General features: G+C 61.6%; 26 protein-coding genes and 3 long non-coding RNA genes across 68 annotated transcripts; 15 read left to right on the top strand and 14 right to left on the bottom strand.

Annotated features, from left to right (window-relative positions):
- Positions 1 to 555: 555 nt before the first annotated feature.
- AKAP8 (A-kinase anchoring protein 8) lies at positions 556 to 18,337 on the top strand. 3 transcript variants are annotated; one of them, XM_058861753.1, is made up of 14 exons: positions 556 to 690; positions 2,775 to 2,813; positions 3,877 to 3,909; positions 4,491 to 5,478; positions 6,048 to 6,534; positions 7,108 to 7,372; positions 7,894 to 7,941; positions 8,855 to 8,939; positions 9,357 to 9,498; positions 10,129 to 10,222; positions 11,491 to 11,621; positions 12,943 to 13,038; positions 13,999 to 15,551; positions 15,591 to 15,890. In XM_058861753.1, the coding sequence occupies exons 1-14, from the start codon at positions 672 to 674 to the stop codon at positions 15,610 to 15,612; spliced, it is 4,002 nt and encodes a 1,333-aa protein (XP_058717736.1). In that variant the 5' UTR covers positions 556 to 671; the 3' UTR covers positions 15,613 to 15,890. The 3 variants fall into 3 exon arrangements, with proteins under 3 accessions (XP_058717736.1, XP_058717737.1, XP_058717738.1); XM_058861755.1 differs by lacking the exons at positions 13,999 to 15,551; positions 15,591 to 15,890 and adding exons at positions 17,462 to 18,043; positions 18,178 to 18,337 and having other exon boundaries at positions 570 to 690; XM_058861754.1 differs by having other exon boundaries at positions 557 to 690; positions 13,999 to 15,891.
- Positions 18,338 to 19,777: 1,440 nt separating this feature from the next.
- On the top strand, positions 19,778 to 55,057 carry BRD4 (bromodomain containing 4). 3 transcript variants are annotated; one of them, XM_058861749.1, is made up of 23 exons: positions 19,778 to 19,912; positions 23,783 to 23,861; positions 24,135 to 24,251; positions 25,965 to 26,283; positions 27,678 to 27,815; positions 28,263 to 28,398; positions 29,897 to 30,162; positions 31,262 to 31,624; positions 32,557 to 32,685; positions 34,619 to 34,828; positions 37,782 to 37,981; positions 38,720 to 39,021; positions 40,239 to 40,346; positions 42,133 to 42,185; positions 43,037 to 43,367; positions 44,243 to 44,887; positions 47,077 to 47,189; positions 48,632 to 48,797; positions 49,988 to 50,115; positions 51,556 to 51,767; positions 53,305 to 53,356; positions 53,506 to 53,730; positions 54,907 to 55,057. In XM_058861749.1, exons 3-23 carry the CDS (start codon positions 24,232 to 24,234, stop codon positions 54,973 to 54,975), a joined length of 4,185 nt encoding a protein of 1,394 aa, XP_058717732.1. In that variant the 5' UTR covers positions 19,778 to 19,912; positions 23,783 to 23,861; positions 24,135 to 24,231; the 3' UTR covers positions 54,976 to 55,057. The 3 variants fall into 3 exon arrangements, with proteins under 3 accessions (XP_058717732.1, XP_058717731.1, XP_058717733.1); XM_058861748.1 differs by lacking the exon at positions 53,305 to 53,356 and having other exon boundaries at positions 53,454 to 53,730; XM_058861750.1 differs by lacking the exons at positions 48,632 to 48,797; positions 49,988 to 50,115; positions 51,556 to 51,767; ... (1 more) ...; positions 53,506 to 53,730; positions 54,907 to 55,057 and adding an exon at positions 48,256 to 48,345.
- LOC131591337 (uncharacterized) lies at positions 45,274 to 47,070 on the top strand. The gene is made up of 3 exons (XR_009280325.1): positions 45,274 to 45,531; positions 45,585 to 45,823; positions 45,875 to 47,070. It is a non-coding gene; the product is annotated as an uncharacterized LOC131591337 (long non-coding RNA).
- LOC131591330 (uncharacterized) lies at positions 53,903 to 54,900 on the bottom strand. Its single transcript, XR_009280319.1, has 3 exons — positions 54,533 to 54,900; positions 54,427 to 54,461; positions 53,903 to 54,134 (listed from the first exon to the last, which is right to left on the bottom strand). It is a non-coding gene; the product is annotated as an uncharacterized LOC131591330 (long non-coding RNA).
- A 3,073-nt stretch (positions 55,058 to 58,130) lies between the features above and the next one.
- Positions 58,131 to 64,736, top strand: EPHX3 (epoxide hydrolase 3). Its single transcript, XM_058861839.1, has 9 exons — positions 58,131 to 58,149; positions 58,521 to 58,613; positions 59,265 to 59,328; positions 59,423 to 59,683; positions 60,798 to 60,883; positions 61,224 to 61,522; positions 62,344 to 62,447; positions 63,706 to 63,854; positions 64,481 to 64,736. The coding sequence occupies exons 3-9, from the start codon at positions 59,278 to 59,280 to the stop codon at positions 64,710 to 64,712; spliced, it is 1,182 nt and encodes a 393-aa protein (XP_058717822.1). The 5' UTR covers positions 58,131 to 58,149; positions 58,521 to 58,613; positions 59,265 to 59,277; the 3' UTR covers positions 64,713 to 64,736.
- A 903-nt stretch (positions 64,737 to 65,639) lies between these two features.
- Positions 65,640 to 71,533, top strand: LOC131591283 (macrophage mannose receptor 1-like). 3 transcript variants are annotated; one of them, XM_058861823.1, is made up of 8 exons: positions 65,640 to 65,679; positions 65,783 to 66,028; positions 66,229 to 66,420; positions 66,626 to 66,685; positions 67,010 to 67,618; positions 68,749 to 68,894; positions 69,374 to 69,483; positions 71,319 to 71,533. In XM_058861823.1, exons 2-8 carry the CDS (start codon positions 65,977 to 65,979, stop codon positions 71,443 to 71,445), a joined length of 1,296 nt encoding a protein of 431 aa, XP_058717806.1. In that variant the 5' UTR covers positions 65,640 to 65,679; positions 65,783 to 65,976; the 3' UTR covers positions 71,446 to 71,533. The 3 variants fall into 3 exon arrangements, with proteins under 3 accessions (XP_058717806.1, XP_058717807.1, XP_058717805.1); XM_058861824.1 differs by lacking the exon at positions 65,640 to 65,679 and having other exon boundaries at positions 65,755 to 66,028; positions 67,079 to 67,618; XM_058861822.1 differs by lacking the exon at positions 65,640 to 65,679 and having other exon boundaries at positions 65,755 to 66,028.
- A 1,211-nt stretch (positions 71,534 to 72,744) lies between these two features.
- Positions 72,745 to 92,326, bottom strand: VAV1 (vav guanine nucleotide exchange factor 1). 6 transcript variants are annotated; one of them, XM_058861770.1, is made up of 29 exons: positions 91,608 to 92,326; positions 90,999 to 91,565; positions 90,096 to 90,948; positions 89,220 to 89,336; positions 89,077 to 89,135; positions 88,508 to 88,573; positions 88,091 to 88,199; positions 87,184 to 87,273; positions 86,858 to 86,926; positions 86,257 to 86,357; positions 85,808 to 85,904; positions 85,142 to 85,237; positions 84,229 to 84,297; positions 83,721 to 83,807; positions 82,978 to 83,063; positions 82,550 to 82,682; positions 81,707 to 81,816; positions 81,499 to 81,600; positions 80,701 to 80,798; positions 79,769 to 79,785; positions 79,564 to 79,609; positions 79,311 to 79,447; positions 78,303 to 78,368; positions 78,132 to 78,163; positions 76,969 to 77,085; positions 75,682 to 75,769; positions 74,311 to 74,425; positions 73,603 to 73,751; positions 72,745 to 72,817 (listed from the first exon to the last, which is right to left on the bottom strand). In XM_058861770.1, the coding sequence occupies exons 3-29, from the start codon at positions 90,297 to 90,299 to the stop codon at positions 72,764 to 72,766; spliced, it is 2,514 nt and encodes an 837-aa protein (XP_058717753.1). In that variant the 5' UTR covers positions 90,300 to 90,948; positions 90,999 to 91,565; positions 91,608 to 92,326; the 3' UTR covers positions 72,745 to 72,763. The 6 variants fall into 6 exon arrangements, with proteins under 6 accessions (XP_058717753.1, XP_058717751.1, XP_058717752.1 ...); XM_058861768.1 differs by having other exon boundaries at positions 90,096 to 91,416; XM_058861769.1 differs by having other exon boundaries at positions 90,096 to 91,413.
- On the top strand, positions 91,747 to 92,900 carry LOC131591214 (collagen alpha-1(I) chain-like). Its single transcript, XM_058861693.1, has 3 exons — positions 91,747 to 92,243; positions 92,296 to 92,349; positions 92,723 to 92,900. The coding sequence occupies exons 1-3, from the start codon at positions 91,747 to 91,749 to the stop codon at positions 92,898 to 92,900; spliced, it is 729 nt and encodes a 242-aa protein (XP_058717676.1).
- A 20-nt stretch (positions 92,901 to 92,920) lies between these two features.
- Positions 92,921 to 117,496, top strand: C3 (complement C3). The gene is made up of 40 exons (XM_058861909.1): positions 92,921 to 93,072; positions 93,911 to 94,103; positions 95,191 to 95,350; positions 95,820 to 95,890; positions 95,994 to 96,088; positions 96,183 to 96,265; positions 96,388 to 96,478; positions 96,727 to 96,829; positions 97,628 to 97,748; positions 98,001 to 98,116; positions 98,603 to 98,749; positions 100,071 to 100,283; positions 100,740 to 100,934; positions 101,497 to 101,658; positions 102,466 to 102,595; positions 102,700 to 102,771; positions 104,023 to 104,223; positions 104,826 to 104,991; positions 105,141 to 105,226; positions 106,416 to 106,555; positions 106,637 to 106,849; positions 107,752 to 107,818; positions 108,209 to 108,295; positions 108,394 to 108,597; positions 109,046 to 109,121; positions 109,204 to 109,363; positions 109,864 to 109,959; positions 110,046 to 110,196; positions 110,568 to 110,731; positions 110,914 to 111,072; positions 111,832 to 111,982; positions 112,074 to 112,125; positions 112,657 to 112,744; positions 113,766 to 113,852; positions 114,112 to 114,217; positions 114,876 to 114,965; positions 115,367 to 115,453; positions 115,721 to 115,804; positions 116,479 to 116,614; positions 117,289 to 117,496. The coding sequence occupies exons 1-40, from the start codon at positions 92,978 to 92,980 to the stop codon at positions 117,428 to 117,430; spliced, it is 5,040 nt and encodes a 1,679-aa protein (XP_058717892.1). The 5' UTR covers positions 92,921 to 92,977; the 3' UTR covers positions 117,431 to 117,496.
- On the top strand, positions 102,781 to 103,663 carry LOC131591333 (uncharacterized). Its single transcript, XR_009280321.1, has 3 exons — positions 102,781 to 102,952; positions 103,035 to 103,318; positions 103,495 to 103,663. It is a non-coding gene; the product is annotated as an uncharacterized LOC131591333 (long non-coding RNA).
- Positions 117,497 to 123,375: 5,879 nt separating the features above from the next.
- On the top strand, positions 123,376 to 136,019 carry ILVBL (ilvB acetolactate synthase like). Of its 4 annotated transcripts, none has more exons than XM_058861789.1 (16): positions 123,376 to 123,551; positions 126,352 to 126,505; positions 127,554 to 127,755; positions 128,048 to 128,175; positions 128,858 to 128,996; positions 129,822 to 129,933; positions 130,408 to 130,507; positions 131,914 to 132,011; positions 132,515 to 132,651; positions 132,723 to 132,857; positions 133,606 to 133,720; positions 134,023 to 134,192; positions 134,478 to 134,548; positions 134,818 to 134,889; positions 135,022 to 135,127; positions 135,642 to 136,019. In XM_058861789.1, the coding sequence occupies exons 1-16, from the start codon at positions 123,430 to 123,432 to the stop codon at positions 135,845 to 135,847; spliced, it is 2,067 nt and encodes a 688-aa protein (XP_058717772.1). In that variant the 5' UTR covers positions 123,376 to 123,429; the 3' UTR covers positions 135,848 to 136,019. The 4 variants fall into 4 exon arrangements, with proteins under 4 accessions (XP_058717772.1, XP_058717775.1, XP_058717776.1 ...); XM_058861792.1 differs by having other exon boundaries at positions 123,485 to 123,551; positions 126,311 to 126,505; positions 135,642 to 136,016; XM_058861793.1 differs by lacking the exon at positions 123,376 to 123,551 and adding an exon at positions 123,690 to 123,708 and having other exon boundaries at positions 135,642 to 136,016.
- A 1,444-nt stretch (positions 136,020 to 137,463) lies between these two features.
- SYDE1 (synapse defective Rho GTPase homolog 1) lies at positions 137,464 to 142,355 on the bottom strand (the record flags this gene model as incomplete). The annotated part of the gene is made up of 8 exons (XM_058861692.1): positions 142,146 to 142,355; positions 141,184 to 141,807; positions 139,930 to 140,616; positions 139,605 to 139,834; positions 139,227 to 139,353; positions 138,850 to 139,001; positions 137,995 to 138,307; positions 137,464 to 137,909 (listed from the first exon to the last, which is right to left on the bottom strand). Coding segments are annotated over exons 1-8 (2,667 nt in total), but the record flags the coding sequence as incomplete, so codon positions are not given.
- Positions 142,356 to 143,488: 1,133 nt separating this feature from the next.
- Positions 143,489 to 149,185, top strand: LOC131591300 (CD209 antigen-like protein E). 3 transcript variants are annotated; one of them, XM_058861857.1, is made up of 9 exons: positions 143,489 to 143,685; positions 144,061 to 144,111; positions 144,868 to 144,942; positions 145,283 to 145,495; positions 146,021 to 146,083; positions 146,522 to 146,585; positions 147,280 to 147,446; positions 148,307 to 148,416; positions 148,821 to 149,185. In XM_058861857.1, the coding sequence occupies exons 1-9, from the start codon at positions 143,625 to 143,627 to the stop codon at positions 148,935 to 148,937; spliced, it is 921 nt and encodes a 306-aa protein (XP_058717840.1). In that variant the 5' UTR covers positions 143,489 to 143,624; the 3' UTR covers positions 148,938 to 149,185. The 3 variants fall into 3 exon arrangements, with proteins under 3 accessions (XP_058717840.1, XP_058717839.1, XP_058717841.1); XM_058861856.1 differs by having other exon boundaries at positions 146,517 to 146,585; XM_058861858.1 differs by lacking the exon at positions 144,061 to 144,111 and having other exon boundaries at positions 146,517 to 146,585.
- A 777-nt stretch (positions 149,186 to 149,962) lies between these two features.
- LOC131591305 (CD209 antigen-like protein E) lies at positions 149,963 to 156,438 on the top strand. The gene is made up of 8 exons (XM_058861876.1): positions 149,963 to 150,108; positions 152,010 to 152,077; positions 152,730 to 152,927; positions 153,337 to 153,396; positions 153,821 to 153,877; positions 154,087 to 154,256; positions 155,245 to 155,354; positions 155,608 to 156,438. Exons 2-8 carry the CDS (start codon positions 152,026 to 152,028, stop codon positions 155,789 to 155,791), a joined length of 831 nt encoding a protein of 276 aa, XP_058717859.1. The 5' UTR covers positions 149,963 to 150,108; positions 152,010 to 152,025; the 3' UTR covers positions 155,792 to 156,438.
- Positions 156,439 to 157,528: 1,090 nt separating this feature from the next.
- On the top strand, positions 157,529 to 169,111 carry EVI5L (ecotropic viral integration site 5 like). 8 transcript variants are annotated; one of them, XM_058861777.1, is made up of 20 exons: positions 157,537 to 157,691; positions 159,412 to 159,565; positions 159,993 to 160,182; positions 160,548 to 160,772; positions 161,233 to 161,307; positions 161,570 to 161,695; positions 161,857 to 162,000; positions 162,313 to 162,402; positions 162,975 to 163,072; positions 163,194 to 163,254; positions 163,517 to 163,570; positions 164,317 to 164,349; positions 164,774 to 164,905; positions 165,210 to 165,338; positions 165,510 to 165,602; positions 166,160 to 166,361; positions 167,065 to 167,211; positions 167,424 to 167,519; positions 167,779 to 167,874; positions 168,192 to 169,111. In XM_058861777.1, the coding sequence occupies exons 2-20, from the start codon at positions 159,429 to 159,431 to the stop codon at positions 168,278 to 168,280; spliced, it is 2,217 nt and encodes a 738-aa protein (XP_058717760.1). In that variant the 5' UTR covers positions 157,537 to 157,691; positions 159,412 to 159,428; the 3' UTR covers positions 168,281 to 169,111. The 8 variants fall into 8 exon arrangements, 6 of the variants coding, with proteins under 6 accessions (XP_058717764.1, XP_058717763.1, XP_058717760.1 ...); XM_058861776.1 differs by having other exon boundaries at positions 157,539 to 157,691; positions 166,160 to 166,300; XR_009280302.1 differs by lacking the exon at positions 167,779 to 167,874 and having other exon boundaries at positions 157,535 to 157,691; positions 166,160 to 166,300; positions 167,065 to 167,301; positions 167,353 to 167,519; positions 168,192 to 168,318.
- An 815-nt stretch (positions 169,112 to 169,926) lies between these two features.
- On the bottom strand, positions 169,927 to 173,539 carry GIPC1 (GIPC PDZ domain containing family member 1). Its single transcript, XM_058861855.1, has 6 exons — positions 173,273 to 173,539; positions 172,822 to 173,007; positions 171,931 to 172,111; positions 171,113 to 171,216; positions 170,762 to 170,843; positions 169,927 to 170,342 (listed from the first exon to the last, which is right to left on the bottom strand). Exons 1-6 carry the CDS (start codon positions 173,537 to 173,539, stop codon positions 170,191 to 170,193), a joined length of 972 nt encoding a protein of 323 aa, XP_058717838.1. The 3' UTR covers positions 169,927 to 170,190.
- A 2,338-nt stretch (positions 173,540 to 175,877) lies between these two features.
- Positions 175,878 to 178,338, bottom strand: DNAJB1 (DnaJ heat shock protein family (Hsp40) member B1). Its single transcript, XM_058861887.1, has 3 exons — positions 177,902 to 178,338; positions 176,803 to 177,362; positions 175,878 to 176,251 (listed from the first exon to the last, which is right to left on the bottom strand). The coding sequence occupies exons 1-3, from the start codon at positions 178,110 to 178,112 to the stop codon at positions 176,021 to 176,023; spliced, it is 1,002 nt and encodes a 333-aa protein (XP_058717870.1). The 5' UTR covers positions 178,113 to 178,338; the 3' UTR covers positions 175,878 to 176,020.
- A 1,265-nt stretch (positions 178,339 to 179,603) lies between these two features.
- Positions 179,604 to 185,059, top strand: TECR (trans-2,3-enoyl-CoA reductase). Of its 2 annotated transcripts, XM_058861848.1 has the most exons (13): positions 179,604 to 179,719; positions 180,839 to 180,889; positions 180,998 to 181,049; positions 181,135 to 181,179; positions 181,334 to 181,437; positions 181,562 to 181,677; positions 181,963 to 182,068; positions 182,311 to 182,383; positions 182,735 to 182,778; positions 183,073 to 183,130; positions 183,578 to 183,666; positions 184,001 to 184,046; positions 184,339 to 185,059. In XM_058861848.1, the coding sequence occupies exons 1-13, from the start codon at positions 179,705 to 179,707 to the stop codon at positions 184,464 to 184,466; spliced, it is 927 nt and encodes a 308-aa protein (XP_058717831.1). In that variant the 5' UTR covers positions 179,604 to 179,704; the 3' UTR covers positions 184,467 to 185,059. The 2 variants fall into 2 exon arrangements, with proteins under 2 accessions (XP_058717831.1, XP_058717830.1); XM_058861847.1 differs by lacking the exon at positions 179,604 to 179,719 and having other exon boundaries at positions 180,674 to 180,889.
- A 55-nt stretch (positions 185,060 to 185,114) lies between these two features.
- On the bottom strand, positions 185,115 to 186,811 carry NDUFB7 (NADH:ubiquinone oxidoreductase subunit B7). The gene is made up of 3 exons (XM_058861743.1): positions 186,620 to 186,811; positions 185,972 to 186,140; positions 185,115 to 185,307 (listed from the first exon to the last, which is right to left on the bottom strand). The coding sequence occupies exons 1-3, from the start codon at positions 186,729 to 186,731 to the stop codon at positions 185,217 to 185,219; spliced, it is 372 nt and encodes a 123-aa protein (XP_058717726.1). The 5' UTR covers positions 186,732 to 186,811; the 3' UTR covers positions 185,115 to 185,216.
- Positions 185,324 to 193,449, bottom strand: LOC131591252 (protein PET100 homolog, mitochondrial). Of its 3 annotated transcripts, none has more exons than XM_058861745.1 (5): positions 193,328 to 193,449; positions 193,138 to 193,224; positions 192,885 to 192,917; positions 192,523 to 192,609; positions 185,324 to 185,346 (listed from the first exon to the last, which is right to left on the bottom strand). In XM_058861745.1, exons 1-4 carry the CDS (start codon positions 193,352 to 193,354, stop codon positions 192,550 to 192,552), a joined length of 207 nt encoding a protein of 68 aa, XP_058717728.1. In that variant the 5' UTR covers positions 193,355 to 193,449; the 3' UTR covers positions 185,324 to 185,346; positions 192,523 to 192,549. The 3 variants fall into 3 exon arrangements, with proteins under 3 accessions (XP_058717728.1, XP_058717730.1, XP_058717727.1); XM_058861747.1 differs by lacking the exon at positions 185,324 to 185,346 and adding an exon at positions 191,838 to 192,497 and having other exon boundaries at positions 192,534 to 192,609; XM_058861744.1 differs by lacking the exon at positions 185,324 to 185,346 and having other exon boundaries at positions 191,838 to 192,609.
- On the bottom strand, positions 187,261 to 188,998 carry TRAPPC5 (trafficking protein particle complex subunit 5). 3 transcript variants are annotated; one of them, XR_009280297.1, is made up of 3 exons: positions 188,909 to 188,998; positions 187,567 to 188,230; positions 187,261 to 187,533 (listed from the first exon to the last, which is right to left on the bottom strand). XR_009280297.1 is itself a non-coding variant. In XM_058861739.1 (2 exons), exon 2 carries the CDS (start codon positions 188,222 to 188,224, stop codon positions 187,658 to 187,660), a length of 567 nt encoding a protein of 188 aa, XP_058717722.1. In that variant the 5' UTR covers positions 188,225 to 188,230; positions 188,909 to 188,998; the 3' UTR covers positions 187,553 to 187,657. The 3 variants fall into 3 exon arrangements, 1 of the variants encoding a protein (XP_058717722.1); XR_009280298.1 differs by having other exon boundaries at positions 187,261 to 187,513; XM_058861739.1 differs by lacking the exon at positions 187,261 to 187,533 and having other exon boundaries at positions 187,553 to 188,230.
- Positions 189,101 to 191,709, top strand: PCP2 (Purkinje cell protein 2). Of its 3 annotated transcripts, none has more exons than XM_058861742.1 (4): positions 189,101 to 189,916; positions 190,652 to 190,766; positions 191,222 to 191,358; positions 191,593 to 191,709. In XM_058861742.1, exons 1-4 carry the CDS (start codon positions 189,878 to 189,880, stop codon positions 191,596 to 191,598), a joined length of 297 nt encoding a protein of 98 aa, XP_058717725.1. In that variant the 5' UTR covers positions 189,101 to 189,877; the 3' UTR covers positions 191,599 to 191,709. The 3 variants fall into 3 exon arrangements, with proteins under 3 accessions (XP_058717725.1, XP_058717724.1, XP_058717723.1); XM_058861741.1 differs by lacking the exon at positions 189,101 to 189,916 and adding an exon at positions 190,103 to 190,288 and having other exon boundaries at positions 190,635 to 190,766; XM_058861740.1 differs by lacking the exon at positions 189,101 to 189,916 and having other exon boundaries at positions 190,296 to 190,766.
- Positions 193,353 to 202,711, top strand: XAB2 (XPA binding protein 2). The gene is made up of 19 exons (XM_058861736.1): positions 193,353 to 193,793; positions 194,267 to 194,415; positions 195,214 to 195,337; positions 195,828 to 196,025; positions 196,910 to 197,044; positions 197,319 to 197,483; positions 198,086 to 198,230; positions 198,456 to 198,607; positions 198,781 to 198,900; positions 198,992 to 199,123; positions 199,317 to 199,448; positions 199,663 to 199,776; positions 200,025 to 200,187; positions 200,458 to 200,648; positions 200,818 to 200,940; positions 201,221 to 201,392; positions 201,698 to 201,824; positions 201,927 to 202,021; positions 202,576 to 202,711. The coding sequence occupies exons 1-19, from the start codon at positions 193,353 to 193,355 to the stop codon at positions 202,635 to 202,637; spliced, it is 2,940 nt and encodes a 979-aa protein (XP_058717719.1). The 3' UTR covers positions 202,638 to 202,711.
- LOC131591247 (interferon regulatory factor 9-like) lies at positions 202,624 to 205,547 on the bottom strand. Of its 2 annotated transcripts, XM_058861738.1 has the most exons (7): positions 205,174 to 205,547; positions 204,855 to 205,029; positions 204,321 to 204,440; positions 204,125 to 204,199; positions 203,562 to 203,876; positions 203,058 to 203,164; positions 202,775 to 202,877 (listed from the first exon to the last, which is right to left on the bottom strand). In XM_058861738.1, the coding sequence occupies exons 1-7, from the start codon at positions 205,342 to 205,344 to the stop codon at positions 202,797 to 202,799; spliced, it is 1,044 nt and encodes a 347-aa protein (XP_058717721.1). In that variant the 5' UTR covers positions 205,345 to 205,547; the 3' UTR covers positions 202,775 to 202,796. The 2 variants fall into 2 exon arrangements, with proteins under 2 accessions (XP_058717720.1, XP_058717721.1); XM_058861737.1 differs by lacking the exon at positions 203,058 to 203,164 and having other exon boundaries at positions 202,624 to 202,877.
- Positions 205,548 to 205,931: 384 nt separating this feature from the next.
- EMC10 (ER membrane protein complex subunit 10) lies at positions 205,932 to 208,596 on the bottom strand. Its single transcript, XM_058861690.1, has 7 exons — positions 208,393 to 208,596; positions 208,011 to 208,068; positions 207,527 to 207,639; positions 207,339 to 207,443; positions 206,900 to 207,081; positions 206,414 to 206,507; positions 205,932 to 206,057 (listed from the first exon to the last, which is right to left on the bottom strand). The coding sequence occupies exons 1-7, from the start codon at positions 208,594 to 208,596 to the stop codon at positions 205,947 to 205,949; spliced, it is 867 nt and encodes a 288-aa protein (XP_058717673.1). The 3' UTR covers positions 205,932 to 205,946.
- A 716-nt stretch (positions 208,597 to 209,312) lies between these two features.
- LOC131591245 (acrosin-like) lies at positions 209,313 to 211,243 on the bottom strand. Its single transcript, XM_058861735.1, has 4 exons — positions 210,843 to 211,243; positions 210,453 to 210,697; positions 210,168 to 210,304; positions 209,313 to 209,699 (listed from the first exon to the last, which is right to left on the bottom strand). The coding sequence occupies exons 1-4, from the start codon at positions 211,004 to 211,006 to the stop codon at positions 209,415 to 209,417; spliced, it is 831 nt and encodes a 276-aa protein (XP_058717718.1). The 5' UTR covers positions 211,007 to 211,243; the 3' UTR covers positions 209,313 to 209,414.
- A 529-nt stretch (positions 211,244 to 211,772) lies between these two features.
- LOC131591242 (fas-binding factor 1 homolog) lies at positions 211,773 to 218,000 on the bottom strand. 9 transcript variants are annotated; one of them, XM_058861726.1, is made up of 25 exons: positions 217,960 to 217,988; positions 217,777 to 217,874; positions 217,582 to 217,630; positions 217,423 to 217,464; positions 217,237 to 217,297; positions 217,027 to 217,147; positions 216,836 to 216,947; positions 216,637 to 216,741; positions 216,380 to 216,491; positions 216,181 to 216,305; positions 215,991 to 216,081; positions 215,526 to 215,915; positions 215,137 to 215,183; positions 214,952 to 214,989; positions 214,553 to 214,831; positions 214,373 to 214,431; positions 214,161 to 214,285; positions 213,616 to 213,854; positions 213,421 to 213,543; positions 213,058 to 213,231; positions 212,742 to 212,918; positions 212,513 to 212,650; positions 212,315 to 212,420; positions 212,055 to 212,173; positions 211,773 to 211,937 (listed from the first exon to the last, which is right to left on the bottom strand). In XM_058861726.1, the coding sequence occupies exons 2-25, from the start codon at positions 217,801 to 217,803 to the stop codon at positions 211,878 to 211,880; spliced, it is 2,919 nt and encodes a 972-aa protein (XP_058717709.1). In that variant the 5' UTR covers positions 217,804 to 217,874; positions 217,960 to 217,988; the 3' UTR covers positions 211,773 to 211,877. The 9 variants fall into 9 exon arrangements, with proteins under 9 accessions (XP_058717709.1, XP_058717711.1, XP_058717707.1 ...); XM_058861728.1 differs by having other exon boundaries at positions 213,616 to 213,734; XM_058861724.1 differs by having other exon boundaries at positions 213,421 to 213,854; positions 217,582 to 217,609; positions 217,960 to 218,000.
- Positions 218,001 to 218,301: 301 nt separating this feature from the next.
- UBL5 (ubiquitin like 5) lies at positions 218,302 to 220,010 on the bottom strand. Its single transcript, XM_058861721.1, has 5 exons — positions 219,922 to 220,010; positions 219,535 to 219,592; positions 219,345 to 219,428; positions 218,706 to 218,743; positions 218,302 to 218,487 (listed from the first exon to the last, which is right to left on the bottom strand). The coding sequence occupies exons 2-5, from the start codon at positions 219,588 to 219,590 to the stop codon at positions 218,444 to 218,446; spliced, it is 222 nt and encodes a 73-aa protein (XP_058717704.1). The 5' UTR covers positions 219,591 to 219,592; positions 219,922 to 220,010; the 3' UTR covers positions 218,302 to 218,443.
- Positions 220,011 to 223,009: 2,999 nt separating this feature from the next.
- Positions 223,010 to 244,159, bottom strand: ADGRL1 (adhesion G protein-coupled receptor L1). The gene is made up of 25 exons (XM_058861689.1): positions 244,078 to 244,159; positions 243,199 to 243,412; positions 241,891 to 242,000; positions 239,097 to 239,111; positions 233,643 to 234,440; positions 233,237 to 233,309; positions 232,889 to 233,151; positions 232,275 to 232,378; positions 231,469 to 231,654; positions 230,919 to 230,957; positions 230,581 to 230,764; positions 230,027 to 230,149; positions 229,548 to 229,753; positions 228,912 to 229,082; positions 228,516 to 228,725; positions 228,007 to 228,227; positions 227,000 to 227,066; positions 226,556 to 226,647; positions 225,944 to 226,112; positions 225,409 to 225,537; positions 224,848 to 224,944; positions 224,575 to 224,694; positions 223,936 to 223,953; positions 223,240 to 223,576; positions 223,010 to 223,169 (listed from the first exon to the last, which is right to left on the bottom strand). The coding sequence occupies exons 1-25, from the start codon at positions 244,157 to 244,159 to the stop codon at positions 223,010 to 223,012; spliced, it is 4,188 nt and encodes a 1,395-aa protein (XP_058717672.1).
- Between the last annotated feature and the right edge of the window lie 4,585 nt (positions 244,160 to 248,744).

The following is a 248,744-nucleotide window of genomic DNA, read 5'->3' as shown; positions in this document are numbered from 1 at the left end:
CCCTGAGGGGATTCGGGGACCCTGAGGGGATTCGGAGACATTGTTAAGAGACTTAATCGTGAGGGGATTCGGGAGCCCTGAGGGGAATTCAGGAAATTTTGAGGGGATTTGTGGACATTTTGAGGAGATTTGGGAACCCTGAGGGGATCTGGGGACCCTGAGGGGACTTGGGGACCCTGAGGGGATTTGGGGACGCTGTCCCTGAGGGGGCAGGGGACACTCACTGTGAGGCACAGGGGACATTGGCACCGTGAGGGGCCGGTCCGGGGCCATTCCGGGGCCGTTTCGAGGCCGCTCCGGGGCCGCTCCGGGACCGTTCCGAGGTGGGCTCGGAGCCGCTCCGCTCCCGGCCGCGGGGACTCCCTGGCGGCTCCTCCTCTCCCTCACGGCCGGTGAAAGGCGCGCCCCGCGGAGCCGCCCAATCAGGAGCCAGAACGCCCGTGATTGACAGACCTTGCCCTCAGGGAGGAAGCGCCTTTACCAATCAGATCGTGGGCGGGAACCAGCCTGACCAATGGGAGCTGAGGGCGGGACGCGCGGCTGGGGAGATCGGCCAATCAGGAGCGCGGAGGGCGGGCCCTAGTGGGAGGCGCGCGGCTGCGCGCGTGCGCGGGCGGCTGAGGCGGGCGGCGAAGCGGCGGCGGCGGCGGCGCCGGGCGGAGGCGGCGGCCATGGAGCCGGGATACGGCGGTAGGTGCGGCGCGGGGCAGCCCCGCGGTGCTGACGCTGCCCCAGCGCGGCGGGGGCTCCTTCCCGTCGCTGCCTCAGCACCGGCTCCGTTACCGGCGGTTGAGGGGTGGGGGGGGCTCCGCCGCAGCGGGAAGCGCAGCGCCCACCCCCCCCGTGAGGCAGCGGCGCCGCTGATTGGCTGAGTGGCGCGTCACTCACCGCTAGGGCGGCGCTGATTGGCTCCGGGGGGGTCGTGCCCTGAGGGGGGCGGAGGGGGCGGAAATGGCGCCGGGCCCGGTGCTGAAGACGACACAAAATGGCGGCCGCGGCCCCGCCCCCGCCGCCTGTGCCTCAGTTTCCCTCGTCCTGGCGACATCCGGGGGGGTCCCGTGTCCCCTCCTCAGGGGGATTCCCCCTTGGATCGCCCTCTGGACCTCCCCTCCAATTCCCGCCTGGATTCCCCCCTGGATCTCCCTCAGGATTCCCCCTGGAAATTCCCTCGGTTCCCTTCAGGAACCCCCCTGGGATTTCCCCTGGATCCCCTCAGGATCCCCCTGGATCTCCTCAGGATCCCCTGGAAATTCCCCTGGATTCCTCAGCCTGGAAAAAGGGATCGGGAAAGGGAAAATCCCGAGCCCGATGCCCTCGGAATCTCCTTTTCCACCGGGATTTCCTCTCCTTCAAATCCAAAGGATCCCAAATCCAAGGATCCCAAGCTGGGAATGGAAGGAATTCCCTCAATCCGAGGTTTTCCAGCTGGATCAAAGCCCCTGCCTGGAGTTTTTTTGGGATGAGAGAGGAGAAATATTCCCAAAATTTTGGAATCTCTTCCCATTTGGAGCCCTCCATGCTTTCCTTCCCTTTAAATCCACGATCGGGAGCTGCAAAAACCCCTGGAAATTGAATTTTCCTTCACTTTTAGGGACACAAAAATCCCGCCAGGACAATTTTTCCTTCCTTCCCTGGATTTATCACTTCATTCCCAGCTGGAATCGATGGAAATCCCGGCTGGAATTCCTCCAGGATCCACGGCAAAGGAGCTGTTCCCGTTGTAGTGGGAATTTGGGATCTGGAATTTCCTCTGTGCTGGTTCCAAACCTTTATTTCCGTGGTTTTGTTGGGTTTTTTTTTGGTTTTGGGAATAAAAGCCGAGGTGGAAAAAGAAACCTGGAAAAGCAAAACGGGGATGGAATCGGCCTCTGCGAATCCTGGGGTTTTTCTGGATGAAAAACCCGGAAAAGTTCTGGCAACCGAGATTTCCTTGGATTTATGGAATTGGCAGCGGGACTGGGACTGGAATAAACGGCTCTGGAGGGATTTGTGTCCCGGATTTTCCCTGGATTTTGCCATAAAACTGCGGAATTGGGACAATCCTTGGCTGGATTCAAAAGCGTGGAAAACCAACCCCGAATGTTCCCAAATCCGTGGCTTTGGAGCCTCCAGCTTTGGGATCCATGGATGGAATTCCCAGAATTGATCATCCCAGAGGACAAAACTCTTCTCCTTGGGAGAGAATTCCATCGAAATCAGGAATTTCCACACTCAGCTCCATCAAATTGGTTTTTCCTCCTTTCCCAGTGTTGGTTTTTTTCCCAGTTTTTTGGTCGATTCCGTGGATTTTATCCCAAGAAATGGAGACCAGGATTTATTCCCAAGAGTTTTCCCTCCTGGAAATATTCATGGAATGTTTCATTCCGGAATTAATCCTTAATTCCCACTGGAAACCTGAGGTTTTATCCCGATTTCCTGGGGAAAAAAACCCAGGAAAACGTGAGTTGGAACATCCAGGGACAAAACCCAGGGAATTTCCTCCCAAAAAGGACAAAAATCCTTTGGAAAAGGGGGAAATTTGGGAGCAGCAGCTGCGATTTCCCGAAGATTCCAGCCTGGTTTGGCTCAACATTCCCAACTTTTCCCTGGGAGCAGCCGCAGGTGGGGGCGGGAGGAGCCGCTTTTGCCGGAAATCCGGGAATTTCCTGCTGCTTTTCGGGGGTGCCTCGTCCCGGGCTGGGCTTGGATCTGGGGCTGGGCTTTGGGATTTGGGATCGGCCTCTGGAAAAGTGGGAATTTGCCCTTCCCGGCTGACGGCTCCGCCTTTTCCCCAGGATACGGCGCCTGGAGCAGCGGGGCCGGCAGCACCCAGGGTGAGCTTTCCTGAGCTTTCCTGAGCTTTTCCTGAGCTTTTCCTGAGCTTTCCAGAGCTTTCCTGAGCTTTTCCCGAGCTTTTCCCGAGCTTTTCCTGAGCTTTCCAGAGCTTCCCTGAGCTTTTCCTGAGCTTTTCCAGAGCTTTTCCTGAGCTTTTCCAGAGCTTTTCCTGAGCTTTTCCTGAGCTTTTCCAGAGCTTTTCCAGAGCTTTTCCAGAGCTTTTCCTGAGCTTTTCCTGAGCTTTTCCAGAGCTTTTCCTGAGCTTTTCCTGAGCTTTTCCTGAGCTTTTCCTTTTTTCCCCTTTTCCCCCCTTTTCCCTCATTTTTTCCCCTTTTTCCCCATTTTTTCCCCTTCCCCCCCTTTTCCCCACTTTTTTCCCCCTTTTTCTCCCTTCTTTCCCCCTCTTTTCACCCTTTTTCCCCCTTTTTCTCCCTTTTTTCCCTCTTTTTTTCTCTTTTCCCCCTCTATCTCTCTCCCTTCCCATTTTTTACACTTTTCCCCCTTTTTCCCCCTTTTTCTCCCTTTTTTCCCTCTTTTTTTCTCTTTTCCCCCTCTATCTCTCTCCCTCCCCATTTTTTACACTTTTTCCCCGTTTTCTCCCCTTTTTCTCCCTTTTTTCCCTCTTTTTTTCTCTTTTCCCCCTCTATCTCTCTCCCTCCCCATTTTTTACACTTTTTCACCCTTTTCCCCCATTTTTTTCCCTTTTTTCCCCTCCCAGAATCTCTGCATCCACCCCCAAATCCCCTTTTCCCTCTTTTCCTGCTTTTTCCTGCAAATCCCACTGCAATTCCCAACAAATCCCAGCCCCTGCCCTTCCCTCCCTGCTTTTCCCAAAATTTCCCCCTTTCCCCACAAATCCCTCTGATTCCCGAGCCTTTTCCCCGCAATTCCAGCAGTTTTCCCTGGAAAAATTCCCGTTTTCCCTGGAAAAATTCCCGTTTTCCCTGGAAAAATTCCCGTTTTCCCTGGAAAAGTTCCCGTTTTCCCTGGAAAAATTCCCGTTTTCCCTGGAAAAGTTCCCGTTTTCCCTGGAAAAATTCCCGTTTTCCCTGTTTTCCCCAGGTTCCTACGGCACGAGCGCGCCGAGCTGGCAAGGTGGGAGCGGGGTCAGCGCGGGATCCTCCGGAATCCGGGAACGCTCAGCGGCCTCTTCCCAAATTCCCTCATTTCCTGCTGCTCCTGCCTTTTCCCTTTTCCCTTTTCCCTCCCTTTTCCCCTCCTTTTTCCCATTTTTTCCCCTGGAATTCTTTCATTCCCCCCTAATTAAGCAGCTCATTAATTAATTACTGACCGCGAGGGCTGCGAGTTTGATCCACCCCCCCCCCAATTCCATGGGAATTTTTTTCCCTGGGAATTTTTTTCCCTGGGAACCGTCCCGGGATTTTTCCCGCCGGGATCCCCCCCTGGAATTCCTTCGTTCCCCTACTAATTCCCCCTTAATTAATTAACCCATGGCTGATTCCCCTTGGTTAATTAATTAATTAATCAATGCCTAATTAACCCTTTCATTCCCAGCCTACAAAGGCTATGAATTCCACACCCCCCAAATTCCCTGGGAATTTTTTCCCTGGGAACCATCCTGGGATTTTTCCCGCCGGGATCCCCCCCCCCCAGGGTTCTTCCCCCCCTAATTAAGCAGCTCATTAATTAACCAATTAACGAATTACCCCCCCCAGGCTATGAGAGCTACGAGTTCTACGCGGGCTCGGCCTCGGCGCCGCCCGGAGCCGCCTACGGATCCTGGGAGACTCCCAAGGCTCCGGAGCTGGGGCTGGGATCCTCCGAGGGATCCTCGGGATTGGGATCCTCGGGATTGGGATCCTCGGGAGCCGCCTACGGATCGGGAGCTGCGGGATCCGCCTACGGATCGGGATCCGGGAGCGCCTACGGATCCTCGGGAGCCGCCTACGGATCCGCCGGATCGGCCTTGGGACTGGGATCCTCGGGACTGGGATCCTCGGGACTGGGATCCTCGGGACTGGGATCCTCGGGACTGGGATCCTCAGGATTTGGATCCTCAGGACTGGGATCGTCAGGATTGGGAGCCTCAGGATTGGGAGCCTCAGGATTGGGAGCCTCAGGAGCCGCCTACGGATCGGGAGCTGCAGGATCTGCCTATGGATCGGGATCCGGGAGCGCCTTTGGATCCTCGGGATCAGCCTTGGGCCTGGGATCCTCGGGATTGGGATCTTCAGGATTGGGATCTGCAGGATTAGGATCTGCAGGATTAGGATCCTCAGGACTGGGATCTTCGGGACTGGGATCGTCAGGACTGGGATCCTCGGGATTGGGATCTGCAGGACTGGGATCTTCGGGACTGGGATCCTCAGGATTGGGATCCTCAGGACTGGGATCCTCGGGATTGGGATCCTCAGGACTGGGATCCTCAGGATTGGGCTCCTCAGGATTAGGATCCTCGGGATTGGGATCTTCAGGATTGGGCTCCTCGGGATTGGGATCTTCAGGATTGGGATCCTCAGGACTGCGATCCTCAGGATTAGGATCCTCGGGATTGGGATCCTCGGGATTGGGCTCCTCGGGCTCGGCCTTTGGTGCGGAAGTTTCCGGCTCCAATCCCGACTCCATCATCGCCAAGATCAACCAGCGCCTGGATCTGCTGGCCAAGGAGGGCGCGCCGGGAGAGGGGCGCCAGCCGCAGGAGAGGTGGGAATTCCATCCTGGATTCTCCCAGATCCCTCCCTCCCGCTCCTGGCATCCGGAAAAACCCCTGCCCTAATCCGGGATTTTATTCCCACTTTTCCAGGATAAACGGAGGGATCCCTGCCTCCCATTCCCAGCCCTAATCCTGGGTTTTATTCCCTTTTTTCCAGGATAAAAGGAGGGATCCCTGCCCTTCATTCCCAGCCCTAATCCTGGGTTTTATTCCCTTTTTTCCAGGATAAAAGGAGGGATCCCTGCCCTTCATTCCCAGCCCTAATCCTGGTTTTTATTCCCAATTTCCCAGGATAAACTGGAGGGATCCCTGCCCTTCATTCCCAGCCCTAATCCGGGATTTTATTCCCGTTTTTCCAGGATAAAAGGAGGGATCCCTGCCCTTCATTCCCAGCCCTAATCCGGGATTTTATTCCCACTTTTCCAGGATAAAGAGGGGATCCCTGCCCTTCATTCCCAGCCCTAATCCGGGATTTTATTCCCGTTTTTCCAGGATAAAAGGAGGGATCCCCACCTCCCATTCCCAGCCCTAATCCCAGTTTTTATTCCCACTTTTCCAGCTCCTTCCGCTTCGACTCTCTGGCCCCTCTGGACGGGCGCGTTTCCCGGGATCCTTTCCGCCCGGCCTTTCCCTTCGGAGCGGGGCCCTCGGAGCGTTCCCGGGACGCCCCCGGCGGCTCCGGTTCCTTCCCGGCGCTTCCCGGCTCAGCCGGGCCCCGCGGCCGCGGCCGCCGGCGCCTCCCGGAGCCGTTCCCGGCGCGCTGGAGTGAGGCCCCGGCGTTCCCGGGAAACCGCGCGGGGCCGGAATCCCGAGCGCTGCCCTCGCTCTTCCCGCCGGCGCCGGAGTATCCCGGCGATTATCCCGACTATCCCGACTATCCCGGCGACTATCCCGACTATCCCGGCGATTATCCCGACTATCCCGGCGATCTGGGGGTGCTGGGAATGCCGGCAATGCCGGGAATGCCGGGGCTGGGGCGCTCCCTGATGGGCGGCCGGAGGAGGGAGCGGCCGGGAGCGCTGCCCTGGAACGGGGCCCTGTTCCCGGTGAGTTCCACAATTCCCATTCCCGCTTTTTCCTGCCTTTTCCTGCCTTTTCCTGCCTTTTCCCGCCTTGTTCCCAACTTTTCCTGCCTTTTCCCTCTCCTTCCTACACCAGTCCCAGGTTTCCCCGCTTTTTCCCGCTCTTTTGCCACTTAGTTCCAGCGTTTTCCCAGATTTTCCCACTTTTCCCCCGAATTTTCCTGCTTTTCCCCACTTTTTCCCCATCTTTTTCCTGCAGATTTTCCCTGCTCTTCCCCACGTTCTTCCCAGGGTTTCTCACTTTTCCCCACGTTATCCCCAGCTTTCCCCATTCCCGGATTCCTGGGATTCCCAGCTTTCCCCATTCCCGGATTTCCCCATTCCCAGATTTCTCCATTCCCGGATTCCCAGGTTTCCCCATTCCCAGATTCCCGGGATTCCCAGGTTTCCCCATTCCTGGATTCCCCTGATTCCCGGATTTCCCCATTCCTGGATTCCCCTGATTCCCGGGATTCCCGGATTTCCCCATTCCCGGATTCCCGGGATTCCCGGATTTCCCCATTCCCGGATTCCCCTGATTCCCGGGATTCTCCGCAGGGCCGGCGCCGCCCTTTCCGCGCTCGCTCCGGGGGGCGCTGGGAGCCCGAGGGGGCCCGGAAACGGAAACGCTCCCGGAGCGGCGACGACGGAGCCGGGAACAGCGGGAACGGCTCCGGGAACGGCTCCGGGAACGGCTCCGGGAACGCCGGGAATGCCGATGGGAACGCCGGGAATACCGACGGGAACGCCGGGAATGCCGAGGGGAATGACCCCAAAAACACCCGGAGCGACAGCGACGGCAACGAGCGCGACTCCGAGCACGGTAACGCCGGCCCTGCCGGGAAATTCCAGCTTTCCCTGGGAAATTCCAGCTTTTCCTGGGAAATTCCAGCTTTTCCTGGCAATTCCCACCTTTCCCTGGGAAATTCCACCTTTCCCTGGGAATTCCCACCTTTTCCTGGGAAATTCCAGCTTTTCCTGGGAAATTCCAGCTTTTCCTGGCAATTCCCACCTTTCCCTGGAAAATTCCAGCTTTTCCTGGGAAATTCCAGCTTTTCCTGGGAAATTCCAGCTTTTCCTGGGAAATTCCAGCTTTTCCTGGCAATTCCCAGCCTTTCCCTGGCAATTCCCAGCCTTTTCTTGGCAATCCCGATCTTTTCTCCTGAGATTTTCTCCCTTTTCCTGGGAATTCCCGCCCTCTCTCTTGGATTGTCACCAATTTTCCTCCCTTTTCCCGGCATTTTCTCCCCTTTTCCTGGGATTTCCCCTTTTTCCCGGGGTTTCCCGGCCTTTTTTCCCAATTCCCGGCGTTTTTCCCCCTGAATTTTCCCGTTTTTCCCGCAGGAGATGAAGGGGAAGGAGAGGAAAAATCCTTGGATGAGGCGGACAAAGGTGTAAGTATTCCAGGGATTCCCCAAAATCCGGGAATTTCGGAGCTCTGCAGCAATATCCCAAAAAAAACCTCAGGGAACGGGAAAAATCGGGAATTTCTACCCGGATTTGGCTCCTGGAAGGGCTGAATCCCAAATTTTGGGGTTTTTTTTCCAGCTGGGATCAGAAATTTGGGAATTTTGGGGGGGATTTTTTGGGAAGAATTCCTGGCTGGAAAAAGTCGGGAGGGGCTGAGCGGGGCAGGAATTCCCAAATCCCTCAGGGCTTTTCCAGCCTGGAAAATTCCATGGAAAACCAGCGGGGTTTTGGGAATATCCACAAAAAACGGGGTGAAAATTCCCAAAATTCTGCTGATCCCCCCCGGGAATTCCAAGAAAAATCAACTCCAGTGTTTCCTTTTCCTTCTTTTTTCTTTTCCAGGAGATCCCGGATTCCGCTCCCCAGGAGAATTCCCGGGATTCTGGGGCCCTTTGGAAGGAAATTTCCCAGAATTCCAGGATTTTCCAGCTTTTTTGGGGCTTTTCCCGCTGATTTTGGAGGAATTTTGGGGCTTTTTTGGGGAGGAATTCCCGAGGAGTTCGTTGGGGGAGGATCCCAAAGGATTCCAAAGGATCCCAGGGAAGCTGAACCCGCTGGCAATGGGGAAAAACCTGGGAAAAATGGGGGAAAAAATGGGAAAAAAGGGAAAACTGTGGGGGGAAATGGGAAAAAATGGGAAAAAAGGGAAAACTGTGGGGGGAAATGGGAAAAAATGGGAGAATCTCAGGGAAAATGGGAGAGAAAATGGGAAAATTCGGAAAACCTGGGAAAAGCAGGGAAAGCCGGGGAATCCTGGGGGTTTGGGGGTCTGGGAATGCTGGGAAAGGATTCCCTGGAGTTCTTTGGGATAAGAATTCCCGAGTTTTCCCCTCAGCATCCGAGGAGGAGGACGAGGAGGTGAGGAAGAAGCGGGAGAAGCAGCGCAGGAGGGACCGGATGCGGGACCGGGCCATGGACAGGTGGGGCCAGCCGGGAATTCCCAGGAATTCCCAGGAATTCCAGGAGTTTTCCCGTTCCTCGGGGCAAATCCCGCACCCGGAGCCCCTCGGGGCCGAGAATTCCCAGGAATTTTGGGGTTTTCCCACTTCCCCAGACAGGAATTCCCGGGGATTTGGGGATTTTGCCCCTCGAATTCCCAGGGATTCCCGGATTTTCCCGAGTTTTACGATGAGAAATTCCGGGATTTTTGCACCTCCCGGTGCCTCCTTGCATGGGAATTCCAGGGATTTGGGGCAACCTTGGAATTCTGGGTTGACAATTCCCATTTTTGCGACAGCATTCCCAAGAAATCCCGGGATATTCCCGTTCCGGGGCCGATTTTGGTGGGAATTTTGTGGGATTTTCCCGTTTTTTCCCCGGGATTTGGCTTTTCCCAGGATCCAGTTCGCCTGCTCCGTCTGCAAATTCCGGAGCCTGGAGGAGGAGGAGATCCAGCGGCACCTGGAGAGCAAATTCCACCGGGAGACGCTGCGCTACATCGGCACCAAACTGCCCGACCGCAGCGTGCAGTTCCTGCAGGTGGGAGCAGCGGCAGCTCCGGAATCCCGGGAATTCCTTCGGGATCTTTTGGGGAATTCTGGGGGATTTTTAAAAAATTTTTCAGGATTTTTTTGGGGAATTTTTTGGGGATTTTTAAAGAATTTTTGGGGGAATTTTTTGGGGATTTTTAAAGAATTTTTCAGGATTTTTTGGGGGAATTTTTTTGGGATTTTTAAAGAAATTTTTGGGGATTTTTTTGGGATTTTTAAAGAATTTTTGGGATTTTTTCCGTTATATTTTTTCAGGATTTTTTTGGCCGTTTTTCCGAGAGGTTTTAGGTGGAAAATCGGGATTTTTGTTGGAATTTTTTTGGGTTTTTTTTCCTCAGATTTTCCTCAGGATTTCTTTGGGATTTTCCAGGCTGGAAATGTGGGATTTTTCCCGGTGTTTTTTGGGTCAGAATTCCTGGATTTTCCATGGGTTTGGGTCAGAATTCCCAGGATCTCCCAGTGGTTTCTTTCCTTGGGGGTTGTTCAGGATTCCTTCGGGATTTTCCCGGTGTTTTTGGGCCGCCATTCCCGGATTTTCCCGGTGTTTTTGGGCTGCCATTCCCGGATTTTCCCGGTGTTTTTGGGCCGCCATTCCCGGATTTTCCCGGTCTTTTCCCAGGAATACATCGTGAACAGGAACCGGAAGATCGAGAGGCGGCGCCAGGAGCTGAATGAGAAGGAGGGGAGCAAACAGAGACCGGACCCCTTCAAGGGTAGGGAATTCCGGGAATTCCAGGGAAATCCGGGAATTCCAGGGAAATCCTGGGAATTCCAGGGAAATCCTGGGAATTCCAGGGAAATCCTGGGAATGTGCCGGGGTTTCAAATCCGGGAGCTTTTCCAGGCTCGATTTGGGAATTTTCCCTGGGTTTATTTGGGAGTTTTCCCTGGTTTTATTTGGGAATTTTTCAGGGTTTTATTTGGGGATTATTCCTGTGTTTATTTGGGATTTTTTTTTGGGTTTATGTGGGAATTATTGCTGGTTTTATTTGGGAATTTTCCCTGGTTTTATTTGGGATTTTTTTCTGGTTTTATTTGGGAATTTTCCCTGGTTTTATTTGGGGATTTTTTTGGGGTTTATTTGGGAATTTTCCCTGGTTTTATTTGGGGATTATTCCTGAGTTTATTTGGGTTTTTTTCTGGTTTTATTTGGGAATTTTCCCTGGGTTTATTTGGGAGTTTTCCCTGGTTTTATTTGGGAATTTTTCAGGGTTTTATTTGGGGATTATTCCTGTGTTTATTTGGGATTTTTTTTTGGGTTTATGTGGGAATTATTGCTGGTTTTATTTGGGAATTTTCCCTGGTTTTATTTGGGATTTTTTTCTGGTTTTATTTGGGAATTTTCCCTGGTTTTATTTGGGGATTTTTTTGGGGTTTATTTGGGAATTTTCCCTGGTTTTATTTGGGGATTATTCCTGAGTTTATTTGGGTTTTTTTCTGGTTTTATTTGGGAATTTTCCCTGGTTTTATTTGGGAATTTTCCCTGATTTTATTTGGGAATTTTCCCTGGTTTTATTTGGTATTTTTTTGGGGTTTATTTGGGAATTTCCCCCGGTTTTATTTGGGAATCTCCCCCGTTTTCACTGGTGAATTTTGGGGATTTTTGTGCCCGGCCCTGTCCCGGTTCCCGGGGTGATCCCGAGCCTCTCCGTGGGGTCGGGGATCCGGGGCAGTGACGGGATTGTTGGGATTGCCGGGGCAGTGACGGGAATCCGGGGATCCGGGGCAGTGATGGGATTGCCAGGGATCCGGGGCAGTGACGGGATTGTTGGGAATGGCGGGGCAGTGACGGGATTGCCGGGGCAGTGACGGGATTCCCGGGAATGCCGGGGCAGTGATGGGATTGCCGGGGCAGTGACGGGATTCCCGGGGATCCGGGGCAGTGATGGGATTGTTGGGAATGCGGGGCAGTGACGGGAATGGCAGGGCAGTGCCGGGATTCCCGGGAATGCGGGGCAGTGACGGGATTGCCGGGAACGCAGGGATCGGGCAGGAGCACTTCTTCCAGAGGATCGAGGCCGCTCATTGCCTGGCGTGCGACGTCCTGATCCCGGCCCAGAGCCAGCGCCTGCAGCGGCACCTGAGATCGGCTCAGCACGGCCGCAGCCGCAGGGTGAGAGATCCCATGGGATTATCCCTCATCCCATGGGAATTATCCTGGAGTTATCCCATGGGAATTATCCTGGAGTTATCCCATGGGAATTATCCCAGGGAATTCATGGGGATATCCCTGGGGTTATCCTGGAGTTATCCCTGGGGTTATACACCTGAGATCAGCGCAGCACGGCCGCAGCCGCAGGGTGAGAGATTCCATGGAATTATCCTGGAGTTATCCCACGGGAATTATCCTGGAGTTATCCCACGGGAATTATCCCAGGGAATTCATGGGGATATCCCTGGGGTTATCCCTGGGGTTATACACCTGAGATCGGCGCAGCACGGCCGCAGCCGCAGGGTGAGAGATCCCATGGAAATATCCCACGGGAATTATCCTGGAGTTATCCCATGGGAATTATCCCTCATCCCACGGGAATTATCCTGGAGTTATCCCATGGGAACTATCCTGGGGTTATCCCTGGGGTTATACACCTGAGATCGGCTCAGCACGGCCGCAACCGCAGGGTGAGAGATCCCATGGAATTATCCCTCATCCCACAGGAATTATCCTGGAGTTATCCCATGGAATTATCCCAGGGAATTCATGGAGATATCCCTGGGATTATCCCGGGGAATTCATGGAGATATCCCTGGGGTTATTCCGGGGGATTCACGGGTTATCCCACAGGAATTATCCTGGGGGATTCAGGGGGTTATCCTGGAATTATCCCATGGCAATTCATGGAGATATTCCTGGAGTTATCCCAGGGGAATCTGGGGCGTTATCCCATGGGAATTCATGGAGATATCCCTGGGAATCCCTGGAGTGATCCCTTGGCAATTCCTGCATTTCTCCCCATTCCCCCCAAACCCCTCTGCAATTCCCAATTTTCCCTTGGAACCCCCGGGGATCCCTGACCCCGCCCCCATCCCACGGGAACCGTGGGGAATTCCCGGGATCCGGCATTCCCTGGATCCAGGGCTGTGCCATTCCCGGGATCCGGCATTCCCTGGATCTGGGGCTGTGCCATTCCCTGGATCCGGCATTCCCGGGATCTGGCATTCCCAGGATCCGGCATTCCCTGGATCCGCCATTCCCAGGATCCGGCATTCCCTGGATCCGGGGCTGTGCCGTTCCCGGGATCCAGCATTCCCGGGATCCAGCATTCCCTGGACCCGGGGCTGTGCCATTCCCTGGATCTGGGGCTGTGCCATTCCCGGGATCCGGCGGCATTCCCTGGATCCGGCATTCCCTGGATCCGGCATTCCCAGGATCCGGTGGCATTCCCAGGATCCGGTGGCATTCCCCGGATCCGGCATTCCCGGGTTTTTTGCAGCTGGCAGCGGAGCAGTTCCGCAAGGCGAGCCTGCACGTGGCCAAGAGCGTCCTGAACAACAAACACATCGTGCGCATGCTGGAGCGTTACCTGCAGGTATTCCCGGGAATCCCCTTCCCAAAAACCCCCAAAAATTCCCAAAATTCCATCAAATCCCCAAAAATCCCCCAAAATCCCCAAAAATCCCCAAAAATCCCCAAAAATCCCCCAAAATCCCCAAAAATCCCCAAAAATCCCCCAAAATCCCCGCCTTTCCCTGCGTTTTTTGGGGTTTTTTATCCGATTTTTGGGTTTTTCCCCCCTCCTTTGCCATTCCAGCGTGGGCAGAGCCAAATTCCCAGAAAATTCCACAGCTTTTCCCAGGTTTTGGTGGATTTTTGTCCAATTTTGGGGTTTTTTCCCCCTTTCTTTGCCATTCCCGCATCCTCAGAGCCAAATTCCCCAAAAATTCCTGCCAAATCCAGAGTTTTCCCTGGATTTTTGGGGGTTTTTGTCCAATTTTGGATTCTTTCCCCCCTTTCTTTGCCATTCCGAAATCCTCAGAGCCAAATTCCCAGAAAATTCTGGAAAATTCCAGAGCTTCCCTTATTTTTTGTTGCTTTTTTGTCCAATCCTGGGGTTTTTTTCCTCGTTTTTTCCGGCAGTTTGGGCATTTCTGGGAATTCTTTCCCAGTTTTTCCTACTCTTCCGTGTCCCAGCATCCAAATCCCAGAGAAATCCTGGATTTTTTTGGGGTTTTTTTCCGGTTCTTTTGGCGTTCCTGGCTTTGTTTCCGTTGTTTTTCGGGAATTCCTTCCCAGTTTTCCGTCGTCTCCTCGGCATTAAAGCGAAAACCCCTCAAATCCCGGACTTTTCCCAAAAACTTCCTCTGGAGCCGTGGATCCCGGTGGGGAATTGTCGGGAATTTGGGGAATTCTGAGATTTCCTGGAATTCCGGGGCGGTTCCAGCCCCAAATCCCGATCCCAGGAATCCCAAACCCCCCCAAAATCCCGGGATTCGGGGCTGGGCCGGGATTTCCCGGGGTTTTCCGGAGTTTTCCGGAGTTTTCCGGGCAGGATCCGCAGCCGGGGCGGAGGAAAAGCGACGGAGCCGCCTCTGGAGGATTCCCGGGAGAAGCTCCAAGATCCCAAAAAATCCCTTCCCGGAGCTCTGGGGCCGGGAAACCTCGGAAAAACGGGAAAAGCCGGGAAAAAAGTGGGAAGAGAGTGGGGGAAAAAAGTGGGAAAAGCGGTGACTGTGCCTGCTGGCTCCTGGGGGAAAAAAAACGGGATTTGGATCCCGGAAAATGGGATTTGGATCCCAAAAAAAAAATGGACTTTGGATCCTGGGAAAAGGGAGCTTGGATCCCGGGAAAAATCGGGATTTGGATCCCGGGAAAAAAACGGGATTTGGATCCCAAAAAAAAGGATTTGGATCCTGGGAAGACGGGCCTGGAGTCCCGGGAAAAATGGGATTTGGATCCCAAAAAACAGGACTTTGGATCCTGGGGGAAAATCGGGATTTGGATCCCAAAAAAACGGGATTTTCATCCCGGGAAGATGGACCTGGAGTCCCGGGAAAAATGGGATTTGGATCCCAAAGGAACAGGATTTTGGATCCTGGGAAGACGGACCTGGAGTCCTGGGAAAATCGGGATTTGCATCCCAAGGAAAAGGGACGTTGGATCCCGGGAAAAAAACGGGATTTGGATCCCAAGGAATCGGGATTTGCATCCCGGGAAGACGAAGCTCGGGTCCCGGGAAAATCGGGATTTGGATCCTGGGAAGACGGACCTGGAGTCCTGGGAAAAATGGGATTTGGATCCCAGAGAAATGGGATTTGGATCCTGGGGGAAAATCGGGATTTGGATCCCAAAAAAAAAAGGACTTTGGATCCTGGGAAGACGGACCTCGGGTCCTGGGAAATTCGGGATTTGCATCCCAAGAAGAGGGACCTTGGATCCCGGGAAAAAAAACGGGATTTGGAGTCCACGGAAAAAGGATTTGGATCCCGGGAAAAAACGGGATTTGGATCCCAAGGAAAAGGGACGCTGGATCCCGGGAAAAGGAGGGAATTCGGATCCCAAAACCGGGGAGCTGGAGCCCCGGGAAGACGGAGCTGGAATCCCGGGAAAAGGAGCCCCAGAATCCCGGGAAAAGGAGCCCCGGAATCCCGGGAAAAGGAGCCCCAGAATCCCGGGAAAAGGAGCCCCGGAATCCCGGGAAAAGGAGCCCCGGAATCCTGGGAAAAGGAGCCCCAGAATCCCGGGAAAAGGAGCCCCGGAATCCCGGGAAAAGGAGTCCCGGAATCCCGGGAAAAGGAGCCCCGGAATCCTGGGAAAAGGAGCCCCAGAATCCCGGGAAAAGGAGCCCCGGAATCCCGGGAAAAGGAGCCCCGGAATCCCGGGAAAAGGAGCCCCGGAATCCCGGGAAAAGGAGCCCCGGAATCCTGGGAAAAGGAGCCCCGGAATCCCGGGAAAAGGAGCCCCAGAATCCCGGGAAAAGGAACCCCGGAATCCCGGGAAAAGGAGCCCCAGAATCCCGGGAAAAGGAGGGAATTTGGATCCCGGAATCAGCTGCGTGGGACGGGAGCGTTCCCGCGCTCCCAGTTTGGGATGGAGGCATTCCCAGTGATCCCAGTAATCCCAATAATTCCCAGTGATTCCCAGTGATCCCAGTGATTCCCAGTAATCCCAGTATCCCACAGCAGCATTCCCAGTGCAGAGCAGCCACATTCCCGACATTCCCGCTGTTTTCCCATCCCGGATTCCGGGAAAAAAAATCCCAACAAAACCCAAAACACCAAAGCCAACCCCCCCCCGAAATTCCCAGAATTTCCCGGGAATTCCCCTCGGAGGCGGCTCCGGAGCGTTCCCATTCCCAGCTCTGCAATTCCCGGCTGGAAAAGGAGGCGGGGGGGGGCTGAGAAATCCCCAAAAAATCCCAAAAAAAACCCCAAAGAATTCCCAAAAAAAATCCCAAAAAAACCCAAATAATTCCCAAAAAAACTCCCCAAAAAACCCCCTGAGAATTCCCAAAAAAATCCCAAAAAACCCCCCTGAGAATTCCCCAAAAAACCTCCCAAGAATTCCCCAAAAATCTCCCCTGAGAATTCCCAAAAATCCCTGGGAATTCCCAAGCAATCCCCCCTGGGAGCAGCAGCTCCTCGCTCGGAATTTCGGCTGCTCCGGAGGAAATTGGGAAGAGATTCCCGAGGGAATCCAGGATGGGGAGCCCGGACATTCCGGGAGGATTCCCGAACATTCCGGGAGGATTCCCGAAGATTCCGGGAGGATTCCCGAAGATTCCGGGACCATCCCGAGATCCCAGGACAATTCCAGGGCCGCAATCCCGGAATTTCCCCCTTTGGAGCTCTGAGGTTTCTCCTCCCCCCCCCCCCCCAAATCCACGGAATTCCTGGAATTCTCCGAACCCCCAGGCCCAAAAATCCCGGGAATTTGGGGCTCCGTGCCCCGGGAATTCCGGCGGAATTCAGAGCTGGGCTGAGGAATTGAAGGAATTTCCCCCTTTGGATTCAAATTTCCCAAAATTCCCCCCGGGATCCGGCTCTTCCCAGGGCTTGGAGCCTTTCCCAGTGGAAATTCCCGAATTTCCCCAAAATTCCTCGGCTTTCCCCCCAAATTTTCCCAATTTTCCACCGTTTCCCCCCGATTTTCCAGGGGTTTTCCCAATTTTCCAGGGTTTTTCCCCCCAAATTCCCATTTCTCCCCAAACTTTCCACGTTTTTTCCCAGATTTCCCCTGGTTTTCCCCAATTTTCTGTCTCTCCCCACTTTCCCATCGCTTTTCCCAGATTCCCATGGATTTCCCCTGGATTTCCTGGCTTTTGGCCATTTTTTCCCCATTTTCTCCCATTTTTCCCCTTTTTTCTCCATTTCTCCCATTTTTTCCCATTTATTCCCATTTTATTCCCATTTTTTCTCTATTTTTTCCCCATTTTTTTCCATTTTTCTCCCAATTTTTCCCCATTCTTCCCCAATTTATCCCCATTTTTTTCCCAATATCTCCCGTTTTCCCCCGTTTTTCCCATTTTCTCCCATTTTTTCCCCTATTTTCCCCTATTTTATTCCCATTTTTCCCCATTTAATTCCCATTTTCCCCCATTTTCTCCCATTTTATTCCCATTTTTCCCCATTTTATTCCCATTTTTTCCCATTTTCCCCCATTTTATTCCCATTCTTTCCGATTTTATTCCCATTTTCTCCCGTTTTTCCCCATTTTTCCCCATTTCCCCCAATTTTATTCCCATTTTTCCCCATTTTATTCCCATTTTTCCCCATTTTATTCCCATTTTTCCCCATTTTATTCCCATTTTTTCCCCATTTCCCCCCATTTTCTCCCATTTTATTCCCATTTTCTCCCATTTTTTCCCGTTTTCCCCGTTTTTCCCCCCATTTTCTCCCATTTTTCCCGTTTTTTCCCATTTTCCCGGTTTTTCCCCCCATTTTATTCCCATTTTTCCCGTTTTTTCCCGTTTTCCCGGTTTTTCCCCCCATTCCCGCCTCCTTTTCCCGTTGCAGGGCGAGGATCCGTTCTCGGAGGAGCCCCCGGAGCCGCCCAAGTCCCCGGGAAGCTCCGGAATTCCGGGGGATTTCCCGGGATCCCGGCAATTCCTGACGGCTCCGGAGCCGCTGCGGATGCCGCCCTTCCTGCAGGACGAGGACGAGGAGCCCCAAAATCCCCGGAATTCGCCCCAAAACCAACCCCAGGGAGGGGAGGGCAAAGAGGAGGGGGAAAATCCGGGAAAAGAGGGGGAAAATCCGGGGAAAAATCCGGAAAAAAATCCGGAAAAAGAGGGGGAAAATCCAGAAAAAACTCCGGGAAAAGGGGGGGAAATTCCAGAAAAAACTCCGGAAAAAGAGGGGGAAAATCCGGAAAAAACTCTGGGAGAAGGGGGGGAAATTCCAGAAAAAACTGCGGGAAAAGAGGAAGAAAATCCAGAAAAAAATCCGGGAAAATCTGAGGAAAATCCAGAAAAAAATCCTGGAAAATCAGAGGAAAATCCAGAAAAAACTCCAGGAAAAGAGGAGAAGAATCCAGAAAAAACTCCGGGAAAGGAGGGAGAGAAAAGCTTGGAAGAGCCCTGAGAATTCCAGGGGAAGGTGAGGGCTGGGATCCCTGGAATCCGGATTTTTCCAGGTTTTTTTTCCCGGATATTTTGGGGACGATTCCTGGGAAATCCTTCCCGAGGAATTCGCTTTTCCCGTCGTTTTTTATTTCCGTTTCCCTTTTCCAGGGTGAAGAAAGCGCCGAGGCGAAATTCCCGGTTTTTCCCCAGCCCCGAGGAATTCGGGAATTCCAGGATGGAAAAAAAGCTCCCGGAAAAAAAACCGGGAAAAATCCGAAACCAAATAAAGTTGGAAGTTTGGAAAATCCCAATAAAGGCGGCGCTCGCATCCCTGGGAATTTTCTCCTTCTTTTCCCCCCCAAGATTCCTCAATTTTAGAGATTTTTCCCAAAAAAAAAAAAAGGAATTTTTCCCTCATTTTCCCGGGGGGGATTTGGGGGTTTTTAAGGAACGATCCCGTTCCAAAAGGGGATTTTTTTTTGGGGGAGGAAATCCCGGATTTTTCCCCAAAAATTCCCTTTTCCAGCAGGACCCGGAGGCTCCACCCCCCCCCCGATTTCCATCCCTCCTTTTCCCACAAGAATTCCCAAAAAACGCCGGGAATTTTTTGGGATGGGGAGGGAGAGCCCGGAGCCAATCCCGGATTTCCTGGAGGGTTTTTTTTTTAAGGACCAAAATCCCATTTTTCCACCCCAAACCCGATGGGAATTCCCAAAAAAAAAATTGGGAATTTCGGGGATTCCCCCCCCCCCCCCCGATTTCTCTGGGATGGGAATTCCCGGTGGGAATTTTGGGGGGGGGGGGGATGACGGGGGATCCTCTCGGTGACGTCACAGCCCCAAAATATCCCCGGGACCCCCCCGGGGATTCCCCTCCCCCCCCCCACGATGTCCCCCCCTGTGACGTCACGCGGCGGGGCCGGGTGCGCGGGTGGGCGTGTCCCGGGTGCGCCGTGACGTCACGCGCAGCGCGGTGAGGTCAGTGCGGCGCCGCTGCCGGAGCCGCTGCCCCTCGGTGCCCGCGGCCCCCCCGCCCCCTCCCCTCCCTCCTCCTCCTCCTCCTCCTCCTCCTCCTCCTCCGCCCCCGCCGCCGCCCCCGGCCCGCGGGGAGGGAGGAAGGGAGGGCGGCTCAGCCCGGCCCGGCCCGGCCCGGCCCGGCCCCCTCAGGTAAGAGCGGGCCCCGGGGCGCGCCGGGCGGGCCGGGCCGGGCCGGGCCGGGCGGTGCCGCCGCTGAGGGGAGAAGCGGGAGGATGGAACGGGGGGCGGCGGGGGGGGGGGATACCGGGTGGGCTTCACGGGGGTGCCGCGATTCACCAACGCCGCTTACGTCGCCCCGCCGGCGTAACCCGCATTGCGTAATGCGGCCGCTGCGTCAGGGCGGCTACGCCGCCGGCGTAAACTGCGGCGCGGGGCCCGCCGCTGCGCCAACGCCGTAAAGGCGGGGGCGCCAACGCCGCTTCCCGCCGCCCGCCGGCCTCTCCGCCGCCTCCCGCCGCGGCCGCCGGGGGCTCCGCGGCCCGGCCGCCGGTCCCGGGGGGCTCGGGGGGCTCCGGGGGAGCGCGGGGGTCGCGGCGGAGCGCCCTCCGCCCTGCGCCGCCGGGGTTACGCCGTTTGCGTAGGGCGCGGGGCGGGGCGGGCGGGGCCGCGCTGCGCCGTTGGCGTAAGCGCCGTCGGGCGCCGCCTTGCGCCGTTGGCGTAGCGGAAGCGCGGCGCGGCGTTGCGCCGTTTGCGTAGCGCGGGGCGTGCGCGGCGCGGGCGGGGCCGCCTTGCGCCGTTGGCGTAGCGCGGGGCGGGGCCGGCGCGCGGGGGGCACTTCCTGCCGCCGCCATTTTGTCGCGGACCGGGAGGAAGCGGCGGCGGCTCCTGCGCGGCGGCAGCGCCGGCCCGGCCCGGCCCGGCCCGCGGTGAGTGAGCCCCGGCGACGGCGGAGGGAGCGGCCGCGCTCTGCCGCGCGGGGCCGGGCGGGGCCGCGCCGCCGCGGCCGAGGGAGCCGCCCCCGTTAGGCCCAGCCCGCCCCCGGCAGGCCCGCGCCGCTCCCGCCCCCGGGCCGTGAGGGGAGGACGCGCTGAGGGCGGCCGGGGCTGCGGGGCCTCCCCGGCCTCGGCGCTGCCGCCGCGCTCGGGACCCCTCAGGGCGGCTCCGGCCTTTCCCGCCGCGCTTTTCCCACATTCCCGGCGGATTTTGGGGAATTGCGGCTCGGCGCTGGGAACGGGGGGGGCTCCGGGGGTCCCTCAGGGGGGAGCGCCGGGAGTTGGGGGCTCAGGGCGGCTCCGTGAGGGGATCCCCGGGATTTGTGGGGATGGGAAGGGGACCCTGAGGAGATTCCCGGGATTTGTGGGGATGGGAAAGGGACCCTGAGGAGATTCCCGGGATTTGTGGGGATGGGAAAGGGATCCTGAGGAGATTCCCGGGATTTGTGGGGATGGGAAGGGGACCCTGAGGAGATTCCCGGGATTTGTGGGGATGGGAAAGGGACCCTGAGGAGATTCCCGGGATTTGTGGGGACGGGAAAGGGACCCTGAGGAGATTCCCGGGATTTGTGGGGATGGGAAAGGGACCCTGAGGAGATTCCCGGGATTTGTGGGGATGGGAAAGGGACCCTGAGGGAACTCGCGGCTTTTTTGGGGCGGGAATTCAAATCCTGAGGGAATTCCCGAGTTTTGGGGATGGGAATTGGGAGCCTGAAGGAATTCCCGGTTGTTTTGGGATGAGAAGGGATCGTTGAGGGAATTCCTGTGTTTTTTGGGATGAAGAGGGAACACTGAGGGGATTCCTGGTTTTTTTGGGCATCAGGAGGAAACACTGAGGGAATTGCTGGGTTTTTTGGGATGAAGAGGGAACACTGAGGGGATTTCTGGTTTTTTTGGGATGAAGAGGGAATTCCCGGGTTTTTTTGAGTAGGAATTGGGAGCTTGGGGGTGTCCCCAGGGTTTTGCGGTTGGAATTGGGAGCCTGAGGGAATTCCTGGATATTTTGGGATGGGAATTGGGAGCCTGAGGGAATTCCTGGATATTTTGGGGTGACAGGGCATCCCTGAGGGTGTTACCAGGTTTTTTGGGAATACACCAAGGGAATTCCCAGGAATTTCGAGGTGGGAAGGGAATAATGAGGGAATTCCCGTTTTTTTGGGGTGGGAAAGGGACGCTGAGGGAATTCTGGGATGTTTTGGGAGGAGAATTGGGAGCCTGAGGGAATTCCTGAGGTTTTGGGGTTGGAATTCAGAATCCGAGGGGATTCCCAAAGTTTGGGGATGGGAATTGGGAGCCTGAGGGAATTCCTGAGGTTTTGGGGTGGGAATCGGGAGCCTGGGGGAGGTTTTGGGGTTGGAATTTCCAACCTGAGGGAATTCCTGAGGTTTTGGGATCCCTCCCCGCTGAATTCCCTTGGATTTCCCTCCCCAAATTCCCCAAATTTCCCCAAATCCCGACGTTGTCTGGGCTGAGCTTCCGGGCCGGCTTTTCCCGGGATCCAGCAGATCCCAGCTCCAGACGCTCTGGGGGCATTTGGGAATCACTTCCCAAAGTTTGGGGTTTTTTGGGATCATTTCCCGAGCTTTGGGGCGGTTTCAGCGTCACCTGTGGAATTCCCGAGCGTCTCTCGGAGTTTTGGGGCCGTTTGGGGATTTTTTTGTGGAATTCTGGGGCGGTTTGAGGATTTTTTGTGGAATTCTGGGATGTTTTGAGGGGTTTTTTGTGGAATTCTGGGGTGGTTTGAGGGTTTTTTGTGGAATTCTGGGGTGGTTTGAGGATGTTTTCTGGAGTTTTGGGGTTTTGAGCGTGGTCTGTCAAATATTGGAGCGTCACTCAGTGAATTTTGGGGCTTTCTGAGGATTTTCTGAGAAAGTTCTGGGAATTTTGAGCCTCATTTCCCAAAATTTGGGGTCATTTGAGGATCATTCCCAAAATTTGGGGTCATTTGAGGATCATTCCCAAAATTTGGGGTCATTTGAGGATCATTCCCAAGATTTTGGGGTTATTTAAGGATCACTTTCCAAAGTTTGGGATATTTAGGGGTCATTCCCAAATTTTGGGGTCGTTTAAAGAACTTTCCCAGATTTCTGGGTTTTCTTAAGGGTCAATCCCAAAGTTTGAGGATCATTCCCGAAGTTTTGGGGTCGTTTGAGGATAATTTCCCAAAGTTTTGGGGTTGTTTGAGGATCATTCCCAAGGTTTTTGGGAATTTGGGATCCCTCAGGCCTGGGAATGAATCCCTGCATTCCCAGTGGAGCTTGGGATGAGATTCCCTGGCCAGAATTGAGGAAAAATGGGATTTTCCCGGGATTTTTATCCCTAGGGTTCCTCCAGTCTGCCTGCCATGATCCCAAATCCCGGAATTCCAGGGAAAACAGGGATTGATCATGGAATTCCGGGCTTTCCATCCCGATTTTTGGGTTATTCTGGGAGCAGGGAGGGAAATTCCAAGCCCTGCCCCTTCCTCATTCCCATTCCAAGGGATTTCTGGGAATTTTGGGATCGGGATTCCCTGGGTTTGGGGAGGATCCGGGGGATTTTCCATGGAATTCTGTCCCTGCGGAGCCGCTTTTCCCGGGATTTCCGTCCCCAGGGTCGGGCAGGGAACGGGGAATTCCATCCCGGAGGATCCCCCAGATCCCAAATTCCTCCGGAATGTGGCGGATCTGGGGTGGGAAAGGGGGGAAAAGTGAGAAAAGTTTGGGAAAATCCATCCTCATCCCAAAAAAAGGGCGGGAATCCGGGATTGGGGTGGGATTTTGGGATGAGCTCCACAAAAAGTGGGGGAAAAAACGGGAATTTTTGGGGATGGAATCGATGGAATCCTGCCTGGAGCTCCCCATTCCCTGCGGGATTCATCCCAAATCCCGGCTTTTCCAAGGAGAAATCCCCAAAATCCCCCTGGATTGGGAAAATTCCCTGGAAAACCCCCGGGATTCCGTGGGAAAAGGGATTTCCGTGGAAAATTCCCAAAAAATCCGTTTGGAGGGAAAATTCCAGCCTGGGAATTCCCTGCTGCGGCTCCTCCTGGGCTTTGGGAAGAACCTCGGGAAACCGGGAATTTGGAGGCTGGAATTTTGGGATGAGGATCCCAAATTTTCCCTTTTTGGCCTCTTTTCCCTCCCCTTTCCCTGGGAATTCCGGGATTTTTCCTTTGGGAATTCTGGGAGTCGTCTTCGCCTGGGACGGGGGGGGAAATCTGGGAATTCCCATCCCGGATTTCCCGGGATCGAAGCGTTCGGGGTTTTCCTCCCGGGAATTCTCCTCCCAAACTCCGGGATCGGAGCTTTGGGGAATCCCAGGGGGAAATTTGGGATCGCTCAGGGAACCGCGGGAATTTGGGCCCTTCCGGAGGGGGGCGGATCTGGGGAAGTTTTCCAGGATTTTTCCAGCCCCGGAATTCCGGGCTGGGATTTGGAGCCGCAGCCCCGCCCCAGGGGGCAATTAAGGGTTAATTAGGGCCGGCTTTAATTGCCCAGGGTCATTCCCGGGGTTAAATCCCAACTCTGGGGCAGCTCCGGGAGATTTTCCGGCATTTTGGGGGCTGGAATTGGGAATTTGGAAGCTGGAATTGAGGATTTGGGGCCAGGGTTGGGAATTTTGGGGCCAGGGTTGGGAATTTTGGGGCCAGGATTGGGAATTTTGGGGCCAGGGTTGGGAATTTTGGGGCCAGGGTTGGGAATTTTGGGGCCAGGATTGGGAATTTTGGGGCCTGGATTGGGAATTTTGGGGCCAGGATTGGGAATTCTGGGGCTGGAATGAGGAACTGATGGGAATTCCCTTTTCCTGTTGTTGTTTTTCCAGAGGTTTTTCCAACGGGAGCTTGGAAAATGAAGGTCAGAGGCTGAGGGAGCCACAGCTGGAAGGGGCACCTGGAATTCAGGTAAATTCCGGCTTTTCCTGCGGCCCTGGGGGAGCAATTCCAGGATTTTCCCTCCAAAGCGAAGCTGAAGCCGGAGCAGACGGAAATCCCTCCTTGGAATGTGGATTTGGGGCTGGAAAAACGGGTTAAAAACCGGGAAAAACCCAAATTGTGTTGCCAAATCCTCGTTTTTCCTTGGGAATCTCTGGATTTTTGGGGATGCCGATAAATCCAGGGCAGTTCTCGGGGTTTTTTGGGGAATTCCCGCTCTTCCCGAGGTTTTTGTTCCCTCAGAGTCGGGGTCGGGAGGCGGCCGAGCCCGGAGCCGGGCCGGGATAGATGGACAAGCCAAGCAACTTCTGACTCCGCGGCTTTTCCGGGCTGAAATTCCATGGCAATGTATCCCACAAGGTACCAGGAATCCCTGCTGCCAAAATTCCTGCTCTGTATTCCCAAATTCCTGCTCTTTATCCCTGAATTCCTGCTCCTTATTCCCAAATTCCTGCTCCTTATCCCCAATTCTTGCTCCTTATTCCCAAATTCCTGCTCCTTATTCCCAAATTCCTGCTCTTTATTCCCAAATTCCTGCTCTTTATTCCCAATTCCTGCTCCTTATTCCCAAATTCCTGCTCCTTATTCCTGAATTTCTGCTCTTTATTCTCAAATTCCTGCTCTTTATTCCCAAATTCCTGCTCTGTATTCCCAAATTCCTGCTCCTTATTCCCAAATTCCTGCTCCTTATCCCCAATTCCTGCTCCTTTTCCCTGAATTCCTGCTCTTTATTCCCAAATTCCTGCTCCTTATTCCCAATTCCTGCTCCTTATCCCCAATTCCTGCTCCTTCTGTCAAAATTCCTGCTCCTTTTTCCCAATTCCTGCTCCTTTTTCCCAATTTTTGCTCCTTTTTCCCTTAAATTTCTTCCGCTTCCTCAAAGCCCTTCCCATTACCCCAAATTTCTTCCTTTTTCCCCAAATTTCTGCTGTTTTTCCTGTGAAAATTCCTCTTGAATTTTTTGTCCCTTCTCCCGGAATTTCTTCCCGAATTTTCCCCCTCCCATCCCAGATCTCCCTGAACACCCTGGGTCGAGCTCGGGGAGGGGAAACTCCAAAATTCACAGGGAAAAAATGGGATTTGGGGGAAAAAATGGGATTTGGGGGAATAAAATGGGATTTGGGGGGAGAAAATGGGATTTGGGGGGAAAAAATGGGATTTGGGGGAATAAAATGGGATTTGGGGGAATAAAATGGGATTTGGGGGAATAAAATAAAGATTTTGAGGGAGTCAAAGGGAATTTTGAGGGAATGCAATGGGATTTGAGGGGAATAAAATGGGATTTTGGGGTAATCCAATGGGATTTTGGGAGGAATAAATGGGATTTTGAGGTAATCCAATAGAATTTTGGGGTAATCCAATGGGATTTTGGGGTAATCCAATGGGATTTTGGGAGGAATAAATGGGATTTTGGGGGAATGCAATGGGATTTTGGAGGCTCCAAGGGCTGGATGCTCTTCCGCAGGGTCTCTGGCGAGGAATGCCATGGGAGTTTGGGGTAATCTAATGGGATTTTGGGGGTAATCCAATGGGATTTTGGGGTAATCCAATGGGATTTTGGGTAATAAATGGAATTTTGGGGTAATCCAATGGAATTTTGGGGTAATCCAATGGGATTTTGGGGTAATCCAATGGGATTTTGGGGATAATCCAATGGGATTTTGGAGGAATCCAGTGGGATTTGGGGGTAATCCAATGGGATTTGGGGGTAATCCAATGGGATTTGGGGGTAATCCAATGGGATTTTGGGGTAATCCAATGGAATTTTGGAGAAATCCAATGGGATTTTGAATTAATCCAATGGAATTTTGGAGGAATCCAATGGGATTTTGGAGAAATCCAATGGGATTTTGGGGTAATCCAATGGGATTTTGGGGGTAATCCAATGGGATTTTGGGGAATAAATAGAATTTTGGGGGTAATCCAATGGGATTTTGGGGTAATCCAATGGGATTTTGAGGGAATGCAATGGGATTTTGGGGTAATCCAATGGGATTTTGGGGTAATCCAATGGGATTTTGAAGGAATCCAGTGGGATTTTGGAGGCTCCAAGGGCTGGATTCTCTCCCGCAGGGTCTCTGGCGAGGAATGCAACGGGCTGAACGCGCTGGCGGCCGACAGCGGCCCCGGCACGCGCCTGCGGAACCTTCCGGTGCTGCCGGACGCGCTGGACTCGGCGCAGGCGTCGGCGGCGCCCGCGCCCGGCCAGGCCCCGGCCGGCGTCGGCATCGGCGCCAATCCGCCGCCGCCGGAGACGTCCAACCCCAACAAGCCCAAGCGGCAAACGAACCAGCTGCAGTACCTGCTCAAGGTGGTGCTGAAAACCCTCTGGAAGCACCAGTTCGCTTGGCCCTTCCAGCAGCCCGTGGACGCCGTCAAGCTCAACCTCCCGGTGAGCCCCGGGAAACAGCCGGGAAACAGCCGGGAAATGCCGGGAAATGCCAGGAAATGCTGGGAAACAGCCGGGAAATGCCAGGAAATGCTGGGAAACAGCCGGGAAATGATGGGAAATGCCGGGAATGGGGACGGGGGAACCGCCGGGAATTGTCGGGAAATGCCGGGAAATGCCGGGAATTGGGGACGGGGGCAACCACTGGGAATTGTCGGGAATCATCAGGAATTGGGGACAGGGGCAACCGCCGGGAACTGCTGGGAATCACTGGGAATCACCAGGAATTGGGGACAGGGGGAACAGCCAGGAATCACCAGGAACAGCCAGGAATCATTGGGAATTGTCGGGAATCACCAGGAATTGGGACAGGGGGAACAGCCAGAATCACCAGGAACAGCCAGGAATCACCAGGAACAGCCAGGAATCTCCAGGAACAGCCAGGAATCACCAGGAACTGTCAGGAATCATTGGGAATTGTTGGGAATTGTCGGGAATTGGGGACAGGGGGAATCACTGGGAGTCAGGGAACGGTGGGAATCGGGGAGCGTTGATCCAATGGTTGGACTTGATCCAGGGGTTGGATTTGATGATCCAGTGATCAGATGTGATGATCCAGGGCTTGGATTGGATCCAGGGGTTGGATTTGATGATCCAGAGGTTGGATTTGATGATGCAATGGTTGGATTTGATGATCCAGGGGCTGGATTTGATGGGGTTGGATCCAGAGGTTGGATTGGATCCAGAGGTTGGATTTGATGATCCAGGGGTTGGATTTGATGATCCAGGGGTTGGATTTGGTGATCCAAAGCTGGATTGGATCCAGAGGTTGGATTGGATGTAGTGATCAGATGTGATGATCCAGGGCTTGGATTGGATCCAGAGGTTGGATTTGATGATCCAGGGGCTGGATTTGATGATCCAAAGCTGGATTTGATCCAGTGGCTGGATTGGATCCAGTGGTTGGATTGGATCTAATGATCAGATGTGATGATCCAGGGCTGGGATTGGATCCAGAGGTTGGATTTTGATGATCCAATGGTTGGATTTAATGATCCAGGGATCGGATTTGATGATCCAGGGCTTGGATTTGATCTGGTGATTGGATTGGATCCAGTGATCACATTTGATGATCCAGGGCTTGGATTTGATGATCCAAAGCTGGACTTGATCCGCTGGTTGAACACGATGATCCCGTGCTTGGGCTGGAATTTTTAGGAATTATCCAGAATTGGGAGATTTTGGTACCTTTGGGATGAAATTCCACAAAATTTCCTCATTTTAATAAAAAATTCCCACTTTAGGGAGCAATCCCGGTGCTGATGAATCCAGGAACGAACCAAAAGACCCCAAATCCTTAAAATCCTCAAATTCCCGATTTTTTTTTTAATCCCCAGGATTATTATAAAATAATTAAAACTCCGATGGATATGGGAACAATAAAGAAACGCTTGGAAAACAATTATTACTGGAATGCTCAAGAATGTATCCAGGATTTCAACACCATGTTTACAAACTGCTACATCTACAACAAGGTACGGGAAAAATTCCTGGGAATTCTGGGGGGAATTTCCCCTCCCATTTTCCTCCTTTTTTCCCTGTTTTCCCTGAGTTTTTCCCTGATTTTTTTCCCCCCTTTCCCTCCCTTTTTTCACCCCTTTTTTCCTCTATTTTCTCTTAGTTTTCCCCAGATATTTTTCCCCTTTTTTCCTCCCTATTTCTCCCTTTTTCCCCAATTTTCCCCTTTTCTCCCCATTTTCCCGCCTTTTCTTCCCCTTCCTTCCCATTCCCTTTATTTTTCCCTACATTCCTTCCGTTTTTCCCTATTTCCCTTCAACTTCCCCCTTTCCCCCCCTTCATCCTCCTCCTCCTCTTCCCATCCTCAGCCTGTAAAAAACCCCAAATTCATCCCCAGAATTCCCCCACTCCTCCAGGCTGTTGGGAAAGCCCCAAATTCCCGTTTTTTCCCCCCGTTTTTGCAGCCAGGGGACGACATCGTGTTGATGGCGGAAGCTCTGGAGAAGCTTTTCCTGCAGAAAATCTCGGAGATGACGCAGGAGGAGACGGAAATCGTCATCGCCCAGACCAAGGGCCGGGGCCGCGCCCGCAAGGAGGCAGGTGGGGATCCCAAATTCCCAAATTCCTAAATTCCCAAATTCCCCAAAATCCCAAATTCCCAAATCCTCAAAATCCCAAATTCCCAAATCCTCAAAATCCCAAATCCCCAAATCCCCAAAATCCCAAAATTCCCAAATCCTCAAAATCCCAAATTCCCCAAAATCCCAAGTTCCCAAATCCCCAAAATCCCAAAATCCCAAATCCCCAAAATCCCAAAATTCCCAAATCCCCAAAATCCCAAATTCCCCAATTCCCAAAATCCCCAAATCCCCTAAACCCCAAAATCCCAAAAAATTCCCAAGGGGGAAAAGAAAAATTCCAAGAAAATTCCTGGAAAAAACATGAATTCTTTAAAAAAGTTGGATGAAAAATCTGGAAATAAAACCCCTCAAATTCCTGGGAAAAATTCTGAGGGGGGGAAAAAAAACAATCCCAAAAAATCCCCAAAAGTTTTGCGAAATACCAAAAAATCTTAAAGAGATCCCCCCAAAAATTCCCCAAATTACGTTTTTCCTTATTTTTCCCCTGATTTTCTCTTATGTTTTCCCTGCTCTTCTTTTTATTTTTCCTGTATTTTGCTTTATTTTTTTTATTTTTCCTTCTTCTTTCCCCTTTTATTTTCTCTCAGTTTTCTCTTCTTTTTCCTCTTTTTCCCTCCCATTTTCCTCCCAATTTTCATTTATTTTTTCCCTTATTTTCCCCCTTTTTCTCCCTATTTCTCCCCTTTATTTCCCACACTTTCCTGTCCATCTTCCCCTCATTTCCTTTTTTATTTCCATATTTTGCCTCTTTATTTCCATATTTTCCTTTTTTATTTCCATATTTTCTCTCTTTATTTCCGTATTTTCCCTCTTTATTTCCATATTTTCTCTCTTTATTTCCATATTTTCCTTTTTTATTTCCATATTTTTCCTTCTATCCCCTCTCGTATTTTCTACATTTTCCCCTCTACTTTCACCATTTTTTCCCTCATTTTCCCCATATTCTCCCCCTATTTTTTCCCATTATTTTCCCTCATTTCCCTCCTATTTTCCTGGTCCTTTTCCATCTTTTCCCCCCTCATTCCCGCTCCTTTTCCCCCCTCATTCCCGGTCCTTTTCCCGTCCCTTTTCCCTCTTTTCCCCCCTCATTCCCGCTCCTTTTCCCCCCTCATTCCCGCTCCTTTTCCCTCTTTTCCCCCCTCATTCCCGCTCCTTTTCCCCCCTCATTCCTGGTCCTTTTCCTGGTCCTTTTCCCGTCCCTTTTCCATCTTTTCCCCCCCTCATTCCTGGTCCTTTTCCCGTCCCTTTTCCCCCCTCATTCCCGTCCCTTTTCCCGTCCCTTTTCCCCCCTCATTCCTGGTCCTTTTCCTGGTCCTTTTCCCGTCCCTTTTCCCTCTTTTCCCCCCTCATTCCCGCTCCTTTTCCCGTCCCTTTTCCCCCCTCATTCCCGCTCCTTTTCCCGCTCCTTTTCCCGTCCCTTTCCCCGTTCCCGCTGACTCTCTCTCCGTTCCCGGCAGTTCCCTCCAAGCCGGGCTCCTCGGCGCTGCCGGCGGCCGCCCCGGCCTCGTCCCCGGTGCCGCTGCTGCCGGGAGCTCCGGGCCTGGCTCCGCCCTTGGCCTTTCCCGGCGCCGCCGTGGGCTCGGAGCTGCCGCCGGTGCCGCCGGCCGTGCCCGCGGTGCCGCCGGCGCCGCCCGCGCCCGCCCCGGCACCGCCCGCGCCCGCCCCGCCCGCCGCGCTGCCGCCGCACCCGCCCGTCATCCCCACGCCCGCACAGCCCGTCAAGGTGAGAGCCGGGGCGGCCGCCTTAATTAGCCGTTAATTATTAATTAATTATTAATTATTAATTATTAATTATTTATTATCATTATTACCGTGGTTATCGTTATCACGGTTATTTTTCCGCTCGTTACGGTTCCGTGAGCCGCCATTCCCTCCCCTAACGGGATCGGGGTTGATTGGATTTGTTATTAATCATTGATTGTTGTTATTGTTGTTAATTGGTGTTAAGGCTTCGTTAGCCGTGATTAGCTGGCCTAACGAGATTAGGGTTTATTGCTGTTGTTATTAATTGCTGCTTATTATTACAGTTATTTTTAATGTCGTTGTTATCATTGTTACGGCTTTATTGGCCGTGATTAATTGGCCTAATTGGGGGTTAGGATTTCATGCCTATTGCAATCAGTGTTGTCGTTATTAATAATTTTTGATGGTGACGATGATGACCAGCGTTTGATTAGCTGTGATTAATTAGCCTGGCTGGGGATTGGGGTTTAGAGTAGGAAATCCAAAAGCGGAAACCCCAATGAGAGACCCCAGAATAAAAATCCCAATGAGTGACCCCAGAGCAGAAATGACCCCAAAATAGAAACAATAACGAACAGTCCCAAAATAGAAACAATAATGAACGATCTGAAAATGGAAACCCCGATGAGTGACCCCAAAATAGAAACGCAGGACACACCCCAGAATGGAAACCCCAGTGAGTGACCCCAGAATGGAAATCCCAACAAATTATCCCAAAATAGAAACCCAATGAGTGACCCCAGAGCAGAAACCCCAGTGAGTGACCTCAAAATGGAAACCCCAATGAGTGACCCCAAAATAGAACCCCCAAGACCGACCCCAGAGCAGAAACCGCAGTGAATGACCCTAAAATAGAACCCCAAGAGCAACCCCAGAGCAGAACCCCACGAGTGACCCCAAAATAGAAACCCCAAGACCAACCCCAGAGTAAAAACCCCACAAGTGACCCCAGAATAAAAACCCCAAGAGTGACCCCAAAATAGAAACCCCAAAACCAACCCCAGAGCAGAACCCCAAGAGTGACCCCAAAATAGAACCCCAAGAGCAACCCCAACCCCGAGCCCGCTGTCGGTTCCCAGACAAAGAAGGGGGTGAAGAGGAAAGCAGACACCACCACGCCCACGGCCATGGACCCCATCCACGACTCCTCCTCGCTGCCCGCCGAGCCCAAGGCCACCAAGCTGGGCCCGCGGCGCGAGAGCGGCCGGCCCGTCAAGCCCCCCAAGAAGGAGATCCCGGACTCGCAGCAGCACCCGGCCGAGAGCCGCGGCTCCAAGGCCTCGGAGCAGCTCAAGTACTGCGGGGGCATCATCAAGGAGATGTTCGCCAAGAAACACGCGGCCTACGCATGGCCCTTCTACAAACCCGTGGACGTGGAGGCGCTGGGGCTGCACGACTACTGCGACATCATCAAACACCCCATGGACCTCAGCACCATCAAGGTGGGTGGGGAGCGGGGTTTGGGGGGAGATCTGGGGGGTTTGGGGGGTTTGGAGGGATCTCAGCACCATCAAGGTGGGTGGGGAGGGGGAACTGGGGGGGTTTGGGGGTTCTGGGGGGTTTGGAGGGACCTCAGCACCATCAAGGTGGGTGGGGAGGGGGAACTGGGGGGGTTTGGGGGGAAATCTGGGGGAGATCTGGGGGGTTTGGAGGGATCTCAGCACCATCAAGGTGGGCAGGGAGGGGGAGATCTGGGGGGTTTGGGGGGAATTTGGGGGGTTTGGGGTTTTGGAGGGACCTCAGCACCATCAAGGTGGGTGGGGAGGGGGAACTGGGGGGGTTTGGGGGGAAATCTGGGGGGTTTGGGGGCTTTGGAGGGACCTCAGCACCATCAAGGTGCGCAGGGAGCAGGATTTGGGGGGGTTTGGGGGGAATTTGGGGGTTCTGGGGGGTTTGAAGGGATCTCAGCACCATCAAGGAGGGAGGGAAAATGGGATTTGGGGGAATCAGGAGGTTTGGGGGGGATTTGGGAGGAAATTGGGGGGGTTTGAAGGGACCTCGGCACCATCAGGGTGAACGGGGTAAGGGGGAAAATGGGATTTGGGGGGAAATCCAGGGATTTGGGGGGTTTGAAGGGACCTCAGCAGCATCAAGGTAAACGAGATGAGGAGAAAAAATGGGATTCTGGGGAAATCTGGGATTTGGGGGAAATCCAGGGATTTGGGGTAAATCAGGGGGTTTGGGGTAAATCCGGGGGTTTGGGGTAAATCAGGGGGTTTGAAGGGAAGCTGCAGAGGTGAGATGGGGTTTGGTGGAGATAAAACGGGGCTGAACCCCAATCCTTGCACCCCAAGACCCCCAAAACCCCGTCCCCGGTGGCGAATCCCGGCGGAATCCCGGCGGAATTCCCGATTTTCCTGTTCCCCTGTTCCAGTCCAAGCTGGAGGGCCGGGAGTACCGGGACGCTCAGGAATTCGCGGCCGACGTGCGGTTGATGTTCTCCAACTGCTACAAATACAACCCCGCCGACCACGAGGTGGTGGCCATGGCCCGCAAGCTGCAGGTGAGGATTCCCAGAAATTCCCACGCTTTTCCAGCAGGATTCTCCCAGAAAAAAAAATGTAAAAAGTCTCGGGATAACCCTGGGAAAATGTTGATTCAGGAAAAAAAAAAACAAAATATAAAAAGGGGCGTTTGTGTTGTGGCAGCGAAGGAAACGAGCTCGGCTTCCTCCCAGTTTCCTCCTTTTTAGTTTTATTTCCCATTTTTCCGTTTTTATGCAATTTCTTCTTGATTTTCCTTCCATTTTCTCTCAAGTTTTCATGAATTTCTTCTTCTAAGCTGGGTTTTATTTAATATTTCTCTGGCGCTCCCCACATCCGGAATTCCAGGTGTTTATTCTCTGAAATCCTGATATTTTTTTTTTCCTGGATTTTTTTGGCCTTGGCCTCGTTTTCCAGAGAAATTAATTGGATTTTTTTTAGAACAATTTGATCTCAAATCCGCGTGAAAGAGCAAAAATCCAGGTGGGGAAAATCCTTCAAGTGTGGGAACAAATCCTTGGAATTTTGGAGACGGAAAAATCAGCGCTGGCTGTGCCGGAGCTGGGAAAAAAAACTCTTGGGAAAGAAAATCCTGGGAAAAGCAGCAGCAAATCCAGGAAATTTGAAGGAAAATCAGGCAGGGGATGCTGAGGGAATTTGGGTTTTGGGGTGAATTTAGGAGAATCCAGGAAACTTTTTGGTGGATTTTTGATGGAGTTTCTGGGGAGTGGAAATCCTTCCAAAAGGCATTGAAATCCTTCAGAAAGGAGGGAAAATCCTGGAAAATGAGTGAAAACCCCTGGAGTGGATGGAGAGGAGGGAGGGCTGTGAATCCATGGTGGAATTAAGGCTGGAGAAGACCCAGAGAACCACGGGGTCAAGGGAAGGTGATCCAGGAAGATCCAGAAGAGCTCAAAAACCTGGAAAATGCATTTTTTAAAGGAGCAAATCCTCCGAATCTCCCCCCAAAACCCCTTGGAGATGGTTGGGATCTCCAGTGGGAACCCATGGTGGCACCTCAAACATCATCAAACCACCTGAAGGCGATCCAGGAAGATCCAGAAGATCTCAAGAACCTGAAAGCTGCATCTTTCAACCAAAAACCCCAGGAATTTTCTCCCAAATCCACCTTGGTGAGGATCAGAATTCCAAGAGGATCCAGAAGATCTCAAGAACCTGAAAGCTGCATCTTTCAAACAAAAACCCCAGGAATTTTCTCCCAAATGCACTTTGGGGAGCATCAGAATTCCAAGAAGATCCAGAAGATCTCAAGAACCTGAAAGCCGTGTCTTTCAAAGAAGAATCCCAGAAATTTTCTCCCAAATCCACTTTGGGGAGGATCAGAATTCCAAGAAGATCCAGAAGATCCCATGAACCTGAAAGCTGCATCTTTTAAAGAAAAATCCCAGGAATTTTCTCCCAAATCCACTTTGGGAAGCATCAGAATTCCAGGAAGATCCAGAAGATTCAAAAACCTGAAAGCTGCATCTTTCAAAAACCCCAGGAATTTTTTCCCAAATCCACCTTGGTGAGGATCAGAATTCCAAGATCTCAAGAACCTGAAAGCTGCATCTTTCAACCAAAAACCCCAGGAATTTTTTCCCAAATCCACCCTGGGGAGGATCAGAATTCCAAGATCTCAAGAACCTGAAAGCCGCATCTTTCAACCAAAAACCCCAGGAATTTTCTCCCAAGTCCACCTTGGGGAGGATCAGAATTCCAAGAGGACCCAGAAGATCCCAAAAACCTGAAAGCTGCATCTTTCAACCAAAAATCCCAGGAATTTTTTCCCAAATCCACCTTGGTGAGGATCAGAATTCCAAGAAGCTCCAGGGTTCCAGGACCCCCCCGTGTCCACGCGCTGACCCCTGGTGTGAACCCCCCCAGCCCCGCATGGTCCCCGGCGCGGCGCCGGCGCCGCCGTCACTCCCGGTTGGTGCCGTGTCGTTGCAGGACGTGTTCGAGATGCGCTTTGCCAAGATGCCGGACGAGCCGGAGGAGCCGGTGGTTCCCGCCTCGTCCCCCGTGGTGGTGCCGCCCCCAACCAAGGTGGCCCCGGCCTCGTCCAGCGACAGCAGCAGCGACAGCTCCTCCGACAGCGACAGCTCCTCCGACGACTCCGAGGAGGAGCGGGCGCAGCGCCTGGCCGAGCTCCAGGAGCAGGTACGGCCCCGGGCACCGCGCGGGGAGTGTCACCTCCAGAGGGGACAAAATCCATGGGGGTTAACTGGGAATGGTTGGGTTTGTCAGGCTGAAATCCATGGGGGTTAACTGGGAATGGTTGGGGTTGTCAGGCTGAAATTCATGGGGGTTAACTGGGAATGGTTGGGATTGAACTGGGAATGGTTGGGTTGGCACCATGGAATCCATGGGGGTTAACTGGGAATGGTTGGGTTGGCACCATGGAATCCATGGGGGTTAACTGGGAATGGTTGGGGTTGTCAGGCTGAAATCGGTGGGATTGAACTGGGAATGGTTGGGATTGAACTGGGAATGGTTGGGGTTGGCACCATTAAATCCATGGGGTTTAACTGGGAATGGTTGGGGTTGGCACCATGGAATCCATGGGGTTTAACTGGGAATGGTTGGGGTTGTCAGGCTGAAATTCATGGGGTTTAACTGGGAATGGTTGGGGTTGTCACCATGAGATTGTTGGGATTTAACTGGAAATGGTTGGGGTTGGCACCATGGAATCCATGGGGTTGAACTGGGAATGGTTGGGGTTGTCAGGCTGAAATCCATGGGGGTTAACTGGAAATGGTTGGGGTTGGCACTGTGAGATGATTGGGATTGAACTGGAAATGGGTTTGTCACCATGGAATCCATGGGGTTTAACTGGGAGTGGTTGGGGTTGAACTGGGAATGGTTGGATTTGTCACCCTGAAATCCCTGATTTATTGATCCAGAACAGTTGGGTTTGTCCACCCCAAATCATTGGGGTTTAATTGGGAGCAGCTGGGTTTGTCAGCCTGAAATTGAGTGAAATTGAGATTTAATTGAAAACAGCTGGGTTTGTCACCCCAAACCGTTGGATTTAACTGAAAATGGTTGGGTTCGTCACCCAAAATCATTGGGATTTAATTGAAAACACCTGTGTTTGTCCGCCTAAAACCGTTGGATTTAACTGAAAATTGTTGGATTTGTCACCCAAAATCGTTGGATTTAATTGAAAACACCTGGGCTTCTCCACCCCAAATCATTGGGATTTAATTGAAAACACCTGAGTTTGACCACCCCAAACCGTTGGATTTAACTGAAAATGGCTGAGTTTGTTGACCTAAAATCGTTGGATTTAATTGAAAACACCTGAGTTTGTCACCCTGAAATTGGGATTTAATTGAAAACACCTGAGTTTGACCACCCCAAACTGTTGGATTTAACTGAAAATGGCTGAGTTTGTCAGCCTGAAATCGTTGGATTTAAGTGGAAACAGCTGGGTTTGTCAGCCTAAAATTGGGATTTAATTGAAAACACCTGGGTTTGTCACCCAAAATCGTTGGATTTAATTGAGAACACCTGAGCTTCTCCACCCCAAATCATTGGGATTTAATTGAAAACAGCTGGGTTTGACCACCCCAAACCGTTGGATTTAACTGAAAATGGCTGAGTTTGTCAGCCTGAAATCGTTGGGATTTAATTGAAAACACCTGGGTTTGTCAGCCTGAAATTGGGATTTAATTGAAAACAGCTGGGTTTGTCAGCCTGAGATTGAGATTTAACTGGAAACAGCTGAGTTTGTCACCCAAAATCGTTGGATTTAATTGGAAGCAGCTGGGTTTGTCAGCCCAAAATTGGGATTTAACTGGAAATGCCTGGATTTGTCAGCCTGAAATCGTTGGGATTTAATTGGAAACACCTGGGCTTGTCAGCCTGAAATTGGGATTTAACTGGAAACAGCTGAGTTTGTCCACCCCAGATCGTTGGGATTTAATTGAAAGCAGCTGGGTTCGTCCACCCCAATTCTTTGGGTTTGTTGAGCTGGAGTTGTTGGGTTTGTGGAAATGGAATTGTTTGGTTTGGTTTGTTGGCCCAAGGTGCTCAGGTTGACTGGAAACCGTTTGCTTTGTTGACCTAAAATTGTTGAGTTTTAACCGAGAATCATTGACTTGGTTGACCCAAAGTTGTTGGGTTGGGTGACCCAAAACTCAGTGAGCAGGTGGGGTCAGCCATGGTTGGGTTTGGTGTCCCCAGAGGTGACAATGACCAGGTGAGGTCAGTTGTGGGTTGGGTTTGGTGTCCCCAGAGGTGACAATGACCAGGTGAGGTCAGTTGTGGGTTGGGTATGGTGACCCCTGAGGTGCCCATGGAACCATTGGAGGTGACAGTGACCAGGTGGTCTCAGCCCAGGGTGGGCTCAGCCCAGGGTGGTCTCAGCCCAGGGTGGTCTCAGCCCAAGGTTGAGCTCAGCCCAAGGTGGTCTCAGCCCAGGGTGGGTTCAGAAGGTTGGTCTCAGCCCAAGGTTGGTCTCAGCCCAAGGTAGTCTCAGCCCAAGGTGGTCTCAGCAGGTTGGGCTCAGCCCAAGGTGGTCTCAGCCCAAGGTGGTCTCAGCCCAAGGTTGGTCTCAGCCCAGGGTGGTCTCAGCCCAGGGTGGTCTCAGCCCAAGGTGGTCTCAGCCCAGGGTGGGTTCAGAAGGTTGGGCTCAGCCCAGGGTGGTCTCAGCAGGTTGGGCTCAGCCCAAGGTTGGTCTCAGCCCAAGGTTGGTCTCAGCCCAGGTTGGGCTCAGCCCAGGTTGGGTTCAGCCCAAGGTTGGTCTCAGCCCAAGGTTGGGCTCAGCCCAGGGTGGGTTCAGTCCAAGGTGGGTTCAGAAGGTTGAGCTCAGCCCAGGGTGGTCTCAGCCCAGGGTGGTCTCAGCCCAAGGTTGGTCTCAGCCCAAGGTTGGGCTCAGCCCAAGGTTGGTCTCAGCCCAAGGTGGTCTCAGCCCAAGGTGGTCTCAGCCCAAGGTTGGTCTCAGCCCAAGGTTGGGCTCAGCCCAAGGTGGGCTCAGCCCAGGGTGGTCTCAGCCCAAGGTGGGTTCAGAAGGTTGGGCTCAGCCCAAGGTGGTCTCAGCCCAGGTTGGGCTCAGCCCAGGCTGGAGAAGCTCCCGGCGGTGCCGGTGCCAACGTTGCCGCTCCCGCAGCTCAAGGCCGTGCACGAGCAGCTGGCGGCGCTGTCCCAGCCCCAGCAGAACAAACCAAAGAAGAAGGAGAAGGACAAGAAGGAGAAGAAGAAGGAGAAGCACAAAAAGAAGGAGGAGCTGGAGGACGCCAAGAAGAGCAAAGCCAAGGAGCCGCCGCCCAAGAAGGCCAAGAAGAGCAACAGCAACAGCAGCACCTCCAGGTGAGCCCTTCCAGCACTCCCTGGGGCAGCCTGGGCGTGTCCCCTTCGCTCGTTAACGCTTGCTGTTAATTAATCGGGCTGGTAATGAGCTTTGGCTGTCCAGGAGCAGATTAAGCTCAGGTTTGGGGTGTCCAGGAGCACTTTGAGCTCAGTTTGGGGTGTCCAGGAGCAGTTTGAGCTCAGTTTGGGGTGTCCAGGAGCACTTTGAGCTGAGTTTGGGGTGTCCAGGAGCAGTTTGAGCTGAGTTTGGGGTGTCCAGGAGCAGTTTGAGCTCAGTTTGGGGTGTCCAGGAGCAGTTTGAGCTCAGTTTGGGGTGTCCAGGAGCAGTTTGGGGTGTCCAGGAGCAGTTTGGGGTGTCTAGGAGCAGTTTGGGGTGTCCAGGAGCAGTTTGAGCTCAGTTTGGACTGGCCAGGAGCAGTTTGGGGTGTCCAGGAGTAGATTAAGCTCAGGTTTGGGTTGTCAGGAGCAGTTTGAGCTCAGTTTGGGGTGTCCAGGAGCAGTTTGGGGTGTCCAGGAGCAGTTTGAGCCGGTGAAGCCCAGCAGCTCCCGTGGGTTTAGGGGCAGGTTTAGGCCAGGTTTAGGGTCAGGATTAGGTCTAACATTGCATTTCCTGGTGCCATGAGCAGCAAGAAGGAGCCGGCGGCGCCGGTGAAGCTCTGGGTTTGGGTTTGGGCTGGGTTTAGGGTCAGTTTTAGGCCAGGTTTAAATTAAAACACCATTTCCTGGTGCCACGAGCAGCAAGAAGGAGCCGGCGGCGCCGGTGAAGCCCAGCAAAGCCGCGCCCGCCTACGAGTCGGAGGAGGAGGAGAAGTGCAAGCCGATGTCGTACGAGGAGAAGCGGCAGCTGAGCCTGGACATCAACAAACTGCCCGGGGAGAAGCTGGGCAGGGTCGTGCACATCATCCAGTCCCGGGAGCCGTCGCTCAAGAACTCCAACCCCGACGAGATCGAGATCGACTTCGAGACGCTGAAGCCGTCGACGCTGCGCGAGCTGGAGCGTTACGTCACTTCCTGCCTGCGCAAGAAGAGGAAACCCCCAGGTACTTCCCAGGGCCGGGAATTTGGGGATTCCCGGCTGGATTTTCCCGGGTTGTTCCCCAGGTTGGGTTTTTGGGGAGGTTTTGGAGGTTTTGGGGTTTTTTTTCTCGCCTGGCCAAGATGGCGGCAGATTCAAGATGGCGGCCGCTGCCGTTCCGCTTTCATTTGTAATAATTAACGATTTTAATTTAAATTTTTAATGGTTTGAATTATTAAACAGGGGTTTGTGACAAAACAGTTGGGATGACCCAGTTGGGTTTAGGATGACCCAGTTGGGTTTAGGATGACCCAGTTGGGTTTGGGATGATCCAGTTTGGTTTGGGACGATCCAGTTGAGTTTAGGATGACCCAGTTGAGATTGGAATGACCCAGTTGGGTTTGGGGTGACCCAGTTGGGTTTAGGATGACCCAGTTTGACCCAGTTGAGATTGGAATGACCCAGTTGAGTTTAGGATGATCCAGTTGACTCTGAGATGACCCAGTTTGGTTTAGGATGATCCAGTTGGGTTTGGGATGACCCAGTTTGAGCCAGTTGGGTTTGAGATGACCCAGTTGGGTTTGGGATGACCCAGTTGAGTTTGAGATGACCCAGTTTGACCCAGTTGAGTTTAGGATGACCCAGTTGGGTTTAGGATGACCCAGTTGATTTTGAGATGACCCAGTTGGGTTTAAGATGACCCAGCTGAGTTTAGGATGACCCAGTTGGGTTTGGGATGACCCAGTTGAGATTGGAATGACCCAGTTGGGTTTAGGATGACCCAGTTTGGTTTGGGATGACTCCGTTGGGTTTGGGATGACCCAGTTGGGTTTAGGATGATCCAGTTTGACCCAGTTGGGTTTAGGATGACCCAGTTGAGTTTAGGATGACCCAGTTGAGTTTAGGATGACCCAGTTGAGTTTAGGATGATCCAGTTGGGTTTAGGATGACCCAGTTGGGTTTAGGATGACCCAGTTGGGTTTAGGATGACCCAGTTGGGTTTGGGATGACCCAGTTTGACCCAGTTGAGTTTGAGATGACCCAGTTGAGATTGGAATGACCCAGTTGAGTTTAGGATGATCCAGTTTGGTTTGGGATGACCCAGTTGAGTTTGGGATGACCCAGTTTGACCCAGTTGAGTTTGGAATGACCCAGTTGGGGCCGTTGGGGTTGAGTTGAGGCCGTCCCCGTTGCGCCCGTGGCCGTTGGCCCCCGCGGTGACGCTCCCGCTTTTCCCGGCAGAGAAGCTCGACGTCCTGGCCGGCTCCTCCAAGCTCAAGGGCTTCTCCTCGTCGGAGTCGGAATCCAGCAGCGAGTCGAGCTCCTCCGACAGCGACGAGTCGGACTCAGGTTAGCGCTTCCCGCCTTTCCCGACCTTCTCCGGACAAATAAACTCGATTTCATTCCTGCCTCCGCCGTCCATTCTTCTTTGGGGGAGCCTCTGCAATTCCCTGACCCCATCCCGTGGTTTTTATCGGAATTTATTTTTTTCCCTGTTTTTCTGTTCCTTGGAGCGACGCCGGGGGAGGTTTGGGTTGGACGGGGTTGATTGGTTGGGATTTTTCCTTTGGGAAAACGGGATTTGTGCCTCGATGGAAGCGTCGGGAATGCTGTGAGGGGATGGGACGTGGTGGAGAAAATGTGATTTTTGTGGAGGGAAAGGATGGAGGAAAGAGGAATTTATGGAGAAAAAAGAGATAGGAAGGGATTTTATGGAGGAAAAAAAAAGGATTTTCTGGATTTAAAAACTGGAGGAAATGGGATGTTGTTGTAAAAATGGGATTTCATGGAGAAAAAAGATGGAGCAGCTGGGATTTTATGGATGAGGATGGAGAGAATGGGATTTTACGGAGGAAAGATGGAGGAAATGTGATTTTATGGGGAAAATGGGATTTTTTTGGATATAAAGATGGAGGGAATAGGATTTTATGGATTAAAAACATGGGGAAAATGGGATTTTAGGGATAAATCCCTTTTTATTTTACGGCACCGGGTGGATTTGGGATCTTTGGATGCTTTGAAATAATAAAAGCCATAAAAGGACTCCAAAATTCCACTTTTTTCCATGGAATTTTACCCCGGGACGTGGGAATTCGGATCCGTTTCGCTCTTTGGGTGGGAATAAAATCAGGATTTCGGGGAAATTTTGGGAAAAATCCCAGAAAGCCACGCGGCCACGCTGGATTTGAGCTTTTTTCCCTAAAAAACCACCTGGAAGTGACTTTTCCGTGAATCCCGGATTTTATCCCCGTGGATCCGGAGCTTCATCCAGGGCTTGGGATGTCCGGAATTTGGGATGATCCTGCTGGGAACGCGATTCCGACTGGGATCCAGGAGCCGGAGATGGAATTTCGGGATCGTCCTTGGGTGGGAAATGCCTGGAATTTCCTTCTGGACCTCGCGATTCCGACCGGGAGCCAAGAGCTGGGAAGGAAAGTCGGGATCATCTTTGGGAATCCGGGATGATCCTTCTGGGAACGCGATTCCGACCGGCATCGAGCACCGGAGGAGGAATTTGGGATCATCCTGGGCTTGAAATCCTTGGAATCTCCACGTGGACGTCCGGATTCCGAGCGGGAGCCGACAGCGGAATTCGGGATCATCCTGGGGCCGGAATCCTTGGGATCTCCTGGGAACGCAATTCCGACGCCGGCGATGAGGGTTGGGATCTCCGGAATCCGGGAGGATCCTCCTGGATCTCCCAGCTGGGACACCAAAAACCGGGGATGGACTTGTGGGATCTCCCAAAATCCGGGATAACCCTTGCGGGACCGACAGCCGGCGCTGGAATTTGGGTTGGAATCCTTGGAATCTCCTCCCGGGAATTCAGTTCCCGCTGGGATCCGGCACCGGCGATGGATTGCGCCGAGGTTCTGCCTCCGGAGCGGCGACATTCCCGGGAAACCCCGTCCTGTCCTGCTGAATCCCGGGATTTCCTTGGCTCTTGGATCCTTTCCCAACAATCCTCCCTCGGTTTTTTTTTGGCGACAAAAATCCCCGATTCCCAATCCCGGAAATCCCTGGGGAATTCCAGCCCCGCCCCTGGGGAATCCCAGCCCCGTTCCCGGTCGGGTTTTTCCGGAGCCTTTCCCAAAATAATTCTTTTTTTCTTTTTCCCTCTTTGTTTTTTTGGCAGAAATGGCGCCAAAATTGAAGAAAAAAGGGCACTCGGGGCGGGAGCAGAAAAAGGTAAAAATGGGATTGGGATTGGGATGGGATCCGTGGGTTTGGGTGGGAACCACGGGGTGGGATTGGGTCCATGGATTGGGGTGGGATCCGTGGATTTGGGGTGGGATTGGATCCATGGATTGGGGTTGGATCCATTCATTGGGGTGGGATTGGATCCATTAATTGGGGTGGGATTGGATCCATGGATTGGGATTGGATCCATTAATTGGGGTGGGATTGGATCCATGGATTGGGGTTGGATCCATGGATTTGGGGTAGGATTGGATCCATGGATTGGGGTTGGATCCATGGATTGGGGTGGGATTGGATCCATTAATGGGGTTGGATCGGTCACTCAGGTGACCAAAGCCATTTTTTGGTGACCCAGAAGAGCCTTTTGGTGGCTCAGCAGAACATTTTGATGATCTCAGAGATTTTTTGATGACCCAGAGCCATTCTGATGGCCCTGGAGGTCGCTTTGGTGGCCAAAACCACACCTGGGTGACCCAAGAGGTCATTGGGGTGACCAAAACCCTGTTTTAATGCCCAAAATCCCATTTTTGATGCTCAAAACCCCATTTTGGTGACCAAAACCCCATTTTTAATGCCCAAAACCCCATTTTTAATGCCCAAAACCCCGTTTTGGTGCCCCAAGAGATCATTTTAATGCCCAGAATCCCATTTTTAATGCCCAAAACCCCGTTTTGGTGCCCCAATAGATCATTTTAATGCCCAAAACCCCATTTTTAATGCCCAAAACCCCATTTTTGATGCCCAAAACCCCGTTTTGGTGCCCCACCAGCACACCCTGCTGCCCCCCAAGACCCCATTCCCGCCCCCCAAACCCCAATTCCTGCCTCCTCTCCCCCCAGCACCACCACCACCACCACCAAGCGGCGCCGGCGCCGCCGCAGCCCCCTCCGGCGCCGCCCCAGCCCGTCCCGCCGGCGCTGCAGCCGCCGCCGCCGCCCGTCCCGCCGCCCGCCGCGCCCCTCAAGGCGTCGCCGCCGCCGCCGCCCTTCGTCCCCGCGCCGGTGCCGGTGCTGGAGCATCCCCTGCCGGGCACCATGTTCGACACCATGGCCCATTTCGGGCAGCCCATCCTGCACCTGCCCCAGGCCGAGCTGGCCCCGGCGCACCTGGCGCCCGCCGCCGAGCACGGAACCCCTCCCCACCTCAACCAGCACGTGGTGTCTCCTCCAGGTGAGCGGGGAATGGGGCAGAAAAGTGGGATTTGGGTTTGGGGATGGGGGAAAAAAAACTGGGATTTGGGTTTGGGAATGGCAGAAAAAAACTGGGATTTGGGTTTGGGGATGGGTCAAAAAAACTGGGATTTGGGTTTGGGAATGGGGGAAAAAAATGGGATTTGGGTTTGGGGATGGGGGGAAAAAACTGGGATTTGGGTTTGGGAATGGGTAAAAAACTGGGATTTGGGTTTGGGAATAGGTCAGAAAAACTGGGATTTGGGTTTGGGGATGGGGGAAAAAAACTGGGATTTGGGTTTGGGGATGGGGGGAAAAAACTGGGATTTGGGTTTGGGAATGGGTAAAAAAACCTGGGATTTGGGTTTGGGAGTGGGTAAAAAAAACTGGGATTTGGGTTTGGGAATGGGTAAAAAATGGGATTTGGGTTTGGGAATGGGTCAAAGAAACTGGGATTTGGGTTTGGGAATGGGTAAAAAAATGGGATTCAGGTTTGGGAATGGGTGGGGAACGGGGTGTGGGAACGGGAGTGGGGGAAAAAATGGGATTTGAGTTTGGGAGCGGGTGGAGAACGGGGTTTGGGTTTGGGAATGGGTGAAAAAACTGGGATTTGGGTTTGGGAGCAGGTGGGAAATGGGGTTTGGGTTTGGGAATGGGTCAGAAAATGGGGTTTGGGAACGGGTAAAGAACTGGGATTCCACCACGGTCTGGTTGGGACGTCCCAGGAGCCGGGAGGGCGATGCCGGTGCCGGGCGGGGTCGGAGGGGACGGAGCAGCCCCCGGGAGCTGCGGCGGCGTCACCGGCGGCTCCTCCCGGGATCTGCCCCCGGTGCCGCCGGTGACGCCGGTGACGCCGTCCGTGTCCGTGTCCCGCAGCTTTGCACAACGCTCTGCCTCAGCAGCCCTCGAGGCCCAGCAACCGCGCGGCGGCGCTGCCCCCGAAGCCGCCGCGGCCGCCGGCCGTGTCCCCGGCGCTGCCGCCGCCGCCGCAGCCGCCGCCGCAGCCGCTGCTCCCGCAGCCGCCGCTGCCGCAGCCGCCGCAGGTGCTGCTGGAGGACGAGGAGCCGCCGGTGCCGCCGCCGGTGCCGCCGCCGGTGCCGCCGCCGGTGCCGCCGCCGCCGCACCACAACCTCCCCCTGAGCACCAGCCAGATGCAGCTGTACCTGCAGCAGCTGCAGAAAGTGCAGCCGCAGACTCCGCTTCTCCCTTCAGTGAAGGTCCAGTCGCAGCCGGCGCCGCAGCCGCAGCCGCCGCCGCCTCCCCCGGCGCTGCCGCCGCCGCCGGCGCATCCCGCGGTGCAGCCGCTGCAGCCGCCGCCGCGCCCGCTGCACCTGCAGCCCCTGCCCTTCCCGACGCACCTGGCGCAGCCCCCGGCGCCGCCGCAGCCGCAGCCGCCGCCCCCGCAGCCGCCGCAGCCGCAGCCGGCGCAGCCGCAGCCGCAGCCGGCGCCGGCCAAGGCGCAGCAGGTCATCCAGCACCACCCGTCACCGCGGCACCACAAACCAGACCCCTACGGCACCGGTGAGACACCGGAGCCAGCACCGACAACGCACGGGGGGGTGGAACCCGGGGGGGGAACCTGTGGATGGAATTCATGGGTGGAATTCATGGATGGAATTCATGGATGGATGGAATTCATGGATGAGTGGAATTCATGAATGGATGGATGGAACCCATGGATGGATGGATGGAATTCATGGATGACTGGAATTCATGGATGGAATTCATGGATGGAACCCATGGATGGAACCCATGGATGGATGGAATTCATGGATGGATGGATGGAATCCAGGGATGGAATTCATGGATGAGTGGATGGAATTCATGGATGGAACCCATGGATGAGTGGAACCCATGGATGAGTGGAATCCATGGGTGGATGGATGGAATTCATGGATGGATGGATGGAATCCAGGGAATTCATGGATGGAACCCATGGATGGAACCCATTGATGGAATCTATGGATGGATGGAATCCATGGGTGGATGGATGGAATTCATGGATGGAATTCATGGATGAGTGGAATTCATGGATGGAATCTATGGATGGATGGATGGAGAAATTGGGAAGGGTGGGATCAAATCACTCGGGAAGGGCTCAGCCCGTCAGGGATCTCTGGGAATTTGAGGGTGTTGAGGGTCTCCAGGTTCTTGAGGGTCTCCAGGTGTGTTGAGGGTCTCCAGATGTTGAGGGTCTCCAGGTGTTGAGGGTCTCCAGATGTTGAGGGTCTCCAGCTGTTGAGGGTCTCCAGATGTTGAGGGTCTCCAGATGTTGAGGGTCTCCAGGTGTTGAGGATCTCCAGATGTTGAGGGTCTCCAGATGTTGAGGGTCTCCAGGTTTTGGGGCTCTTGAGTAATGGAGGATCTCGAGGATCTCCAGTTTTCCAGGATATTCGGGTTTTGGGCATCTCAGGACCTCTGAGATCTCGAGGATCTCCAGGTGTTGAGGATCTCCAGGTGTTGAGGCTCTTGCGTTCTTGAGGACCTCCACCTTTTGGGGATCCTCAGCTTTTGGGCATCTCCAGCTTTTGGGGATCTCCACCTTTTGGGGATCTCCACCTTTTGGGGACCTCCACCTTTTGGGGATCTCCACCTTTTGGGGATCCTCAGCTCTGAAAGCTCTGGAGGATCTCGAGGATCTCCAGTTCCCTACGACCTCGAGGGTCTCGGGTTTTATTGAGGACATCGAGGATCTCCAGGCCTCGAGGATTTTGAGGTGTTCAGGATCTCAGGAGTGTCCCAGGGCAGGGCAGGGTGCTCAGGATCCCTCGAGGACATCCCAGGGCTCTTTGAGGTCCTTTTGGGATCTCCTGGGGACATCCCAGTGCCACAGGAGCCGCTTGAAGTCCCTTGGGGACATCCCGGGGTCCCTTGGGACCACCCTTGGCTTCTTTGGGGCCATCTCAGGATCCCTTGGGGACATCTTGGGCTTCTTCTGGAGTCCATCCCAGGGTTCTTCTGGAGATCATCCCAGGGTTCTTCTGGAGATCATCCCAGGGATCTTCTGGAGGCCATCCCAGGGTTCTTCTGGAGGCCATCCCAGGGTTCTTCTGGAGGCCATCCCAGGGTTCTTCTGGAGATCATCCCGGTGTTCTTCTGGAGTCATCTTGGGCTTCTTCTGGAGGCCATCCCGGGGTTCTTCTGGAGGCCATCCCAGGCTTCTTCTGGAGGCCATCCCGGGGTTCTTCTGGAGGCCATCCCAGGGTTCTTCTGGAGGCCATCCCAGGGTTCCTTTGGAGACCATCCCAGGGTTCTTCTGGAGGCCATCCCAGGGTTTTTCTGGAGACCATCCTGGGCTTCTTTTGGAGACCATCTTGGGCTTCTTTGGGGCCATCCTGAGGTTCTTTTGGAGACCATCTTGGGGTTCTTCTGGAGTCCATCCCAGGGTTCTTCTTGAGACCATCTCAGGGTTCCTTTGGAGACCCTCTCAGGGTTGTTTTGGAGACCACCCCAGGCTTCTTCTGGAGATCATCTTTGGGGCCATCTCAGGGTTCCTTTGGAGACCATCTCAGGGTTCTTCTGGACACCATCTCAGGGCTCTTTTGGAGACCATCATGAGGTTCCTCTGGATGGTTCTTTTGGAGTCCATCTTGGGGTTCTTTTGGAGTCCATCCCGGGGTTTTTCTGGAGTTCCCCCCGGGGTTTTTGGGGCCGTGGCGGGCAGGAGGCCGCGGTGACGACGCTGACTGACCGGTGCCCACCTGTTGCAGGTCACCTGCGGGAAGCCCCTTCCCCTCTCATGATGCCTTCCCCACAGATGCCGCCGTTCCAGGGCCTCGTGCCTCAGTCGCCCCCTCAGCAAAACATCCAGCCAAAAAAACAGGTGAAAGCTCGGGAATTCGGGATCAGGTGAAAAAACTCGGGAATTCGGGATCAGGTGAAGGAAAACTCGGGAATTCGGGATCAGGTGAAAACTCGGGAATTCGGGATCAGGTGAAAGAAAACTCGGGAATTCGGGATCAGGTGAAGGAAAACTCAGGATTTGGGATGTTTGTGATGAGGTGAAAAAATCAGGGAATTCAGGGAGTTTGGGATCAGGTGAAAAACGCCGGATTTCAGGGTTTTGGGATCAGGTGAGAAATGGGATTTTGGGGAGTTTAGGATCAGGTGAAAACCAGGATTTCAGGGATTTCAGGGATTTTAGGATCAGACAAAAAGATGGGATTTGGGGTTTTGGGAATCAGGGAGGAGGAAGAGGAGGAAGAGGAAGGTCAGGGTCTCCAGGTGGATCCGGAGCTGGGATCTGTCCCAGGGGATGAACGCCAGGATCGGGGTCGGGATTTGGGGACGGATCCTGATCCCAAATTTCCAGAGGAATTGTGAGCAGGATCAGGATTGGGATCAGGATCAGGATTGGGGTCGGGATTTGGGGATGGATCCTGATCCCAAATTCCCGCAGGAATTGTGAGCAGGGTCAGGGTCAGGGTCAGGATCAGGATCAGGGCTGGGATTTGGGGATGGATCCTGATCCCAAATTCCCGCAGGAATTGTGGACGGTGTCAGGGACAGGATTGGGGTCAGGATCAGGATCAGGATTTTGTGACGGATCCCAGTCCCAGATTTCCACGGCAGGAATTGTGAGCAGGGTCAGGATTGGGGTCAGGATTTTGGGGCCGAACCTGATCCCGAATTTCCACAGGAACTGGAAGCAGCCTCGGGATCAGGGTCAGGATCGGGGCTGGGATTTGGGGATGGATCCTGATCCCAAATTTCCACAGCAGGAATTGCGAGCGGTGTCAGGATCGGGATCGGGGCTGGGATTTGGGGCCGAAGCTGATCCCGGATTTCCACGGCAGGAATTGCGAGCGGTGTCAGGATCAGGATCAGGATCAGGATCAGGAGTGGGGTCGGGATTTGGGGCCGAAGCTGATCCCGGATTTCCACAGCAGGAATTGCGAGCGGCCTTGGGATCGGGATCAGGATCAGGATCAGGAGTGGGGCTGGGATTTGGGGACGGATCCTGATCCCGAGTTTCCGCAGGAATTGCGAGCGGTGTCAGGATCAGGATCAGGATCAGGGTCAGGATCAGGAGTGGGGCTGGGATTTGGGGACGGATCCTGATCCCGGATTTCCATGGCAGGAATTGCGAGCGGTGTCAGGATCAGGATCAGGATCAGGAGTGGGGTCGGGATTTGGGGATGGATCCTGATCCCAAATTTCCACAGCAGGAATTGCGAGCGGTGTCAGGATCAGGATCAGGATCAGGATCAGGATCAGGAGTGGGGCTGGGATTTGGGGACGGATCCTGATCCCGAGTTTCTGCAGGAATTGCGAGCGGCCTCGGTGGTGCAGTCGCAGCCGCTGGGGGGGGGGAAGGAGGAGAAGCTGCACTCGCCCGTGATCCGAACCGAGACCTTCAGCCCCCCCCTGCGCCAGGAGCCCCCCAAGGGCCACCCCGAGGGCATCAAAGCGGCCCCGCACCTCCCCCAGCGTGAGTGCCGCCACCAGAACACCCAAAAACACCCAAAATACCCCAAAAACACCCTAAAAACCCCCAAAACACCCCAAAAACACCCTAAACACCACCAAAACACCCCAAAAATACCCTAAAATCCCCAAAAATACCCTAAAAACACCCCAAAAACACCCTAAAAACCCCAAAAAACACCCCAAAAACACCCTAAAAACACCCTAAACACCACAAAAACACCCCAAAAACACCCTAAAAACCCCAAAAACACCCCAAAAATACCCCAAAACCACCCTAAAAACCATGAAACACAAAAACACCCCAAAAAACCTTAAAACACACCAAAACACCCTAAAACACCCCAAAAACCCCAGAAACACCCTAAAACACACCAAAAACACCCCAAAAATCCCCAAAACACCCCAAAACCACTCTAAAAACAGCAGAAAACGCCCTGAAAATCCCCAAAACACCCAAAACCACCCTAAAAACCCACGTGGGGATGAGATCCCAACACAGCCCAAATTTTGGGGTCGGAATTCCCGATTTGGGGCTGGAAACGCCCAGAATTCCCGATTTTGGGATCTAAAACCCCCAGAATTCCCAATTCCAGGGTCGGAACTGTCCCTAATTCCTGGATTTTGGGGTGGAATTTTCTGTAATTCCCGGATTTTGGGGTGGAACTCTCCCTAATTCCCGGATTTTGGGATGGAACTGTCCCTAATTCCCGGATTTTGGGGTGGAACTGTCCCTAATTCCTGGATTTTGGGATGGAATTTTCCCTAATTCCCGGATTTTGGGGTGGAACTGTCCCTAATTCCCGGATTTCGGGATGGAACTCTCCGTAATTCCTGGATTTTGGGGTGGAACTGTCCCTAATTCCTGGATTTTGGGATGGAACTCTCTGTAATTCCCGGATTTTGGGATGGAATTTTCCGTAATTCCCGGATTTTGGGATGGAGCTGTCCATAATTCCTGGATTTTGGGATGGAATTTTCCCTAATTCCCGGATTTTGGGGTGGAACTGTCCCTAATTCCCGGATTTTGGGGTGGAATTTTCCCTAATTCCCGGATTTTGGGATGGAACTGTTCCTAATTCCCGGATTTTGGGGTGGAACTGTCCCTAATTCCCGGATTTTGGGGTGGAACTGTCCCTAATTCCCGGATTTTGGGATGTAATTTTCCCTAATTCCCGGATTTTGGGGCGGCAGGGCCGGAGCTGAAGCCCCTGGAGGGGGGAGGACCCCGGCCCGTGATCCGACCCCCGGAGCCGACCCCGCCCGCCCCGGACAAGGAGCGGCAGAAACCGGAGCCCAAAACCCCGGTGGCCCCAAAAAAGGTACAAAAACCTCAGGTTTTGGGAAAAGAAAAATTCCCAAAATTCCCAAGGGATCCGGGGAAAAGGCGGGATTTGGGATTCGGGATTCGGGATTTGGGATTTGGGATTTGGGATTTGGGATTTGGGATTCGGGATTTGGGATTTGGGATTTTTGGGGATTTTTGGGGGTTCCTGCTCCCAAAAACGCTGGGGGAAGGGTCTGGAGAAGCTTCAGGGTCGGATTTTGGGGAAGCTCCTGAGGTCCCACCAGGCTCAGGGAGGGTTGGGATCCAGGGGATCTCCGGGATTTGGATCTGGAAGATTCCAGAAGCTCTTCCAGGGGGTCCCAGCAGGTTCAGGGAGGGTTGGGATCCAGGGGATCTCCGGGATTTGGATCTGGAAGATTCCAGAAGCTCTTCCAGGGGGTCCCAGCAGGTTCAGGGAGGGTTGGGATCCAGGGGATCTCCGGGATTTGGATCTGGAAGGTTCCAGAAGCTCTTCCAGGGGATCTCACCAGGCTGGGGGAGCTGGAGAAGCTCCAGGGATGGATCTGGAAGGTTCCAGAAGCTGATCCATGGGGTCCCACCAGGCTGAGTGACCTGGGGATCTCCAGGATTTGGATCTGGAAGGTTCCAGAAGCTGATCCATGGGGTCCCACCAGGCTGGGTGACCTGGGGATCTCCAGGATTTGGATCTGGAAGGTTCCAGAAGCTGATCCATGGGGTCCCACCAGGCTGGGTGACCTGGGGATCTCCAGGGATGGATCTGGAAGGTTCCAGAGGTTCTTCCATGGGGTCCCACCAGGCTGGGTGACCTGGGGATCTCCAGGATTTGGATCTGGAAGGTTCCAGAAGCTGATCCATGGGGTCCCACCAGGCTGAGTGACCTGGGGATCTCCAGGGATGGGTCTGGAAGGTTCCAGAAGCTGATCCATGGGGTCCCACCAGGCTGGGTGACCTGGGGATCTCCAGGGATGGATCTGGAAGGTTCCAGAGGTTCTTCCATGGGATCCCACCAGGCTGAGTGACCTGGGGATCTCCAGGATTTGGATCTGGAAGGTTCCAGAAGCTGATCCATAGGGTCCCACCAGGCTGAGTGACCTGGGGATCTCCAGGATTTGGATCTGGAAGGTTCCAGAAGCTGATCCATGGGGTCCCACCAGGCTGAGTGACCTGGGGATCTCCAGGGATGGATCCAGGAGAACCCCCTGAGGTCCCACCAGGCTGGGGGAGCTGGGGATCTCCAGGGATGGATCTGGAAGGTTCCAGAAGCTCTTCCATGGGGTCCCACCAGGCTGGGTGACCTGGGGATCTCCAGGATTTGGATCTGGAAGGTTCCAGAAGCTGATCCATGGGGTCCCACCAGGCTGAGGGACCTGGGGATCTCCAGGCTCCCTCCCCAGCACGGGTGGATCCCGCTGGATCCCGCTGGATCCCGGGGTGACCGCGCTGTGTCCCGCAGGACCTGAAGATCAAGAACATGGGCTCCTGGGCCTCGCTGGTGCAGAAGCACCCGGCGGCGCCGGCGGCCGCGGCCAAGTCCTCCAGCGACTCCTTCGAGCAGTTCAAGCGGGCGGCGCGCGAGAAGGAGGAGCGCGAGAAGGCCCTCAAGGCCCAGGCAGAGCAGGTGGAGCGCGAGAAGGAGCGGCTCAGGAGGGAGCAGGAGAGGATGAGGTGAGGACACGGCCGGGGGCACCTGGGACACCTCCAGAGACACCTCAAACACCTCCAGGAACACCTCAAACACCAACAGGAACATCAGAGACACCTCCAGAGACACCTCAGACACCTCAAACACCACCAGAGACACCTCAGAGATCTCAAACACCACCAGAGACACCTCAGACACCACCAGAGACACCTCAAACATCACCTGGAACATCTCAAACACCATCAGAGACACCTCAGACACCAACAGGAACATCAGAGACACCTCAGACACCTCCAGAGACACCTCGAACACCTCCAGAGACACCTCGAACACCTCAAACATCACCTGGAACACCTCAAACACCAGCAGAGACACCTCAAACACCAACAGGAACATCAGAGACACCTCAGACACCACCTGGAACATCCCTAGAGACACCAGGAACACCTCAAACACCAACAGGAACACCTCAAACACCTCCAGAGACACCTCAAACACCAACAGGAACATCAGAGACACCTCAAACACCAGCAGAGACACCTCAGACACCTCAAACACCAACAGGAACATCAGAGACACCTCAGACACCTCCAGAGACACCTCAGACACCACCTGGAACATCCCTAGAGACACCAGGAACACCTCAGACACCTCAAACACCACCTGGAACATCACTAAATCCACCAGGAACACTTTAAACACCAACAGGAACACCTCAAACACCTCCAGAGACACCAGGAACACCTCAAACACCTCAAACATCACCTGGAACACCTCAAACAGCACCAGAGACATCAGAGCCACCAACCCCAGCAGGACCACCGGCAGTGACCCCCATTCCTGTGGTCACTGATGGTCACTCTGGTCACTCTGTGGTCACTCAGTGGTCACTCTGGTCACTCCCCAGGTCCAGGGAGGATGATGAAGCCCTGGAGCAGGCTCGCCGGGTGCACGAGGAGGTTCAGGCAGGGGGGGGGTTCCTGGTCACTGATGATGGTCAGTGGTCAGTGATGGTCAGTGGTCACTCAGTGGTCACTCTGTGGTCACTCCCCAGGTCCAGGGAGGATGATGAAGCCCTGGAGCAGGCCCGCAGGGTGCACGAGGAGGTTCAGGCAGGGGGGGGTTCCTGGTCAGTGGTGATGGTCAGTGGTCAGTGGTGGTCAGTGATGGTTAGTGGTCACTCAGTGGTCACTCTATGGTCACTCTGGTCACTCTGCAGGTCCTGGGAGGATGATGAAGCTCTGGAGCAGGCCCGCAGGGTGCACGAGGAGGTTCAGGCAGGGGGGGGTTCCTGGCCAGTGGTGGTCAGTGATGATGGTCAGTGGTCACTGTGGTCACTCAGTGGTCACTGTGGTCACTCAGTGGTCACTCCCCAGGTCCTGGGAGGATGATGAAGCTCTCGAGCAGGCCCGCAGGGTGCACGAGGAGGTTCAGGCAGGGGGGGGTTCCTGGCCAGTGATGATGGTCAGTGGTCAGTGGTGGTCAGTGATGGTCAGTGGTGGTCAGTGATGGTCAGTGATGGTCAGTGGTCACTCAGTGGTCACTCTCTGGTCACTCCAGGTCCCGGGAGGATGATGAAGCCCTGGAGCAGGCCCGCAGGGTGCACGAGGAGGTTCAGGCAGGGGGGGGTTCCTGGTCACTGATGATGGTCAGTGGTCACTGTGGTCACTCAGTGGTCACTCAATGGTCACTCTCTGGTCACTCCCCAGGTCCCGGGAGGATGATGAAGCTCTCGAGCAGGCTCGCCGGGTGCACGAGGAGGTTCGGCGGCGCCAGGAGCAGCAGCCGCCGGCGCCGGGGCCGGGCTCGGTGTCGGTGTCGGTGTCGGTGCCGGTGCCGGGCTCGGTGGCCGTGCCGGGCTCGGGGCCGGTCCCGGCGGCTCCGGCGGCTCCGGCGGCGCCGGCGGCTCCGAGCTCTCAGTCCATGCTGGACCAGCAGCGAGAGATGGCCCGGAAGAGGGAGCAGGAGAGGAGGCGCCGGGAAGCGGTGAGGAAAGGGTTAAATCCCTGCGGTTCCGGGGGGAAAAACGGGAAAAACGGGAAAAATCAACTGGAAAAAAAATGGGAAAAATCAACTGGGAAAAAAATGGGATAAAATCACCTGGAAAAGTGGGGAAAAATCAACTGGAAAAGTGGGATAAAATCAACTGGAAAAAAAATGGGAAAAATCAACTGGGAAAAGGGGATAAAATCAACTGCAAATTCCATTGGAAAAATGGGATAAAATAACCTGGAAAAATGGGATAAAATCACCTGGAAATTCCATTGGAAAAACAGGATAAAATCACCTGGATATTCCTGAAAAAGATGGGATAAAATCACCTGAAAAAACGGGATAAAATTGCCTGGAAAAATGGGATAAAATCACCTGGAAAAATGGGATAAAATCAACTGGGAAAAAATGGGATAAAACCATCTGGAAATTCCTTTAAAAAATGGGATAAAATCAACTGGAAATTCCTGAAAAAAACAGGATAAAATCACCTGGAAAAAAAATGGGATAAAATCAACTGGAAAAAGGGGATAAAATTACCTGAAAAAAATGGGATACAATCACCTGGATAGTCCTAAAAAAAATGGGATAAAATCATCTGAATAGTCCTGGAAAAAAATGGGAAAAGTGGCCCCAAAAAATGGGATAAAATCACCTGGAAATTCCATTGGAAAAATGGGATAAATTCACCTGGAAATTCCATTTAAAAAATGGGATAAAATCACCTGGAAATTCCATTTTAAAAAAAGGGATAAAATCACCTGGAAATTCCATTTAAAAAATGAGATAAAATCACCTGGATATTCCTTAAAAAAATGGGGCAAAGGAGTCCTGGAAAAATGGGATAAAATAATTGGAATATTCCAGAAAAAGTGCTGGGAAAAGGGTCCCCAAACCCCCCCCCAAAAATGGGGGAAAAGCCTTAAAAAAAAAACTCCAAAAAATCCTGGGAATTTCTGAAATTCCTGGGAATTCTGGGCATCTCCTCCCTTAAAAAAAAACCCAAAAAAATCCCCAAAAAAATCCCAAAAAAAATCTGAAAAAAAACCCCGGGAAGGCCCAAAATTCCTGGGAATTCTGGGAATCTCCTCCCTAAGGAAAGGAGAGGGTGGGGGGTGATGAATTCCCGGAGTTTTTTCCCGATTTTTCCCGTTTTTTCCCCCCTGGCAGATGGCGGCGACGATCGACATGAACTTCCAGAGCGACCTCCTGGCCATTTTCGAGGAGAATCTTTTCTAGGAGAGGCGATTCCGGCCGGGAATTTGACTCTTTCCCAAAAAAAAAAAACCCACAAAAAAACAAAAAAAAATATTACAAAAAAAAAAAATACAAACAGAAAAAAAAAAAAAAGATGGAAAAAAAACCAAAAAAAAAAAAGTGGAAAAATATCCAAAAAAAAAAAAAACAAACAAAAAAAAAAAGAAACAAAAAAAAAAAATTCCTTTTTTTTTTTTCTCTCTTTCTCTTTTCCCGGCCAAAAACGAGGAAAAAAAACGACAAAAAAAAAAAAGAAAAAAGAAAAGAAATGAAAATTTGGGAGTCTCGGTGAAATCTGGGAATGTTGGGGGATGGGAGCGGGGGCGGGGCTGCCTCACCCCGGAATTCCCAATTTTCGCCTCTTTTTTCCCGGGTTTTTACACCAAAAAAAAGGAAAAATTCCCCCCCCTCCCCCCCTCCCCCCTCAGGATTCCCGGGAATTCTCCGGGAATTTTTTTTCTTTTTTTCCCTTTCCCGTTTTTTTTTTATTTTTCCGGAATTTTTTGGGTTTTTATTTCGATTTTTTTTCCCGGCGGCGGCGAAAAAAAAAATGGGGAAAAATTCCCGGTTTTTGGGGGCGGATTTGGGGATTTTTGGGGGGGGAGGAATTGGGGGGGGGAGGGGTGATGGGGGGAGGGGCGCGGCCCCTCCCCCACCCGCAGCCTCAGGGACTCCCCCTCCCCCCCCCCTCGGCCTTTTCCCGATTTTCCTCCTGGAATTTTCCCTCTTTTCCCTCATTTTTGAATTCTCAAAAAATTCCTTTTTTTCCCCTTTTTTTTTTCTTTTATTCCTGATTTTTTTTCTATTTTTTTTTCTATTTTTTTTCTATTTTTTTCCCATTTTTTTCCCTTTTTTTTTTCCCATTTTTTCCCTTTTTTCTTTAATTTTTCCCCCATTTTTTCTCTTCCTCCTTTCCCCATTTTCCCCCATTTTTTCCCATTATTTTTAATTTTCCTTTTCCCCTTTAATTCCGTTTTTATTCCTCCCTTAAATTCCCTTTTTCACCTCTCTTTATTCTCCTTTATTTTTTCATTTCAATCCTTCCCAAAATCCCTTTTTTTCCCCCCATTTTTTACAAATCCCCCGGATTTTTTCAATTCCCCCTTTCCCCTCCCTCCCCTCCCCCTTTTTCCCCTTTTTCCCCTTTTTCCCCCCAAAAAAACAAAAAAATCGCCGCCAAATTATTTTTTATTTTTTAATTTTTCCCCCCCACCCGGCTTTTAATTCATTTTTATTTTTTATTTTATATAAATCCCCCAAAATAAAAATAAAAATCCCGGGAATTCTCCCCGTTCTTCCCCTCCCCCCCAGCGGGGTTTTATTAATTATTAATAATTAATTAATTAACTTTATTCGGGTCCCCGTCGGTGCCAATCCCGAGGTTTTATTTTTGTTTTTTTCCCGGAATTCCCGCGCCGGGGTTTTCGCCGATCGTGGAATAAAAAACGCCGCGAGTTTGGTTTTGTATAAAAAAAAAACGACAAAAATACGGAAATTTCGGGTTTTTCCGCCCCGTTTTTATCCCAAAATCCCCGAAAATTCACGGGGGGGGAGGGGAGGGGGAAGGGAAGGAAAAGGGGGGAGGGGAGGGGGGAAAAAAATCCGAATTGAAATTGAAAATGTTGGGATTGAATTGGAATTAATTGGGATTTAATTGGAATTGTTGGGAATTTTGAGATGAAATTGGAGTTTCGGGATTCCCCTTTTTGGGGGTTTTTGGGTGGAAATCGGAATTTTAAACTTTCGGTGGAATTTGGGTTTGGTTTTTCCATCCAAATTGGGATTTTTAAACGTTTTTGGATCGATTTCAATCGGATTTTTTTAAAGATTTCAAGGATTAAAATTGGGGGAAAGTGGAAAAAAGAGGAAAGTTGGGGGAAAAGAGGAGAATAAGTCAGGAAAAGCCGAAAAAACAGGTAAAAATGGGCAAAAATACAAAAAGGAGGAAAAATGGGAATAGAAAAAGGGGAAAAAGGGAAAGAAAATGGGGGGAAAAGGTTAAAAAATAGAAAAAAAGGTGAATATTCAAAGAAAAATTAAAATTGGGAGGATAAAACGCCGCCGAAAGACGCAAAAGCGACAAAAAAATTAAAACTAAAAAGGAATAAACGGGAAAAGGCAAAAAAACAAAAAAAAAAAGTTAAAAAAACGGAGAAAAAAACCCCAAAAGGCCCCAAATTTACCCCAAAAGGCCCCGCGAGGCTCCGCCCCCTGAGCGCTCCTGGCCCCGCCCCCTGCGCGCGCTGATTGGCTGCTCCCGCACGGCTCCGCCCCCCGAGCGCGTTGATTGGCTGCTCCCGCACGGCTCCGCCCCCCAGCGCGTTGATTGGCTGATCCCGCACGGCTCCGCCCCCCGAGCGCGCTGATTGGCTGATCCCGCCTGGCCCCGCCCCCGCGCGCGCTGATTGGCTGAACCAGCCTGGCCCCGCCCCTGTGCGCACTGATTGGCTGATGCCGCCTGGCCCCGCCCCTGTGCGCGCTGATTGGCTGATCCTGCACGGCTCCGCCCCCGGCGCGCTGATTGGCTGATCCCGCTGGCCCCGCCCCCGAGCGCGCTGATTGGCTGGTTCCGCTGGCCACGCCCCCGAGCGCGCTGATTGGCTGCTCCCGCCTGGCCCCGCCCCTGTGCGCGCTGATTGGCTGCTCCCGCCTGGCCCCGCCCCCGCGCGCGCTGATTGGCTGCTCCCGCACGGCTCCGCCCCCGAGCGCGCTGATTGGCTGATCCCGCACGGCTCCGCCCCCGAGCGCGCTGATTGGCTGCTCCCGCACGGCTCCGCCCCCGAGCGCGCTGATTGGCTGATCCCGCCTGGCCCCGCCCCTGTGCGCGCTGATTGGCTGATCCCGCCTGGCCCCGCCCCTGTGCGCGCTGATTGGCTGATGCCGCCTGGCCCCGCCCCTGTGCGCGCTGATTGGCTGATCCCGCCTGGCCCCGCCCCTGTGCGCGCTGATTGGCTGATCCCTCACGGCTCCAACCCCGAGCGCGCTGATTGGCTGGTTCCGCTCCTGGCTCCGCCCCCTTCCCGCGGTGTCCAATCCGCGCTCGGGGGCGGGGTCGGCGCGGGGCGACAGCGCCGCGATCGCGACAGAGGCGACAGAGCCCCTCCCCCCCTGTCGCGACAGGTCAGTGACAGAGCCCCTCCCCCCCTGTCGCGACAGGTCAGTGACAGAGCCCCTCCCCCCCTGTCGCGACAGAGGCGCGGAGGGGGCGGGGACCGGCACAGGGGTGACAGGGACAGCCCGAGCGATGTCGCGACAGCCCTGGGGACAGGGGCGGGGACGGCGCAATGTCGCGACAGCCCTGGGGGCGGGGACACTCAGGGGAGGTGACAGGAGGCGGTGACACCCAAAACGTGGGGGCGGTGACACCCAAAGAATGGTGACACCCGGGGGCGGTGGCACCGAAAGAATGGTGACACCTGGGGATGGTGACACTCGGGTCCACATTCAGGGGTGGTGACACTCAGGATGGTGGCATTCAGGGGTGGTGGCACCCGGGGATGGTGACATTCAGGGGTGGTGACATTCAGGGGTGGTGACACATCCTGGGGGCGCCACCCGGGCGGTGCCACCCGGGAATTGGGACAGGCGGTGACATCCGGGAACGGCAGCGCGGGGACAAGGTGGGGACACCGGGGGGACACCGGGGGGACACCGGGGACCTTGGGGACACTCTGGGGACATTGGGGGGGCCGTGGGGACACTCTGGGGACACTGGGGGGACACCGGGGACCTTGGGGACACTCTGGGGACACTGCGGGGACAGCGCCACCGTGGGGTTGGGACAGCGCGGGGACAGCGCGGGGACAGCGAGGCCACCCCGGGAGAGGGGACACCTTGGGGACGGGACACCCGCGGGTCCCCCCAGTGTCCCCAGGTGTCCCCTCACTGTCCCCAGGTGTCCCCAGGTGTCCCCAGGTGATGTCCCCGATGTCCCCCCAGTGTCCCCAGGTGTCCCCTCACTGTCCCCTCACTGTCCCTCACTGTCCCCAGGTGTCCCCAGGTGATGTCCCCGATGTCCCCCCAGTGTCCCCCGGTGTCCCCTCAGTGTCCCCCGGTGTCCCCGCTGTCCCCAGGTGTCCCCTCACTGTCCCTCACTGTCCCCAGGTGTCCCCAGGTGTCCCCAGGTGATGTCCCCGATGTCCCCCCAGTGTCCCCAGGTGTCCCCCCAGTGTCCCCCGGTGTCCCCTCAGTGTCCCCCGGTGTCCCCTCAGTGTCCCCAGGTGTCCCCTCACTGTCCCTCACTGTCCCTCACTGTCCCCAGGTGTCCCCAGGTGTCCCCAGGTGATGTCCCCGATGTCCCCTCAGTGTCCCCCGGTGTCCCCTCAGTGTCCCCAGGTGTCCCCTCACTGTCCCTCACTGTCCCTCACTGTCCCCAGGTGTCCCCAGGTGTCCCCAGGTGATGTCCCCGATGTCCCCCCACTGTCCCCAGGTGTCCCCCCAGTGTCCCCCGGTGTCCCCGCTGTCCCCCCGCCTGTCGCGGTTCCTGCTGCTCCCCTCGCGGTTGCTGCTGGCGCTGCGGGCGCTGCTGGCCCGGGGGGGGCTCTTGGTGGCCGCGGTGGCCTCGGGGGTCGCCTTCGGGCTCTGGGGGGCGGCGCTGCTGCTGCGGGGACCCCGCGCGGGGCGGGGGCGGCGGCGGCGACCCCCGGGACAGGACGGGGACTGCGGGGAGCACCGGTACCTGCGGCTGAGGGTGAGGAACGGGGATTGGGGGGGATTGGGGGGATTTGGGGGGTCCTGGGAGGGTTTGGGGGGTCCTGGGGGGATCTGAGGGGTCCTGGGGGGGTTTTGGGGGGATTTGGGGGGTTTAGGGGGGGTTTAGGGGGTCCTGGGGGGGCTGCGGGGAGCACCGGTACCTGCGGCTGAGGGTGAGGAATGGGGATTGGGGGGCTTTGGGGATCCGGGGAGGGATTGGGGGGTCCTGGGGGGATTTGAGGGGTCCGGGAGGGGTTTGGGGGGTCCTGGGGAGGATCTGGAGAGGATCTGGGGGGGTTTTGGGGGGGTTTAGGGGGTTCTGGGGGGGCTGCGGGGAGCGCCGGTACCTGCGGCTGAGGGTGAGGAACGGGGATTGGGGGGGATTGGGGGGATTGGGGGGGATTGGGGGGGATTTGGGGGGGTTTTGAGGGGTCTTGAGGGGACTGGGGGGTCCTGGGGGGGGATCTGAGGGGTCCTGGGGAAGAGCTGGGGGGATTTGGGGGGGTTTTGGGGGGGTTTTGGGGGGGATTTTGGGGGTCCTGGGGGGGCTGCGGGGAGCGCCGGTACCTGCGGCTGCGGGTGAGGAACGGGGGGATTTGGGGGGTCCGGAATAGATCTGGGGGGTCCTGGGAGGATTTGAGGGGTCCTGGGGGGGATCTGAGGGGTCCTGGGGAAGAGCTGGGGGGATTTGGGGGGGTTTTGGGGGGGTTTTGGGGGGTTTTAGGGGGGATTTTGGGGGTTCGGGGGGGGCTGCCGGGAGCACCGGTACCTGCGGCTGCGGGTGAGGAACGGGGGGTTGCGGTTGGGGGAGGTTTGGGGGGATTTGGGGGAGTTTGGGGGGTCCTGGGGGGTTTTGGGGGGGTTTGGAGGAATTCTGGGACTTTTTGGGAGTCCTGGGGGGATTTTGGGGAGATTTTGGGGGGGTTTGGGGGTGATTTTGGGGAGGTTTTGGGGGGGCCCTGGGGGGATTTTGGGGAGGATTTCGGGCGGATTTTGCGGGACTTTGGGGGGACTTTGCGGTGGCTTTGGGGACATCGTGGGCGGTGACACCTCCGCTGGCCCTGTCCCCTTTGTCACCCCCCCTGTCCCGGTGTCCCCCCGGTGTCCCCCAGGGCTCGGGGCTGCGTCTCCATTACGTCACTCGGGGCCCCCCCGGCGCCCCCCTGGTGCTGCTGCTCCACGGCTTCCCCCAGAACTGGTGCGTGTCCCCAAATGTCCCCGAGCGTCCCCAGATGTCCCCAGGGGTGTCCCCGAGTGTCCCCGAGAGTCCCCAGGTGTCCCCCAGGTGTCCCCAAATGTCCCCGAGTGTCCCCAAATGTCCCCGAGCGTCCCCAAGTGTCCCCAAGTGTCCCCAGATGTCCCCAGGTGTCCCCAGGTGCCCCCCAAGTGTCCCCAGGTGTCCCCCAGCGTCCCCCCCGCCCCCCCCGTCCCCCCGCCCCCCACGGTCCCTCTGTCCCCGCGCTGTCACCGCTGTCCCCCCGGTGTCCCCAGGTCCCTCTGTCCCCGCGCTGTCACCGCTGTCCCCCCGGTGTCCCCAGGTCCTGCTGGCGTCACCTGATGCAGGAGTTCAGCCCCCGGTTCCGGTTGGTGGCCCTGGACCTGCGGGGCTACGGGGACTCGGAGAAGCCCCCGGGCAGGGCCAGCTACCGCCTGGAGCTGCTGCTCGGGGACATCCGTGACGTCATCGAGGCGCTGGGGACACCGCGGGGGACACCGCGCTGCGCCCTGGTGGGACACGACTGGGGAGGGGTCCTGGCCTGGGAGGTGGCCTCGAGTCACCCGAACCTGGTGGAGAAACTGGTGGTGATGGACGCGCCGCAGAGGGGAGTGATGGCAGGTGACACTCAGGGACATTGGGGACACTGGGGGTGGCAGGTGACACTCAGGGGACACCGGGGACACTGGGGGTGGCAGGTGACACTGAGGGACATTGAGGGACACCGGGGGTGGCAGGTGACACTGACGGGACACCGGGGACATTGAGGGACACCGGGGACACTGAGGGACATCGGGGATGGCAGGTGACACTGAGGGACATCGGGGATGGCAGGTGACACTGAGGGGCATTGGGGACACTGAGGGGACACCGGGGACATTGAGGGACACCGGGGACACTGAGGGACACCGGGGACACTGCGGGACATCGGGGACACTGAGGGGACACCAGGGACACTGAGGGACATCGGGGACACTGAGGGACATCGGGGATGGCAGGTGACACTCAGGGGACACTGAGGGGACACTGGGGGTGGCAGGTGACACTCAGGGGACACCGGGGACATTGAGGGACACCGGGGACACTGAGGGGACACCGGGGACACTGCGGGACATCGGGGATGGCAGGTGACACTCAGGGGACACTGAGGGGACACCGGGGGTGGCAGGTGTGGCACAGAGGTCGCGGGCGGAGGTGGCACCGCGGGGACATCGGGTGTCCCCTGCCGTGGCCATCGGGTGCCGCCTGGAGCCCGCCCGGTGCCGCCGCTCTTGGTGGCCCCGCCACGTTTGTGACCCCGCGGTGTCGCTGTCGCTGTGGCTGTGGCCGACCCCGCGGTGTCCCCTCGCTGTCGCTGTGGCTGTGGTGACCCCGCGGTGTCCCCTCGCTGTCGCTGTGGCTGTGGTGACCCCGCGGTGTCCCCTCGCTGTCGCTGTCCCCAGATTTCGTGCTCCGTCACCCATCGCAGCTGCTCCGCTCCTGTTACATTTTCCTGTTCCAGCTGCCCTGGCTGCCCGAGCTGCTCCTGTCCCTGGACGACTTCCAGGTCAGCCCTGTCCCCTCTGTCCCCTCTGTCCCCTCCGTGTCCCCTCCGTGTCCCCTCTGTCCCCTCTGTCCCCTCCCTGTCCCCTCCGTGTCCCCTCCGTGTCCCCTCTGTCCCCTCTGTCCCCTCTGTCCCCTCCATGTCCCCTCTGTCCCCTCCGTGTCCCCTCTGTCCCCTCTGTCCCCTCTGTCCCCTCCGTGTCCCCTCTGTCCCCTCCGTGTCCCCTCTGTCCCCTCTGTCCCCTCCGAGTCCCCTCGGTGCCATCTCCCACCCCAAGGAGCTCCTCAAGAAGCACCAAAGGGACAGAGCCCAACCCCAGCCCCGGTGTCCCCTCTTTGTCCCCAATTCCGGGCTCCCGGTGTCACCCCCGGTGTCCCCAATGTCGGGTCCCGGTGTCCCGGTGTCACCCGCTGTCCCCCCGCTGTCCCCAGTGTCGGGTCCCGCTGTCCCCAGTGTCGGGTCCCGGTGTCCCGGTGTCCCGGTGTCCCGGTGTCACCCGCTGTCCCCAATGTCGGGTCCCGGTGTCACCCGCTGTCCCCCCGCTGTCCCCAGTGTCGGGTCGCGGTGTCCCGGTGTCCCGGTGTCACCCGCTGTCCCCCCGCTGTCCCCAGTCCCGGTGTCACCTGCTGTCCCCCCGCTGTCCCCAGTCCCGGTGTCACCCGCTGTCCCCAGTCCGGGTGTCCCGGTGTCACCCGCTGTCCCCAGTGTCGTGTCCCGGTGTCCCGGTGTCCCGGTGTCACCCGCTGTCCCCCGCTGTCCCCAGTCCCGGTGTCCCGGTGTCCCGGTGTCCCGGTGTCACCCGCTGTCCCCCGCTGTCCCCAGTGTCGGGTCCCGGTGTCCCGGTGTCACCCGGTGTCACCCGCTGTCCCCAGTCCCGGTGTCCCCAGTGTCGGGTCCCGGTGTCACCCGGTGTCACCCGCTGTCCCCAGTCCCGGTGTCCCCAGTGTCGGGTCCCGGTGTCACCCGCTGTCCCCCGCTGTCCCCAGTGTCGGGTCCCGGTGTCACCCGCTGTCCCCAGTGTCGGGTCCCGGTGTCACCCGCTGTCCCCAGTCCCGGTGTCCCGGTGTCACCCGCTGTCCCCCGCTGTCCCCAGTCCCGGTGTCCCGGTGTCCCGGTGTCACCCGGTGTCACCCGCTGTCCCCAGTCCCGGTGTCCCGGTGTCCCGGTGTCACCCGCTGTCCCCCGCTGTCCCCAGTGTCGGGTCCCGGTGTCCCGGTGTCCCGGTGTCCCGGTGTCACCCGCTGTCCCCCGCTGTCCCCAGATGCTGAGGACGTTCCTGTGCAGTTCCTGGAGCGGGATCCAGGACCCGGCCCGGCGGCTCTCGGAGCGGGACCTGGACTCGTACCTGGGGGGGCTCGCCCAGCCCGGGGGGCTCAGCCCCCCCCTGCACTATTACCGGAACCTGTTCCGGTGCGCGGGGCTGGGCGGGGCGGGGCGGGGCTGGGCGGGGCCCTGGGTGGGGCTGGGCGGGGCGGGGCGGGGCCGGGCGGGGCCCTGGGTGGGGCTGGGCGGGGCCGGGCGGGGCTGGGCGGGGCTGGGCGGGGCCGGGCGGGGCCCTGGGCGGTCCCGGTTCGGTTCGGGGTGGTCCCGGTTGGGTCTGGGGTGGTCCCGGTTGGGTTCGGGGTGGTCCCGGTTGGGTTTTGGGTGGTCCCGGTTCGGTTCGGGGTGGTCCCGGTTGGGTTTTGGGTGGTCCCGGTTCGGTTCGGGGTGGTCCCGGTTGGACCCCACTGGGGATGTCCCCTACCCTGTCCCCCCCAGGGACACCCCGGTCCCCTGGGAGCCGCCTGTCCCTCTGTCCCCGGGTGTCCCCAGGTGTCCCCCGTGTCCCCATCTGTCCCCCGTGTCCCTAACGCTGTCCCCAGGTGTCCCCAGGTGTCCCCAGGTGTCCCTAACGCTGTCCCCAGGTGTGTCCCCCGTGTCCCCACGTGTCCCCCGTGTCCCTAACGCTGTCCCCAGCTGTCCCCAGGTGTCCCTAACGCTGTCCCCAGGTGTCCCCAGGAGTCCCCAGGTGTCCCTAACGCTGTCCCCTCCCCCAGGGCCACGCCCATCCCCCGGGAGCCGCCCCCTCCCCCCACGCTGCTGCTCTGGGGCTCCCGCGACGCCTTCCTGGACCCGCGCCTTGGCCCCGCCCACCTGCGCTGGCTCCGCCCCCCGGCGCGGCTGCGCGTCCTGCCCGGCGCCTCCCATTGGCTGCCCGAGGAGAGGCCCCGCCTCCTGGCAGAGCTGATTGGACAGTTCCTCGAGGAAGGGGGCGGGGCGGGGGAGTAGCCGGGGGGGGGGGTTGGGGGGGCTCGAACATCTGGAACGGATCCCAAACATCTGGAACGGAGCCCGGAGTTCCCGCGTTCTGATTGGCCCGTGTCCGTGTGTCAATCATTGCGATCAGCCAATGGCAGCGCGGCTGGGTGTGCGGGCGGGAACTGCGGGGATGGAGGTGGCGGCTGTTCCCCCCCCAATGTCCCCAAGTGTCCCCAAGTGTCCCCACAGTGTCCCCAAGTGTCCCCTCAGTGTCCCCAAGTGTCCCCTCAGTGTCCCCCAAGTGTCCCCAAGTGTCCCCACAGTGTCCCCAAGTGTCCCCTCAGTGTCCCCCAATGTCCCCTCAGTGTCCCCACAGTGTCCCCAAGTGTCCCCAAGTGTCCCCTCAGTGTCCCCAAGTGTCCCCAGGTGTCCCCTCAGTGTCCCCTCAGTGTCCCCTCGGTGTCCCCAAGTGTCCCCTCAGTGTCCCCTCGGTGTCCCCTCAGTGTCCCCAAGTGTCCCCAAGTGTCCCCACAGTGTCCCCTCAGTGTCCCCTCAGTGTCCCCTCAGTGTCCCCAAGTGTCCCCAGGTGTCCCCTCAGTGTCCCCTCAGTGTCTCCAGGTGTCCCCAAGTGTCCCCTCAGTGTCCCCAGGTGTCCCCAAGTGTCCCCTCAGTGTCCCCTCGGTGTCCCCAGGTGTCTCCTCAGTGTCCCCTCGGTGTCCCCAGGTGTCTCCTCAGTGTCCCCTCAGTGTCCCCAGGTGTCCCAAATTGTCCCCCAAGTGTCCTTTAGTGTCCCCTCATTGAGGGACACCGGGGGAGGGGGGGGGACACTGAGGGGACAGAGCAGGGGCAGGAGAGGACACTGAGGTGGCAGAGAGGTGACAGGAGGTGGCCGGGAGGGGACAGGAGGGGACAGGAGGTGACAGGAGGGGACAGGAGGGGACAGGAGGGGACAGAGAGGGGACAGGAGGGGACAGGAGGGGACAGGAGGGGACAGGAGGTGGCCGGGGGGGACAGGAGGGGACAGAGAGGGGACAGGAGGGGACAGGAGGGGACAGGAGGTGACAGAGAGGGGACAGGAGGTGGCCAGGAGGGGACAGGAGGTGGCCAGGGCTGGCAGGAGCCGATAGCGCGCGGCCCTTCCTGTGTGGCCCTGTCCCCCCCCTTGGGGACATCCTGGGGTGGGGACATCCTGTCCCCCCCTTGTCCCCTGCGGGCGTTATCAGCCCTGGGGACACTGGGGACACTGGGGACACCACTGGGGACATTGGGGACACCACTGGGGACATTGGGGACAATGTACGGGAACGTGGAGACCGCGCTGGACAAACCCTGGGGAGCCGGGGAAGGTACGGCCACCAATGTCCCCAATGTCCCCAATGTCCCCAATGTCCCCAATGTCACCTCCCCGTCCCCGGTGTCACCTCCCTGTCCTGTCCCCGGTGACCGAGAGGTGTCCCCAGGGTGGGCGGTGGCACCTGGGAGCTGTCCCCAACCCCCCGGGCTGTCCCCAGGTGCCACCCGCTGAGTGTCCCCCGTGTCCCCGCAGGCTGTCCCCACCCCCCCCCGGACGAGGACCCCTACGAGCCCCTGGACCCCTCCCCCCCCCGGCCGGGGGCGCCCCCCGCGCTCCCCTCCCCCCCCCGGCTGTCGCCCCGGGTGGCGCTGGTGGCGCTGGTGGCGCTGGTGGCGCTGGCGGTGACGCTGCTGCTGCTGCTGGGGACACTCGGGGCGCGCCGCAGTGAGTGGGGGAGGGGATCGGGGGGATTTTGGGGGATTTTGGGGGATTTTGGGGGATTTTGGGGGATTTTGGGGGATTTTGGGGCGGTTTTGGGGCGGTTTTGGGGCGGGGTTTTTGTGGAATTTTGGGGGATTTGGGGGGTTTGGGCAGTGTCCCCTCAGTGTCCCCTCAGTGTCCCCTCAGTGTCCCCTCGCTGTCCCCTCAGTCTCGGCCCTGGAGGCCGCCCTGGAGGCCGAGAAGGCGAAGGAGCCTCCGCCACCCTCAGGTTGGTGTCACCTGTCCCCGGAGTGTCCCCAGGTGTCCCCTCAGTGTCCCCTCAATGTCCCCTCAGTGTCCCCAGGTGTCCCCTCAGTGTCCCCTCAGTGTCCCCTCAATATTCCCTCATTGTCCCTTCAATGTCCCCTCAATGTCCCCTCAGTGTCCCCTCAGTGTCCCCTCAATGTCCCCTCAATGTCCCCTCGATTCCCCCTCAATGTCCCCAGGTGTCCCCTCAGTGTCCCCTCAATGTCCCCTCAGTGTCCCCTCAGTGTCCCCTCAGTGTCCCCTCAGTGTCCCCTCAATGTCCCCTCTTTGTCCCCTGTCCCCGCAGGCTCCGGCTCCTCCCCGGATCCCCGTGGCCAGCCGCCGGTGTCCCCAGCTGTGCCCCCGGTGTCCCCAGCTGTGTCCCCGGTGTCCCCAGCTGTGCCCCCGGTGTCCCCCGCGGTGTCCCCCGCGGTGTCCCCAAGCTGTCCCTGTGTCCCCGCGGTGTCCCCAAGCTGTCCCTGTGTCCCCGCGGTGTCCCCAAGCTGTCCCTGTGTCCCCGCGGTGTCGGGCTCTTTCCTCCTCTACAACGAGCGCCACTCTGGCTGCGTGGTGTCCTCCGGCCGGGCTCTGTCACTGTCGCCCTGCTCGCCCTCCTCGGTGTCGCAGCGCTTCCAGTGGCTGTCGGGGGGGCGGCTGCGGCACCTGGGCTCGGGGCTGTGTGCGGGGGTGGCCCGGCCGGTCCGGCTGGCGCTGGTTCTGCTGGGCCCGTGCCGGGAGCGCTCGGGGCTGCAGCGCTGGGAGTGCGGCCCCGGGGCGCTGCTGGCGCTGGCCGGGACCGCGCTGCGCTTCAACTTCGGCCACGAGGCGCAGCGCAGGGTGATGCTCCACGAGGGCGACGGCGACTGGAGCCGCTGGGTGGCCCACGGCACCTCGGAGGATGTTTGCTCGCGGGCCTGTGAGTCCCCGGCCGGCCCACGCCCGACTTTACCCCGAGTTTGCCCTTTTACCCCGAGTTTTCCCGACTTTCCCCCGATTTTTCCCGACTTTACCCCGAGTTTTCCCGACTTTCCCCCGATTTTTCCCTTTTTTTCCCGATTTTTCCCTTTTCCCCCCGATTTTTCCCGACTTTCCCCGATTTTTCCCGACTTTCCCCGATTTTCCCGACTTTCCCCCGATTTTTCCCTTTTTACCCCGATTTTTCCCTTTTTCCCCGAGTTTTCCCGACTTTCCCCCGATTTTCCTCATTTTTTCCCCGATTTTTCTCCATTTCCCCCACGATTTTTCCCGACTTTTCTCCCGACTTTTCCACCGAGTTTTCCCCCGACTTTTCCCGGACTTTTTCCCCGATTTCCCCCCAGATTTCCCCCCAAACTTTCCCCCGACTTTCCCCCGACTTTTTCCCCGACTTTTTCCCCGTCTTTTCCTGGATTTTCCTCCGACTTTCCCCCGACTTTTCCCATTTTTTCCCCAAGTTTTCCCGGACATTTCCCCCGACTTTTCCACCGACTTTTCCACCGAGTTTCCCCCCGACTTTTTCCCCTATTTCCCCCGACTTTTCCCATTTTTTCCCCAAGTTTCTCCCAACTTTTCCCCCCGACATTTCCCCCGACTTTTTCCCCGACTTTCTCCCCGACTTCTCCTGGATTTTTCCCCGATTTTCCCCCTACTTTTTCCCCCGGATTTTCCCCGACTTTTCCCCCCGACTTTTCCTGGATTTTCCCCCGACTTTCTCCCCGACTTTCCCCCGACTTTTTCCCCGACTTTTTCTCCGACTTTTCCCGACTTTTCCCCCCCACTTTTTCCCAATTTTTTCGCCGATTTCCCCCGGTTTTCCCCCGATTTTCCCGGCTTGCGTTGGGGTTTCCCCACATTTTTGGGGCTCGCTTTGCTGTTTTACCGAATTTCCCCGATTTTCCGGACTTGGTTCGGAGCTTTCTGAAAATCCCCGAGATTTAACCCAATCCCGACCCCAAACCTTTGGGATTTTCCCATTCCCGACCCCAAACCTTTGGGATTTTCCCATTCCCGACCCCAAACCTTTGGGATTTTCCCATTCCCGACCCCAAACCTTTGGGATTTTCCCAGGTCTCCTGCCCTGCTCCAAGGGCTGGGTCTTTTTCCGGAATTCCTGTTATTTCTTCTCAAATTCCGCCGCTTCCTGGGAGAATTCCCAGTTTTTCTGCTCGGCTTTGGGGGCGCAGCTGCTCGAGGTCGACGATGCCGAGGAAAAGGTGAGGTCCCAAATCCCCAAAAATCCCAAAAATCCCAAAATTCCCCTCCCAAATCCCAAAAATTACCCCCAAATTCCTCCTAAAACCCATAAATCCCGTAAATCCTCTAAATCCCCAAATTCCCCCCAAATTCCCCCCAAATCCCAGACGGGTCCAGGGGACCATCCTGGTTTGTACTGGTTTGTACTGGTTTGTACTGGTTTGTATCGGTCTGTGCTGATCTGTACTGGTTTATACTGGTCCACACTGGTTTATACATATTTATACTGGTTTATATTGGTCTGTACGGGTTTATACTGGTCTGTACTGGTCTGTACTGGTTTATATCGGTCCGTACTGGTTTATACTGGTTTATACTGGTTTATACTGGTTTATACTGGTTTGTACTGGTTTATACTGGTTTATACTGGTTTATACTGGTTTATACTGGTTTATACTGGTTTATACTGGTTTATACTGGTCCGTACTGGTCTCCCCAGCGCCACATCCAGGCCCAGCTGCGGGGCCCGTCCTGGCTCGGGATCCGTGACCGGGATCAGGAGGGGACCTGGACCCGCGGGGACGGAACCGCCCTGGAGCCCAACAGCAGGTGGGGGGGGGAAGGGGGGGTTTGGGGGGATTTGGGGGGATTTTGGAGATTTTTGGGGATTTGGGGGATTATTTGGGGATTTTTGGGATAATTTTGGGGATAATTTGGGGGATTTTGGGTATTATTTTGGGGATAATTTTTGGGATTATTTTGGGGATAATTTTGGGGATAATTTTGGGGATTTTTGGGATAATTTTGGGGATTATTCTGGGATAATTTTTGGGATAATTTTGGGGATATTTGGGATAATTTTGGGATAATTTTTGGGATAATTTTGGGGATAATTTTGGGGATTTTGGGGATAATTTTGGGGATAATTTTGGGGTTATTTTGGGGATTATTTTGGGGATTTTTGGTATAATTTTGGGGATTATTTTGGGATAATTTTTGGGATAATTTTGGGGATTATTTTGGGATAATTTTGGGGATTTTTGGGAAAATTTTGGGATAATTTTGGGGATTATTTTTGGGATTTTTGGGGATAATTTTGGGGATTTTTGGGATAATTTTGGGGATTTTTGGGATAATTTTTGGGATAATTTTGGGGATTTTTTGGGATAATTTTGGGTATAATTTTGGGGATTATTTTGGGGATATTTTGGGGATAATTTTGGGATAATTTTGGGGATAATTTTGGGGATTTTTGGGATAATTTTGGGGATAATTTTGGGATAATTTTGGGGATTTTTTGGGATAATTTTGGGATAATTTTGGGGATAATTTGGGGATTTTGGGGATAATTTTTGGGATAATTTTGGGGATTTTAGGGGATTATTTGGAGGATTTTTGGGATAATTTTGGGGGTTTTGGGGATTTTGTGGATAATTTTTGGGGATAATTTTTGGGATTTTTGGGATAATTTTGGGGATAATTTTGGGGATAATTTTGGGGATTTTGAGGGATTATTTTGGGGATAATTTTGGGGATAATTTTGGAGATTATTTTGGGGATTTTTGGGATAATTTTGGGGATTATTCTGGGATAATTTTGGGGATAATTTTGGGGATTTTGTGGATAATTTTGGGGATTTTTGGGATAATTTTGGGATAATTTTTGGGGATTATTTTGGGGATTTTTGGGATAATTTTTGGGGATTTTTTGGGCTTATTTTGGGGATTTTTGGGATAATTTTTGGGATAATTTTGGGATAATTTTTGGGATTTTTGGGATAATTTTGGGGTTATTTTGGGGATTTTGGGGGCTATTTTGGGGATTATTTTGGGATAATTTTTGGGATAATTTTGGGGATAATTTAGGGGATAATTTGGGGGATTTTTGGGGATTATTTTGGGGATTTTTTGGGATAATTTTTGGGATAATTTTGGGGATAATTTTGGGGATTATTTTGGGGAATTCTGGGATAATTTTGGGGATTTTTTGGGGTTATTCTGGGGATTTCTGGGATAATTTTTGGGATAATTTTGGGATAATTTTGGGATAATTTTGGGATTATTTTGGGGAATTCTGGGATAATTTTGGGGATTTTTTGGGGATTATTTTGGGGATTTTTTGGGGTTATTTTTGGGATTTTTTGGGTTAATTTTTGGGATAATTTTGGGGATAATTTTGGGGATAATTTTGGGATAATTTTGGGATTATTTTGGGGAATTCTGGGATTATTTTGGGGAATTCTGGGATAATTTTGGGATTATTTTGGGATAATTTGGGTGATTTTTGGGGTTGTTTAGTCGGGATTTAGGGAATTCGGACAATCTGGGGGCAGGGGTGCATTTTCTGGGATTTGCTGTGGATCCGGGTGGGATTTTGGGAATTTTGGGATATTTTTGGGGTTCCTGTGACCCCGATCCCGGTGTTTTTTTTTGGGATGGGGGCAGCTGGTGGCACCGGGACGAGCCCAACGGGGGCTCCCTGGAGAATTGCGCTGCCGTGGGGCCGGACGGGCTCTGGGCCGATTATCCCTGCGGGACCCCCCTGGGCTGGGTCTGCGAGGGACCCCCCTGAGCCCAAAAATCCTGGAATTCACCCCGGAATCCCGGGAACCTTCTGGAAACCCGGGAAAAGCGGCGATAAACGGAGTGTGTTCACTGGAGCTTGACTGGGATCGTACTGGGATCAAACTGGGAGCGGCGGGACCCCCTGGACTGGGGCTGTGTGACCCCAGTCCCTTCCCAAAAAATCCTGGAATTAACTCCCAAAAATCCTGGAATTTCCCTCCCAAAAATCCTGGAATTCCCATCAAAAAAACCCTGGAATTTCCCTCAAAAAAATCCTGGAATTCCCATCCCAAAAATCCTGGAATTCCCCTCCCAAAAATCCTGGAATTTCCCTCCCAAAAATGCTGGAATTTCCCTCAAAAAAAACCTGGAATTCCCATCCCCAAAAACCTGTAATTCTCATCCCAAAAATCCTGGAATTCCCCTCCCAAAAATCCTGGAATTCCCATCCCAAAAATCCTGGAGTTTCCATCCCAAAAAACCTGGAATTCCCCTCCCAAAAATCCTGGAATTCCCCTCAAAAAAACCCTGGAATTTCCCTCAAAAAAATCCTGGAATTCCCATCCCAAAATCCTGGAATTTCCCTCCCAAAAATCCTGAAATTCCCATCCCAAAAATCCGGGAATTCCCATCCCAAAAATCCTGGAATTTCCCTCAAAAAAATCCTGGAATTCCCATCCCCAAAAACCTGTAATTCTCATCCAAAAAATCCTGGAATTTCCCTCCCAAAAATCCCGGAATTCCCCAGATCCCGGAATTCCCGAGGCGCCGCCGCTCCCGGCTCCATCCCCGGGCTCCATCCCCAGGCTCCGGCCCTGACCTTTGCCCCCGGCCGGACTCTCCGCGTGCCCGGAATTTCCTGGAATTCCCCTTTTTTGGGGCCTTTTCCCGTAAAATTCCTCCCCCCCTCACCCCTCCCCGGAGCTCTTCCTCACCCTCCTCACCCTCCTCATCCTCCTCATCCTCATCCTCCTCATCCTCATCCTCCTCATCCTCGTTTATTGTCCCTCCCGCGCGGGAAGAGCCGTAAATTACCGGGATCGGGGACACGGGGGTGGCACCGGTGGGGGGGTGACAATGACAGGGAGGTGACAGTGACAGTGACTCGGGGGTGACAGGGAGGTGACAATGACAGTGACAGGGAGGTGACAGTGACAGGGGGGTGACAGTGACAGTGACAGGGGGGTGACAGTGACAGTGACAGGGAGGTGACAGTGACAGTGACAGTGACACGGGGGTGACAGGGAGGTGACAGTGACAGTGACAGGGGGGTGACAGGGAGGTGACAGTGACAGGGAGGTGACAGTGACAGGGACGCGTCGCTCTCAGCAATAATCCGAATATTCCTCGTCCACGTAATTGGCGGGAAACCACCCGACCTGGGGAGGGGGGACAGGGGCTCAGGGACCCGAGTGTCCCCAGGGTGTCCCCAGGGGGTGGGGACAGGGACAGGGGTGTCCCCAGGCCATTCCCAGTGTTCCCAGGCTGACCCCAGGTGTCCCCCGGCTGTCCCCGCTGTCCCCCGGTGTCCCCAGGATGTCCCCAGGATGTTCCCAGGTGTCCCCCGCTGTCCCCAGGTGTCCCCCGCTGTCCCCCGCCTGTCCCCCGGCTGTCCCCGCTGTCCCCGCTGTCCCCAGGCTGTCCCCAGGCTGTCCCCCGCTGTCCCCCGGCTGTCCCCCGCTGTCCCCAGGTGTCCCCCGGTGTCCCCAGGTGTCCCCAGGCTGTCCCCCGCTGTCCCCAGGTGTCCCCCGGCTGTCCCCAGCTGTCCCCACTGTCCCCCGGTGTCCCCCGCTGTCCCCGCTGTCCCCCGGTGTCCCCCGGTGTCCCCCGCTGTCCCCCAGGCTGTCCCCAGGTGTCCCCCGGCTGTCCCCGCTGTCCCCGCTGTCCCCCGGTGTCCCCCGGTGTCCCCGCTGTCCCCCGCTGTCCCCCGGTGTCCCCGCTGTCCCCAGGATGTCCCCAGGTGTCCCCCGCTGTCCCCCGGTGTCCCCCGGTGTCCCCAGGATGTCCCCAGCTGTCCCCAGGCTGTCCCCAGGTGTCCCCAGGATGTCCCCAGGTGTCCCCCGCTGTCCCCAGGCTGTCCCCAGGTGTCCCCAGGATGTCCCCAGGATGTCCCCAGGTGTCCCCCGCTGTCCCCCAGGCTGTCCCCAGCTGTCCCCAGCCGTACCCTGCCGTAGATCTCCCCTTTCCACCAGCCGGGCTGTCCCCTCTTGCTGAGGACACGCACGATGTCCCCTTCCCGCAGCGACAGCTCCGTCCGGTCCCGCGCGCTGAAGTCGTAGCGAGCCTTGGCCGAGCCGAAACTGCGGGTGGCACCTGGGGACACGGGGGGGACACGGCCATGTCCCCAAAATCCCCAAATCCCACCCCAAATCCCACCCCAAACCCATCCGAAACTGCGGGTGGCACCTGGGGACACGGGGGGACACGGCCATGTCCCCAAACCCCACCCCAAAATCCCCAAACCCCGCCCCAAAATCCCCAAAATCCCCAAATCCCACCCCAAACCCAGCCGAAACTGCGGGTGGCACCTGGGGACAGGGGGGGGACACGGCCATGTCCCCAAATCCAACCCCAAAATCCCCAAAATCCCCAAATCCCACCCCAAACCCAGCCGAAACTGCGGGTGGCACCTGGGGACACGGGGGGACATGGCCATGTCCCCAAACCCCGCCCCAAAATCCCCAAATCCCCAAATCCCACCCCAAACCCCACCCCAAAATCCCCAAAAATCCCCAAATCCCACCCCAAATCCCACCCCAAACCGATCCAGAGCTGCGGGTGGCCCCCGGGGACACGGGGGGACACGGCGATGTCCCCAAACCCCACCCCAGTCCCCCCCCGGGGGTCCCCCCGTGTCCCCCCAGCCCCGTACCCGGCTCCCGGGGCCCCGCGGGGCTCTGGGGGTCCCGGTAGGGCACGGCCAGGGTCGTGTCCAGCGCCTTGAAACAATCCCGCAGCGAATTCCGCCGGTAGAACTCCACCAGCTCCTGCCGGCACCCCAAAAACACCCCGGGGGTCAGGGACCCCAAAAACCATCCCAGGAATCCATCCCGGGGGTCAGGGACCCCAAAGCATCCCGGGGAGGGGTCAGGGACCCCAAAAACATCCCCAAAAACACCCCCGGGGGTCAGGGACCCCAAAAACATCCCCGGAAACCATCCCGGGGGGTCAGGGACCCCAAAAACATCCCCGGGAGGTTCAGGGACCCCAAAAACATCCCCGGGGGGGTCAGGGACCCCAAAAACACAGGGGTGGGGGTCAGGGACCCCAAAAACATCCCCAAAAACACCCCGGGGGGTCAGGGACCCCAAAAACATCCCCAAAAACACCCCCGGGGGGTTCAGGGACCCCAAAAACATCCCCAAAAACACCCCGGGGGGTCAGGGACCCCAAAAACATCCCCGGGGAGGGGTCAGGGACCCCAAAAACACCCCGGGGTTCAGGGACCCCAAAAACATCCCAGGAAACCATCCCAGGGGGTCAGGGACCCCAAAAACATCCCCAAAAACATCCCCGGGGGGGTCAGGGACCCCAAAAACACCGGGGTGGGGGTCACTGACCCCAAAAACATCCCCAAAAACATCCCGGGGGTCAGGGACCCCAAAAACATCCCCGGGGGGGATTGGGAGGGGGGGTCCTGGAAGTTCTGGGGTGACCCTAAGAAGATTTTGGGGTTCCAGGGAGTTCCTGGGGAAGTTTGGGGGAGGGTTTTGGGGTTCTGGGGGTCCCGGGGGATTTCTGGGGAGGGTTTTGGGGTTTCTGGTGTTTCTGGGGAGGGTTTTGGGGTTTCTGGGGTTTCTGGGGAGAGTTTTGGGGTTTCTGGGGAGGGTTTTGGGGTTTCTAGGGAGGGTTTTGGGTTTCTGGGGTTTCTGGGGAGGGTTTTGGGGTTTCTGGGGGATTTCTGGGGAGGGTTTTGGGGTTTCTGGGGGATTTTTGGGGAGGGTTTTGGGGTTTCTGGGGAGGGTTTTGGGGTTTTGGGGTTTCTGGGGAGGGTTTTGGGGTTTCTGGGGAGGGTTTTGGGGTTTTGGGGTTTCTGGGGAGGGTTTTGGGGTTTCTGGGGAGGGTTTTGGGGTTTTGGGGTTTCTGGGGAGGGTTTTGGGGTTCAGGGGAGGGTTTGGGGTTTCTAGGGAGGGTTTTGGGGTTTCTGGGGAGGGTTTTGGGGTTCAGGGGTTTCTGGGGAGGGTTTTGGGGTTCTGGGGAGGGTTTTGGGGTGTCCCCGCGGGATTTGGGGTGCGGCTCTCACCACCAGCCCCTTGAAGGCTTTTTTCTCGGTGACCCAGTAGAGGCCCTGGCCGGCCGTGACCTTGATGTGCTTCACCTGCCCGCGGTACCTGAGCGGCGCCGTCACCTCCTGCCTGTCCCCTCCCTCCCCGAAATGTCCCCAAAAGGGTCCCCAAGTGTCCCCAAAAGGGTCCCCAAAAGGGTCCCCAAATGTCCCCGAAAGGGTCCCCAAATGTGTCCCCAAAAGGGTCCCCAAATGTCCCCAAATGTGTCCCCAAAAGGGTCCCCAAGTGTCCCCAAAAGGGTCCCCAAATGTGTCCCCAAAAGGGTCCCCAAAAGGGTCCCCAAGTGTCCCCAAATGTGTCCCCAAATGTGTCCCCAAGTGTCCCCAAAAGTGTCCCCGGGACTCCTCTCCCTCCTTCCCTCCCTCTCCCCCTCCCCACAGTGTCCCCCCAATGTCCCCCCAGTGTCCCCAAGTGTCCCCACAATGTCCTCACAATGTTTCCACTGCCCCCAAAAGTGTCCCAAATGCCCCCGGCTGTCCCCTCGGTGTCCCCAATGTCCCCAATGTCCCCTCAGTGTCTCCCCACTGTCCCCCCGCTCTCCCCGCTGTCCCCTCTGTCCCCTCTGTCCCCAATGTCCCCCGGTGTCCCCAATGTCCCCCAGTGTCCCCCCAATGTCCCCCAATGTCCCCCAGTGTCCCCCCAATGTCCCCCAATGTCCCCAGTGTCCCCAATGTCCCCGCTGTCCCCTCTGTCCCCAATGTCCCCAGTGTCCCCCCAATGTCCCCCAATGTCCCCAGTGTCCCCCAGTGTCCCCGCTGTCCCCTCTGTCCCTCACTTGAGGCTGATGGCGAAGTCCCCGGGCTCTCGGAGCCGCTGTCCCCAGTGTCCCCCCAGTGTCCCCCCAATGTCCCCAATGTCCCCAGTGTCCCCAATGTCCCCAATGTCCCCAATGTCCCCAATGTCCCCCAGTGTCCCCAATGTCCCCAATGTCCCCCAATGTCCCCCCAGTGTCCCCAATGTCCCCGGTGTCCCCTCTGTCCCTCACTTGAGGCTGATGGCGAAGTCCCCGGGCTCTCGGAGCCGCTGTCCCCAATGTCCCCAATGTCCCCAGTGTCCCCCCAATGTCCCCAGTGTCCCCAATGTCCCCCCGCTGTCCCCGGTGTCCCCTCTGTCCCTCACTTGAGGCTGATGGCGAAGTCCCCGGGCTCTCGGAGCCGCTGTCCCCAGTGTCCCCCCAGTGTCCCCCCAGTGTCCCCAGTGTCCCCAGTGTCCCCAGTGTCCCTGCTGTCCCCTCTGTCCCTCACTTGAGGCTGATGGCGAAGTCCCCGGGCTCTCGGAGCCGCTGTCGCACCAGGAAGGCGCCGTCGGAGCGGGGGGACAGAACCTGCTCGGCCCCCGCGCGCTCCAGGGGCCCCCCGAACCTGGGGGGGGTCGGAGGAGTCACCCCAAAAACCCCAAAAACCCCAAAAATACCCCAAAAACCCACAAAATACCCAAAAACCCGCAAATACCCCAAATACTCAACCCTAAAACCCCAAAAAACCCCAAAAAAAAACCCACCCGGGACCTCCCCCCGAGCTCCAGGGGCCCCCCGAACCTGGGGGGGCAGGGGGAGTCACCCCAAAAACCCCAAAATACCCAAAAACCCCCAAATATCCCAAAACCCCACAAAATACCCAAAATACCCCCAAAAGCCAAAAAAACCCCACCCAGGACCTCCCCCCGAGCTCCAGGGGCCCCCCGAACCTGGGGGGGCAGGGGGAGTCACCCCAAAATACCCCAAAATACCCCAAAAAACCGCAAATACCCAAAAACCCCAAAATACCCCAAAATACCCCAAAAATACCCCAAATACTCAACCCCAAAACCCCAAAAAACCCAAAAAACCCCACCCGGGACCCCCCCCACAGCCCCAAGGCCCCCGAACCTGGGGGATCTGACCCCAAAAATGGGAGAGGGAGGGAGGGGAGGGGGTCAGGGGAGGATTTGGGGGTTCAGGGGAGGATTTTGGGGGTCCCAGGTGCGAATTTGGGGGTTCAGGGGAGGATTTTGGGGGTCCCAGGTGTGAATTTGGGGGTTCAGGAGAGGATTTTGGGGGTTCAGGGGAGGATTTTGGGGGTCCCAGGTGTGAATTTGGGGTTTGTGGGGAGGATTTTGGGGGTCCCAGGTGTGAATTTGGGGGTCCCAGGTGTGAATTTTGGGGTTCAGGGAGGGATTTTGGGGGTCCCAGGTGTGAATTTGGGGGTTCAGGGGGGGATTTGGGGGGTTCAGGGGGGGATTTTGGGGGTCCCAGGTGTGAATTTGGGGGTTCAGGGGAGGATTTTGGGGGTCCCAGGTGTGAATTTGGGGGTTCAGGGGAGGATTTTGGGGGTCCCAGGTGTGAATTTGGGGGTCCCAGGTGTGAATTTTGGGGTTCAGGGGAGGATTTTGGGGTTCAGGGGAGGATTTTGGGGGTCCCACCACTGACCAGGGGTAGGCAGAGAGATCCGGCAGCGGCACCTGAGGGAAGGGGTGAACACCAAAATTGGGGTGGGGGCTCCAAACGCGACCCCCCCCAACATCCCAGAGCCCCCTCCCCAAACTCGGGGACCCCCCCAATGATGCCGGGGGGGTTTTTTGGGGGGTCCCCCAAACTCACGGCCACGAAGGGTCTGACGGCGCTGCTGGGGAACCAGCCCTGCTCCCCGCTGGCCACGTTCCGGCCCTGAGCGGAAATTTGGGGGGTCCGGGCGGGGGTCCCGAGACCCCCCGGGCTTGGGGGAGACCCTGAGACCCCCCCCAAATCTCTGGGGGTGGGAAGGGCCATGGGGAGGGGTCTCCAATGGTTATTGGGGTGCCCTGGGACCCCCAGGAGTGGGGGAGGACCATGGGGGTGCCCCCAGACCCGATTTCACATCTTGGGGGTCCCAAACCCACCCTGGGGGTCCCGTCCCCATTTCGGGGGTCCCATCCTCATTTCAGGGGTCCCATCCCCATTTTAGGGGTCTCATCCCCATTTTAGGGGTCCCATCCCCATTTTAGGGGTCTCATCCCCAGCCTGGGGGTCCCGTCCCCACCCTGAGGGTCCCATCCCCATTTCAGGGGTCCCATCCTCATTTCAGGGGTCCCATCCTCATTTCAGGGGTCCCATCCTTATTTCGGGGGTCCCATCCCCATTTCTGGGGTCCCATCCTCATTTCGGGGGTCCCATCCCCATTTTAGGGGTCCCATCCTCATTTCAGGGGTCCCATCCCCATTTTAGGGGTCCCAGTCCCCATTTCGGGGGTCCCAGTCCCCATTTTAGGGGTCCCATCCTCATTTCAGGGGTCCCATGTCCCCCCCAGGTGTCCCCCCCAGGTGTCCCCCCCGTGTCCCCCCCGTGTCCCCCCAGGTGTCCCCCCCGTGTCCCCCCCGTGTCCCCCCCGTGTCCCCCCAGGTGTCCCCCCCGTGTCCCCCCCGTGTCCCCCCCGTGTCCCCCCCGTGTCCCCCCAGGTGTCCCCCCTGTGTCCCCCTCGTGTCCCCCTCGTGTCCCCCCCGTGTCCCCTCAGGTGTCCCCCCCGTGTCCCCCCCAGGTGTCCCCCCCCAGGTGTCCCCCCAGGTGTCCCCCCTGTGTCCCCCCAGGTGTCCCCCCCGTGTCCCCCCCAGGTGTCCCCCCCGTGTCCCCCACCTGCCACCAGAGCTCCTGGGCCTCGGCCGCCGTCACCTCGATGACGTCACCGGGGCTGAGGCGCAGGGGGGGCGCCAGGACCCCCGGGGGGGGGGGCACGCCGCCGTAGGATTGGGTGCTCTCCATTCTGGGGAGTCCTGGGGGGGGGTGAACCCCGAGTCAGGACCCCCAAAAATGGACTGGGGGGGGTCGGGAACCCCAAACCCCCCCAAAATCTGTCCTGGGAGGGGTCGGGACCCCCCGGATTCCTCACCCAGCTCCTCCCGTTTCCGGTCGGGTCCCGGACGCTGAGATTTGTTCTGGGGGGGGAAGGGGACCCCCGTGAGGGGGGGAGGATTTGGGGGGGCTGGGGGGGGCCAGGACCCCCCCCAGAGACCCCCGGGACTCCCCCAAGGGATCCCCCCAAAAAAATCCCGGGATTTCAGCCCTTCCGGAGCCGTTTTCCCGGAGTTTGGTACCTTCCGTGCGCCGGAATCTGGGGAGGGGAAAACCTCGTTAGCGGGGGGGGGGGGTAATTAGCGCCTTTCTTAATTAATGATGGAGTAATTAGTAATTAACTGACCCCACCCCTAATTAATAATTAACTCTTAGTGTTTGCGCTCAATGGGCGGCCATCATGAAGGCATCGCACATAGCGGCCATTTTGTATCCCACAATGCCCTTTGGTGTCGGCCATTTTGTATCCCACAATGCCCTTCTGTGTCGGCCATCTTGTATCCCACAATGCCCTTTGGTGTCGGCCATTTTGAATCCTGTAACGCTCAGTGTCGGCCATTTTGAATCCCATAACGCTCAGTGTCGGCCATTTTGAATCCTGTAACGCTCAGTGTCGGCCATTTTGAATCCTGTAACGCTCAGTGTCGGCCATTTTGAATCCTGTAACGCTCAGTGTCGGCCATTTTGAATCCTGTAACGCTCAGTGTCGGCCATTTTGTACACCCTAACGCTCAGTGTCGGCCATTTTGAATCCTGTAACGCTCAGTGTCGGCCATTTTGAATCCTGTAATGCTCAGTGTCGGCCATTTTGAATCCCATAACGCTCAGTGTCGGCCATTTTGAATCCCGTAACGCTCAGTGTCGGCCATTTTGAATCCCGTAACGTTCAGTGTCGGCCATTTTGAATCCTGTAACGCTCAGTGTCGGCCATTTTGAATCCCGTAACGCTCAGTGTCGGCCATTTTGAATCCCGTAATGCTCAGTGTCGGCCATTTTGTACCCCCTAACGCTCAGTGTCGGCCATTTTGAATCCCATAACGCTCAGTGTCGGCCATTTTGAATGCCGTAATCTCGTGTCCCACAAGGCCCCACCCTCCCCCATCCCCCTCCTGCCCCACCCCCCGTTTCCCCCCTCCCCAATCCCACAATTCCCCGTTCCCACGGTTCCCCTCACCAGCTCCGGCCTTCCCGCAGGTCCCCACGCGCCCCAGGCACTCCTTGTGGGCGGGGGCCCGGCAGCGGCTGCAGCGATAGCCCTGGTAGAAGGTGCCCCTGGGGACACGGGGGGGACACGGAGGGGACACGGAGGGGACACGGGGTCACGGTCACTGGGGACACCACCAGCCACGCCCCACACCCACCTGAGCCCGCCCAGGACTGACCACTCCATGATGGACCCACCCAGGACTGACCAGTCCATGATGGACCTCACCCTGTCCAGGACTGACCAGTCCATGATGGACCTGGGCCCGCCCAGGACTGACCAGTCCATGATGGACCTGGGCCCGCCCAGGACTGACCAGTCCATGATGGACCTGGGCCCGCCCAGGACTGACCAGTCCATGATGGACCTGGGCCCGCCCAGGACTGACCAGTCCATGATGGACCTGGGCCTGGACTGACCACTCCATGATGGACCTCACCCTGTCCAGGACTGACCAGTCCATGATGGACCTGGGCCCACCCAGGACTGACCAGTCCATGATGGACCTGGGCCCACCCAGGACTGACCAGTCCATGATGGACCTGAGCCCGCCCAGGACTGACCAGTCCATGATGGACCTCACCCTGTCCAGGACTGACCACTCCATGATGGACCTCACCCTGTCCAGGACTGACCACTCCATGATGGACCTGGGCCTGGACCGACCAGGCTTGACCCACCTTGACCTCCCCATGACCCCCCCACCCCCTCCTCCAGCCCCCCTGGGGTCTCCCCAGGACCGTGGGGGACGTGGTTTTGGGGTCCCACCTCAGCAACATCTGGCAGGCCCTGCAGGACGTGGTGTCCTCGAAGGAGAACATCTGGAAGTCGTGTCCATCGGCCAGGGCGTGCTCGGGGAAGATGTTGGACCTGCCGGACACCAGGAGGACCCAGGTCCGGTGGGGACGAGCTGGGCCTCCCCGGGACCACCCAGCGGGGCGGGTGTGACCTCCCCCAGGGGGACAGGGCCACCTACAGGGCCATCTCGAACTGCTCCAGCCACTTCTTCTTCAGCTCGCGCGTCTTGAAGAAGAGCTCGTAGTCCTGCAGCCCGGCCGGGTCCAGCAGCACGAAGGTGTGGGACCACTGTGGGGTGGGGAGGGGTCAGCCACGCCCCCCAAATGGGGCGGGGTCACCCAGAACTGGGGATATTGGGGTCACACCCCCCTCAGTGGTGGGGACACGGACACCAGGGTTGAGAAGGTTATGGGGATCCACCAGGGTTGAGAAGGTTTTGGGGTCCACCAGGGTTGAGAAGGTTTTGGGGTCCACCAGGGACGGGGGTTTTGGGGTCCACCAGGGTTGAGAAGGTTTTGGGGATCCACCAGGGTTGAGAAGGTTTTGGGGTCCACCAGGGTTGAGCAGGTTTTGGGGATCCACCAGGGTTGAGCAGGTTTTGGGGTCCACCAGGGACGGGGGCTTTGGGGATCCACCAGGGTTGAGAAGGTTTTGGGGATCCACCAGGGTTGAGCAGGTTATGGGGATCCACCAGGGTTGAGAAGGTTTTGGGGTCCACCAGGGACCAGGATCCTGAGATACACCTGGGTCCTTTGGGAGGAGGACGCTGGGACTGGAGGGACACTGGGGTCCTGACGTCCCCATGGTGTCCCCGGACTGGAGGGACACTGAGGTCCCCCAGGCCCTGATGTCCCCACGGTGTCCCTGGACTGGAGGGACACTGAGGTCCCCCAGGTCCTGACGTCCCCACGGTGTCCCTGGACTGGAGGGACACTGGGGTCCTGATGTCCCCACGGTGTCCCTGGACAGGAGGGACACTGAGGTCCCCCAGGTCCTGATGTCCCCACGGTGTCCCCGGTACCTTCTTGCCGTCGCGGGGCCCGAGGCCACCGTCCCGCAGTTGGTGGCTCTGCAGCTCCACCACGCCCTTGGTCTCGTAGGAGTCCCCGCGGCGCTTGCAGATGATCAGGGCCTTGTCCAGCAGGAAGCCGTACCTGGGGACAGGGACAGGGTGGCACCGCGTCCCTGAGGCCACCACGGGGCGTCCCCATGGGCTGGCCCCGGCTCTGTGACAGCGCTGTCCCCAAGTGTCCCAGTGTTCCCATCCCTGTGGTGTCCCCATGTCCCTGAGGTGTCCCCAGGTGTCCCCAGGTGTCCCCAGGTGTCCCCAAGTGTCCCCAGGTGTCCCCAGGGGTGTCCCCAGGTGTCCCCAGGTGTCCCCAGGGGTGTCCCCGGGTGTCCCCAGGTGTCCCCAGCCCCCCCAGCTGTCCCCAGGTGTCCCTGGCCCACCTGTCCACCTTGGAGCGTCTCTCGGTGCTGGAGACCTTCAGCTCCCCGTCGATCTTGGGGCGCCCGAACTGCGCCAGGGACTGCGGCTGGGAACGGGAATGGGAACGGGACACGGGAACGGGACACGGGAATGGGACACGGGAATGGGATATAGGGAATGGGATATTGGGAATGGGATATCGGGGATGGGATATCAGGAATGGGACACGGGAACGGGACACGGGAATGGGAACGGGAATGGGAACGGGAATGGGAACGGGACACAGGAATGGGATATTGGGGATGGGATATTGGGGATGGGATATCAGGAATGGGACACAGGAATGGGATATCGGGGATGGGATATCGGGAATATCAGGAATGGGATATCGTGGATGGGATATTGGGGATGGAATATCGGGAGTGGGATATCAGGAATGGGATATCAGGAATATCAGGGATGGGATATCGGGAGTGCGATATTGGGGATGGGATATCGGGAATGGGACACGGGAACGGGACACGGGAATGGGATATCAGGAATGGGATATCGGGAATATCAGGGATGGGATATCGGGAGTGGGATATTGGGAATGTGGGGACATGTGGGGGACATGGCTGGAGGACGCGGGGGGACCATGAGGGGTCCCCAGGGGGGGGTCGGGGGTCCCCAGGGGGGGATCGGGGGTCCCCAGGGGGAATCGGGGATCCCAGGGGGGGATCGGGGGTCCCCAGGGGGGGTCGGGGGTCCCGGGGGTCCCCACCATGTTGTGCAGGCACAGTTGGATGCTCGTGAGCTGCTTCAGGGTCTCGTTGTCCCGTTTGACCTCGTTCACGCACTGGGCCAGGTCCTGGGGGGCTCCAGTCAGAGACCCCCGAACCCCCAAACCCCCCCTGGAACCCCCAAACCCCCTCCAGAACCCCCAAATCCCCCCTGGAACCCCCAAACCCCCCCAGAACCCCCAAACCCCCCCTGGAACCCCCAAACCCCCCCCAGAACCCCTAAATCCTCCCTGGAACCCCCAAAACCCCCCCAGAACCCCTAAATCCTCCCTGGAACCCCCCCAGAACCCTCAAATCCCCACCAGGAACCCCCAAAACCCCCCAGGAACCCAAAAACTCCCCCCAGGATCCCCCCAAACACCCCCAGACCCTCTAAAGCCCCCCCCCAAATCACCCAAATCCCCTCAGGACACCTCAGGACCACCCCAGGACCCCCCAGATCCCACCCAGGACCCCCAAATCTCCCCCAGAGCCCCCCCAAATCCCCACCCTCATGGCGTCCAGCGCCCCCCGCAGCCGCTCCCGCTCGGCCACCTCCGGGGTCAGCTTCACCAGCTCCTGGGGACAAAGGTCAAGGTGAGGTTTTTTTACTGATTTTTGATTTGGGGTCTAGATCGGGTTCTAGATTGTTCCAGACTGGGTTCTAGATTGTTCTAGACTGGGTTCTAGATTGTTCTAGACTGGGTTCTAGATTGTTCTAGATCGGGTTCTAGATTGTTCTAGACTGGGTTCTAGATTGTTCTAGACTGGGTTCTAGATTGTTCTAGACTGGGTTCTAGATCGTTCTAGATCGGGTTCTAGATCGGGTTCTAGATCGAGTTCTAGACTGTTCTGGACTGGGTTCTAGACTGTGTCCCCAGGTGTGTCCCCAGCTGTCCCCAGGTGTCCCCAGGTACCCCCAGGTGTCCCCAAATGTCTCCCAGATGTTCTCCAGGTGTCCCCAGGTGTGTCTCAGGTCCCCCCAGATGTCCCCAGGTGTCCCCAGCTGTCCCCAGGTGTCCCCAGGTACCCCCAGGTGTCCCCAAATTTCTCCCAGATGTTCTCCAGGTGTCCCCAGGTGTGTCTCAGGTCCCCCCAGGTGTCCCCAGGTGTCCCCAGCTGTGTCCTCAGATGTCCCCAGGTGTCCCCAGCTGTCCCCCAAGTGTGTCTCTAGATGCCCCCAGGTGTCCCCAGGTGTCCCCAGGTGTCCCCAGGTGTCCCCAGATGTCCCCAGGTGTCCCCAGGTGTCGCAGGTCTGTCCCCAGCTGTCCCCAGGTGTCCCCAGGTGTCCCCAGGTGTGTCCAGGTGTCCCCAGATGTCCCCAGATGCCCCCAGGTGTCCCAGGTGTGTCCCCAGCTGTCCCAGGTGTCCCAGGTGTGTCCCCAGCTGTCCCCACATGTCCCCAGGTGTCCCCAGGTGTCACCTGGAGCAGCAGGTGATATTTCAGCACCCTCTGCATGGGCACCATCAGCAGGTCCCGCAGCGAGAAGCGCCCGTTGTTGGCGCGCTGGGAGCACTCCTGGGGGGACAGGGTCATTGGGGTCACTTTGGGGTCATTGGGGTCACTTTGGGGTCACTTTGGGGTCACTTTGGGGTCAGTTTGGGGTCAGTTTGGGGTCAGTTTGGGGTCATTTGGGTCAGTTTGGGGTCAGTTTGGGGTAATTTGGGTCAGTTTGGGGTCAGTTTGGGGTCAGTTTGGGGTCACTTTGGGGTCACTTTGGGGTCACTTTGGGGTCAGTTTGGGGTCATTTGGGTCACTTTGGGGTCACTTTGGGGTCATTTGGGTCACTTTGGGGTCACTTTGGGGTCATTTGGGTCACTTTGGGGTCACTTTGGGGTCACTTTGGGGTCACTTGGGTCACTTTGGGGTCACTTTGGGTCACGGGGGGACATTGTGGGGGTCATTGGGGTCATCAGGACGGGGAGAGGGGATTTGGGATTTTTTGGGGCCCACCCGGAGCTCCCTGGGGAGGTTTGGGGGGGATTTTGAGCCATTTTGGGTGACTTTGGGTGATTTTTGGAGGTTCTGGTGGGGGGTTGGGATTTGGGGAGGGATTTTGGGGTGTTTTTGGGGTGTTTTGGGGCTCACCTGCAGCTTCATGCGCAGGTCAGTGCAGGTGGACAGTTGGTCCAGGCGCCGCGCGGCCGCTTCCACCTGGCTGCAGTAGCGGCCGTAGAGCAGGAACCTGGGGTGGACACCCCAAATCAACCCAAACCCACCCAAAATGCACCTGGAATCCAGCCAAATCCTCAGAAATCCACCCAAAATCAACCCAAAATCCCACCCAGGACCCTCCTAAACCCCTCTAAGTTCCCCCAAATCCCCCCCCAAGACCCCCAAATCCTCCTCAGGACCCCCAAAACCCCCCCAGGACCCCCCAAAATCCCCCGAGAACTCCCCAAATCCCCCCAAAATTCCCCCAAATTCCCCCCAAATGCCCCCAAAATCCCCCCAAATCCCCCCCAAGCCCCCCCAAGCCTCCCCAGCCCCCCCAAGCCCCCCAAATCCCCCCCAAGCCCCCCCAAGCCCCCCCGTACCTCTCCTTGTACTGCAGGAACAGGGGGGGCAGCCCCCCCCCGCCCCCCCCCAGCGCCCCCCGCAGCTCCCCCAGGAAACGCCGGTGCAGCTCCAGCAGCTCCTGCAAACTGGGGTTACTGGGAGCACTGGGAAGGGCTACTGGGAGCACTGGGAGCACTGGGAAGGGGTACTGGGGGTACTGGGGTTACTGGGAGCACCGGGAAGGGCTACTGGGGGTACTGGGAAGGGCTACTGGGGGTACTGGGAAGGGGTACTGGGGGTACTGGGAGCACTGGGAAGGGCTACTGGGGGTACTGGGGTTACTGGGAGCACTGGGAAGGGCTACTGGGGGTACTGGGAAGGGGTACTGGGGGTACTGGGAGCACTGGGAAGGGGTACTGGGGGTACTGGGAAGGGGTACTGGGGGTACTGGGAGCACTGGGAAGGGGTACTGGGGGTACTGGGAAGGGTTAATTTGGGTTAACTGGGGGGGGTCCTGGGAGAAGTGTGCCGGTTACTGGTGTCACTGGTGTTACTGGTGTCACTGGTCAGTGTCCCCCTGTCCCCTGTCCCCGTGTTCCCTGTCCCCTGTCCCCTGTCCCCTGTCACTGTCACTGTCACCTCCACGTTGATGAAGACGCTCTCCATGTCCTGGGGGCTCAGGAAGTGCTGCAGTGGCCGCAGGAAGTGCTGGGGACACCGGGGGGACACCGGGGGGACACCGGGGGGGACACCGCGCCTTACTGGGAGCACTGGGAGGCCCCGTGAGGCCACCTCTGTCCCCGGTGTCCCCAGTGTCCCCAGTGTCCCCCGTGTCCCCAATGTCCCCAATGCCCCAGTGTCCCTGCTGTCCCCAGTGTCCCCAGTGTCCCCAGTGTCCCCAGTGTCCCCAATGTCCCCTGTGTCCCCAGTGTCCCCAGTGTCCCCCGTGTCCCCGCTGTCCCCACCTGGCAGATGGACTCCAGGGTCTCCGTGTACCTCTCCTCCGTCTGCCGCAGCTCCTGGAGGCAGCAGAGCCGCCGGTCCACCCCCCCCTTCTGTGGGGACATTGGGGACATTGGGGACATTGGGGACATCGGGGACATTGGGGACATTGGGGACATTGGGGACATCGGGGACATCGGGGACAGCGGGGACATCGGGGACATCGGGGACATTGGGGACATCGGGGACATCGGGGACATCGGGGACAGCGGGGACAGCGGGGACAGTGGGGACATTGGGGACATCGGGGATATCGGGGATATCGGGGACATCGGGGACATCAGGGACATCAGGGGGACATTGGGGACATCGGGGACATTGGACGTCGGGGACGTTGGGGACATCGGGGACATCGGGGACATCGGGGACATTGGGGACATCAAGGACATCAGGGGGACATTGGGGACATCGGGGACATCAGGGACATCAGGGGGACATTGGGGACATCGGGGACATTGGACGTCGGGGACGTTGGGGACATCGGGGACATCGGGGACATCGGGGACATTGGGGACATTGGGGACATCAGGGGGACATCGGGGACATTTGGGACATTGGGGTGGTCCCCAGGTGGTTTTGGGGGTGGTTCCAGGTGTTTTTGGGGTGTCCCAGGTGTTTTTTGGGGTGTCCTGGGTGTTTTTGGGGTGTCCCAGGTGTTTTTTGGGGTGTTCTGGGTGTTTTTGGGGTGTCCCAGGTGGTTTTTGGGGTGTCCCGGGTGTTTTTGGGGTGTCCCAGGTGGTTTTTGGGGCGTCCTGGGTGTTTTTGGGGTGTCCCAGGTGTTTTTGGGGTGTCCCAGGTGGTTTTTGGGGTGTCCCAGGTGGTTTTTGAGGGTCCCAGGGGTGTCCCTGTCCCCTCTGGGGTCACACCCACCGTGGCCGGAGGGGTCTCGACCCTCATCAGGTCCTCGTAGATGTCGTCGCCATCGTCCCCTTCGGCCTCCACGCAGTCGTAGAGGTCATCGTCCTCCTCGGCCGTGTCACTGCCAGGGGTGGGGACAGCTGGGGACACCCCCGGAGCCCCCCGAAATCCCTCGGGCCCCTCTGATTGTCCCCAGATCCTCTGGGGGTCCTTTAATGTCCCCAAACACCCCCAGAACCCCCCTCTAACCCCATTAATGCCCCCCCAAAATCCCCCAATGTCCCCAAATGTCCCAAATGTCCCCAAATGTCCCTGACTGTCCCCAATGACCCCAAATGTCCCTGACTGTCCCCAATGACCCCCCGTGACCCCAGACCCCCCCCAGTATCCCCAGTACCCCCCCAGTATCCCCAGTACCCCCCCACTCACTCGATGAGGTCGGAGAGGCCGCTGTAAACGTCATCGTCCCCAACGCTGTCCTCGGACGGGAACGGCCTGGGGGGACACGGCCGGACACCAGTGACCCCCGGGGACTGGACACTGGGAACTGGACACCAGTGACCCCCGGGGACTGGACACTGGGAACTGGACACCAGTGACCCCCGGGGACTGGACACCAGTGACCACCAGGGACTGGACACCAGTGACCACCGGGGACTGGACACTGGGAACTGGACACCAGTGACCCCCGGGGACTGGACACCAGTGACCACCGGGGACTGGACACTGGGAACTGGACACCAGTGACCCCCGGGGGCTGGACACTGGGAACTGGACACCAGTGACCACCGGGGACTGGACACTGGGAACTGGACACCAGTGACCCCCAGGAACTGGACACCAGTGACCCCTGGGGACTGGACACTGGGAACTGGACATTTGGGACCCTCAGAACTGGACACCAGTGACCCCCAGGAACTGGACACCAGGGACTGGACACCAGTGACCCTCAGAACCGGACACCTGGACCCTCGGACACCTGAGTCCCGTCCACTCACGTGAGTCCTTTGCTCTGCGCGATCGGGGTCCAGGAGAGCGCTGAGAGCGTCTCGATCACCTGGGGACAGAGAGGTGACCCTGGGGGAGCCGGGGGTGACCCTGGGTGCCACCCCCAGGCCAGGACCGCTGACCCCGAGCCCACCTTGCCGAAGTCCTGGACATCGAAGAGGTCGAAGGCGCCGAAGAGCCGGTGCTTGGGGAGCCCGAATTTGTCGGCGCAGGCGGTCAGGAAGGTGCGGATGTTCCTCAGGCACAGGAACTGCGGTGGCACCGTCACCGCTGTCACCGCTGTCACCGCTGCCACCGCTGCCACCCGCCAGCCCCCTCAGTGTCACCCCGGCACCATCGGTGTCACCACCAAAATCAGCGCCTTCCCCTCCCCGCGGTCGTGGCCGCCGTTGTCACCAGTGGTGACGCCGTCATCTCTGTCATCGGCACTGTCATTGTCATCATCACCAGCACTGTCATTGTCATTGTCACCCCGTCAACGCCGCGATTGTCCCTGTCCTTGTCACCCACCTGGCGCCATCGCCACCATCACCACCACCATGATTGTCACCGTCACCAGCATTGCCATTGTCACCGTCACCAGCATTGCCATTGTCACCGTCACCAGCATTGTCATTGTCACCGTCACCAGCATTGCCATTGTCACCGACACCAGAACTGCCATTGTCACCGTCACCAGCATTGTCACTGTCACCATCACCATCATTGCCATTGTCACCATCACCAGCATTGTCATTGTCACCGTCACCAGAACTGCCATTGTCACCGTCACCAGCATTGCCATTGTCACCGTCACCAGAACTGCCATTGTCACCGTCACCAGCATTGTCACTGTCACCGTCACCAGCATTGCCATTGTCACCGTCACCCCCCAGCGCCACCATCATTAAGACGATGTCACCATCAATGTCCCCATGGCTGTCCCCATCATGGCCACCCCCCTCGTCCACAGCCACCGTGGTCCCTGCCACTGTCACAGCCTGTCCCCTGTCCCCCGCTCGGCTCTCACCTGTGACATCTGGGGCCGGGGACAGATGTCCCGGGGGGGCACGGCGCGGGGCAGGAGGGCGTTGAGGAGGTGGCACAGCAGGACCCCGTCCCGCAGCGCCTGCGCCAGGTCCCACACCTGTCCCCCGGGGCTGCTGGCCCGGTGTCCCGCGGGCAGGACGCGCGCGGCCACCAGCCAGTGGGCACATTGGCGCCACGCCTCCATGGGGACACCGGGACGAGCGGCTGCAGGTCCTGCTGGGGAGAACTTCAGTGGAGCTGGGTCCTGGTGGGGAGAACTTCACCTGTGGTGGGTCCTGCTGGGGAGAACTTCACCTGTGGTGGGTCCTGCTGGGGAGAACTTCACCTGTGGTGGGTCCTGCTGGGGAGAACTTCAGTGGAGGTGGGTCCTGGTGGGGAGAACTTCACCTGTGGTGGGTCCTGCTGGGGAGAACTTCACCTGTGGTGGGTCCTGCTGGGGAGAACTTCACCTGTGGTGGGTCCTGCTGGGGAGAACTTCAGTGGAGGTGGGTCCTGGTGGGGAGAACTTCACCTGTGGTGGGTCCTGGTGGGGAGAACTTCACCTGTGGTGGGTCCTGCTGGGGAGAACTTCACCTGTGGTGGGTCCTGGTGGGGAGAACTTCACCTGTGGTGGGTCCTGCTGGGGAGAACTTCACCTGTGGTGGGTCCTGCTGGGGAGAACTTCACCTGTGGTGGGTCCTGCTGGGGAGAACTTCACCTGTGGTGGGTCCTGGTGGGGAGAACTTCACCTGTGGTGGGTCCTGCTGGGGAGAACTTCACCTGTGGTGGGTCCTGCTGGGGAGAACTTCACCTGTGGTGGGTCCTGGTGGGGAGAACTTCAGTGGAGGTGGGTCCTGCTGGGGAGAACTTCACCTGTGGTGGGTCCTGCTGGGGAGAACTTCACCTGTGGTGGGTCCTGCTGGGGAGAACTTCACCTGTGGTGGGTCCTGGTGGGGAGAACTTCAGTGGAGGAGCTGGGGGAAGAGGATCCAACCATCAACTCCTGGACAGGAGCTGATGGAGAGGAGATCCTGGTGGAGGTGAGATCCTGATACAGGTGAGATCCTGATACAGGTGAGGTCCCGATGCAGGTGAGGTCCTGGTGAAGATGAGGTCCCAGTGGAGGTGAGGTCCTGGTGAAGGTGAGGTCCTGGTGAAGGTGAGGTCCTGGTGAAGGTGAGGTCCCAGTGGAGGTGAGATCCTGATACAGGTGAGGTCCCGATGCAGGTGAGGTCCTGGTGAAGGTGAGATCCCAGTGAAGGTGAGGTCCCAGTGAAGATGAGGTCCTGATACAGGTGAGGTCCCAGTGAAGGTGGGTCCTGCTGGAGGTGAGGTCCCAGTGTCACCACATCCAGAGCAGCACCAGGTGAGGCCCTGCCTTGTGTGGCCTTGGCAGGACCACGTCCAGTGATGACCCCCTGGGTGACCCCTGGATGACCCCTGGGTGACCCCTGGTGACCCCTGGTGACCCCTGGGTGACCCCTGCTGACCCCTGGGTGACCCCTGGACCAACCTCAGCTCTTCACGCAGCCCCCAGGGCTCGGGGGTCCCTTCCCCGCAGGAAGGGGAGGAACCGGAGGCGCTGGGGCCCCGTGGGGCCACCACCGGTGACAAGCGGCAGACGTCGGTCCCCGTCCCCCCGCCAGCTCCCGATGGCCCCGGTGGCTCCTTCTGCTGCTCCCCCAGGGCCGGGGAGGCTCCGGTGGCCCGGGGGACCCCGGCGTGGCCGGCGGAAGGCAGAGGTGGCCCCGGGGACGGCGGAGGTGTCGCGCCTGCGCCCCAGGGGTGCCGCGGGGGACAACGGGAACGGGGCCGTGGCTCCCGGGCGCCTTCCGGGGACCTTCCTGTCCCAGCAGCGGCACCGGGGAGCAGCTGCCACCACGGGCTGCTGGGGACAACGGGGACACGAGGGGGGACCTGGGCTTCTGGGGCCTGGAGCCATGGCAAGGTGCCAGGAGGGTCAAGGTGACCTGGACGTGGTGGCCCAGGAGGTCCAGGAGGGGCCCAGGAGGTCCACAAGGGGTCCAGGTGGCCTGGATGTGGTGGCCCAAGAGGTCCAGGAGGGCTCCAGATGGCCTGGACATGGTGGCCTGGACGTGATGGCCCAGGGGTTCAAGGTGGCCTGGACATGGTGGCCCAGGAGGTCCAGGTGACCCAGGAGGTCTCCAGGTGGCCTGGATGTGGTGGCCCAGGTGGTCCAGAAGGGCTCCAGGTGGTCCAGGAGGGCTCCAGGTGGCCTGGATGTGGTGGCCCAGGTGGTCCAGGAGGGCTCCAGGTGGCCTGGGTGTGGTGGGGGTCTCAGGATGGACCCAGCTGTTGGGTTCAAGGCTTTGGGGTCCACCCAGGCCCAGGTGTCCAAGCCCTACCCGGTGTCCCAGAGGTCACCCCGGCCCTGCCAGGGGTCACCGGGGGGTCCCAGGTGGAGGTGAGGACCCTCCCCGCCCCCCACCCCAGCAGCGTCCCCCGGTGTCCCCCCAGCCCCTGTCGCGGCCCCCCCTCGGGTGTCCCCTCGGGTGTCCCCGCGGGTGTCGCAAGCCCCGCGGTGGCCCCGCGCCAGCGCCTTCCCCGAAATGAGGAAGGACCGGGCGGCCCCTCCCCCACCCCCCCAACCCCCCCCACCCCCCCCAGGGGCACCCAAGGGTGCGGGACCCCCCCCCCCGACAGTGCCACCCCCCCCTGGCACGGGGGGTCCGGGGGTGTCACCCCAGCAGCACCGGTGGCCGGGGGTGGCCGGAGGTGGCCGGGGGTGGCCGGGGGTGGCCGGAGGTGGCCGGAGCCCCCCCCCCATGGCTGGGTTACCCATTAACCACCGGGGCCGCCATAAAGGGACCCCCCCGCCGCTGTCGCTGTCGCTGTCGCTGTCCCCGTCCCCTCCCTGCGGCCATGGGGGCTCCGGCGCTGCCCCCCCCCACCCTCCTCCTCCTCCTCCTCCTCTTCGGCCTCGCGGCGCTGCTCGGGACCCCCGCCCGCGCCCAGCTGTGAGCGATTGGGACCCCCACCCACCCCATGGGACCCCTCCCCACCCACCCATGGGACCCCTCCCCACCCACCCATGGGACCCCTCCCCATCCATGGGACCCCTCCCCACCCCATGGGACCCCTCCCCACCCCATGGGACCCCCACCCACCCCACTCATGGGACCCTCACCCATCCATGGGACCCCCACCCACCCCACCCATGGGACCCCTCCCCATCCTGGGTCACTGTGGGGACAGATTTTGGGGTTTTTGGGTGCTCTGGGCACAGATTTCGGGGTTCCCGGGTGCCGTGGGGACAGATTTTGGGGTTTTTGGGTCACTGTGGGGACAGGATTTGGGGTTTTTGGGTCACTGTGGGGACAGGTTTCGGGGTCTCTGGGTCACTGTGGGGACAGGTTTGGGGTTTTTGGGTCACTGTGGGGACAGGTTTCGGGGTCTCTGGGTCACTGTGGGGACAGATTTGGGGGTTCCCGGGTGCCGTGGGGACAGATTTTGGGGGTTTTGGGTACTGAGGGGGCAGATTTTGGGGTTTTTGGGTCACTGTGGGGACAGATTTTGGGGGTTTTGGGTCACTGTGGGGACAGGATTTGGGGTTTTTGGGTACTGTGGGGACAGGATTTGGGGTTTTTGGGTCACTGTGGGGACAGGTTTCGGGGTCTCTGGGTCACTGTGGGGACAGATTTTGGGGGTTTTGGGTACTGTGGGGACAGATTTTGGGGTTTTTGGGTACTGTGGGGACAGATTTTGGGGTCTCTGGGTCACTGTGGGGACAGATTTGGGGGTTCCCGGGTGCCATGGCACCCCCGGCGCCCCGTGGCAGCCCCGCGGTGTCCCCAGGGTGACGATGGTGACCCCGGCCGTGCTGCGGCTGGACACGGACGAGCGGCTGGTGCTGGAGGCGCCCGGGCTGAGCGCGGCCACCGAGGCCTCGCTGCTGGTCCAGGACTTCCCCCAGAAGCGCCAGGTCCTGTTCCAGACCCGCCTGGCCCTGAGCCCGGCCGAGGGCATGATGGCCACGGCCACCATCAAGGTACGGTGTCATTGTCACCACCCCCCGGTCACTGTCACCACCCCCCGGTCAGTGTCACCACCCCGCCCTGGTCACTGTCACCTCCCCCCCAGTCAGTGTCACCTCCCCCTGGTCACTGTCACCACCCCCGGTCACTGTCACCGCCCCTGGTCACTGTCACCGCCCCCGGTCACTGTCACCTCCCTGGTCACTGTCACCGCCCCTGGTCACTGTCACCTCCCCCTGGTCACTGTCACCACCCCGCCCTGGTCAGTGTCACCGCCCCCCGGTCACTGTCACCACCCCCCGGTCACTGTCACCACCCCCCGGTCACTGTCACCGCCCCTGGTCACTGTCACCGCCCCCTGGTCAGTGTCACCGCCCCCTGGTCACTGTCACCGCCCCCCCGGTCAGTGTCACCACCCCCCGGTCACTGTCACCGCCCCCCCGGTCAGTGTCACCACCCCCCGGTCACTGTCACCGCCCCCTGGTCAGTGTCACCGCCCCCTGGTCACTGTCACCGCCCCCCGGTCAGTGTCACCGCCCCCCCGGTCAGTGTCACCACCCCCCGGTCACTGTCACCTCCCCTCGGTCACTGTCCCGGGCCATTGTCACAGCGGTCACTGCCCGGGAGGGGAAACTGAGGCTGAACCCTGAACCGGGGGTGGGGGACAGGGGGGGACGGTCACTCCTGGTGACCACGGGGACTGTCCCCAGTGTCCTCAGCTCCATTTCCTGGGCATGGCTGCCACCCGATGTCCCCTGTCCCTGTGGCGCTGCTGCCACCCGCTGTCCCCTGTCCCCAGTGTCCCCAGTGTCTCTGTCCCCACACGTGTCCCCAGTGTCCCCGCAGGTGTCTGCAGTGTCCCCAATGTCCCCACACGTGTCCCCAATGTCCCCGCAGGTGTCTGCAGTGTCCCCAATGTCCCCACACGTGTCCCCAGTGTCCCCGCAGGTGTCTGCAGTGTCCCCAATGTCCCCACACGTGTACCCAGTGTCCCCGCAGGTGTCTGCAGTGTCCCCAATGTCCCCACACGTGTCCCCAATGTCCCCGCAGGTGTCTGCAGTGTCCCCAATGTCCCCACACATGTCCCCAATGTCCCCGCAGGTGTCGGCCAAGCTCCTGCCGCCGGCTCAGAAGAAGCAGTTTGTGACGGTGACAGCGCGGGTGGCCGCGGTGACACTGGAGAAGGTTCTGCTGGTGTCGCTGCAGAGCGGCCACATCTTCCTGCAGACCGACAAACCCATCTACACCCCCGGGGCCACCGGTGAGCGCCGGGGACACCTGGGGACACCTGGGGACACCTGGGGACACAGCGGGGACACCGCGGGGACAGTGCAGGGACACCTGGGGACACCCGGGGACACCACGGGGACACCGCGGGGATACCTGGGGACACCGCGGGGATACCTGGGGGCACCTGGGGACACCCGGGGACACCGCGGGGACACCCGGGGACACCGCAGGGGACACCTGTGCCCCCTCTCACCTTGTCCCCCGTGTCCCCGCCCTGTTCCCCGTGTTCCCGCCCTGTCCTTTGTGTCCCCTCTCTCCTTGTCCTCCCTGTCCCGTCTCACCCTGTCCTTGTCCCCTCTCTCCTTGTCCCCGTGTCCCCTCTGTCCCTGTCCCCGTGTCCCCTCTCTCCTTGTCCCCGTGTCCCCTCTCTCCTTGTCCCCGTGTCCCCTCTGTCCCTGTCCCCGTGTCCCCTCTGTCCCTGTCCCCGTGTCCCCTCGCAGTGCTCTGCCGTCTCTTCACCGTGGGCCACCTCATGCAGCCGGTGGCCAAGACGGTCATCGTGGAGGTCAAGGTGGGTGACACACGGGGGTGACACACGGGGGTGACACCGGGGGTGAGGGGGGTGACCCGGTGCCACCCGCGCCACCGTCCCCGCCCCGCGCGTGTCCCCCCAGACCCCCGACAACGTCATCATCAAACAAGTGCCGGTGTCGTCGCCGATGAAAACCGGGATCCTGTCCCTCAACCACAACCTGCCCGAGGTGGTCAGGTGGGTGTCACCTCCTCGGCGCCGCCCCCGCGGTGGCCCTGGGGACACCCCCGGCGCTGTCCCCTCACTGTCCCCTCGCTGTCCCCTCCCCCAGCCTCGGCATGTGGACGATTTCGGCCAAATTCGAGGATTCTCCGGATCAGGTTTTCAGCACCCAGTTCGAGGTCAAGGAGTACGGTGGGTGCGGGGGGGACCCCGGGGACTGTCCCCAAGGGCTGGCGGTGTCACCGTGTCACCGGCGCCACCCAAGGGCTGGCGGTGTCACCGTGTCACCGGCGCCACCCGTGTCACCCCCGCAGTGCTGCCGAGCTTTGAGGTGGCCCTGGAGACCGAGGAGAAGTTCCTGTACATCGACCGCCAGGAGGATTTCCGGGTGTCCATCCTGGCCAGGTGACCCCAAAAGTGTCCCCAAAAGTGTCCCCAAAAGTGTCCCCGGTGGGGCCACCCCTGCATGGGGGACAGGGGACAGCTCTGCCATCCCTGGGGGTGGCGTGGGGACAGGTTGGGGGGGTGAGGGGGACACAGGGTGACACGGTGACGCGGTGGTGGCGGTGGCAGGGATGGGATGACACGGGTGGCAGGATGGGGACACGGGTGGCAGGGTGGGGACACAGGGACACGGTGGTGGCTGTCCCCAGGTACCTGTACGGGAAGCGCCTGGAGGGGACAGCGTTTGTCCTCTTCGGGGTCATGGTGGACGACGAGAAGAAGAGCATCCCCCAGTCCCTGCAGCGCGTCCCGGTGAGCCTGGCACTGTCCCCAGACCTGTCCCCAGGTCCCCAACCCTGTCCCCAGGTCCCTAACCCTGTCCCTAACCCTGTCCCCATGTCCCTAACCCTGTCCCCATGTCCCCAGACCTGTCCCCAGGTCCCCATGTCCCTAACCCTGTCCCCATGTCCCCAAACCTGTCCCCAGGTCCCCATGTCCCTAACCCTGTCCCTAACCCTGTCCCCATGTCCCTAACCCTGTCCCCAGGTCCCCATGTCCCCAAACCTGTCCCCATGTCCCTAACCCTGTCCCCATGTCCCCAAACCTGTCCCCATGTCCCTAACCCTGTCCCCATGTCCCTAACCCTGTCCCCAGGTCCCTAACCCTGTCCCTAACCCTGTCCCCATGTCCCCAACCCTGTCCCCATGTCCCTAACCCTGTCCCTAACCCTGTCCCCATGTCCCTAACCCTGTCCCCAGGTCCCTAACCCTGTCCCCATGTCCCCAAACCTGTCCCCAGGTCCCCATGTCCCTAACCCTGTCCCTAACCCTGTCCCCATGTCCCTAACCCTGTCCCTAACCCTGTCCCCATGTCCCCAAACCTGTCCCTAACCCTGTCCCCATGTCCCTAACCCTGTCCCCATGTCCCCAAACCTGTCCCCAGGTCCCCATGTCCCTAACCCTGTCCCCATGTCCCTAACCCTGTCCCCATGTCCCTAACCCTGTCCCTAACCCTGTCCCCGTGTCCCCAAACCTGTCCCTATGTCCCTAACCCTGTCCCCATGTCCCTAACCCTGTCCCTAACCCTGTCCCCATGTCCCCACGTCCCCAGGTGCAGGACGGTGACGCCGAGGCCGTGCTGTCCATGGCTCACCTGCGCGAGCGCTTCCCCAACCCCCAGGAGCTGGTGGGACACTCCCTCTATGTCACTGTCACCGTCATCACCGAGTCAGGTCTGTGTGGGGACACGGGGGACACGGGGGGACACGGGGGGACACGGGGGACAGCGTTAGGGACACGGGGGGCAGCGTTAGGGACACGGGGGACACGGGGGACACGGGGGGACACGGGGGACGAAGGGGACACGGGGGACACGGGGGACACGGCGGGGACAGCAGTGATGTGATTCTGTGGATGTGTGGGGTTGGGGACAGCGAGGACGGGGCTGGCCCCGGGTGACACGGCCACCGCCGTTGTCCCCACAGGCAGTGACATGGTGGAGGCGCAGCACGGTGGCATCCAGATCGTGACGTCCCCGTACAGCATCCACTTCACCCGCACCCCCAAGTACTTCAAGCCGGGGATGCCCTTTGACCTCACGGTTGGTGACATCTTGGGGACAGCGGTGGCCCAGGGGGGTGGCCCAGGGCCCGCTGGGTGTCCTGGCCTGGGGTGGGGACACGGCTGGGCCTGGGGGTGAAGCTCAGTCCCTGGGTGATGTCCCTGTGTCACCTGAGAGGGGCTGGGGACCGTGGGCAGTCCCTGTGTCACAGGGATGGCCCTTCCTGGTGGCAGTGTCCCTTCCCAGTGTCCCTTCCCAGTGCCACCACCCCTTCCCAGTGTCCCTCCCCAGTGCCACCACCTCTTCCCAGTGCCACCACCCCTTCCCAGTGTCCCTTCCCAGTGCCATCACCCCTTCTCAGTGCCACCACCCCTTCCCAGTGTCCCTTCCCAGTGCCACCACCCCTTCCCAGTGTCCCTTCCCAGTGCCACCACCCCTCCCCAGTGCCACCACCCCTTCCCAGTGTCCCTTCCCTCACTCCACATCCCCACATAACGTCCCCACGTCCCCCGGTGTCCCCCCCAGGTTTATGTCACCAACCCCGACCAGTCGCCGGCCCCGCGTGTCACCGTCCAGGCCGATGGCTTCCAGGGCCAGGTGTCCACCCAGCGCGATGGCACGGCCAGGCTGGTGCTCAACATGCCGGCCAACAAGGACAGCGTCCCCATCACCGTGAGTGGGGACACCGGCGGTGCCACCGCGCCTGGGGTGGCCGGGGGGGTGTGGGGAAGCGTCCCCCGTGACCGAGTGCCACCATGTCCCCGTGACCCAGTGCCACCATGTCCCCATGACCGAGTGCCACCATGTCCCCGTGACCCAAGTGCCACCGTGTCCCCGTGACCGAGTGCCACCGTGTCCCCTGTGACCGAGTGCCACCGTGTCCCCCGTGACCCAGTGCCACCGTGTCCCCCGTGACCCAGTGCCACCGTGTCCCCTGTGACCGAGTGCCACCGTGTCCCCTGTGACCGAGTGCCACCGTGTCCCCATGACCGAGTGCCACCGTGTCCCTGTGACCCAGTGCCACCGTGTCCCTGTGACCGAGTGCCACCGTGTCCCCCGTGACCGAGTGCCACCGTGTCCCCTGTGACCGAGTGCCACCATGTCCCCTGTGACCCAGTGCCACCGTGTCCCCGTGACCCAGTGCCACCGTGTCCCCGTGACCGAGTGCCACCATGTCCCCTGTGACCGAGTGCCACCGTGTCCCCGTGACCGAGTGCCACCGTGTCCCCGTGACCCAGTGCCACCGTGTCCCCGTGACCCAGTGCCACCGTGTCCCCGTGACCGAGTGCCATCGTGTCCCCCGTGACCGAGTGCCACCGTGTCCCCGTGACCCAGTGCCACCGTGTCCCCGTGACCCAGTGCCACCGTGTCCCCGTGACCGAGTGCCACCATGTCCCCTGTGACCGAGTGCCACCGTGTCCCTGTGACCGAGTGCCACCGTGTCCCCGTGACCCAGTGCCACCGTGTCCCCGTGACCCAGTGCCACCGTGTCCCCGTGACCGAGTGCCACCGTGTCCCCCGTGACCCAGTGTCACCGTGTCCCCTGTGACCGAGTGCCACCGTGTCCCCATGACCGAGTGCCACCATGTCCCCCGTGACCGAGTGCCACCGTGTCCCCCGTGACCGAGTGCCACCGTGTCCCCTGTGACCGAGTGCCACCGTGTCCCCTGTGACCCAGTGTCACCGTGTCCCCTGTGACCCAGTGCCACCGTGTCCCCGTGACCGAGTGCCACCGTGTCCCCTGTGACCCAGTGCCACCGTGTCCCCATGACCGAGTGCCACCGTGTCCCCATGACCGAGTGCCACCGTGTCCCCGTGACCGAGTGTCACCGTGTCCCCCGTGACCCAGTGACACCGTGTCCCCATGACCGAGTGCCACTGTGTCCCTGAGATCGAGTGCCACCGTGTCCCCCGTGACCGAGTGCCACCGTGTCCCTCGTGACCGAGTGCCACCGTGTCCCCATGACCGAGTGCCACCGTGTCCCCGTGCCAGGTGCGCACGGCCCAGGCGGGGCTGCCCCCGCAGCGCCAGGCCTCGCGGCAGATGACGGCCCTGGCCTACCGCAGCCAGGCCGGTTCCGGAAACTTCCTGCACCTGGCGGTGGCCGGCACCGAGCTGCAGCCCGGGGACAACCTGGCCGTCAACTTCCACCTCAAGACCAACGACAACAACGTCCGCAACTCCGTCCCCTTCTTCACCTTCCTGGTGGGTCCCCAACTCTGTCCCTTTTGTCACCTTCCTGGTGGGTCCCCAGTTCTGTTCTTCACCTTCCTGCTGGGTCCCAATGTCCCTTGTCCCCAATTCTGTCCCCTTCTTCCCCTTCCTGGTGGGTCCCAATGTCCCTTGTCCCCAACTCTGTCCTTCACCTTCCTGGTGGGTCCCCAGTTCTGTTCTTCCCCTTCCTGCTGGGTCCCCAACTCTGTCCCCTTCTTCCCCTTCATGGTGGGTCCCAATGTCCCTTGTCCCCAACTCCATTCTTCCCCCTCCTGGTGGGTCCCAATGTCCCTTGTCCCCAGTTCTGTTCTTCACCTTCCTGCTGGGTCCCAATGTCCCTTGTCCCCAACTCTGCTCTTCCCCTTCCTGCTGGGTCCCCGTGGCCGCCACCCCCCTGGCTCGGCCACCCGGCCGTTCCGGTGGCCACCGAGCCCGCGCTCCTCGCAGGTCATGAGCAAGGGCCGCATCCTCCGAGCCGGCCGGCAGCGGCACGAGGCCGGCCAGAGCCTGGTGACGATGACGCTGCCGGTGACGCCCGAGCTCATCCCCTCCTTCCGCGTGGTGGCCTACTACCACGTGCTGCCCGGAGAGATCGTGGCCGACTCCGTCTGGGTGGACGTCAAGGACACCTGCATGGGCACCGTGAGTGTCCCCCGCTGGCCCCGGGGCTCCTGGGGACACTGGACGGGCCCTGCTGGTGGCTGGAGACTCCTTGAGATGGCCCCGGAGGGGTCTGGGTGGTTTTGGAAGTGCTTGGGGGGCCCCTGAGGGACCTGGGAGGTCCTTGAGGGGTTTTGGGAAGTCCTTGAGGGGTCTTGGGTGGTCTTGAGGGATCTGGGGGGGCTCCTGAGGGACTTGAGGGACCTTTGAAAGGGTTTGGGGGACTCTTGAGGGACCTTTGAGGGATCTGGGGCACCTTTGGAAGGTTTTAGGGGGACCTTGAGGTCGTTGGGGACCTTTGGAAGGGCTTGAGGGGACATTGAGGGACCTGGGTGGCCCCTGGTGGGGATTTGGTGTCACTTGGGTGGTTTTGGACACTCCACGAGGAGCTTGGACATCTCCTGGGTGGCCCAGGTGGCCCAGACATGAAGCCCATGGCCACCAACTGCCCCTGGAGGTCCCGACTTGGTGTCCCCCGTGGTGGGGGGGACAGGGGTGGCTTTTGGGGACATCCTGGGGACATCACCCCCCGTGTCTGTGGCAGCTGGTGGTGAAGGGGGCGACAGAAGGTGACAACCGTGTCCACGAGCCGGGGACACCGATGAGGCTGCGCATCGAGGGCGACCACAAGGCCCACGTGGGGCTGGTGGCCGTGGACAAGGGCGTCTTCGTCCTCAGCAAGAAGAACAAGCTCACCCAGACCAGGGTGGGTGGCCCTGTCCCCGCTGTCCCCAAGGGGTGGCAGTGGCTGTCACATCTGTCCTGTCATCCCCAAGTGGTGGCAGTGGCCATCACAGCTGTCCCCACTGTCCTTGGATGGTGGCAGTGGCCATCACAGCTGTCCCCAGTGTCCTTGGATGGTGGCAGTGGCTGTCACAGCTGTCCCCTGTGTCCTTGGATGGTGGCAGTGGCCATCACAGCTGTCCCCACTGTCCTTGGACGGTGGCAGTGGCCATCACAGCTGTCCCCACTGTCCTTGGATGGTGGCAGTGGCCGTCACAGCTGTCCCCAGTGTCCTTGGATGGTGGCAGTGGCTGTCACAGCTGTCCCCTGTGTCCTTGGATGGTGGCAGTGGCCATCACAGCTGTCCCCACTGTCCTTGGATGGTGGCAGTGGCCATCACAGCTGTCCTCACTGTCCTTGGATGGTGGCAGTGGCCATCACAGCTGTCCCCTGTGTCCTTGGATGGTGGCAGTGGCTGTCACAGCTGTCCCCTGTGTCCTTGGATGGTGGCAGTGGCCATCACTGCTGTCCCCTGTGTCCTTGGATGGTGGCAGTGGCCATCACAGCTGTCCCCTGTGTCCTTGGACGGTGGCAGTGGCCATCACAGCTGTCCCCACTGTCCTTGGATGGTGGCAGTGGCTGTCACTGCTGTCCCCTGTGTCCTTGGATGGTGGCAGTGGCCATCACAGCTGTCCCCTGTGTCCTTGGATGGTGGCAGTGGCTGTCACTGCTGTCCCCTGTGTCCTTGGATGGTGGCAGTGGCCATCACAGCTGTCCCCTGTGGGCGCAGGTGTGGGACACGGTGGAGCAAAGTGACATCGGCTGCACCCCGGGCAGTGGCAGGGACAACGTCGGGGTCTTCACGGACGCTGGCCTGAGCCTGACCACCAATGTCCAGCTGAGCACCCCGCAGCGGTCAGGTGGGGACAGGGGGGTGGCACCGCGGGGACAGGGGGGTGACACCTCGGGGATGGGACGGTGACCCTGAACGTGGGGTCCTGACCGGTGTCCCCTCTGTCCCCAGATGTCCGGTGTCCCCAGCCGGCCAAACGCAAGCGCCGCTCGCTGGCACTCGCCGAGTACAAGGGCACCAAGGGTAGGTGGCACTGGGGTGTCCCTTGTCCCCAGGAGCACCAGGGGTGTTCCTTGTCCCAAAAAGGCCACCAGAGTGTCCCAAGTCCTTGAGGGAGACCAGAGTGTCCCGTGTCCCAGTCTATACCAATGTCCCATGTCCCTGAGGGACACCAGAGTGTCCCGTGTCCCTGAGGGACACCAGAGTGTCCCGTGTCCCTGAGGCCACCAGAGTGTCCCATGTCACTGAGGCCACCAGAGTGTCCCGTGTCCCTGAGGCCACCAGAGTGTCCCATGTCCCAGTTAATACTGGTGCCTGTTGTCCCTGAGGGCCACCGGTGTGTCCGAAGTCTCAAAGGCCACCAGAGTGTCCCACACTCCCAAAGGCCACCAGAGTGTCCTACACCCCAAGGTCCCCACCAGAGTGTCCCACACCCCCAAGAGCCACCAGTGTCCCACACCCCGAGGTCCCCACTCCCAAAGGCCACCAGTGTCCCCTGTCTCAAAGGCCACCAGAGTGTCCCGTGTCCCAGTTAATACTGGTGCCTGTTGTCCCTGAGGGCCACCGGTGTGTCCGAAGTCCCAAAGGCCACCAGAGTGTCCCACACCCCCGAGAGCCACCAGTGTCCCCTGTCTCAAAGGCCACCAGAGTGTCCCACTCCCAAGAGCCACCAGTGTCCCACAGCTCGATGTCCCCACCAGAGTGTCCCACACCCCCGAGAGCCACCAGAGTGTCCCACACCCCGAGGTCCCCACTCCCAAAGGCCACTGGTGTCCCCTGTCCCAAAGGCCACCAGAGTGTCCCACTCCCAAGAGCCACCAGTGTCCCACACCCCGAGGTCCCACACTCCCAAAGGCCACCAGTGTCCCACACCCCGATGTCCCCACCCCGGGAGCCCCTGGGGCCGGTGCCAGCCGTGTGCCGGTGCCAGCCGTGTGCCGGTGCCATCCGTGTGCCGGTGCCAGCCATGTGCCGGTGCCAGCCGTGGGCCAGTGCCAGCCGTGTGCCGGTGCCAGCCCTGTGCCGGTGCCAGCCGCGTGCCGGTGCCAGCCGCGTGCCGGTGCCAGCCGTGTGCCGGTGCCAGCCGTGTGCCGGTGCCAGCCGTGTGCCGGTGTCAGCCGTGTGCCGGTGCCAGCCCTGTGCCGGTGTCAGCCGTGTGCCGGTGCCAGCTGCGTGCCGGTGCCAGCCCTGTGCCGGTGCCAGCCGTGTGCCGGTGCCAGCCGTGTGCCGGTGCCAGCCGTGTGCCGGTGCCAGCCGCGTGCCGGTGTCCGGCAGCGGCCGAGTACTCGGGGCAGCTGGAGCGGAGGTGCTGCGAGGACGGGATGAAGGAGAACCCGATGGGGCACGGCTGCCAGCGCAGGAGCGAGTACATCCAGGAGGGCGAGTCCTGCGTCCGCGCCTTCCTCGACTGCTGCGCCTTCATCAAGGCCAAGCGTGACCAGCAGAACGTGGCCCTGGGCACCGGCCTGGCCAGAAGCAAGTGCCGGGCCCTGGGGGGCGGGAGGAGGTCGGGGGGACCTCGGGCGGGGTCGGGGTGAAGGTTGGGAGGGTCTCGGGTGGGTTTTGGGTGGTTCTTGGTGAACCTCAAGTGGAGTTGAGGGGTTTTTTCTTGAGCAAAGCTTGGGTGGAGCTCAGGTGAACCTTGGGTGAAGTTCAGGTGAACCTTGGGTGGAGCTCAGGTGGACCTTGGGTGTTCCTTGGGTGTTCCTCAGGTGGACCTTGGGTGAAGGTTGGGAGGGTCTTGGGTGGGTTTGGGTGGCGCTGGGGTGGCACTGGGTGGCACTGGGTGGCACTGGGGTGACACTGGGGTGGCACTGGGGTGGCACTGGGTGACACTGGGTGACACTGGGGTGACACTGGGGTGACACTGGGGTGGCACTGGGTGACACTGGGGTGGCACTGGGTGGCACTGGGTGACACTGGGGTGGCACTGGGTGACACTGGGTGGCGCTGGGGTGGCACTGGGTGGCACTGGGTGGTGCTGGGGTGACACTGGGTGGCACTGGGTGGCACTGGGTGGCACTGGGGTGGCACTGGGTGGCACTGGGTGGCGCTGGGGTGATACCAGCTCTGCTCAGGGCTTGGAGCCCTGAAGCCACGTTCGAGAGGGCCGATGCCACCACCCCCAGGCCAGGAGGAGGACGATCTCTTCTCGCCGGACTCGGACATCGTCTCGCGGACGCTGTTCCCCGAGAGCTGGCTGTGGCAGGTGGAGCAGCTGACGGAGCCACCCAACGACCTGGGGTGAGCCTGGACCTCCTGTCCCACCCCACGGCCCGGCCAGGCCGCGGTCACCCCGTCCCCATCCAGCTCGGACATCTCTGGGGACCAGGGAGGTCCCGTGGTGACCCCCCCTGAGCCGTCACCCCCTTGGTCACTCCTGTCCCCTGCAGGGTCTCGGCCAAGACGCTGCCCGTGTACCTGAAGGACTCCATCACCACCTGGGAGGTGCTGGCCGTCAGCCTCTCCCCCTCCAAAGGTACGGGGTCATGGAGGACCAGGGGGGGTCCTGGGGAGCGCCCCCAAACCTTGGGGGGGTCCTTGAGGCCTGAGGGGGTCCCCTGAAATCCGGAGATGCCCCAAAGCTTGGTGGCCATCCTTGGGATCTGAGGGATCTGCTTGGGACTTGAGGGATCTCCAAAGGCTTGGGAGAATTCTTTGGGGTTCAAGGGATCCCCTAAACCTTGGGAGGACTCTGGGGTCTCGATGGATCCCCCAAACCTTGTGAGGATCCCAGTCCTTGATGGGTCCCCCAAACCTTGTGAGGATCCCACAGTCCTTGATGGATCCCCCAAACCTTGTGAGGATCCCAGTCCTTGATGGATCCCCCAAACCTTGTGAGGATCCCACAGTTCTTGATGGATCCCCCAAACCTTGTGAGGATCCCACAGTCCTTGATGGATCCCCCAAACCTTGTGAGGATCCCACAGTCCTTGATGGATCCCCCAAACCTTGTGAGGATCCCAGTTCTTGATGGATCCCCCAAACCTTGTGAGGATCCCAGTTCTTGATGGATCCCCCAAACCTTGTGAGGATCCCAGTTCTTGATGGATCCCCCAAACCTTGTGAGGATCCCACAGTCCTTGATGGATCCCCCAAACCTTGTGAGGATCCCAGTCCTTGATGGATCCCCCAAACCTTGTGAGGATCCCACAGTTCCTGATGGATCCCCCAAACCTTGTGAGGATCCCACAGTTCTTGATGGATCCCCCAAACCTTGTGAGGATCCCACAGTCCTTGATGGATCCCCCAAACCTTGTGAGGATCCCACAGTTCTTGATGGATCCCCCAAACCTTGTGAGGATCACAGTCCTTGATGGATCCCCCAAACCTTGTGAGGATCCCAGTTCTTGATGGATCCCCAAAACCTTGTGAGGATCCAGTTCTTGATGGATCCCCAAAACCTTGTGAGGATCCCACAGTCCTTGATGGATCCCCCAAACCTTGTGAAGATCCCGGTCCTTGATGGATCCCCCAAACCTTGTGAGGATCCCACAGTTCTTGATGGATCCCCTGAACCTTGTGAGGATCCCACAGTTCTTGATGGATCCCCCAAACCTTGTGAGGACTCCCTGGACTTCCAGGGACCTCTGAAGCCCCCAGGGCTGCCGTGGGGTGTCCCACGAGGTGTCCCCCCACCCCAAATCCCCGGCTGTCCCCCCCGCCAGGGCTGTGCGTGGCCGACCCCTACGAGATCACGGTGATGAAGGACTTCTTCATCGACCTCCGCCTGCCCTACTCGGTGGTGAGGAACGAGCAGGTGGAGATCCGCGCCATCCTCTACAACTACTGGCTGCAGGACATCACGGTGGGTTGGGGGCGTTTTCTGGGGACGCCGCCCCCCGCCCCGGACCCTGGCCGTGACGTCCCCGTCCCCGTCCCCGTCCAGGTGCGCGTGGAGCTGCTCCACAACCCCGACCTGTGCAGCCCCTCCACGGCCAAGCAGCGCTACCAGCAGGTGCTGCGCATGAAGGCCGAGTCCTCGCGCTCCGTGTCCTTCGTCATCGTCCCCCTCAAGCTCGGCCTGCTGGACGTCGAGGTCAAGGCCGCCGTCCGTAACCAGTACGTGGGCGATGGGGTCAAGAAGAAGCTCAGGGTCGTGGTGAGTGGCCGCGGCGGTGGCATCGCCTCCGTTCCCGGGGTGTCCCCAGCGCGGTGACGTCCCGGTGTCCCCCGTCGGTGGTTGGGTGGCCGGGTGAGGGGCAGCGGGCGGGACACGGGCCAGCAGCGAGCTCAGGTGGCCAAGAAGGACAACGGCAGCTGAATGGTGTGGCCAGCAGGAGCAGGGCAGGGATTGTCCCCCTGTCCCCCTGTCCCCCTGTGCTCCTGTCCTGTCCTCCTGTCCTCCTGTCCTCCTGTCCTGTCCTCCTGTCCTCCTGTCCCCCTGTCCTCCTGTCCTCCTGTGCTCCTGTCCCCCTGTCCTCCTGTCCTGTCCTCCTGTCCCCCTGTCCCCCTGTCCTCCTGTCCTCCTGTCCTCCTGTCCTCCTGTCCTCCTGTCCCCCTGTCCTCCTGTGCTCCTGTCCTCCTGTCCTCCTGTCCTCCTGTCCTCCTGTGCTGTCCTCCTGTCCTGTCCTCCTGTCCTCCTGTCCTGTCCTGTCCTCCTGTCCTGTCCTCCTGTCCTGTGCTCCTGTCCTCCTGTGCTCTTGTGCTCCTGTCCTCCTGTCCTCCTGTCCTCCTGTCCTCCTGTCCTCCTGTCCTCCTGTCCTCCTGTCCTCCTGTGCTCCTGTGCTCCTGTGCTCCTGTCCTCCTGTCCTGTCCTCCTGTCCTCCTGTCCTCCTGTCCTCCTGTCCTCCTGTCCTCCTGTGCTCCTGTCCTCCTGTCCTGTCCTCCTGTCCTCCTGTCCTCCTGTCCTCCTGTCCTCCTGTCCTCCTGGGATTGTCCCAGTACGTCACTGGGGGGGACTGGTTTATACTGGGGGACCTTTCCCGGCCGCTCCAGAGGGGTTGGGAAGGGGAGGACCCCAGCCCCAGCCCCACCTTCAGCGCCGGACTCTGCCCTGGGCAGCCCGAGGGGATGCGGCTGGAGAAGACGGTGAAGATCGTCGAGCTGGACCCGCAGAACAAGGGAGTCAGTGAGTGACACCTCTGGGAGGTCCTGCTGTGGCTTTGGGACATCTCTGGGGACCTCTGGGAGGTCCTGCTGTGGGTTTGGGACATCTCTGGGGACCTCTGGGAGGTCCTGCTGTGGGTTTGGGACATCTCTGGGGACCTCAGGGAGGTCCTGCTGTGGCTTTGGGACATCTCTGGGGACCTCTGGGAGGTCCCACTGTGGCTTTGGGACATCTCTGGGGACCTCTGGGAGGTCCCGCTGTGGCTTTGGGACATCTCTGGGGACCTCTGGGAGGTCCCACTGTGGCTTTGGGACATCTCTGGGGACCTCTGGGAGGTCCCACTGTGGGTTTAAGCGTTGTGGGGGGACATGGGGAGGATTTGGGGTCACCCAAGTCCACCCCACCCCACAGACGGGGTGCAGGAGGAGCGGGTGAAGGCCGTGGATCTCTCGGACATCGTCCCCGACACGGAGGCAGAGACCAAAGTCAGCATCCAGGGTGAGCACCAAAGAGGGGACACGTGGGGACAGCCTGGTGGTGGTGGGGTGGGGACAGGTGGGACATCCTCGGGGGTGACACGTCCCCCTCTGGGCCAGGCAACCCCGTGTCCATCATCGTGGAGAAGGCCATCGACGGGGACAAGCTGAAGCACCTGATCGTGACCCCCTCGGGCTGCGGGGAGCAGAACATGATCGCCCTGACCCCCACGGTCATCGCCGTCCACTACCTGGACAACACCCAGCAGTGGGAGAACTTCGGCGTCGACCGCCGGGCAGGGGCCATCGAGCTGATCAAGAAAGGTGGGAACAGCCCCAAAAGGGTGGGAACAGCCCCAAAAGGGTGGGAATGTCCCCAGAAGGGTGGGAACAGCCCCAAAAGCGGTGGGAGTGTCCCCAGAAGGGCTGGGAGTGTCCCCAAATGGGGTGGGAGTGTCCCCAGAAGGGTGGGAGTGTCCCCAAATGGGCTGGGAATGTCCCCAAAAGGGCTGGGAGTGTCCCCAGAAGGGTCGGAATGTCCCTCGGTGTCCTCTCTCGTGTCCCTGCCACCCGAGGTGGCACAGAAGGTTGCCCCTCTGGGTTGGGTGAGGCCAGTTTGGGGTTTCCAGTTACTGGTTTGAACTGGGACGGGCTCCAGAGTGGGTTGGTGGCCTGAGGGTTGGCTGAGCACCCCTTGTGGCGCTGGAGGACACGGGTGGCCGCAGCCACCGCTGGCCACCGCTGGCGTTGAGCGGCCAGCGTCTCCTCACAGGTTACACCCAGCAGTTGGCTTTCCGCAAGCCCGACAGCTCCTACGCCGCCTTCGTCAACCGCCCCTCCAGCACCTGGTGAGGGTCCTGCTGCCACCACCGCCACCACCCGGCCCGGGTGACACGGCCAGGTGTGACCCCCGGCTGTCCCCACCCCCAGGCTGACCGCCTACGTGGTCAAGGTGTTCGCCATGGCCAGGAGGCTGACGGACATCGAGCACGGCGAGATCTGCGGCCCCGTCAAGTGGCTGATCCTCAACAAGCAGAAACCCGACGGCGTCTTCCAGGAGGACGCGCCCGTCATCCACAAGGAGATGGTGGTAGGGGGACACCTGGGCCCCTGGGGACAGGGGGACACCTGGGCCCCGTCACTGCTGGGGACAGGGGGACACCTGGGCCCCGTCACTGCTGGGGACAGGGGGACACCTGGGCCCTGTCACTGCTGGGGACAGGGGGACAAGGAGATGGTGGTAGGGGGACACCTGGGCCCCTGGGGACAGGGGGATACCTGGGCCCCGTCACTGCTGGGGACAGGGGGACCTCGGGTGGAGGATTTGGGGTGAAGGTCCAAGGTCCGGTTCTTTGGGCCTTCCTTGGACTCGTGGTCCTTGTGTGAAGGTCAGGTGAAGGTCAGGAATTCTTCAGATGTCCCCTGGGTGACATTTGGGTGTCCCCTGGCTGACCTTTGGGAGTCCCCCGGGTGACGTTTGGGTGTCCCCCGGGTGTCCCTCAGAGCGGTCAGGGGCGGCTGTTTGGAAGGAGCTGCTGGGCGTTGGGAAAGCCCCAATCCTGAGGTTTTTCCCCCGTTTTTATCCCTCAGGGAGGTTACCAAGGAGCCGAGCCCGAGGTGTCCCTCACCGCCTTCGTCCTCATCGCCCTCAAGGAGGCACAGGACACCTGCAAGGACCACGTCAACGTGAGTGGCCCCACCTGGGGACAGGGACGTCCCTGAGGTGCCAGACCCTTGTGGAAGCCACCTGAGATCCCGAATTTTCCACCCAGAACTTGGAGGACAGCATCAACAAAGCCGCCAACTTCCTGGCCCGGCGCTACGAGCAGCTGGCCCGGCCTTACACGGTGGCCCTGGCGTCCTACGCGCTGGCCCTGGCCGGGAAGCTCAAGAGCGAGAAGGTCCTCATGAAGTTCTCCAAAGGTGACACCTCAAGATCAAATTGGGGTGAAAGGAGGTGGTTTGGGGTCTTTGTGAGGTTCTCCAAAGGTGACCTGGGCTGGAAATTGGGGCAGGGGGAGGGAGTTTCACCCGGGGGATCCAATTTGAGGTGAAAAGAGGCAGTTTTGGGTAATCATGAGGTTCTTCAAAGCTGGTTGTGGCTCCTCCTGAGGTTCTCAAAGGTGACACCTCACCTTGGGGCCAGCAGAGATGGTTTTGGGTTCTGATGAGGTTCTCCAGAAGTGGTTTTGGATCCTCCTGAGGCGTCGCCTCACCTGGGGCTGTGATGTGGGGCCAGGGCGAGGTGGCCACGGGGTCCCCGGTGGCTGAGGGTGTCCCCGATGTCCCCACAGGTGGGGCCAGCTGGGAGGAGCGCAACGCCCGCACCTACAACATCGAGGGCACGTCCTACGCGCTGCTGGCCCTGGTGGAGATGAGGAAGCCGGAGCTGGCGGGGCCGGTGGTCCGGTGGCTCGCCCAGCAGAACTACTACGGGGGTGGCTACGGCTCCACCCAGGTGGGACATGGGACACCCCCAGCCACCCCTGGGGACATCTCAGGGGACATCCCTGGTGGCGCTGGGTGTGACAGCAGGGTTGTCCTTTTGGGGACATCTTTGGTGGCACAGGAGGCCAAAGGTCACTCGGAAGCCTTTAGGGGCGATGTCCCCAAGCCCCGGTGACCCCGGTGTCCCCTCAGGCCACCATCCTGGTGTTCCAAGCGCTGGCCCAGTACCAGGTGGCCACGGAGGCCCAGCAGCAGCTGGAGATGGACGTGTCGGTGCTGCTGCCGCGCCGCGCCAGCCCCGTCAAATACCGCATCGAGAACCGCAACGCGCTGGTGGCGCGCTCCACCGAGGTACCTGTCACTGTCACTGTCAGTGTCACTGTCACCTGTCACCTGTCACTGTCACTGTCATTGTCACCTGTCACTGTCACTGTCACCTGTCACTGTCACTGTCACTGTCACTGTCAGTGTCACTGTCACTGTCACTGTCACTGTCACTGTCACTGTCACTGTCACCTGTCACTGTCACTGTCACTGTCACTGTCACCTGTCACTGTCACCTGTCACCTGTCACTGTCACTGTCACTGTCACCTGTCCCTGTCACCTGTCACTGTCACTGTCACCTGTCACTGTCACCTGTCACTGTCACTGTCCCTGTCACTGTCCCTGTCACTGTCACTGTCAGTGTCACCTGTCACTGTCACTGTCACTGTCACTGTCACCTGTCCCTGTCACTGTCCCTGTCACCTGTCCCTGTCACCTGTCACTGTCACCTGTCACTGTCACTGTCACTGTCACTGTCACTGTCACTGTCCCTGTCACTGTCACCTGTCCCTGTCACCTGTCACTGTCACTGTCACCTGTCACTGTCACTGTCCCTGTCACTGTCCCTGTCACCTGTCACTGTCACCTGTCACTGTCACCTGTCACTGTCACTGTCACTGTCACCTGTCACCTGTCACCTGTCCCTGTCCCTGTCACTGTCCCTGTCCCCTCCCTGCCCTGATCTCGTGTCCCCTCCGTGTCCCCTCCGTGTCCTGCCACGTCCCTGTCCCCTCCGTGTCCCCTCCGTGTCCCCTCCGTGTCCTGCCACGTCCCTGTCCCCTCAGACCAAGCTGAACGAGGAGTTCACGGTGAAGGCCGAGGGCGTGGGCAAGGGGACAATGACAGTGGTGACCGTGTACCACGCCAAGGTCCCCGAGAAGGACAACAAATGTGACAGCTTCGACCTGAGCGTGGACGTGGAGGACGTGGACACGGGTGAGTCCCCAGCTGTCCCCTCCCTGTCCTCGCTGTGTCCCCCGTGGGTGCCCCATGTCCCCTTCCATGTCCCCTCCTTGTCCCCACCCAGGCAAGGAAGAGGAGGAGATCGTCAGGTCTGTCAAGATCACCATCTGCACCAGGTGGGGACACTGGGGACACTGGGGACAGGGAGGGGACACTGGGGACACTGGGGACAGGGAGGGGACACTGGGGACAGGGAGGGGACACTGGGGACACTGGGGACAGGGATGGGGACACTGGGGACACTGGGGACACTGGGGACAGGGATGGGGACACTGGGGACACTGGGGACAGGGAGGGGACACTGGGGACACTGGGGACAGGGATGGGGACACTGGGGACACTGGGGACAGGGAGGGGACACTGGGGACACTGGGGACAAGGATGGGGACACTGGGGACAGGGAGGGGACACTGGGGACAAGGATGGGGACACTGGGGACACTGGGGACAGGGATGGGGACACTGGGGACACTGGGGACAGGGAGGGGACACTGGGGACACTGAGGACAGGGAGGGGACACTGGGGACAAAGAGCGCTCAGCCCCACCTTGTCCCCTGGGTGGAGAACGGGGACATCAGGGAGGGGGACGCTGGGGACACTGCAGGGGTTGGGGACAGGTGGGGGTGGCCTCAGCCCTGTCCCCACAGGTACCTGGACACCGTGGATGCCACCATGTCCATCCTGGACGTGTCCATGCTCACGGGCTTCTCGCCGGACGTCCAGGACCTGAGGAGGGTCAGTGTGGGGACATGGGGACACCGGGGGGGACATGGGGACACCGGGGGGGGGGACATGGGGACACCGGGGGGGACATGGGGACACCAGGGGGGACATGGGGACACCAGGAGGGGACCTGGGGACACCCAGGGGGATCTGGGTGAGACAGGGGACACCACGTCTTCGTGCCATCGTGTGCCACCATGTCCCCACATGGCCACACGTGCGTCCTCGTGTCCCCAGATGCCCGCGTGTCCCCGTGGCCCCGGTGTCACGCTGTCCCCGTGTCCCCGCTGTCCCCGTGTCCCCGGTGTCACACTGTCCCCGTGTCCCCGCTGTCCCCGCTGTCCCCGTGTCCCCGGTGTCACGCTGTCCCCGTGTCCCCGGTGTCACGCTGTCCCCGTGTCCCTGCTGTCCCCGTGTCCCCGCTGTCCCCGTGCCCCGGTGTCACGCTGTCCCCGTGTCCCCGCTGTCCCCGTGTCCCCGTGTCCCCGCTGTCCCCGTGTCCCCGTGTCCCCAGCTGTCCCCGTGTCCCCGCTGTCCCCGTGCCCCGGTGTCACGCTGTCCCCGTGCCCTGGTGTCACGCTGTCCCCGTGTCCCCGCTGTCCCCGTGTCCCCGTGTCCCCAGCTGTCCCCGTGTCCCCGCTGTCCCCGTGCCCCGGTGTCACGCTGTCCCCGTGCCCTGGTGTCACGCTGTCCCCGTGTCCCCGCTGTCCCCGTGTCCCCGCTGTCCCCGTGTCCCCATGTCCCTGCTGTCCCCGTGTCCCCGCTGTCCCCGTGCCCCGGTGTCACGCTGTCCCCGTGTCCCCACTGTCCCCGTGTCCCTGCTGTCCCCGTGTCCCCGCTGTCCCCGTGTCCCCGGTGTCACGCTGTCCCCGTGTCCCCGCTGTCCCCGTGTCCCCGCTGTCCCCGTGTCCCCCGTGTCACGCTGTCCCCGTGTCCCCGCTGTCCCCGTGTCCCCATGTCCCCGCTGTCCCCGTGTCCCCGCTGTCCCCGTGTCCCCAGTGTCACGCTGTCCCCGTGTCCCCGCTGTCCCCAGCTGTCCGAGGGCGTGGACAGGTACATCTCCAAGTTCGAGCTGGACCAGGACAAGGAGCGGAGCAACGTCGTCATTTACCTGGACAAGGTGGGGACACTGGGGACACTGGGGACACTGGGGACACTGGGGACATGGGGATGGTGACAGGGACAAGGTGGGACAGGGACGGGGTGGGGACAGGACGTCACAGGGTCCGAGATGGAGCTGGGGACGTGCAGGGACACGAGGAGGACAGGGCTGTGACAGGGACACAGCTGAGGCTGGGGACACTGCTGGGGACAGGAGCAGGTGGGTTGGGGAGGTGACAGCCTGAGTGCCACCCCCATGTCCCTGTCCCTGTCCCCAGGTGTCCCACAAGGCCCAGGAGTGTTTTGCCTTCAAGGCCCACCAGAGGTTCCAGGTGGGGCTGATCCAGCCCGCGGCCGTCAGCGTCTACAGCTACTACAGGATCGGTGTGTCCCTGTCCCCGGTGTCACCGGTGTCACCAGTGTCACCTGTGTCACCCATGGCAACCCCCGAGTCCTGCACTGTCCCGCCAGCCCGATGTCACCGCACTGTCCCCGCCCCTCCTGCTGTCCCCATGTCCCCCCTGGCTGATGTCCCCTGCTGTCCCTGTGCTCCCTGCTGTCCCCTGATGTCCCCGTGTCCCCTGCTGTCCCCTGCTGTCCCCTGATGTCCCCTGCTGTCCCCTGATGTCCCCATGTCCCCTGCTGTCCCCGTGTCCCCTGATGTCCCCTGCTGTCCCCTGATGTCCCCTGCTGTCCCCTGATGTCCCCATGTCCCCTGCTGTCCCCTGATGTCCCCATGTCCCCTGCTGTCCCTGTGCTCCCTGCTGTCCCCTGCTGTCCCCTGCTGTCCCCGTGTCCCCTGATGTCCCCTGCTGTCCCCTGATGTCCCCATGTCCCCTGCTGTCCCCGTGTCCCCTGATGTCCCCTGCTGTCCCCTGCTGTCCCCTGCTGTCCCCGTGTCCCCTGCTGTCCCCTGCTGTCCCCTGCTGTCCCCGTGTCCCCTGCTGTCCCCGTGTCCCCTGATGTCCCCTGCTGTCCCCTGCTGTCCCCTGCTGTCCCCTGATGTCCCCGTGTCCCCTGATGTCCCCTGATGTCCCCACAGACGATCGCTGCACCCGGTTCTACCACCCGGACAAGGAGGGAGGGAAACTGAGCAAGATCTGCCAGGGGGAAGTTTGTCGCTGTGCTGAAGGTGACACTGGGGACACGGGGACACACATGGGGACATGGGGACATGGGGACATGGGGACATGGGGACACACATGGGGACACACATGGGGACATGGGGACACGGGGACACACATGGGGACATGGGGACATGGGGACACACATGGGGACACTGGGGACACACATGGGGACATGGGGACATGGGGACATGGGGACACACACGGGGACACGGGTGACACGGGCAGGCAGCTCTGGCAGGGTGGGACATGGTGGGACACGTCACTGATGAGCTGCCACATGTCACCGTGACGGGGACACATCCCTGCCACAGCTGAGCTTGTCATGACTGTGTCCCTGTGATGTCCCTGTGATGTCCCCGTGATGTCCCCATGATGTCCCCATGATGTCCCCATGGTGTCCCCACAGACAGCTGCTTCAAGCGCCACGAGGAGCCCGAGGCCATCACAGTCAACCAACGCATCGAGCGCGCCTGCGAGCCCGGGGTGGACTTCGGTGGGACACTGGGGACAGTGGGGACACTGGGGACAATGGGGACAGTGGGGACACTGGGGACAGTGGGGACAATGGGGACAATGGGGACAATGGGGACAGTGGGGACAATGGGGACAGTGGGGACAGTGGGGACAGTGGGGACAGTGGGGACGTTGGGTGGTAAGGGTGGAGTTGGTGGCAGGTGGAGTTGGGGACATTGGGGACATTGGGGACACAGAAGTGCCACGGTGGCGGGGGTGGTGGCACTGTCCCCGTGTCCCCTGGCAGTGTACAAGGTGAAGATGCTGGCCCGCCAGGAGACCCCGTCCCACGACAATTACATCATGAGGGTCCTGTCGGTCATCAAGATGGGTACGGCCACCACCGGGGGACAGGGACACCACGGGGGGACAGGGACACCATGGGGGGACAGGGACACCACCGGGGGACAGGGACACCATGGGGGGGGGACAGGGACACCACGGGGGGACAGGGACACCCTGGGGGGACAGGGACACCATGGGGGGACAGGGACACCATGGAGGGGGACAGGGACACCTTGGGGGGACAGGGACACCCTGGGGGGACAGGGACACCCTGGGGGGACAGGGACACCATGGGGGGGGACAGGGACACCATGAGGGGACAGGGACACCACGGGGGGACAGGGACACCATGGGGGGGGGACAGGGACACCATGGGGGGACAGGGACACCATGGGGGGGGACAGGGACACCATGGGGGGACAGGGACACCATGGGGGGGGACACGGCCACCACGGGGGGACAGGGACACCACGGGGGGACAGGGACACCTTGGGGGGACAGGGACACCATGGGGGGGGGACAGGGACACCACGGGGGGACAGGGACACCATGGGGGGGGACAGGGACACCATGAGGGACCCGGTGCCACCAGGAGGGTGGTGCCACCACAGCTGCCCTGTCTGGGGGGTGGAGGTGGCATGGTGACACGGTGACACCACGGTGACACCACGGTGACACCACGGTGACACCACGGTGACACCATGGTGACACGGTGGCCAGGCACAGACGAGGACCCCAGCGGGAGCAACAGGACCTTCGTGAGCCACCAGCAGTGCAGGGACACCCTGAGGCTGCTCCAGGGACACGAGTACCTGGTCTGGGGACAGGCCAGCGACCTCTGGGTCACCGGCAGACAGTAGGGACACCGGGGACACGGGGGGGACATGGGAGGACAGGGGGGGGACACGGGGGGGACATGGGGGGACACTGGGGACACGGGGGGGACACGGGAGGGACATGGGAGGGACATGGGTGGGGCCTGTAGGGACAGGGTGGGACACTGGCACAGGGGCAGAGGGGACAGGGGGACACAGGGATGGAGGACAGAGGTGGGGGGACATGGGGGGGACAGGGAGGGACGAGGGAGGGACACGGCCCCCATTGTCTCCATTGTCCCATTGTCCCCATTGTCCCCATTGTCCCCATTGTCCCCATTGTCTCCATTGTCCCATTGTCCCCATTGTCCCATTGTCCCCAGTGTCCCCATTGTCCCCACTGTCCCCATTGTCCCCATTGCCCCCATTATCCCCATTGTCCCATTGTCCCCATTGTCCCATTGTCCCCAGTGTCCCCATTGTCCCCATTGTCCCCATTGCCCCCATTGTCCCCATTGTCCCCATTGTCCCCATTGTCCCCATTGTCCCTGTGTCCCCACGGCTGTCCCCACTGTCCCCATTGTCTCCATTGTCTCCATTGTCCCCATTGTCCCATTGTCCCCAATGTCCCCATTGTCCCATTGTCCCCATTGTCCCCATTGTCCCCATTGTCCCCATTGTCCCTGTGTCCCCACGGCTGTCCCCGTGTCCCCAGCTTCTCGTACCTGATCGGGAAGGACACCTGGCTGGAGGAGTGGCCGTCGGAGGCCTCGTGCCAGGACCCGGCGCTGCAGGGACAGTGCCAGGACTTCACCGAGTTCGCCGAGGCCATGGTGCTCTTCGGCTGTCCCAGCTGAGTCCCCAGCTGTCACCTGCCCTGCTGTCACCTGCCCTGGTGTCACCTGCCCTGGGGTGTCACCTGCCCTCTCAGGTGTCACCTGCCCTCTCAGGTGTCACCTGCCCTCTCAGGTGTCACCACTCTCTGTCACCTTTTTTATCCCCCTTCTTCCCCTCCCCCTTTTTTTTTTTTTTTGTAAAAAAATCATTTCTGAGCAGCTGGCGTGAGGTGTCCTCGATGGGGGGGACACGTGGGGGGACATGGGGACACCAGAGAGGACATGGGGACACCAGAGGGGACATAGGGACACCAGAGGGGTCACTGGGACACCAGAGGGGACATAGGGACACCAGAGGGGACATAGGGACAGCACAGGGGACACATGGGGTGAGTGGGGACACCACAGGGGTCACAGGGACACCACAGGGGACATGGGGACACCAGAGGGGTCACTGGGACACCAGAGGGGACATAGGGACACCAGAGGGGACATAGGGACAGCACAGGGGACACGTGGGGGGACATGGGGACACTAGAGGGGTCACAGGGACACCACAGGGGACATGGGGACACCACAGGGGTCACAGGGACACCACAGGGGACAGGGGGACATCACAAGGGACATGGGGACACCAGAGGGGTTACGGGGACACCAGAGGGGTCATTGGGACAGCACAGGGGACATGGGGACACCAGAGGAGACACGGAGACATCTCAGGGGTCATTGGGACATCACAGGGGACATGTGGGGACATCACAGGGGACATGGGGACACCAGAGGGGTCACAGAGACACCAGAGGGGACACGTGGGGACACCACAGGGACATGGGGACACCACAGGGGTCACAGGGACATCACAGGGGACATGTGGGGACACCACAGGGGACATGGGGACACCAGAGGGGTCACAGAGACACCAGAGGGGACACGTGGGGACACCACAGGGGTCACAGGGACACCACAGGGACATGGGGACACCACAGGGACATGGGGACACCAGAGGGGTCACAGGGACACCACAGGGGTCACGCGACCCCAGCCCCAGCCCCGCCCCCCCCCACCCCCTGCGGTTTCCGGAACTTTCCGGAGCGGCTCGAGGGGCTCAGGAGGTTTTGGGGAGAATTTGGGGGCAATTGGCAGCTGGGGACCCCCAGAGGTCCCTCAGGGCCACCCCAGGGTTGTCCCCCGGGTTCTTGGGGACAATCCAGGCCCTAAATAATCCATAAATAAATTTATTAATTCATTAATAAATACTTAATTAAGGATAATAATTTAGGGGGGAGGATCCCCCCCCAGGCCAGCTGTGGGGGGAGGGGTAGGAGACAGCAGGGCCCCCCCAAAGTGTCCCCAATGTCCCCAAGGAGGCCCCAGGGTCCCCAAGTGTCCAGCACTGGGTCCCCAAATGTCCCCAAGTGTCCAGCACTGCGTCCACGAGGTCCCCAAATGTCCCCAGGCACCAACGGGGGGGGCGGTGATGTCCCCTGATGTCCCCAAATCTCCAGCTGCGAGGCCACCGGCGTCACTTGGTGTCCCTTGATGTCCCCAAAGCTCTGGGCAGGGGGGGTCTCATCTCCAGATCTCCAGCCATGGATGTCACCGGTGTCCCTTGTCCCCAAATCTCCAGCCATGGATGTCACCGGTGTCCCTTGTCCCCAAATCTCCAACCATGGATGTCACCGGTGTCCCTTGTCCCCAGATCTCCAGCCATGGATGTCACCGGTGTCCCTTGATGTCCCCAAATCTCCAGCCATGGATGTCACCGATGTCCCTTGTCCCCAAATCTCCAGTCATGGATGTCACCGGTGTCCCTTGTCCCCAGATCTCCAGCCATGGATGTCACCGGTGTCCCTTGATGTCCCCAAATCTCCAGCCATGGATGTCACCGATGTCCCTTGTCCCCAAATCTCCAGTCATGGATGTCACCGGTGTCCCTTGTCCCCAAATCTCCAGCCATGGATGTCACCGGTGTCCCTTGTCCCCAAATCTCCAGCCATGGATGTCACCGATGTCCCTTGATGTCCCCAAACTTCCACACTCGAGTCCCGGATGTCCCCAAGCCCCGTGCTGGCAGGTGACCAGCAGGACACGAGGCCAGCCACGCCTGTGTCACCCCCGGTGTCACCCTCAGTGTCACCCAGGGTCACTCCCGGTGTCACTCCTGGTGTCACCCAGGGTCACTCCTGGTGTCACTCCCGGTGTCACCCAGGGTCACTCCTGGTGTCACTCCCGGTGTCACCCAGGGTCACCCCCGGTGTCACTCCCGGTGTCACCCGGTGTCACCCCCAGTGTCACCCACTGTCACCTGGTGTCACCCCCCGCGATGCGCAGCAGCCCCACGAAGTTGCCCTCGCGCTCGTCCTGCGCCAGCTGCCACCCGCCCGTGTCCCCTCCGGTGTCCCCAACCAGCTCCAGGCTGAGGATGTCCCCAGGCCAGAGCTGTCCCACGGCCTGGGCCAGCGCTGAGCGCTGCTGGTGGCCCCCGGCCGCGGCCGGCAGGGACAGTGGCACGGCCAGCAGCGGCCTCGGGGACGCGGCGCGGCGCAGCCGCAGGGTGACACCGCCCTGGGGACAGGTGGCCGCCGTGCAGGTGACACCCAGCTGGCCGTAGAGGAGGTAGAGGCCACCCGATGCCACCCGCAGTGTCCCCGCGGTGCCCGGCCGGATGTCACCGCTCAGGAAGGCGCCCTGGACACCGTCCTCGTAGTGCCAGCCTGGGGACAGTGACAGCGAGCCTGGGGACAGGGGACAGCGGTCAGGGGGACAGGGGGGACACAGGGGACAGCCTGGGGACAGGGGACAGCGGTCAGGGGGACAGGGGACAGCCTGGGGACAGCCTGGGGACAGGGGACAGCGGTCAGGGGGACAGGGGACAGCCTGGGGACAGCCTGGGGACAGGGGACAGCGGTCAGGGGGACAGGGGACAGCCTGGGGACAGCCTGGGGACAGGGGACAGCGGGCAGGGGGACAGGGGACAGCCTGGGGACAGCCTGGGGACAGGGGACAGTGGTCAGGGGGACAGGGGACAGTCTGGGGACAGCCTGGGGACAGGGGACAGGGGGACACTGGGGACAGCCTGGGGACAATGGGTTGGGGTAGGGGACAGAGGGGAGGAGGTGACACCAAGGGTGACACCTCGGGGACATTCCGTGACACTCTGGGGACACTCCATGACACCCTGGGGACACTGACTCTCTGGGGACACTCCGTGACACTGGGGACACTCCGTGACACTGGGGACACTCTGGGGACACTCCATGACACCCTGGGGACACTGACACTATGGGGACACTCCGTGACACTGGGGACACTCCGTGACACCCTGGGGACACTGACTCTCTGGGGACACTGACACTATGGGGACACTGACTCTCTGGGGACACTCCGTGACACTCTGGGGACACTGACACTATGGGGACACTCCGTGACACTGGGGACACTCCGTGACGCCGCTTGTGCCACCCCCGGATGCCGCGGGGGAGGTGACATCGGGGAGGTGACATCGGGGAGGTGACATCGGGGAGGTGACACTTCCTCTGCGAGGAACCCGAGTGACAATTTCGAGTTGACTTGGCGGGTGGGGGGGGGGGGGAGGAGGTGACATGGGGGGGACAGGAGGGGACAGGAAGGGCCAGGAGGGGACACGGGGGACAGGAGGGGACACGGGGGACATCCGGGACTTACCGGCACTGAGCAGGACGTGGGCGGCGGTGGCAGCCTGAGGGGGAGGGGACAGGAGGGACAATTTCAGCGGGAGGGTCCCCAATGTCCCCAAGGTGTCCCCAGTGTCGCCAACCCCCGCCCCGGGAAGGGGAAGTGGCGCCGGGTCCCGCCGGGGTTTGGGGACTTCCTGGAGGCCCCGCCCCCCCCGGGGGGATTTTGGGGGGAAAAAGGGAAAATTCCGGGATTTGGGACTGGGGGAAACTGAGGCACGGGGAGGGGGGGCGGGGGGTGACATTGGTGACCCCCGGGAGGGGACAGGAGGGGCGGGCACGGCGGGGGACACAGGGACACCTGGACGGACACGCGGGTGGACAGATGGACACACGGATGGACAAATGGACACGTGGACGGGCGGATGGACGCCTGGACGAACGGACAGATGGACAACCGGACACCGGAACAACCGGACAGATGGACAACCGGACACCGGAACAACCGGACAGATGGACAACCGGACACCTGGACAACCGGACACCGGAACAACCGGACACCTGGACAACCGGACACCGGGACAACCGGACACCGGAACAACCGGACACCGGGACAACCGGACAGATGGACAACCGGACACCAGCTGGACAGTCAAACACCGGGACAACTGGACAAACGGACACCAGGACAAGCGGACACCGGAACAAACGGACAACCGGACAACCGAACACCTGAACAAACACCGGAACAAACACCTGGACAAACGGACACCGGAACACCCGGACACTCGGACCGCGGGACGCGCGGCTGCCCGGCCCTCCGGACAGACAGACGGACGGACAGACGGACGGACAGACGGACAGACGGACGGACAGACGGACGGACAGACGGACAGACGGACGGACAGACGGACGGACAGACGGACGGACAGACGGACAGACGGACGGACGGACACCCCCCCCCCCCCGTGCCCACCTTGACCGGGGTTTGCCCCCGGATCGTGCCCAGGACGGCGGCGGCGGCGGCGGCGGCTCCGAGAGCGGCGGCGGCGAGAGCGGCGAGGGCCGGGAGCAGGCGGCGGAACCGGGACCGGCACCGGGACCGGCACCGGGCCGGGGGCTGCTCCCGGTTCTGCTCCCGGTTCTGGTGCTGGTCCCGGTCCCAGCTCTGTCCCCGGTCCTGTCCCCGGTCCCGGTCCCGGTCCGGGCAGAGGCACCGGCAGGGGCACGGGGGTGGCGGGGGATTCTCGGGGTCGGCGAGCGGCGACATCGCGGCGACATCGGGGACAGAGCGGAGCGAGGCTGGCTTTTAACGGGACCCGGAGGGGACCCTGGCGACACCGGGGAGGGACAAAACGATCTGGGGCGGGGCCGGTGGCACCGGGCGGGGACAAAGTGGCACCGGGAGGGGACAAAGTGGCACCGGGCGGGGACAGAGCCGCGAGGAAGCGGCGACACCGTGGGCGGGGGGACACCGGCGGGGGGGGTTCGGGGACTCACCCGGCGGTGACGTCACGGCGGATGGGAAGTGTCCCCAAGTGTCCCCAAGTGTCCCCAGGTGTGTCCCCAAGTGTCCCCAAGTGTCCCCAAGTGTCCCCAAGTGTCCCCAGGTGTCCCCAGGTGTCCCCAGGTGTCCCCAAGTGTCCCCAGCTGTCCCCAGCTGTCCCCAGGTGTGTCCCCAAGTGTCCCCAGGTGTCCCCAAGTGTCCCCAAGTGTCCCCAAGTGTCCCCAGGTGTCCCCAAGTGTCCCCAGGTGTCCCCAGGTGTCCCCAAGTGTCCCCAGGTGTCCCCAGGTGTCCCCAAGTGTCCCCAGGTGTCCCCAGGTGTCCCCAGGTGTGCCCAAGTGTCCCCAGGTGTCCCCAAGTGTCCCCAGGTGTCCCCAGGTGTCCCCAAGTGTCCCCAGGTGTCCCCAGGTGTTCCCAGGTGTCCCCAGGTGTCCCCAGGTGTCCCCAGGTGTCCCCAAGTGTCCCCAAGTGTCCCCAGGTGTGCCCAGGTGTCCCCCCCGCGGGGATTTCGCCGCCGGAGTTTCCTGCGCCGGGCGGGGACGGGATTTTTGTCCCCCCCTCGCCGGGACAGGCGACACTGGGGGGGGGGAGAGGGGGGCGGGGGACACCCGGGACCCCCTTGGGCAGAGACCCCTCCCCGAAATGGGACCCCCACGGGACCCGGTTTAAGCAAACGAATTCCAAAACTTTTAAATTTAATTTTTTAATTTAAAATTTCCGCCCTCCCCCAGCCGAGACCCCCCTGATCGCCCCCCCCAAATTTGGGGGTGGTGTCTCCCCACCAGGCCCCGCCCATTTCTCCCCGCCCCTCACGCTTGGCCGCGCCCCTTTCTGCAGTCCGCCAATCAGCGCCGCGCGCGCGCATGACGTCACCGCGCCGACCCGGCGCTGCGGGCAGTTGGGAGTCACGTGACTCCCGCGGTGTGGGCGGGGCCTTCGGGTGTGGGCGGGGCCACGGCGCGAGCGGCGCTTCCGGGAACGGCAGGTGAGGGGACAAGGGACAGGTGAGGGGACAGGGGACAGGTGAGGGGACAAGGGACAGGTGAGGGGACAGGAGGGACAGGGGAGGGGACAGGAGGGGACAGGGGACAGGTGAGGGGACAGGGGACAGGTGAGGGGACAGGTGAGGGGACAGGGGACAGGTGAGGGGACAGGGGGGACAGAGGGGACAGGTGAGGGGACAGGAGGGGACAGAGGGGACAGGTGAGGGGACAGGAGGGGACAGGGGGGGACAGGGGACACTGAGGGGACAGGAGGGGACAGGTGAGGGGACAGGGGAGGGGACAAGGGACAGGTGAGGGGACAGGAGGGGACAGAGGGGACAGGGGGGACAGGGGAGGGGACAGGGGAGGGGACAGGGGGGACAGGAGGGGACAGGTGAGGGGACAGGGGAGGGGACAGGGGGGGACAGGTCAGGGGACAGGGGACAGGGGAGGGGACAGGGGGGGACAGGGGAGGGACAGGGGGCTCTGGGGACACTGAGGGGACACCGAGGGGACACCGAGGGGACAGGGGAGGGACAGGGGGCTCTGGGGACACTGAGGGGACACCGAGGGGGGCCCGGGCGTTGTGGGGACACGGGAGGGGTCAGGGGACACCTGGGGACACCTGGGGAGGGTCCTGGGCACTGGGGGGACACCTGGGGACACCTGGGGTGACAAAGACCCAGAGCCGGCAGGACCGAGCTCGTTTGTCCCCATTGTCCCCTCCTGTCCCCCCATTGTCCCCTCGCTGTCCCCCCATTGTCCCCTCGCTGTCCCCTCATTGTCCCCTCGCTGTCCCCCCCGCTGTCCCCTCGCTGTCCCCCCGCTGTCCCCCCATTGTCCCCCCCGCTGTCCCCTCGCTGTCCCCTCATTGTCCCCTCGCTGTCCCCTCGCTGTCCCCCCGCTGTCCCCCCGCTGTCCCCTCATTGTCCCCTCAGTGTCCCCCCCGCTGTCCCCTCGCTGTCCCCTCGCTGTCCCCCCCGTCCCAAAATTGGGGATTTTTGCCCCAATTCGGGCCCTTCCGGCCGCGTTTTTCCCGCCGGGTTTTGGGGCAGGAAAAGGGAATTTGGGAATTCCAGGAATGTTGGAGGGAGGCGCGAAACTTCTTAATGAGGGGTAATTACCTGAGGAGTTTGTATGGATATGCAAATGAGGGGCTAATTATGCAAATCGGGCGGATGGTTATGCAGATGAGGTGGGAACCTGGTTAAACTGGGACTGGTTAAACTGGGACTGGTTAAACTGGGATTGGTTAAACTGGGACTGGTTAAACTGGGATTGGATAAACTGGGATTGGATAAACTGGGACTGGTTAAACTGGGACTGGTTAAACTGGGACTGGTTAAACTGGGATTGGATAAACTGGGACTGGTTAAACTGGGACTGGTTAAACTGGGACTGGATAAACCGGGACTGGTTAAACCGGGACTGGTTAAACCGGGACTGGTTAAACTGGGATTGGTTAAACTGGGACTGGTTAAACCGGGACTGGTTAAACTGGGACTGGTTAAACTGGGACTGGTTAAACTGGGACTGGTTAAACTGGGATTGGATAAACTGGGACTGGTTAAACTGGGACTGGTTAAACTGGGACTGGTTAAACTGGGATTGGTTAAACTGGGATTGGTTAAACTGGGACTGGTTAAACTGGGACTGGTTAAACCGGGACTGGTTAAACCGGGATTGGTTAAACTGGGATTGGATAAACTGGGACTGGTTAAACTGGGACTGGTTAAACTGGGACTGGTTAAACTGGGACTGGATAAACTGGGACTGGTTAAACTGGGATTGGTTAAACTGGGACTGGTTAAACTGGGACTGGTTAAACTGGGATTGGATAAACTGGGATTGGATAAACTGGGACTGGTTAAACCGGGACTGGTTAAACTGGGACTGGTTAAACTGGGATTGGTTAAACTGGGATTGGATAAACTGGGACTGGTTAAACTGGGATTGGATAAACTGGGACTGGTTAAACTGGGATTGGTTAAACTGGGACTGGATAAACTGGGACTGGTTAAACTGGGACTGGTTAAACTGGGATTGGATAAACTGGGACTGGTTAAACCGGGACTGGTTAAACTGGGATTGGTTAAACTGGGATTGGATAAACCGGGACTGGTTAAACTGGGACTGGTTAAACTGGGACTGGTTAAACTGGGATTGGTTAAACTGGGACTGGTTAAACTGGGACTGGTTAAACTGGGATTGGATAAACTGGGATTGGTTAAACTGGGATTGGATAAACTGGGACTGGTTAAAGTGGGATTGGATAAACTGGGATTGGTTAAACTGGGACTGGTTAAACTGGGACTGGATAAACCGGGACTGGTTAAACTGGGACTGGTTAAAGTGGGACTGGTTAAAGTGGGATTGGATAAACTGGGACTGGTTAAACTGGGACTGGTTAAACTGGGACTGGTTAAACTGGGATTGGTTAAACCGGCTTTAATTAATCCAGAGTCCCCACTGATGTCCCCCCGTGTCATTTGTTGTCACTTCTGGTGTCCCCAGGGCTTCCCACGGTGGTCCCAGGGTGTCCCCAGGCCATTCCCAGTGTCCCCAATGGGTTCCCGATGTCCCCAGGGTGTCCCCAGGTGTCCCCAGGATGTCCCCAATGGTCTCCCGATGTCCCCAGGTGTCCCCAGGTGTCCCCAGGTGTCCCCAGGATGTCCCCAATGGGTTCCTGATGTCCCCAGGGTGTCCCCAGGTGTCCCCAGGTGTCCCCAATGGGTTCCTGATGTCCCCAGGGTGTCCCCAGGTGTCCCCAGGATGTCCCCAATGGTCTCCCGATGTCCCCAGGTGTCCCCAGGTGTCCCCACGGTGGCCCCGTGGCTCTGCAGCCCGTCCCATGGATTTGGTGGCCGCGCTGGGCTGTGCCTGTGCCGGGCTGGTGGCCCTGGCCCTGCTGACGGTGGCCCAGCGCCTCGGGCTCCTCTACCGGCTGTGCCACAAGGTCTGGGGACAGTGGGGACAGCGGGGGGGACACGGGGGGACACGGGGGGGACACGGGGGGGACACGGGGGGGACACGAGGGGGACACGGGGGGGACACGAGGGGGACACGGGGGGGACAGTGGGGACAGCGGGGGGGACACGGGGGGGACACGGGGGGGACACGGGGGGGATGTTGGGGTGGGGGGACAGCGGGGGACATTGGAGGACACTGGGGATGGGAGGGTTGGTGACACAGGTGGCACAGGTGACACAGAGGACACTGGGGACAGGTGACACAGGTGACACAGGTGGGATGGAGGACACTGAGGACACAGAGGACACTGAGTACAGGTGACACAGAGGACACAGAGGACACAGAGGACACTGGGCACAGATGACACAAGTCACCCAGGTGACACAGAGGACACAGAGGACACTGAGTACAGGTGGCACAGGTCACCCAGGTGACACAGGTGGCACAGAGGACGCTGTGCACAGGTGACATAGGTGGCACAGGTGACACAGGTGGCACAGAGGACACTGTGCACAGGTGACACAGGTGGCACAGGTCACCCAGGTGACACAGGTGGCACAGAGGACACTGTGCACAGGTGACACAGGTGGCACAGGTCACCCAGGTGACACAGGTGGCCCAGAGGACGCTGTGCACAGGTGACACAGGTGACACAGAGGACACTGAGGACGCTGTGCACAGGTGACACAGGTCACCCAGGTGACGCAGGTGACACAGAGGACGCTGAGTACAGGTGACACAGGTGACACAGGTGACACTGAGGACACTGGGCACAGATGACACAGGTCACCCAGGTGACCCAGGTGACACAGAGGACGCTGAGTACAGGTGACATAGGTGGCACAGGTGACACAGGTGACACAGAGGACGCTGTGCACAGGTGACACAGGTGACACAGAGGACGCTGGGCACAGGTGACCCAGGTGACACAGGTGGCACAGAGGACACTGAGTACAGGTGGCACAGGTGACCCAGGTGACCCAGGTGGCACAGAGGACGCTGTGCACAGGTGCCACCATCCCGTGTCCCCGCAGGTGGACACGGCGAGTCCCCGTCACGGCGGGGAGCTGGTGGCCGAGGTGCTGCGAGCCCACGGGGTGCGGTTCCTGTTCACGCTGCCCGGTGGCCACATCTCGCCCGTGCTGGTGGCCTGCGAGAAGATCGGGCTCCGCGTGGTGGACACGCGCCACGAGGCCACCGCCGTCTTCGCCGCCGACGCCGTGTCACGGCTCTCGGGTCAGAGAGCTGTCCCCAGCTGTCCCCAACTGTCCCCAGCTGTCCCCGTTTGTCCCCAGCTGTCCCCAGCTGTCCCGAGGGGGGGCAGGTGGCACGGGGGGGTGGCTCCACGGGGGGTTTTGGGGTGTCCCCCCTTGGGTGACCTGAGAGGTGGCAAGAACTTGGAAGGGGGGGGGGGGGGGGTTGTCCCCGTTTGTCCCCTCCTGGATCAGATCCATCCCTGGTGCCACCCTGGTGTCACCTTGATGTCACCCTGGTGCCCCCCTGGTGCCACCCCCCGCTGTCCCCGCAGGCCGTATCGGTGTCGCGGCCGTCACGGCGGGTCCCGGTGTCACCAACGCGGTGACAGCCGTCAAGAACGCGCAGATGGCCGAGTCCCCGCTGCTGCTCCTGGGCGGCGCCGCCGCCTCCCTGCAGAAGGTGGGGACATCCCGAGAAACGCCCTCCCCCAGCGCATTCCCGGGATTTCCGAATCCCCGGTGCCATTCCCGAGCCCCCGTAACTCCCGGTGCCATTCCCGGTGCCCATTCCCGAATCCCCGGTGCCATTCCCGAGCCCCCGTAACTCCCGGTGCCATTCCCGAATTCCCGGTTCCCGTTCCCCCATTCCCGGTTCCCATTCCCGAGTTCCCGGTGCCATTCCCGGTACTCTCGGTGCCGATCCCGGATTCCCAGGGGCCGTTCCCAGAATCCCAGGGGCTCATTCCCACATTCCCGTTCCCATTCCCGCATTCCCGGTGCCATTTCCGAATTCCCGCTTCCCGTTCTCACATTCCCGGTTCCAATTCCCACATTCCCGGTTCCCATTCCCACATTCCCGGTTCCCATTCCCGAATTCCCGAATTCCCGGTTCCCGTTCCCGGGTTCCCGGTGCCATTCCCGAATTCCCGGTTCCAATTCCCACATTCCCGGTTCCATTCCCGCATTCCCGGTTCCCGTTCCCGGTTCCCGTTCCCACATTCCCGGTGCCATTCCCGGTTCCATTCCCGCATTCCCGGTTCCCATTCCCGGTTCCATTCCCGAATTCCCGGTTCCCGTTCCCACATTCCCGGTGCCATTCCCGGTTCCATTCCCGAATTCCCGGTTCCCGTTCCCGGTTCCAGGGCCGGGGCGCGCTCCAGGACATCCCGCAGGTTCCGCTCTTCCGGACTCTCTGTAAATCCGCGCTCTCCGTCCGGACCGTGCGCGACATCGTCCCCACCCTGCGCCGGGCCATCGCCACCGCCATGGAGGGGACACCCGGTGGGGACACGGGGACGCCCCAAAATCCCCCAAAATCCCTCCCAAAATCCCCTCAAAATCCCCCCCCAAATTCCCCCAAAATCCCCCCCAAAATCCCCCCCAAAATTCTCTCAAAATTCCCCCCCAAATCCCTCCCAAAATCCCCTCAAAATCCCTCCCAAAATTCCCTCAAAATCCCTCCCAAAATTCTCTCAAAATTCCCCCAAAATCCCCCCCAAAATCCCTCCCAAAATTCTCTCAAAATTCCCCCCAAATCCCCCCCAAAATCCCCCCAAAATTCTCTCAAAATTCCTCCAAAATCACCCCCCCCCCCCGAAATCTCCCCGGGATTTGTTTGGGGAAGGAGAAATCCCAAAACTCCCCTGGGATTGGGGGTCCCCAGATGGGATGTGGAATTTGGGAGGGAGGGAATCCCAAAATCCGCCCCCGTGAGGAGTTTGGGGCCGGGGGGGGGGGGGGGGGAGGAATCCCAGAATTGCTCTGCTGGAAATTCGGGAGGGGAGGAATTCCCAAAATTCCCGTGGAGAGGATTTTTGGGGAGGAGGGGTCCCCAAATCAGCCGTGGGACAGGGAATTCGGGATCCCAGGGGGATTTTGGGGCGATCCCCACAGATTTGGGTTTTTTTGGGGTGTCTGGGGATGGAATTTTGGGTTTGGGGACACGGGGACAATTTTGGGGCTGTTTGAGGAGTTTGGGGTCGGTTCCCAGAGGTTTTTGGGGTTTTTTTTGGGGGGGGTCCTGCTGTGGGAATTGGGGTCTCAAACCCCCTTGAAGGGGTTTTGGGGTGATCCGCGTGGATTTGGGGTTTTTGGGGTGCCCCACAGGCCCCGTGTTCGTGGAGCTGCCCATCGATGTCCTCTACCCCTTCCACGTGGTCCAGAAGGAGCTCGGGGGCTCCAAAACCCCACGGGGGCTGCGGGGGAAACTCATCCGGTGGTGAGAAAACACCCCCAAAACACCCCAAAAATACCCCAAAAATACCCCCCCCCAAAAAAATCCAAAAACCAACAAAAAACCCACAAAAAAACCCAAAAAATAAAAAAAAACCTCCCCAAAACCTCAAAAAACAAAAAACTCCCCCCCCCAAATAATGAAAAACAAAAAATCACCAAAAACCAACCCCCCAAAACCCATAAACCCCGCCAAAAAATCCCAAAACCCCAAAAAATCCCCTCTAAAAATCCCAACCCTCCAAAAAACTCCCTAAAAAAAAAAAATCAGATCATTAAACAAAAAAAACCCAAACAACAAAAAAAATCCTAAAACCTCACCCCACAAAACCTCCACAAAACGACAAAAAACAAACAAAAAACCCCAAAAATCCCTGAAACCCCATAAAAACTCCACCAAAAAAATTTAAAAAAACCCGAAAAACCCCCAAATCCCATAAAAACCCCCCACACCCCGCAGGTACCTGGGGAATTACCTGCAGAATCTCTTCGCCGGGGCCTGGGAGCCGCGGGACCTGACCCCGCTGCCCCTGCGCATCCCCAGAGCCACCCCAGAACAGGTGGGGACCCCAAAATGGGGAGAAAACCCAAAATCTGTGGGGTTTGGGGTGCGCTGAAAGGGTTTGGGGTGCACTGAAAGGGTTTGGGGTGGGTTGAAGGGGTTTGGGGTGGGTTGAAGGGGTTTGGGGTGGATTGAAGGGGTTTGGGGTGGATTTTGGGGGGTTTTTTTTGGGTTGAGTTTTGTTTCTTTTTATTGGGATTTTATGGGGTTTTGGGGTCTTTTTTGGGGTTGATTTTTTGCTTTTCTTGGGGGTTGTTTTGGGGGTTTTAGGGTTGGGGATGGGGTTTTTGGCATGGGTTGAGGGATTTTTGGGATGGATTAGGGGGTTTGGGGTTAATCCCAGCCCTTTTGGGGTCCGTGCCGGTTTTGGGGCTGTCCGTGCCGGTTTTGGGGTTAATCCCGGCCCTTTTGGGGTCAGTGGTGTTTTTGGGGCTGTCTGGGGCTGGTTTTGGGGTTAATCCCGGCCCTTTTGGGGTCAGTGCTGGTTTTGGGGCTGTCCGTGCCGGTTTTGGGGTTAATCACAGCCCTTTTCGGGTCCGTGCCGGTTTTGGGGTTAATCCCGGTCCTTTTGGGGTCAGTGCTGTTTTTGGGGCTGTCTGGGGCTGGTTTTGGGGTTAATCCCAGCCCTTTTGGGGTCAGTGCTGTTTCTGGGGCTGTCCGTGCCGGTTTTGGGGTTAATCCCGGTCCTTTTGGGGTCAGTGCTGTTTCTGGGGCTGTCCGTGCCGGTTTTGGGGTTAATCCCGGCCCTTTTGGGGTCAGCGGTGTTTTTGGGGCTGTCCGTGCCGGTTTTGGGGTTAATCCCGGTCCTTTTGGGGTCAGTGCTGTTTCTGGGGCTGTCCGTGCCGGTTTTGGGGTTAATCCCAGCCCTTTTGGGGTCAGTGGTGTTTTTGGGGTTAATCCCGGCCCTTTTGGGGTCCGTGCCGGTTTTGGGGCTGTCCGTGCCGGTTTTGGGGTTAATCCCGGTCCTTTTGGGGTCAGTGGTGTTTCTGGGGCTGTCCGTGCCGGTTTTGGGGTTAATCCCGGCCCTTTTGGGGTCAGCGGTGTTTTTGGGGCTGTCCGTGCCGGTTTTGGGGTTAATCCCGGTCCTTTTGGGGTCAGTGCTGTTTCTGGGGCTGTCCGTGCCGGTTTTGGGGTTAATCCCAGCCCTTTTGGGGTCCGTGCCGGTTTTGGGGCTGTCCGTGCCGGTTTTGGGGTTAATCCCGGCCCTTTTGGGGTCCGTGCCGGTTTTGGGGCTGTCCGTGCCGGTTTTGGGGTTAATCCCAGCCCTTTTGGGGTCCGTGCCGGTTTTGGGGCTGTCCGTGCCGGTTTTGGGGTTAATCCCAGCCCTTTTGGGGTCAGTGCTGTTTCTGGGGCTGTCCGTGCCGGTTTTGGGGTTAATCCCAGCCCTTTTGGGGTCGCTCCCAGGTGCAGCGCTGCTCCGAGCTGCTCAGCCGGGCTGTCCGGCCCCTGGTGCTCGTGGGCAGCCAGGCCCTGCTGCCCCCGACTCCGGCCGAGGAGCTGCGGTGGGAACTGGGGGGACTGGGGACACTGGGGACACTGGGAGGGGACTGGGAGGGGATTGGGAGGGGATTGGGATGGACTGGGAGGGACTGGGAGGGGACTGGGGGGCACTGGGAGGGGACTGGGAGGGACTGGGGGGAACTGGGAGGGACTGGGGGGGAACTGGGAGGGACTGGGAGGGCACTGGGGAGGACGGGGGGGAACTGGGAGGGGACTGGGGGCACTGGGCGGGCGCTGGGAGGGAGTGAGGTCTTAAATGAGCAATTTCTGGGACCGAATTGAGCCAATTTAGGGGCCAAACCGAGGCAGTTCGGGACCGGGACCGAGCCGGGTTTGGAGCCGGGATTGAGCCGGGTTTGGGCCCGAACCGAGCCGGGTTTGGAGCCGGGATTGAACCGGGTTTGGGCCCGAACCGAGCCGTTTTTGGGCCGAACCGAGCCGTTTTTGGGCCGAACCGAGGCGCTTTGGCCCCCCCCAGCCCCTGACCTGCCCCCCCTGTCCCCAGCTCGGCGCTGCTGTCCCTCGGTGTCCCCTGTTACCTGGGGGGGGCGGCGCGGGGGCTGCTGCCCCCCGAGTGTCCCCTGCTCCTGCGGCAGAACCGCCGCGACGCGCTCCGCGACGCCGACCTGGTGCTGCTGGCAGGTACCGGGGGGACACCGGGGACACCGGGGGGACAGCCCGGGACACCCCTGAGCCCCGGCTCTGCCCCCCAGGCACCGTCTGCGATTTCCGCCTCTCCTACGGGCGCCTCTTCGGCCGCGGCACCGCCGTGGTGGCCGCGAACCGGGACCGGGCGCAGCTGCTGCGGAACGCGGACGTGTTCTGGAAACCGCGGCTGGCGGTGCACGGTGAGGGGACACGAACCGGGACCGTGGGGACACGAACCGGGACCCTGGGGACACGAACCGGGACCGTGGGGACAGGAACCGGGACCTTGGGGACACGAACCGGGACCGTGGGGACACGAACCGGGACCGTGGGGACACGAACCGGGACCTTGGGGACACGAACCGGGACCGTGGGGACACGAACCGGGACCGTGGGGACACGAACCGGGGCTCTGGGGACACGAACCGGGACCTTGGGGACACGAACCGGGACCTTGGGGACACGAACCGGGGCTCTGGGGACACGAACCGGGACCGTGGGGACACGAACCGGGAGCTTGGGGACACGAACCGGGACCGTGGGGACAGGAACCGGGACCCTGGGGACTCGAACCGGGACCGTGGGGACACGGACCGGGGCTCTGGGGACACGAACCGGGACCGTGGGGACTCGAACCGGGACCGTGGGGACAGGAACCGGGACCCTGGGGACACGAACCGGGACCGTGGGGACTCGAACCGGGACCTTGGGGACACAAATGAAGCGGGTTTGGGTCAGAATGAGCCATTTTGGGGCCGATTTGAGCCATTTTGGGGCCGAACGGAGCCATTTTGGGGCCGATTTTAGCCAATTTGGGGCCGATTTTAGCCAATTTGGGGCTGATTTGAGCCATTTGGGGCTGATTTGAGCCATTTTGGGGCTGAACGGGGCCGGTTTGGGGCCGTCCCCAGCCGGGCCGGTCCCTGGTGACACTTTGGGGTCCCGCAGGTGACCCCGCGTCCTTCGTGGTGGCGCTGGCCCGGAGCCTCCAGGGCTTCTCCTGCCCCCGGGAGTGGCTGGAGCGGCTCCGGGAGGCCGAGAGGGAGAAGGAGCAGCGGAACCGGTGAGGGGACAGGGACGGGGACGGGGACAGGGAGGAGAATTTGGGGGGACGATGCCATTCCCGATTTTGGGGCTCCCCTTCCCAACCGGTCCCGGGGGGGGTTTGGAGGTCAGACCCTCCTCATTCCCCTTTTCCCGGGATTTTTGGGGTCAGACCCTCCTCATTCCCCGTTTCCCGGGATTTTTGGGGTCAGACCCCCCCTCATTCCCCGTTTCCCGGGATTTTTGGGGTCAGACCCCCCTCATTCCCCTTTTCCCGGGATTTTTGGGGTCAGACCCCCCCTCATTCCCCGTTTCCCGCAGGGACAAGGCCACGGTGCCCCCCCCGTGTCACCTGAACCCGCTGGCGCTGCTGCAGGCCCTGGACCAGGTGTTGCCCCCCGAGAGCCTCTTGGTGGCCGACGGAGGCGACTTCGTGGCCACCGCCGCCTACATCGTCCGGCCCCGCCGGCCACTGGCCTGGCTGGACCCCGGTACGGCCACCCCCGGACAGGGGACAGCTCGGGGACACCTCGGGGACAGCTCGGGGACACCTCGGGGACACCTCGGGGACAGCTCGGGGACACGGCCGGACCCGGTGGGGCTGTGGGGACACGCGGGGACACAGCCGGTGGTGTGGTGGCAGTGATGTCCCCATTGTCCCCAGTGGCAGTGATGTGATGTCCCCGCTGTCCCCAGTGGCAGTGATGTGATGTCCCCACTGTCCCCTGAGTGGTGGCAGTGATGTGATGTCCCCACTGTCCCCACTGTCCCCGCAGGTCCCTTCGGCACCCTGGGCGTGGGCGGAGGATTCGCGCTCGGGGCCAAACTCTGCCGGCCCGAGGCTGAGGTGACACGGGGACACCGGGGGGGGACACGGGGACACCGGGGGGGAACATGGGGACACCGGGGGGGACACCGGGGGGGACACGGGGACAGCGGGGGGGGACACGGGGACACCGGGGGGAACATGGGGACACCGGGGGGGACATGGGGACACCGGGGGGGGACATGGGGACACTGGGGGGGACACGGGGGATGTGAGGGGACACTGGGGGGCCGGAGGGTCCCCAGGGCCACCCTCCAGTGCCACGGGTGACGTCTGGGGACGGTCCCCAGGTGTGGGTCCTGTACGGGGACGGCTCGCTGGGCTTCAGCCTGATGGAGTTCGACACCTTCGTGCGCCACAAGGTCACTGTCACTGTCACTGTCACCGTCCTGGGGGTGTCACCTCTCCTCTCCCCGCCCTCAGCGAGGCCCTGGGGATGTCACCTGTCCCCGGGGGTGTCCCCTGTCCCTGTCCCACTGTCCCTGTCCCCGCAGGTCCCGGTCATCGCCCTGGTTGGGAACGACGCCGGCTGGACCCAGATCAGCCGCGAGCAGCTCCCAATGCTGGGCAGCGCCGTGGGCTGCGGCCTGAGCTACAGCGGTGAGTGACCACTGACCACTGAGTGACTGCTGACCACTGACTGCTGACCACTGAGTGACAACTGACCACTGATCACTGAGTGACCACTGATCACTGAGTGACCACTGACCCCTGAGTGACCCCTGAGTGACCCCTGAGTGACCAATGAGTGACCACTGAGTGACCCCTGAGTGACCAGTGAGTGACCACGGACCACTGAGTGACCCTGAGTGACCACTGAGTGACCACTGAGTGACCACAGACTGCTGAGCACTGCCCAGTGACTGGGGAACACTGGGCACGTGGGAGGACACTGAGGGGACACTGAGGGGACAGGGGACAGCAGCTCAGGCCACCCCCCGGTGACAATGCCACCCCCTGTCCCTGTGCCACCCCCTGTCCCTGTGCCACCCCCCGGTGACAATGCCACCCCTGGTGACAATGCCACCCCCTGTCCCTGTGCCACCCCCTGTCCCTGTGCCACCCCCTGTCCCTGTGCCACCCCCCGGTGACAATGCCACCCCTGTGTCCCCAGATTACCACGCGGTGGCGGCGGCGCTGGGGGGCCGAGGCTTCGTCCTGGACAGCGCTGGGGACACCGGAGGGGACCCTGGGGACGTTGGGGACAGGCTGGTGGCCGTGCTGAAGGCGGCGCAGGCCGAGTGTCACCGAGGCCACCCCGTCCTTGTCAACGCCCTCCTGGGCCGGAGCGACTTCCGCGAGGGCTCCATCTCGGTCTGAGTGTCCCCAAGTGTCCCCAAGTGTCACCAGAGTGGCCCCAAAGGGTGGCAGGGGCCATTTTGGGGATTGTCACCTTCTCAGGTGACATTCTGGCCACTTCAGGGTCTGTCACCCCCTCCTTGGGGACACTTCGGGCATTGTCCCCAACGCCAGGTGACACTGTGGGACTGTCACCCCCCCTTGGGGACACTTTGGGACTGTCACCCCTCCCTTGGGGACACTGTGGGACTGTCACCCCCCTTGGGGACACTGTGGGACTGTCACCCCTCCCTTGGGGACACTGTGGGACTGTCACCCCCCCCCCTTGGGGACACTGTGGGACTGTCACCCCCCCTTGGGGACACTGTGGGACTGTCACCCCCCCCTGGGGACACTGTGGGACTGTCACCCCCCCCCCTTGGGGACACTGTGGGACTGTCACCCCTCCCTTGGGGACACTGTGGGACTGTCACCCCCCTTGGGGACACCGTGGGACTGTCACCCCTCCCTTGGGGACACTGTGGGACTGTCACCCCCCCCTGGGGACACTGTGGGACTGTCACCCCTCCCTTGGGGACACTGTGGGACTGTCACCCCCCCTTGGGGACACTGTGGGACTGTCACCCCCCCTTGGGGACACCGTGGGACTGTCACCCCCCCTTGGGGACACTGTGGGACTGTCACCCCCCCTTGGGGACACCGTGGGACTGTCACCCCCCCCCCTTGGGGACACTGTGGGACTGTCACCCCCCCTTGGGGACACTTTGGGCACCGTGGGAATAAAGAGCCGTGTCCTTTATTGCCGGTGACAATTTGGGGACAGTGACAAAGGGGGGGGAGGACAAGGGACACTTTTGTCACCCCCTCCCCCCCAGAGGTGACACTGAGGGGACATTGGTGGCCCTGGGGACGGGGGCTTCGCATTCCCAGGGGATTTTGGGGGGGGATTTTGAGGATTTTTTGCGGGAGTTTTGACATTTGTGGGGGGGGATTTTGGGGGCCATGTCCTCGGTGTCGCCCCGATGTCCCCGATGTCACAGCCCCACGTCCGGCCGTGTCCCCAGCTCCCGCTCCAGCTCCCGGATCAGGGCATCGAAATCCTTCAAAGTCAGGCGGGGCCCGGACCCCGACCCCAAATCCGACCCCAAATCCGCCCCTGACCCCAAATCCGACCCCAAATCCGCCCCTGACCCCAACCCCAACCCCAAATCTGTCACCAGCCCCAAATCCGACCCCAAATCCTCTCCCAGCCCCAAATCCGGCCCCGACCCCAAATTCCCCAGAGGCGGCGTGTGGGGCGGGGTCCCGGGAGGGGTTTGGGGTGGGGTTTGGGGCAGGTTTTGGGGTGGGGGCCGAGTTTGGGGCAGGTTTTGGGGTGGGGGCCGAGTTTGGGGCAGGTTTTGGGGTGGGGGCCGAGTTTGGGGCAGGTTTTGGGGTGGGGGCCGAGTTTGGGGCAGGTTTTGGGGTGGGGGCCGGGTTTGGGACCTGGGCGGGCTCTGGGGGGGGGTCTGGAGCGGATTTTGGGGCGGGTTTTGGGGTCGGGTTTGGGGCGGGTTTTGGGGTCGGGTTTGGGGCGGGTTTTGGGGCAGGTTTTGGGGTGGGGGCCGGGTTTGGGGCGGGTTTTGGGGTCGGGTTTGGGGCGGGTTTTGGGGAGGGCTCCGGGACCTGGGCGGGCTCTGGGGCGGGGTCTGGAGCGCGATTTGGGACGGGCTTTGGGCTGGGGGCCGGGTTTGAATCCAGGACGAGTTTTGGGGTAGGATTTGGGGCAGGGTTTGGGGCAGGGTTTGGGATGGGCTTTGGGGCGGGACTTGGGGCGCTGTCCCCGCGGTGTCGCCGTCGCTGTCCCCGGGCGCTCCCCGGGGGTCGCACACGCTCCAATCCCCCGCGTAGCGGTTGCTGGGGGGGCTCTCGGGACCCCTCGGCCGCGACCGCGCCACCACCGGGGGGTCACCCGGAGCCACCACCGGGGGGTCACCCGGGGCCACCACCGGGGGGTCACCCGGGGCCACCACGGGGGCGTCACTCAGGGCCAGCGCCGAGGGGCGACCCCGGGGAGTCTCAGCCCAGGCAGGGAGCGGGGGGACTGCAGGGACAGAAGGGGACAGGGGGTCAGTGGGGGGGTCCCTGTCCCCTCCCCAGGTGTGTCCCCTCCCCAGGTGTCCCCTCACCTGGCCACACCCTCAGCAGGTAATGCAGCACCTCCAGGTGCTGCTTGAAATCCACGGCTCCGGCCGCGTCCTCTGCGGGCTCCTGGCCCTGCTGGCCCTGCTGGCCCGGGGGGTGGCCCTGCTGGCCCGGGGGGTGGCCCTGCTGGCCCTGCTGGCCCTGCTGGCCCCGGGGCCGTGCGGCCTCACCTGCGCAGGTGTGCGGGGGCAGCAGCACGGGCCCGAAGCACACGGCCAGGTTCTGGCTGCCCATGCGGTTCCAGCGCTGCAGCGCGGCCACCAGGCTCAGGTGTGACAGCAGCCGCCGCAGGGTGGCCTTGGGGACACGGGGACAGCGGCGCCGTCACCCGGGGGGGTCTCACCTGAGGGACACCTGCGCAGCCCCATCCCCCTTCCCGCTCCTTCTTTCCAGCCCCGTTTCCATTCCCCATTTTCCCCATTTCCTTCATTCCCACACCCTTTTCCCAAACTGCCACCCTCTTTTTCCCCATTCCATTCCCATATTCCTGTTCCCCAATCCCATTCCCACCCCATTTCCCCATTTCCCCATTCCCATTTCCCCTTTCCCACCCTCCCCGGGGGTCTCAGGCACCCCATTTCCCCTTTCCCACCCTCTCCGGGGGTCTCAGGCACCCCATTTCCCCTTTCCCACCCTCTCCGGGGGTCTCAGGCACCCCATTTCCCCTTTCCCACCCTCTCCGGGGGGTCTCAGGCACCCCATTTCCCCTTTCCCACCCTCTCCGGGGGTCTCAGGCACCCCATTTCCCCTTTCCCACCCTCTCCGGGGGTCTCAGGCACCCCATTTCCCCTTTCCCACCCTCTCCGGGGGTCTCAGGCACCCCATTTCCCCTTTCCCACCCTCTCCGGGGGTCTCAGGCATTCCAGCAGCGCCGCGGGGTCCCCGGGGGGGTCCCGGGGGGGTCTCTGGGCCATGGCCTCGAGCACCGAGCGCTGCAGCCGGGGCGGCACCAGCGGGGACGGCAGCTCCCGCAGGAAATCCTTCAGGATCCCTGCAAGACACCACAGGGTCCCGGTTGTGGGGCCAGGGTCTCTCTTTGGGGCTGAGATCCCATTTTGGGCTCGAGATCCCATTTTTTGTACTGGGAACCCCTTTTCGGTGCTGGAACCCCCTTTTTTGACACCAGGAACCCCCCTTTTCACCCCCAAATCCCTCCCTTTCCACCCCAAAATCCCCCGCGTTCCCACCCCGGGATGTCCCCGCGCGTCCCCCTGACCGGTGACCACGTTGATGTCCGGGCAGAGCCGCTCGGACAACGCCACGGCCGCGCTGTCCCTCTCGAAGGCGTCCCGCAGCTCCTTCTTGGCCGCGGCCGAGCCGCAGAGCCGGTACAGCCCCACCACCTGCGGGGTCACTGCTGGTCACTCTCCGGCCACCGGTCACTCTCCGGCCACCGGTCACCAGCGGTCACCCCCCAGGCCCGGTCACTCCTTGGCTTCAGTCACCCTTCGGTCACTCCCTGGGTTACCCCTGGTCACCCCTGGTCCCTCCTGGTCACCCCTGGTCCCTCCTGGTCACCCCTGGTCTCCCCTGGTCACTCCTGGTCACCCCTGGTCACCCCTGGTCACTCTGGTCACTCGGTCACCACACTCACCGCCAGCCCACGCCGCTCGATCTCTGCCAGGCACTTGAGCACGAGCAGCGGGACCTGTCCCGGGTGTCCCTCGCGTGCCACCAGCTGCGACAGCTCCACGCCGAACACTCGCGGGCCCGGGGCCACCCGCGGCTCCGACGGTGACGGCGACAGCGACGGTGACAGCGACAGGCGGCAGAACAGCACGGCCCGCGGCCGCAGCGCCAGCGCCAGCGCCTGTGACCGGCCACCTGCGGGGACACGGGGACATCAGAGGGACAGCGGGACACCCCCGGGGTAGGAACCGGCTGAGCCCCCTCGGGACCCCCCAAATCCCCCCCGGTACCCTCGAAGAGCCGCGCCAGCCCCACGGTGCCGTGGCAGAGCAGGCGGTTCCTGCCGGCCGAGCCGTCCCAGGCCAGCACGGCCACGCTCAGCAGCCGCGCCCGCTCCAGCTCCAGGTTGAAGCAGTGGTCAAGCCGCAGGAATTCGGCCCCTCCGGCCAGCAGCGCTGTCCGAGCGCGGCTCGCTCCGTCCACCTGCAGCACGCAGAAAAGCCGCTCCGGCCAGGCCGGCCGCAGCCCCCGCAGCTGGACACTGACCAGCCCGGACAGCACGGCCGAGCCCCTCGCGGCGGGGTCCTCGTAAGGCCGGAACGCCCCCAGATCCAAGCCGGGCTCCGCGGGACCCCCGGGACCCCCGGGGCGGGCGGGCCGGGCCGGCAGCTCCGGGGAGTCGCCGTCGCTGCGGTGTCCGGCCCGGCCGGAGCCCCCGCGGGGCAGCGCCCAGGCCACGCTGCTGTCCAGGTGGTAGCGGCTGATGACGTTCCGGGACTCCCGGCGGGACTCGGGGGGCGAGGGGCAGCCCCCAGCCCCATCGGGGTCGCGGGGCCGGGGGTTCCTCAGGCTCAGCTTCCGCCGCAGCTCCGGCAGCTTCTTCATCTTGAGCGAGAGGCGCCGCACCGGGCCCGGGGATTTGCACTTGGGGAGGGGGCGGCCCTTGCCGGGGGGCGAGGGGGGCTCCGGCGGCTTCCCTGTGGGGCGGGGGGCGCAGGGGTCAGCGGGGCGGGGGCGCTGGGGGGGCTGGGGAGGGGGCTGGGGGTGTGGAACGTGGAGTTTGGGGAGCACTGGGGACACTGGGGACAGTGGGGACAGGGATTGGGGACACTGGGGACAGGGGGCACCGGGGACAGGGATTGGGGACACAGGGGACAGGGATTGGGGACATTGGGGACAGGGATTGGGGATAGGGGACACTGGGGACAGGGGGAGGTGAGGACAGTGGGGACAGGGGACAGTGGGGACAGGGACAGAGGGGACAGGGACAGTGGGGACAGTGGGGACAGTGGGGACAGGGACAGAGGGGACAGGGACAGTGGGGACAGTGGGGACAGTGGGGACAGGGACAGAGGGGACAGGGACAGTGGGGACAGTGGGGACAGGGACAGAGGGGACAGGGACAGTGGGGACAGGGACAGTGGGGACAGGGACAGAGGGACAGGGACAGTGGGGACAGGGACAGAGGGGACAGGGCCTGTGACGCGCGGGGAACACCGCGAGGGTCGTGGGGAGGTGACAGCAGGACAATGTCCCCCCCTCACCGCTGTCCTGTCCCCGCCCGGCTCCCGCCTCCTCTCCGCGGTCTCCGTGTCCCTCCGTTGTCCCCAAACCCTTCGGGGTCCCCTCCCCGCGGGTCCCCTCGTCATCCTCATCCTCGGGGATGGGGTTGTACCAAATGTCCCCTCGTGCCGCGCCGCTGTCGCCGTGCCCGGTGGCCCCCGCGTCCTCCGCGCCCTTCCCGGCCAGGACCCAGCGGCGGCTGCTGCGCTCCAGGCTCTGCAGGTACGCGCCGGGCCCGGGGGGTCTCCCGGGACCCCCCAAAACCGGGGGGCCGCTCCCGGCCTCCGCCTCTTCCCAGGGCTCGGCCCCGTCGGGCTCCGGCCGCCGCGCTCGGGGCTCCTCGCGGTGACTTTGGGGCTCTTCCTTAAGGTTTTGGGGCTCTTCGTTAAGGTTTTGGGGCTCTTCGTTAAGGTTTTGGGGCTCTCCGAAGCGATTTTGGGGCTCCACACGATCATTTTGGGGCTCTTCACGATGATTTTGGGGCTCTTCACGATGATTTTGGGGCTCCTCGCGGCGATTTTGGGGCTCCACGCGTTGATTTTGGGGCTCCACACGATGATTTTGGGGCTCCACACGATCATTTTGAGGCTCCTCGCGGGACCCTCCTGAAACCCCAAAGGGGACCCCAAAGGTGAGCAGGGGGCTCCAGCCGGACCCTCCCGGGGGGGGGTCCCATCCTCGGGGGTCTCCCATTCCCAGGGGGTCCCTTCCTCGGGGAGGAGTTTCCCATTCCCGGGGGTTTCTCTTTTTCGGGGAAACGGGGGGGTCCCGTTCCCGGGGATCTCCCGTTCCCGGGGATGTTTCCCGTTCCCGGGGTCCCGTCCCGGGGGTGTTTCCCGTTCCCGGGGTCCCGTCCCGGGGATGTTTCCCGTTCCCGGGGTCCCGTCCCGGGGGTGTTTCCCGTTCCCGGGGTCCCGTTCCCGCTGCGGGGGGGGGTCGTTACCTCCTTCCTCGGCCTCCGCCCTCCCGGCTCCGCGGCGCTCCCGGCGCCTCAGGCGGGACAAAGTTCGGCGCAGCAGCGGCTCCGCCATCGCCGCCTGCCCGGGGACCCCCCCGGGACCCCCGGGAGCCGCCCCGGGACCCCCCCGAGCCCCCCCGGGACCCTCAGAGCCAAGGGCCCCGCAGCGGCCGCGCCGCCATCCCGGGCCGCGAATTCCTGGGATGCCGCCGGCAGCGCTGCCGGGAGCTGTAGTCCGGAACCGCGGGAGAGGGAACAGCTGGAACAGCTGGAACAGCTGGAATGGGAACAGCTGGAATGGGAACAGCTGGAATGGGAACAGCTGGAATGGGAATGGGAACAGCTGTAGTCCGGAACCGCGGGAGAGGGAACAGCTGGAACAGCTGGAACAGCTGGAATGGGAACAGCTGGAACAGCTGGAATGGGAATGGGAACAGCTGGAATGGGAACAGCTGGAGCGGGGTGGGGGGGTCACATCTGGAATGGAGTTTTCCCGCCTGGATCCACCTGGGGGTCCGGGAAAGGGGATTGGATGCAAAACCAGGGAAAATCCATCCAAAACCAGGGAAATCCATCAAAATGTGGGGAAATCCATCAAAAAGTGGGGAAGTCTGGCTAAAACCGGGGGAAAATCCCCGGGGAAAAACGGGAAAATTCAGGAAAAAAAAGGGGGGAAACCTGGCAAAACCACCCCCGGCATGAAAAGATTCTTTTCTTTTCTGGGGAAAGATCCAAAAGCGATTCCCAAAATCCTCCCCAAATCTTCCCAAGAGCGGGGGCGGGGCCCAGCCCGGGGGAGGAGGGTGAGACCCCAGGGGGGATTTTGGGGAATCTCCAGGGGATTTTGGGGGTTTATTCCCATTTTTTTTTTGAGGTTTTTGTGGCGCTGCCATCAGGAAATCAGGGAAATCTCCAAATCCGTGGGATTTCGGCTGCAGTTTAACCAAACCTCCCGGAAATTCAGGCGGGGAAGCGTCGCTGCCGCCTCCTCGGAGGTTTTGGGTTAAAAAAGAGCCGAAAAGGGGAAGCGAGAGAGGTGCAAACGAGGGTGGGAGCGTTTTGGGGTAGAAAATGCAAATCCGGAGCTCGGGGGTGCCCAAGCGCGGCGCCGGTGTCACCGCGGCTCTCACACCCAGAGCTGGAAATCCGAGCTTTTAACCCAAAACTTGGGATTCTGCCCCAACAACTGGGGAGTTTACGCCCCGAAATTCTGGGGTTTTACCCCAAAAACCGGGATTTTACCCCAAAAACCTGGGACTGACGGCAGCAGCTGGGAAATCTGCTGGGGAAGTTTGGGATTTCTGGCGTTTCGGGGCGTCCCGGAGCCATCGGCGGTGGATTTGGGGAATCCCTCGGCTCCCCGATCCCAAATCCGGCCGTTTTCTCCCCAAATCCCGGGGGATCCGGCGGGTTTGGGCGGATCCGTGCCCGAGGGGGACCCGAGAGAGGATTTGGGGTCCCCAAATGACCCAGCAGGAGACCTACGGCAACTGGCTGGGCCCCAAGCGCCTGCTGCGGCAGCCAGGTAAATCCCGAACCTCGGCATGAACCCCCCGCACCCCTTTTTGGGGGAGAATCCCCCAATTTCCCCTTTTTCCGGGGAAATTCCTCAAATTCTCCCCCCGTTTTCCTGTTTTTACCTGGGTTTTACCGGGTTAAATCCCCGAATTATCCTTTTTTGGGGGGGTAAATCCCGTTTTTTGGGAGTTTTCATCCCCTCTGTGGCCGCTGGAGCTCGGATGAACCCGGGGCCGTCGAGAGCCCCAAAATCCGCGGGTTTTGCCTCAATTTTAGCGGATTTTTTTTAGCGAGTTCCCAGTGGGGATTTTGGGGGATGCTCCCGTTGCTCCTTTCCCGTTTTTTTTCCCGTTTTTTCCCCATTTTTCCCCGTTTTCGGCAGCGATTTACTCCGTGCCCGGGAAGATGTCCCCGGTGGGAAACTTCAGACCAGGTAAATTCTTCTTTTTCCCAATTTTCGGGGTTTTTCCAGGGTTTTTCCGGGGTTTTTCCAAGGTTTTGGGGTCAATTTTTGTCTCCTTTGGCCCAAAATGTCCCGAATTTTGTGGGATTTTGATCCAAATTGGGATCCTGCTGTCAAGAGCTGACAAAAAAATCCCAAATCCCCAGAAATCCCGCTCTGAGGGAATTTTTGGATGGAATTTGCACCTTCCCAGCCCCGAATCCTTCATGGAAAACACCAAAATTCCCGATTTTTTCGGGGGGAGGATGGAATTCCTGATTAATTTTCAACCAGGACTGGGAATTTCTGCCGATCCTCTGGCCCCAAAATCCCGGAAAAGTCGATTTTTTCCCCCTTGGATTTCTTTAAAAATAAGACTTTAAAATCCTTCCCGTGGTTTTGAGGGAATTCCCCGGATTTTGGGAATTTTTGAAGCCGCTGGCTGAGTTAATTGGGGCAGAAAACAAAGGAATTGGTTCCTGTTAAAAATGTCAGTTTTGCTGGGGGGAAATGAGGGAAAAGCGTGGAAAAATCTGGGAATTCCCGAAGGGAAAAGGGGAGAGCTCAGCTCTGGGAATAAAGGGATAAAAGCCGATAAAATCCATAAAAAACGGAGGGAAAATGGGAAAATCCCCACGGGAACTGCGATTTTTTTTGACATTTTCCGAATAATCCGGGATTCCCGGTGCTCCTAAAATCCCGTTTTTCCCGTTTTTCCCGTTTTTCCTGTTTTTCCCTCTTTTCCAGCGTCTCCCGACAGCTTCGAGGACGATTACGACGACGTCTCCGTGGTGGGCTCGGATCAGGGTCCCCCCGCCAAAGGTGGATCCCAAAAATTCCCCGGGATGGGGATTTGGCCCCGAAATGGATTAACTTTGGAATTCCAGGGTTTAATTCCACCCTGGAATGGGAATTTTAGGATTTAATTCCACCTAAAAATGATAATTTCAGGGTTGATCCCACCTCAGGAAGCGAAATTTTGGGGATTTAATTCCCAATTTCCCTAAAAAAAAATCCACAAATGGGGCAGATTTGGAATCCCCGCAAAATGGGGGAAATCCTGACAATTTTCCCGTATTTCCCTGGAACCCCCTGGATCGGGATTTGATCCCAAAATTCCCCAAAATTCCCCAAAATTCCCTAAAATTCCCCTTCCCAACAGGCGTTTACCTCCTGGCGGGGCCTCCGGGCTCTTCCCAAGCTCCATCCCTGAAGGATCCGGAGGATTTCAGCCCCAGTTCCCGGGACTCGGACCCGAAATCCCGGGATTTGGCCCCAAAATCCGGGAATTCCGCCCTGGTGGCCGTCCTGGCCCTGCTGGTGGCCCTGAGCGCCCTGGCCTGGGGGGGGCTCCTGGCCGTGGCCATCGGGAAGCGTGAGTGGGCCCGGAATTCCGGGGGGAACGGGAATGGGGGGGTTAATTCCGTCCAAAAATGGGGATTTGGGGTTTAATTCCGTCCAAAAATGGGAATTTGGGGTTTATTCCATCCAAAAATGGGGATTTGGGGGTTTAATTCCATCCAAAAATGGGGATTTGGGGACTGATTACACCCAAAAATGGGAATTTGGGGTTTATTCCACCCAAAAATGGGAATTTGGGGTTTAATTCCATCCAAAAATGGGAATTTGGGGTTTAATTCCATCCAAAAATGGGAATTTGGGGTTTAATTCCACCCAAAAATGGGGATTTGGGGGTTTAATTCCACCCAAAAAAGGGAATGTGGGGGTTTAATTCCACCCAAAAATGGGAATTTGAGGGTTTATTCCATCCAAAAACGGGGATTTGGGGGTTTAATTCCACCCAAAAATGGGAATTTGGGGTTTAATTCCACCCAAAAATGGGAATTTTGAGGTTTAGTTCCCAGGAATTCCAGTTTTTTTCCCCTGATTTCCCTTCCAGACAAGGAAATGAGTGCGGAACTGGAGCTCCTGAAGTCGAATTTGTCGGGAATTTGGGATTCTGGTAAGTCCTGGAATCACATCCAGGAAAACTCCGATTTTGGGGGTTCTCACCTTTTCCAGCTCCGTTTTTGGTGTAAAATTTGGGGGGAAAAAAACTGATTTTTCCTTGGTTTTCCTCCCTTTTCCCCGATTCCAGCCAGGATCACCCCAGATTCCAAAAGGCTGGGATTTATCCCACACTGGGGCTTTTCCTGATGGGGATTTCCCTGGAAAAGCAGGAACAAATTCCTTTATTCCTGCCCAAAAATGACGGAAAAGGCGGAAAATCCTTCGGGAGACCCGGGCTAAAAATGGGATTGAATCGGGCAAAGCCTCAACCGCTGACAAATTGATGAATTCCGGGGGGAAAAAGGGGAAAAATGGGATTAAATGCGTGGGGAATGGGCTGTACTGGGAGCACTGGGCTGTACTGGGAGCACTGGGATCTCTCCCAGTCCAGCAGGAGCAGACCCGGCTGCAGTTCGGGATCCACCAGCACCAGCTGGAGCTGCAGGAACTCACCGGTAATTCCCAAAATCCCCCCCAGAACTCCCCCAAACCCCCGGAATCCCCCCCCCCAAATAACCCCACCTGGAATTCCCATTCCAACGGGAAATCTGGGACAATTCCCATGGGTTTTGAGGCGTTTTCTCACCAGGGAGCCCCTGGGATGATCCCAGAGGAGAATTTGGGATTTTGCCCGGAGCTGGGAACTTCTCCTCAGATTTTGGGGTTTTTTCTGGGTTTTCATTCGGATTCTGGGCGGTTTTCTCCCGGTTCTTACCTGAATTTCAGGGTTTCTCCCTGTTTTCTGTGGAATTCTGGTTTTTTTCTCCTGGATTTTCACGTTTCTCTGGATTTTCACCCTGGGTTTTCCCATTTCTCCCCGTTTTCCCTGGGATTTTGGTTTTTTTCTGGACTTTCACTGGGATTTTACAGTTCCTCCAGATTTCCCCTGGGGTTTTTCCCACTTCCCTGTTTTCTTCCCTGGATCTGGGTGTATTCCTGGTGTATTCCCAGTGTATTCCCGGATTTCCCCCGGATTTCCCCCGGGATTTTCCCGGTGTTTTCCCGGTGTTTTCCCAGATTTCCCCCGGGATTTTCCCGGTGTTTTCCCGGTGTATTCCCGGATTTCCCCCGGGATTTTCCCGGTGTTTTCCCGGTGTTTTCCCGGATTTCCCCCGGGATTTTCCCGGTGTTTTCCCGGTGTTTTCCCAGAGCTGCTGTGCCAGGCCAGGAGCTCACGGCGGTGCCAGGCCGGATGGAAATCCCATGGGAACAGCTGCTACTCCTTTTCCCGGGATTCCCTGAGCTGGAGCAGCGCCCGCAACGCCTGCGGAGACCTGGGAGCGCACCTGGCTGTGGTCAGCTCCGAGGAGGAGCAGGTGAGGGGCACCCCAAATCCATCCTGAACTCCAAATCCATCCCAAATCCATCCTGAACCCCAAATCCCAAATCCCAAATCCCAAATCCCAAATCCCAAATCCATCCTGGACCCCAAATCCATCCCAAATCCGTCCTGGACCCCAAATCCATCCCAAATCCCAAATCCATCCTGAATCCCAAATCCCAAATCCATCCCAAACCCCTAATCCATCCTGGACCCCAAATCCATCCTGAATCCCAAATCCCAAATCCATCCTGAATCCCAAATCTATCCTGAACCCCAAATCCATCCTGAACCCTGAATCCCAAATCCCAAATCCATCCTGAACCCCAAATCCATCCTGAACCCCAAATCCCAAATCCATCTCAAATCTCAAATCCCAAATCCCAAATCCATCCTGAACCCCAAATCCATCCTGGACCCCAAATCTCAAATCCCAAATCAATCCTGAACCCCAAATCCATCCTGAACCCCAAATCCCAAATCCCAAATCCATCCTGAACCCCAAATCCCAAATCAATCCTGAACCCCAAATCCATCCTGAACCCCAAATCCCAAATCCATCCTGAACCCCAAATCAACCCCGAACCCCAACTCAATCCCAAATCAAAAGAACAATTAATTAATAGCAGCATTAACTGATCAATAAATTAATAAATAACCACTGAACTAATGCTGGATAAAACTCGAATTAAAACCCATTAAAAATAAAACCCACAATAGATCACAATTGGATGAAAACTCAATAAAAAAACCTTAAACACCAAAAAATTCCCTTTTCCCCCCCAAAACCCTGGGGTTTTGCTCCGGAGCCCTCGGGAATTGCGGATTTGGGGTTTTTTTGGGAATTTTTTCCAGGTGTTCCTGCTGGAGAACAGCAACCGCAGCAGCTCCTACTGGCTGGGGGTGACGGACGGGGAGCAGGAGGGGAAGTGGCTCTGGGTCACCGGGGAGGATCCCGATTTCAGGTGAAATTCCCCAGTTTTGGTTCAATTCCCAATTTCCGGGGGAAAAAAAAATAATCCCCGTTTTTGGGGGAAAAAAAATATCCCCGTTTTTAGTAAAAAAAAAAAAAACAACCCAATTTTCCTTTTCAAAAAATGGGATTTTTAGCAGGAGGAATCCTGGCTTCCAGTAAAAATTCCCGCTTTTGTGTTTTAAAAAATAAATAATCCCGATTTTAGTAAAAAAATCCTGATTTGGGGAAGAAATTCCTGATTTGGGGAGGAAACTCCCAGTTTAATTTTTACCTTGGAACAAACGGGATTTCGGGAGCGTTTCCCACCCCAAAACCGGGATTTTTTTGGGGGGGGGATGTTTTAATTCCTTTTTTTTTGTGGTTTTTTTCCCCTTTTCCCGTTTTTTTCCCCAGGTTTTGGGATGTGTGGCTGGAGGACTCGGAGAGGGAGCTGAAGGATTGCGGCACCATCGGCCCCCGGGGGCTCTGGGTCAACGCGCGCTGCTCGGAATTCCACCGCTGGATTTGTGAAAAACCCGGGAATTGCTGAATTCCTGCCCCTCTGCACCCGTTTTGGGGTGGTTTTTAACAGATCCCTCTTAAAAAAAAAACAACAAAAAAGGAATTTTTCCTGGAATTTTGGCACCACAATGCTGAATTTTGCACCTGATGGATCCAAAACAGCCCCAAAATCCTCCCAAATCCATCTGAAATAACCCAAATCCCTCCCAAAAGACCCCAGGAAACCCCAAATCTGCTCCTCCCACCCCCCCCCAGGCTCCCCAATAAAATCGCTGGTTTGAACGTGAACCAATTTGGGCGTTTTTTACCCCAAAAACCTCAACTTCTCCAGAGCCTCCTCCAGCGCCTCAAAAATCCCCCAAAATCCCAGGAATTCCCGCTAAAAAAAAAACCAAAATCCCAATGTCAGGGAATTCCCATTCTCAGCCCTATTCCCTTTATCCCATCATTCCCAATCCCATTATTCCCATTCCCAATTCATATCCCATTATCCCGTTATCCCAATCCCATTATCCCTTTATCCCATTATTCCTATTATCCCTTTATCCCATTCCCATTATTCCCATTATTCCCATTATCCCATTCCCATTATTCCCATTATTCCCATTATCCCATTATTCCCATTATTCCCATTATCCCATTATTCCCATTATTCCCATTCCCATTATTCCCATTATCCCATTATTCCCATTATTCCCATTATCCCATTATTCCCATTATCCCATTATTCCCATTATCCCAATATTCCCATTATTCCCATTATTCCCATTATTCCCATTATTCCCATTGGCTCCTTCTGGGGTCAAACCCAACCCCATTTCCCTTTCCTCGGGGCCGACCCCGAAATTCCAGGAGAATCCCCCTGGATCCAGAGGGGATCCAGGAAAAGCCCCCCCGGAATTCCCAACCCCGGGAATGAATTTGGGGGGAATCGGGGTTTTTTGGGGGGGTTAATGAATATTCATGAGGGGAGGGGTGGAAGCCCCGCCCACCGCTGGCCAGCGCTGATAAGGAATTCCCGATATCCCAAAATTTTGGTGGAAAGTTCCATTTCCGGCCGGGTTCGGGTTCGTTCCAGCCCCAGCCGGAACGCGGCAGCCCCGGAGCTCCGAGGGATTTTCCGGATCTTTCCCCGCTGGGATTCCCCTGGAGAAAAGCCCAAAACTCCCCAATTTCTGTGGTGAGACCCCCTTTAGGGGCTGTTTTTTGGGGGGGAATTGTGGCCTTTGGGGACATCGGGGATTTCGGAATTCAGCATTCTGGAATTCGAGGCCGTGGAATTGGGAATTTCGAAGCCGGGTGGTTTTTGGGGTTTTGGTTTTTGGGGTTTTGGTTTTTGGGTAACTTTGGGATTTCAAAACCCGATTATTCCCGGAATTCGGAGCGCGGATTCCGGGGGTTTTGGGGGATTTTTTGGGATTTTTTGGGATTTTGGGGATTTGGGGATTGGTTTTGCTGATATTTGGAGTTATTTCGGGGTCCCGAAACCGCGTTATTTTGGGATTTTTGACCTCGGTTTTTGTGGGGAACGCGGCTGTTTGGGGATCTGGGGATTCTGGGATTGGGTTTCCGGGTATTTCAGAACTGGGATTTTTCGAGGAGGATATTTTGGGTTATTTATTGGGTTATTTGGGTCAATTCTGAAATTCGGTTTTCTGGCAGTTTGAAACGGGGCGAATTCGGGGTTTTGCGGGTTCTCTGCTATTTCGAAACGGGGCTAATTTGGGATTTTTGGGGCTGGGTTTTGTGGGGAATGGGGCCGTTTGGGGAATTCGGTTTTTGGGTATTTTGGAGCTGGGATTGTTGGACAAGGTCATTTTGGGATTTTGGGCCGTTATTTTGGGATTTGGCCGTTTGAAACTCGGTTATTTCAGATCCCCCTTCTCGGGCAGCCTGGAACAAAATGATTTCGGTGTTTTCCTGCTCGGTTTTGGGGTTATTCGGGGATTTTGGAACCCTTTTTTTTAAAGAAATCGCCCTTTGGACGAATCTTGAAACGTTGGAGGCGGATTGGAGCCCCAGTTGGAACAGCAATGGTGGAGAATTAATTAAATCAAATAATTAAATGTTGCATATTTAATTAAGTATTAATTCATGAAATATGGTGTTGATTTGATACCAATGTAATTAAACGTAATTTAATTGTTTAAATAAATATTCGTTTAATTAAATGTTAACTCAATAAGTAGTAATTTCAACGTAGATTAAGTATTTTAATCAGTGGATAAATTAAAGTTGGGGGAAAAAATTCCCAAAAATGGAACCCTAGACTTCAAAAATTTGGGAACAAAGATGGGGGTGAAATGATGGATTTTGGAATTTTCTGGATTTTGAGAGCTCCTGCTGGATGGGAGAAGGATTTTGGTGCTTTTGGGTCCTTTAATTTCGGGTTTGGAGGAGGAAAACGAGGAGGAAAGGGTTCAAAGCTGTTGGCGTGGAGAAGTTTGCTTAAAATATTTGGAATTTCAAGAAAAATAAAATTTAAATTTAGAGGAAAGAGGAGGGGAGGGAGCAGCTGCAGGGGGAGATAAGAGAAGCTGAGAGAGATAAGGGAAATTTGGGGGGGAAAAGTGAGAATCGGCCACTTCTTGTTTTGTTGGGGGAGGCCTCGGATGGCGTCGGAATTTGGGAGCCCCAAAAATGCACCAAAACCCCCCAAAAAACCCACCAAAAACCAAACCCCCCAAAACCCTCAAAACAACACAAAAATCCCCCCAAACCCCCACCCAAAATCACAAAAAATCCCCCTGAAAGAAATCAAAAACCAAAAAAAAAAAAACCCAAATTGTTGGGATTTTTGGGATCATTGGGATCAGTTGGGATTATTGGGGTAATTTTTGGGATTTTTGGAACTGAACCAGTTCATGTCAAAAAATACCAATTTCCTGGAGGGAAAAGCAAGGAAAAATCTGGGAATTTCCAAATGGAAAAGGGGAGAACTCGGCTCTGGGAGTAATGGGAAAAAGGATGAAAAAAAGGGAAAATCTCACAGGAATTGTGATTTTTTTTGATGCTTGCCAAAGAATCCAGGATTCCAGTCCACCTAAAACACCAATTTTCCCCATTTTTCCTCTTTTCCAGCTCCAAGGACGCGTCCATGTCAGAACTGTACCGGATGCCGGCAGCCAGAGCTGCCCCACCAAAGAAAGGTGGATCCCAAAAAATCGGGGTTTGGCCCCAGAATGGTCCCACATTCCCAGAAAACTTTATCCCACAAATTTCAGGATTTTGTTTTGCCTCAGATTCGGAACTTTGGGGTTTAATTCCACCTGAGAAATGGAAATTTTGGGGATTTAAATTCAGCTTTGGAACGGGAATTTTGGGATTTAAATTCAGCTTTGGAATGGGGATATTTTGGGATTTAAATTCAGCTTTGGAATGGGGATATTTTGGGATTTAAATTCAGCTTTGGAATGGGGATATTTTGGGATTTAAATTCAGCTTTGGAACGGGAATTTTGGGATTTAAATTCAGCTTTGGAATGGGGATATTTTGGGATTTAAATTCAGCTTTGGAATGGGGATATTTCGGGTTTAAATCCACATTGAAATGGGAATTTTGGGGTTTTCTCCACCTCACTCCCAACAGGGATAAATCCGGAGCAAATCCACTTGGGAATTCCTCCCTCAACCCCCAAAATTCCCTAAATGCAGCAAATTCAGAATCTGCTTCTGCATTTTCCCAAAAAATGGGGCAATTCCTGCAATTCCCGGTATCCCAGAAACCCCCTGGATCAGGATTTCACCCCAAAATCCCCTAAAATTCAAAAAAAATTCCCTTTTCTCCCCCATTTTCCTGCAGTTTACATCCAGGAGGAGCCTCCGAGCTGTTCCCAAGGCCCTGCCACATCCCAGAGGCCTCAGGTGGATCCGGCGTGGAAAATTCCGGAATGGAATCCCAATGATTGGGCCCCTCGTTGGTCAGTGGTCAGCGTGGCCGTGCTGCTGGCCCTGAGCTGCCTGCTCTGGGTCATCCTGCATGGGGTATCCATCAGAAACCGTGAGTGGAAAAGCGGGAAAATCCGGGAAAAGGCACCAGGAAAGGGAAAATGCCCCCGAGAAAGGGAAAAAATGGCCCCAAAAAAAGAAAAAATACCCCCAAAAAAGGGATTTGGGATCCTGAAAATCAGCTGGGGTTGGGAACCCACGTGGGAATGTGAATTTTTGGGGGTGGAATTTTACCTTTGGAATGGGAATTTTGGGGTTTCCTCCACTCCATTCCCAGCAGGGACAAATCCCAAATAAATCCCTTCTGGAACTGCCCCCTCAGCCCCAAAAATTCCCGAAATGAGGCAAATTTGGATGGGCTCTGGAATTCCCAAAACTCGGGGAATTCGGGGTGGGGTCCACAGGGATTTTCTGGGATTCAGGGTGGGATCCACAGGGATTTTCCGGGATTTTTATTCCAGAGGAGGAAATACGGGAGGAGCTGGAGCTGCTGCGGGGGAACTCGGGGAACTGGGATCTGGGTAGGAACTGGGAGCAATGGGAGGGAACTGGGAGGGAACTGGGATGGACTGGGAGGAGACTGGGAGAACTGGGAGGGAACTGGGATGGACTGGGAGGGAACTGGGATGGACTGGGAGGAGACTGGGAGGGACTGGGAGGGAACTGGGATGGACTGGGAGGAGACTGGGAGAACTGGGAGGGAACTGGGATGGACTGGGAGGGGACTGGGATGGACTGGGAGAACTGGGAGGGAACTGGGATGGACTGGGAGGGGACTGGGATGGACTGGGAGGGGACTGGGAGGGACTGGGCTGTGCTGGGAGCACTGGGCTGTACTGGGAGCACTGGGCTGTACTGGGAGCACTGGGCTGTGCTGGGAGCACTGGGCTGTACTGGGAGCACTGGGCTGTACTGGGAGAACTGGGATCTCCTCCCCATTCCCAGCCTGGCAGGAGCTGCTGCAGGTCCGGTGGCACCAGATGGAGCTGGCCAGGATCACCGGTAATGCCCCAAATTCCCCCAAAACCCCTGGAATTTCCCCCAAAACCTCTGGAATTCCCCTGAAAACACCGAAAACTCCTCCATGTCCTAAGGAATTCACCCCCAAACCCCTCAGAATTTCCCACCTTTCTTCCCCGTATTTTCCCCATTTCTCTGTGGTTTTTCCCTGGATTTTCACCGTTTCTCTGTGTTTTTCCCCCGTTTCCCAGACCTGCTCTGCGAGACCATCAACAACTCCATCAAGTGCCCGGCCGGGTGGCAATTTCACGAGAACATCTGTTACTTCTTCTCGGAGATTTCCCAGAGCTGGGGCAAGGCCCAGAACTCCTGCGCCGCCTTCAGCGCCCACCTGGTCGTGGTCAGCTCTGAGGATGAGCAGGTGAGGGGAAAATCACAAATAAATCCCAAACCCCAAACAATCCCAAACCCCAAAGATTTTTCCCAGGGAATCCCCAGCGTGGGAATTCCCGGCTCCATTCTGGGGTGCAACTCACCAGGACTGGGAATTGTTTTTGGAAGCGGAGACGGTCCCGTGGCCAGGTTGAGTTCTGTTGTTGGGAATGTCCCTGTTCTAGGGAAAAGGGACAAAGAGGGGAGAAAAGGGTGGGAAAACGTGAGGGGAGAAAAGAGCGGGAAAACGTGAGGGGAGAAAAGGGCGGGAAAACGTGAGGGGAGAAAAGAGTGGGAAACATGAGGGGAGAAAAGAGCGGGAAAACGTGAGGGGAGAAAAGGGCGGGAAAACGTGAGGGGAGAAAAGGGCGGGAAAACGTGAGGGGAGAAAAGGGCGGGAAAACGTGAGGGGAGAAAAGGGCGGGAAAACGTGAGGGGAGAAAAGGGCGGGAAAACGTGAGGGGAGAAAAGGGCGGGAAAACGTGAGGGGAGAAAAGTCAAGCTCCTAAACTTGGACTTTAAACACAAAATTTAAATGTGTTCTAAAAATTAAATGTGTTCTAAATCAAAATGAAGTTATTCGTGTAATTAATGGTTAACTGTATAGGTGGCATGCAACAATCTGTAATTAATACCTGATTTGATTTTAAAGAAAAGCTTAACTGAAAAAGTTTAAAATCATAAAATTGAGTTTACTAATTCTGAAATAATGCACTATTAATGTTTAAATAATTTGCTTATGAAACACCTTATGTGTAATCAATAATTACATAAAACTAAATAACAAAAACAAAAGAACTGAAAAAAAATTAAATTGCACACAGTTCATTAATGATTATACAATTTATTTAGCAGTTTAATGTATATATGTATATATAATGGTGACCTAACACAATTACCAAAAACCCGTGAATTATGATCCATAACCCACCAGAATGATAGATTTGGGGCTGTTTTAAGGAATTCCGCTTTTCCAGTTGTTTCTGGTACGAAACATCCAAAGGAACAACTCTTACTGGATGGGGGTGATGAATGAGCAGCACGAAGGGCAATGGACTTGGATCACCGGTGAAACTCCAAGTTTCGGGTAAAAATTCCTGCCAGGAATCCCCCAAAAATCTGAAAATTAATGAGAAAGATAAAGCTGACCCCCCAAAACCTGGGATTTTGGGAGTTCACCATTGGAAAAATGGAATTATGGGAGCGTTTTCTGCCTGGCACCAGAAAAAAAATGGAGCTTTTTGTAGTCTGTTCCCCCTGAAATTCCAATTTGAGCTTTTCCCACTCATTTTTTATTCCTTGATTTTCTCTTTCTCCTTCTCCCTCTTTTTTCCCCCCAGATTTTGGGATGTGTGGTCTGAGGACCCGGACAAGGAGCACAAGGATTGTGGAGCCATGAAATCCAACGGCCGTTGGATCGGGGAGCACTGCTCCAAATCCAACCGCTGGATCTGTGAGAAATCCTCGGGTTGCAGTTCCTCACCTTTTCCCCCCATTCCTGAAAAATCTGCACCAGCTCTCTGAAAAACACACAGAATTTTGAAGTGCTTTGCTCAGAGCTGGACAAGCTCCAGAGGCATCTGGAGGCTCTGCAATCCCATTTTTTGCTTCTGAAACATCTGGAAATTCCCTAAAAATCCATCCAATTCCCTAAAAATCCATCCAGTTCCCTAAAAAAATCCATCCAATTCCCTAAAAAATATCCATAAACTCCCTAAAAAAATCTGTAAAAGCGACAAAGAACTCTGTAAAATCCCCGTGACTCCCCAAACCATGGCAAAAATTTGATTTTCAGCTCAAATGAGGACTCAAAAAGAACCCAACCTCCCCCAAAGCCTACAAAATAATCCAAGCCTGCCAGAAACCCCCACCCTGCCCCTGAAGAAACCCCAAATCCCCAAAAATAAACCCGAAACCCTCCAGAACATACTCCCCACCAAAAAACCCCCACAGCCCACCCCCCCAAAAAACCCCAAAGCCCCTGAAATAACCCTCAATAACATGCGTGACTCCAAGCAAAATCACAAATTTGTCCGAAATCCTTACTTGTGGTGGAAAAAAGGGCTGGGAAGGAGGTGGGAGATGCTCCTGGGGAATCATTGGTAGAAACTGGGTGGCACTGAGGGGTATTGGGAGCCAGGCAGGGGAGACTGGGAGGGCACTGGGAGCACTGAGGGGGAAAAGGGCGGGAAACGTGAGGGGGGAAAAGGGCGGGAAACGTGAGGGGGGAAAAAGGGCGGGAAACGTGAGGGAGGAAAAGGCAGGAATTGTCCTGTGCTGGGGCAGATTTTAAGCACCAACCCAGAGCCTGTGGATGCACTAATGAGGGTTCTGAGCCTTTTCTGGGCAAAAAAAAAAAAAAAAAAGGAGGGCTGAGGGAGAAAAAAAATCTGATTTTGGAGAAAAAAAAGCAAAATAAAGGAGAATCTGAAGATTAAGGGAATCGAGTCTGGAAAAGAGAATCAGTTGAGAAGAATTGGGATGTATCACATGTGGGACAGAAAAAAGGGAAAGGTGGCGGAATTCCTGGTATTTGGAGGAATATTCCCATCCCGTGTGAACAGGGATCCCTGACACCCCAACCCTGGGCATTCCCATATCCAGATCCTTGAGGCAATGAACGATCCTCAATCCATCCCGCATTACCCTTCGCCGCTCTCCCCGATTCCTTGGATCTCCAATGGCACCGCTTCCCTACCTGACAGTGCTCCTCGACGCCCCATAGGAGGAGCCTCCTGTCCATCATTGCTTTCAGCCAATAAGAGTCGCGACTCTCCCCAGGAGGGTGGGAGCAGCGCTGAGAGCTGGGGGGGCGGAACTCCGTCTGGTACCCGCGCTTCCATTGGCTGGCTCAGCAGCTTCTGCCCTTCAATTGGCTGAGACTCCTGTCAATCATAACCAGCCTTCAGGTGGAGCGGCGGGGCTTGCTGTCCTCTCCTGTCAGCCAGGTGCCACTCCAAGCGAGACGAGGCAGTTGATTAGCTATTTTACCCATCCGTCATCCGCACTTGAGCCTGCCATTCGTCTGTTCCCACACCGCTTCCCACCGCTTCGCACCTGAGCCTGCCATTCGCCGCTTCCCACCGCTTCTCACTGGGGTGTGGGCGCTGGCATCTCCTTGGCACTCATTGGAAAAGCGCCCTGCCGATCTACTCGATTGCGCGATTCCATTGCTGAAGGGGGCTGCAGGCGGGGCTCGTCGCTGCAGATCCCTGTAGTGATTGGCGAAGACGCGGCGGGTGGGCGAGCCCAGACGCGGAACAGGAGCGCTGATTGAGCGCGGGGCGGCCCCGCTGTCAGTCAGCGCCGGCCGGGGCGGCGGCGGCTCCGCGATGGCGGCGAGCGCGGGGCTCCCGCTGAGGGGGGAACGGCGCGGAGCCCCCCCGAGGTGGCGGCCGGGGGTCGCCATGGCCACGGAGCGCAGGTGCGAGGGGCCGGGGGGGCCGTGGAGGGGCTGTCATTGAACAATGGGGGTGTCCCCCCCTCAGGGGTGAGGGGGACGGGGGGCGGGGCATCGGCCCCCTGAGGGGGAAAATGGGGGTGACCCTCCCCAGCGGCGCGGGGGGGTTCCCGCCTTTTCTGCGTGAGGGGATGACAGCCCTCAGGGGCATCGGGAGTCACCTCCCCTTTGTGGGGGCCCTTCGCTGACCCCTCCTGAGGAGAATTTGGGGTCACCCCCATTTTTGAGGGGGTTTGGGTTCCCCCCCGCCTTTGTGTGGGGGCTTGGGGTCGCCCCTCTTTGTGAGGGTTTTTTCGGTTGACCCCTTTTTGTGGGTTTTTTTGAGGGGTGACCACCTCCCTTTTTGGGGTTTTTGGGGTCAAACCTCCAGCCCAGGCTCTGAGGGAGGGTTTTAAGGGGGGATTTTGGATCTGTCGCCTTCCAAATTGGAGGAATTTGGGGTCTTCCTATCCTTTTGTGTTCCCCTTTTTTGTGGGGGGCGGTAATTGGCAGGAGTGAATGAATGAAACCCTGCAATTCTGAGGGGGAATTGGGCTTTTTTCCTCCATTTTGGGGCACTCTGGGCTCCCTTTTCCCTTAAAACCCTGAGGTTTTGGTTAAAAACAAAATAATTAAAAAACAAAACCCCTCCCAAATCTTTATTTTGGGAGAATTTTCCCCTCCTTGACTCCCCCAATTTTGGGGAGGGGTTTGGGGTTTTCCCCCCTCCTCTTTGGGCTGAAATCCAGGGATCTGGGCTTTGCCGGGAGCTGTCAATCAGCCCTTCATCATTTCCTACGGTTTTCCCCCAAATTTCCGTCTTCCTCTGGGATTTTTCCCCTTTTCTCGCTGCTTTTCCCAGCCTGGATGGAAGGGGGAAGCCACAATTTTGGTGAAAAATCCCAGTTTGGGGCTTTTTTTCATCCAATTCCACACCAGAAAAATACAAAATTCCTCTCCCTGCTGGCGTTTAGAGGAATTTTCAAAAAAAATCCCGAATTTGGGACTGCAGGTGGCTGGATGGGGAGGCTCCGTTTTGGTGCTAAATTTGATTTTTTTTTCCCCCCCATTTTTGGTCATTTTTCATTCAGAGGATTGAAAATTCCCACCTGGTTTTCCACGGCGTCAGCAAAATCTGGGATTTCACCCCATTTTTATAATTTATTTTCTTTTTTTCCTCATGTTTGGAATGTTTGGGGTTGAATCCATAATTTTTTGCTTTTATCATCTTTCTTTCACCCTTCAGTTGGGATTTTGGGGCAAATTGGTGGAGTTTTGGTGTTTTGGGCTCTGCAGAAAGTGCAAAAATTGCTGCAGGATTTGGGGGAGAATCCCTGTTATGTGGAACTTTTGGGAGGGAGGAAAAACAGGGGAAAATTTTCGAGGTGGGGCAAATATTGGGATAAAAAAAGCACAAAATGATTTCAGTAAATGGCAGCAAAAACAGAAGAGGAATGTGGTGGAAAAGACAGAAAAAAAGGGTGGGGGGAAAAGGGAAAAAAAGGTGGAAAAGGCAGAAAAAGGAGGAAGGGTGGAAATGATGGAGGAGTGGGGCTGAAATGTGGGATTTGGGGGTGAAATGTGGGGTTTGGGGCTGAAATTCAGGGTTTTAGGGCTGAAAAACGGGATTTTGGGCTGCAACCTTGGATTTTAGGGCTGAAATGTGGGGTTTTGGGGCTGAAACGTGGGGTTTTGGCCCGTCCAGGTGAGCCCAGGCCGGCCATGGCCTCTCCGGCCGCCAGCCCGGACTCCTCGTCCCACGAGGGGCCCTCGGCCCCCGGAGGGTCCCCAACGTCCGACTCGGAGAACCTGAGCCCGGACGAGCTGGAGCTGCTGGCCAAGCTGGAGGAGCAGAACCGGTGAGGAAAAAGCTCATTTTTGGTGTTTTACACCCTTCATTTGGGCAGGAATTTGAACTCAAGTTCATTTCATATGGGTTGAGGGAAATATCTCCCTTTTTGTGGGGAATATCTGCGTTTTTTGAATGATTTTGGGAGGAATATTTTCATTTTGGGAGTGGTTTCTGGGGAGAACATCTCCATTTTTTTGGGAGAATGCATCAATTTTTAGGAGGAATATCTTCTTTTCGGGGGCAATATCTCAATTTTTGGAGATATTTAGAGATTCTCCAGCTTGGAGCTTTGGCCAAGCTGGGGGAGCAGAACCAGTGAGGAGACTGGGGCAGTTTTGGGGCGGTTTGGGGTCAATCCCACCTCATTCTGGGGGCATTTTGGGTCTCTCCCAGCGCCTGTGGGGACATTTTGGGTCAGTTTTGGGTGTCCCCAGGCTGCTGGAGGCCGACTCCAAGTCGATGCGCTCGGTGAACGGCTCGCGGCGCAACAGCGGCTCCTCGCTGGTGTCCAGCTCCTCGGCCTCGTCCAACCTCAGCCACCTGGAGGAGGACACCTGGATCCTCTGGGGCCGCATCGTCAACGAGTGGGATGAGTGGAGGAAGAAGAAGGAGAAGCTGCTCAAGGTGACCCCAGTTTGTCATGCTTTGGGGTGAAATTTCCCACTTTGTTCTGTTTTGGGATGGGTTTTTTCAATTCGTCGTTTTTTGAGATGGGATTTGTCCTCCTGGGTCACATTTTGGGGTGGATTTGGTCAACTGGACACATTTTGGGATGGGTTTGTCCAACAGGAGGACACAGCTTTGACCACGTTTGGGGTCAGAGTGACCCCCGTGTCCCCAGGAGTTGATCCAGAAGGGGATCCCACAGCATTTCTGGTCTATCACGTGGTGCCTGCTGTGCCCTGGAGCAGCAGCTTTGGGGTCACGTTTGGAGCTTTGGGGTCACGTTTGGAGCTTTGGGGTCACGTTTGGGGTGTCCCTGTCGCCAGGAGCTGATCCGGAAGGGGATCCCGCACCATTTCCGGGCCATCGTGTGGCAGCTGCTGTGCAGCGCGGCCGAGCTGCCGCTCAAGGCGCAGTACTCGGAGCTGCTGCGGATGTCGTCGCCCTGCGAGCGCCTGATCCGCCGCGACATCGCCCGCACCTACCCCGAGCACGACTTCTTCAAGGGCCAGGACAGCCTGGGCCAGGAGGTGCTCTTCAATGTCATGAAGGTGACGGGGCTTTGGGGACGTGGGGACGCTCGGGACAGGGGTCTGGGGTGGGACAGGGACATTGCGAAGGTGACGCAGATCTGGGGGCCTCCATGGAGAGGTTGGGGCCACCCCAAACTCATTTTTGGTTCCATCACAAATCAATTTTTGGGGGATTTGGTCCCAGCCCAAATTTTGAGGGATTTGGTTCCATCCCAAACCCCTGGAGCCAACAATTTTTACCTTTTCCTCCCCAAATCCCCTCATTCCCAACTTAATTTTTCCCATTAATTTGGAATTTCTAACCCAAAACTTGATGTCTTTTGGGATCTAAATCTGACTTTCCAGCCATATCCCAATCCTGGGATCCCAAAATAAATCCCAGTTTCCGTGGTCAGGGCTTCCCTCTCGAGGAATGTCCGGAGCAGGGGAGCCATGACCCAAATCCATGGATTTTTTTTGATTTTTACCATTTTTCCAGGCCTATTCCCTGGTGGATCGGGAGGTCGGATATTGCCAGGGCAGCGCCTTCATCGTGGGACTGCTGCTGATGCAGGTGGGAATTCCAGAGGTTTCTGTGGGAATCCTGGGGGTTGTTCTGGGAATTCCAGAGGTTTTTGTGGGAATCCTGGGGGTTGTTCTGGGAATTCCAGAGGTTTTTGTGGGAATCCTGGGGGGTTTTGTTGGGAATTCCTGGGGTTTTGGTGGGAATTCCTGGGGTTTTGGTGGGAATTGCTGGGGTTTTGTTGGGAGTTCCTGGGGTTTTGTTGGGAATTGCTGGGGTTTTGGTGGGAATTCCTGGCTGTTGGGGTCCCCAGATGCCGGAGGAGGAGGCGTTCAGCGTCTTCGTGCGGCTGATGCAGGAGTACCGGCTGCGCGAGCTCTTCAAGCCCAGCATGGCCGAGCTGGGGCTCTGCATTTACCAGTTCGAGTTCCTGCTGCAGGTGGGGACAGCGGGGACAGGGACAGGCCCCAAATTCCCTTTTCTGTCCTTTAATCCAACCCCGAATTCCCATTTTTCTCTGACCCCAAATTCCCATTTTTCTCTGACCCCGAATTCCCATTTCTGCCCCTGAATCCCCCGAATTCCCGTTTCCCGTGGCAGGAGCAGCTGCCGGAGCTGAACGTGCACTTCCGCTCGCAGAGCTTCCTCACCTCCATGTACGCCTCCTCCTGGTTCCTCACGCTCTTCCTCACCACCTTCCCCCTGCCCGTGGCCACGCGCGTCTTCGACATCTTCATGTACGAGGTAGCCCAAAATCGGCCCCTCTCACCCCGAAATCTGGGGCTTGGGGGAGATCAGAGTCCCTCAGAAACGGCTTTGGGCTTGACCAAATCCCTCTAAATTTGGGGTGGGACCAAATCCCTCCAGAGCAGCCCTGGGAATGGGTCAGGTGACCGTTGGATGACCCAAGGTGGCCCCAGGGTGGCTGTGATTGCTGTGGGGTGGCAGTGGTGGCCCCGGGGTGTCCTGAGATGGTCCTGGGGGTGGCAGTGGTGGCCCCGGGGTGGCCGTGGTGGCCCCGGGGTGACCCCAGTGACGGGGCGGGGCCGCCGGCAGGGGCTGGAGATCGTGTTCCGTGTGGGGATGGCCCTGCTCCAGTTCAACCAGGCCGAGCTGGTCCAGCTGGACATGGAGGGGATGTCCCAGGTACCGCCCCGAGCGGGGCTGGGCTGGGCTGGGATGGATTCGGGGTGGATTTGGTCACTGGGAGGATTTGGGGATGGATTTTGGGCTGGGCTGGGATGGATTCGGGGTGGATTTGGTCACTGGGAGGATTTGGGGATGGATTTTGGGCTGGGGTTGGGATGGATTTGGGGTGGATTTGGTCACTGGGAGGATTTGGGGATGGATTTTGGGCTGGGGTTGGGATGGATTCGGGGTGGATTTGGTCACTGGGAGGATTTGGGGATGGATTTTGGGCTGGGGTTGGGATGGATTCGGGGTGGATTTGGTCACTGGGAGGATTTGGGGATGGATTTTGGGGTGGATTTGCTCATTGGGATGGGGCTTTGGGGGAGGTTGGTCAGTGGGATGGGTTTAGGGATGGGTTTGGCCAATGGGGTGACATTTTCCCCATTTTGTGCCAGTTTTCCCCCGTTTGGGGTCAGTTTTCCCTCATTCTGGGTGGGTTTTTCCCATTTTGTGCCATTTTTTCTCCGATTTGGGTGAGTTTTCCCTGATTTGGGGTGAGTTTCCCTGATGTGATCCTGGCCCTGCAGTACTTCCAGAAGGTGATCCCGCACCAGTTTGACTCGTGCCCGGACAAGCTCATCCTGCGCGCCTGCCAGGTCAAGTACAACCCCAGGAAGATGAAGAGGTCAGGGGGACACGTCCCTGTCCCCGTCCCCTGTCCCCATCCCCTGTCCCCATTCCCTGTCCCCAGCCCTGTCCCTGTCCCCAGCCCTGTCCCTGTCCCCAGCCCTGTCCCGTCCCCGCAGGCTGGAGAAGGAATACGCCGCCCTCAAGAGCAAGGAGATGGAGGAGCAGATCGAGATCAAGGTGAGACACACCTGGGGACACCTGGGGACACCTGGGGACACCTGGGGTCATTACAGGGTCACACTGAGCCATCCCACAGCCATTGGAGCCACCCCAGGGCCACCTGACCCAACCTTGGGGCCACTTCGGGTCTTCCCAGGGTCACCAAACACACCCTGGCTGTCCCCAGGCTGTCCCTGGGGTCAGTGGCAGTTGGGGACGTCCCCTCCCCCTGGGCTAATCTCTCTTCTGTCCCCTCCCTGTCCCCTCCCTGTCCCCTCAGCGGCTCCGCTCTGAGAACCGCCTGCTGAAGCAGCGCATCGAGACCCTGGAGAAGGTGAGGACCCCCAAAACACCCGGGGGGAGCCCAAAAACACCCCAAAACACCCCAAAACACGGCATGGAACCCCCAAAAACCCCTCAAAACAGTGCATGGAACCCAAAAACACCCCAAAACACCCCAAAACACAGCATAGAACCCCAAAAAACAAAAAAGAAAACCCTTAAAACACTGCATGGAACCCCAAAACAACCGAAAGCAGCTGGGGAGACTCAGAAAGACCCCAGGAAACCCCAAAAAAGCCAAACCCATCCCAGGGAATCCCAAAAAAAACACATGGAACCCCAGAAGCACCAGGGGAGACCCCAAAAAAACCCCAAATCCCCCAAGAAACCCCAAAACCCCTTCTGAGGAACCCAAACCTCCTAGGGCACTCTAGTTCTGGGGTAAAATTCCCTCATTTTGGGACAAAAACCCCATTTGGGGGTAAAATCCCTCCTATTTTGAACAAAATCTCCTCACATTTTGGGATAAAATCCATCATTTTGAGGTAAAATTGCTCCATTTAGACACAAACTCTCCCCTTTTTTGGACAAAATCCCCCGTTTAGGGCCAACATCCCCTTTTTGCGTTAAACCTCCGCACTCAGGGCACAAAACCCCAAATCCTGGGGAATTCTGTGGGAATTCTGTGGGAATTCTGTGGGAATTCTGCGGGAAGGGAGCGGGGCGCGGGTGCCTCTGTCGCTGTCGCCGCTGTCGCTGTCCCTGACCTGGCTCTGTCGCTGTCCCCTCCCCTCCCAGGAGAGCGCGGCCCTGGCCGATCGCCTCATCCAGGTACTGCCTCCTTCCCAATTTTCCCCTTTTTCCACCCATTTCCTCCTCCTCCTCCTCCTCCTCCCCTCCCTTCCCCCAGCCTCGTTTTGGGGCGGATTTTCGCTTTTTCCGCCTTTTTTTCCTGCTTTTCCGGAGGCTCCCGCGCAGCCCGGGAGGGAGGGATGGTTTGGGGTGAAAAGCGGCGATTTCAGGAGTTTGGATGGAGTTTGGGGTGGGGGAGGGAAGGGAGGGGACAAATGGCCCTGGAGGTCCCCACGGGGCTGGTGGCACCTCCCTGTCCCTGGTGTCACTCCCTGGTTCCTGAGCCCATTCTGCCGTACCAGCGTCACCCCAGTGTCCCCAGTGTCACTCACTGTCCCCCCCGCGCTGGCTCTGCCCCGGCGGCAGGAGGTGACAGCGTCCCCGATGTCCCCGATGTCCCCAGGGCCAGGTGACACGAGCACAGGAGGCTGAGGAGAACGACGTCATCCGGCGGGAGCTGGCACTGGTGCGGCAACGCTGCAGCTCGGCCACCGAGAGCCTGAGACGGGCACAGAGCACCATCAGAGAGCTGCAGGTGTGTCACTGTCACCTGTGTGTCACCTGTGTGTCACCTGTGTGTCACCTGTGTGTCACCTGTGTGCCACCTGTGTGCCACCTGTGTCATTGTGTCACCTGCGTGCTGCCTGTTTGTCACCTCCTTTGTCACCTGTTACCTGAGTGTCACACAAGGTGAGCGAGGCGGGGAGGTGACAAGGCAGGTGACAGCGCTGGGGACATGTTGGTGACATTTGGTGACACTTGCCTGACCGAGGAGTTGGTGGCGGGTGGGGACGATGGGGAGGTGACACTCGGTGACACCTGGGGACGTTTGGGGACAGGGTAACCCCCGGCTGACCGAGGAGTTCGTGGCACACCTGGAGACGGAGCTGGAGCGGTCGCGGCTGCGCGAGAGCGAAACCCTGGGCGCCCTCAAGGAGATGCAGGACAAGGTCCTGGACATGGAGAAGGTGACACTGTGGGGACACCGTGGGGACACCAGGGGTGGCAGGGTTCCGTGGGGACGGGGAGTGGTGGCACTGGGGACAGGAACTGTCCTGGGTGGCTCTCTGAAGGTGCCCCCATCTGTCCCCACTGCTGTCCCCGTGTCCCCACTGATGTCCCCGTGTCCCTGTCCCCAGCGCCAGCCGCTGCTGCCGGACGAGTCCAGCGTGGTTCGGCTGCAGGAGGAGCTGCAGGAGCTGGCCCTGAGTGACCTGGGGGACACCTGGCAGGTGAGACACAGGGACATTGGGGACACTTGGCAGGTGAGACACGGGGACATTGGGGACACCTGGCAGGTGAGACACGGGGACACTGGGGACACCTGGCAGGTGAGACACGGGGACACTGGGGACACCTGGCAGGTGAGACACGGGGACATTGGGGACACCCGGCAGGTGAGACATGGGGACATTGGGGACACTTGGCAGGTGAGACATGGGGACATTAGGGACAAGTGGCAGGGTGTGGGTGTCCCAGCTGCCCCTGGGTGTCCCAGGTGTGTCCCTACCTGAGCAGATGTGTCCCCAGCTGTCCCCAGCTGTCCCCACTGAGCAGGTGTGTCCCCAGCTGTCCCCAGGTGTGTCCCCACTGAGCAGGTGTGTCCCCAGGTGTCCCCAGCTGTCCCCACTGAGCAGGTGTGTCCCCAGGTGTCCCCAGCTGTCCCCACTGAGCAGGTGTGTCCCCAGGTGTGTCCCCACTGAGCAGGTGTGTCCCCAGCTGTCCCCAGGTGTGTCCCCACTGAGCAGGTGTGTCCCCAGGTGTCCCCAGGTGTGTCCCCACTGAGCAGGTGTGTCCCCAGGTGTGCGGGGGCCGCTGGAAGGAGCCGCGGGCGCTGCACGAGGCCGTGCTGGGGGTGCAGCTGCGCGAGAGCCAGGCCCAGGCGGAGCTGAGGGCGCTGAGACAGCGCGTGCTGCACCTGGAGACACAGGTGAGCAACTGGGATGGACTGGGATGGACTGGGACAGTGTGTGCTGCACCTGGAGACACAGGTGAGCAACTGGGATGGACTGGGATGGACTGGGAGAGCAAGGACCAGGTTTTTCCCAGTCACTCCCGGGTCTATCCCAGACACTCCCGGGTGTTTCCCGCTCTCTCCCGGGTGTTTCCCGCTCTCTCCCGGGTCTATCCCGCTCTCTCCCGGGTGTTTCCCGCTCTCTCCCGGGTCTATCCCGCTCTCTCACGGGTGTTTCCCGCTCTCTCCCGGGTCTGTCCCGCTCTCTCCCGGGTCTGTCCCGCTCTCTCCCGGGTCTGTCCCGCTCTCTCCCGGGTGTTTCCCGCTCTCTCCCGGGTGTTTCCCGCTCTCTCCCGGGTGTTTCCCGCTCTCTCCCGGGTCTATCCCGCTCTCTCCCGGGTCTATCCCGCTCTCTCCCGGGTCTGTCCCGCTCTCTCCCGGGTCTGTCCCGCTCTCTCCCGGGTCTATCCCGCTCTCTCCCGGGTGTTTCCCGCTCTCTCCCGGGTCTGTCCCGCTCTCTCCCGGGTCTATCCCGCTCTCTCACGGGTGTTTCCCGCTCTCTCCCGGGTGTTTCCCGCTCTCTCCCGGGTCTATCCCACTCTCTCCCGGGTCTGTCCCGCTCTCTCCCGGGTCTGTCCCGCTCTCTCCCGGGTCTGTCCCGCTCTCTCCCGGGTGTTTCCCGCTCTCTCCTGGGTGTTTCCCGCTCTCTCCCGGGTCTATCCCGCTCTCTCCCGCTCCAGGGCCGGATCCAGCGCTCGGTGCTGGGCCGTGCCGAGCAGGCCTGTGCCGGGCTGAGGGAGCAGCTCCGCGCCGCGGCCGCCCAGAGCCAGGGGCTGCAGGCCCAGCTGAGCGAGAGCCACCGCAAACACGCCGAGGCGCAGTGCAAGGTGGGACGGGGACCCGGGGTGTCCCCAGGGTGTCCCCGAGTGTCCCCCAGTGTCCCAGGGTGTCCCAGAGTGTCCCCAGGGTGGCCTTGGGTGTCCCAGGCTGTCCCCAGGGTGGCCCCATGGTGGCCCTGGGTGTCCCAGGTATCCCAGGCTGTCCCCAGGGTGGCCCCGGGTGTCCCCCGGTGTCCCTGCGGTGACAGCACTGTCCCCAGAGCAAGGAGGAGGTGATGGCCGTGCGGCTGCGCGAGGCCGACAGCATGGCCGCCCTGGCCGAGATGCGCCAGCGCGTGGCCGAGCTGGAGATCCAGGTACGGGGACAGCAGGGGACAGCAGGGGACACGGGGGGACATGGAGGGGACGTGGGGGGATGTGGGGACATGGAGGGGACACGGGGGGACGGGTGGGACATGGGGGTATGTGGAGACATGGGGGGACATGGAGGGGCTGGGGGACGGGTGGGACATGGAGGGGATGTGGGGCACAGGGGGCACAGGAGGGGACAGGTGGCCAGAGTGTCCCCTCAGTGTCCCCTCGGTGTCCCCTCGGTGTCCCCTCGGTGTCCCCCAGCGGGAGGAGGGACGGCTGCAGGGCCAGCTGGAGCACTCGGACGCCGCGCAGTACATCCGGCACCTGCGGGGCCACATCAGCGAGCTCAAGGCCGAGGTGGGGACACCGGGGACACTGGGGGGACACTGGGGGGACATTGGGGGGACACTGGAGGGATTGAGGACATGGGGAACACCGGGGGATTGGGGACACTGGGAGGACAGTGGGGACATGGGGAAACACCCGAGTGGCATCCAGGGGGGCCTGGGGGAGGTGACAGGGGTTGGGGACACCTGGCTGGCACCCACAGGTGCTGGGGATCCGCAGTCTGGCCCCGGAGCCACTGGTGACATCCCTGGGTGCCACCGTTGATGTCCCCTCAGTGCCACATGGTCTGGGGACAGCTGGTGACGACGTGTTCCCCCTGTCCCCAGATCCGGCTGCTGCGGGGGCCGCTGTCCTTTGGCGCGGTGGCCTTGGGGACACGCCTGGGGGACGAGGACTCGCTGGGCTCATCGGATGAGGAGCTGCCACCGCCCTTCGCCCTGACCCCGGGGGACATCGGGGACATCGGGGACAGCAGTGACAGCGAGCCTGAGGTGACAGCCCCAGCACAGTGACCCCAGGGGACACCGGGGACTGCCCGAGGTGGCACCAACAGCGCCGTGACCCACAAGGGACACCAGGGACATCGGGGACAGGCCGGGGCCACCCCAGGGACCCTCAGGGACATCGTGGGGACCTGCCAGGCCCAGCCCAGGGACACCGGGGGACAATGGCACACCTGTGGCACATCCCAGGTCCCTGTGGCACTTTGGGGACACCTGTGACAAGCAGGGGACATCAAGGGGCACCTGCGAGACACGGGGGACACTGTGGGACGTGCAGGGGACACTGAGGGACAGCGAGATCCCGGGATCCCAGAGCCGGCGCCCTCCTGGCTGCTGTGGGACCCCCGAGGACGGGACCGGTTTGCCCTGGACCCCCTGGATGGATCCCGGATCCCAAACGGATCCCAAACCCCTCCCCAAATGGATCCCGGACTCTGAACCCCCTCCTGGATGGATCCCGGATCCCCAAACGGATCCCAACCCCCTCTGGACTGCTCGGATGGACCCCAGACCCCCCTGGGCCCCCCAAACGGATCCTGGGCCCCTCTGGACTGATCTCCTGGACAGATCCCGGACTCTGAACCCCCCTGGGCCCCCCGAGCGGATCCCGAACCCCTCTGGACCCCCCGGATGGATCCCAGATCCCAAACGGATCCCCCAGACAGATCCGGGACCGGGACAATTCTGGGGACACCCCCCACACCCCCCCCCCCGCTGTACAGAAATACAGGATCCCAAAAAGCCTCGGATCGACCCCAAAAATCCTTGGATTGACCCCAAAAGCAGCAGCCCAGGCCGTGTCCCCGGTGTCACCTCCCGGTGTGTAAGGGGTGTGTAAGGGGTGTGTAAGGGGTGTGTAAGGGGTGTGTAAGGGGTGTGTATCGGGTATGTAACGGCTGTGTAAGGGGTGTGTAATGGCTGTGTAAGGGATGTGTAAGGGGTGTGTATCGGGTGTGTATCAGGTGTGTAAGGGCTGTGTAAGGGGTGTGTATCAGGTGTGTAAGGGGTGTGTAAGGGGTGTGTATCGGGTATGTAATGGCTGTGTAAGTGCTGTGAAACGGCTGTGTAAGGGGTGTGTAAATCCTCTCCCCCCCCACATCCGCAGCCGCTCCCATTTCTCCGGTTTTTATGCTGAAATAGTTTCCACCAAAATACAAAAATATCCCGGGGGTGTGGGGGGAGCCCCAGGAGCCCCCCGGGGACGGGGACGGGGCAGGGTCCCCCCCAAGGCGGTCAGTGCGGGGGGGACACGGGGGGGTGACAGTGTGTGACAGGATGTGACAGCGTGTGCCAGGGGGGTGACAGGCTCAGATTGCCATCGGGGGGCACTTGGCGGGGAGGAGGGGGGGCCTGTGCCGTGTTTTGGGGGCCCCCCCACCCAAAAAAGCCCCTTGGGGGCGGGGGGAACAGCCCTGTCCCTGTTGGGGACATCGATGTCACCGTGGGGGGGTCCAGGAGTGTTTTGTGGGGGGAAAGGGAACAACGGATTTGGGGGGTCTGGAGTTTGGGGGGAACCCAGGTCCCGAGGGGGGGGGTACAGGGAATTTGGGGGGGTCCGGAATTGGGGGCACCCAGGTCCCGGGGGGGCTCCTCAGGGGGGGCTCTCAGGGGGGGCTCTCAGGGCACTTTGGGGGTCCAGCAGATTTTGGGGGAGTGGGTCCAGCTTTTGGGGGGTTCCCCAATCACGGGGATTGCAGCGGGGGGGTCCCAGTTCAGGGGGGTTCCCCAGTTCAGGGGGGTTCCCTGGTCCCTGGGGGTTCCCTGGTCCCTGGGGGGGTCCCAGTTCAGGGGGTCCCCGGTCTGGGGGGGTCCCCAGCGGGGCTCAGCAGCGCCCGGCCTTGGCGTCCCCGATGGCGCCCCAGACGTCGAAGACGAACTCGTCGGGGAAGGCGAAGTCCCCGAGCTGCGCGTCCAGAGCCTCGGCCAGCGCGTCCGGGTCCCGCGCGTCGCGGCCCAGCTCCACCATGGTGGCCGCTGCGGGGACAGCACGGTCAGGGGGTCCCCAAATCCCGTGTCCCCAATGTCCCCTGACTGCAGCACAGCCGGGAACTCCGGGGGGCTTGGGGACATCGGGGGTGTCGGGAGGGTTTGGGGGGTCCCCGGGAGTTTGGGGGAGGTCCCCAGGATTTGGGGGGTCCCCAGGATTTGGGGGGTCCCCAGGATTTGGGGGGGTTCCCCAGGATTTGGGGGTTCCCCAGGATTTGGGGGGTCCCCAGGATTTGGGGGTTCCCCAGGATTTGGGGGGGTTCCCCAGGATTTGGGGGGTCCCCAGGATTTGGGGGGGTTTCCCAGGATTTGGGGGGGTTCCCCAGGATTTGGGGGGTTCCCCAGGATTTAGGGGTTCCCCAGGATTTGGGGGTTCCCCAGGATTGGGTTTGGGGGTCCCAGCTCACCCAGCTCGCTGTCCCGGATGCCCATGTAGCTCTCCAGCAGATCGTCCACCTTGGCCACCGCGCGCTCCTCAAAGGCCGAGGGCTGGGGGGATTCGGGGGGTTTGGGGGGTCCCCAAGGACCCAGGGGGGATTTGGGGGGGATCCTGGGTGGACTTTGGGGTGTCTCCAGGGGATTTCGGGTGGTGCCCAGGTGGATTTGGGGACATTCTGGGGATATCTGGGAGGTCCTCAGGGGACTTTGGGCTTCCTGGGGGGATTAGGGGAGGTCCTGAAGGTCCCAGCACATTTTAGGGAGTCCTTGGGGGATTTGGGGGGAATTTTGGGGTCCCGGGGCTGGGTTTGGGGTGGTACCTGCTCCTGCAGCGTGGCCGGGCCCCTCGAGCGCAGCCTCAGCGTCCCCCGGCCCCCCTGGGGGAACTCCCCCCGAGCGCCCCCCGAGCGCGGCCCCAGCACCTCTGGGACAGAGGGAACGGTCAGGGACCCCCTGGGACCCCAAAACATCCCCGGGACCCCAAAACATCCCCGGGACCCCCCTGGGACCCCAAAACATCCCCGGGACCCCCTGGGACCCCAAAACATCCCCGGGACCCCAAAACATCCCTGGGACCCCCTGGGACCCCAAAACATCCCCGGGACCCCCTGGGACCCCCAAAATATCCCCAGGACCCCAAAACATCCCCGGGACCCCCTGGGACCCCAAAACATCCCCGGGACCCCCCTGGGACCCAAAACATCCCCGGGACCCCCCTGGGACCCCCAAAACATCCCCGGGACCCCCCACAGGGTTTGGGGCTTGCCCTGGGGATCCCAGTGCTCCCAGCACGCTGCCAATTCATTCACAGTGCCCCCAGTTCACTCCCAGTCCCCCCCAGTTCACTCCCAGTCCCCCCCAGTTCACTCCCAGTGCCCCCCAGTGTCCCCAGTCCCCCCCCAGTGTCCCCAGTTCACTCCCAGTCCCCCCCAGTGTCCCCAGTTCACTCCCAGTCTCCCCCAGTCCCCCCCAGTGTCCCCAGTTCACTCCCAGTCCCCCCCAGTGTCCCCAGTCCCCCCCAGTGTTCCCAGTTCACTCCCAGTGCCCCCAGTTCACTCCCAGTGCCCCCCAGTCCCCCCCCACTCCCCCCCAGTTCCCCCCAGTGCCCCCCAGTCCCCCCAGTGTCCCCGGTACGCACCCGGGGCGCGGCGGGGCTCGGTGAGGCGCAGCGTGAAGCGCTGCCCGCGGGGCAGCTCCTGCAGCAGCCGCGCCACCTCGAAATGCCGCGCTCCCACCAGGCTGCGCCCGTCCAGCGCCTCCAGCACGTCCCCGACCCCCACCTGCGGCACCCGCGCCACCAGCGAGCCCTCGCGGATGCGCTGGGACACGGGACAGGGACACCTGGGATCAGCTGGGACCACCTGGGGCTACCTGGGGTCACCCCCACCCAGCCAGGTGTCCCCTCAGGTGTCCCCACCCCAGGGCGCTGCCCGGCCCTCACCCAGCACCCCCAGCTGTCCCCAGGTGTCCCCCACCCCGGGGTGGCTCCAGCCCCTCAGCCATCACTGCCAGGTGTGTCCCCTTGGTCCCCAGGTGTGTCCCCAGTGTCCCAGGTGTGTCTGAGGTGTGTCCCTGCTGTCCCAGGTGTGTCCCCGCTGTCCCCAGGTGTGTCCCAGCTGTGTCCCAGCTGTGTCCCAGCTGTGTCCAAGGTGTGTCCCCTTGGTCCCCAGGTGTGTCCCCAGTATCGCAGGTGTGTCTGAGGTGTGTCCCCTTGGTCCCCAGGTGTGTCCCCTTGGTCCCCAGGTGTGTCCCAGGTGTGTCCCAGCTGTGTCCCAGGTGTGTCCCCTTTGTCCCCAGGTGTGTCCCCAGTGTCCCAGGTGTGTCTGAGGTGCGTCCCTGCTGTCCCCAGGTGTGTCCCTGCTGTCCCAGGTGTGTCCCTGCTGTCCCCAGGTGTGTCCCAGGTGTGTCCCCGCTGTCCCAGGTGTGTCCCCTTGGTCCCCAGGTGTGTCCCAGGTGTGTCCCAGCTGTGTCCCAGCTGTGTCCCAGGTGTGTCCCCTTGGTCCCCAGCTGTCCCCAGGTGTCCCCACACCTTGATGAAGGCGTAGCCGGCGCCGTTGTCGGTGATGGTGAGCCCCAGCGCCTGCTCGGACTTGAGCAGCTGCACGTCCTTGCGGCGGCCGCGCGTGTGCGCGAAGATGAAATCCTCCAGGCCGATCTGTCCCCCCAGCAGCTTCTCCATGTCCACCTGCGGCGTGTTCAGCGTGCAGAACAGCACCTGGGGACACGGGGACATTGAGGGGACATTGAGGGGACACTGCGGCCACCTGCGCTCAGCGGGGGGACACCACAGGTCCCACCTGTCACCCCCTCCAGGTGTCCCCAAACACCTCCTGACACCCCCAGCTCCGTGTCCCTGGGGAGTGTCCCCAGCCCCCCCGTGTCCTGGTGTCCCCATTGCCCCCCGGTGTCCCCCCGGTGTCACAGTGTCCCGGTGTCCCCGCGGTGTCCCCCCGGTGTCCCCGCGGTGTCACGGTGCCCACCTCAGCCGGGGGGATGCCGAAGGCCTCCCCGATTTTCCCGTACAGCTCCCGCACGTTGCTGAAGCCCTCCACGCGGCCGGTGGGCGAGCCGTGGGCGAGCTGCGTGTGGAACACGAGGCGCGGCCGCAGCGCGGGCCCGGCCCCGGCCCCGGCCCCGGCCCCCGCCGCCCCCCCGGGCTCCCCCGCCGCGCCCCCGCCAGCCCCGGAGCCCTCCTCGTTCTCCACCAGCGGCGGCGGCTTCTTGCGGCGGCCCAGGCCCAGCGGCATCGGGGTTCGGGGGTTCGGGGGCTCGGGGGCTCGGGGGGTTCGGGGGGTTCGGGGGTTCGGGGGTTCGGGGGGTTCGGGGGTTCGGGGGTTCGGGGGGTTCGGGGGTTCGGGGGGTTCGGGGGTTCGGGGGTTCGGGGTGTTCGGGGGGTTCGGGGGTTCGGGGGTTCGGGGGTTGGGGGGTTCGGGGGGTTCGGGGGGTTCGGGGGTTCGGGGGCTCGGGGGGTTCGGGGGGCTCGGGGGGCTCGGGGGGTTCGGGGGTTCGGGGGGTCTGGGAGGGTTTTGGGGATGGGGGCCGGGAAGGTTCAGGTGGGTTTGGGGGCGCTCGCGGGGGTCTGAGGGGGCTCTGGAGGGGGTTTAGGGGGGTTCGGGGGTGTCCGGAGAGGTTCCGGGGGGTTCGGCTGTATCGGGGTGGTTCGGGGGTGGTTCCGGGGGGGTCGCAGCGCTGTTCCGGCGGGTGCCGGGGGGGTTCGGCTGTATCGGGGTGGTTCCGGGGGGTTCGGGGGTGGTTCCGGGGGGTTCGGGGGGGTCGCAGCGCTGTTCCGGTGGGTTCGGGGCTCGCTGCCCCCACCCCGGGATGGGGGAGGGGGGGTTCCTGCGCTGCTTCGGTGGGGGCTGGAAGGAGAGAGGGGGAAACTGAGGCACGGGGCGCGAGGCGATCGAGGCCGCCCCGGTACCGGGGGGGTCCCCGAGTCCCTCAGGCCCGGCCAGCGACACCCGGAGCACCCCCGGGACCCCCTCGGACCCGCGCTACCGCCAGCCCCCGCCGGCTCCCGGTTCCGAGCGGCCCTCAGGCCCACCCCGGCCCCTCCCGGGCAGCCGCAGCCCCGATCTCGGTACCGGGCCCGGTGCCGGTCCCGGGCCCCCCTCACCGGCCGGACCCTGCGCCGGGCGCTGCTGCTGGAGCGGCACTTCCGGGGGGCGTGGCCAAACCGCGCCCCAACCAATCAGCGCCGCCGCCCCGCCCCGCCCGCGAATGGGAGGTGAGAGGGGGCAGGAAAGGGCTGGGCCGCTCGGGACACCCCCGCCCGCCGCGGGCAATGGGCGCGCCCGGCCTCGCGCCGCCGCGCAGCCAATCAGGAACCAGGACAGTGCATGCCGGGGGCGGGGCCAAGAGGGGCGTGGTCCAAGGGCGGGGCCGGGTGGGGGGCGGACCCCAAAGGGGGGGCGGACCCCAAAGGGGGGCTCGGACCCCAAAGGGGAGGGGCGGGAACGGAGCCGGGAGGGTCATTGGGGAGGGGTCACGAACCCCATTTGGGGGCGCAGACCCCGTTTGGGGAGGGGGCGTGAACAGACCCTGTTCGGCTCTTGGGGGGGGTCACCGTGTGATTTTCGGGGGGGCGGAAGAGCCTCTGTGTCACCCCTGCCCCCGAGCCCCCCCCCCCCCCGGTCCCTCCGGTGCCCCCCTGGTCACGCCCGAGCCCCCCGAGACCCCCACCCGGTTCCCCCCGTCCCCCCGATCCCCCCCCCGGTGCCCTCCGGTGCCCCCCCAGTGCCCCCCCTGTGTCCCCTCGGTGTCCCCGGCGCCCCCTCCCCGAACAGAAGCACGGGCCAGGTTTCAGCGCTGTTTTTATCACGGACCCTTTTCCAGGCGGTTCCACCCCAAAACCGCGAGGGACCCGCCCCGACCCCCCCCCCGAGCCGCCCGCGGCCCCCCCACCCCCCCCGAGGGGTCCCCCCTGGCCTGGGGGGGCTGGGAAGGGACACGGAACCCCACGACCACCCCCAGATGAGGGGGAGGCACCCCGGGGACCCCAAAAGGGGGGACAGGGAGACCCCCCAGAGTGGGGGGAGGGGACAGGGGCACCCCCCTCACACACACAGCCCTGAGGAGGGGGGACAAGGACACCTGGGGACCCCCAGAGCAGAGATGGGGGGACAAGGACACCTGAAGACCCCCAAAATGAGGGGGGAGGGGGTTAAGAACACCCGGGGACCCCCAGAGCTCCAAGCTGGTGGGGGACAAGGACCCCCCAAAACCCTCACAGCCACCAAAAGAGGGGACAAGGACCCCCCCCACCCCGAGCCCCTGACCACCAATGTGGGGTCAGGACAACAAAGGCACCCTGAGACCACCCAAAGCACAGAAATGGGGTGACAGCAACACCCCGAGACCCCCAAAGCCACCCCGGGACCCCCAGATCCCCGACGGGAGGGCGGGAAGCCACCTCAGGACCCCCAAAGCCGCAGCACAAAGGTCACCTGGACCTCTGCCGGGGGGGGACACCCCCAAACCCCTGAGGCAGCGGGGGCACGGCCACCTCAGCCCCCACCAGCTGCGGGGGGCCCCACGACCCCTCCGAGCTCTGAGATCGGGGACAGGGACACCCCGAGACCCCCCTCAGCCCCCCGGGCTGGAGGTGGGGGGCGAGCACGGCGAGACCCCCCGAGGCCAGAGGTGTTTGGGGAGGCACCCCCAGGGTGTCCCCCCGAGTCCGAACCCTCCCGGGCCCCCGGGCGGGGTTTTGGGGGGCACGGGGGGCACTAGAGGGGCAGGATCTGCTCCAGGAGGGTCTTGGAGGCCGGGGGGATCCTGTCGGGGAACTTGACCTCGAACTCGATGACGAGGTCCCCGCGCTGCTCGGGGGAGCGCGGGTAGGGCAGCCCCTCGCCCGGGATGCGGCGCTTGACCCCCGGCTTCAGCACGTCCTGGAACACCATGGGGATGGAGCGGCCGTCCAGCGTGGGCACGGTCACCGTGCAGCCACACAGCGCCTGCGGGACACGGGGGGGACACGGGGGGACATCAACACCGCGCTGAGGGAACACCCCAGCACGGCCCCGCTGCCCAGAGTGACCCCCAGAGTGACCCCGGAGTGACCCTGGAGTGACCCCGGAGCGACCATGGAGTGACCCCCAGAGTGACCATGGAGTGACCCCGGAGTGACCCCCAGAGTGACCCCAGAGCGACCATGGAGTGACCCCCAGAGTGACCCCCAGAGTGACCCCCCAGAGTGACCCCAGAGTGACCCCGGAGTGACCCCAGAGTGACCCCCGGAGTGACCCCCGGAGTGACCCCAGAGCGACCATGGAGTGACCCCCGGAGTGACCTCTGAGTGACCCCCGGAGTGACCCCTGAGTGACCCCCAGAGTGACCCCCGGAGTGACCCCAGAGCGACCCCAGAGTGACCCCCAGAGTGACCCCCGGAGTGACCCCAGAGCGACCCCGGAGCGACCATGGAGTGACCCCCAGAGCGACCCCAGAATGACCCCAGAGTGACCCCAGAGTGACCCCCGGAGTGACCCCCGAGTGAGTGACCGCACACCTCGCGGAGGCTGATCTTGGCCGGGTAGACGATGTCGGAGCCCTCGCGCCGGAACACGTCGTGGGGCTTGTCCTTGAGCACGAACACCACGTCGGCCGGGATGTTGTTGGGGGTCTGATCGCCCTCCTTGGGGAAGGTGATCTTGGTGCCCTCCTTCCAGCCGCGCTTCACCTCGATGGTCAGGATCTTGTCCTCGTTCCTCACCGTCTTCCCGTCGGGGCCCAGGCGCTTGTGCGAGATCTTCATCTTCTTGGTGCAGCCGCTGTAGATCTCCTCCAGCGACACGCGCAGGTCGTACAGCACGGGGGGGTCCTGCTTGCGGCCGTCGGGCCCCCGGCCCCGCGGGAAGCTGACGCTGCCGAAGCCCCCGACGTGGAAGGTGTTGAAGGCCTCGTCGCCGTCCTCGTCGTCGCCGTTGCGCTGCACGAAGAAGGTGTCGAAGGGGTTGCGGCCGTCGAAGAACTCGGCGAACATGGCGTGCGGGTCGCCGCGGAACGTGTAGGTGAAGGTGGGGCCGTTGGAGCCCCCCGGGCCGGGGGTCGGGGCTCCCCCTTTCAGCCCTGGCGGCGGGGGGGAAGCGCCCATCAGCCCCCCGGCCCCGCGGGGTGCGGGGCGAGCCGCGGGCAGGGCGTGGGGCAGGCCAGGGCGTGGGGAACCGGTTCTGCCCGTGGCGCCGACGCCGCTGACGGGCCCCGGACGGGCCCCAACAGGCCCAGCCGGCTCCAGCGGCCCCCCCGGCACAGCCCGGCGCCCTCCCGGCCCCCCCGGGGCTCCCGGCCTGGCGCCGGCCGCCCCCGGCCCCCGGAGCCCCCCGTGCCCCCAGCCCCGCTCCGTGCCGCACCTGCCCCCGACTCCTGCCCGCACCCCCAGCCCCCAATCCTGCCCCTGTCACCTGTCCCCATCACCTGTCACCTGTCCCCATCACCTGTCCCCGCCCCCGTGTCCCCCAAGACCCCCCACCCCCTTCACTCTTCTCCCCAACCTCCCCTTCAGACCCCGCCCTGATCCCCCCACCCTGCGCCCCCAGACCCCCGAGCCGCTCCCTTCCCCGCCCGCGCCCCCCGCCCCCCGGCACCGCGCCCCCCGTGCCGCCGCTCACCCTCCTCCCCGTACTTGTCGAAGATCTCCCGTTTTTTGGGGTCGCTGAGCACGTCGTAGGCCTCGGCCACCTCCTTGAAGCGCTGCTCGGCGCCCGGGGAGCGGTCCTTGTCGGGGTGGCAGCGCAGCGCCTGCCGCCGGTACGCGCGGCGGATGTCGGCGGCCGAGGCCCCCCGGGACAGCCCCAGCGTGCGGTAATAATCCTTCCCCATGGCCGCCCCCACTGCTCTGGCACCGGGCACGGCGCGGCTCCGCGGGACGGGCACGGGGAGGGAGCCGGGAGGGGCGGGGGGGACGGGGAGGGACCGGGGAGGGACCGGGGGATGGATGGGGAGGGACCGGGGAGGGACCGGGGGATAAAAGGGGAGAGGGCTGGACCGGGAATGGAGCGGGGAGGGACCGGGGGATGGATGGGGGAGAGGGCTGGACCGGGCAGGGACCTGGCAGGGACCTGTCAGGGACCGGGGAGGGTCCGAGGGATGGATGGGCAAGTACCGGGAATGGAGCGGGGAGGGACCGAGGGATGGATGGGCAGGGACCGGGAATGGACCGGGCAGGGTCCGAGGGATGGAGGGGCAGGGACCGGGAATGGATCGGGGAGGGTCCGAGGGATGGGTCGAGAAGCGGGTGGAGCAGAGGAGGGTCCGGGAAAGGAGCCGGGGGCACCGAGGACGGATCGGGAACGGGCCGGGAGAGGGTCCGGGGATAGAACTGCGGAGGAACCGGGAGAGGGGACCGGGAAGGAGGGAGAAGGGACGAGGAGGAACCGGGAGGAAACGGGATCGGGAACAGGGATGGAGAGGAGAGGAACCGGGGGAGCGGGGATGGGAACCGGGAAAGAGCCGGGGAGGAACCGGGAGGAAACGGGATCGGGAACGGGGATGGGAACGGGCGGAAGGAGGAGCCCGAGCGCTGCCGGGGGCTGTCCCTGTCACTGCAGGGTGTCACCACCGTGACACCGTCTGCAGCCTCTGCCCACCCCCAACAAGGTCGCCGTGGGAATCCCCGGTTCAGGTGACACCTGGGGCAGGAGCCAGCAGGGTGACAGCGCACCTGGAGAGCTTGGCGGACGCGGGGAGACGTGAGGACAGGGGACACGGGGCATGGGGACACGGCTGACCTGGGGACAGGTGGCCAGGGGGACACGGGGACACACAGGGAGGGACAGGCCCCTCCACCCCGTTGTCCCCATGACCCCGAGCCCCCATGGCCCCACATTTCACTGTGTCCCAAAGCGTCCTGAGGCCCTGCCACATCCCCCTGGGCCCAGAGGTGTCCCCATGGACACCTGCCCCACTCCGATCTGTGTCCCAGTGTGTCCCCACGTGTCCCCACGGTGTCCCCACGTGTCCCCACGGTGTCCCCACGGTGTCCCCACGGTGTCTCCACGGTGTCCCCAGGAGCCCCAGTTCCCTCGGATCCCCCCCAGCCCTCCATGGACACCCGGGACCCCCCAGACCCCTCTGAACCCCGAAGACCCCCCAGCTCCCCGAGACCCCCAGGCCCCTTTAGACCCGCCCACTGCCCGCCCTTGCCGTGATCCCATTGGCTGGCCTGGGCGTCACTCCACGCCCCGCCCCCGCCTCCCATTGGCGGAGGCGCCCCTCGGGCGTTCGCGTTGCTCCGGCAACCAGCGCGGCGGGAAAGGGGCGGGCACGGGGGCGGGGCCGCGGTGTTTTGATTGGCCGCGCTGAGCCACGCGCGCGGCTCCGATTGGCCGCGCCGCAGGCCCCGCCCCAGCGGGCGAACCGGGCGTGTCACGTGGGGGCGGCGGGGGCGGCGGGAGCGGCGGAGCGCAGCGGCCATGAAGCACTACGAGGTGAGGAGGCCGCGCGGCCCGGGCACCGGGGACAGCGCCCGTCACCGGAGCGACCCCGGGCGCCGGCCCCGCACGGAGCGCTCGCGCCGAGCTCGCGGAACCCGCGCGTTCCGCCCCGGGGCACCCGGGACGCGCTGTGCGCATGCGCGCTCTGGGTGGCGCTTTGCTCATGCGCGTCAGAGCGCGGCTGCCGGGGCGGGGCTGGGGGCGGGGCCTCGGGAGGGGCGGGGATTGGGGCGGGGCCTCGGGAGGGGCGGGGCTCGGGGGCCCGGGACACTCGGGGGGTCCCGGGGGGGTCCCGGGGGGGTCCCGGGGGGGTCTCGGGGGCCCGGGAGGTCCCGGAGGGTCCGGCCGGGTCCCGCCGCCCCCGCGGGGCCCTGAGGGGCGGGGTCACCGCCGAGCGTGTCCTGTCCCTGTCACCTCTCCCCCAGGGGTGACAGCCCCGTCCCGGGTGACACAGCCCCGTCCCGGGGTGACAGCCCCGTCCCGGGTGACACAGACCCGTCCCGGGGTGACAGCCCCGTCCCGGGGTGACAGCCCCGTCCCGGGTGACACAGCCCCGTCCCGGGGTGACACAGCTCCATCCCGGGTGACACAGCCCCGTCCCGGGGTGACACAGACCCGTCCCGGGGTGACACAGCCCCGTCCCGGTGTCCCCGGTGACGTCACCGCGCTCCCCCCGGCAGTGTCACCCCCGCGGGTGACAGTGGCCACGTGGCCGCCGCCGGCTTTGTTCCCACCTGGTGGCACCGAGGCTCTCGGGGTCGCTCTCGGTACCGGGGGGCTCCGGCCTCGCCTCCCGCCCGCGCCACGTCCTGACCTGGCCTTGTCCCCTCCGTGCCCGCCGGCCACTGTCCCCACCCCCCCGCGGGTCACCCTGTCCCTCCCGGGGCCACCTCCGGGGCCACCCCCGGGCCACCCCCGGGCCACCTCCAGGGCCACCAAGAGGGGAGGTTTATATTTAGCGCGGCCGATCGGGTTTCGGGCGGGCGCGGTGACATGGAGGTGGCGGTGCCACCCCGCGAGGGGGGCCCGGTGGCCCCGGGGACCGTGCTGGCTCTGTGGCCACCGGTGGCCCCCAGCAGGCGGCCCAAGAAATCGGCCGTGCTCTTCTTCGAGGTGGAGATCCTGGACGCCCGCACGAGGGACAAGCTCTGCTTCCTCGACAAGGTACGGGGACAGCGCCGGGGGACACGGGGACAGCGCCGGGGGACACGGGGTGGCCTGGAGCTGTCCCCGTGCTGTCCCCGCCGCTCCTGACAGCCCCCGATGTCCCAGGTGGAGCCTCAGGCCACCGTGGCCGACATCAAGAACCTGTTCAGCAAAGCCCGTGAGTGGGGATGGGGACAGGGACAGGGACAGGGACGGGGACACTGCCCAGCAGTGCCACCACCGCTGTCCCCTCTGTCCCACAGATCCTCAGTGGTACCCGGCGAGGCAGTCGCTGCGCCTGGACCCCAGTGAGTGTCACCGCGGGATGGGACATCCCCAGGTGTCCCCAGGGGTGTCCCAGGTGTCCCCAGGGATGTCCCCAGGGGTGTCCCAGGTGTCCCCAGGTGTCCCCAGGGATGTCCCCAGGGGTGTCCCAGGTGTCTCAGGTGTGGCTGTCCCCAGAGGGTCGCTCGCTGAAGGACGAGGATGTGCTGCAGTCGCTGCCCGTGGGCACCACGGCCACGCTCTACTTCCGGGACCTGGGGGCGCAGATCAGCTGGGTCACGGTGAGAGACCCTCACCTGTGTCACCTCTGTGTCACCCATGTGTCACCCCTGTGTCCCCCTGTCACCCTGTGTCACTGATGGAACCCGGTGTCCCCCCATCCCTCACCTGTCCCTGCCTGTCCAGGTGTTCCTGACGGAGTACGCGGGTCCCCTGCTCATTTACCTGCTCTTCTACTTCCGGGTCCCCTTCCTGTACGGGCCCCGCTACGACTTCACCGCCAGCCGGCACCGCGTGGTCCAGTGAGAGGGGACAGCGGGGACAGCGGGGATGGGGGGACAATGGGGACAGTGGGGACAATGGGGACAGCGGGGATGGGGGGACAGCGGGGATGGGGGGACTGGGGACAGCAGGGAATGGGGATTGGGGACAATGGCAGCACAAGGGGGGCTGGGGGGGCACTGGGGGGACATTGAGGGGACACTGGGGGGGTCTGGGAGGTGGTGGCATCACAGGGACAGCAGCCGGGGTGGCGGGACAGGGGGAGGTGTCCCCAGGGAGTGTCCCCATGTCCCCGGTGTCCCCAGCCTGGCGTGCTGCTGCCACTCGTTCCACTACGTGAAGCGGCTGCTGGAGACGCTCTTCGTGCATCGCTTCTCGCACGGCACCATGCCCCTGCGCAACATCTTCAAGGTGACACTGCCACCTGCGGTGACACTGCCAGCTGGGCCACCTGCGGTGACACTGCCAGCTGGGCCACCTGCGGTGACACTGCCACCTGCGCCACCGCCCTGTCCCCACAGCATCCCCCCTGTCCCCCGGGTCACCCCGCTCTCCCTGTGTCCCATCCCTGTCCCCTCAGCTGTGCCCAGCTGTCCCCTGCCTGCCGCTGCTGTGTCCCCAACACGTCCCCAAAGTGTCCCCATTGTCCCCAGAACTGCACCTACTACTGGGGCTTTGCTGCCTGGATGGCGTATTACATCAACCACCCGCTGTACACACCCCCGGGTGAGTGTCATTGTCACCCCCCTGTCCCCTGTGTGTCCCCTGTGTGTCCCCTGTGTGTCCCCATTACATCAACCACCCGCTGTACACACCCCCGGGTGAGTGTCATTGTCACCCCCCTGTCCCCTGTGTGTCCTCTGTGTGTCCCCATTACATCAACCACCCGCTGTACACACCCCCGGGTGAGTGTCATTGTCACCTCCCTGTCCCCTGTGTGTCCCCTGTGTGTCCCCATTACATCAACCACCCGCTGTACACACCCCCGGGTGAGTGTCATTGTCACCCCCCTGTCCCCCCACATCCGAGGGGACATTGGGGCCTGTCCCTGTCCCTGACACCCCGGTGTCCCCCCAGCCTACGGTGACGAGCAGGTGAAGCTGGCGCTGGCCGTGTTCCTGGTGGGTCCCTGATGGGGACACAGGGGGGACACGGGGGGGACACGGGGGGGGCTGGGGGGTTTGGGGGGCTGGGATGGGGGATTTAAGGGGGCTGGGGGGGTTTTGGGGGGCTGGGAGGGGGGATTTGGGGGGGCTGGGGGGGTTTGGGGGGCTGGGATGGGGGATTTGGGGGAGCTGGGGGGTTTGGGGGGCTGGGAGGGGCCAAGGGGACACCGGGGGGTCCAAGTTGGGTGTTTGGGGGGGTCCCGGTGCCCCCCCAGGTGTCCCCTGTGACCCCGCCCTGCTCCCCCCCAGTTCTGCCAGCTCGGGAACTTCTCCATCCACGTGGCCCTGCGGAACCTGCGCCCCGCAGGTGAGGGGACAGCGGGGGGGACACTGGGGACATTGGGGACACCGGGAGGGACACTGGGGGACATTGGGGACACTGGGGGGGACACTGGGGACATTGGGGACACAGGGGGGGACACTGGGGACATTGGGGACACAGGGGGGGACACTGGGGACATTGGGGACACGGGGGGGGACACTGGGGACACTGGGGGGGACACTGGGGACATTGGGGACACGGGGGGGACACTGGGGACATTGGGGACACAGGGGGGGACACTGGGGACACGATGGTGCAGAGGCCACAAGAACACGTGGGAGCAGCTAGGGGCTGGCAGGGGCATGGTGGGGACACAGGGGGTGACACCTGTCCAGGGGGTGACCTGTGTCCTGCGGGTGTCACCGTGGGTGTCCCATGGGTGTCACCATGCGTGTCCCGTGGGTGTCACCGTGTCCCATGTCCCCATGCCAGGCTCCAAGACACGGAAGATCCCGTACCCCACCCGCAACCCCTTCACGTGGCTGTTCCTGCTCGTGTCCTGCCCCAACTACACCTACGAGGTGAGGACACCTGGGGACACCTGGGGGGACACCTGGGGACACCTGGGGGGATGTGGAGGCTGGGGGGGAGGGGACACCGCTGTGCTGGGGGGCACGGCAGGACTGTGGGGGAGGGGAACACGGGGGGGCTGCCCCCCCAATGGTGACACCCCCAAGTGGTGACACCCCCAATGGTGACACCCCCAATGGTGACACCCCGTGGGTGACACCCCAGTGGTGACACCCCCAATGGTGACACCCCCATGGGTGACACCCCCAGTGGTGACACCCCCAATGGTGACACCCCCATGGGTGACACCCCCAGTGGTGACACCCTGTGGGTGTTCCCCCCCAGGTCGGGTCCTGGATCGGTTTCACCATCATGACCCAGTGTCTGCCCGGTGAGGAGAGAGGGGACACGGGGGACAAGGGAGGGGCTGATGGGGGGTGGCACCACCCTGGGGTCCCTGTGTCCCCTCTCCCCATGTCCCTGTCCCACCCTGGGGTCCCTGTGTCCCCTCTCTCCATGTCCCTGTCCCACCCTGGGGTCCCTGTGTCCCCTGTCCCCCTCCAGGGTCTCCTGTCCCCTCCCCATCCCTCGTGCCACCCGTGACCCCCCGAATCCCCCACGGCCCGGGGTCCCTGTCCCTTCCTGTCCCTCCCTGTCCCACGGTGACAGCGCTGTCCCCACAGTGGCCCTGTTCTCGCTGGTGGGCTTCGTGCAGATGGCGATCTGGGCGCAGGGCAAGCACCGCAGCTACCTCCGGGAATTCCGGGATTACCCTCCCCTGCGCTCGCCCATCATCCCCTTCCTGCTGTGACACCCTGGTCACCTGGGCCACCTCCTGTCACCTCCCTGCTGTGACAGCCGGGCCACCTCCTGTCCCCTTCCTGCTGTGACAGCTGGGCCACCCAGGCCACCTCCTGTCCCCTTCCTGCTGTGACAGCCGGGCCACCCACTGTTCCCCTCCCTGCTGTGACACCTGGGTCACCTCCTGTCCCCTCCCTGCTGTGACACCTGGGTCACCCGCTGTCCCCTCCCTGCTGTCACACCCGGGGCAGCCCTTGGGGACACTGGGAACACCCTGATCTGTCCCCGTCAGTCCTGCCCTGAGCCCTGGGGACAGCGTGGGGACAGGGGACATGGGCCCGTTGTCACCCTGGTGCTCACAGCAGGACACACATCGGAGAATGTGGCCCCACTGTCCCTTGTCACCTCCAGGGTGCCACCCCCGTGTCCCCTCCTCGGTGGCAGTGTCCCCAGCAGGGCTGGCCCAGTCCCAGGGACAGCAGTGGTGACCGAAGCCACCCCTGGTGACAATGTGGTGTCACCCACACGTGGCTGGTGACCACAGCCCAGCGTCACCGTGTCCCCCGTCCCCAGAGGTGACAATAAATCCCATCCCCCACCCGCGTGTGGCCTGTCATTGTCCCACTGTCCCCACACGCAGTGACGAGCCAGCGCGGTGAACACTCGGCAGCTTTATTGCGCGGGGTGGCCTCACGTCACCGTCCCCGGGTGTCCCCAGGTGTCCCCAGGTGTCCCCAGGTGTCCCCGGGTGTCCCCGGTGTCACTCGCTGTCCCCGTGGCGCTGCCGGATTCGCTTCTGGCGCTGCCGCAGGCGCCGCTCGCGCTCGAACTCCTTCATGCGGGTGACGTAGCTGGGGACAGGCGGCACCGCGCTGTCACCGCCGTGTCCCCAGGCTCAGCCGTCCTGAGCGCTGCGTCCCCGCCGCTGTCACACCCCCCCCCGTGTCCCTGTCCCCGCTCACGGTGTCCCCACTCACCCCCAGCCGTGTCCCCCCATGTCCCCGTGCCCCTGTCCCTCACTTGCAGTGCTGGCAGCTGTTCCAGCTGTGTCCCCACAATGTCCCCAATGTCCCACGCTGTCCCCGTGTCCCCCCATGTCCCCCAGTGTCCCCCCAATGTCCCCGTGTCCCCATGTCCCCTGTCCCTACTCGTGGTGCTGGCAGCTGTCCCAGCCGTGTCCCCAATGTCCCCCCGTGTCCCCCGTGTCCCCTGTCCCTACTCGTGGTGCTGACAGCTGTCCCAGCCGTGTCCCCCCGTGTCCCCCGTGTCCCCTGTCCCTACTCGTGGTGCTGGCAGCTGTCCCAGCCGTGTCCCCCCGTGTCCCCGTGTCCCCTGTCCCTACTCGTGGTGCTGCAGCTGTCCCAGCCGTGTCCCCATGGTGTCCCCCCGTGTCCCCCCAATGTCCCCCCGTGTCCCCCGTGTCCCCTGCCCCTACTCGTGGTGCTGGCAGCTGTCCCAGGCATGTCCCCCATGTCCCCCCGTGTCCCCCCGTGTCCCCGTGTCCCCTGTCCCTACTCGTGGTGCTGGCAGCTGTCCCAGGCGTGGCGCAGCGCGTGGCAGCCCCATGGCACGGGGAAGTTGTCGCGGTGGCAGCGCAGCAGCCGCAGCAGGTGGTGGCCGCAGAAGTCCCTCTGCTCCAGGGGCACCCGGCCCTGCGCCAGCTGCGCCGCCGAGGCCACCATGGCTGTCACCGGAGGGGACAGGGACACGCTCAGCGCCCCGCCCGGCCACCGGCGCAGGGGACAGCGCTGGGACAGGGCTGGGGACATCGAGACGCGTGTGGCACGTGGGGACGGGGCGGGGGCGGGGTGTGACAGGGGTGGGGACACGGGAAGGGACACGGGAAGGGACACGGAGGGGACACAGAAGGGACACGGGAGGTGGCACCGGGAAACACGCGCGTGGGGGGGGTCGCGCCGGGAGGTCACCGCGGTCACGCGAGGGCGGGGACGCCCCAAGGCCACCGCGTCCCCCGCCCTGTCCCCATCCCGCGCCCTCCCCGTGTCCCCCTGTCCCCCTGTCCCCGTGTCCCCCTGTCCCCGTGTCCCCCTGTCCCCGTGTCCCCCTGTCCCCCTGTCCCCGTGTCCCCCTGTCCCCGTGTCCCCCCTGTCCCCCGTGTCCCCGTGTCCCCCTGTCCCCGTGTCCCCGTGTCCCCGCACTGACCGCGGGGCTGGCGGCGCGGCAGGCCCAGCTCGGCGGGGAAGGACGGCATATGCAGCGGGTCGGGCTCGGCCTCCGCGTCCCACAGGTAGCGCCGCGCCAGGTGAGCGCCCATGGCGGCGGGGCCGGCCCGGGAGCGGCAACGGGGCCCGGTAATAGCGGCGGAAGCGGAAACGGCGGCGGAAGCGGAAGCGGCGCGCACCGGAAGCGGAGGCGGCGGAACCGCCGGTGCGCGGGACTGCGGAGCGCCCTGGCGGCCGGGAGGACCCCAGAGCACCCCCTGAACCCCCAAAATCCCCCAAACTCACCCCAAATCTCCCCCGCACCCTCAGGGAGCTCTGGTGGGACTCCCCAGCTGCCCCCGGGCCCCCCGCCCCTGCTGCCACCCGCCCGTTCTGCGGGGACGCGGGGACAACGGCGGCACCGGGACGGTCACAGCGTGGTGGCACCTGCGGCCCCCGGAATGTCCTCAGTGTCCCCGGCAGGGGACATCCCGATGTCCCACACAGAGCCCCGAGGGGTGGCAGCTGTGCTGTCCCCAGGAGGTGACCGATGTCCCCACAGGGATCCCAGAGGGGCCGGGGACGCGTTGGGGACCCAAAGCCACCCCGGGATGGCCCCGGCCAAAGCAGAGACGAGGCCACTGGAGGAACAAGAGACAGTTTATTGTAACATGAGTGTCCCCAAGGGCCACCTCGGGGACAAGAGCAGCCCCGATGTCCCCCGAGGTGGCCGAGGCCACCAGGAAGCTCCTGCGGCGGGTGGTGACGTCTGTCCCGGTTCGATGGCGGATGTCACCGTCGCTCAGGCCCCTCCAGGCTCCTGTCCCTGCCCAGACTGTCCCCTCCCTCACAGCCCCGTGTGACACGGCCAGGCTGTCCCCAGGCTGTCCCCTCCCTCCCGGCGCTGTCCCCTCCCTCCCGGCGCTGTCCCCGTGTGACAAAGGTGACACGGCCACACTGTCCCCGCTCCCGGCGCTGTCCCCGTGTGACAAAGGTGACACGGCCACACCGTCCCCGCTCCCGGCGCTGTCCCCGCGGCTCAGCGCCCCTCCAGGCTCTTGTCGCGGGCGATGACGGCCTCGTCGAATTTGATCATGAGCGTGGTTCCCTTGTGCCAGTGGGCGCTGACGCGGGCGGGGAAGCCGGCGGCGCCCAGCACGGCCTCCAGCAGCCCCGCGGCGAAGGCGGCGCAGTTGAGGGAGCTGTTCTCCCGCGGCACCGACACGAACGTGTTCACCACCGGCTCCCGCTCGATCACGTAGAACGTGCGGTCGTCGTCGTTGGCCTGCTCCAGCTTGTCGGCCTCGCGGCCGAAGAGCGCCCGCCAGAGCGGGCCCTTGACGAAGAGCAGCACGCCCAGCACCTTGGTCTCCCGCCGGCCCGGCCGCTCCCGGGCCACCAGCGCGTCCAGCGCCCGCAGCCCCACGTGCTGGCCCAGGCGGGCGAGCCGCGCCTGCAGCTCGGCCACCGAGGCCACGCGGCGCTGGCAGTACTGAACCAGCTCCGAGAAGAGCAGCGCGAAGGCGGCGAGCGACAGCTCCGAGCGCGGCCGGCCCAGCGCCCGCTCCAGCACCGGAGACTTCCCCCGAGTGAAGCGAGAGTCCATGGCGGCCTGCGGGGGAGCGGAGCTCAGCGGGACAGGGGGGCCGGGACACCGGGACACCGGGGCTGGGACACCGGGACACCGGGACACCGGGGCCGGGACACCGGGGCTGGGACACCGGGACACCGGGACACCGGGGCCGGGAGGGGCTGGGGAGGGGCTGAGGGGGTGAGGAGGGGCCGGGAGGGGCTGGAGGGGCCGGGAGGGGCTGGGGAGGGGCCGGGAGGGGCCGGGAGGGGCCGGGAGGGGCTGGGGAGGGGCCGGGAGGGGCTGGGGAGGGGCCGGGAGGGGCTGGGGAGGGGCCGGGAGGGGCGGGCAGCAGCCAAAAGCGCGGTGGAGAGGGTGAGGAAGGGGCTGAGGGAGTTCAGGGGCTCGGAGGGGTCAGGGCAGCTGCGGGGGTCGGGGGTTCTGAGGGGTTTCAGGGGCTCTGAGGGGGCTCAGGGCAGCTGCGGGGGTCGGGGGCTCTGAGGGGTTTAAGGGGCTCTGAGGGGGCTCAGGGCAGCTGCGGGGGTCGGAGCAGGCGGGGCTGGGTTAGCGCAGGCGGGCGGGGCCTGAGCGGCTCCCGGGGCCCGCGGCAGCGCCCCCGGCAGCGGCGGGAGGGGAGGGGGGGCACGGGCACGGCCGGGCTGGGGGCGGCCCTGGAGGGGGAGGGGAGATCGGGGCCTGCCCGGGACCCCCGGTACCGACCTGACACCGGTGCGGCCGCCGCGACACCGCCGTGAAACAGCCGTAAAGCGCGACCGGAGGGGGGGGTGCGCCGGGGGCGGGGCCTCGGCCGGTTGGGCACGCCCCCCCGGGACAGCGGGGGACACGGGGGGGACACGGGGGGACAGCTGGTGACATCTGGTGACATCTGGCGACACGGGGGGACATCTGGCGCACCCCCCCGTGCCCCTCGCCCCGCTCCCCCGGGGCCGCCAGCTGGGCTGGGGGAAGGGCCCGAGTCCCCGATGACGTCAGAGGGTGCGGTGACCCCCGGGGGACACCTGGACCGGGGGGGGACACCCCAGGACAGAGCCGGCCATGGGGGCACCGGGGTGACCCCCCCCGTGTGACATGTGCCGCCGGTGTCACCTGGCTCCCCCGGTGTCACCTGTGTCGCGCAGGTCGCGTCCGCTCCCCGCCGTGTCCCCCGTGCCACCCCGGTCCTCCCTCATGTCCCCCGTGTCCCCAAGGGCCCCCCGTGTCCCCCCCCGTGTCCCCCCCGCAGCGGGAGCGCGCGGGGCGGATTGATGGGTGCAATTAATTAAGCGCCATTTCGTTAATTGCGCGCGGCTGCCAGGGGGGGATTGGGGACACGCGGGGGCGGGGGCAGCCCCCCCTTGGGGACACGGGACACGCGCGGGGACCCCACGGCGACAACGGGGACCCCACGGAGACCCCACAGAACCCCCGGGGACCCCAGAGAATCCCCGGGGACCCCAGAGAATCCCCGGGGACCCCGGAGAATCCATGGAGACCCCCCAGACCCCAGAGCGGCTCAGCGCACACGGAGCACCCACGACCCCCCCGGCACCCACGGGTGCCCCCCCGAGCTCCCATCGTCCCGGTGTCCCTCCCGTGTCCCCCCCGTGTCCCCCCCGTGTCCCTCCCGTGTCCCCCCCGTGTCCCCCCGGGCTATAAGAGGGGGCGCGGGGGCCGCTCCCCCCACCCGCGATGGCGGCCCCGGGGGGGACGGAGCCCGAGCGCGCCGCGGTGAGGGGGGGTCCCGGTGGGGTTGGGGGTCCCGGTGGGGTTTGGGGGTCCCGGGCAGCCCCGGGTGGGGTTTGGGGGTCCGGGGACACCGGGGGGGGTCCCGGTGGGGTTTGGGGGTCCCGGGCAGCCCCGGGTGGGGTTTGGGGGTCCGGGGACACCGGGGGGGGTCCCGGTGGGGTTTGGGGGTCCCCTCTGAGGGCGGGTCCCCATCCGAAGGACGAGCCCCGCACGTTTGGGGATCACTGGGGTGGGGTCCCCGTTTCGGGGGCTGTCCCCGTTTCGGGGGGATGTCCCCGTTTCGGGGGGTCTGTCCCCGTTTCGGGGGGCTGTCCCCGTTTCGGGGGGGCTGTCCCCGTTTCAGGGGATGTCCCCGTTTCGGGGGGGATGTCCCCGTTTCGGGGGCTGTCCCCGTTTCGGGGGGGCTGTCCCCGTTTCGGGAGGGATGTCCCCGTTTCGGGGGGCTGTACCCGTTTCGGGGGCTGTACCCGTTTCGGGGGGTCTGTCCCCGTTTCGGGGGCTGTCCCCGTTTCGGGGGGCTGTACCCGTTTCGGGGGGTCTGTCCCCGTTTCGGGGGGCTGTCCCCGTTTCGGGGGGGCTGTACCCGTTTCGGGGGGGCTGTCCCCGTTTCGGGAGGGATTTCCCCGTTTCGGGGGCTGTCCCCGTTTCGGGGGGGATTTCCCCGTTTCGGGGGGATGTCCCCGTTTCGGGGGGGTCCCAGACGCGCTGTCCCCGCAGGAGGGGTCCCCGGCCGAGCGGGGCTCCCCGGAACAGGAGGGGTTCTTCTCGCTGCTGAGCTCCGTGCAGGGAACCCGCATGGACGAACAGCGCTGCTCCCTGGGCGGGGGCGCGGGTGAGGGGACCGGGGACACCGGGAGGGCACCGGGGACACCGGGAGGGGACACACAAGGCACGGGTGGCACGGGGAGGGGACACGAGTTTGGGGACCTGAAGGGAGCGGGGCAGAGGGGTCGGTGGTGTTGGGGAGACTCGAGGGGTCCCCGGGAGGGCGGAGGGGGGGCCGGGGGTGACGCGGGGGTCCCCGAGCTGCTCGTGGGTGTCCCGGAGGTGTCCCCAGGATGTCCGGGGGTGACCGGGGGGTGTCCCCGGGGGTCTGTGGGTGACCCGGGGGTGTCCCGGGGGGTGTCCCCGGGGGTCCGTGGGTGACCCGGGGGTGTCCCCGGGGGTCCGTGGGTGACCCGGGGGTGTCCCCGGGTGACCCGGGGGTGTCCCCGCGATGTCCGGGGGTCTGTGGGTGACCCGGGGGTGTCCCCGGGGGTCCGTGGGTGACCCGGTCCCCCCGGGCAGGAGAAGGGGGCGGGGGCCCGCCGCCCCCCGAGCTGGCCTCGCTGATGGACATGGTGGCGAGCACGCAGGGCCGCAGGATGGACGAGCAGCGGCTGCCCGTGCCCCGACTGCCCGGCTTCGGCACCGGGGGGGCGCAGGTGGGCACCGGGGGGGCACGGGGGGTGCCGGGGGTGCTGGGGGGACACCGGGGGGACCGGGGAGAGCCACAGTAATTCGGGGAGGGGGCACAGGGAGGGGGGATCCGGCCTGGGGGGAGCCCCGGGTTTGGGACGGGAGGGTCCCATGGGGAGGGGGCTCCCGGGGGGACTTGGGGACACCCCGGGAGTGTCCCCAGGAGCCCCCCACGAGCGCCCCTTCCCCTCTCCCCACAGGACTGAGCCCCCGGAGCCGCCGAGCCCCCCTCGCCTTCCCCCGGAGCCACCTCAGCCCTGTCCCCTCCCCTGGCTGTGTCCCCAATAAACCCCGAGCACTTGGGGCCTGTGACACCCGCGGGGCCTTGGGGACACCGGGGGGGCACGGGGGGGGGCACCGAGGGACACCGGGGGGGCACGGGGGGGGCACCGAGGGACGCTGGACACCGCCGGGGGGGCACCGAGGGACACCCGCAGCACTCGGGTGACACTGAGGGACACCGGCCGCCCGTGGGGGTGGCACCAGGGGACAGAGGGACACTGAGGGACGGCCGTGCCACCCCCGGGGACAGTGCCAGCGCCGTTTATTGGGGGTGGGGACACCAGGGGTGCCACGTGTCCCCTCGGGCCGGGAACAGCAGTGGGTCCCTCACACGTCACACACGAGTCCCTCGTGTCCCCACGTCACCAGCGCAGGGACACGGGGACGGCCACGAGGCCGAGCTGCCACCCGCGGGGCTGCCATCGGGTGAGGACACGTGTCCCTTGTGCCACCGACACGGGGACCAGCTGTGGCCACCAGCACGGTGACAGCGGTGCCATCGGTGCTGCCACGTGTCCCCTGCCACCAGCACGGTGACAGCGATGCCATCGGTGCTGCCACGTGTCCCCTGCCACCAGCACGGTGACAGCGATGCCATCGGCGCTGCCACGTGTCCCCTGCCACCAGCACGGTGCTGGCACTGGTGTCACCATGTGCCCACGGGGACGGGCACTGCCACACGTCTCCTGTGTCACCACCACGGCCACGGCGCCACTGTCACGGTGCCACCACATCGAGCAGCCAAATGTCCCCTCTGTCACTGCCGTGTCCCCTCTGTCACTGCCGTGTCCCCTCTGTCACTGCCGTGTCCCGTCGGTGGCCGTGTCCCGTCGGTGGCCGCGTGTCCCGTCGGTGGCCGCGTGTCCCCTGTCCCCTCACTCCTGTGTCCCCTTCCTCTCCCGCAGCCGCTGCTTCAGCTCAGCCATGGCCCGGCGCTGTGGGGACACCGTGGGGACGCCGTGGGGACAGGGACAGGGACAGGGGACAGGAGGTGGCACCAGGAGCCTCCTCCTCTGTGTTGTCCCCCCTCACTGCCCCAGCATGGCAGGGGACACTGGGGACACTGGGGACACTGGGGACAGCGGGGACACGGCCGGGGTAAGGCTGGACATGCTGGGGACACTGCAGGGAGACTCTGGGGACACTGGGGGATGTCGGGGACACTTTGGGGACACCTGGGGGACACTTGGGGGGGGGGGGGGGGTCTCACCTGTTCGGGATTGTCCGGTGGGAAAATCTCCCTCTGCAAAGAGAGTGGGTGAGAGGGGACACCGGGGTGTCCCCAGGGTGTCCCCAGGGTGTCCCCGGGGTGTCCCCAGGTGTCCCCGGGGTGTCCCCGGGGTGTCCCCGGGTGTCCCCAGGGTGTCCCCGGGGTGTCCCCGGGTGTCCCCGGGGTGTCCCGGGGTGTCCCCAGGGTGTCCCCGGGGTGTCCCCAAGGTGTCCCCGGGTGTCCCCTCTCCCACCTTGCGGTCGATCACGTGACGCTGGAAAAACTCGGCCTGGTTGGAGACCCAGAAGACCCCGACGGGGAAGGACAGGTACACCAGCATCTGGGACAGGGACAGCTGTGTCACCTCCTGCGCCCCTCCCGTGTCCGCTGTTGTTCCCCGGGCCCCGCCGCCCTCCCCCGGCCCCGCCGCCGCCCCCCCGCACCCTCAGGATCTCCAGCTTCACCCCCATGGCTCCTCCGGGACCCCTGCGCTTCCGGCTTCACCAGCCCCGCAACACCGCGGCCCCCCATTGGTCGCGCCTCCAGCACTGCCGCAGTCTATTGGCTCAGAGCAGAGATGAGGGGGCGGGGCGAAGGCCAGATGAGCCAATGAGCAGGGGCGGTGTCAGTGAGAGCGGCGCGCCGGAAGTGAGGGCGGCGCGCGGGGAAATGGCGGCGGCCGAGGCCGAGATGGCGGCGCGGGAGGAGCCGCCGGGAGCGGGGCCCGGCCTGGAGCAGGAGCCGGGAGCGACGGAGCCGGGAGCGACGGGGCCGGGAGCGACGGAGCCGGGAGCGACGGAGCCGGGAGCGATGGCGGAACCGGGGCCCGGCGCGGGGCCGGGGGTGGAAGCGGAGCCGGGAGCGGGGCCCGGAGCGGGGCCGGGCCCGGAGCGGCCGGAGCTGTGCTTTGTGAGTGCGGGGCTGAGTCCCTTCTGTCCCCAGCCCTGTCCCCGTCCCTGTTCCCTCCTGTCCCCCATCCCAGGTCCTTCCCTTATCCCTGTCCTCGTTCTCGTGTCCCTGTCACCCCTTGGCTCTGTCCCCTCTGTCTTGTCCCTTTATCCCCCTCTGTGCTGTCCCCTGTGTCCCTGTCCCTGACTGTGTCCCTGTCTCCTGTCCCCATTCTCTGATGGTGTCCCCTGAGTGTGCCCGTGTCTCCTCAGGAGGAGAAGGAGGAGCTGCTCAGGAACCCCTGGGGTGTCCCTGGGGTGTCCCCTGTCCCCCTGAGTGTCCCAGGCTGTCCCTGAGTGTCCCAGGCTGTCCCTGAGTGTCCCCTGTCCCCGCAGGAGGAGGAGGAGCTGCTCAGGAACCCCTGGGCTGTCCCTGAGTGTCCCAGGCTGTCCCTGGCTGTCCCCCTGAGTGTCCCCTGTCCCCTGTCCCCGCAGGAGGAGGAGGAGGTGCAGCACGAGGAGGAGCTGCTCAGGAACCCGTTCTCGGTGCGGGGCTGGCTCCGCTACGCCCAGGCCCGGCAGCGCGGGCCCCGTCCCCGCCTCAACCAGATCTACGAGAGAGCCCTGCGGGAGCTGCCCGGCAGGTGGGGACACCTGGGGACACCTGGGGGGACCTGGGGACACCTGGGGACACCTGGGGACGTCTGGGGGGTCCTGGGGACGTCTGGGGGGTCCTGGGGACACCTGGGGACACCTGGGGACACCTGGGGACGTCTGGGGGGTCCTGGGGAGCACCTGCTCTGTCTCCTCAGGGTGACAGGGACAGCCTGGGCCCTCTCAGGGTGACAGGAGGTGGCAGGGGGTGGCCCAGGTGACAGCAGTGACGTGGGTGGCAGGGGGTTGGGTGTACGGGGGTGACAGAGGTGACGCAGGGGGCGATTGCTGACAGCACGGGTGGTGTGGTGACAGGGGTGGCACAGGTGGCACACAGGTGACACACAGGTGACAGCTGTGTCCCCACAGTTACAAGCTGTGGTACCAGTACCTGTGACAGTGACAGGTGGCACACAGGTGACACACAGGTGGCACACAGGTGACAGTTGTGTCCCCACAGTTACAAGCTGTGGTACCAGTACCTGTGACAGTGACAGGTGGCACACAGGTGGCACACAGGTGACACACAGGTGGCACACAGGTGACAGCTGTGTCCCCACAGTTACAAGCTGTGGTACCAGTACCTGTGACAGTGACAGGTGGCACACAGGTGGCACACAGGTGGCACACAGGTGGCACACAGGTGACAGCTGTGTCCCCACAGTTACAAGCTGTGGTACCAGTACCTGTGACAGTGACAGGTGGCACACAGGTGGCACACAGGTGGCACACGGGTGGCACACAGGTGGCATACAGGTGGCACACAGGTGACAGCTGTGTCCCCACAGTTACAAGCTGTGGTACCAGTACCTGCGGCAGCGCCGGGCGCAGGTGAAGGGGCGCTGCCCCTCGGACCCCGCCTTCGAGGAGGCCAACGCCGTGCACGAGAGAGCGCTGGTGTTCATGCACAAGGTCAGGGGACATGGGGGGACACGGGACAGGGAGGTGATGGGGACACAGAGGGGACGTGGGGCATGGCTCAGCAGGTGGGGTCCTGCTCAGGGTGGGGTCCTCGTTGTCCCCATGTCCCCCATGTCCCCGCTGTCCCCCATGTCCCCATTGTCCCCCGTGTCCCCACTGTCCCCATTGTCCCCATTGTCCCCCATGTCCCCATTGTCCCCCTTGTCCCCCATGTCCCCGCTGTTCCCCATGTCCCCATTGTTCCCCATGTCCCCATTGTCCCCCATGTCCCCATTGTCCCCCGTGTCCCCATTGTCCCCCGTGTCCCCATTGTCCCCCATGTCCCCACTGTCCCCCATGTCTCCATTGTCCCCCGTGTCCCCATTGTCCCCCATGTCCCCACTGTCCCCCGTGTCCCCATTGTCCCCCATGTCCCCACTGTCCCCCGTGTCCCCACTGTCCCCCATGTCCCCCATGTCCCCATTGTCCCCACTGTCCCCAGATGCCGCGGATCTGGCTGGATTACTGCCAGTTCCTGGCCGAGCAGGGCCGCATCACGCGGACGCGCCGCACGTTCGACCGGGCGCTGCGGGCGCTGCCCATCACCCAGCACCGCCGCCTCTGGCCGCCCTACCTGAGCTTCGTGCGCAAACACCCCCTGCCCGAGACCGCCGTGCGCGTCTTCCGCCGCTTCCTCAAGGTACGGGGACACCTGGGGACACCTGGGGACAGGGGCACACACCTGGGGACACACCTGGGGACAGGGACACACACCTGGGGACACCTGGGGACAGGGGCACACACCTGGGGACACACCTGGGGACAGGGGCACACACCTGGGGACACACCTGGGGACACACCTGGGGACAGAGATGGACACCTGGGCACACACCTGGGGACAGGGGCACACACCTGGGGACAGGGACACACACCTGGGGACAGGGGCACACACCTGGGGACACACCTGGGGACAGGGACACACACCTGGGGACACACCTGGGGACACACCTGGGGACACACCTGGGGACAGGGACACACACCTGGGGACACACCTGGGGACAGGGGCACACACCTGGGAACACACCTGGGGACACACCTGGGGACAGAGATGGACACCTGGGGACACACCTGGGGACAGGGGCACACACCTGGGGACAGGGACACACACCTGGGGACACACCTGGGGACAGGGGCACACACCTGGGGACACACCTGGGGACAGGGACACACACCTGGGGACACACCTGGGGACACACCTGGGGACACACCTGGGGACAGGGACACACACCTGGGGACAGAGATGGACACCTGGGGACACACCTGGGGACAGGGGCACACACCTGGGGACACACCTGGGGACAGGGGCACACACCTGGGGACACACCTGGGGACACACCTGGGGACAGGGACACAAGTGGCGGTGCCCCATTGGGGGGATGGATGAGCACCTGGATGTCCAGGTGACACAGGTGAACAGAGGTTCAGGTGACGCTGCTGTCCCCAGCTGTGCCCCGAGGAGGCAGAGCAGTACGTGGGGGTTCAGGTGGCACTGAGGTGACACTGAGGTGACACTGCTGTCCCCAGCTGTGCCCTGAGGAGGCAGAGCAGTACGTGTCCTACCTGCGCTCCGTGGGCCGCCTGGACGAGGCCGCGCAGGTGTTGGCCCGGCTGGTGAACGACGAGCGCTTCGTGTCCCGCCAGGGCAAGTCCAACTACCAGGTGGGCACTGGGGACACCTGGGGACACCAGGAGGGCACTGGGGACACCGGGGGGAGCACTGGGGACACCTGGGGGGCACTGGGAACACCAGGGGGACACTGGGGACACCTGGGGTGGTCCATGGGAGGGAACACGGAGCGCAAAGGAGACAGGCTGGGCACTTTTGGGGCACCTGGGGGTGCTGGGGGGCTCCTCCCAGGGCAGGGGAGGTCCCTGGGTGTTTCTGGGGGATCTCAGTGGGGTTTGGGGTCTCTCACATCCCGTTTGTCCCCAGCTGTGGCAGGAGCTGTGCGAGCTGCTGTCCCAGCACCCCGACCGCGTGCGCTCGCTGGACGCCGGGGGCATCATCCGGGGCGGGCTGACGCGCTTCACCGACCAGCGCGGGCGGCTCTGGGGGGCCCTGGCTGACTGCTACGTGCGCTGCGGCCACCTGGAGAAGGTGACACTGCTGTCCCCAAGGGCGGCACCCTGGGAGGGACTGACGACAGCTGGGGGCAGACTGACACCCACAGGACACGCTGACACCCCTGTCCCTGTTCCCTGTCACCTGTGTCCCTGTCCCACCCCAGGCCCAGGACGTGCATCAGGAGCCAGTTCAGCTCACGATGTCCCTGTCCTTGTCCCCTGCGTCCCCAGGCCTGGGATGTGTACGAGGAGGCCGTGCAGGCTGTGATGATCCCAATCCCGGTCCTGATCCCGGTGTTTGTCCCGTTCCAGGCCCGGGACGTGTACGAGGAGGCCGTGCAGGCTGTGATGATCCCAGTCCCGGTTTTGATCCCGGTGTTTGTCCCGTTCCAGGCCCGGGATGTGTACGAGGAGGCCGTGCAGGCTGTGATGATCCCAGTCCCGGTTTTGATCCCGGTGTTTGTCCCGTTCCAGGCCCGGGATGTGTACGAGGAGGCCGTGCAGGCTGTGATGATCCCAGTCCCAGTCCTGATCCCGGTGTTTGTCCCGTTCCAGGCCCGGGATGTGTACGAGGAGGCCGTGCAGGCTGTGATGATCCCAGTCCCGGTCCTGATCCCGGTGTTTGTCCCGTTCCAGGCCCGGGATGTGTACGAGGAGGCCGTGCAGACGGTGATGACCGTGCGGGATTTCACGCAGGTGTTCGACAGCTACGCACGCTTCGAGGAGAGCGTCATCGGCGCCCTGCTGGACACCCAGGCCCAGCTGGGCCGGGGCCAGGACGGTGCGTCTGGGGCACCCCGAAACCAGAGGGGAACTGGGGGACCCCAAAAGGGCAGAGGGGGACCAGGAGAGCATTACTGGGGACAGCTGGGTCAGGGGCAGAAGGAACAGGGAGCACCCTGGAGTGGAGACACTGCAGAATGGGGAGTGGCACTGTGGAATGTCCCCCCCATGTCCCCATACCTGTTCTGTGTCCCCTGACCCCCGTGTCCCCATGTCCCTGCAGAGGAGGTGGAGCTGGAGCTGCGCCTGGCGCGCTTCGAGCGCCTCATGGCGCGGCGGCCGCTGCTGCTCAACAGCGTGCTGCTGAGGCAAAACCCCCACAACGTCCACGAGTGGCACAAGAGGGTGGCCCTGCACCAGGGACAGCCTGACAAGGTGAGGGGACACCGGGGGGAGGGTGGCTGGGTGTAGGGGACACTGGGGACGGTGGGTTTGGGGGGTTTGGTGGCGACACTGTAGTGACCATGCTGTCCCCGTGTCCCCCCCGTGTCCCCCCGTGTCCCCCCCGTGTCCCCCCGTGTCCCCCCCGTGTCCCCCCCGTGTCCCAGATCATCCAGACCTTCACAGAGGCCGTCCGCACCGTGGATCCCCAGCGCGCCACCGGCCGCCCCCATGAGCTCTGGGTGGCCTTCGCCCGCTTCTACGAGGACAACGGGCAGCTGGACGATGTGAGTGACCGCTCAGACCCTGAGTGACACCCCCAGAGCCGCCTGTGGTCCCCAGGCCAGCTCCACCCTGTCCCCATGTCCCTGTCCCCAGGCCAGGTCCATCCTGTCACGGGCCACGCGGGTGCGGTTCCGGCGCGTGGAGGATTTGGCCGCGGTCTGGTGCGAGTTCGGGGAGCTGGAGCTGCGGCACCAGCGGCACCAGGAGGCCCTGAGGGTGCTGCGGGTGAGCAGGCACCCCAAAAACAGGGGGTGAACCCCAGAAATGAGGGGGGCTGGGGACAGTGGGAACCCCCAGGGGCCACCCCTGTCCCCAGCTGGGCCATCAGGGCTGGGATCTGTGTCCGGGGGGGTTCTGGGGTTTTTTGGGATGTGTTTGGGATGTTTTTGGGGACGCTGGTGACGCCTTTTTCCCCCAGAAAGCCACGGCGCTCCCGGCCAAACGCGCCGAGTACTTCGACAGCTCGGAGCCCGTCCAGAACCGGCTCTACAAATCCCTCAAGGTGTGGTCCATGCTGGCCGACCTGGAGGAGAGCCTGGGCACCTTCCAGGTGGGGCACGGGAACATCTGGGGTGGACGTGGGGGACACCTGAGGACACCTGGGTGGACTGAGGGGACATTTGGGGACACTGGTGGGTATGGGGGACATCCATGTGCCCTGTCCCCCCGTGGACACCCCTGTGTCCCCATGTCCTCTTGGCCTCTCCATGTCTGGGATGTGCTGGGGGTGGCTCTGACCTCCTGTCCCCTGTCCCTGTCCCCAGTCGACGCGTGCTGTGTACGAGCGCATCCTGGACCTGCGCATCGCCACCCCCCAGATCGTCATCAACTACGCGCTGCTGCTCGAGGAGCACGGCCGCTTCGAGGACAGCTTCAAGGTGACACGGGGACACCTGGGGACACTGCGGGGACAGCCCAGGGGGTGGGGGCGTCCAGGGAAGCAGCTGGAGACAGCCAGAGAGGATGAGGGCACCCCATGGCTGGAGGAGTTGGGTGGGACAGCCTGGGAAGGTGTTGGGGACACCCTGGGAAGGTGTTGGGGACACCTGTGGCTCAGAACAGTGTCCCCACAGGTGTATGAGCTGTTCTGGTGGTGACACTGTGTCCCTGTCCCCTGTCCCCGCAGGCGTACGAGCGCGGCATCGCGCTGTTCCGGTGGCCACACGTGGGGGACCTGTGGCTCACGTACCTGTCCAAGTTCGTGGCCCGCTACGGTGGCCGGAAGCTGGAGCGGGCGCGGGACCTCTTCGAGCAGGCGCTGGACGGGTGCCCCCCGCAGCACGCCAAGAGTAGGGACAGGGGGACAGGGGGACATGGGGACACGGGGACATGGGGACACGGGGACACGGGGACACGGGGACAGGGGGTGTGCAGGGGGCTGGGGGATGCCAGGACACGTGCCCGTTTGGGCAGGGGGTGCCCAGGTGTGCCCAGCTGTGCTGGTGACATCTGTGTGCCCAGTGTCAGCGCCCCTGAGTGGGGACTTGGGTGAGCTCCTGGGTGGAGCCAGGGGAGTTCCTGTCCCTGTCCCCAGCAGTGTCCCTGTCGCTGTCCCCCAGCCATCTACCTGCTGTACGCGCAGCTGGAGGAGCAGTTCGGGCTGGCGCGCCGGGCCATGGCCGTGTACGAGCGCGGCACGCGGGCGGTGCCGCCGGCCCAGCAGCGCGACATGTTCCACATCTACATCCGGCGCGCCGCCGAGCTCTTCGGCGTCACCCACACGCGGCCCATCTACCAGAGAGCCATCGAGGTGAGCCTGGGGACACCTGGGGACACCAGGGGGGTGACGAGGGGAACCCAGGGGGGTGGGGACAGACAGGGAACTCGGGGGCTTCACACGGGTGCGTGGCTGGGGACACAGCAAGGGCTGGGGGGCACTGGGGGCACAGGTGAGCAGGGAAACCCCCGTGCCCCCCCAGGTGCTGGGGGACGACGCCGCGCGGGAGCTGTGCCTGCGATTCGCCGACATGGAGTGCAAGCTGGGAGAGGTGGATCGGGCCCGCGCCATCTACACCTACTGCTCACAGATCTGCGACCCCCGGGTGAGCCGAGGGACTGGGGGGGACTGGGAGGGACTGGGAGGGACTGGGGGCACCCTCTGCTCCCTGATCTGCAACCCCTGGGTGAGCCGAGGGACTGGGGGGGACTGGGAGGGACTGGGGCACCCTCTGCTCCCCGATCTGTGACCTTTGGCTGAGGTGGCACCTGGCCAGGAGCGTCCCCAGGGTGTCCCCAAGGCCACATGGGTGCTGTGGGATTGTCCCCAGGCAGTCCCCGTGTCCCCGTCCCCGTGTCCCTGACGCTGTCCCCGTGTCCCCGCAGATCACGGGCAGTTTCTGGCAGACGTGGAAGGAGTTTGAGATCCGGCACGGCAACGAGGACACGATCCGGGAGATGCTGCGCATCAAGCGCAGTGTGCAGGCCACCTACAACACCCAGGTCAACTTCATGGCCTCGCAGATGCTCAAGGTGTCCGGCAGCGCCACCGGCACAGGTGAGCCCAGGGGGGCACAGGGGAGCCCAGGGGGGCACAGGTGAGCCCAGGGGGGCACAGGTGAGCCCAGGGAGGCACAGGTGAGCCCAGGAGGGCACAGGTGAGCCCAGGGGGGCACAGGTGAGCCCAGGGGGGCACAGGTGAGCCCAGGGGTGCACAGGGGAGCCCAGGGGGGCACAGGTGGGAAACCGTGGCAGGAGCAGTGCGGGTGAGGAGGCTGGGAGCGAGGGGGGATGAGGAACGCCGGGGGGTGCTGGGGGGTTCCTGGGGGGGCCGTGCCCCACTGAGCGCCGTGTCTGGGGCAGTGTCGGACCTGGCCCCGGGACAGAGCGGCCTGGATGAGATGAAGCTGCTGGAGCAGCGAGCCGAGGCGCTGGCGGCCGAGGCCCAGCGGGACACGCCCCGCCCCACCCAGCAGGTGCTGTTTGTCAGGTGAGTGACCCCGCCCTGCCATGGCCACGCCCCCGACCCCACCCACCTCCACCTGCCCCACCCACACTGGTGGGGGTCCCTGGGTGCTCATGGGGGGTGCAGGGCCGAGGCCCCCCCGGGGGCAGAGCCCTCCCTGTCCCAGCAGGGGAACCCCGAGGAGATCGACCTGGGCGAGGACGAGGGGGACGAGCCAGACGGTACCGGGGACAGCGGGGCTGGGACTGAGGGGACAGCGGGGCTGGGACTGAGGGGACAGCGGGGCTGGGACTGAGGGGACAGCGGGGCTGGGATTGAGGGGACAGCGGGGCTGGGATTGAGGGGACAGCGGGGCTGGGATTGAGGGGACAGCGGGGCTGGGACTGAGGGGACAGCGGGGCTGGGATTGAGGGGACAGCGGGGCTGGGACTGAGGGGACAGCGGGGCTGGGATTGAGGGGACAGCGGGGCTGGGACTGAGGGGACAGCGGGGCTGGGATTGAGGGGACAGCCGGGCTGGGATTGAGGGGACAGCCGGGCTGGGATTGAGGGGGTGCCATGGGAGGAGGTGGGGGGTGGAAAGGGGGGGACACAGGGGGTGTGGGGTGTCCCCAGGGCATTGGGACAAAGAGGAGGATCCGTTGGTGGGGAGAGAGCAGGAGGAGCTGGGCAGGGACACACGGGGACAGCCCTGGCCTGGGGGGACTCATCTGGGGGGGGGATGTGGGATGTGGCCAGCCCCGCTCAGGGGTCCCTGACGCCCCTGTTCCCCCCAGAGGTGCAGCTGGAGCAGAAGCAGGTCCCAGCCTCGGTATTCGGGGGGCTCAAGGACGACTGAGGAACCTGCGTGGGCCCCCCCAAATAAACCCCATTTGTACAAGTATGGCTGCCCTGGTTCTCCCCCGCTTTGGGTGCCCCCAGCCCCCTTCTGAGCCACGGGGACCCGGGGGGGGGGTCAGGGGGGACACTGTGACCTCTCCTGACCCAAATTCAGCTTTTATTGCTCGGGGGGGGTCCCCGAGGGGTCTGGGGGGATCTCGAGGGTGTCCAGGAGCCGCTGGGCAAAGGCTTGTTCGAGCTGGGGAGGGAGAAAAAGGAGCTGAACCCCCTCAATTCCTCCCCAATCCCTCTTCATGCCCCTAAACCCCCTCCCCACCCCCCAGAGCTCCCCCAGCCCCACATCTCACCTGTAATCCCCCTTAAGGACCCCCCCGTCCCCAGAGCCCCCCAAAATCTGCCCAACCGTCCCTTCCCCCACCTCCAGCAGCAGCCCCCCGCCCTGGGGGTCCCCGTCGGGGGGTCCCAGCTCCAGCGTCACCCGGTGTGGGGGGCGGGGGCCCAGCCCGGCCCGGTGCAGCTCCAGCTCTGGGGGGAAGGGCGAGGTCAGCCATGGGGGGCTCGGGGGGATTTGGGGGTGCTGGGAGGGGTCAGGACTGGGGGAGGGGAGCAGGGATTTGGGAGACCCCTCCCACTCCAGGATTCAGGGGTCCCTCTCCCCCATCCCGTGGCACTTGGGGTTCCCTCCCCACACCCGGGATTTGGCTCTGTCCCGCCCCCCCCATTTCCCCCCACTATTTGGGGTCTGTCCCCCCCCTTTCACCCCCATTATTTGGTGTCCCCCTCCCCCCGTTATTTTGGTTTCTCCCCCTATATTTTGATGTCTCCCCCACCCCCTCTATTTTGGTCTCTCCCGCCACCCCCCTCCACCCCCCATATTTTGGTCTCTTCCCCCGTTATTTCCCCCCCCGGAAGTTGGTCTCACCCTCCCGGAAGCGCCGTGCGTCGAACGGCTGCAGCAGCGCCCCCTGCTGGAGCGGCCCGTGTGGCGCGTGCGGGCCCCGCACGGGGCCGGGGGCGGGGCCGTCCCCGGGGCGCATGCGCAGGAACAGCCCGCGGGGGGCGCTGCTGAGCAGGAGCCCCCGGCCCAGCCCCGCCCCCGCCCGCAGCACCAGGCGCGGCAGCGGCGGTGGCGCCCCCTGGCGGCCCGGAGGACTGAGCAGGTACTCGCCGGGGGGCAGCGCCCCCTGCCAGGCCAGGGCGGGGCCGTGGCGCAGGCGCAGCAGCAGCGCTGAGTCTCCTGCGGGGGGCGCCAGCGAGCCGTGAGGAAAGAGGCGGAGCCAAAAGGGGTGGGGTGGGCATGAGGGGCGGGGCCAAAGCTGGGGGGTGACAGTGGAAGCTGAGGCTGAGGCTGGGGTGATGCTTTTGGGGGAGCCAGGACTGGCTGGCGTCAGTAGGAGGCGAGGTCAGGGCCGGGAGCGTGGTCAGGGTGTGGGGCCCAGCTGGTGATTGGCTGGGGGTGGCTCCTCCCCTTCGAGCCGCGCTTACCGTGCGCGGGTGGGAGGGGCTCCGTGCTCTCCACCTCGATGCGCAGCGGTGACGCTTCTTGGGGCAGGATCTCGGCTGAAGGGGCGGAATCAGGCATCAGCCATGCCCCATTGCTGCGCCCCCAGACAGAGCACCCACCCACCCCCACAAGTGTCTCCAAGCCTCGTAACTGCCCCCCAAGTCCCTCTGCTCTCACCAGGGTCTTCGTCATCCTGGGCCCCTTCTTGGGTCTCAGGGGGTGGGGTCGGTGGGAGGGGCTCTGGAGGACTCAGCCCCCCCTCCTTCTGGCTCTGCCGGGCCTTGGGGGGCTTCGGTTCTGTTGGGATGGAACACTGAGATGGCCGATTTGATGTCGGACCCCCTGCACTCCTCCCCTCTTCCCTTTCAGTCCACCCATTTGGCTCCTGCGCTCCGAGATCCTCTGTTTTGATTTCCCCATCCATGCTGTCCCCATCCTCGGGTGCCCCAAGCCTCAATATCCTGTCCCCCTCAGGACCCTCCCAGTTCAGGGTTTCCCCTGCTGCCCTCCCATCTCATATTCAGTCTCCTCACCCCATTTCCTGCGTGTCCTCCCCTGGCTCCCCCGAATTTGGTCCCTCTCCCGGCCTCCACCCCCCATTCACTCCCCTCCCAGTTGGGTGTCCCCATATTCGCTGTGTCCCCTCCATGCTCCATTCCGCACCCAATGCCCCGTTTGCCTCCCCCGGCCCGGTTTCTCCCCATGGCTCACCGCGGGCGGGCAGCAGCCGGTACACGCGGTAGGGGCTGGGCCCGTCGGGACGGCCCCGGCCCGGCAGCAGCCGGAACTCGGGGCTCCGGGCCAGGGCACAGCGCAGCCGCGTCTTCCACCCCGCGGGGTCGGGGGGGTCCCCGGGCCGGACCCGCCCCTTGTACTCCGCCCACGCCTGCCGGGACCACCGGTGTCAGCGAGCCCCGGGACCCCGGTACCGAGCCCCCACAGCACGGCCCCGCCCCTCCCAGAGCCCCGCCCCTTCCCAAAGCCCCGCCCCTCCCAGAGCCCCGCCCCCTCCCAAAGCACCGCCCCTGACCCTGCAAAGCGCCGCCCCCGGCCCGTCCTTGGCTCCGCTCCGCCCGCCGTGGGCCCAGGGGATCCTCAGCGCCGTTTGAGCCGCGTCGTCCCACTGGAGCCCCGGGAAGCGGCCGCTCCGCAGCTGCGCCAGCAGCCAGGGCCGCAGCCGCCGCGGGCCGCCCTCCGCCATGCCGGCAGCTCCGGGGGTCCCGAGGGCTCCGGGGGTCCCGAGGGCTCCGGGCCGAGCCGAGGGATCCCGGGCTCGCCGAGCAGCGCCGCCGCTTCCGGGACAACCACGTGATCTCCCGAACCAATCAGCGGCCGGCTACGGAGCACCGCCCCCGGCGTAAGGGGGCGTGGTTACAGCGCGCGACATCGCCTTTAATTTGCATAAAGGGGCGTGAGTGTTGCTCATTTGCATAAAGGGCGTGGCTGTAACGCACAGCCCCGCCTCTGTATTTCCAAAAGGGCGATTTTCCCCGATATTTCAATAATTTGGCGCAGTCGTTCTTGAAAACCCTGCTCCATCCCCCCAGTTCCCTGCACGGGGCCCCCTCAAGGGCACAGCCGAGGATTTGGGGTCCCCTCTGGACCCCCGGGGGGTCTCCCCAGTTGGGCCATTTTGGTGGGTGGGGGAGGTCACACCCACATCTGGGGGGGTCACACAGATTTGGGGGGGTCATACCCAAATTTAGGCGCTCACACAGATTTGGGGGGGGTCTCACACAGGTTTATTGCATATCCCCCACCTCGGGGGGGGGCAGGAGGGTTATGGGGTGTTTTTGGGGGGTCTCACCTGACCCCTGCCCCCCCTCCACCCCCCGTGCCCCCCCCTTGTGCCCCCCCGGCGTCAGGAGCTCCGGACATCATGAGGAAGAGGACGATGGGGATGATGTACATCCACTGTGGGGAGAGGGGGGAGGTCACTGCATGGGAAATGGGGTGGGGGTCAACCCAAAACCCACCTCCCCCAATGGGAAACCCAAAAATCCCGTTCCCAGGAGATGTGGGGAGAGCTGGGGAATGCAGGAGATGTGGGGAGGGGGAGTTTGGGGGTTCAGTGTAGCCCTGGGGAGGATTCAGGGGTGCTGAGGTGGGGTGCTGGGGGATTGAGCATTTGGGGAGGGGGCTTTGAGGGAGGGTGGGGGGTTTTGGGGGTTTGTTGGGTTTGGAAGGGTGGGTGGCTTTTGGAGCAGTAAATTTTTGGGGGTCTTGGTTTGTTTTTGGGCGTTGCAGGTGTTTTTTGGGGGGTCCCTCACATATTTGGCGAAGAAGGATTTCTGCTCCTGGGGGTTCCGGGCGCGCTGCGCCTGCTCCTGCTCCAGGTGTCGGATGAAGGCGGCCGTCTCAGGGCTGGGGGACATGGGGGGGACACAGGGGGGACAGGGGGAGTCACAGGCACCCCAAAACCTCCCCCCCTGCCCCCACAGGCAACCGCAGCATCCTCCAAAACCTGAAGCAGCCCTGAAATTCCCCCCAGGGTCACTGTGTCCCCTGTCCCCCTGCCAGGGTCACCCCATCCTCCAGACCACCCCTCCAGCATTGCTGTGTCCCCCTGTCCCCACAGAGTCCCCACAATGTCACCAGCTCGTCTCCCGTGCCCCACAGTGTCCCCAGGTCCCAGTGTCCCACCCTGTCCCCAGGCCCCATGGCAGCAGAGCTGGCACGAGGCCACCGAGGGGAGGGAGAGTCCCAGGCCAAGGGTCCCCACCGTGTCCCCACCCTGTCCCCACCGTGTCACTCACGTGGCCGCAGGCAGGGGCTGCCTCAGGGCCACCGAGCTGTTGAAGAGCTCCAGGTCCACGTCCTCCACCTCGGTGCCCCGGCAGGTCCCCGGAGCTGCCACCACCCCCAGGGCCACCACGTTCCCGGCCACGTCCAGGTGCAGCGTCAGCTGATCCGACAGGTGCGACTCCAGCAGGGCACACTGGGGACAGGGGACAGGGGCTGGCAGTGGCACAGGGAGGCGTGTGAAGGCAGCAGGTGACACGAGGGGACATGGAATGCGGGGAGAAGCAGGGTGACAGGGGCACAGGGGGACACAGGGTGGGTGACAGGGGACATGGACACAGGGAGGATGAGGGTGGGGGGACTCTGGGACATTCCAGAGACTGCTGGGGGTCAGGGCTGTCCCAGGGGGTGTCCCAGGGGGTGACAGAGGTCAGGGGTGTCCCCATCACTCACGGCCCGCACGAAGGAGGTGACGAACTCAGTGCCCCCCTCCTCGCCAGGGCCCAGGGGCTTGCGGGGGACCCGCACCCGGTACAGCCCGTCCCGCGCTGCCACCTCCTGTGGGGACACCGTGTCACCGCAGCGTCATCCCGGTGTCACCCCGGTGTCCCCCGGTGTCACCCCATGCCCCCATCCCTGACCCTGAGCCGGGCGCGCTCCTCGTCCCCGAGCGGTTTCTGGGCCAGCGCCACGGCCGGCTCGGGGCCCAAGCTCAGCGCCAGCGTCCCCCGGCGCCGGAACCGCGGGGCGTCATCTGTGGGGACACACAGGGACACGGTGGTGGCACCGGGGACAACCCTGTCCCCATGCCCCCAGTGCCATCCCCATGCCCCCAGTCTCGTCCCTCAGTGCTATCCCCCTGTGCCCGTGTCCCCAGTGCCACCTCCACGTCCCCATCCCCTCACCCAGCTCCAAGGAGCTCACAGTGTCCCCTGTCCCCATCCCCTCACCCAGCTTGGAGCTCAGTGTCCCCCATCCCCATCCCCTCACCCAGCTCCAAGGAGCTCACAGTGTCCCCTGTCCCCATCCCCTCACCCAGCTTGGAGCTCAGTGTCCCCCATCCCTGTCCCCTCACCCAGCTCCAAGGAGCTCACAGTGTCCCCTGTCCCGTCCCGGTCCCCTCACCCAGCTCGAAGGAGTGCTCCAGGCTCAGGCTCACCCGGCAGCTCTCGGTGTCGCCAGGCTGGGGGGACACGAGGGGGACACGGGGATGGCACCAGGACGGGGACACCCCCGAGGGGTGACACCCCGCCCCCTCATTAGCCCTAATGAGGCTCTACAGCCTCAACCCCCTCATGAATATTAATCACCTGGCAGGAGCTAGACCCGCCCCTCATTAGCATTAACAAGCTGTCACCAACAGCCTCATTACTCTTCACCCGAACCGCGGGGCTCGTAATAAATACTGAGGGCAGCACAGGGCCCCGCATCCCTCCGCCCCGCTTACTCCGGTGGCGGCCCCGGGGGCACCCCCGCTCCCCCGGCCCCGGGTCACGCCCGTGCTCACCCTGCTGCCGGTGCCGGTGCCGGGGCCCCCCCGGCAGAGCCCCCCGCCCCCGCCCAGCGCCGCCCCCGCCGCCAGCAGCACCAGCAGCGGCTGAGGCCACGGCGCCGCCATCTTGGAGCGCGGGGCACGGCGGGAACGGGGCGGGGCCAGGCCGGAGGGGCGGGGCCATGACGGGGGCGGGGCCACGGCGGAGGGCGGGGCCATGACGGGGGGCGGAGCCACGGCGGAGGGCGGGGTTATGTCGTGGGCGGGGCCACGACGGGGGGCGGGGCCATGACGGGGGCGGGGTCATGACGGGGGCGGGGCCATGGCGGGGGCGGGGCCATGGCGGGGGGCGGGGCCATGGCGGGGGCGTGGCCGTGGCGGGGTCATGTAGTGGGCGGTGCCACGTAGTGGGCGGGGTCACGGTGCGGAAATGGGCGGGGCGGTTGAAGAGGCGGGGCTCCGTGAGGGGGCGGGGCCAGCACGGGTCTCCCAAAATCCCCCCCAAAATGGAGCTCGGGACGCCCCGGGACAGACAGGGGGACCCTCCAGTCACCCCAGGACCCTTCAGCCACTCCTGGGGATCCCCCCAAACACCTCTAAGCCCCTCCAAGACACCCCGGGACTCTCCAGTCACTCTGGCCATCCCCAGGACCCCTCAGTCACCCTTGGGACCCCCCCAGTCACCTCTGGGACCCCCCAGTCGCCCCACGGGACACCGCCGTCATCCCTCGGGACCCCCGAGCCCCCTTGGCCGTCCATCGCAGCCCCCCGGGGAGAACAGATGGATCTGGGGGTCACAGCCCAGGCCTGGTGGGAGCTGTGTCCCCCTCTCGGCTCCCCTGTGCCCCCTGCCCCCTTCCCGAGACACTTCCAGCCCTTCCCTGCGCGCAGGAGCCGGAACAGGGCTGAAAACGCGGAGAATTGAGAAAACGGAATTGTATTCTAACATCGGGGCCGGGGGCTGCCCCTGAGGAAAGGGACGGAGGCCGGGAATTGCCCAGCCCGTGGAATGTCCCCGCCGGAGCCCGCGGCGCGGCTCAGCCCGTGGGGTCCCGCAGGAAGCGGAGCAGCTCTCGCATCACGGCGAAGAACTGGAGCAGCACCGGGCTCACCGGGCTCACCGGGCTCACCGGGCTCACCGGCGCCGCGGGCTCCTCGCCGGGGCCGCCGCCGCTCCCGGGCGCTTCCAGCTGCCGCAGGATCCACTCGCTGAAGCGCCAGGCGGGGGTGAAGACGCAGCCGCGGCCCCAGCTCGTCACCCCCGCGATCCAGAACTGGTCCGAGCGGGGGTCCCGGCACACCAGGGGACCCCCGCTGTCCCCCTGCGGCGGGGGCGGCGCGTCAGGAGGGCGGGGGTCGCGCTCCCGGCTCGGGGGGCGCTCCCGGCGGTGGCGGGGTGAGGGAGGGACCCATGGGTGGGGAGGGGGCCAAAGGCGCCCCCGCTGCCACATGGCCCGGGACCGCACGTCCCTTGGTGGAGGGAGGGGAAGGGGAATTTGAGAAGGATCTGGGAGGATTTTGGGGGTCTCTGGAGGAGTCTCGGGGGTCCCAGCTGGTCCTGCAGGAACAGCAGCACTGGGCCAGGAGTTCTGGGGTCTCTGCCTGGGTTTGGGGGGTTTTGGGGCCTCACCTACCCGGGACACGGGTGGGAAAGGGGAAAGGGGAGTGGCATGGCAGCCCCGGGACACTGAAGGGGATGGAGATCGGGACCGGAACGGCAGCCCCGGGACACGGAACAGGGTCGGGACCGGGCCGGGAGTGCCGGGGGCGGGGTCTCCCTCAGCTCTCACCTGGCAGGTGCGGGACCCGCCCCGCGAGTGCTCCGCGCACACCTGCTGGGAAGCCACGGTCTCGCCGCCGCTGTTACAGAGCTCGGGCTGGAGCAGCCGCACCTGCGCCTCCTGCAGCACCTCCCGGCCGGCCTGGGCTGGGGGCGCGGCCGTGAGACCCCCGCGCCTGCCCCGCCCCGCCCCATCGGTGCGCTCGGAACGCACCTGGGACACGGCTGAGCCCCCAGCTGTGCCCCCAGCCCCAGCTCAGCCCCGGCTGTGCCCCCAGCCCCAGCTCAGACGCACCTGTGCCCGCCATGGAGCCCCAGCCCCCAATATAACAAGGTGCGAGCCCACCCGGCCGCGCCCCCGCCTCAGCCACGCAGCCGAGCTGGACGAAGTCGCTGCACTCCACGGGCCGCTCCAGCTCCAGCAGGGCCACGTCCAGCTCCCGGTGCTTCCGCAGCCACCGCACCTGCCGCACCTGCGCCTCGGGGCCGGGGTCGCTCAGGTCTGAGGCCCCCAGGACCACGCGCCACGTGCTGACATTCCTGGGGACACGCGGGGAAGGTGAAGGGGAGCGGAGCCACCCTGGAGCTTCCCAGGGCCCTCCCGGAGCAGCCAGGGGCCGTCCCGGAGCCTCCTGGAGTTTTCCGGGGCCGTCCCGGGAGGCTCCCGGCGCACGGCCCAGCTCACCTGGTGTGGAGGAAGCAGCGGGCGGCGGTGAGGACCCAGGCGGGGCTGATGAGGGTCCCACCGCAAACGTGGCCGCTGCCGGCCCTGCGCGGGTCCTGGATGCTGGCGAGCCCCGGCCAAGCCCCGGGCACGGCCCCGGCGCCGTTCCCGAACTCCTCGGCCATGGGGCGGAGCCCGCAGGTGCCGCTGGAAGCGCGAAGGTGTCACCGCCCGGCCCCGTGGGACCGCGACACGGGGACAGGGACACCCCCCAGGGACCTGGCTGTCCCCCCCGGCTCTGCCTGAGTAGGGACAGGGACCCCCGACTTGGGGATAGGGACCCCCAGGGTCACATCTGCCCCCCAGGTGGTGCCAGAGCCTGCTATGGGCACAGGGCTGTGACCTCCCTCTGGGCTCCGGGGGTCTGTGGTGGCCACAGGACACCCCAAGGGGACACCTGGGGAACAGCTTCGGGCAGGGGTCACGTACTCGCAGGTGTCCCAGGTGCCCCAGGAGGGCACGGCCAGGGCCAGCAGGACAAGCAGCCACAGCGGAGCCATGCTGGGGACACCGTGACAGCGGCCAGAGCCCAGCGTGTCCCCTCCAGAGCCCCCCGAGCCCTGCCTGGGGCTGATGTCACAGAGCAGCCCCGGTTCTGTGCTGGGACAGTCACAGAGCCCTGGAATAGCAGGAAAACAACCTGAAATCCCATGTAAACCTTCTCTGGGGTAGCTTAAAGCCCCTAAACTTTCCCTGTCCCTCTCTCGCTGAGGACAGGAGTGGAACAGCCCTTCTGCCCCCTCAGAGCAGGGAATGGGGGCAAGCCCAGCCCAGATTCCATGGGAAAATATCCCAAAAGGAACAGCTGGAGCACCCCGGGAGCTGTGGCAGCAGCCCAGGGCAGGGCTGGGACAGTTTGGAGCGCCCTCCAGGAACACTGGGAATGGCAGGGTAAGTTTCTTAGTAGAAAATTTATTTTTACAAAAATACATTTATTTTTTGAGATCCCACAGTGTCAGCTTGGGACACAGAAATCCCCAGGGATGCAGGGGGAGTTCAGGGCCCTTTCTTCAGGGACTCCAAGAAGAGCCGCTCGTTCTCCAGGAAATCGTGGTCCTGGGGACAGGTAAGGACAGGCTGAGCCCTTCCCAGCCCCTTCCAGCAGTTTCTCAGGCCCTTTCCCAGCCCAGCTCCCCCTGGCTGTCCCTCAGCCCTCCAGCCCTGTCCCCTCACCATCTGGGCACGGTGCTTGAGCAGCAGGAGGTGTCCATAGAGTGCAGCCGAGCCTGGGTGGTCCCTGCTGTCCCCCAGGAACATCCCCACAGGAGGCAGGAGCCCAGGAGCCACCGGAGCTGCAGCGGGGGACAGCAGAGCACCCGTCCCTGCTGTGCCTTCCCACCTCCTCCCACCCTACAGAGAGCCCAGAGCAGCTCTGGAGCATGAGGATCCCCAAGAAACCAGCCGGGACTATCCCCACAGGGCTGGAGCCTCACCCAGCCCATTGATGGGGACTGTCCCCAGCAGTGTCCCTGGAGCAGGGGACAGCTCATCCCGGAGCCACTGGAGCTGCTCCCTCTGCCGCTCCAGGCTCAGCCGGTCCTGCCCCGCACCGGGAAAAGGGAAGGAAAGGCTGTTGGAAAAGGCTCCGGCTCTGGGCACAGCCAGGCTGGGCTGGGGAGGGAGGGATTTGCCTGGTGCAGACGCTGCTCCTGCTGCCTCAGCTGCTCCCGCTGCTCCCGCAGGGCCTGCAGCCGCTCCCGCTGCTCGGCCTGGACGCTCCGTGCCTCCCGCAGCGCCCGCTCCCCGTCCTGCTGCTGCTGCTCCGAGCGCTGCAGGAATGGCACCAGGACAGGGGAGTGAGGGATGTGGAGCCCCAACTCTGCTCCCAGCTGGGAATTCCAGTGTGGGTGCTCCACTTACCTCAGCCAGGGCATGGATCTGCTCTTCCCGCTCCCGCAGGCGCTGCTCAGCCCGGAGAACCTTCTCCTTTTCCAGCCTCAGCTCCCGCCGGGCCTCGTCCAGCTCCTCCCTGTCCCTCGCCAGCTGCTCCTCCTTGGATCTCAGCTCCCGGCTCCGGAACTTCAGCTCTGCCTGCTCCTGGGTAGTGGGGCACTGAGTAAGTGTCACCTGTCCCATCCTGCAGTCACAGGAGAGCTCTGGGCCTGCCTGGCTGCTCCAGCTTTGGGCTGCAGCACAGGGGGAGGTGGTCTGGGACCCTGGGAGGGCCATCAGAGACCTTGGCCAGGCTCCTCAGCGCAGACTCCATGCCCAGGGCCCGCTCCTTGTCCTGCTCCTCCCGCTCCCGGCTCAGCCGCTCCCGGGTGTGGAACTCGGCCCAGGCGGCTGCCAGCCGCCGCCGCTCCTCGGAGCGATCCTGGAGCTCTGCGCGCTGCTCCTCCAGCCACGTGCCCTGGGGCCGAGGGACAGCTCTAGGTGCTGCTTTTCCCTCCTTTGGCCCCACCCTGCTGCTTCCAGAGGCTGCTTCTAGCTGGGGAACTCTGACCCCGCGTGGGCATCCAGTGGGCTCCACAGCGATTCCCTCGGGAAGCTGCAGCCCCTCGCTGCTTGTGGGATCACCTGGAGCCGTGTCCCTGCTCACCTTGGCCTCGTCCAGCGCCACCCTCTCCATGGCCAGCAGCTGTGCCGAGAGCCGGCGCTGCTCCTCCAGCGCGTCCCGCAGCGAATCCGCCCTGGAGCGCTCGGCCGCGGCCCTGCGGCGCTCCTGCAGCCACACGGGGCAGTTCGGCAGGAGGCCGGGCACAGACACGGGCACAGCTCTGGGATAGGGCCTCACCTGCTCCAGGAGCTGCTCCCGCTCTCCCAGCCTGGTCTCCAAGTCAGCCACAGCCTCCTGGAGCCGGCTCTGCTCCCGCTCTGCATCCCGCTGCTGCCGGCACAGCCTGTCCTGGAGCACTGCGAGAGGCACGGCATGTCCCGGGATGTGGGACCTCCCTCCATCCACATGGACATCCCTCATGGAAATCCCTCCGTGCTCATGCGCCATCCCAGGACACGGAGATCCCACTGTGGCATCTGCCCATGGAAGGTAGGACTTTGCCAGCTTTGGCTCCTGGCCTCTGGCTCACCAGGTTTTCTGGGAGCTGGTGGGAATCCTGGATGGAGCTGAGCCCCTGCCCAAGCACCACTGGACCCTCAGACCGACAGAGCCTCTGGTCAGGAATCCCCCCAGGAGAGATGGGACAGGGATCTATAGGCCCAGGGCTCCCTCTGGACAGCAGGATTTGTCCCAGAACCCTTTGGATTCTGTGGGATCAGCTCTGACGCCATTGGGATGGAGCAAAGGGTCCCACTGGAATGATGCACTTGGAGGGAATTTACCTGTGAGCTGCTCGTCCCACTCCTGGGATCCGGGGTGATCCCGTGCCGTGCCCTGGCTCCGGGATGGGATTTGCTCCTTTTCCCGCTGTGGTCTCTCCTGCTGTTTCTCCACCTTTCCCTGACTCCTGCCCAGGACGGATCAGGAGGAATCCCAGCGCTCCCAGCCCAAGGAGCTGAGCAGGGAGCTGGGAGCACAGGTGAGATCCCGTTACCTGTAGGAGCTCTCCAGGACCGGTCCCCGCTGTGCCCGCTCCAGCTCCAGAGTCCGCACCTGGTGGGAGCGGGACGGGCTCCAGGTGCCACCCTGGGCACGGAGCTCCCGTGGCCACCTCCGGCTTCCCTGGGTGACACCCTCAGGTGTGACACCCTCAGGTAACTCCCTCAACCCCCACCTGGTTTTCCAGCTCCTCCACCCGGGCCTGGAGGCTGCGCAGGGTGATCCCACAGCCTGGATCCTCTTGGCACGGATGGGACTGGAGAGTTTGGGAATCCTGGTGGGGCTGGGAGGGGAGAGCCCCTGGATCCTCCTGGTGGGGCTGGGATGGGAGAGTTTCCAGATCCTCCTGGTGCTTCTGGGCTGGGAAAGCTCCTGGATGCTCTGGGCAGAGCCAGGATGGGAGAGCTCGGGGATTCTCCAAGCAGGGCTGGGCTGGCAGAGCCTCCAGATCCTCCTGTGGGGACACAGGGATGCTCCAGGAGAGGCCTGGGAAGGGCAATGCTGATCCATGTCCAGCCTCCCCAGTTCCAAGGGATCCCCAGGGACACCTCCCTGCTCCTGCCCCAGCACCCACCTGAGCGGGCGTGGCAGGACCCGGCACCTCCTGCACTGCTGGGGAGGAAAAGGGGACAGATCCATCCTGGGGACTCGGCAGCCAGAATGGAACTGTCCCATCCCATTATCCCATCACATCCCATGGATCCCATCCCATCATCCCAGCTGAACTCAGAGGACACCTGGGGGTGACAGAGGCCTCACCTGCTGCCACCTGCCCACGGGGCTGTGTCCTGATGGGGAGATTCAGCCTGGATCAGGAAACAAATTCCACAGGGAGAGTGAGGGGAGCCAGGACTCTCCCCCAGCCTGGCCTGTCCTGTGTCACCTGTGTCATATCACCTGTCCCACCCACCTGTCGAATGTCAGGGATCCCACCTTTGGGATTTGGAGGGGACAGGGACACCCCGGGGGTGCCCTCCCCCCACACTGGTCACCTGAGCCCTGCCAGGTGACATCTGTGTCACAGGTGAGCTGAGCCAGGGCAGGAATTCTGGACCAGGGCCATTCCCTGGGCACACCTGGAGGAGACCATGGGACAGGAATCCTGATCCAGGAGATCTCCTCAATCCCAGGGAGGGAGGAGCCTTTACCTGGTGGGCTCAGGGGGCTCTGGGACCCTCTGGGTGTGGGAACTCCGCTCTGGAGCCTCAGCCTGGGATTGCTTCCGTGCCCGGGCAGTGCTGAGCCAGCTCCCATCCTCCTGTCCTGGGGGATCGGGCCCTGACCCTGGGAAATCCTTGTTCTTTTGTCCCAGTCCCGGGAAATCCTTCTCCTTCGATCCCAGTCCTGGGAAATCCTTGTTCTTCTGTCCTAATCCTGGGAAATCCTTGTTCTTCTGTCCCAGTCCTGGGAAATCTTTGTCTTTCTGTCCCAATCCCAGGAAATCCTCATCCTTCGATCCCAATCCTGGGAAATCCTCATCCTTCAGCCCCAGCCAGGTGGCCCCAGAGGGACGTCGGGAGCTGCTCCCAACCAGACACCTGTGGGGGGAGAGGGACACTGGGGACACCGGGGACATGGCTGGGTGGGGACAATCCTCCCTCCCTCCCTGGTACCTCCGTCCCCGTCTCTGCCCAGTCCCTGAGGCCACCGAGGGCTCATAGAATCCGAAGGGAAAATCTGGCTCCTCTTGGCACCTGCCCAGCCCTGTGGAACAACAGCCCTGGGTCACAATTCCCAAAATTCCAGATGGGATGGAGCCTCTGGAAACACTTTCCATGGACCCCCACCCCCAGCCACGCTCACCCGTCTGCTCCTGCTCCTTGGCATCCGGCTGCAATTCCGCTTTTCCCGGCTGCTCTGGGGTTTTTCCCGCAGAGCCTCCTCCCAGCAGCTCCTGGATCCCGGTGTGGCCCTTCCGGAGCCCCTGGCTGGGCACAGGGGGTGGCACCAGGGGTGGCAGCAGGACCACCCCATCCCTGTCCCCATCCTGCTGTCCCCTCACCCTCCTGGCGTTCCCTGCGCGTTCCTGGCTCCGTCGGCACCGCTCCCGAGCCCCAGGGAATCCACCAGGTCATCGACGTCGTCCCCAAAGGTGACATCAGGACGTGGTGGGGCTGGGGGGAATGGCACCGATGGCATCTGGGACATCCCTGAGTGTCACCAACTCTGGGACAGCTCCTGGTGTCAGCAGCTGGATCTGGGACATCTCCAGGTGGCCCCAGCTCTGGGAGTCCCTGATGTCCCCCGGGTCCCCCTCACCGCTGTCCCTGCTCCGTCCCGCTTTGCTCCCGGAGCTGTTCCCAGGCCCCGCCGGCTCCTCCGGGCACGGCTTTTCCAGGGGGTCCCCCGGATCTGGGAATGCCCCTGGAAGGGTGGGAAAAGGGAGGAGCAGTCACAGATCCATGAGGAGGATCTGGGAACAGGGCATGGGGTTGGATCCCATGGGAATTCCTTGTACCTCTTCCAGGACCCAGCCCCTTCCCGGCGTGTTTCCCCAGCCTGGACCCGACTCTGGCCATTCCCAGGATTTCCGCATCCAGCTCATCCAGCTCATCCAGGTGATCCAGCTCCTGGGGAGGGGCAGCTCCTGCCCTCACCTGCAGCTCAGGTGGGATCCCCAAAACCTTTGGGAATTCTGCGCCCGCTCACCTTTGCCCCTTCTGCATTCTCCGTTGGGAATTTGCCTCCGGAATCCGGATCCAGGCTCTCCCTGGGCACAGCCCAGGTCAGGGGGGTCGGAGGAGTCCCAGGTGCTCCCAGCTGGGAACACCTGGAAAACGAGGCTGATCCAGCCCCAGGGTGGGGGAGCAGGGCTGGGAATGCCGGGGAGATTCCGCAACGTGGGATTGGAGGGCTCACCTGGGGCTCACCTGCGGGAAGGGGGCCCGGGAACCTCGCCAAGGGGGAGCGGGGGGCTCCTCTGGAAACAAGGGAGGGGTCAGGGATGGACAGTAGGGGATTCCCTCCCAGTGATCCCGGGGGATTCCCTCCAGGTGATCCCAGGGGATTCCCTCCAGGTGATTTTGCTGGGAGCTCCCATTTTACCATCGAACCCCAGGAGGTCCCCGAGCACGTCCTCGATGGGATCTGGAACAGGACAATGCCCAGGTGACCCAGGTAAGCCCAGGTGTGTTCCCCATACCAGGCAGGTGGGAAAAGCTCCTGGAACATTCCCTGTCCAAGAGTCCAGGTGAGGGCACTCACCTGGTGTCCTGCTCCGGGCCTTGGCAGCCTGAGGAGAGACACAAATTCCCTTGGGAAAAATGGAAGCACCGGGATTTCCCCACCCGCTAAAGCTGAGTTATTGTGCAGTTTCCACCTGGATCCCGGACCTGTCACACTCACCTGGATCCCACCTGGATCCCTGCCCGTCCCGCCTGGATCCCCCTTCACACTCACCGTGGCGCGTCCCAGCCCGTCCGCCATTGCCGGGCGATCCCAAGCTGCCCCTGCCCAGTGCCGGCTCCGGGTCCCCCGAGCTCAACCCTGTCCCGGCGCTGAGGGGAGAGGGAGGCGCTGTTCGGGGTCCCCTTCCCGCCCCTCCCGCCCGGGGGCTCCCGGGGCTCCTCCCGCCTTTCTCACCCGGCGCCGCGCTCGCCATGGGCGCCGCCATATTGCGCGCCGGCCTCATGGAAGGCCCCCGTTGCCGTAGCAACGAAGCCGCCCACGCAGCGCCTGATTGGAAAGTGGCCGTTACCATAGCAACGAGTCCCCCCCCCCCCGAGCCTCTGTCGCGATTCTCCTCTGCATCGCCGGAGATTCCCACATATCGTGAGATTTATCCATATCGGGAGCTCTGGGTTTCCAGGCTCAGGTACCCCTGTACGACTGATGGATGTAACGTCACGATATGTTGTCATAAAATTGCAATATCCCAACACAACACCCCGGGATGCTGCCATAAAACTACCAAAAAACAACGGAGGCCCCAAAATCGCCTTTATTTATAAACAAATGGGGCAGGTTTGGAGCCTCAATGCGGCTCCAGGGGGAGAAATGGGGTGAAAATGGGGGTGGGGGACGCTGGGGTGCACTGGGAAGGACGGGGGTGCACTGGAAGGGGCCACTATTGGTAGTAGAGCTCCAGGTTCATCCCATCGTGGATCTCATCTGGAGCCAGAGTTAAAGAAAAGTGAATTTTTGGGGGTTGAAGGATTTGGGGTGGAATTTTTGGTATTGAAGGATTTTGGAGAGAGGGAGGGGGTTTGGAGTTTGGCATTGATTGATTTCCTGGAGGGGTTTTGGGGTTGAAGGATTCTGGGGAGGGAGTTTGGTGCTGGTGGATTTGGGGGAAGGGTTTTGGGGGTTTCTGAGGTGCAGGTGGATACAGTCCCCGAGCGTGACGTGGTCCTTGAAGATGGTGTACCTGGAGGGGGAAGAGGAGGCAGGGGTGTCACTCCTTCCCCAAAATCCCACAGCTCCCTCCTGACCCCCCAAACCTCTGGGGTGGTCCTGTGTGAGCCCAGAGCCCCCCAAATCCCCTGGGGTTCTCTCCTGGCCCTCCCCAAACCCCTCGCGTGTCCCCCAAAACCTGTCAGGTGTCTCCTGGAGCCCCCCAGCCCCCTGGGCTGCCCCCCCAGCCCCCCAGCCCCCTGGGCTGCCCCCCCAGCCCCCCCAAACCCCTGGGCTGCCCCCCAGCCCCCCCAGCCCCCCCAACCCCTGGGCTGCCCCCCCAGCCCCCCCAAACCCCTGGGCTACCCCCCAGCCCCCCCAGCCCCCCCAACCCCTGGGCTGCCCCCCCAGCCCCCCAAACCCCTGGGCTGCCCCCCAGATCCCCCCCCCCCAGACCCCTGGGCTGCCCCCCAGACCCCCCAGACCCCTGGGCTGCCCCCCAGCCCCCCCAGCCCCCCCCAACCCCCTGGGCTGCCCCCCCAGCCCCCCAACCCCCTGGGCTGCCCCCCAGACCCCCCCCCCCAGCCCCCTGGGCTGCCCCCCAGCCCCCTGGGCTGCCCCCCAGCCCCCCGTACCATTTCTTGAGCACGATCTTGTCCCAGCGGGTGCCGGTCTGGGCCGCGATCAGCTTCTTCAGGTCCCGGATCGAGTCCTCGGGGCTGCAGAGCCGTCAAGGAAAGGAGGCACGGAAGGGACCCCCCAGAACCGCCCCAGAACCCCCCCGGAGCCCCACCAGAACCCCCCCGAACCCCCAAATCCGGATACTTGCATTTCACCCTGACCTTCTTCCCCAGACGGTCATTGCAGACAACCTCGATCATGGCTGAGAAACCGGGTACGGGAAAAGGGAGAGAAAGGGAAGGGAAAAGGGGAAAAAAGGGAAGGAAAAGGCAAGGAGAGAGGAGGGAGAAGGGGTAGAGAAGGGGAAGAGGGATAGAAAAAGGGGAGAGGGGCGGTAACGGAGGGAGTTAAAGAGGGAAGAGCCTCCCGGTTCCATCCCCCGGTGCCCCCGGCGCCTCCCCAGAACCCCCACGGGCCCTCCCCGGTTCCTCCCCGGCACCACAGGAACCCCTTCCCGGTCCCTCCTGGGTATCTCCCGAGCCCTTTCGGGACCCCCAAAATCCCTCTCGACCACCCTGGGCCCCCCGGTACCTCCCGGGCCCTCCTCGCTCCGCCACAGCCGCGCCGGAACCGGGAGTGGCGTCGGAAAATGTCACCGGACATTGTCATCAGTGACGGCCAAGATGGCGGCGGCGCCTGTGGGGGAACGGGTAGGGAAATGAAGGGGAAAATTAAAAGAGAAATGGGGGAAATTAACAGAGAAATGTGGGACAGTGGAGGGGAATGGGAGAGAGAAACGGAGAAAAATGTGGGGACAAAGGGAGAGCAATGGGAATGGGGAGAAAAATGAGTGAGAGAAATGTGGAGAATGGGGAGAGGAATGCGGGCAGTGAGGTGCTGCCAATGTGGAATTTAGGAAGTTTTCTCCCAAACGTCGCTTTCTCGTGTTTCATCACGGTTTGACCAAAGCGGCTTTGGAGGCTCATCCCGGCCCCTCCTCGCCCTCACGGGGAGGAATTTCTGCCCCCAGTCCGCCCCAGTGCCCCCTGCTTTGTCCTGAAGCCACGGCAGGGCCTTCACCCCCCGGCCTCCCCCTGAAAGGACATTGACCGTGCTGGCACCAGCTGGAGCTGTGGGATGGCGATGGGGACAGGGACCCCCTCAGGGCTCCCCCGGCTTCTCCCGGGGCTTCCTGGGAGGCGACAAAACCCCCCTGATGTGTCCTGCTCCAGGGATTCTCTGCTCCAGGGATTCTCTGCTCCAGGATCCTGCTGCTCCGCCGGTCTGGGAGTTCTGGTGCTCTGGGTCTCCTCCCACTCCTCCTGGCAGGATCCCTCGGGATGTTGGGACTCAGGGCGCACTTGGATGTTCCGGAGCTCAGGGAATTGCCGAGCACCTTTGGACTCTGTTCTCCTGCTGACCTTCAGTGGTACCGACACACCGCGGGGGAACACAGCTGCTCCCGGTGACACAGCCAGGACTGGTGACGCTGTGCTGACCCCCCAGTCCCACCCTGACACTCTGGTGACCCCCCAGTCCCACCCTGACACTCTGGTGACCCCCCAGTCCCACCCTGACACTCTGGTGACCCCCCAGTCCCACCCTGACACTGTGGTGACCCCCCAGTCCCACCCTGACACTCTGGTGACCCCCCAGTCCCACCCTGACACTGTGGTGACCCCCCAGTCCCACCCTGACACTGTGCTGCCCCCCCAGTCCCACCCTGACACTGTGCTGACCCCCCAGCCTCACCCCCCAGTATCTCCTGGCCCCTGTTCCCCTGTGTTCGCCCCCCTGCCAAGGTCCCTGTTCCCCTGTGTCCCCCTGTCCCCCCCCAGCCCATCCCTTGCTCCCCCTCTGACCCCAGACCTCCCCTGCCCCCCCAGACTCTGAACCCCCCCAGTGTCCCCCAGAGCCCCTGAATCCCCCCAAACACAGGGGATGGTTCCAAGAACTGGTGTCACCTTTATTGGTTCCTGTCTGTGACCGTCCCCACGGTGGCCCTGACCAACCCCGTGGTGGCCCTGGCTGTCCCCATGGTGGCCCTGACTGTCCCCATGGCGACCCTGGCCACCCCCTCTGTGGCCCTGGTTCTCTGGTCCCTTTGGTGGCCCTGGCAGTGGCCCGGGTCACCTCTGTGGTGGCCACAGTGGCTTCAGCAGTGGCTGCCATGGTGGTGGTGGCCCTGACTGTCCCCACAGTGGTATTGGCCATCCCCTGACTCTTGCTGTGGTAGCCTTTGGTGCCCCCTTGGTGGCCCCAGCCACCTCCTGGCTCTTCCTGTGCTGGCCCCAGTGGCCCTGCAGTGGCCTCATGGTGGCCCTCGATGGCTCTAGCCATGGTGGCCCTGGTGACCCTGTGGTGACCGTCCGGTGGCTCTTGGTGACCCTTGAAGGCCCTGGCCATCCCCTTAGTGGCCACAGTGACCCTGTGGTGGTGCTGGGTGGCCCCACAGTGGCCCCAGTAGCCCGTGGTGGCCCCGTGTCCCCTCCGGCTCTGGTTTCGTTGGTTTGACGCACTCGACCCAAAGTTGGTTTGGCAGAATTTGGGGGGGGGGGGGGGGAAGGGAGGGACCCCCCAAACTCGGGGGGGGGGAAGGGAGACCCCAAGATGTGGGGGGGAGGGGAGGGGGTTTTCCCTTCCGCACCCCCAAGTTTGGGGTCCCCGAGAAAGTTTTGGGGTTCCCCCATGCTAAGGGAAGGGGGAGGGGCACCCCAAAACCTAGGGAGGGGATGGCCCCCCCGTATGTCCCCAAAACCCCTGAGGTGGGCTGGGGGGGTCCCCAAAACCCGGGCGGGGGGGTCCTTGATACCTTGGGGGTCCCCAAAACACAGGGGACCCCCAATGTAAGGGGACTCCAAATACTGGGGGGGCCCCGGATCCCAGGAGGGGGTGCCTGAGCTCTGGGGGCTCTCCAGAGTATGAGGGACCCTCAGTCCTGGGGGGTCCTCATGTTCACTGGGGGTCCCCAGAACCTGGGGGGCATCCCCAGATTGTGGGGTCCCATCAGTTTTGGGGAGTTCCCAAATTCAAGGGGGTTCCCAGAACTTGGGGGGGTCCCCAAAACTCTTAAGGGTCCCCTTTGTCCTCCCCCGATTTTGGGGGCCCCCCCATCCCTATGTACAGCGTGGCGAGGCCCCCCCCGGCTGGGGAGGGTTGTGCTTCCAGGGGGGCCCCGCTGGGGTTGAGGAGACCCCCGGAAGGGGGGGGGGGGGTGTTTGGGGGACCCCCGTGCCTCAGTTTCCGGGGGGGGGGGGCTGGTCCATTTACATCTATATTACAAGGAAAATGTGTCTCTTTTTGGGGGGGTCCCCATTTTGGGGAGGTTCCCGCTGTGGGGGGACCCCTCATTTTGGGGGGCTGTCAGTGCCCCCCTCTCTCGGCTCGTTGCTGCCGAGGCCGTGGGGGCCCCCCCGGGATGGCTTTGGGGGGGAACCCCCGGAACGAGGCTGCGGCCCCCCCCCTCCCCCCAAGACCCCCCGTGTGGGGGCACGAGGAGGGGTCCCCGTGCAAGGTCCCGGTGCAAAGTCCTGGTGCAGGTCCCGGTGCGGGGGGGCGCGGCCCGGCCCGGTCCCCCCTCGTGCAGAAGCGGCAGCCCCGGGCCCGCGCTGTCCCCCCCGGGCCCCCCGGCCCCTCGCCAGGGGAGGGGGGGGTCCCGTGTGCCCCCCGCCCGGGGGTCTCACAGGCTGGTCACCAGCTGCATCTGCCCGTCGGGCTCGGCCCCCCCCGCGCCCCCCTCGGGCCCCCCGAAGGTCTCGGGGCTGTGCCGGCGGTTTGGGGGGGGCGCGCGGGGGGGCGCGCCCAGGTAAGGGGGCGCGGGGGGGGGCCCCTCGGGGCTGCTGTCGGGGTAGTCCCGCGGCGGGGGGGGGTGCCGGGGGTCGCGGGGGGGGTCGGGGGGGGGGGCCCAGCCCGCCCGGCCCCCCCCGGGCCAGCTCCTGGTAGAGCAGCCCCAGCTCGGGGGCGCCGGGGGGGGGCTCGGCCGGGGGCGGGGGGGGTGGCGGGGGAGGGGGCGGCGGCGGAGGGGGCCCCCCCCCGTGCGCGGAGCCCCCTCCCCGCAGGTTGTTGTGCACCAGCTCCGAGATGATCATCTTCTCCAGCGCCGCCGGGTCCGGGGGGGCTCCCCCCGGGCAACCCCCCCGGCCCGGGGCGACCCCCCCGGGCCCCCCCTCGGGGCCCCCCCGCAGGCTGTAGCTGTTGTTGAAGTTGCCGTTGAGGGGTAGCGGCTCCGGGGGCTCCCGGGGGGGCTCTGCGGGGACGGGGGTGTCAGTGGGGGGGGCTGGGGGATCATCTGGGGTCAGTGGGTGTGGGTTGGGGGGGTCATTCTGCAGGGCTGGGGAGACAGAGGGGGACTTGGGGGTGCTATGAAAGGTTTGGAAGGTAAGTGGGGGGTCTGGGGCAGGGTTTGGGGCATCAGATGAGGGATCTGGGGGCTGAAGAGGATGTGGGGGGGTAATTGAGTGTGTCTGGGGGGGCCATAGGGGGTTTGGGAAGGTCTGAGGGGGAGGGCGGATTCAGTGGGGGGTGTAGGGGGCAAATGGGGGGGGCTGGGGAGGTGGGGGCTGAGGGGCACGGGGTGACGTGGGGAGGTCATGGAGGAGCACTTACTGGTGTCACGGAAGCTCCCTGGGGACAGAGGCAGCACTTAGGCGGGGTCCTGACGCGCCCCGGGCCCCCCAATCCTCCCTTCGATCTGCCCCAATCTCCCGGCACCCCCCACCAGCCCCACAGGGGGGACATTTGGGGACACCGGGGCGGAATTTGGCCCCAGGCGTTGCAGGGGGGATTGTGTGGGGTCAGAACACCCCTGTCCCCGTCCATGGGGGCTGTGGGAGAGTTTCAGGGGGCACAGGTGGTTGGGGGCGTTTGGTGGGAGCAGGAAAATCCCGCCATTCCCACCCAGGGGCTGAAATTGGGGGGCACCAGGCAGGTGCAGCACCCAGGACCCCCCAAGCCCCCCCGGTTCCCACCTTCAGGGGCGGCTGCAGGAGGGGGTAGGGGCAGTGTTGGGATTTTGGGGAGATCCAGGGGATTGTGGGGGGGATTTTGTGGGACCAACTACCCCCAGGGGGCTGAAGCTGGGGTGTTCAGGGTGGGAGCACCCAGGATCTCCCCAAACCTCCCCGGAACCCACCTGGAGGGGCTGAGGGAGGAACGGTCGGGGAATCTGGGGGAGGATCCTGGGGGTTTGGGCAGGTCCCGAGGGTTTGGGGGCACTCTGGGGGGGTCATGCCCCACCAGACCCACCTGGGGCAGTGAAGGCGGGGGGGGAGGCAGGGGTGAAGCCCCCTCCCTCGGCCAGGAGGGTGTTGTAGGGGCTCGACCCCCCCCGCGGCGGCAGCACCGGGTTGGGCAGGAGGTGCGACCCTGTGGAGAGGGGAGGGAGTCACACATGGGGGTCTGAGGGGGCCCAGGGCTCCCTGAGGGATCTTTGGGGTCCCACAAGGGTTTTTTGGAGAGGTCTCACCTCTGTTCAGGGTAGGGGGGGGTTTTTGAGGTGTTCTTTAGGGTGTGTCTCACCTCGGTTCAAGGTTGGGGTGCTGTTCAGGTCCCCCCCCATAAAACTTGACTCTGTCTGTTTCCGGACCGTGTCATTCCACATCCTCCGGATCCGGCTCTGAGGGCACAATGGTGGGGCTGGGACCCCCAGAACCCCCCAAAAAACACTCCAGAGCCCCCCTGGACTCCCCCAGACACCCTGGAATACCCCCGAGGTGTCCCCACATCCCGCACCCACAGCCTGGTGAGGTCTGAGGGAGTTCTCGGGTCCCGGGGGGTTTTGGGGAAACACAAGGGGATCTAGGGGTGCCACAGGTAGATTTGGGGGGTCTGGGGGATGGTCTGAGTGTGTCATGAGGAGATTTGTGGATCTGGAGGGATTTGAGGGTGCCATGGGGAGGATCCCCACCTGCGTTTGGGGGTTTGGGTTTTTTTGGGATGGTTGGGGGTCCCAACCTGGGTGCTGCTGTAGTGCTGGGCTTGAGTTTGGGGGGGTTATTTGGAGGGCTGTGGGGGCTGCCGCTGTAGTAGCAGGGATGGGGTTTAGGGGGAGGTTTTTGGGGTGTTTTTGGGGGTCCTCACCTGGGTGCCGCTGTAGTACCGGGGGTGGGCGCGGGCGGCCGAGGGTTTGAGGGCGCCCAGGGAGGTCCCTGGGGGGCCCCTGAGGCAACACCCCGAGTGCCGCAGGCACTTGCTGAGCTCCCGGTGCACCTGGGGAATGCACCAGTTCACCCCAGTAACCTCCCAGTGCCCTCAGTGGCACAGACACTTCTTGAGCTCCTTGTGCAACTGGGGGCCCCACCAGTAATGACCCAGTAGCCCCCCCATTACTGTCCCAGTCCCTCCCAATGCCCTCCCAGTCCCCTTGTTCATGATCTCTGGAGGTCTCACTCTCTCCCAGTTCTTCCCAGTCCGTCCCAGTGCCCCTCATTCATGCTCTGTGAGGATCCCAGTCTGTCCTACTCTCTCCCAGTGCCCCCAAATCTTTTTCTGGAGGGTACAGTGGAAGATGAAGGTGCCTACACAGTGTCCTCTCGGTCCCTTTATTCCTGATCTCTGGGGGTCCCACTATCCCCCAGTGCCTCCCAGTGCCTCCCAGTGCCCTAGCCCCCCACACCTTCTTCTGGAGGGCGCAGTGGAAGAGGAAGATGAAGGTGCCCTGCAGGGCGTTGCAGGCCGTGAACAGCGACGCCGTCAGCACCGACTCGCGGGTGACAAACAGGAGCCCAAAGGCCCAGGTGAGCCCCAGCAGCAGCAGCAGCGCGATGGCCCCCAGCGCCCACGACCTGCGGGGCACCCACTGTGAGCGGGACGGACTGGGGAGCCCTGGGAGGGAAGTGGGGAGCAGTGGGACCCCAGAGATCCTGAATGAGGGGACTGGGAGGGCACTGGGAGCGACGGGGAGGGCACTGAATGAAACTTGAAAGGACTGGGAGGGACTGGAAGGGGACTGAGAGGGACTGGGATCCCCAGCATCCATGACCGGGGAGTTCTAGGGGAGTTTGGGCCCCGTTTTGGGGGTCCCTTCCTGCCCTGTTTGGGGTCCTGTTTGGGATGTCCCCGTTCAGGGGTCCCACTTGGGCTCTCCCTGTTTGGGATCTCGTTTGGGCCCCCCAAACAGAGGGGTCTCATTTGGGGTCCCCCCCATTTGTGCATGCCTCCCCTCCTTGCAGGCCCTCCCCAAGTTCAGGGGTCCCGTTTGGGGTTCCCCCCTTTGGGGTCCCCCCACCTGATGCTGTCCAGGCGGCTGGAGTCGGGTTTGAGGGCGGCCGAGCTGCGCAGCATCTTGTGCAGTGTCACCAGCAGGAACACCAGCGTCACCTGCAGGACCCGCCCTGAGACACAGCCAGAGCCCAGAGCCGCTGCGGGACCCCAGACCCATGGGGGGATCCCGCAGATCCCCATGGCATGATCCCCACACCCCTGGGGTTCCCCCAGCCCCCAGATGAGGATGATGAAGGTCCATCCCCAGATCCCCAAAGGCCCGCAGCGCCCCAAGGCCCTCCGAGCCCTCTCAGGCCTCCAGATGAGGATGAGGAATGTCCATCCCCAAAACCCCCCAGACCTCCCAAAGCCTCCCGAGCCCCCCATCCCCTCTATGAGGATGACAAAGATCCACCCTGGTCCCCCAGCCCCCCGAAGCCCGCACAGTGTCCCCCCAGCTCCCCCGTACGAGGATGACGAAGGCCACGGGGCCGATGAAGCTCCAGATGAAATAATTGTCCACCCTCAGCCAGCACCTGCCGGGGCGGCGCATCATCAGAACATTATGGAGGACGCGCTTCCTGACCAGGTGAGACCACACCCCCACAGACCCTGCCCATTGCCCCCACAGACCCTGCCCATCGCCCCCCACAGACCCTGCCCATCACCCCCCACAGACCCTGCCCACCTCGTCCCCACAGACCCTGCCCATCGCCCCCCACAGACCCTGCCCATCGCCCCCCACAGACCCTGCCCATCACCCCCACAGACCCTGCCCATCGCCCCCCACAGACCCTGCCCATCACCCCCCACAGACCCTGCCCACCTCGTCCCCACAGACCCTGCCCATCGCCCCCCACAGACCCTGCCCATCGCCCCCCACAGACCCTGCCCATCACCCCCACAGACCCTGCCCATCGCCCCCACAGACCCTGCCCATCGTCCCCACAGACCCTGCCCACCTCGCCCCCACAGACCCTGCCCATCGCCCCCACAGACCCTGCCCATCGTCCCCACAGACCCTGCCCATCGCCCCCACAGACCCTGCCCATCGCCCCCACAGACCCTGCCCATCGCCCCCCACAGACCCTGCCTATCGCCCCCACAGACCCTGCCCACCTCGCCCCCACAGACCCTGCCCATCGCCCCCACAGACCCTGCCCATCACCCCCACAGACCCTGCCCATCACCCCCACAGACCCTGCCCATCACCCCCACGACCCTGCCCATCGTCCCCACAGACCCTGCCCATCGCCCAGCATCACTCCCAATGGGGAAGCCACCCCCCAAGCCACACCCCTAAATCAGGCCCTGTGTCAAGCCTCACCCCAGTTCTTCCATTCACACCTGGTCACTCCCAATGGGGGAGCCTCAGCCCCGGCCACACCCTGACCACATCCTGGCCACACCCCAGCCCTGTCCCGACTCCACCCAGCCTTGCCCCAGCCCAGCCCAGTCCCGGCCGTGCCCGCTCACGCCTGGTCGGTGCCGTAGCTGCGGTGGTCGACAGCGGCAGCGACGGCGACGACGACGGCGGGGAAGAAGTATCCCCCCGCGTAGTAGTACTTGCGGCGGCCGGGGTCGCTGTCGAACACCTCGAGCAGCAGCAGGTACAGGTGAACCCCCTCCAGGCACAGCCACGAGAATGACGCCAGGAAGAAATAGTGCAGCAGCCCCGCAAAGATGGGACAGGCCACCTGCGGGTGGGGACAGTGTGGGGACAGGGACTGCCCAGGGATGGGACAGGCCATCTGCAGGGACAATGCGTGCATTGTGGAGATACGGACAGGGACAGCAAGAGGGGTGCTGTGGGTGGTCCCTTGGGGCTCCCAGATGTGCCACAGGGTGTCATGGGTGGTCCCCTGGGGATTCCAGGGGTCTCAGGTGTGCTGTGGACTGTCCTTCAGGGGTCCCCAGGTTTGCCGTGAGGGGTCTCAGGGGTGCTATGGGCTGTCCCTCAGGGGTCCCAGGTGTGGCAACCTGACCTGGTACTGTGTTTTGTCAATGCCCACGAGGAAGAGCAGCTCGGCGAGGAAGAGGCTGATGCAGAGGTTCTTGTGGATGGTGGTGCGCTCCGAGGGCAGCCCCCGCAGGCAGCAGAAGGCAGAGATGGACAGGCCCAGGCACAGCAGGGCCACCAGGATCCCCGCCCAGGTGATCACCGACAGCAGCACCTCATTCAGCCGCCCCGGGAACTGCAGGAAATTGCGATAAAATGGGTATTTTGGGGGAGGATTTGGGGTTAGGGGTCATCTGGATACAGTCATGATACAGTGGCAGGGACAGTGGCCACCAGGAGGGGACAGAGCCACCAGGATCCCCACCCAGGTGATCCCAGATGTTTTCCAGCTATCGCAGGTGTGCCCAGGTGTGTCACTCACGCTCTGAGTCCGGGCCATCAGCAGGGCGAAGTTGGTCAGGTGGCTGCAGGCGCACGAGCTGTGGGTGCCGTTGGAGCGCAGAAGGCGGCAGCCCTGGCTCGACCAGTGCCCAGCCATGGAGCGCTCCGAGTAATTCCAGAAGGAGCAGTTGGCCCCAAAATGGTTCTTGGTCTGGGGAGGGGAGAAATGGGAGTCCAAGGGAGTCCCAGAAGGTCCCAAAACAGGGAGAGGGCCCCAATCCCAGATATTCCAGAAGCTGGTCTCAAAGTGGTTCTTGGTCTGTGGGTCTGGGTGGGAAATGAGAGCTCCTGGGAGGTTTGGGGGCCTCTGGGTACGGTTTTGGAGGTCTGGGTGGGATTTTGGGGTTCCTGAGTAGTTCCTAGATTCTGAGTGGGGCTTGGGGGGCTCTGGGTGGTGTTTGGGGTGTCCCGGGAGGGTTCCCAGGTCCTGGGTGTGGTTTTGAGGGTCTGGGGGCATTTTCGGGGGTCCCACCTCAGGGTGGGGCAAGATGAAGACCTCGAGGTTGGTCCCGGTGAAGTTTTGGATGTCCCAGAGCTGGGGATTTGGGGTCTCTGGGTGCAGTTTTCAGGGTCACAGGGTGTTTTGGGGGTCTGGGTGGGTTTTTGGGGGTCGCACCTCAAGGTGGGGCAGGGTGAAGACCACGGGGTCCCGCAGGAAGACCCTGCTGGACTCCTTGTTGATGGAGGCGGCGATGACCTGGGAGTTGACCACGAGCTGGGGGGCGCGGGGCCCCCCATCCCCCCCCAGCCGCACGGTTGCGTTCTCCGTGGGCAGGAACAGCCCCAGGTTGTTGTACAGGATGAAGACAACCTTCACCACCCCTGTGGAGACAGCATGTCAGAGAGACAGCAGGTCAGACACACCCCAGAAACACCCTAAAGACACCCGGACCCTCCCCCTTCACCACCCCTGGGGGGACGGTGGATCAGAGAGCCCCCCTCACCATTCCTGCTGCTCTGAGGGTGCCCCTGTTCCCCCAGGACCCCCCAAAACACCCCAGAACCCTACCAATGTGTCCCCCCATTCCTGCTGTTCTGTTTGGGGGTGCTCAGGGTACCCCAAGCCCTCAGACCCTCAAATGTGCCCCCCCTCACCGTTCCTGCTGTTCTGTTTGAGGGTGCTGGCTGAGAGCTGGATGGAGCCGTCACCCCCCAGCTCCTGCGGAAACACGAGCTCCTGGAGCGGCCCCTCAGTGTTCAGCACTGACACCTCCAGCACTGATGGAAAACACAGGAAAAAACATGGGAAAACACGTGAAATGTGTGTGACACAGCACCGACTCCTCCAGCACTGCCAGGAAACAGGGAAAAATGTGGGAAGACATGGAAAAACTTGGGAATAACACAGGAAAACACGTCTGTCACGCACAGCACACAGGAACGCGCGTGTGTCACCCACAGAAGATCTTCGATGCTCAGAGAATCTGGGTAGGGGTCCCCAGGCCGGGCTGGGAGATGATCCAGGGGCGGGAAGAGGGGGTGGGAGAGGCCCCTGGAGACCCCGGGGAGGGGTTGGGGGAGAGCCTCGATGTCCCAGGGATGTGGGTGGGACCCTGGGGACTGCAAGGGTGGGCAGGCAGGGCCCTGTGGGGACTCGGGAAGGACTCGGGGGTTTGGGAGGGGGTCCCTGGGGTCCCTGTGGAGCTGACCCAGGTTCTGTCGGGCAGCCAGGAAGCGCGCGGGCTCCTTGACGTTGTCGGCGAGCAGGAAGGCGCCCTCCTCCAGCACGTCCAGCAGCATGGTGGCCGTGTGCGCCTGCTCCGAGCCGTTCATGTCCCGCCACGACTCCAGCGCCTCTGGGCGCAGCAGGTTGTCCACGGCCTCCACCACGGCCTGTGGGACGGGCGGGGTGGGGTGGGGCTGGGACATGCCCGGGGACACAAGCCCCACCCATCATACCTTGACCACACCCACACAAGCCCTGCCCACCACACCCTGACCACACCCCCACAAACCCCTCCCATTGCTCGTGGCCACGCCCCCTCACCTTGATGTAATCCTTGCAGGTTCGCTCTCGTTTGTGCATCTGGGGGGGACAATAAAATTGGAGAGGGAACACCCAGGTAAGGGGGCGGGACCCCCTAAAACCCAAAACAGGATCCTCCCAAATGTGGAACAGGAGAACAGCAACTCTAAAAATCTGGGCGGGAGCAGCCCAAAATTCAGGGCAGGGGGTGTTTGATCTCTAGAAAAGGAGACATTTGGAGCAGGACAAGCCAAGATATCCCCAAAAATAGGGGCAGGAGCACCTCAGGTTCTGGAGTAGGGGCATCCCAACTGCTGGGGCAGGGGCACCCAAAAATTGAGGCACAGGTACAAGTTGCTCCTTGGTCATCCCACCCCTCAATAGGGTGACCCCCAAAATCGGGGTTTTGGGGTCCCACCTTGTTCTGGTTCTTGCTGTAAGTCTTCCTCATTTGGCATTCAGAGCCCCCCATCCTCAGTCCCATCTATCCCCCCCCTTGGTCCTCCCAGCCCCATCGCCCCCACCCTCCCAGGGTGGTGAACCCCCTCAAACCCGGGTTTTGGAATTCCACCTTGTTGTAATTTTTGCCAGCCGACTCCCTCTCGAGCGGGCGCAGGGCCTGGAGCTGCGCGTCCAGGATGTCCAGGAGCTGCTCCAGGAGCCGCACGGCCGAGCTGACGTCCCCCGCGAACACCGGGCCCCGCGTGTGCCGCGCCAGCTCCCCTGCAATGCTCGCCGCGTTCTCCCCGCTCTTGATCTGGAGGGGCACCCGCAGGTCAGGGAGGGCTCCCCGATATCCCCCAGAGGGTTTGGGGGAACCCCTGAACAGAGATCAGTCACCTCTGTGGGATGGGGATGCTCTGAGGTGTCTCTAAGGAGGGCAGTGAGATCGTGGGGGGGCTACAGAGGGTCTGGGGGGCCCAGAGCGGGCCAGGGGGCCACCCCCATATCACCCAGGGGGGTTGGGGGACTCCCTGAGTAGGGAGCAGCCCCTCCAGTTTGTCCCTCTAGAGAGATGGACACCCCAGGATCCTCCAGGGAGGGGCTTGGGGGGTCACAGAGGACCTGGGGGGGTCCCCAGGGTTGCCCTGGGGTCCAGGGTGTCACTGGGACAGGGAAGGTCCCAAGGTGGGTCCCCAAATGGGGGAGTTGCCGTTTTCAAGGTATCCTCCTTTCTGGGGGGTCCCTGTCAGGGGGAGGTCCCTATTTTGGGGGTATCCTCATTTAGTGGGGGGGGGATCCCATTTTGGGAGTATCTGCATCTTTGGGGGATCCCCATTAGAGGGTATCTCTATTTCTGGAGGGTCCCTGTTCTGGGGGATTTCTGTTTACAGGTGTCCCCTTTGGGAATGTTTTGGTTTTGGGGCCCCTTGGTACCTTCTGGGCCACCTGGTTGACCCAGGGACTGGTGCAGTTGCTCAGGTCGGGCCCGCGGGGGTTCCACACCCCCAGCCCCAGCAGGCACTGGAAGGAGGCGATGCCTTGGGGGGAAAAGGGTGGGCTACAGGTGACCCCACATCTCCCCTGACCTCCCCCATTGCCCCCTCCCCACCCCACAAAATCCCCAGCCCCAGCAGGCAGTGGGTGGAGGTGATCTTGGGGAGGGAATACCACTTCCAAGACCTCCAGAACCACCCCCAAAATTCCCCATAGCCTGCAGGACCTCCCAGGGTCTAACTGGTCATCAGAATCCCCCCCACCCCACCCGGTCCTGCCCACTCCCCCCATACCTTGGGTCCCTGTGGGGCAGAGTCTCCCTACTTTCACCCCATGACCCCCCAAATCCCCCCATTTATCTTGGGTCCCTTTCAGTCAGGGTCTCTCTGCCTACATCCATAATCCCCAGGTCCCCCCAGTTCCCCCCAAATCCCCCTGTACTGTGGGTCTCTTTGGGGCAGGGTCTCTCCACCTTCACACCATGACCCCCTGCTCCCCAGTTCCCCCCGGTTGCACCCGGTTCCGCCCAGTCCCCCAGTTCCTAACCCGTTTACCTCGGGTTCCTTTGGGGCAGGGTCTCTCCACCAGTGCCCCTTGCTGGGCCGCGGGCCATTGCACCCTGCGCACCTCCCGCGCCTCGCACAGGCGCCCCCCGCCCCCACCGGGGCCCCCCCCGGGCCCCCCCGCCCCTCCCCCGGGTCCCCCGCCGGAGCCCCCCCCGGGCCCCCCCGGCGGGCGGCGGGAGGCGGCGGGCGGGGGTGGCGGCGCCCCGGGGCCGCTGTTCGGGGGTCCCGGGGACCCCCCCGGGGTGGCGGCGCTGTGAGCGGGGCCCGGGGGGGGCCCTGGGGGGGGGTCCCGGGCGGGGGGTGAGGGGCCCCCGCCGGGCCGTGGGGGTGGGGTACGGGGGGGCGGCGGAGCTGGGGGGGGCCGTGGGGTGCGGGGGGGCTGCGCTGGGAGGTTCCGTCGTCACCGGACCTGTGTGGGGGAGGGCGGATAAGAAAAGCGACCCCCCTGAACCCCCCCAAGGGATCCCCTGCAGCCGATGTGGGGGGGCAGGGGCTGCTGGACCTCCCAAGGGACTGGGGCACACCAGGACCCCCAAAATCAACCTGGACACTCCCCCGAGCACTTGGGGCTCTCCCCAGGTATCTGAGGCTGCACCCCCAAAGTAAACCGGGACCCTCCGGCTCCCCGCAGGCACCTGGCGCTCCCATCCGGCACCAAGGGCTCTCCCCACATCTCCCCCCAGCCCCGTGGCTGCACCCCCCAAACCCACCCAGCCGCACGGGCCACCCTAGCCACCCTCACCGTCCCCGTCCAGGGGGGCGAAGTCGAGGCCGTAGCGCAGCAGGAAGTGGTTGTTCCACACGTAGAGCTGGTTGTCACGGGGGTTGTAGCCCACCGAGGCCACAAACTGGTACGGGTTGGGGAAGGGCAGTGCCAGCGCTGAGCCGCGCCCGCGCCGTGTGTCGAAGGCGTAGACCAGCGCGTTACCCAGGTGCTCGGTGTCATCGTCCAGGTACACGCTGCGCACCACGTAGAGCACCCCGCAGGCCATGAAGGCGTCCGAGGCTGCCCGCTTGGCGTAGCCGGTCTCCCAGGTGCCCTCGAGCCGCAGCGTGTAGGGGTTCAGCTGGCTGACTACCAGCCGCCCGCCGTTGCCCTCGGTGGCATAGATGACCCAGAGCCCTTCCTCATCCACCGCCAGGTCGATGTCGGTCTTGCCGCCCCAACGATAGGGTGATGTGTCGTGATAGTTGGCGGCGCCCACCACGGTCTCGCCGCTCTTGATGCGCGTCCGCAGGTCGTACTTGACGATGCTGCGGGTGCGCTCCTTGTTGTAGAACACGGCGCCATCGTAGACCACGAAGCCGGTGCCGTCGGCGCGGTGCGGGAGCCGGTGCGTGGCTGCGGGCCGGGCGCCCACCAGATCGGCCCAGGACGCGTACTCGGTGAGTGTGTCGGTGCGGTACGGGACCCAGGGCAGCACGTACAGCCGGTCCCCCGACTGCAGCGGGTCCCGGCACCAGCCGCCCGCTTGGTGCGGCGACTCATGCGTGGACAGCGCTGGCCCCACGTGCTGTGGCACCCCCGGGCATACGAAAACTGCGGGACGGGCGGACAGGGGGACACAGGCAGGGTGGGGATGGACACGGGGACAGGGGCAGGGTGGGGACAGACACGGGGAACGGTGGGGATGAGGGATGGATGAAGGGACGGACACGGGGACATGGGTGGTTTGTAGGATAGGCATACAGTGGGATGTGGAGAGGGATGGGGAACAGGGGAGGGGGGGGGACAGGGGATGGATGGGGGGACGGACACCGGGACAAACACAGGGAAAGGGGGACACAGGGATGGATGAGGGACAGGGGGATGGGAATGGGGACAGACACGGGGGGAGAAGGGGGACAGGAGGATGGTTATGGGGACAGACATAGGGACAGAGTCACAGACACACACAGATGGGGGACATGGATGTATGGCGGTGATGGGGACAGATGGGGATGCAGGGGTGGATGGGGGCACAGGGGGAAAGCAGGACGGATGGGAGAAGACAGGACAGACATACGGACGCAGAGGTGGATATGGATGAGGATGTGGGGATGGATGTGGGACACAGGGATAGCAGGATGGACATGGGGATGCAGGCATGGGGACAGACGGACACAGGAACAGGTGTGGGGACACAGTGATGAAGGTGGGGACCGACACGGGGACCGATAGGGGGACAGAGGGACAGCAAGGGAGAGGCAGTGGTGGGACATGGAGGGGGTACAGGGGGACGGGGAGGGGACAGCGAGAAGAGGAGAGAAAAGAGAAGCGTTTCATCAGCGACTGGGGGGTCCTGTGGGGGGGCTGGGGGGAACCCCAACCCCGGGGGGAATTTTGGGGACCCGGGGGAGGGAGTAGGACACAGGGGAGGGGGGGGGGGTCCCTTATCCAGAGAGGGGACAGAGGAGAGGGGGCAGAATGGGGGGGGGTTGGGAGGGGGACACCCCAACTGTCCCCTGGCAATGGTGAAAACGGGGGGGGCCATGCCCCCCCCCCAGCGAACCCGGGATCCCCTTTGATTTTGGGGGGGGGGGGCAGCACCCTGAGGGGGGAGGGGCAGCTCTCCTTGGGGGGAGCCCTAAAATGGGGGGGCTCAAATCGGGGGGGCCCTAAATCGGGGGACTCTTCCCCTCCCCGCCCGGGCCCACAGCCAGGGACGATCGAGCGCGACGGAAATGGGGGAGGCTCGGGGGGGTCCCCCCTGTGTGGGAGAAGGTTTGGGGGGACCCCCCCGGTTTTGGGGTGCAGGGGGGGGTTGGGGGGGTCGCGCATGGTCCCGGTGTCCGGCGCCGGCTGCAGAGAGGCTGGGGGAGAGAAACGGGGGGGTTAGAGCTGTGGGAGAGAAGGGGACACGGAGGGGACACGGGGGGACTTGGGGGAACCCCCAGAGCAGAGACCCCCCCCCCAAACCCAAATCCCCCTGTCCCCCCAGGGTCTCTGCGCCGGAGGGGGGGGATGGGGCCCCCCACGGGGGCAGGGCCAGGCTGAGACCCCCGGGGGACACTGGGGTCATCCCCCCAATGTCACCCCCTCCCCAAAGGGACCCTGGGTTGGGGTCCCACACCCCAGCCTGGCCTGGCCCCCTGGCCCGGGGCGCGGCACACACGGTGTGAGGGGAGGGGCTGTGGCACACGCGTGTGTGCAGGGCTGCACAGGTGAGAGCACAGGTGAGCACAAGTGTGTGTAGGTGTGAGCACAGGTGTGTGCATGTGTGAACAGGTGTGAACATCCCCCCCTCAGTTCTAGGGGTGCATACACTTGTGCAGCCTCACACACCTATGCACACCTGTGCAGTCACACACACACACCTGTGTGAGTCCATTTGCACATGCATGTGGGCATGTGTTCACCTGGGTCTGTGCGCAGAGGTTTGTGCACAGGTGTGTGTGCAGGTGTGCCCAGGCGGCAGCATGTTTGCACACTCAGGTGTGGCTGCACAGGTGTGCGAGAGTTGCCACACCTGTGTCATTCCATGTTCACATCTATGGCTGCTACCTGTGTATGCACACAGGTGTGGGTCATTGTTACACCTGCCCAGGTGTGTGTCACTGTCACACCTTCCCAAGTGTTTGTGCTCACATAGGTGTGTGTTGTTGTTGTCACAGCTGCCCAGGTGTGTCATTTTCAGACCTTCCTGAGCACTTGTGGTCACACAGGTGTGTGTCACTGTCACACCTGCTGAGGTGTGTGTGCTGCCCCACCTGTGCCCCATCGCACACGCGTGTGCAGGGGGGCGCGGGGGCTGCGTGTGCACAGAGGCACACCTGGGTATGCAGCTGGATCCAGGTGTGCATGAGCACCTGTGAGTGCACGGCCCCAGGTGTGCACAGCTCAGGTGTGCACGAGGACTGGGAACACACAAGTCCCAGGTGTGCTCAGGAACAGGTATGTACAAGGATCCAAGTGTGCACAAGGCCCAGGTGTGCCCAGGTGTGCACATCTCGGCTGTGCGGCAGCCTGAGGTGTGCACAGGAATGCAGGTGTGTACATCCCCAGGTGTGGCCAAGGACCTGGGTGTGCCCAGGTGTGCACAGCACAGGTATGCACAAGGATCCAGGTGAGCCCATCCTGGTGAGCCCATCCTGGTGAGCACACCCCAGCTGTGCACAAGGATCCAGATATGCGCATCTCAGGTGTGTACCCAGGTGTGCACGAGGATCCAGGTGTGCCCAGCCAGGAGAGCCCAGCCAGGTGTGACCATCCAGGTGTGCACAAGGATCCAGGTGCGCCCAGCCTGGCCGTGCCGCAGCCCCCGCGCTGCCCCGGGGGTGTTTGGGAGGGTTCTGGGGGTCCCCGGGGAGGGTGGGGGAGGGGAGACTCACAGGCTCGGGGGGGCCCCGCGGTCCGGGGGGGCTCGGCCGGGCCCTGCGGGAGGAGGAGGAGGAGAGAGACACGTTAGGGGCCCCCCGCCCCCCGCTCCGGACACCTGTGGGAAGAAGCCGCGGCCCGGCCCCGCCCACACCTGCGCGGGCCCCGCCCCTTCCCGCCCACACCCTCCCCGGCCACCGCCCACCTTCCCCCACCCGCGCGGACGGACAGACGGACGGACACGGGGCCGACGCCCTGGCTGCGCCCGGGAGTGACCCTTGGGTGACCCCTGGGTGGCCCTGAACTGACCGCCGAGTGACCTTGGCTTCCCCGAACTGGCCCAAAGTGCCCCCTCGAGTGACATCCGCTGACTCAAACTGGCCTCCCACCCCACAACTGACCCCTGAGTGACCCTCACAGAGCCCTGACTGACCCCTCCAATGATCCCCAGCTGACCCAAAACAGACCCCCCAACTAACTCCCACTGGCCCCAGGTGACCCCAAATGACCCAACCCGGCCCCAGCTAACCCAAACTGACCCCACAACTGACCTCAAGTGACTCTTGAATGATCCCCTACTGACCCCCAAACTGACCTGGACTGACCCCAAATGACACCTCTGATTCCCAAATGACCTTTGAACTGACCTCAACTGACCCAAACTGATCCCAGTTGTCCTTGACTGACCCCGACTGTTCTCAACTGACCCCAAACTGACCCCAGCACTGCCCTCCTGCCCCCCAACTGCCCCCGGGCCCCCCAAATTGCCCCGGGCCCCCCGAGCTGCCCCTCTTGGGGGAGTTACTTTGGGGGGCTGATTGGGGGGGGGGGGTGTCTGGGGGCCGCCACAGCTGGGGGGCGTTGGAGGGACTGTGGGGGGTCCCGAGGCTGCCCCGGCCCCCCCGGACTGACACTCCTCCCCCATTTAGGGGGTGATGTGACGGGGGAGGAGTCACCCCGGCCTGGCCCCTCCCAAACTCTGGGATCCCTCAGGGGACTTGGGGGTCCTCAAGGGGGGGGACTGGGTACACCTCAGGGGGTCCCGGGGGGGTCCCCAAAGGGTTTGGGGGTCCCCAGAGTCCCTCAAGGGGAGCCCCTCAAGGGGAGCCCCGGGGGGATCCCGGGATGTTTGGGGGGGTCCTGGGGGGGGTCTCAGGGCACCTTGGGGGGATCCTGGGGGGTCTCAGGGACCCCCGGGGGGACACGGGGGGGTCTGGAGCCCCCCCCAGATCTATTGGCAGCTAATTAAGGGGGGGGGCATTGACCCCCCCGACACTGGGGACCTGGGGGGAGGGGGAAACAAGGGGGGATTTGGGGGGGAGGGAAGGGGGGCAGGGGGAAAATGGGTGGGATTTAGGGCAGGGGGAGGATTTGGGGGTTCAGGGAAGCGGGGGCAGGATCAAGGGATGGGGAAGGGGGTCTTGAGGAATTTGGGGGGGGCCCAGAGGGGGTGGGTGCAGGGGACAGAGGGAATTTGGGATGCGAGGAGAGGAGAAAGGGGAGGGGCAGGATTTGTGTGGAGGATTTTGGAGTGTGGGGTCACGGGTGGGGGGTGGGGGGAGTTTGAGGGGGGTCTGAGGGGTTTGGGGGGCCGAGGGGGGGTTGGGAGGTCTGGGATAGGTTTAGGGGTTCAGGGGTGGGAGCCCTGAGTGGGGGCTGGGAGTTTTGGGGATGTCTGGAGGCATTTGGGGGGGTTTGGGATGGGTTGGGGTTTTCGGAAGGTTTTAGGGGGTTCTGGGAGAGGTCAGGGAGGTTTGGGAGGTTCTGGGGGGGTGGTTCGGAAGGTTTTAGGGGTCTCTGGGAGGGGGCAGGAGAGTCTGGGGAGCTCCGGAAGGGGTCAGGAGGATTTTGGGGTGTCTGGGGGGGTCGGGGGGGCCGGAGCGAGGGGGTCCGTGTTACCTTTTTGTTCCACTTCTATTTTTAGCACCGGAAGAAAAGGCGGGAGAGAGCGGGGTGAGGGGCGGGAGGGGGGCGGGGGGGAGGGGGTACAGGGGGGAGGGGAGGGGTCACACGGGCGGGGGGAGGGGAGGGGGAAGGGGAGGGGGGAGGGGCGAGAGAGGAGACAAAGAGAAAAGAGATTAAACGGCTCCGGCCCCCCCCTCGAGCCCGGGGGGAACCCCGAGAACCCCCCGAGACCCCAGACCCTGCGGGGGGAGGGGCAGCAGCACCCGCAGATGGACACACGGACACGGGGATGGACACACGGACACAGGGATGGACACGGGGATGGACACACGGACATAGGGATGGACACGGGGATGGACACACGGACACGGGGATGGACACACGGACACGGGGATGGACACACGGACATAGGGATGGACACGGGGATGGACACACGGACATAGGGATGGACACGGGGATGGACACGGGGATGGACACACGGACACGGGGATGGACACGGGGATGGACACACGGACACAGGGATGGACACACGGACACGGGGATGGACAAGGGGATGGACACACGGACACGGGGATGGACAGATGGACATGGGGGGACATGGAGGGATCGAGGAATGGGTGGATGGACAGATGGGTCTGGATAGAGACAGACGCAGGGATGGGAAAGGGAGGACAGACAGACACAGGGATAGGGAAGGGACAGACAGACAGGGAAAAGGAGGGAGAAAAGGGAGGGACAGATGGACAAATAGGGGAGAAGGATGGATATCAGGATGGGTGGGAGGACTGGCAGAGGGATGGATGGTGGTGGATGGGGGGATGGACAGGGGGATAGAAAGGGGGAAGAGTTGATGGGGAGGATGGACAGATGGAGCCATGGAGGAACAGACAGACGGACACAGAAAGGTGGGGATGGGGATGATGGATGAAGGTCATGGCTGGAAAGGTGGACACAGACAGGGGGGCGCAGGGCTCCCCTCCCCCGCACTCCTGAGCCCCTCGGGGGGGGTCGGACCCCCCCGCCCCTCCCCCCCCAGCCCTGGAGGGAGAGAGAGAGAGACGGCGATGGGGGAGGGGCGGCCCGGGGGGGGAGGGGCTGCCGGGGTTCCCGGTCCGGGGGGATCCGGGGGTCCCTGTCGGCCCCTTGGCGTCACCTGCAAAGGAAAGAGGCGCCCCCGCCCCTCCCCCAACCCCCCGGACCCCCCAAAACCTCCCCCACCCCCCCACGGCACTGGCAGGGACCCGCATGGGCTGGGGGTGCTGCGTGTCTTTGGTGTGCCCTGAGCGTCCCTGGGTGTGCTCTGGGTGTCCCCTGAGTGTCCCCTGAGTGTCCCCTGGGTGTGCTCTGGCTGTGTTTGTTGTGTCTCAGGGGTGTCCAGGCGTGTCCTGCACATGTCCAGGTGTGTCACTGGGTGTCCCAGGTGTGTCCAGGTATGTCTGACATGCTTTGCTCACACACTGTGTGTGCGTTGAACATGCAGGGTCCTGCATAGCTTGTCCTTAGCACACTCAAGTGTGTTCAGAGGGTTCTCAGGTGCTTAGCATGTTCTTAATATGCACAGGTGTGTCCAGGTGTTTACTGTGTCCTTGGCACAACCTCAGCATGTTCAGGGGCCTTCGACCCCTGCCAGGTGTGTCCTTGGCATGTGCAGGTGTGTGCTGGGCATGTCCAGAGCACGCCTAGGTGTGTTTAACCCATGCCAGGTATGCATTTAGTGTGTACATCGCGTGCTCAGGTGTTCATCGTATACTTTAACATGCCCTTAGTGTGTCCAGGTGGGTTTACCTGCCCCAGATGTGTGTTGAGCATGGACAGGTGTGGGCTTGGCTCCCTCAGCCCCCATGGGCTGGCACCAGGTGTGGTTTTGCTGTGTTCTTTCTGTGGTTTTGGTGTGTTTTGGGCATGGTTTTGGCCATATTTTTGGCCACGTGTTTGGTGTGGTTTTGGCTGTGGTTTTCATGTGTTCCTGACGTGTTCCTGTGCCCGTGGCGTGTCCCGAGGCCAGTGCCGTGTCCAGCCCTGTCCGGCCCAGTCCTGGCCATTCCCTTGGGTGGCTCCGGCGGCGGCTGCAAAGCAAAGCTGGGGGAGGGGCCGGTGGGTTTGGGGGGTCCCGCGACGGTGCCTGGGGAGAGACGGGGTCACCCCAACCCCCCCGGGACCCCCAGGTCAGACAGAGCCCCCCAAGGGGGGCAGCCCAGGGGGGTTGGGGATCACAGCGCCCGCAGAGGGACAGACACAGGGGGGTCCAGAACTGGGTACAGCGGGGTCACACCCTGGCCTAGGGGGGACAAACACAACACAGGGGGACTCCGGGGGGCACAGATCCCCCCCTGACACCTGGGGGCTCTCTGAGACCCCCCCCCCCATCCCATCCCACTCCCTCCCAAAGGTGCCTTGGTGCCTCCAGGGTTGGGGGTCCTGGAGGACTGCAGGGTCCCCGTGGGGTCCCTTGGGTGCTGTGGGGCAGGACATGGGGGGCACTGTACGGTCCCTGTGGGGTTCCATGGGTGCTGTGTGGTTGGACTCCCCATTTGCACCTCTGGGTGCTGTGGGGCTGGGGGGGATGCCATGGGGCAGGTCTATAGGGCAGGGCTGTGGGCACAGCTGTGGGACAGAACGGGAGCTATGGAGCAGAGCTGTGAGGCAGGATCTATGGGTCACCCACTGTAGGGCCCACAGTTGTGTGGCACCTCCAGGTATTTGTAGGTGCTGGGACAGGGGGTCGTGGCTCTGGGGTGCTGTGGGGCAGGGCTGTGGGGCAGGACAGGGGCTGTGGGGCAGCACTCACTGTAGGGCACGCAGTCGTACTGCACCTCCAGGTATTTGTAGGTGCCCGGGCAGGGGTCGGGGAAGGCATCAGAGCCGGCGACCACCACGCACTGAGTGCGGTTATTGCACCTGGGGGACATGGGAACACATCAGGGACATGTCACAGACATGGGGGGACATGTCAGGGACAGGGGTGATATGGGGACACATCAGGGACACTTCAGAGACACATCAGGGATGCGTCAGGGATGTGGGGGACAGCAGGGGACATGGGGTGACATCAGGGACACAAAGACAGGTCACGGACACGGGGGGACACATCAGGGACATGGGGGGACACGGGAACATGTGAGGGGCACAGGGGACACGGGCACAGGGACAGCAAGGCCACACAGGCTCGGGGACATGGGGGGGATACAGAGGGACATGGGGCAGGAGGGGACACAGACACAGGGGGATGTGAGGGGACCTGAAGGGAGATGGGACACAAGGTGACACAGGAGACATGGGGACACAGAGACATTGGGTGACACATGGGGACAGCAGGGGAAGATCAGGGACACAGGGGGACATGGGACCAGAGGGGACATGGGGACAGTGAGGGGACAGCAGGGACATGACACAGGACGTGGAGCAGGAAACATGGGGACAGAAGGGGACACCAGCAACGTAGGGACATGGGGCTGGGGACATGGAGGGACAGCAGGACAATGGGGACACACGACACGGAACCAGGGACACAGGGGACATGGGGGACAGTGGGGACACAGGGACAGCGGGGACATGGGAGCACAGGGCAGACCACAGGTGTGGCCCTGGCACTTGGGGACACAGAACTCGGGTGCCACCACTGATGCCCCTTGGGGGGGACAGTGCCTGCCATGGGGACACGTGGACGTCCTTGAGCTGTGCCACCCCTGTGTCATCCCCATGCTGTTCCCAGCACCACCCACCCCACGTGTCCCACACCCTCAGTGTCCCTGTGTCCCCCCTTGTGCCACCCTCCATGCCTCCAGCTGTGTCCCCATGTCCTGCCTGTCCCCAGGTCTCCCCACGTCACGATGTGGCCACGTCCCCTGATCTTGCCCATGTCCCTCACATGTCCCCAAGTCCCCCCATGTCCCCTCTGTGCCATCATGTGCAGGGCAAGGGTCAGGTCTGCAGTGCCCCACTATGTCCTCATGGCTTACTCCAACCCTCTGTCCCCAGTCCCCTACCTGTCCCTACATCCCCTACCTGTCCCCATGTCCCCGCTGCCATGTCCCTCGTCACCTGCCTGTCCCCAGCCTCATACACTTTCCCAGTGTCCCCCGTGTCCCCGTGTCACCTCTGGGCCATGATGGGGTGTGCCTGGGGCAGGTAGCACTGCACATTCGCCATCTGCCCGGGGTCGGCGTCGCAGATTTTGTCGTCGGTCCGGCCGTAGTTGGCGTCGGCCACCAGGACAACGTCGCTGCCAGGGCAGCGCAGCTCCAGCGGGTACCCCTCGCATGCCAGCTCCCGGCGCGCCAGCCCGAATGGGAGAGCCCCCCGGATCAGCCCTGAGGGGCACAGAACCCCAAAATGAGGTCAGTGCACCCCAGCTGGAGCCCCTACACCCCCAGCTGTGTGCCCTGCTCAACCCTTGGGGCACAGGGACCTCCTGGGCCCCAAATCCCCAATCAGGGACCCTGGGCACCCCCCCAGCTCTGCAGCCTCCAGCCCCAAATCCCCCACATCTGGACATTTGGGAACCTAAATCCCAAACACTTGGGACCCCCAATCCCTGACACCTGGGACTCCCAAACCTGGACAAACAGGATCCCCAATGAATGTTTGGGACCCCCAAAATCTGGGATCTCCCATTCCCAGGGTCTCCCTGGATTTGCCGTTTCCCAGTTCTGGGACACCCCAAAACCTGTGCTCAGCCTGGCACGCTCACTGTGCACCCCTTGCACAGACGTTACTCTGGGACGTGTCCCTTACACACCCCTTGCACACCTGGGGTGCTGTACAAAGCCTTACACACCCCTTTCATGCCCCTGTGCACCCCTGCGTGCATTCTGTGACCTTACACACCCCTTACACAATCCCTGCACACCCCTTGCATGCCCCTGGCTGTCCCTGGGGTGTCACACAGACCTTGCACGCCCTTTGCACAAGCAAAAGCACCTCTGGGGTGCTGCAAGCCCCCCGCACGTGCCCCACCCACCGGGTGTCCCCTTACCGTGGGTGGCCGAGGTGACAATGACCAGCACCAGGACAGGGCCCGGCCCCAGGCTGCGCAGGGCGGGGGAGGGGGGCGCCATGGCGGGGGAGGGGCGCGGGGACGCCCCAACCTCACCGGGGGGCTCCGAGCTGGGGGGAGACAAAAATGGGGGGGTGGGTTGTTACGGAGGGTCCCCAAGAGGCGCGCGGAGGCAGGAGGCCATGGGGAGATCCTGCGATTAATGGGATAATTAATGGAGGGGGGGTAAATTAACGCGGGAGCGAATTAATGAGGGAAGAGGGGAGACTCCGCTGTCGGGACCCCCCCCAAATTCAGCGACTCACAGGTGTCCCGACACCCCCAATCCTCTGTGCCCCCTCCAAATCGAAGGGAGCCGAGCCCACATCCCTCAAATTCCGACCCCCCCCCTCCCAGCCCCGGACCCCCCCAAACGCGGGAGGGGTCAGGCCCCCCTCCCCAGATCCGGGGGGGGCCTGGCGTTCTGTCCCCACCACCACGGACCATCTGCTCCCCCCAAATCCCGCCGGAATCTGAGCCCCCTCCCCCCTTAATCCGCGGCTCAGCGGCTCCGGGGGGGTCGAAGCCGATTATCGTCCCCCGGTCCCCCCCCGGGACCCCCGGGCCCCCCCTCACCCCGCGCAGGGGCCGATGCGGCCGCGGTGCATTGTGGGAAGCTCAGCCCCGGGTTGCCAGGGGCGACGGCGCCGCGGTGCATTGTGGGAGAATCCCCCCATCACCCCCCCCCTCCCCCCCAGAATGATGGGGGGGGCGCAGCTCCGTCCCAGAATGCTCCGCGTGCCGACATCGTCCCCCCCAACCCCCCCAAATTCCACCCCCCCTTGGGGAAACTGAGGCGGGGGAGGGCCCCCCCCCCTCCTCAGGTCCTCCTCGCCCAAACACCTGGGGGGTCCCCACCCCCAGCCCCTCCTCAGTTTCTCCGGGGGGGGGGGGAACAATCACAACGCCCCCCCCGCCGCGCCCCAGGAGGGCCCCAAATGGGGGGGGTCGGGAGGGGCTGCACCCCCCTTTGTAGACGCCCCCCCCTCAATTCCCGGCCCCCGCCCTGTTCCCCACCCCTCTTTATCCCTCGGCTGCCCCAGCCTTGGCCCCCGCCCTGTTCCCCAGCCCCCCCGGAATGTCACCTCCGCCCCCCCGGGACATCGTTCCCCCCCTCCCTTTGCTCATCCCCCCCCCTTTTCACAGCTCCCCTTTTTTTACTGTCTCCCCCCCCCGCACAGACCCTCCCCCGCACCACGGGACTCCCCCCCATTTTCCACAGCCCCCCCGTCCCGCAGGACCCACCCCAGATTTACGCGACCCCTCCACATTGCACGGTCCCTCCTTTTAACTCCCCCCCCATTACAAACCCTTCCCCCATTTTAATATCGTCCCTTTTTCACCCCCCCCGCCTTTTCACGGACCCCTCCCCAATTAGCAGCGCCCCCCCCTCACTCCCCCAGCCTTCCCGGCCGCTCAGCACTTGCGGCGGCAGCTGCCCCCGGCCCCCCATCCCCCCCGGACCTGCGGGAGCCGCCCCCCCAGACCCAAAAAGGTCCGTCTGCTCCCCCCAGGACCCTCCCCAGGACCCCCCCGGCCCCCGGCCCCCCCCGTACCTGCGGGTTCAGCTCCATGCGGCGATCGCGGCGCGACCCCCCCGGACCGCCCCGCGCCCGCGGGCTCCCCCCGGCGGTGGCCGCCGGAACTGCGGGACCCCGGCCCCTCCCGGCCCCGCCAGCGCCCCCCGCGGCCACCGCCGGGACTGCAGGGACCCCTCCCCATTCCCGTCCCCATCACCGCCCCCCGCGGCCACCGCCGGGACTGCAGGGACCCCTCCCCATCACTGTCCCTTCGCTGTCACACCGGGACCCTCCCCCCCACCATCGTCCCCCCGCGGTCACTGCCGGCACTGCAGCCACCCGGGGGCGGGGGCATTAATGAAGTGCCATTAATGGACCTCTTCATTAAGGGGGTGCTAATGAGGGACGGTAAATGGGGTTCATGAGGGAGGAGCGTTAATGAGTAGCGATGCTAATGAGGGGCGTTAAGGAACACAGTTAGGGCAGGAATGAGCTGGAGCTTTAATGATGGGAATGTTAATGAGGGGCATTAATCAAGGTAGGTGCCAATGAAGTGAGCTTTAGGGAGGAGTCTTAATAAGGGGGAACATCAATGGGAATATTAATGGAGAAGCATTAATGAGAAAGGTTAATGAGCTGGGAGTTATCGAGCTGGGGTTTACGATCTGACCTGGGCAGATGTGAGGTTCCTTAAGCCAATTAACAGGCAGGCCCATGCCTGCTAAGGAGTAATCAAGAGCAGCAGGAGCCCTGCTAATTGCTGTCATCAGCCGTATATTAACATATGCTAATGAGCTGGGGTAATTAAACAGAAGCTTGTTAATTGAATGGAGATAGGAAGGGAGGATGGATTAATTGACAGACCGAGGCCAGAGCAGGGTTTATTGGGGGGGCTGGGCCCCATTAGTTTAATTAAGGGGGTTAATTAACGAGCCCTCGTGCAAGGCACGAGGCTGGGTGTGTAAGCCCCGCCCCGTACCCACCAGTCCCGCCCCTCTCATGTCAATCACTGGAATCACGCCCCTCTGCACAAAGCCCCGCCCATTAACATCAATGTCCCTTTGCCCCGTCCCTCGAAGAGGCCCTGCCCCTCGCCAATCATTTTTAATGACCACCGGGTGGGGCCGGGCGAACTCCGAACTGACGGTGGCCTCGGCGAGTGGGAAGCGGCGGAGGTGGGACCCGGGGCAGAGCTGACCAATGGGAAGCGGCAGCCTCGCAGCCAACCAATGAGCGACGGAACCGGGGGACGGGCGGGGCCCGCGGGAGCAGCGGGCCCGTGAGGAGAAAGGCGGCGGGAGGGGGAGAGGCGTGAGGGGGTCTCGGGATATCGCCTTACACACGGCACACACGGGGAAACACACCAGGATATCGGCATAGACACTTCGATACACACCGGGATATCGGGATACCGGGTCAGGGAAACGCGGCGGGAGCGGGAGAGAGGTGAGGGGGATATGGGAATATTGGAGTACACACTGGGAGATACACACCGGGATCTCGGGATAGCGGATACCGGGAAAAGCTGGAGAGCGGTAAGCGGAACACCGGGATGCCAGGATGTCGGGGTACCAGAATGTGGGGATCGGGACTGGAGAAGGGTGAGCGGGATACCAGGATACCGGGATTGGGGTACCGGGGGAGCTGGAGAACCGTGAGCGGGGGGACCGGGAGGCTCGGGAGGAAAAACAGAAGGGGCAGGTGGAAGGTGGGGACCAGGGGGCACCGGGTACCGGGGAAGGGACCGGCGGAGACCTGCGACCGAGGGGGATCGTGGCGGATGGGCGGAGAGAACAGTGGGCGGGGGGAAGCGGGCCGGGGGGCACTGGGACCGGCGGGAATTGGAAGGCGAAGGCGGGACCGGGGCAGGAGCCCCCTGCCCCACTGAGCGAACAGACGGGACGGGGGGGCGCTGCGACACCGGGGCTCTGGACAGGGGCTTCACGGGGGGACGGGGAGAGGTCTGGGGTCTCACTCTCCCCCCGGGGGGTGTCACCCCCTCCCAAGCGGTGGAGGGGTCTGGGGAGGAGAGGGGCCTCGGGTTGGAGGGTGTTGCCACAGAAACGCGTGGGGGGCGTAGTCTGAGGGGGCGTGGCCTAGGTATGTAATAGGAACTAGGCGGTGCGACCTGTGAGTGGGCGTGGTCTCAGGAGGGGCGTGGCGCTGTGGTTGCCATAGGGCCAGGAGGCGCGCGTGGTTGCCATGGGGACAGGCTTGGCCTCTGGCAGGGCGCTAGGACAGTTGCCATGGTGATGTGGGCGTGGCTACAGAAAGAGGCGTCTTCGATGTGCTGTTGCCATGGGGACAGGGCGTGGCCTAATAAAGAAGGCGTGGTGACGGGAGGGCGTGGTCCCGGGGGATGGAAGAGGGGGCGGTCCCGGTGCTCCCGGGATGGATTTGGAGGGGGGCCGGGGGGCCTGGCCGGATCAGGTCCGACCCCTCCCATTCCCTGGGGTCTCGGGAACAAAAGCCGGAATGTCACGGGCAGTATCGGGACAGCGGGGCGACACGAGGGGACAACGGAGGCGGGAGTGATGTCCTCTGGGGGTCCCGGGTGGGGCTGGGATCCTCACTTCCAGCTGTGGGTGCAGGCGCTGCTCTGGGCGCTGCTTTTGGGGCGCCTCCTCCACTATTGGGTGGGCCAGGGCCGGGGGGAGCCGCACCGGGACCAGCCTGAGGCGGGGACACCCCAAAACCGGGGACGGAACCCCACAAAGTGAGCCCTGATTGGGGGAGCAGAGGGACATCCCCAAAGATCCCTCCTTGTCTCCCCGAGTTCTTTGGGGGAGTCGATAAGTCGGGGGGGGGGGGGGAGGTATTTCTGCCTCAGTTTCCCCCGTTCGGGGGAGGGAGGGTTTTGTCCACGCCCCCCGTCCCCAGCGGGATCACTTGTCTGACCGGGCCTTACTGGGAGAGCCGGCGGGGTTCACGTGTGGCCCTGGGGACATCGCCCGGCGACATCTCCGGACACGGTGAGGGGGGCCAGGAGAGATGTGTGGGAGATGTCCCTTTTGGGGTTCCCCCAGTGCCCGCCCATTCCACGGGATCCCATTGGGGGTTCCAAATCCGCTTTGAGGGGGTCCTCTG

Source organism: Poecile atricapillus, chromosome 39 (assembly GCF_030490865.1).
Source record: "Poecile atricapillus isolate bPoeAtr1 chromosome 39, bPoeAtr1.hap1, whole genome shotgun sequence".
Lineage (NCBI taxonomy): Eukaryota > Metazoa > Chordata > Aves > Passeriformes > Paridae > Poecile > Poecile atricapillus.
This window is presented reverse-complemented; position numbering and strand designations above follow the sequence as displayed.

What these genes read in the sequence shown, in the direction of transcription:
- LOC131591245 (XM_058861735.1), bottom strand. Translation starts at nt 211,006, where the DNA reads ATGGCCGAGGAGTTCGGGAACGGCGCCGGGGCCGTGCCCGGGGCTTGG. An exon ending in GGGCTCCATGGCGGGCACAG is followed by an intron (nt 210,305 to 210,452) that starts GTGCGTCTGAGC and finishes CCGCGCCCCCAG; the next exon opens with CCCAGGCCGGCCGGGAGGTG. An exon ending in GCGGGTCCCGCACCTGCCAG is followed by an intron (nt 209,700 to 210,167) that starts GTGAGAGCTGAG and finishes CCCCCGCCGCAG; the next exon opens with GGGGACAGCGGGGGTCCCCT.
- LOC131591247 (XM_058861737.1), bottom strand. Translation starts at nt 205,344, where the DNA reads ATGGCGGAGGGCGGCCCGCGGCGGCTGCGGCCCTGGCTGCTGGCGCAG. An exon ending in CCGGCTGCTGCCCGCCCGCG is followed by an intron (nt 204,441 to 204,854) that starts GTGAGCCATGGG and finishes CCATCCCAACAG; the next exon opens with AACCGAAGCCCCCCAAGGCC. An exon ending in CCAGGATGACGAAGACCCTG is followed by an intron (nt 204,200 to 204,320) that starts GTGAGAGCAGAG and finishes CCGCCCCTTCAG; the next exon opens with CCGAGATCCTGCCCCAAGAA.
- LOC131591214 (XM_058861693.1), top strand. Translation starts at nt 91,747, where the DNA reads ATGGCCCCGGTGGCTCCTTCTGCTGCTCCCCCAGGGCCGGGGAGGCTC. An exon ending in TGGTGGCCCAGGAGGTCCAG is followed by an intron (nt 92,244 to 92,295) that starts GTGACCCAGGAG and finishes CAGGTGGTCCAG; the next exon opens with AAGGGCTCCAGGTGGTCCAG. An exon ending in GCCTGGATGTGGTGGCCCAG is followed by an intron (nt 92,350 to 92,722) that starts GTGGTCCAGGAG and finishes CACCCCCCCCAG; the next exon opens with GGGCACCCAAGGGTGCGGGA.
- EPHX3 (XM_058861839.1), top strand. Translation starts at nt 59,278, where the DNA reads ATGTCCCCGATGTCCCCTCAGTGTCCCCCGGTGTCCCCTCAGTGTCCC. An exon ending in ACCGGTACCTGCGGCTGAGG is followed by an intron (nt 59,684 to 60,797) that starts GTGAGGAACGGG and finishes GGTGTCCCCCAG; the next exon opens with GGCTCGGGGCTGCGTCTCCA. An exon ending in TGTCCCTGGACGACTTCCAG is followed by an intron (nt 62,448 to 63,705) that starts GTCAGCCCTGTC and finishes CGCTGTCCCCAG; the next exon opens with ATGCTGAGGACGTTCCTGTG.
- UBL5 (XM_058861721.1), bottom strand. Translation starts at nt 219,590, where the DNA reads ATGATCGAGGTTGTCTGCAATGACCGTCTGGGGAAGAAGGTCAGGGTG. An exon ending in AAGATCGTGCTCAAGAAATG is followed by an intron (nt 218,744 to 219,344) that starts GTACGGGGGGCT and finishes TTCCCCCTCCAG; the next exon opens with GTACACCATCTTCAAGGACC. An exon ending in CCACGTCACGCTCGGGGACT is followed by an intron (nt 218,488 to 218,705) that starts GTATCCACCTGC and finishes CTCTGGCTCCAG; the next exon opens with ATGAGATCCACGATGGGATG.
- EMC10 (XM_058861690.1), bottom strand. Translation starts at nt 208,596, where the DNA reads ATGGCCCCGCCCTCCGCCGTGGCCCCGCCCCCGTCATGGCCCCGCCCC. An exon ending in GGAGCACTCCTTCGAGCTGG is followed by an intron (nt 207,640 to 208,010) that starts GTGAGGGGACCG and finishes GTGTCCCCACAG; the next exon opens with ATGACGCCCCGCGGTTCCGG. An exon ending in TCACCTCCTTCGTGCGGGCC is followed by an intron (nt 207,082 to 207,338) that starts GTGAGTGATGGG and finishes CCCTGTCCCCAG; the next exon opens with TGTGCCCTGCTGGAGTCGCA.
- LOC131591300 (XM_058861856.1), top strand. Translation starts at nt 143,625, where the DNA reads ATGACCCAGCAGGAGACCTACGGCAACTGGCTGGGCCCCAAGCGCCTG. An exon ending in TCAGGGTCCCCCCGCCAAAG is followed by an intron (nt 144,943 to 145,282) that starts GTGGATCCCAAA and finishes CCTTCCCAACAG; the next exon opens with GCGTTTACCTCCTGGCGGGG. An exon ending in TCAGCTCCGAGGAGGAGCAG is followed by an intron (nt 147,447 to 148,306) that starts GTGAGGGGCACC and finishes AATTTTTTCCAG; the next exon opens with GTGTTCCTGCTGGAGAACAG.
- VAV1 (XM_058861770.1), bottom strand. Translation starts at nt 90,299, where the DNA reads ATGGAGGCGTGGCGCCAATGTGCCCACTGGCTGGTGGCCGCGCGCGTC. An exon ending in CCGTCAGACCCTTCGTGGCC is followed by an intron (nt 78,164 to 78,302) that starts GTGAGTTTGGGG and finishes CCCTTCCCTCAG; the next exon opens with GTGCCGCTGCCGGATCTCTC. An exon ending in GACTTCGCCATCAGCCTCAA is followed by an intron (nt 75,770 to 76,968) that starts GTGAGGGACAGA and finishes GGCGCCGCTCAG; the next exon opens with GTACCGCGGGCAGGTGAAGC.
- LOC131591252 (XM_058861745.1), bottom strand. Translation starts at nt 193,354, where the DNA reads ATGGGGGTGAAGCTGGAGATCCTGAGG. An exon ending in GTCACGTGATCGACCGCAAG is followed by an intron (nt 192,918 to 193,137) that starts GTGGGAGAGGGG and finishes CTCTCTTTGCAG; the next exon opens with AGGGAGATTTTCCCACCGGA. An exon ending in CACCGGACAATCCCGAACAG is followed by an intron (nt 192,610 to 192,884) that starts GTGAGACCCCCC and finishes GTGTCCCCACAG; the next exon opens with CGCCGGGCCATGGCTGAGCT.
- AKAP8 (XM_058861753.1), top strand. An exon ending in GGGCGCCAGCCGCAGGAGAG is followed by an intron (nt 5,479 to 6,047) that starts GTGGGAATTCCA and finishes CCACTTTTCCAG; the next exon opens with CTCCTTCCGCTTCGACTCTC. An exon ending in CTTGGATGAGGCGGACAAAG is followed by an intron (nt 7,942 to 8,854) that starts GTGTAAGTATTC and finishes TTTTCCCCTCAG; the next exon opens with CATCCGAGGAGGAGGACGAG.
- TRAPPC5 (XM_058861739.1), bottom strand. Translation starts at nt 188,224, where the DNA reads ATGGACTCTCGCTTCACTCGGGGGAAGTCTCCGGTGCTGGAGCGGGCG.
- PCP2 (XM_058861740.1), top strand. Translation starts at nt 190,301, where the DNA reads ATGTCCCCGTTTCGGGGGCTGTCCCCGTTTCGGGGGGGCTGTCCCCGT. An exon ending in CTCCCTGGGCGGGGGCGCGG is followed by an intron (nt 190,767 to 191,221) that starts GTGAGGGGACCG and finishes CCCCCCGGGCAG; the next exon opens with GAGAAGGGGGCGGGGGCCCG.
- LOC131591283 (XM_058861823.1), top strand. Translation starts at nt 65,977, where the DNA reads ATGTACGGGAACGTGGAGACCGCGCTGGACAAACCCTGGGGAGCCGGG. An exon ending in GACACTCGGGGCGCGCCGCA is followed by an intron (nt 66,421 to 66,625) that starts GTGAGTGGGGGA and finishes CTGTCCCCTCAG; the next exon opens with TCTCGGCCCTGGAGGCCGCC. An exon ending in GGAGCCTCCGCCACCCTCAG is followed by an intron (nt 66,686 to 67,009) that starts GTTGGTGTCACC and finishes CTGTCCCCGCAG; the next exon opens with GCTCCGGCTCCTCCCCGGAT.
- DNAJB1 (XM_058861887.1), bottom strand. Translation starts at nt 178,112, where the DNA reads ATGGGGAAGGATTATTACCGCACGCTGGGGCTGTCCCGGGGGGCCTCG. An exon ending in CGACAAGTACGGGGAGGAGG is followed by an intron (nt 177,363 to 177,901) that starts GTGAGCGGCGGC and finishes CCCCGCCGCCAG; the next exon opens with GGCTGAAAGGGGGAGCCCCG. An exon ending in CCAAGATCAGCCTCCGCGAG is followed by an intron (nt 176,252 to 176,802) that starts GTGTGCGGTCAC and finishes CGTGTCCCGCAG; the next exon opens with GCGCTGTGTGGCTGCACGGT.
- GIPC1 (XM_058861855.1), bottom strand. Translation starts at nt 173,539, where the DNA reads ATGCCGCTGGGCCTGGGCCGCCGCAAGAAGCCGCCGCCGCTGGTGGAG. An exon ending in CGAGCCCCGCCGCGCCCCGG is followed by an intron (nt 171,217 to 171,930) that starts GTGCGTACCGGG and finishes CCTCTGTCCCAG; the next exon opens with AGGTGCTGGGGCCGCGCTCG. An exon ending in CATCCGGGACAGCGAGCTGG is followed by an intron (nt 170,343 to 170,761) that starts GTGAGCTGGGAC and finishes CTGTCCCCGCAG; the next exon opens with CGGCCACCATGGTGGAGCTG.
- ADGRL1 (XM_058861689.1), bottom strand. Translation starts at nt 244,159, where the DNA reads ATGGCGCCCCCCTCCCCCGCCCTGCGCAGCCTGGGGCCGGGCCCTGTC. An exon ending in CTGCCCCAAAGGAACCCGAG is followed by an intron (nt 232,379 to 232,888) that starts GTAAACGGGTTA and finishes TTTCCCCCCAAG; the next exon opens with GCATCGCCTCCTTCCAGTGC. An exon ending in GGCTGCCCGACAGAACCTGG is followed by an intron (nt 230,150 to 230,580) that starts GTCAGCTCCACA and finishes GTTTTCCATCAG; the next exon opens with TGCTGGAGGTGTCAGTGCTG.
- LOC131591242 (XM_058861722.1), bottom strand. Translation starts at nt 217,803, where the DNA reads ATGGCGGACGGGCTGGGACGCGCCACG. An exon ending in ACGGGCTGGGACGCGCCACG is followed by an intron (nt 217,631 to 217,776) that starts GTGAGTGTGAAG and finishes ATTTTTCCCAAG; the next exon opens with GGAATTTGTGTCTCTCCTCA. An exon ending in AGTCCCCATCAATGGGCTGG is followed by an intron (nt 212,174 to 212,314) that starts GTGAGGCTCCAG and finishes CCCCCGCTGCAG; the next exon opens with CTCCGGTGGCTCCTGGGCTC.
- BRD4 (XM_058861748.1), top strand. Translation starts at nt 24,232, where the DNA reads ATGGCAATGTATCCCACAAG. An exon ending in CCGCGCCCGCAAGGAGGCAG is followed by an intron (nt 28,399 to 29,896) that starts GTGGGGATCCCA and finishes CGTTCCCGGCAG; the next exon opens with TTCCCTCCAAGCCGGGCTCC. An exon ending in AGGGAGCAGGAGAGGATGAG is followed by an intron (nt 51,768 to 53,453) that starts GTGAGGACACGG and finishes GTCACTCCCCAG; the next exon opens with GTCCCGGGAGGATGATGAAG.
- ILVBL (XM_058861789.1), top strand. Translation starts at nt 123,430, where the DNA reads ATGACGTCACCGCGCCGACCCGGCGCTGCGGGCAGTTGGGAGTCACGT. An exon ending in CCAGAGCCACCCCAGAACAG is followed by an intron (nt 130,508 to 131,913) that starts GTGGGGACCCCA and finishes GGTCGCTCCCAG; the next exon opens with GTGCAGCGCTGCTCCGAGCT. An exon ending in ACACCTTCGTGCGCCACAAG is followed by an intron (nt 134,890 to 135,021) that starts GTCACTGTCACT and finishes CTGTCCCCGCAG; the next exon opens with GTCCCGGTCATCGCCCTGGT.
- XAB2 (XM_058861736.1), top strand. Translation starts at nt 193,353, where the DNA reads ATGGCTCCTCCGGGACCCCTGCGCTTCCGGCTTCACCAGCCCCGCAAC. An exon ending in AGCGGCCGGAGCTGTGCTTT is followed by an intron (nt 193,794 to 194,266) that starts GTGAGTGCGGGG and finishes CTGTCCCCGCAG; the next exon opens with GAGGAGGAGGAGGTGCAGCA. An exon ending in CGCTGGTGTTCATGCACAAG is followed by an intron (nt 195,338 to 195,827) that starts GTCAGGGGACAT and finishes CACTGTCCCCAG; the next exon opens with ATGCCGCGGATCTGGCTGGA.
- NDUFB7 (XM_058861743.1), bottom strand. Translation starts at nt 186,731, where the DNA reads ATGGGCGCTCACCTGGCGCGGCGCTACCTGTGGGACGCGGAGGCCGAG. An exon ending in GCCGCGCCGCCAGCCCCGCG is followed by an intron (nt 186,141 to 186,619) that starts GTCAGTGCGGGG and finishes CTCCGGTGACAG; the next exon opens with CCATGGTGGCCTCGGCGGCG. An exon ending in GACAGCTGCCAGCACCACGA is followed by an intron (nt 185,308 to 185,971) that starts GTAGGGACAGGG and finishes GCCTGTCCCCAG; the next exon opens with CTACGTCACCCGCATGAAGG.
- LOC131591305 (XM_058861876.1), top strand. Translation starts at nt 152,026, where the DNA reads ATGTCAGAACTGTACCGGATGCCGGCAGCCAGAGCTGCCCCACCAAAG. An exon ending in TCAGCTCTGAGGATGAGCAG is followed by an intron (nt 154,257 to 155,244) that starts GTGAGGGGAAAA and finishes CCGCTTTTCCAG; the next exon opens with TTGTTTCTGGTACGAAACAT. An exon ending in GGTGAAACTCCAAGTTTCGG is followed by an intron (nt 155,355 to 155,607) that starts GTAAAAATTCCT and finishes TTTTCCCCCCAG; the next exon opens with ATTTTGGGATGTGTGGTCTG.
- EVI5L (XM_058861776.1), top strand. Translation starts at nt 159,429, where the DNA reads ATGGCCTCTCCGGCCGCCAGCCCGGACTCCTCGTCCCACGAGGGGCCC. An exon ending in TGGCCGATCGCCTCATCCAG is followed by an intron (nt 164,350 to 164,773) that starts GTACTGCCTCCT and finishes CGATGTCCCCAG; the next exon opens with GGCCAGGTGACACGAGCACA. An exon ending in TGGCCGAGCTGGAGATCCAG is followed by an intron (nt 167,520 to 167,778) that starts GTACGGGGACAG and finishes GGTGTCCCCCAG; the next exon opens with CGGGAGGAGGGACGGCTGCA.
- TECR (XM_058861847.1), top strand. Translation starts at nt 180,719, where the DNA reads ATGGAGGTGGCGGTGCCACCCCGCGAGGGGGGCCCGGTGGCCCCGGGG. An exon ending in AGCCGGCACCGCGTGGTCCA is followed by an intron (nt 181,678 to 181,962) that starts GTGAGAGGGGAC and finishes CGGTGTCCCCAG; the next exon opens with CCTGGCGTGCTGCTGCCACT. An exon ending in GCCCCAACTACACCTACGAG is followed by an intron (nt 183,667 to 184,000) that starts GTGAGGACACCT and finishes GTTCCCCCCCAG; the next exon opens with GTCGGGTCCTGGATCGGTTT.
- C3 (XM_058861909.1), top strand. Translation starts at nt 92,978, where the DNA reads ATGGGGGCTCCGGCGCTGCCCCCCCCCACCCTCCTCCTCCTCCTCCTC. An exon ending in CGGGTGTCCATCCTGGCCAG is followed by an intron (nt 96,479 to 96,726) that starts GTGACCCCAAAA and finishes GGCTGTCCCCAG; the next exon opens with GTACCTGTACGGGAAGCGCC. An exon ending in GGGCACCGGCCTGGCCAGAA is followed by an intron (nt 104,224 to 104,825) that starts GCAAGTGCCGGG and finishes AGCTCTGCTCAG; the next exon opens with GGCTTGGAGCCCTGAAGCCA.